The sequence below is a fragment of the Mirounga leonina genome, unplaced genomic scaffold (genome assembly GCF_011800145.1).
Source record: "Mirounga leonina isolate KUSES-001 unplaced genomic scaffold, KU_Mleo_1.0 Mir_115, whole genome shotgun sequence".
NCBI classification, from domain to species: Eukaryota; Metazoa; Chordata; class Mammalia; order Carnivora; family Phocidae; genus Mirounga; species Mirounga leonina.
This window is the reverse complement of record NW_023270268.1, coordinates 6504273-6791289: the sequence shown is the minus strand read 5'-3', so window position 1 is coordinate 6791289 and position 287017 is coordinate 6504273. Positions and strand designations below refer to the sequence as shown.

The 287017-nt window shown below is 45.2% G+C and overlaps 7 protein-coding genes and 2 long non-coding RNA genes across 18 annotated transcripts in view; 3 read left to right on the top strand and 6 right to left on the bottom strand.

Annotated features, from left to right (window-relative positions):
• Nucleotides 1-7796: 7796 nt before the first annotated feature.
• Nucleotides 7797-21667, bottom strand: SLC22A13 (solute carrier family 22 member 13). 2 transcript variants are annotated; one of them, XM_034992185.1, is made up of 10 exons: nucleotides 16880-21667; nucleotides 11740-11843; nucleotides 11386-11540; nucleotides 11001-11169; nucleotides 10697-10817; nucleotides 10511-10605; nucleotides 10036-10250; nucleotides 9731-9839; nucleotides 8991-9206; nucleotides 7797-8803 (listed from the first exon to the last, which is right to left on the bottom strand). In XM_034992185.1, the coding sequence occupies exons 1-10, from the start codon at nucleotides 17255-17257 to the stop codon at nucleotides 8710-8712; spliced, it is 1656 nt and encodes a 551-aa protein (XP_034848076.1). In that variant the 5' UTR covers nucleotides 17258-21667; the 3' UTR covers nucleotides 7797-8709. The 2 variants fall into 2 exon arrangements, with proteins under 2 accessions (XP_034848076.1, XP_034848083.1); XM_034992192.1 differs by lacking the exons at nucleotides 8991-9206; nucleotides 9731-9839; nucleotides 10036-10250 and having other exon boundaries at nucleotides 11001-11540.
• Nucleotides 21668-43812: 22145 nt separating this feature from the next.
• OXSR1 (oxidative stress responsive kinase 1) lies at nucleotides 43813-137555 on the bottom strand. Of its 4 annotated transcripts, XM_034992155.1 has the most exons (18): nucleotides 137176-137552; nucleotides 120619-120731; nucleotides 111621-111729; nucleotides 103689-103830; nucleotides 89405-89460; nucleotides 77727-77836; nucleotides 74275-74376; nucleotides 72591-72724; nucleotides 67967-68015; nucleotides 67254-67319; nucleotides 65078-65200; nucleotides 58581-58616; nucleotides 55448-55594; nucleotides 54030-54094; nucleotides 49344-49396; nucleotides 47805-47873; nucleotides 46896-46960; nucleotides 43813-46479 (listed from the first exon to the last, which is right to left on the bottom strand). In XM_034992155.1, the coding sequence occupies exons 1-18, from the start codon at nucleotides 137243-137245 to the stop codon at nucleotides 46405-46407; spliced, it is 1584 nt and encodes a 527-aa protein (XP_034848046.1). In that variant the 5' UTR covers nucleotides 137246-137552; the 3' UTR covers nucleotides 43813-46404. The 4 variants fall into 4 exon arrangements, with proteins under 4 accessions (XP_034848046.1, XP_034848038.1, XP_034848054.1 ...); XM_034992147.1 differs by lacking the exons at nucleotides 43813-46479; nucleotides 46896-46960 and having other exon boundaries at nucleotides 46967-47873; nucleotides 137176-137555; XM_034992163.1 differs by lacking the exons at nucleotides 43813-46479; nucleotides 46896-46960; nucleotides 137176-137552 and having other exon boundaries at nucleotides 46967-47873; nucleotides 111621-111725; nucleotides 120619-120701.
• A 291-nt stretch (nucleotides 137556-137846) lies between these two features.
• Nucleotides 137847-153292, top strand: LOC118001947. The gene is made up of 3 exons (XR_004676893.1): nucleotides 137847-138808; nucleotides 138967-139121; nucleotides 152634-153292. It is a non-coding gene; the product is annotated as an uncharacterized LOC118001947 (long non-coding RNA).
• Nucleotides 153293-159686: 6394 nt separating this feature from the next.
• Nucleotides 159687-163407, bottom strand: MYD88 (MYD88 innate immune signal transduction adaptor). 4 transcript variants are annotated; one of them, XM_034992122.1, is made up of 5 exons: nucleotides 162936-163407; nucleotides 161942-162076; nucleotides 161374-161535; nucleotides 161079-161170; nucleotides 159687-160812 (listed from the first exon to the last, which is right to left on the bottom strand). In XM_034992122.1, exons 1-5 carry the CDS (start codon nucleotides 163336-163338, stop codon nucleotides 160792-160794), a joined length of 813 nt encoding a protein of 270 aa, XP_034848013.1. In that variant the 5' UTR covers nucleotides 163339-163407; the 3' UTR covers nucleotides 159687-160791. The 4 variants fall into 4 exon arrangements, with proteins under 4 accessions (XP_034848013.1, XP_034848020.1, XP_034848006.1 ...); XM_034992129.1 differs by having other exon boundaries at nucleotides 161079-161121; nucleotides 161346-161535; nucleotides 162936-163394; XM_034992115.1 differs by having other exon boundaries at nucleotides 159687-160841; nucleotides 161355-161535; nucleotides 162936-163376.
• A 722-nt stretch (nucleotides 163408-164129) lies between these two features.
• On the top strand, nucleotides 164130-175739 carry ACAA1 (acetyl-CoA acyltransferase 1). Of its 2 annotated transcripts, none has more exons than XM_034992105.1 (12): nucleotides 164130-164270; nucleotides 165690-165783; nucleotides 166737-166794; nucleotides 169440-169519; nucleotides 169806-169848; nucleotides 171926-172024; nucleotides 172982-173062; nucleotides 174205-174395; nucleotides 174541-174720; nucleotides 174970-175025; nucleotides 175140-175285; nucleotides 175496-175739. In XM_034992105.1, exons 1-12 carry the CDS (start codon nucleotides 164145-164147, stop codon nucleotides 175569-175571), a joined length of 1230 nt encoding a protein of 409 aa, XP_034847996.1. In that variant the 5' UTR covers nucleotides 164130-164144; the 3' UTR covers nucleotides 175572-175739. The 2 variants fall into 2 exon arrangements, with proteins under 2 accessions (XP_034847996.1, XP_034847989.1); XM_034992098.1 differs by lacking the exon at nucleotides 164130-164270 and adding an exon at nucleotides 165224-165494.
• Nucleotides 175740-175962: 223 nt separating this feature from the next.
• Nucleotides 175963-250584, bottom strand: DLEC1 (DLEC1 cilia and flagella associated protein). The gene is given in 38 exon segments (XM_034992090.1): nucleotides 175963-176086; nucleotides 176166-176289; nucleotides 176503-176656; nucleotides 177508-177669; nucleotides 178785-178997; nucleotides 179182-179266; nucleotides 179445-179539; nucleotides 179616-179741; nucleotides 179833-179949; nucleotides 180044-180249; nucleotides 183560-183630; nucleotides 184111-184229; nucleotides 184848-184999; nucleotides 185424-185494; nucleotides 186435-186626; nucleotides 187137-187267; nucleotides 188186-188296; nucleotides 188962-189115; nucleotides 193994-194133; nucleotides 196628-196786; nucleotides 196895-197025; nucleotides 197264-197357; nucleotides 197781-197949; nucleotides 198518-198576; nucleotides 199307-199499; nucleotides 200508-200670; nucleotides 201498-201588; nucleotides 204600-204692; nucleotides 205987-206123; nucleotides 207075-207248; nucleotides 207983-208070; nucleotides 231598-231676; nucleotides 232485-232705; nucleotides 232917-233107; nucleotides 234445-234555; nucleotides 249089-249239; nucleotides 250167-250382; nucleotides 250384-250584. Coding segments are annotated over 38 exon segments (5253 nt in total). The 5' UTR covers nucleotides 250570-250584.
• Nucleotides 250585-259485: 8901 nt separating this feature from the next.
• PLCD1 (phospholipase C delta 1) lies at nucleotides 259486-282246 on the top strand. Of its 2 annotated transcripts, none has more exons than XM_034992058.1 (15): nucleotides 259486-259626; nucleotides 267907-268071; nucleotides 271454-271682; nucleotides 278102-278231; nucleotides 278325-278556; nucleotides 279149-279350; nucleotides 279438-279582; nucleotides 279661-279810; nucleotides 279904-280062; nucleotides 280281-280440; nucleotides 280640-280756; nucleotides 281132-281310; nucleotides 281400-281532; nucleotides 281607-281756; nucleotides 281893-282246. In XM_034992058.1, exons 1-15 carry the CDS (start codon nucleotides 259593-259595, stop codon nucleotides 281976-281978), a joined length of 2271 nt encoding a protein of 756 aa, XP_034847949.1. In that variant the 5' UTR covers nucleotides 259486-259592; the 3' UTR covers nucleotides 281979-282246. The 2 variants fall into 2 exon arrangements, with proteins under 2 accessions (XP_034847949.1, XP_034847944.1); XM_034992053.1 differs by lacking the exon at nucleotides 259486-259626 and adding an exon at nucleotides 264262-264528.
• On the bottom strand, nucleotides 263090-264207 carry LOC118001900. Its single transcript, XR_004676873.1, has 3 exons — nucleotides 264068-264207; nucleotides 263363-263430; nucleotides 263090-263253 (listed from the first exon to the last, which is right to left on the bottom strand). It is a non-coding gene; the product is annotated as an uncharacterized LOC118001900 (long non-coding RNA).
• Nucleotides 282247-282552: 306 nt separating the features above from the next.
• The window catches only part of VILL (villin like), a 14624-nt gene continuing 10159 nt past the window's right edge, over nucleotides 282553-287017 (bottom strand). Inside the window, exons 14-19 of the mRNA XM_034992069.1 lie at nucleotides 286714-286859; nucleotides 285590-285734; nucleotides 283807-283989; nucleotides 283544-283612; nucleotides 283092-283343; nucleotides 282553-282828 (exon numbers count right to left, since the gene is read on the bottom strand). Coding sequence (XP_034847960.1) covers nucleotides 282715-282828; nucleotides 283092-283343; nucleotides 283544-283612; nucleotides 283807-283989; nucleotides 285590-285734; nucleotides 286714-286859 — 909 coding nt within the window. The 3' untranslated portion in view covers nucleotides 282553-282714. The remainder of the gene's footprint in view (nucleotides 282829-283091; nucleotides 283344-283543; nucleotides 283613-283806; nucleotides 283990-285589; nucleotides 285735-286713; nucleotides 286860-287017) is intronic.

Sequence of the window (287017 nt, the reverse complement as noted above, 5' to 3'; positions counted from 1 at the left end):
CCCAGGTGCCCCGACTTCCAATCTTTTAATTAAACCATGTCTCCCGGACTTACCTGGGGTGAACTTCCAGTTATAGTTAAATCAGGTTTTGGGAGCAAGTAACTTATGAATTAAACCAGCCTCAAGTGAATAATTTAATAAAATATTATACTCTTGGGGCGCCTGGGTGGCTCAGTCATTAAGCGTCTGCCTTCGGCTCAGGTCATGGTCCCAGGGTCCTGGGATCGAGCCTCACATCGGGCTCCCTGCTCGGCGGGAAGCCTGCTTCTCCCCTCCCACTCCCCCTGCTTGTGTTTCCTCTCTCGCTGTGCCTCTCTCTGTCAAATAAATAAATAAAATCTTAAAAAAAAAATTATAATCTTCATCTAATAACAGGTCCACCATAAGGAATGATTTCCCATATAATAACTCAAAAAGGCTGAGTCCTAGAGGTTGTTTTGAAGCAGTCCTCATCCTGAGAAGTCTTATTGGTAAGAGTGTAGCCCAATTCTCCTGGGTCTCTAGACTAAGTTTAGAAAGCTGTTGTTTTAAGATTTTATTTATTTATTTATTTGACACAGAGATAGAGAGAGAGAGCACAAGCAGGGGGAGGAACAGAGGGAGAAGCAGACTCCCCGATGAGCAGGGAGCCCGATGCGGGACTCGATCCCGGGACTCCAGGATCACGACCTGAGCCGAAGGCAGTCGCTCAACCGACTGAGCCACCCAGGCGCCCCGAAAGCTGATGTTTTAAAGTATGATTAGCTTTTTCTACCTTTCCAAAGGATTGTGGATGCCAGGCTGAATGTAGAAAATATTTATTTTTTGAAGCTTGTGCTATTTGTTGAGTTATTTGCGCAGTAAAACAAGGACCGTTGTTACTTTAAAGGGATCGTGGAAGGCCAAATCTAGGAATAATTTCTTGCAGCAAAACTTTGGTTACTTCCCATGGTTCTTTCAGTTTTACAAGGAAAGGCCTTGATCCATGCAGTGAAAGTATCAGCAAACGCTAGTAGGAATTTATAGCCTTTGCAAGGAGGCATTTGTGTGAAATCAAGCTGTCAGCCCTCTCCTGGATCCATTCCATGCCTTTGGACTGGTTTCAAAAGGAGAGGAGGGGGCGGCCTGCGCCTTTTGGATTTACTTGTACACAAACAATACAGGATCCGCAGACCTGTTTTATTGTAGTTGTTAAATTTACTCCATCAAATATATTTGTTTGTTTGTTTTGTTTTCCATTTTTATTTTTATTTTATTTTATTTTATTATGTTATGTTAATCACCATACATTACATTCTTAGTTTTTGATGTAGTGTTCCATGATTCATTGTTTGCATATAACACCCCCAGTGCTCCATGCAGTACGTGCCCTCCTTAATACCCATCACGAGGCTAACCCATCCCCCCACCCCCCTCCCCTCTAGAACCCCCAGTTTGTTTCTTAGAGTCCATAGTCTCTCATGGTTCATCTACCCCTCCGATTTCCCCTGCTTCATTCTTCCCCTCCCGCTACCTTCTTCTTCTTCTTTTTTTTTTTTTTTTAACATATAATGTATTATTTGTTTCAGAGGTACAGGTCTGTGATTCAACAGTCTTACACAATTCACATCGCTCACCATAGCACATACCCTCCCCAATGTCTATCACCCAGCCACCCCATCCCTCCCACCCCCCACCACTCCAGCAACCCTCAGTTTGTTTCCTGAGATTAAGAATTCCTCATAGGGGTGCCTGGGTGGCTCAGTCGTTAAGCATCTGCCTTTGGCTTGGGTCATGGTCCCAGGGTCCTGGGATCAAGCCCCGCATCGGGCTCCCTGCTCGGCGGGAAGCCTGCTTCTCCCTCTCCCACTCCCCCTGCTTGTGTTCACTCTCTCTCTGTGTCTCTCTCTGTCAAATAAATAAAATCTTAAAAGAAAAATTCCTCAAATCAGTGAGATCATATGATACATGTCTTATATTTTTAATTAAATGTTCTAAAGCCCTTTTGTCCAAATGAGTAGCCAGGTGTAAACCCTGTACTACCTTCCATTGGTTATTTTTGGGTATAAAGATTTTTTCCCTCATTAAAAAGCCAGTCCTGTGTAGTTTTTGAATATCCTGATTGCTGGGCTATGTGAATTTCTTGGCCTGAATAGGCTGGAGTTATGTACTTTATTGGAGTTAAGACTGTACAAGACTTGGGCGCCTGGGTGGCTCAGTTGGTTGGGCAGCTGCCTTCAGCTCAGGTCATGATCCTGGAGTCCCGGGATCGAGTCCCGCATCGGGCTCCCTGCTCGGCGGGGAGTCTGCTTCTCCCTCTGACCCTCCCCCCCTCATGCTCTCTCTATCTCATTCTCTCTCTCAATAAATAAAAAATCTTAAAAAAAAAAAAAAGACTGTACAAGACTTAACCTTTGTTTATTTTGTGCTGCCTGTCAAATTGTTTCCTTTAGATTCTAAGGTCATATTCTTTTAATGTCCTCTGAGGTGAATCACAGCTACCTCCTTAGGTAAGTGTACAGTCTCAAGAAGAGTAAGAATTTCAGGCCCAGGATGCCTGGGTGGCTCAGTCGGTTGAGAGTGTGCCTTCGGCTCAGGTCATGGTCCTAGGGTCCTGGGATCAAGCCCCACACATCGGGCTCCTTGCTCAGCGGGGAGCCTGCCTCTCCCTATACCGGCCGCTCGCCCTGATTCTGCTCTGTCTCTCCCTCTGTCTGACAAATAAATAAATAAAATCTTAAAAAAAAAAAAAAGAAGAAGAATTTCAGGCCCATATTTGATTAAGGAGTTATGGCTTGATAATAATCCCCTTTCCTTCCAAAATGCCCCATGGGCACGAAACACCAGGAAAGCATATTTGGAGTCAGTATAAATAATTTTGAGGCTTTTTGTCAATTGATGTGCACGGGTAGGTACTATGAATTCAGCCTTTTGAGCAGAAGTATTTATTGGAGGTCAGTGGTCTTAGTTTAACTATAGTATACCTGGCTTTTCTCCCTCCCTTATCCCTGAAGCTACTGCCATCAGTAAACCAATTGTCATCTGTATTCTCAATGGGGGAATCCTTTAAATCTGGTCTGCTAGAATGAACAAAATCGATCATCTCTGAGCAGTCATGTTCTAGCATAGAAGTACTATGGTCAGGTCCAGGCATTAGGGTAGCCGGGTTTAAAGTTTGACTGGTTTTAAGTATTATTTCAGGTCTGCCTCAAAGCATAGCCTGGTATTTAGTAAGTCGGTCTCCTGTCATCCATTGGTGGCCTTTGATCTCTAGGATACTTTGGACCTGATGTGGAGTCATCACTGTGAAGGACTGTCCCAGAGTAAGTCCTGAAGCTGCTTCTACCAGGAGGGCTGAGCAGCTACCGCTCAAAGACAAGCCGGCCAATCCTGTGCTACATTATCAAGTGCCTTTGAAAAATAACCCACTGGTCTTGTTTTATTTCCGAATTCCAGCATAAGAATTCCCAAAGCGTGTCCCTGTTTTTCTCCTACATATAAAGTGAAAGGTTTTTCTAAATTTGGTAACACCAAAGCTGGGGCTGACAAAAGCTTCGCTTTTAATGTTTGAAAGGCTGTCCTCTGGGCTTTAGTCCAGAGTCAAGGCTCTTCATCAGGGCCTCTAATCGAGTCATACAATGGTCTGGCTAAGAGCCCAAATCCAGGAATCCACAGGCGGCAGAAATCTGCCATACCTAGGAAAGGACAGAAGTGTTTTTCTGTACCTGGGGGTCCAAGATCTAATATAGCCTTTTTCCTGTCAGTAGGCAGGGTACAGTGACCTGGTGTTAGCTCATATCCCAAATATCGTACTTTCTGTTTAGATATTTGCACCTTGTTAGGGGTTAATCAAGTTAAGTTATAGAACTGCCACCAGACACTTCTTTTGCGGGGCTAAGATTAGAATATCCACCACATATTAAACTGTAGTCCCTCGAGGCAGGGAAATACCATGGAGGTCTTTTAAGCGCAGCCCCAAACAAGTGAGGCCTGCCTCTAACTCCCTGCAGCAAGACCGTCCAAGTTCATGGCGCAGCCTGTGGGCTTGAAGGTGAGGCCCATTCAAAGGCAAATAGTGGCTGCCTCTCCTCACTTGGAGGGATGCAAAAGAAAGCATCTTTTAAGTCAAGTACTGTAAACCTGTTGGCGTCACCAGGGACCTGGTGAGAATAGTATATGGATTTGGCACTATGGGATGAATAGGTACAACGACTTCATTTATAGCTCTTAAATTTGGCTATATTCCCCATTTGGCTTTTTTTACTGGGAGAATTGGAGCACTGTAAGGAGACTGACAAGGCTTTAAAATGCCACGTTTAAGACACTTATCAATAAGGAGTTGTAACCCAGTCTTTGCCTCAGGGTTTAAAGGGTATAGTTTTTTATGAGGTACAGTGGTTGAGTCCTTTCAAGTCACTTTGACTGGTTGGGCGTTAAGAGCCCATCTTGGGACATCACAATCCCAGACCTGGGGATTTACTTCCTCCCAGATACTAGAAGGGATATCAGGGTAGGGTTTTACTTCTCCAGGTGTTAAAGAGAACAAGCCATCCCCTTCCTTAGTAAGAGCAAACCTGCTTCCTAGTTTATACGTTAAGCCTCATCCGAGTAATGGAGTGGGACAAGACGGAAGGACTAGAAAAACATGAGTGACCAATTGACTTCTCTATCTGCAGGTTAAAGTCATTGTCTGGTGGCACATTTTGGTTTCCTCTTCTCTGCCAACAATTCTGTGATTAGAAAGACAAGTAGGTCCAGAGTGCTGAAGGACAGAGTAAGTGGCTCCTGTATGAATAAGAAAAGTGATAAACTTACCTTCCACATCCAGGGTAACCCGGGGCTCAGTCATCTTGATGTCAAAGGGAGCTGGACCAGCCTCAGGGCCCCGTCATGTCAGATCCTCTGGTGCCTGCTCTTGGGTGGGGAAGCGGGTTCCTGTCTTCCTCCCTCTCTGGAGAAGATCAGTTTTCTCTTTCTTAAATCTTGTAATCCAAATTGATTCCAGTGGATTCAATTCCCTTCTAATGTCCTTTTTTCTTGTGGGCAACACATGGCCCCAGTGGAGAGCCTTTGGACATTCTTTGCTCCAATGTCTGATTTGGCCACACCTGTAGCACGGGGTCTTACCTTGTCCTGTGTCTGATACTGACTTTTTCTTTGGCGGCTGGTGGGTCTGGTGTTGTGGGTAATCCACAATAGTGCCAGCCAATATTTGAGCCTGTATTTTACCCTGCAATTTAGCTCTCCGGTTCTTTTCCTGCTGTATAGCCATATCTCTGTTATTAAAGACTCTAGTAGTTACCTCTAATACTCGCCAGGTGGGGGCTTAAGGACCTAAAGCCATTTTGGTCACTTTTCGGCTGATGTCAGGTGCTGATTGACTTATAAAATGGTTAGGGTTAGGGTAGTTGTTCCCTCGGGTGAGATTGGGTCCAGATTTGTACATTTATGGATGGCTTCCATCAAATGACCCTGAAACAGAGCTGGATTTTCATCGCTCCTTGAGTAACTTCCCAAATTTTATCAAAGTTTACTGGATTAGAGAATCCTTTTTCATTAAACAGGTGATTGTATGGTCTCATCCTTCCCTTCCCTATCTTCTTGGTAATTCCAGTGAGGTTCAGGATTGGGAACAGCAGTGCCTCCTACTGGATAACGATCTCTATCTCTGGCTGCTAGTTCATCTGCAAATTCTTGAGCCCCTGCCCAGATAATGGTTCTTTTCCTCAGGGGTGCAACAGTGAGTTAATATGATGGCTATATCCTGCCAGGTCAAATCAAACATAATAGATAATTGTTAGAAGCCCCCAATACATTGAGAAGGGTTTTCAGAATATCGTCCTAATAGTTGTTTTATCTGAGTCAAGTCTGCCATTGAGAATGGGACATGGACTCTAATTGTGCCTGTTTCTCCATTAGCAACCTCCCTAAAAGGATGCAATCCAGTCCTGGAAGATAGGGAGTTCTGCTCCTGGCAAGTCCAGCTGGGCTGGGAGCAGAGGGGTCTTGAGGTTTATAAGGAGGAAGGATAGTAACAAAGCCGGTATCCTCTTTGTTTGGATTGGTCAGTTGATTCCTCCAGTAGCCCAGGTTTATTAGGAGGAATGGGCCTACTTAGACAATCATCATCCAGTATGTCCCGAGGGGGGTTATGAAAGTGATTGGTGGTTAGACACATTCTGTAAGAGGCCCTTAGGTCCAGATCCTGATGCAGGACCATGAAGGCCTGGGCATAGGGTACCTCAGTCCATTTTTCCTGTTTTCTGCAGAAGAGATCTAACTGAGAGATAGTATTGAAGCTTAATGTCCCATTAAAAGGCCATTTTCCCTCATCTCCTAGAGAGTACTGAAGTCACTTGATGTTATAGAAGATCAGTTTTCTCTTTCTTAAATCTTGTAATCCAAATTGATTCCAGTGGATTAAAAGGCATCCCGGGGCGCCTGGGTGGCTCAGTCGTTAAGCGTCTGCCTTCAGCTCAGGTCATGATCCCAGGGTCCTGGGATCGAGCCCCGCATCAGGCTCCCTGCTCAGCGGGAAGCCTGCTTCTCCCTCTCCCACTCCCCCTGCTTGTGTTCCTGCTCTCACTGTGTCTCCCTCTGTCAAATAAATAAATAAAATCTTTAAAAAAATAAATAAATAAAAGGCATCCCAAAGGAGAATCCTTGGGGACCAAAGAAGAAGATCCCATGTTCCTAGAAAAGTAGAGAAGGTCCACTATCAAAAATCGCTCCCTGTCTCCCAGGTGGCATCCCACACAGGAAATGTCAGAGGTTCCTGATGTCAAAGTGACCAGAGGTGTCCCTCTAAGAAGTCACTACGAACAACACCTTGCCTTGTAGGAGGGATGCCGGCTTCCCCATTGCATCCTACACTACAAATGGGTGCTGGTGAATGGAACTGAAATGCCATGCCATGAAGAACCTACCATTTTTAACCCATGGAAAACACTAAAAAAAGTTTTATAAGGAGGAAATTACCCAATTTTGTAATTTAAGTAGTTAGTAGGGAACACTGGCAGGAAACAATAAAGACAGAAATCCACCATGATCTAAGCACCATTCCAATAGGCGTGGTCCTTACAGCCGGCTTCCCTAGGAAATGGTCCCCAGTTGAGTTTTAATCCAATTGGGTACTGGTTTCAGCTGGCTCTGCGCAAATGTCTCATGACCAAAAGAAGCTAGACCAGAGATATGAAGGGGATCACATTAGACCAATGAGGAGGAAACCTCACACAGGAGTCTTAGGATTGTCAGCCGTCCTAGTGACTGAGGTGGCTGTCCCCTGCCCAAGAAAGACAACTTTGTATAAGGACAGAAACGGAGAGAGGGCATCAAGTTTCTGGGTCTTATTACCATCCCAGCCAGGGTGCAAACTTCTAGCCAAAAGGCAATCTTTCTCCATGCCATTGAGTAGCCACGGACTAGAGGATTGCAGCCTGAGCAATGGACATGAAAGTGTTCCAATAAGACCATACTCCTTGAAAAGTCCCTGAGATGAAAGGGAGTTCCAGAAGAGGAAGTATTCACCAAGTTTGCACCAAGGCTCGAAGTCCAGATGAAAGGCTCAAGCCCCACACTGGGCACCAACATGATATCATTTGGAGTTTGGGTCTGAGACTGAATGGTCAAGAAAGAATTCTTGAGACTTTTTCAGTGCAAAAAAAAAAAAAAAAAGGGATTTTTTTTTTTTTTTTAAAGATTTTATTTATTTATTTGACAGAGAAAGACACAGCGAGAGAGGGAACACAAACGGGGAGTGGGAGAGGGAGAAGCAGACTCCCTGCCGAGCAGGGAGCCCGATGCGGGACTCGATCCAGGGACTCCAGGATCATGACCTGAGCCGAAGGCAGTCGCTTAACCAACTGAGCCACCCAGGCGCCCCAAAAAGGTGATTTTTATTAAAGCACCGTGACAGGACCCCTTGGGCAGAAAAGGATGCATTCTACGTGTGAGGAGTGACTGATTATATAGGGGTTTTTTTATCCTATGGAGGTGGGAGGTGATGTTAGGGCTCCAGGAAATTGAGGCTATAGGTTTCTGGAGGTCTGACTACTCTCAAGATTGTGCTTTTCTTGTAAAAACTGTGATCTTTATCAGGTGACCATTTGCTTTTTCCTTCCTTCGTTCTTGGGCAGTCAGGAGTGCCTGAGAAATGTCACATGTATCCCCCTCACATCTTGGGGGGAGGGGAGATGTAAGAGGGTCAGTTTGGTTTTTGCCCTCCGCTTGCCTTTTATTTTCTCATCAGCCCCACCTGAGCTAGCGGGGCCTGGCTCAGCCACTAGAAGGAAATACAACCTTCTCCTCATCCACAGCCTTTTCTCCCACTGGCCTGGAGAGAGGTCACAGCTTCAAACCTTCTCTCCTCCTACTGCCACATCCTTGGAAAGGCCATAAGCATCTGCTCTGTTCTGAGCTTAACTGTTTCGAGGGCTGGGGGATCCCAGATTGAGGGGACCAGAGGAGCCATACTCCCACAAGACTGACAGAGAACAAGTGAAGCCCAAGATACACCTCAGAACCTACCCCAGCTCGGGGTCTGGGAGGGTGCTGGGGTGAGAAAGCTGATGAGAAGCAATGAGAAGAGGGAGGCCCACCGGGGTGCTTCAGGACGAGGCAGCCAGCGGCCGGCATGGGGGCCAGGCCAGGGTGCGCTGCCCCCATCTGCGAGGCGGGGCTCCTGGGCAGGCCCAGCCTTTTCCAGGGGGTGTTCAGGCAGCTCCTGCTGCCACTCGGGCTCAAGAGACACAATCAGAAGTACGTACTGCTCACAAAAGTCACCCCTGGGCTGGAAGTTCTTCCTGAGGCCTCTGTCTCCTTTCCTGAAGGTGCTGACTCTGGAGGCCTGGAGGGAACAGGAGGCCATCACTGACTGGCCAAGAATTAGTCCCACCGCCAAGTCCCTCACCACCCCTCCCCTGGCCCAAAGTCAGTCAGATGTCTGTGGCTCCTGAGGGCCCCTCTGGGCTCTACGCAACAGTGCACACATGCTGAGGTGGCGGTCTGGGCTTCAGAGAAAGCAAGCAGCTCACCGAGGGTGGGGCCCCTGCTCCAGGTCCTTGATGGTGTCCTTCAGGGGCTGGCCACGCGTCTCCGGCAGCAGGGCACAGAGTAAGCCTGCCCCAACAGGGAGGCTGCCGTAGACGATCATGGGGAGGGCCGCCTGGTACTCGCCCAGCAGGATCACAAGAGGGGTGAGGATACCCCCAGTCCTCGAGAAGATGCCCATCAGCCCCATGCCCGTCTGCCTGGGGGAAGGCCAGTACAAGTTGAGTGGACCCAGCCTCAACTCCAGGCCACAGCTCCACCCCAGCTCTACCTTGGGCAAGCCCAGGCCCTCATTATGGCCCCACCGGCTCCCTCGGCTCGCCCGGCCCTGCCAGCCTTTTGTCTCCGCTTCCCCACACTAACTGCTTGCTGTCCAGCCGGGTGCCATGCTTCTCCCACCTCTAGGCCTGACTATTTGCTGCCCTCCTGCTCACCTGCCAAATCTCAGATCAAAGACTATACCTCCTGCCTAACCCCCCAACCTCCACCTGAGTCCTCCTTCTCAGCCGTTCATTCTTAGACTTCCTCCACCCCGGTCTTGACAAGGCCAGGGCATGGCCTACTTCTGTATCTGCCCTCCACTGCCTAGGATAACATGGGGACTAGACTGTAGCGGCCCCAGCACTGCTGCCCGAGCCAGCCTCATAAGCGGTCTGTGGAACAGTGGTGAGGGCAGAGAGGCACGGCCAAGGTCAGGGTGTCGGGGCAGAGGAGCAGCCCTTACCGGATGACGGTGGGGAAGAGCTCGGCACTGTACACGTACGAGATGGTGAAGCTGGCGGCCGTGGCAAACTTGCCCACCACAGCCAGCACAGTGACCACCACTGGCAGATCTGGTGGAGGATGCTGGTCAGCCACGTGCCGGGAGACAGCCCACACCCTGGGCCCCGCCCCTGCCCTGCCCTCCCAGACGCCCATCTGCTCCCGGACCCCAGGGGAGCCCTCGCTCCTGGAAGGGAGGCGATGGGCTTCTGGTAGCTGGGGCAGGCGGGGGGGGAGACACGGGTGTGGGAGAGCCAGCCCTGGTACCTGCTGGGACAAAGATGATGGCAATACACATGAGGCCACCCAGAACCAGAGTCAACATCTGGCTCCACTTGCGGCCCAACCATTGCATCATGAAGATGCTGGAGTAGCGGGCAGGCACCTCAACTGCTCCGAAGACTAGCTGCGTCAGGTGGATGTCCAGGCCAAAGTCACCGACTTGGAGGCTCAGGCCAAAGTAGCCCAGGCTGTCCACAAACCTACAAAGTGTCCAGGAATCCCTGTGACTGCTGGGTGATGAGAAACCATCACTCTCAGGGGGAGCCTGCCGGAGAGGGAGTCCCGGCAGGAGACAGGAGCACAGCCAAGGAGAAACCAGTCATGCCACACAGTCGTCCCTGACAGACAGTCAGTCACCATCCCCCAGCTGCCTCAGGGCCTTGGGCATGAGCCTGTGGGGGGGTGGGGGGTGGGGGGGGGGGGGGGCGGGGGGGATTGGCCTGGGCCCTGGTGTACTCACCAGACACAGAAGAGGATCAGGGTCATCTTCTGGAGCTGGGGGTGCCTGAACAGATCCAGGGCATTCCCTGAGGGGCCTGTCTTCTCTGGGACGAGCTGGTAGGGAGATGCACAGTGAGGGGCCAGGCAGAAAGGCCTGTGCAGGCCAGGGGCAGGGGCAGGGCTGAGCTCAGCCTGTAAGAAGTACCTGGCTCAGGAGCTCTGCGGAGACTCTCCGCTTGTTGACCGAGGCTGCCTTCTGGATCACTTGTTTAGCCTCCTCTACCCTCCCCCGGGTCAGAAGCCACCGAGCTGACTCTGGCAGAGCCCTGCAAGTCCGGAATGGCTGTGACCGCGGAGCCCCCCGCTCCCCCAAGGGCTCCAGTGCATACGGAACCCCACACCCCTTGCACTTTGGAGTGTCCCGTGAGGTGAATTTGAGTATTACGCTCCAACCACACCTCCGCACAACTAGCCTGGGGGTGGCTTGCTCCTGGGAAGTACCTCCTCACCAGAAGTAGAAGAAGAGCAGCAAGACCGGTGCCGTGCCAGCTATTTGGAAAAGCCTCCAGTTCCGGATGCCATAGGCGAGTCCTGCTAGCGCCATTTGCCCCATGGAGAAGGCGCACTGGGCCAGGACCACGGCCTGAGTCCGCCTCGAGGGCCCCACCCACTCTGTAACTGTGCAGAGAGGTTGAGGGTGGGCCAGCCCCTGCCCTCTCCCTCCCTGGCACTCCCTGGATGCCCCTCTGTCCACGTGGGCCTCAGTCCCCCTTGTGTGTGACCACTTGTGGTATGGGTGCCTGACAAGGCTCCCACAGGCAGTCTGGGCGCGTGGCCCACTCAGACCCCAAGGCCTCACGTCATAGCTCAAGGCTTCAGGACCCAGATACTCACGCAGGGTCACATTACTGAAGGTGTACCCAGCGACAGCAGTAGCCACGGCAAAACGCAGGACCATGTAGAGCGCGAAGCTGGGCACAAAGGCCGTGGTCAGGCCGATGAGGGCGAGGAGGAGTAGCTGCACCAGGATAGTGGCCTTGCGGCCGATCCTGGGGTAACAAAGGGGCAGGGCCGTGAGGGCCCGTCTCTGAGGGGAAGAAAGGCAGGGAGACCCAGGCCTGCCCTGGGTGCTCTAGCTGACAGAGGACGCATTGCCCTATCCTGGGCACCAGTGAAGGGTATGGAGGGAAACCGTGCCAGGAGCACAGGAGCGTGCTAGGGCGGGGGTGAGCTGGTCAAGGTTCTTACCAGTCACAGAGAGGCCCAAAGATGAGAGACCCAGCGAGGAGCCCGGCCATGTACACCGACTGTGAGGTCTCCTTCAGGTGCCTCTGATCACACACTAGGTTGAACTGAGGCAGACACAGGCAGATGTGAACTTGGGGCAGCTGACAGCAAGTCCTTTGTCATCTAGCCCACCCACTTACAAAACTCTTGGGACAGATGCCCATGGTTCCCGAACTGTGCGCAAAGGCACCCTAGGACACCAGTCTGTGTGTGTCAATGAACAATATCTGACATTTTAAAGGGAAATATAGCAATCAATACTTAACATCCATCTGATATTACAAGAACTGCCAAGTAAGGACAGTTCTGTTTCAACATGAGATCATGCCACATTCCTTTCAGTGACATCATATCTATGTGAAGCTGTATTTCTGGCAGTTGTTTTGAAAAAAGCAAGCACCATGTGGAGCGGAAAATGTTCAAGGATGGAGACGTCGTGCGGCTCTCAATAGGTACATACATCCCATTAGTAGTTGATTGTATTTATTTAAAAATGAAAAATATTTTCTCTCAGTTTACATGTGTTATTTTTTTTTTTTAAGATTTTATTTATTTGTGAGAGCAAGAGAGCATGAGCAGGGAGGAGGGGCAGAGGGAGAGGGACAAGCAGACTCCCTGCCTAGCGAGGAGCCTGAGGACACGGGGCTCGATCCCAGGACCCTGAGATCATGACCTGAGCCGAAGTCAGACGCTTAACCAACTGAGCCACCCGGGCGCCCTGCGTGCATATTATTCCTTAAAACAGCTACTAAGTTGTTGGAACATAATTACTTATTAAATTGTTTGGACCTAATTAGTTAATACATAAAACTGTTAGGTTTTTCTTTTGGCCTGGAGACGATATAGAGAACTACTGACACATTAAGAATCCAAAGTTTGGAACCTCTGATACAGGACTTATTGCTGCTTCCTGACAAATGGGGCCTCTTCCCCACAGCCAGAGCACCCCTGTGACCTACTTGGGCCTCTTCAAATTTTCTCATCTGGCTGCAAAATCTCTCTGAAACTCTAATCATTCACAGGCGGTGAGAATCCCAAGGAGCCCTCACACGCCACTTGCAGAAGATTAGGATGGAAGAACATGCACGTGTGTGTAGGCATTCACTCGCATGCACACACGGAGATGGGGCAACCCACCTGGAGACTCACAGAGAGAACCTAACAGATGGACTGAGAAACTGAGTGGAGAAAATATGCATGTCCAGATAACTCCACACACGTCTACTGCAGGTGTGCATACAGGAAGCCTGTGTGACTGACCCCCACCCCCACTGGTCTGTGGGACCATCAGGGACTTCTGTGCCCCCTGCTCACAGCTCAGCTCCATTCATGAATGTTTGCAAGGGGAACAGACTCATGAGCTCTCCTCCACAGGAGATATCATGGAGATAGCTTCACAATGACTAATGCCTTTGGAGGGCTCACTCTGTGTTGGGTAGTCTGCTAAATGCTTCACATGTGTTATCTAATTCTGACAACAATCCTTGATTTGCTAGTACACTCCCCTGGGCGAGGAGGGGTTACACACATTATCCTAGGTCCCACTGCTGGATGGCAATGGAGTTCAGACATCCCCTTTTGCCCCAGACAAGGACTGAAACGGAGTAAAAGTGAAGAGAATTTTTACTGAATGAATCAATAAATGAACTAATACCTACAGCTAGACAACTAGCCAATCATCATCAGTCAAAATAACTTTTAGCAAGAAATTAATCAGGAGATACCATTGTGCTCATACTGCTGTTCTCAACAACTGTTAATTTTCAATATTATGTCAAATGATTAACTGCTTGCCCCTGGGAATGAAGTGAGGCAGGACAGGGGATTTGAACTTATTCCACCTAGTTCTAGTTTGTTTGGTTTTATTTAGCAACCACAGATTGCCTTTGTAGTTAGACACTCTTTAAAATAAATAATAAATAAAGGCCTGCTGCTGTCAGCCTCTGGAGTCTGAACTGAGCAACTTTGTGTGACTTTGAGGCTGCTAGCCCATCTGTTGGTGCCTTGGTTTCCCATGTGCAAAATGGGGATAAAATATACTATGTAGTGTCCCCCAATAGGAATAAAGGCATTGACACGTGTGACATGCTTATCAGCACAGTGGCTGTCACCCAGGAAGCCCTCAGTAAATGTTAGCTCAGCAGAGGGTGCATTGGCCACCGTGCTCATGAAAGTCACAGCTGGTGACAGACATCTCAGACTGAAGGCATGGGTGCCAATCCAAGGCTGGTGCCCCTACGCAGTGGTGACCATGCCCCACCTCCTTATAGTTTATATACCCCTTATTTCATTAAATCCTCATTTTAACCACATAAAGGCTTATCATTCCCACTGTGCAGCCACAGAGACCAAGGCTTGGAGAGGTGCCAAGAAGTGGTGGATCATGTTGCAGAGGGAATGGAGACAAGAGGGCTCCCCCTTGGAACGCCAGCCATGAACCTCCCCAGCCCTAACACCCACAGTGGATGGTTCTGTCTGGGGCCTGCCGCAGAGGCACACAGACACCCTCCCCCATTCTTGGTACACACCTGTCACATCTCCCTCCCCTGTTCCAAAAGCTTTGGTGGTTCCCCTTGGTCTCTGGGAGAAGGCCCAAATTCCTCAGCTCTGTGTCTAAGATGGTTTAAGAGTCGGCTCTTGCCCATTTCCCAACCTCTTTGTATGTCAGCATTCCTCAAACTTGCCAAGCATTTTCATGCCTCCAGTCCTAGAAATGGCTATTCTCTCTGATACCCCTTCCGTCCCATTCCTGCCCCTTCTCTGGTCCCAGGATGGATCACACTGTTGTTACTCACTCCAAGTCTATTTTCCTCCCTATTCAGAAGTTCATGTGGACAAGGCTGGGAGTCATATTTTCTTTTACCATGGATGGACCCCCAGGAAATGTTGGGAGGTAGACTGAGAAGGAGAAACATACTCTCTTCTTTAAGAACACATAGCCTAGGGCGCCTGGGTGGCTCAGTTGGTTGAGTGACTGCCTTCAGCTCAGGTCATGATCCTGGAATCCCAGGATCGAGTCCCACATCGGGCTCCCTGCTCAGCAGGGAGTCTGCTTCTCCCTCTGACCCTCCCCCCTCTCATGTGCTCTCTCTCTCTCTCATTCTCTCTCTCAAATAAATAAATAAAATCTTAAAAAAAAAAAAAACCTTAAAAAAAAAAAAAGAACACATAGCCTATAAGGCAGCATGCTCTTTTCTTCTCAAATTAGGCCTGTTTGAATTTCAATTTGATTGTGAAGCTGCTGGTTATAATAAGGGAAGTTGGGATGTCAGCTCAGAGAGTCCCCTGAGTTGGTGTGGCAGAGCCCCTCCTCGTAGATGGGAAACAGAGGTAGAAGATCTCACATCAATGTAGCTCTCGAAGCGAAGTTGGAGTTATCATTTGGTGCAGGGCACAAAGTACCAAAGACGTACATTCTCTTGAGAATCAAAGTCCTCAGGAGGGTTGGAGCAGGAGAAACATGATAGGGAAGGACAAGAGGTCCAAGGCCCAACCCCAGTGCTAGCTAGGTTGATGATTAAAGACAGAGGGGAATCCCAAACCCTCAGTTAAGAAGAATAAGGTACCTCCCTCCTCGGGCTGTTCCCTGTACAGTAAACACTCAGGGAGCTCTGGCTGAATAAAAGTACACAAAGAGTCCGACACAGGGTATGAACAGGACTAGAGTTGGCTCCGAGCAGTCTGGTTGTTTGCCTGGCTTTAAGGATGGTTTTTGGCCAGGTGGGCAGAGTTTGAGCACGCGTGGAGGTAGGCACCCATAGCATCTGAGGACCAGTGGAGGCTGGCCCTACCATGAGGGTGATGCCGGGGACATGGAGAGGCCAGTGAGGACCGGCCTGGGCTCTGCTGGGAGAGCTCCTAGGCTGTTTACACCCCTGTGGGGCAGAATGAGGTGGAGGGTCAGGAAGAAGACAAGCAGGACATATTCTCAGGCTGCAAGGGTTCTGGGGGCAAGTTTCTGGTCACATTTAAAAAAGTGAATGCCTGGGGCACCTGTCTGGCTCAGTTGGTAGAGCACGCAACTCTTGATCCCAGGGTTGTGAATTTGAGGCCCAAAATGGGTGCAGAGATAACTTATAAATAAATAAAAAAATCTTTAAAAAAAATGTGAATGCCTTTGGTTAAAGCATCATCCTCTGAAAGCTTCTAAAAATAAAATACTTTTTTACTCATGGGGGGAAAAAAATGAATGTTGAACCTCTGGACTCTGATTCCCCTCTCCACAAAGGCTCAGTATTCACCACCATCAAGGTGAGTTGTTCAGAACCCCCCCCCCCCCGCCCCAACGATGCCCATGCCTCAGGATTCTGGACCATCTGTGCTCTTTCCTGCTCCTGCAGGGAGCTGAGTGGGAGCCCCACCTCCATGATAAGCTCATTGGGTTGCCCTGACCAAATCATCTCTCTCCTCTGCGCCTCAGTCCCAGCTTCTGGGAAGCAGCAGAGTGGGCACGGATGCTTCCAGGGAGCCGTTCTTGCTCAGGTGGCTGGAATGGGAATCTGTTTATCTGCCTGGATCCTTCCCAAGAAAACGAGTTTAGCAGAGCAGGTACTGTCATCTGCGCCCTCCGGTGCCGCAGAGGGCGGGTGGGCATAGCTCCAGAGAGAGCAGCTAGAAGGCAGGAGGCCCACGGAAGGCAGGCAAGCAGGAGGGCAGACAAGTGGACAGGGATACCAGAAGCCAGGTAAGCAGGCAGAGCGCAGGGGCCGACTGAATGACAAAGGCCAAGGGACCGATAGATGGGAACACTGCAGGGAGAGAAAGATACAAAGACAGGAAAGCAGGAGGGGACAGACAGAAAGGCAGACAACTGGGCAGACAGGCAGAGGGACAAACAAAATGATAGGGAAAGATGCATGGAAAGATAGGCAGACAAACCAGACAGAGAAAATGGAGAGAGGGAGAGGGGCCAATAGTTGGAGGACAAAGAGAAAAGCAGGATGAGTGGCAAAAAGGAAAAAAAAAAAGTCACTCCAATGGTCCATCATTTGGGCATGGGTGCTTAAGGGCAGAAGTGGCAAGACCAGTCGCTGAGGGCAGAAGACCAGACAGAGTTGCTGACCAACCCCAAAGAGGCAGACAGGCAGAAGGGCAGTCCTACCTCGTTCTTTAGGGACAGGGGCCTGTCCTCAGGATACTCCCAGCCTGCCTCGCAAGGCTGCGTCCCATTGAAGCGGTGGCTGAGGATGTCCTCCAGGCTGGCACCGTCCGGGGGCGGCTGGAACATGAGGCAGGACTCAGGCTTGCCTGCAGCATCCAGAGGCACGCTCATTGTCAGCTGCTCGGCAGCACTCAGGTTCAAAGTGTGGTTCTTGACCCAGGCCACTGAGCAGTGGTGGGCCTCATCCTGGATCATGAAGACCTGGGCAAACATGTAGTAAGCACACAGGAAGTTGGGGATACTCAGCAGTATCAGCAGTTGTACCTGGAAGCGTCCAAAGTCACCTATTTCAGCCAGGACCTGGGCAAACCGAGCCATGTCTACCGGTCAGCCTGGGGCCACCAAACAGCTCTGCAGCTTGGCTTGGGGGCACTGGCCCCTCTGAGCAGCAATGACAGCTGTGTTAATATTTAATCCAGCCTTGCCTGGCCTGACCTGTCACACTTCAACTCCCTGGCTGTAGCCTGGGAAGGACAGAATATGATGAAGAACTAGTCCACTCTGGACTAGACCCCAAATTCTGAGAGTAGTTCCAACACTCAGAGGGATACAGAATTCCCTTCTAGGGACCAGCCCACAACAGACAATGGGGTAAGTCAGGAGAGTAGCAGGGACCCAGCTTGCATACTAACTCAGTCAGCAGCCCAATCTGGCCTCTTGATGATGCTGATCTTATCTTTCTCCTAGGGGTCTCTGGCACGTGGTAGGGTAGCAAGAAGGCCAAGAGACCCACCAAGGGCATAAATGCCTTTCCTCCTCAGTACCGAAGACAATCCAAGAGCACACAGCAATTACAGAAGAGCCAAGAGTGCATTTTGAGCTCTACTCTAATTGAGGAAGAAACCATTAACACATGACCAAGAGAAGGCACAAGCAAGCGGCTGCAGGGAACTTCATTTATAATAGGTAATCTTAGTGATAACAGGGGAACACAGGACAAAGTCTCCCTCGATCATAACCTCAGCTGTGGAAGTCTCTGCTGGAGTCAAGGTTGGGATGGGGCACATGGTGGCTGGTAGGTCAGGATTCTTACAGGACTGGAGAATAACAGGACCTCCGAGAGGAGGAATCTCCCAAAGATTAAAAAGCCCCCATCCTTTTTACCCTGGAAGAGGTCTACTGGAGGTAGACCCAGGGCTTGGAAAGCATCTAGTTCAGTCATGGGAGGTGGGGAATGATAGGACTGAAGATGGCATTAGGGAAAAATACACATGTATGTGCAGCATGCACATGCGCACACACACATTCACATATTTGCCTTTGTATGCATGGGAAAGCCTTCTCATGTTTGAATTCTGAACCATTTTAAGAGAGACTGAAGAGCAGAGGTGAAAGGAATGCAAGGAAGCAAGCCTGTAGGGGCAGTTCTGGACACAGCATGCCTGTATCTGGTCCCCTGGCCAGCCCAGCTGCTGGCTTTTATTAGTCAGCCAGCATGCATAGCAGGTCAAGGCAGGGCAGAGGCAAGGGCCCATGACCCAGCGTAAGGAGAGTACCTCCCTCTCTGCCCCATCCCGAATTCTCCACCAGTCTCACCACTGTCCCCAGCTCTATCTTTTCTTCCTTACCTAGCTTTCTTGCATGTGCTTGTTCTCAGGATCACCTCAACCGAATTACCAAGAAAACAGATGCTGTCAGTTGCCACTGCCCAATACGGTGCTCCCCCGATGGAAGAGAACTGAGATGGAGACAGGAGCCTGTCCTCAGCCTGCATCATCTTCCTACTCCAGTCAGGGAGAGGATTTTTGCTTCTTTGGCTTCAAGTAGCCAAGGGAGCTGGAGCTAGGAGGCAGGAAACTTGGGCACTGCTACTGATTCACTATGATTCTGAGTCTGTCTCTTGTTAAAAAAACAAAATTCATCTGAGTAGATTGAAAGATCTAATTGGCTTTACTCAATGATTCATGAAATGGGCAGCATCCCATCTAGCAAGCAGAAAGGAGCTCCAAGGAGCTGTACAAAACAGAAGACTTTCATAGGCACAAAAGGGCAGAAAAAAAGAAAATTTCCTGCAAAGAGTGAATGTTTCTGGCAAAGCCACCTTCCTTTGGGGGAAGATTGGGGGTCTATCAAGTAGATTTACCTCACTAGTGCTGACCAGGTAATTCCAGATTGACTCGGTTAAAAGTCACATTCCTGGGAGAGACTGAAATTGCAATGAGGTCAGGTGTTAAGTCTTGGTTTGCTGACATGGGGCTTAGCACAAGTGACTCTATTTTGAGTCTATTATGTCTTTTTTCACAATTTCTCCTTTTGATCAGACTCTAAGCTTAACTAACAGATGGGATCAAAATATAAGGCATTGTGCCACTCTCAGCTACCGTGCTGAAGTTCTCACAGCTTTAACTTATCCTCTTTGTGACAGTCACAGTTCATGATGTTTTTTGCTGAGTCTCTCTGGTGTTCACAGATCATGACTTCAGGTTCACAGTTTTTTAGTTGGTCATTCTCTTTGGTCCTTCTTTGACAGTCCAGTCTTAGGGAGATCATTTGCTTGGTGGTCAGTGGCTGCAAACATGCATTTAAAGCTTTGGAGAGAATACAGCATGCCAAGGAGACTACTATGATTCTTGTAAGCAGGGTAATTCCCAATGTCTGGAGTGCACTTCAGAGCCATGGTCCCCAAAACACAAACCAATCAAAATCAAATAAGTCAAAAAAAGATCCCATAGAAGGAGCCACCTTTTTAAGCCAAGTGGTTTGCTCAGTGATCTTACTTAGCTGAGTTTCAACTTCCCCAGAAGCACTAATCCGGGTACAGCCTGTGGTGTTGACCACAGCACAGATACCTCACTCCTCAGCTAAAAGATAATTAAAGCCTATTCTATTAGCAAGAACAACTTTGGCCAGCGAGTCTAAGGATCTTTGTTGGCAGCTATTGCTATGGCACAGATTCTGCCAATACTTTCCAGAGTTAAGGACAGTTTCCTGATCATAGCCTCACTCGTGTTCGCTCCTAACTGGGGGAAACAGGGACCTCCAAAGGAAGCAAATCATGAATGATGAAAGCCTCCAAGTAGGTCCTTTCTAACTTGACAATGTAAATTCAGGGGTGTCAACCAGTGAGGTGTCTGTTCATGAACAGCTAGGGGCACTGCCCAGCTATCTGCCAGCTATCTGGGCATCCACAGGCCCAAGGAGGATGATAACCACCCCAGACAAAGATTAGTCCTGTCGGGGCACAAACCACTCCTGCTAAGGTAGCACTCCTTCTACCATCATGGACAGGTCAGAGCTTTTGATGACAAATCCAGCAGTCTGCAGGGTTACCCCCCTTTGCAATGGCCTAGGAGATACAGATGATGGTGTTATCTTTCCAGGCCAATACAGAGTAAAGGGAAGGAAAGAAGAGAAGAAAATGTTTCACGTTTAATTAAACTAGTTAATAAGTGTTGATCCAGTGTCTTGGGTGGAAGCAGTCTACATTCTCTTCCTCATCAGTTTGATTTTGAGCACTGCAGCTGGACTGACATTCCAGTTCCTGGACTCTGAAGGAGCCCTTTTTAATTGAGAGATGTGGACCCAAGGTCCAAGTTCCTGAAGTTTGGCTGCCATCTGGGTAGTGAGGAGGACTTGTATAGTCCCTTCCAAGGAGGTTCAAGGGCAGACTTTGTTCTAAGTGACTCCAAATCAGAAGGGTGGGAGAAAATTGGAAATGTTAGTTTGGAGAGTTGTAGCCAGATACTTGAGGAAACTAGAATTCAGAATCTAGTCTAGTTCACAGGTGTATAACAATCCCTCAAAGACAATTAACAGGGCTAGAATCTAACATCTATATGGTACATATGTAACTTTTCTATCTACAATTACCTCCATTTTTTTCTATGAAAGATAATCACAGTAAAATTAATATTCATTAAACTCAGCCTGATTCTTCCTATAAGTGCAGTAAGAATAACAATTGAGCATATAAGCTCCTTTTAGAGACTGCTTTGCTTCAACTTTTCATAAGGAATCTCATAGTGAACTCTTCAAAGCTTCTGAGGCCAGAAAGCCAAGCCAAGGGCTCATCATTAGATTTTTACCTGCAATACCTATGGTTTGGGTGAATTCCTCCTTTCTCAAGGTCCCCAAAATATTTTGAGATTCCTGGGGCTGTCAGGAGATAACCTTCCTTACTCACCTGGTAAGACTGCCAGCAACCCTGTAAGCAGAGTATCAGGCTGATTTTTCCAAGGGGCTTCATTGGCCTCATAAAGTCACCTTTACTCCCTTAAAGCTGTCTGCTCCTATCGAGTCTATACATATGACATTCCAGTAATATAGGTAATATAACATTGGTAATATAGCCAATGTTTCAAATTATGTCCTGTTACAAGGAGACCAGATTCTTATTGAACTTATGCAAATAAATAATTATATTGCCATGTAAAGAATACTCAAAAATCTCTGAATTCTGGAGGGATCAGGATCAAGAAGAAAAAGTAAATGTTTCATCTTTGTTTACAAAGCTGTTCTTTACCAAGTAAGTCTTAGATAGCTTAAGAGAAAAGGTTTCCTTAAATCTGGAAAAACAAAATTTAATTAAGGAACCAGCAATGTTTCAAACAAAAGTCATAAAAAATTATAATCATCCTCCTACATTCATTCAGACCCATGTAATTAGTACTGTTTTGCTTGAATCTAGTTTTTCCATTAGTTCTGGAAATCCTTACCCAGTTCTGTTTTATGATCTTAAAGTTATCAGAAACCTGTACTTTTCAAAGTCCTTTCCCTGAATCTCCTTGAAGATAAAGCACTTTTTTTTTTTTTTTTAAGAGAGAGGGAGAGCATGTGCTGCACAGGAGAGGTGCGGGAGGGCGAGAGGCAGAGGGAGAAAGAGAATCTTAAGTAGGCCTCACACTCAGTGACCCTGAGTTCATGACCTGAGCCAAAGTCAAGAGTCAATGCTTGACCAACTGAGCCACCCAGGTGCCCTAAGATGAAGCACTTTTGCAGAAACACTTTGGCAAAAGCATCTGAGTGAAACGACAACTGTCTGTAAATGATGAGGACTTACAATGCCCACAGTTAAAGATCGGTTGAAAGCTCATTATAATGGATCAACAAGGAAATTTGGTTATTTCTTTACACAACATTTTAAGATAGTAACTGAAATTATGACTGATAACATTATACCAGGACATATCAGATTTCCAGGAATTTCACAGTTTCTGGAACACTTATAGGTAACTATACAAATAAAACATTAAAAGGGCTTAGTATATCACTTCTTATTTGACAATGCTTCCCCTGTAATTTAACATCAAATAAGCCTAATTGGTTTAACAATTCCCTTTTTATAAGTAGAGAGAACAGAACTTTTCCTTCCTTCCTCCCTCCCCCGCTTCCTTCCTTCCTTCCTTTTCTTCTCACCAGTGAGGGGCTTGAACTCATGACCCTGAGATCAAGAGCCACACATTCCACTAACTGAGCCAGCCAGGGACCCCAAGAACAAATCTTTTAAGATGTTCCAGGGACCCTCTGAAATACCCCACAGTAAGCTTGAGGTTAAAAAAGACTTCATTTAGCATTTGATTTTTGTGAAGTTTGTCAAAAATATCAAAAGGTTTTACAAACAGTCAAATAGGATCATAGTTCAGGATGAAAGAATATTTGGTTATCTATTTAACCTTAATGATAATTTGAAACTTCACCAGCAAATACAGAAAGTTAAATAATTGTAAAACAAACAAAAACCCTTAGCTCTTTTAATGGAGAAGACTCAATTTTCTTAAGTAATCAAAGATCTGATATGAAATACAAGAAATTATATTGACAAGACAAAAATCTTTGTTTTCTAGGAAGATTACTTAAAAGGTTAAAAAAAACTTTTATAATCTCTTAAAGAGCAGACCAAGAGTATAAGAAAACTTTGTCCTTAAAACAGATGAAACCAATTCTAATTTTATACCAGTATACTTTTGATGTTAAAATTCATTTTAACAATTTAATTAGATCCATTCCAATCTTAGCCAGTTTGACCACACGTGAAATTATTTTCCAAGATTCCTTTTCCACAAGCCTTCTACCACCTTTTTACTCTTTTTTTTTTTTCCTTTTCATATTTTGTCTTGTGTTTTTTCTCTTTCCCATTCTGGAGGAAAAAAAAAAGCTTAAGTATAAAGACAATATTATTTTCTTTTCCCTCGACAAAAATTAATTTCCATTCCTCATAATTTCTCTTAGCAAAAACATACATCCTACTTTCCTTGCATGCAGAGATCGTACAGGCTGCTCCTAGGCAGTGGGCTTGAGCACTGGAAACCTGAATCAGGTAGAAGGGCCCACAGCGACCCCCAACCCCCCAGCTGAATGCAAACAGGCCCATTAGGCGACTCACCTCAAAATATCCACTAGCCCTAGTTTACCAATGGGCTATTTACACTTGGACACAGGTACCAAAAAAGGGGAAAATTCCATATCTTCCCATACCTCCTCACCTTCCTCCTTACCTACAGCCCCCAGCACTGCCCCCAGGCAGTCAGCCTCTTTTTTGCTGTCCTGCCCACTGCTTCCCTGTGGTGTATTCAATAAACTTCTATCTCCTTTGTTCTGCCTTGGGTGAGTTCTCTCACTGCCGGCCTCCCAAGACTCCACACCATCCGGTTGCCCCACAGAGTTGTTTCTATTATTATTATTATTTATTTTAAAGATTTTATTTATTTATTTGACACAGAGAGAGAGAGCACACCTGCGCACACAAGCAGGGGGAGCAGCAGAGGGAGAGGGAGAAGCAGGCTCCCCGCTGAGCAGGGAATGCGCTGAGCCTGATGGGAGACTCATCCTAGAACCCTGGGATCATGACCTGAGGTGAAGGCAGATGGCTTGACCCACTGAGCCACCCAGGCGCCTGAGACATGCCTGTTTTAATTAAACCAACAACCTTAAACTAGCTTTTATTTACTAAAGATTAATCCTAGATCACAGAACTTGAAAAATATTTGGGTTAAGTTTTTATATTTCTAAGAGTTTTAGAAATCCTTATTTCATATTAATGCTTGATTTTCTTCAAGCTGATTAAATAGAGCTTTTTTGCAAATTAATTGTGGCAATGACATCCAGAAGTAGAAAATACCACACATCTACATATACACAGACACAAACAGAGGCCTTAAAATGTTCATTAAAAAAATTTAGTCATGGGCGCCTGGGTGGCTCAGATGGTTAAGCGTCTGCCTTTGGCTCAAGTCATGGTCTCAGGGTCCTGGGATCGAGTCCCGCATCAGGCTCCCTGCGCCTTGGGAGCCTGCTTCTCCCTCTGCCTCTCTCTCTCTGTCTCTCATGAATAAATAAATAAAATCTTTAAAAAATTAAAAAAAATTTAGTCATGACTGTATGTTAACTGGAATTAAAATAAAAACTTAAAAAAATGTTTTTAACCATGAGATGGGTATAATAATGCAAAACTCACTCACTTTTAAAGAAGAGTTGGAATAATTACCTGCTCAGACTGTCAAAGCTCTTTCTGTTGATATTTGTGAAGACACTTAAGATTTGCCTTTGTCCTTGACAAGGGATCTCAAGGAAGCTGTGGACTGTATTGGGCAAGGGAGCTTATGTAGCAGTTTGTATTTTTAAAGCCTCTTCCCTTTTAAAGTTTTTTTCTCCTGTTAAGAATTACCTCCCTATCAATCAGAGAAAGACAATTATCATATGATCTCACTGATATGAGGAATTTGAGAAACAAGACAGGATCATAGGGGAAGGGAGGGAAAAATGAAACAAGACAAAACCAGAGAGGGAGACAAACCTTAAGAGACCCTTAATCTCAGGAAACAAACTGAGGGTTGCTGAATGGATGGAGGGCGGTGGGAGGAATGGGGTGGCTGGGTGATGGACACTGGGGAGGGTATGTGCTATGGTGAGTGCTGTGAATTGTGTAAGACTGATGAATCACAGACCTGTACCCCTGAAACAAATAATACATTATATGTTAATTAAAAAAAAGAATTACCTCCCTGAAATTTGCATTTCAAGAAGATGACCCAGATAACAAGATAAGAGTTCCTGGAGAAGACAGGTAGAAACTTTACATCTCAAAGATGGCTAAAGAATGCAAATTCCTCCAAGGACTTTTGCTCTGGAAGGCCAGAATTTTACAATACCTACAAGCCTTTGGAGATGAATAGGTGAGGTTAATTGTCAAAAAGGACAAGTGGACCTTGAATTGTTTCTAGAGCTACTCTTCTGGTCTTGCAAAGATTTGTAGGTTAAGTATAGTTGCTTCTAATTCCTCAAATAACTGGGTTGTTGTCTGAATTGTATGGAAAGACTGACACACCCATACACCTATGTTGGAATGTTCTGATTTCCCTCTGGGTACATTTAGCTTAGGAGAGAAGGCTTTAAAAAATCCTATCAAGCCCTGAATATTAGCTTCCAATTTGGCCGAATTTCTAATCATAGAATTATTAAATCATTTCAAATATCTTGTTAGGTTTCAACTGAGATAAACAGTAAATATTGCTGGCAGTATTAAACAAGCCCAGGGACCCAAGAGATACACACAAAGAGGGTACACAAGACATTATCTTCACAAGATCTAGAACCACTCTCAAAGATCAAAAACCAAAGGCCTGATCTAGAAAAGGACAATGTGAAATTTTATTTTTGTCTCTCTACCAGAGATAGGAGGGAGCTGACTGCTAAGAATTCTTACTTTTAGGCAGCTTCTGCCAGTTTTTCCCAGGATCCCATCTGTAGGCTCTGAACAGGTTTAGAGTATAGCTTTGATATCCGCCAGATTTGGCAAGTTTGTCTTTTCTTTCTCTTTTTTTTTTCTTTTCCTTTTTTTAGTATCTGGTGGGCACCTGCTGTGTGCCAGCTTTGGGCAAGGTTCTGGAAACTTCAAAAACATATATATGTACTTACTTATATTTATACTTATATAAGTATATAAGTATATATAAGCATGCCTATTGTCACCATTTTTCCCAACAGCATTTGTTCATGTCTCTGTGTCTGTATTTTTAAATTGAGGCTATATATGTACTATTTATTTATTTATTGTACTTTTTAAAAAAGACATAATCCTATTGCACAGTTAATAGACTACAACATAGTATAATCATAACTTTTATATGCACCAGGAAACCAACAAATCCATTTGACTGGCTTTATTGTGATATTCACTTTATTGCAGTGGTCTGGAATCAAACCTGCATATCTGCAAATTACGCCTGTAGAAAGGAGGTCCAAGGACCTCTACAAAATGGTAAGCTTTTATAGGCAGAAGGGGGAAGAAAAAGGAAATTTCCAGCAAAGACTGGATTGTTCCTGGCAAGATCACCTTCCTTTGGGAGAAGGTGGGGGTCTACCAGGCAGATTACCTCACAAGTTAAGGCTCACACTCCTGGGAGAGGCTGAAACTTCAACTATGTATTGCCTTCGTTTGCTGATGTAGGGCTCAGCACATGTGACTCCATTTTGGGCCTGTTGCTTATTTGTTAACACCCTACTAACCCTCTGGGCCTCAATTTCTCCATCTATGTAAAGGGAAAGTTTGAACTAGATGGTCTCTAAGGATTCTTCCATTTCTTGATATATGATACTAAAATAGAGAGTCGATGAGGAGACTCTTGACAGATGAAAGAGACATAACCGAAGACTTTCCACAGTAAGAACTATGATTCCTAAATCTTGGTATTGAGGTGCTGGATGCCCCTGGCTTCACTTTTACATTCCTTGAATCTCAAGTTTCTGGTTAACTTATTTCTCCTTGTAACCCCGCTCCCAATCCTAACCAGTGTGTCAAAGGTCCCCATGAAGCTTCAAGGCCCACAGTCAGCTCTCTTCTTAGAGGAAGCCCTCCCAGGATCAGTCACCCCAGCAACCTTTCTTTACCCCATGGTGTCACTAGCATGGGAATATGAGCCCAATATCCACAGGCACTGCTGGCCTCTGACTTTCCAATGCAGTCTGGTCACCCCCACCACCTTATGGAAGACTACAGGATAGGACTGGGGTGGCCTCTGGCCCTTCGGGGGGAACCTACAGGCTGTCTCCCTCTTCCTTCTCTCCTTATACCTTCAATCATTCAAGTACACAACTAAGACCAAAGAGGGTGTAACAAGAGTTTTTGAGCCACCAGAGCAATTTAACACACTCTCCTTATAGGAAGTGTTCAGGACAATCACTGGCACTCATCTGTCCATGGAGAAGAAGGTGGTGTTTGGGGGTGGGGGTGGGATGGGAATGGGAGGTGGTCCTTGAAAATTCCCTGTAGGAATGCACTAGATGGTATCTCAAATCTCTTCCAAATTGGAGAATTAATGATGCTAGTAAATAAAAACTGGAGGTAGGACTTCCAGTTTCTGGTCTGGTTCTAACAAGTAAAAAACTGAACAAACTGAAAAGTGAACAGCTCTTCTAGGTCCATCAAGGAAGCAAGGTCACAGGGCAAACTGCTGTCTCTAAAACTGGAAAGACAGGTAAACCCAGAGAATTACAACTTACTGGAAAAGAAATGCACAAACAGAAACTTCTACAGTAACTCTACAGTGTCAGAGTAGGAAAACCTGAACTATAATTGACAAATTGCTGGAGGCTCAGAGTGGGTAAGTCTGAGAATTAAAAACCCCAAAGGGGACTGGGCACCTGAGTGGCTCAGTCAGTTAAATGTGTGACTTCAGGTCAGGTCATGATCTCAGGGTCCTGGGATTGAGCCCTGTATGGGACTTCCCACTCAGCAGGGAGTCTGCTCTCTCTCAAATAAATAAGATCTTTAAAAAAACAAAAAACAAGAAACTCCAAAGGGGAGAGTCCCCACACTTTTGTAAGTGTTACCTCCAGGAGCTCTGCCAGGTTCTCACGGTGAATAGCACGGAAAAGTCTCCTGTGCTTTCAGCAGTGGGAGGGAAAGAGTAACCATTTTGAAATATGAGAGCATTCTGTACTTCTTAATAGGGCCTACCCTCAAAAGAAACCTCCAGAGCCTAAACTATTGGGGTTCTTATCAGACTTTAACTAACCTGGGGGTTAACACAACTCTAACACCCACTAGCCTTCCACATGGTGGAAGGAAATACCCAATTCCAGTCCCCTCTAGCCATCCTGTCCCATTTAAGGCAGCAGGGGAGACTGAGAAGCACTTGTGTAGTTCACAGCTGAGACACGGGCTTGTTAAAAACTGAGACCTAATCACAGGACTATAGACTGCTTTTCTTTTCCACACAATTTATCACCATATCACTACAAGTCTATGTACTGGAATCCCTTTTGTCCAGTACATCATGTTTGGCTTTCAAAAAAAGAAAGTTATAAGCCATACTGAGAGACAAAAGCACAGTTTGAGACCAAGCCGGCATCCGAAGCAGACTCAGATATAACAGGGATATTGGAATGATCAGATTGGAAATGTTTAAAAATATATAAACATGCTAAGGACTCTAATAGAAAAAGTAGACAACATGCAATAGCAGACAGGTACTGTAAGGAGAATAATGAAAATTCTAACAAAGAAAAAAATGTGAGCAATCAAATGAAGAATTCCTCTGATGGGCTCATTAGTAGACTGGACAAAGCTATTGAAGGACTCTTTGAGCTTGAGAATATGTCAGTAGGAACTTCCAAAACTCAAAAACAAAAGGGGGAAAAAAGATGGGGAAGGGGGACATACAGAATATACAGGAATTGTGAAACAAGTACAAAGGTTATAACATGGGCATACTGGGAAAAAAGCAGCAAGGAGAAGAAAGAAAAGAAATATTTGAAACAATAATGACAGAATTTCTCCAAATTAGTGCCAGACACCAAACCACAGATCTAGAAAGATCAGAGAACACCAAACAGGATAAATGCCAAAACTACACCTAGGCATATCACATTCAAACTGCAGAAAATCAAAGTTAAAGAAAATATCTTGAAAGAAGACAGAGGGGAGGGAACCCCCCCACCTTACCTATATAGGAGCAAATATAAGAATTACATCCACTTCTCAGAAATCATGCAAGCAAGAAGAGAGAGGGATGAAATATTTAAAGTGTTGAGGAAAGACCACTAACCTAAAATTCTGTCTTGTGAAATTATCCCTCAAAAGTGAAGGATAAAAAAATGGAAGAAATTTGTTACCAATAGACTTGCTTTACAAGAAATGTTAAAAGAAGTTTTTCATAGAGAAGGAAAATGTTAATGAGTCAGAAACATAGAACTACATAAAGAAGAATACCAGAGAAGGAATAAGGGAAGGTTAAACAAAAGCTTTTATTTTTCCTTTTTTCACCTGATCTAACAGATAACCATTTGTTCAATAATAATAGCAAGAATGTATTAGATTATCAATGCAAGTACGTATATATGAGTGTGTATATATAAATACATTCATTGCCCTTGGATCACTCACCTATATATGGTATGAATGACAACAATGTTACAAATGATACAAAGAACAAGACAGAGGAAGTAGGATTATTTTGTTACTATATGGTACTAATACTACCTGGGAAGTGGTATAGTATTCTTTGAAAATGAATATGGATTCATTTTAAATATATATCAAAAACCCTAAGGCACCCACTTAAAAAAAAGTACAACTGATATACTTCCAAGAAGGGAGAGAAAATGAATCATATAAAATTCTCAGTTAAAGGGGTGCCTGGGTGGCTCAGTCAGTTGGGCATCTGACTCTTGGTTTAGGTTCAGGTCAGGATCTCAGGGTCCTGGGACTGGTCTCCCACCCAGGCAGCAGGGAGTCTGCTTGAGGATTATCTCTCTCACACTCCCTCTGCACATGTGCTCTCTCTAAGATAAATAAATAAATCTTAAAAGAATATTAAAAAATAAAATTCTCAGTTAAAACCACAAAAAGCAGAAAAAGGGAAGAAGACAAAACTAGGAATAGAAAACAAATATGGTTATATAGTTAATATAGTTAATCCAACTATATTAATAAACACTTTAAATGTTAATAATGGTCTAATACATCAAGTAAAAGAGAAATTGTCAGAGTGAAACAAAAAACAAGACCCAACAATATGTTGTCTACAAAAAAACCACTTTAAATATAAAGACACATACAGATTAAAAGTAACTGAATGGCAAAAGATATATCATGCTAATACTAATCCCCCAAAAAAGTAAGAATAGCTATATCAATTTCAGAAAGCAGACTTCAGAGCAAGGAAAGTTATTAGGGATAAGGAAAGCATTACATAGTGATAAAGGGGTCAATACTCCAAGGGGACAATTTTTTAAAAATTCAAGTATAATTAACATACAGGGTTATATTAGTTTCAGGTGTACAATATACTGATTCAACAATTCTATACATTGCTCAGCACTCACCAAGGTAAATCTACTCTTAATCTTTTTCACTATTTTACCCCCCTTTCCCCCATCCACCTCCCCTCTGGCAGCCACCAGTTGTTCTCTGTATTTAAGAGTGGTCTTTTTGTTGTTGTTGTTCTTCATTTGTTTTGTGTCTTAAATTCTACATTAGTGAAATCATATTGTATTTGTCTTTCTCTGATTTATTTCACTCAGCATTATATCCTATAGGTCCATCTATGTTGCTGCAAATGGCAAGATCTCATGCTTTTCTATGGCTGAGTAACAGCCCATTGTATATATGTACCACATCTTCTTTATCCTTTCATCTATATGTACACTTGAGTTGCTTCCATATCTTAGTTAGAAAATAATGCTGCAATAAACATAGTGGTGCTTTTCAAATTAGTGTTTCCATTTTCTTTGGGTAAACACCCAGTTAGTAGAGTAAATGTATCATATGGTAATTCTATTTTTAATTTTTTGAGGAACCTCTGTAGTTTTCCAGAGTGGCTGCACCAGTTTGCATTCCCATGAACAGTGCATGAGGGTTCCTTTTTCTCCACATCCTTGCCAACACTTGTTATTTCTTGTCTCTTTGAATTTAGCCATTCTGACAGTTGTAAAGTGATATCTCATTGTGGTTTTGATTTGCATTTCCCTGATGATGAGTGATATAGAGCATCTTTTCTCATGTGTCTGTTGGCTATCTATAGGTCTTCTTTGGAAAAATATCTATTCAGGTCATCTGCCCATTTTAAAATAGGATTGTTTTTTCAATGTTGAGTTGTACACATTATTTTGGATATTAATCCCTCATCAAATATATCATTTGCAAATATCTTTTCCCATTCAGTAGGTTGTCTTTTTGTTTTGTTGATGGTTTCCCCACTGTAGAAAAGCTTTTTATTTTACTATAGTCCCAATAGTCTAATTCTGTTTTTGTTTCCCATGCTTGAGGAGAAAGATCTAGAAAAATGTTTCCATGGCTGATGTTAAGGACATTACTGCCTATATTATCTTTTGGGAGTTTTATGGTTTCAGGTCTCACATTTAGGTCTCTAATCCATTTTGAATTTACTTTTGTGTTTGGTATAAGAGGTGGTCCAGTTTTATTCTTTTGCATGGAGCTGTTCAGTTTTCACAGCACCATTTGTTGAAGAGATTGTCTTTTCCCCATTGTATATTCTTGCCTCTTTTGTCATAGATTAATTGCCCATATAAGTGTGGGTTTATGTCTGGGCTTCTATTCTGTTCCTTTGATCTGTGTGTCTATTTTTGTGCCAGGGCTACACTTTTGATTACTACATCTTTGTAGTATATTTTGAAATCTGGGATTATAACACCTTCAGCTTTGTTCTTCTTTTTCAAGATCTGGCTATTTGCTTTGACTATTTGGGGGCCTTTTGTGGTTCCACACAAATCTTAGGATTATTTATTCTAGTTCTATAAAGAAATATTGGTATTTTGATAGGGATTGCACTAAATCTGTAGATTGCTTTGAGTACTATGGATATTTTAACAATATTGGTTCTTCCAATCCATGAGCATGGATACATTTGCTTGTGCCATCTTCAAATTCTTTCAACAATGTTTTATAGTTTTCAGAGTACAGGTCTTTCACCTCCTTGGTTAAATTTATTCCTAGGCATTTTATTATTTTTGGTGCAATTGTAAATGGGATTGTTTTCATAATTTCTCTTCCTACTACTTCATTATTAGTGTAAAGAAATACAACAGATTTCTGTATATTAATTTTGTATCCTAAGACTTTACTGAATTCATTTGTCAGTTCTAGTAGTTTTCTGGTGGAGTCTTTAGGGTTTTCTGTATATAGTATCATGTCATCTGCAAATAGTGACAGTTTTACTTCCTCTTTACCAGTTTGGATGCCTTTTATTTCTTTTTTTCTGATTGCTGTGGCTAGGACTTCCAGTACCTTGTTGAATAAAAGTGGTGAGAGTGGACACCCTTTTATTGTTCCTGATCATAGAGGAAAAGCTCTCAGTTTTTCACCATTGTGTATGATGTTAGCTGTGGGTTTTTCATATATGGCCTTAAGTATGTTGATGTTTCCTCTAAACCTACTTTGTTGAGAATTTTTTTTATCACGAATGGATAGTTTGTCAAATGCTTTTTCTACATCTACTGAGATGATCGTATGGTTTTTAGCCTTTCTCTTCTTAATCCGATGTATCACACTGATTGACTTGCAAATATTGAACCATCCTTGCATCCCCAGAATAAATCCCACTTGATCCTGGTGATTTTTTTAAATGTATTGTTGGATTTGGTTTGCTAACATTTTGTTAAGGATTTCTGCATCTATGTTCATCAGAGAAAATGGCTGGTAGTTTTCATTATTTGTAGTGTCTTTATCTGGTTTTGATATCAGGATAATGCTGGCCTCATAGAATGAATCTGGAAGGTTTCCTTCCTCTTCTTGTTGGAATAGTTTGAGAAGAACAGGTATTAACTCTTTAAATGTTCGGTAGAATTCACCCATGAAGCCATCTGGTCCTGGACTTTTGTTTGTTGGGATTTTTTTTTGATTACTGAATCAATTTCATTAGAACTAATCATCAGTCTGCACAACTTTTCTATTTCTTTCTGATTCAGTTTTGGAAGGCTATATGTTTCTAGGAATTTATATAATTCCTCTAGTTTGTCCAACTTATTGACATATAATTTTTTATAACATTCTCATAATCTTTTGTATTTTTGTGGTATTGTTGTTTCTTCTCCTTCATTTCTGATTTTATTTATTTGAGTCCAAGAGGACAATTCTTAATGTGTATTCACCAAAAACAAATGATCAAAATACATGAGGCAAAAACTGACAGAACTGCAAGGAGAAATATATTAATCCACTATTACAGCTGGAGATTTCAACAACCCTCTATCAGAAATGGACAGAACCTGGGCGCCTGGGTGGCTCAGTTGGTTAAGCGACTGCCTTCAGCTCAGGTCATGATCCTGGAGTCCCGGGATCGAGTCCCGCATCGGGCTCCCTGCTCGGCGGGGAGTCTGCTTCTCCCTCTGACCCTCCTCCCTCTCATGCTCTCTGTCTCTCATTCTCTCTCTCGCAAATAAATAAAATCTTAAAAAAAAAAAAAAAAAGAAATGGACAGAACCAGCAGGAAGAACATCAGTAAGGACACAGTCGAAAGCACCATGAATCAATTGGGTACAATTGACATTTATGACTAATTTCATCTAACAATAGCAAAATACACATTCCTCTCAAGCTCACATAGAACATTACCAAGACAGACCACATTCTGGGCCATAACACACATCTTAAACTTAAAAAAACCTTAAACTTAAAAAAAAAAATCATACAATATCTTCTCTCAGACCACAGTGGAATTAATCTAGAAATCAACAAAATGAAGATAGATGAAAAATCTCAAAATACTTGGAGATTAAACAACATACTTCTAAACAACACATGGGACCAAAAAGTAATCTCAACAGAAATTTTAAAATATTTTGAATGAAATGAAATTGAAAATACAACATATTAAAAATCAGTGGGAGGGGCGCCTGGGTGGCTCAGTCATTAAGCGTCTGCCTTCACCTGGGGTGGTGATCCCAGGGTCCTGGGATTGAGTCTCACATTGGGCTCCCTGCTCTGCAGGAAGCCTCCTTCTCCCTCTCCTACTCCCCCTGCTTGTGTTCCCTCTTGGTCTGTCAAATAAATAAATTTTTAAAAATCTTTAAAAAAAATAAAATCAATGGGATGCCACAAAAGCAGAGTCTAGAGTGAAATTTATGGCACTGAAAAGAAGAAAGATCCAAAATCAGTCTTTCTAAGCCTTAGGAAAATAGAAAAAGAAGGACAAGTTAAATCCGAAGAAAGCAGAAGGAAAAAAGTAAAAATTAGAGAAATCAGTGAAACAGAAAGCAGGAAAATAATAGAGAAAATTAATAAAACCAAAAGTTGATTCTTTGAAAAGATCAATAAAATTGATAAACCTAATTCAGGCTAACTAAGAAAAAAAGAGAAAAGACAAAAATTATTAACATCAGAAATGAAAGAGGCATCACTACAGATCCAATACACATTAAAAACATGAAGTAATATTAAAAATAACTCTATGCCTACATATTTGATAACCTAGATGAAATGGACCAATTTCTTGAAGGACACAAGCCAAAACTTACACAAGAAGAAATATACAATTGGAACAGGCCTGTATCAACCAAAGAAACTGAATCAATAACTAATAATCTTCTAAAACAGAAATCACCAGGCCCAAATGAGTTCACTGATGAATTCTACCAAACATTTAAGAAATTATACCAATTCTTGGGCGCCTGGGTGGCTCAGTTGTTAAGCAACTGCCTTCGGCTCAGGTCATGGTCCCAGGGTCCTGGGATCGAGTCCCACATCCAGCTCCCTGCTCCGCGGGAAGCCTGCTTCTCCCTCTCCCACCCCCCACCCTTGCTTGTGTTCCCTCTCTCACTGCGTCTCTCTCTGGCAAATAAATAAATAAAATCTCTAAAAAAAAAATTAAAAAAAAAAAAGAAATTATACCAATTCTCTACAATCTCTTCCAGAAGATAGAAGCTAAGGGAATATATCCAAACTCATTCTATGAGGCCAGCCATTACTCTAATAGCAAAACCAAAGACTTGCAAGAAAACTGGAGCGAGATTTCTCATGAACAAAGATGCAAAAATCCTCAACAAAATATTAGTATATCAATTCAAACAATGTAAAAAAAAAAAAAAAAAAAAGAATTATATCCCACGACCAAGTAGAATTTATCTGATATGTGAGCCTGGTTCAAAATGCAAAAATCAATTAATATAATCCATCATATCTATAGGCTAAAAAAGAAAAAAATCACATGAGAAAAAGCACTTCATAAAATCCAGCACCCATTTATAACAAAAACTCTCAATAATCTAGGGACAGAGGGTAACTTTCTCAACTTGGTAAAGAACATCAACAAAGAGGGGGTGGAAAACCATTTATCATGCTAATGGACATCAAAAGAAAGCTGGGGTGGCAATCCTTATATATGACAAATTGGATTTTAAGCCAAAGACTGTAATAAGAGATGAGGAAGGACACTATATCATAATTTAAGGGTCTAGCCAACAAGAAGATCTAACAACTGTAAATATTTATGCCCCTAACATGGGAGCAGCCAATTATATAAGCCAATTAATAACAAAATCAAAGAAACACATCAATAATAATACAATAACAGTAGGGGACTTTAACACCCCCTCACTGAAATGGACAGATCATCTGAGCAGATCAACAAGGAATAAGGGCTTTGAATTACACATTGGAGGTGGTCTTCATAGATATATTCAGAACATTCCATCCCAAATCAACAGAATACACATTCTTCTCTAGTGCCCATGGAACATTCTCCAGAATAGATCACATCCTGGATCACAAATCAGGTCTCAACTGATACCAAAAGATTGGGATCATTCCCTGCATATTTTCAGACCACGATGCTTTGAAACTGGAACTCAATCACAAGAGGAAAGTTGGAAAGAACTCAAATACATGGAGGCTAAAGAGCATCCTACTAAAGAATGTATGAGTCAACCAGGAAATTAAAGAAGAATTTTTAAAAATTCATGAAAACAAATGAAAATGAAAACACAACTGTTCAAAATTTTTGGGATGCAGCAAAGGCAGTCCTAAGAAGGAAGTATATAGCACTACAAGCCTTTCTCAAGAAACAAGAAAGATCTCACACAACCTAACCCTACGCCTTAAGGAGCTGGAGAAAGAAAAGCAAATAAAACCTAAACCCAGCAGGAAATGAGAAATGATAAAGATAAGAGCAGAAATCAATGAAATAGAAATCAAAAGAACAGTAGAACAGATCAATGAAACTAGGAGCTGGTTCTTTGAAAAGATTAATAAAATTGATAAACGCCTGGCCAGACTTATCAAAAAGAAAAGAGAAAGGACCCAAATAAATAAAACCATGAATGAAAGAGGAGAGATCACAAGCAACACCAAAGAAATACGAACAATTATAAGAACATATTATGAGCAACTATAGGTCAACAAATTAGACAATCTGGAAGAAATGGATGCATTCCTAAACTACCAAACTGAACCAGGAAGAAATAGAAAACCTGAACAGACCCATAACCAGCAAGAAAATTGAAGCAGTAATAAAAAATCTCCCAAAAACAAGAGGCCAAGGGCCCGATGGCTTCCCAGAGGAATTCTACCAAACACTTAAAGAATTAATACCTATTCTTCTGAAGCTGTTTCAAAAAATCAAAATGGAAGGAAAACTTCCAAACTTTATGAGGCCAGCATTGTCTTGATCCCCAAACCAGACAAAGACCCCATCAAAAAGGAGAATTACAGACCAATATCCCTGATGAACATGGACGAAAAAGTTCTCAACAAAATACTAGCCAATAGGATCTAACAGTACATTAAAAGGATTATTCACCACGACCAAGTGGGATTTATGCCTGGGCTGCAAGGTTGGTTCAATATCCACAAATCAATGTGATACACTACATAAATAAAAGAAAGGACAAGAACCATATGATCCTCTCAATAGATGCAGAAAAAGCATTTGAAAGTACAGCATCCTTTCTTGGTTAAAACTCTTCAGAGTGTAGGGATAGAGGGTACATACCTCAAAATCATAAAAGCCATCTATTAAAACCCACAGTGAATATAATTCTCAATGGGGAGAAACTGAGAGCTTTTCCCCTAAGATCAGGAACACAGCAGAGATGTCCACTATCACCACTGTTGTTCAACATAGTACTAGGAGTCCTAGCCTCAGCAATAAAACAACAAAAAGAAATAAAAGGCATCCGAATCAGGAAAGAAGTCTAACTCTTACTCTTTGCAGATGACATGATACTCTATGTGGAAAGCCCAAAAGACTCCACCTCAAAATTGCTAGAACTCATACAGGAATTCAGTAAAGTGGCAGGATATAAAATCAATGCACAGAAATCAGTGGCATTCCTATACACCAACAACAAGACAGAAGAAAGAGAAATTACAGAGTTGATCCCATTTATAATTGCACCCAAAACCATAAGATACCTAGGAATAAACCTAACCAAAGAGGCAAAGGATCTGTACTCAGAAAACTATAGAATACTCATGAAAGAAATTGAGGAAGACAGAAAGAAATGGAAAAATGTTCCATACTCATGGATTGGAAGCACAAATATTGTGAAAATGTCTATGCTACCTAGAGCAACCTACACATTCAATGGAATCCCTATCAAAATACCATCAAACTTTTTTCACAGAACTGAACAAATAATCCTTAAATTTATATGGAACCAGAAAAGACCCCTAATAGCCAGAGGAATGTTGAAAAAGAAAACCCAAAACTGGTGGCATCACAATTCCGGACTTCAAGCTCTATTACAAAGCTGTCATCATCAAGATGGTATGGTACTGGCACAAAAACAGACACATAGATCAATGGAACAGAATAGAGAACCCAGAGATGGACCCTCAACTCTATAGTCAACTAATCTTCGACAAAGCAGGAAAGAATATCCAATGGAAAAAAGACAGTCTCTTCAACAAATGGTGTTGGGAAAAGTGGACAGCCATAACAGAAGAATGAAACTGGACCATTTCCTTACACCATACACAAAAATAGACTCGAAATGGATGAAAGACCCCAAAGTGTGACAGGAATCCATCAAAATCTTTAAGAACACAGGCAGCAACCTCTACAACCTCAGCCACAGCAACTTCTTGCTAGACACGTCTCCAAAAGCAAGGGAAACAAAGGCAAGAATAAACTACTGGGACTTCATCAAAATAAAAGGCTTTTGCACAGCAAAGGAAACAGACAAAACCAAAATACAAGCAACAGAATGGGAGGAGATATTTGCAAATGACATACCAAATAAAGGGCTAGTATCCAAAATCTATAAAGACCTTATCAAACTCAACACCCAAAGAACAAATAATCCAATCAAGAAATGGACAGAAGACATGAACAGACATTTCTGCAAAGAAGACATCCAAATAGCCAACAGACACATGAAAAAGTGCTCAACGTCACTCGGCATCAGGGAAATACAAAGCAAAACCTCAATGAGATACCAACTCACACCAGTCAGAATGGCTAAAATTAACAAGTCAGGAAATGACAGATGTTGGTGAGGATTCAGAGAAAGGGGAACCCTCCTATGCTGTTGGTGGGAATGCAAGCTGGTGCAGCCACTCTGGAAAACAGTATGGAGGTTCCTCAAAAAGTTGAAAATAGGGGCGCCTGGGTGGCTCAGATGGTTAAGCGTCTGCCTTCGGCTCAGGTCATGATCCCAGGGTCCTGGGATTGAGTCCCGCATCAGGCTCCCTGCTCCTTGGGAGCCTGCTTCTCTCTCTCTGTCTCTGTCTCTCATGAATAAATAAATAAAAATCTAAAAAAAAAAAAAAAAAAAAAAAGTTGAAAACAGAACTACCCTACAACCCAGCAATTGCCCTACTAGGTATTTACCCCAAAGATACAAATGTAGTGATCCAAAGGGGCACCTGCACCCCAATGTTTATAGCAGCAATGTCCACAATAGCCAAACTATGGAAAGAGCCCAGATGTCCATCAACAGATAAATGCTAAGATGTGGTATATATGTGTGTGTGTACACACACACACACACACACAATGGAATATTACGCAGCCATCAAAAAATGAAATCTTGCCATTTGCAATGACATGGATGAACTAGAGGGTATTATGCTAAGTGAAAAAAGTCAATCAGAGAAAGACAATTATCATATGATCTCACTGATATGTGGAATTTAAGAAACAAGGCAGAGGATCATAGGGGAAGAGGGGGAAAATAAAACAAGATGAAACCAGGGGAGGGAGACAAACCATAAGAGACTCTTAATCATAGGAAACAAACTGAGGGTTGCTGGAGGGGCAGGGATGGTGGGATGGGGTAACTGGGTGATGGACATCAGGGAGGGTATGTGTTGTAATGAGCACTGAGTATTATGTAAGACTGATGAATCACAGACCTGTAACCCTGAAACAAATAATACATTGTTAATTAATTGAATTTAAATTAAAATGTTATATAAAAAAAGAATGAGAAAATAGAAGCTTTTCCACTAAAATCAGGACCAAGACAAGACTATCCTCTCCCTCCACTGCTTTTCAACATTCTATTTAAATATCCCAGCTAACGCAATATGATGAGGGCCACGTGGGTGGCTCAGTCGATTGAGTCCAACTCTTGATTTTGGCTTAGGTCATTATCTCAAGGTCTTGAGATTGAGCCCCGTTTTCGGCTCCATGCTTGGTGCAGAGTCTGCTTGAGATCCTCATCCTCTTCCCCTCCCCCCACTTGCATATGCATGCCAATGAATAAATAAACCTTAAAAAAAAAAAAGGAAATGAAGGTATATATAGATTTGGAAGAAAGAAAATGATATTTGTTTACAGATGACAGGATTATCCACCAGACACTAGTATCTATTAGAAAACCCAAAAGAATTGACAAATATACTCCTGAAACTAAGTTTATAGTAAGTTTGCAGGATATAAGGTTAAGATACAAAAGCTAATCACTTCCTATATACCAACAACAAACAAGTGGAATTTGATAAAAAAATACAATATATCATTTACATTAGCAGCCCCAAAATGAAATAGAATCTAACAAATATGTAAAAGATCTATATGAGGAAAACTAGAGAATTCTGATGAAGAAAATCAATGAACTGAAAATGGAGAGATTTCTATGTTCATGGCTAGTTGTCAGTTCTTCCCAACTTGATCTGTTGACTGAGAACTATTCCAATCAAAATCCCAGTAAGTTTTTGTGAAAATTGAGAAACTGATTCTAGAGTTTATACGGAGAAGCAAAAGACCAAGAATAGCCAACACAGGGCGCCTGGGTGGCTCAGTTGGTTAAGCAACTGCCTTTGGCTCAGGTCATGATCCTGGAGTCCCTGGATCGAGTCCCGCATTGGGCTCCCTGCTCGGCAGGGAGTCTGCTTTGCCCTCTGACCCTATCCCCTCTCATGTGTTCTCTCTCATCCTCTCTCTCTCAAATAAATAAATAAAATCTTTAAAAAAAAAAAACAATAGCCAACACAATACTGACGGAGAAGACCAAAGTAAAAGGACTGACAATATCTGACTTCAGACTTATATAAAGCTACTGTAATCAAGAGAGTACAGTATTGGCAAAAGAATAAACATATCAATGGAACAGAATATAGAGACAAAAAATAGACTCATAGATTCAACTGATCTTTGACCAAAGGGCAAAGGCAATACAATGGAGGAAGAAAAGGCTTTTCAACAAATGGTGCTGGACACCCAAAGGCAACTGAACACCCATGGGCCAAAAAATAACTCTAGATACAGATTTTATTTATTTTTTTAGATACAGATTTTATACTCTTCAAGAAAATTAATTCAAAAGGTATCATAAACCTCAATGTAAAATTCAAAACTATACAACTCTTAGAAGATAACATAAACAAGTATCTAGATGAACCTGGGTATGGTAAGGATTTTTTAAGATACCACACCAAGGTATGATCCATTTAAGAAATAATAGATAAGCGGGACTACATTAGGATCAAAACCTCCTGCTTTGCCAAAAAAAAAAAAAAAAAAGCCACAGACTGGAGAAAATATTTACAAAGACATAAAAAGACAGACCTTGGAGATAATGAGGGTTGGGTTGAAGGTCACTGCAATAAAGCCAACATAGCAATAAAGGCAGTCAAATGACTTTTCTGGTTTCCCACTGCATATAAAAGTTATGTTGACACTATGTGGCAATATAGTAAGTGTGTGATAGCATTGTGTCTAAAATAACAATATACATGCCTTAATTAAAATATACTTTATTGACACAGAGGCACAAAGTGAGCAAATGCTGTTGGAAAAATGGCACTGGGAGACAGGCTCAATGCAGGGTTGCCACACACCTTCAACTTGTAAAAAACGTATTATCTGCAAAGCACAATAAAGCAAAGTGCAGTAAAATGAGGTATGCTTGTATCTGATAGACTTTTATACAAAATATACAATGAACTCTTAAAATAAGAAAACAATCTTATTAAAAATGGGCAAAAGACTTAAACAGACACCTCACTTAAGTATACAGAAGGCAAATAAACATATGAAAAGATGTTCGACATAATCTCATTAAAGAATTGCAAATTAAAACAAGGTATCACTACATACCTATTAGAATTGCCAGTCTTAAACACTGACATCACCAAATGGTGGCAAGGATGTAGAGCAACAGAAGCTCTCTCACTCATTTGTGGGAATGCAAAATAGTATAGTCACTGTGGAAGACAACTGGTAGTTTCTTATGAAACTATTCCTTTACCATACAATCCACAATTGGGCTCCTGGGTAATTAACAAAAGGAGTTAAAAACTCATATCCACACAAAACCTCCATATAGATGTTTACAGCAGCTTTATTCGTAATTGTCAAAACTTGAAAGCAAACCATAGGTAAATGGATTAATGAACTGTGGTACATCTAGACATGGAACATTATTCAGCTTTAAAAAAACTATTAAATCACACACGCGCACGCGCACACACAATGTAGACCTGTAAGTGCATATTACCAAGCAAAAGAGGCCATTCTAAAAAGGCTACATACTGTAGGATTCTAAATACATGACACTTCGGAAAAGGCAAAAAACTATGGAGACGCTAAAAAGATGAGTGGTTGCCAGGGACTAGAGGGGAGAGATGGCCGGCCAGGTGGAATACAGGGGATTTTAGGGTAGTGAAGTTATTTTATATAATGATGGATACATGTCACTATACACTTGTCTAAATATCTAGAATGTACAACAGCCAAGAGTGAACCTGAATGTCAACTATTATCTTTGGGTGATAATGATGTCAATGTGGGTTCATTGATTGTAACAAGTGTACCACTCTGGCGCAGGTTGTTGACAGTGAGGCAAGCTGTGCGTAGATGGGGTCAAAGGGTATGTGGGAACTCTGTATACTTTCTGTTCAATTTCACTGTGAAACTAAAACTACGCTAAAAAATGAAGTCTATTTAAAAAAAAAAAAAGGCAATAAGTGTGGTGTAGATGAGCTGATCTAAAGGAGAAATCCATGAATTGTTGCACTGAGAATTGCTACTATGAGGAGGTAGAGCTAAGGAATCAGGCTCTTGACATCCTATCTTGTTAGAGAATGGGCAACAGAGAGACTCTATTCTTGCCCTGCCACCTCCCCCGACATACACCACAGTCACTTTTGAGTAACTACCACCTCCTCGGTCCCAGCAATAGTCCGAGGCCACTTTTTAAAAAAGAATTTTATTTATTTTAGAGAGAGGGAGAGAGAGTGCATGAGTGGGGGGAGGGGCAGAGGAGAGAATCTCAAGCAAACCCTGCCCTGAGGGTGGAGCCCGATGGGGCCCGCACAAGGGGGCTCCATTCATGACCCTGAGATCATGACCTGAGCCAAAATCAAGAGCAGGATACTTACTTAATCAACTAAGCCATCCAGGTGCCTCAGAGTCTACTTTTACAACCTGTTTTTTTTTTTTTTTGAGATTTTAGTCTTTTAATTAAGGGACAAAAAGCATGCAATCTGTACAATATGGAGCTCAGTAAACTAGGAGTAACCCTTATCATCATGGAAATTATAGAATTTGTTCAAGTTTTAGGTTTCTGGTCATAAGACAGCTTTCTTCTCACATAATCACCTTTCATGTTTAAAGGACATATGAAATTCCTGAGAAATCAAATGAAATGGAATTTTGTATTGAGCATAAAATAGGACACTATCAAGTCAATATTTCTTTCAAGTTCTGTGATGACAATCCTCTCCAGGATTAGATTTTTCTTCCACTTTGAACTGCTATGTATATTTCACACAAAAGGAACATTAGTCAAACTTTTAATTAATCAAACAATTTTATCTACTCCAACTGAAATTCTGTGCTATTATTTACAATCTGCTCTGAGAAGAAAAATGGAATCATAATTTAAATTCACTTAATTAAAGTGAAGGAGATTATTAGCCATCCAGGCACCTCAGAGTCCACTTTTACAACCTGCTTATCTTGAAAGCAAATTCACTCAGATACAATCCTGTCAATGCCTGAGCTCTGAATTACAGGGATCCATAAGCAGTCCTGTCCCAGAAGGACACCTTCTGTGGAGAAGGTATTATGATCAAGATTACTTATCTGGGAGGTGGAGGAATACAGGGGAGCCTAGACTCTCACATGTAACCCCACCATTTCAATATCAAAGTCACATACCGACAAGTTCAGCCCTGCTCTGAATTTTCTGAAAGAGACTCGCAAAGGCTTGAATGTGGCCTCTTTCTCCTATCCAACAGCATAAACAGAATCAAACAGAAAAGATCAGTACAAGGAGTTTCACGCCCTACCCTATGAAATTTCTCTGGCCATATCTTATCTCTCCCTTTTGGGATTTCAGTTTCCCCACTTGTACAATGGTTTTAAGCTGTTCTAGATAATATGTAGATCAATACACATATTTTTTAGTTTATGTGCACTTTGGCTTTTCTCCATTTGTGTGAAAAATTTAGTAGTGACTCCTTGACCCACTCCTTACTGTTCCCCACCACCAAGCACTGAAGTAAAGAATCCTTACACCTCCACAGACAATTTACTCTTTATTGATTAAAAATGAAGGAAACATGCAGCAAAATACAAAGTCAAAAAAAGGGAGGGGGAAGGTCAAATATTTTACATCTTCCATAATCTAGCATACGTCATAAGGAGGAACCTCCATTTATTGATACACGATTATTCTATCCTCAGATTATTAAATAGTATCAGCTGGCTCTAGGATTTGGTTCAAAACTTAAGTGAAAAACCCAAACAAATCCATTAGTCATTTAGAGTAAGACCGTACATTTCACAAATAGCACTGGCACATGTTACCTTGTGCTAAATCAGTCCCTACCCCCAGGGACCAAGGGATCCTGGAGACCTAGAGACAGAGGTGCACCCTGAACCACTGCTCCTGGAAAGGAGCAAGGTTGCTTGCTAGGTCACATGCTGTCCAACCTGGGAAGTTTCTGTTCACGTATTCTCTCAGCATCGCTGCAAAAGTCAGCAAAGGGAGTCCACCATACATCATGCAGAAGAAGTAACAATGTCCTGGGGCTTAGTGTCTGGCTCCTAATACCCAGCAGGGCAAAAAATGAACTGAAAAGAAAGAGAAAGCCCCAACCCACTTCTATTGGCTGCCTGTCCCACTGCAGTTTAAAAGTCATGGCTGGCTGGGGAAACTGAACAGGGGAATAGGCTGCTGCTCACCTCCAGCCTGGGCTCCAGACCACTTCCAAACACAATGCTAGAACAGAGTGAGGTCACCACCCCCTTGGATTTATCAGTAAGTAGATGATGATGGCTTGCTTGAAACCAAAATACAGACTCAAAGGTAAGCCACTAGCCTTGTGCCAAAGAGGACACTATCTCTTTTTCATGTTATTCTCATGCCCCCTAAAAAAAAAAAAAAAAGGCAAAGAAAAGAAAAAGAAAAGCTAAATATTTTTCCAGCAAGCTAATCAATCTTCTTTTCCGTCTCTAGGCTTGGCAGTCTCCCACTTTTTACCAATCCTGCTGGGACCCTGGACTTTGGTATCTGATCCTCTCATCCACTTTCCTCCCAACGGCCACCCCAAAACCATCCCCTCCTTCTCCCCAACATCCACTCCTTTCCCAGTATGCCTTTGCACCCAGGGCAGGGGAAGAAAGCCCATGACTAAAACAACAAGCTCAGAACGAAACAAGGGCTGTAACAACTCAGTTGTGGGGAAAGCTTCCAGAGATACTCCAAGAGAAAACTATGTGAAGCAATCTTGTTATTCACAGACCAACAGTGCTGGAAAGGGCTCGAGTGATTCTGGAAGAGGCAGCTTTCCCCTTTCCGTGGGGCCAAAGCCCATCTTTGTGTGTTATTTTAAGGCCAGATTAAGTGTCCCTTTCTTATACAAAAACTGTTAGGGCTACTTGCAGTTAGACAGAGGCTGACTGTGAAACAGTAGGAAAAAATCAGCCCCACCAATTACTCACATTGCATTGAGTGCTCTTTTTTAAACCTAAAGAATAATTTATATTATTACTATAGAAAAGCAAATGAACACTGTCTACTCATAAATCCTAAAAATCACGGCACATGTGGTTTCACTTTCCATCCTGGGTCAGGTTCAGCGCACAGAAGTGTGGACCCCCTCCAAAGGGTCAGTGCAGGAGAGGGGCAGAAGGCAGGCCTCGCTGGCCTGGTGAGTCTCCTTTATTGCTGTAGAAAGCTCAGCCTTGCATTTCTTCATGACGTGGAGGCCAGGCAAATTTTCATGGGAGGATTGAGGAGCAGTTTTTCTTCAACTGAATTTTTTAAGATTTGAAAATAAATACTTCCACAATGATATGAGTTATGATTTTTCCTGTTCAAAACCACTGCTGGGGAAATTCACTTTTACAAGCCATTACTTGATGTTTTCGCTAAAAACAGTCCAAAGTTCTACGTTGAAGGATCTGATGGCTGAATTTCGACTACAGTCAGATGTTTTGCACCAGCTGAAGTTAAGGCTAGCAACCCTTTCTGGAGGGAGTGATGAAGAGGGGTGCCTGAGAGCAGCTTCAGCAAAACGCTTAGAAATATGAACAAAACAAGAACACAGTTTAGGCTGCCTCTTTCTGAGGCTGTGCTTTTTCCTAACAAAGGTTGCTAGAATTCACATCAGATTAAAAAAAAAAAAAATCACTAAATTAAATTCTCTGGGCTCCAGATAAACAATCAATTTTTAATTGCTACTTCAGTGGTAAAGAGATAACCCAAGATGTCCACATCCCGTCAGGTGTGGGAGAACAGGCAGGATGAGGAAGCCCAATATAGCTGCTACTTTCCACCCAGCGCCATCATTGGAGTAAGGCAAGATGAACTGACAGATCTCCCTCCTGAGCCTTGAGGCACAGTCCCCTTCCCAGATGGAGGAAGATAGGGGACATGTGCAGTAAGTTTACTAACGGAACTCTTTAATGGGATGCTGGCCACTGGTGATCCAACTTTTCTTTCCCTGTGGGAAAAAGGGGGAATGATGGCAGGAAGAACATAAAGAAAGACCTCTAAAGCTCCTAGCCGGGAGGTTTGTTGCTGGGTTCTTTGGCAGTAGTGGGTTTAGGCCAACAGAAGCAACAGAGATACGCATGTGTGGAATCTCCTTAGGCCGCCTCTTCCAGGGCTGTGGTTTAGCTGATGCTGAGCTGGGCAAATCCTATTAGTTTACCATCATCAGGAATATCCGAGCCTTCGACACCAGATGCCTAAGAACCAAACAAAATAAGAAGCTGTGGTTATCTGTAAACAAAATTGCAGGTAGCAATTAAAACTGATATAAGGACTGTGGGAAGGAAGACAGTGGAGTACAGGTCCCTGGAATACATATAGGATGCAGATGAAGGTGTCTCTTCCAGAAAAGGTGGGGTCTGGGGCCAATGGTGGAGTCAGAGTGGCTAACAGTCTCTCTTAAGAAGAGTCAAGGGCCTGGGGTAGGAGGTTTCCTGGGAGGGAGACCAGAGGGAGGCCACTCAAAAGGAGACATTGGCCTAAGGCCTTGGGGAAGCTAAATGAACACAATCCACCACAGTTTAATATCCTCATCACTCAGGGAATATAGAAGCTGGTCTGCAGAGGCTGCTGCTGTGTAAGGACAGTTTAATAAAGAGGAAGAGATGAGTACCAGTTTGAAAGTGACAGATCGATTTGACTGAGGTTCTTCCACAATTTTCTGCAAATTTGCTGCCACTGTAATCATACAAACAGAAAGTAATGAGAAGCTAAGTAAATCCACTTTCTACCATATTTTAAAAACTTAGGTAGCTCAGAATCTTCTATGTTCAACCAAAATGGAAGCAGAGACATAAATCACTCTCCAAACAAAAGTCACCTTTTAAACTCAACTCTAAGTAGCACAAGTAAATCTTGAATCATGGGCAAAATAACTTTCTTTAAGATGCTGTATTAAGTGGGGCAAGACACACAGGTGAAAGAGGAAGGATTTGCTTACTCATGGGCCAGAAAGCCCTAGACTGGGAGTGGCAAACTCTGGCCTGCAGCCTGTTTCTAGTCTGGCTGTGGGCTAAGAATGGTTTAAAGAAGATGGAGACAGTGCATGGCCCATAAAGTCTAAACTATTTACTAACTGGTCCTTTACAGAAACACTTTGCTGACTGGCCCTAGACAATGGTCTTTGCCTTCAATAACATGTACACATGCGCCGACTGTGCCTTTTCTTACTTTCTGCTAATTCTAGACATAAACCTCTAATGAGTTTTGCTTACCTCTTTCTTAGCTCTATAAGGGCAGAGTTTCACCCTCCAAAACGACCTAAGTTTACTTTAACTCGTAACTTACATCATCAATTCTACTACAGTCTCCCAGCTTTCACTTACTATCACTGGAAATCACAAAGTGAACTCAGAAATGAGATTTTCTTTTTTGTGAGGAACTGTCCCCAATACCTGTATCTCAGCAATATCAAGACCATTCCAAGACCCATGAGACCCGCTCAATGGAATCAAAGCCTGTTTTCTAGGTCCTAAATACAGACAGAGATACCAGGTCACAGGGCAGAGCACAAAGTAGTTACCTATTACTAAATCCCTTCCATCGACCAGGCCAGCAGAAATGAGTTCCTGAGAGACACCCTCTGCTGTATCTGCAAGAAAAAAAAAAAGAAGGTGCCCCATTTCTTGTGCATGCATGTCACTGCTAACTCTAAGAGCGGATGTTGGCACTGCCAAGCCCAACCTAGCGGCTAAATTCACAGAACCAAGGAGGCACGTGGGGTCTTCCTCCCACACAAAGGTTTCTCCTACCACTGGGCTGATCTCAAGTGGGCGATTCTCTTGGTTCTAGCTAGAGGGCAGAATCTTTACCACCAGATGGCCAGTATCAACTCATGGTAGAGATAACTCGCAGCCAACAGTGATGCTGCAGAGGGAAGTCCCATTCTGAGGGCAGCCCTGGCCCCAAGCCCCATCAGCTCTGAGATGTGATGATGTGTGTGCAACATCTCCAGGGCTCGTACAATGGAATGATTTCTTTTCAAGTACATCTTGAAAGAACAAATTGTAATCTCTTCTCTTTGGAGATCACACCCCAAGTTTTTTGCTAGTCATTTTTTTTTTTATTCTGGTGGGCTTTTCTTCATATCTAGTGATTTCAGGTCATACAATCTGATCAATGTTTGTAACAGAAACAAAAAGACAAGGACACAGCATCCCTAATTGATCTCATCTCCAACAGACTCAGTGCTGCTGCTTCCTGAGGGCTGAATACTGAGCCCCTGAGAGGAACAGGAGGACCTCTGGGGAGTGGGTGGGCACACATTTGTGCTGATGACCAGTGACTTGAATTAGTTCCTTAAGATGGGACTCTTCCTGGTTTTAAACAGTGAAACGGATACACCTATGCACACCTGCATCTGTTCTCTTTCATACTTAGTTGCTGATGATACCCAGACAGCAGGAAGAATGAGCATGGCACACAGGATAAATGTGCTGGCTGCTGGCCACCTCCCAAATCTGAACCCTTGAGTAACAAAGGCAAGGAAGAAACAAGCGTCATCCCAGGGAGAAGTTCATGGCCAGAAACTATGCCTGACAGGACTCAGCTTCAGCCTGGGGAGAGAGAAGCCTGGAAGCCTTGTTTCTTCTTTACTGTCATGGAGAAGGACAACCGTGTTCAGTAACGAGAACGAGGACTCTGCACCCTTACAAGTGTGGATATGAACTCCAGCTGCACCTCTTCCCAGCTATGTGAACGACAAGTTACCTCCCCTCTCTCTAAGCCTTGATTTCATCATCTATGCAATAGGAACGATAATCTTCCTTAGAAGGCTGTTCTGAGAATTTAATGAGATAGAAAGCTTAGCACAATGCCTGGGCTACTATAGTAGGCAGCCAATTAGAGCTACATTACTGTTTGTATTATACTAGGTTTTATAAATGAGGTTAGTAGTAAATAAACTAAATTTTTATTTTATTCATATGCCACCCAAACTCTTTAAACCAGGAACATTTTCATCATCTTTTAAAAGCAAAATATATCTAAAGGACAAAAACATCACATTTCATTAAATAATAAATTAGAAGTTATTTTGTTTTCAATGTTTTTGATGCCTCACCTCTCCCAGGAGTAAACTCAAATCGAATATCATTTAGCTCTTTTTTTGAATTCCTATAAAAGAAAACAGAATGTGTAAAATAAACTTCTGGATTTATGCATACTGACTCTGCCAACATATAACACGGAAGCTGTGCCTCAAGAAACACCATTTTATTCCCAAAGATCCTATGATCTATCCTAATGAGCTCACACTGCTAGGCTCGGAGCAAACTGCTCAGAGTGACCATCTAACTGTCCTACAACCCTTTTAATTTATGTCCTCCATTAATCAATATTAAAACCTCCTGCTAACAGGTGAAAGAGATTAAGAGTATACTTATTGTGAGGAATACTGAGTAATGCATAGAACTGCTGAATCATTATACTGTACACCTAAAACTAATATAGCACTGTACTTTAATCATACTGTAAATAAATAAATGGGGGAAAAAAACCACCCAAGCACAAAGTACGAAAAAAACAAAACCAAACCAAAAAAACCCTCATGATTTTGAGAGGTTTTTTTTTTTTTTGAAGATTTTATTTATTTATTTGACAGAGAGAGAGACAGCGAGAGAGAGAACACAAGCAGGGGGAGTGGGAGAGGGAGAAGCAGGCTTCCCGCTGAGCAGGGAGCCCGAAGCGGGGACCGATCCCAGGACACGGGCTCAGCCATTAGGCGTCTGCCTTCGGCTCAGGTCATGATCCCAGGGTCCTGGGATCGAGCCCCGCATCGGGCTCCCTGCTCAGCGGGAAGCCTGCTTCTCCCTCTCTCACTCCCCCTGCTTGTGTTCCCTCTCTTGCTGTCTCTCTCTGTCAAATAAATAAATAAAATCTTCAAAAAAAAAAAGACCGAGCCACTCAGGCGCCCTGAGGAGATTCTTATATACCTACTCCCAACCTTAATCCCACTAAGATATCACATAAACTAACAGGAAAATATATGTGCACAGAAAGGTATAATTAAAATGATACGGATGAAAGGGTTAGTATCCAAAATAATACAAAGAACTTACACAACTCAACACCAAAAACCCCCAAATAATCCAATTAAAAAATGGGCAAAAGACATAAACAGACATTTTTCCAAAGAAAACATCCAGATGGCCAATAGACACATGAAAAGATGCTCAACATCACTCATCATCAGGGAAATCCAAATCAAAAGCATAATGAGGTATCACCTCACTATTGTCAAAATGGTTAGAATCAACAACAAAAGAAACAACATGTGTTGGCGAGGATGTGGAGAAATAGAACCCTTGTGTACTAATGGTGGGAATGCAAACTGGTGCAGCCACTGTGGAAAACAGCGTGGAAGTTCCTCAAAAAGTTAAAAATAGAACTACCATATGATCCAGTAATTACACTACTGGGTATTTACCCAAAGAATAGAAACACACACCGGGCGCCTGGGTGGCTCAGTTGGTTAAGCAACTGCCTTCAGCTCAGGTCATGATCCCAGGGCCCTGGGATCGAGTCCCGCATCGGGCTACCTGCTCTGCAGGGAGCCTGCTTCTCCCTCTCCCACTCCCCCTGCTTGTGTTCCCTCTCTCGCTGTGTCTCTCTCTTGTCAAATAAATAAATAAAATCTTAAAAAAAAAAAAAAAAGAATAGAAACACACTGACTGAAAGGAATACATGCACCCCTATGTTTACTGTTGCTTTATTTACAATAGCCAAGGTATGGAAGCAACCCAAGTGTCCATGGATAGATGAATGGATAAAGAAGATGTGGTATATATATATATACAATGGAATACTGCTCAGCCATAAAAAAAGAATGAAATCTTGCCATCTGCAACAACATGAATGGAGCTAGAGAGTATAATGCTAAGGGAAATAAGTCAGTCAGAGAAGGACAAATACCATATGATTTCACTCATATGTGGAATTTAAGAAACAAAACAAATGAACAAAGGGAAAAAAAGAGACAAACCAAAAAACACTCTTAACTATACACACTGATGGTTACCAGAGGGGAGGGTGGGTAGGGGGATAGGTGAAATAGTGGATGGGGATTAAGAGTACACTTATCATGAGCACTGAGTAATATATACAGAATTGTTGAGTCACTATATTATATACCTGAAACTAACACTATATATTAACTGGAATTAAATTAAATTATTTTAATACTGGAATTAAAATGTAAAAAAAAATGTGTGGCAGCATTAAAAAAAAAAAATGATACAGGATGCCCTTTTCCTCCTCACTCCCACCCCTAGGCCCCCTATGCCTAGAAGAGTGCCTTGCCCACCACAGGTGATCAGTCTTAGCAGACTCACAAAATGAAATACATGATGCTTCTCCAAATTCCACAGGAGTTCAGGGGATGAGGGGGAATGAAGAGAAGACGAGAAAAGGAGTTGGACCCATACTGGCAGCAGAGTTAATCCACGGCTCCAGATATTTAAACTTGTGACTGGTAAGGGATAGTTAGAGTGATCACTCAGCAAACCATATACTGAGTTTAACCAGGCTCCCTGGAGGTTCCGGTTAAAGGTGGAACATATAGAATATTATGTGTAAAGGCAGACATGCTTGATCACTAAGGACCCAAATCTCCTTTATCTAAACAATGCAGAGGGCTTAGTTCTACCTGACAGATACTTGAGGATGTTACTTAAGTTGTGTTTAGAATGTAGCTACCCATCTCTAACACAACCTGCCCCCAAATGATTTTCCCCTTTGCACTGCCTTCTCTTTGCACCTGTATACAGATTTATACTTCTGCATGTGTACCACTTGAAATGTCTTTACCTATGCCAAGTACGTAATACAAATCAGCTTCCAAACTAGACTTGATTAACAAGTGAGGCATTTTATTTCCTCTTTACTCGGTATCCTGCCACAATAACCAACAGGGTGATATATAGTCTGCTTGATACATAATTGTTCAATCCATTCTTTCTGAAAGCTGAATAGAATGAAGATCGAATGTTCAGCATCATTTTAATGATTTAACTGGCAAGCTAAGCACAAATGCCTTCAAAGACAACAAGACACTAAGCTGGACTAAATATGTCTACCATTTTTTCAAGTTGTTTCACCTCAAAATCTTCATCAGTGTGAGTGAGAACGTAGCCTCTTCTTCCATAAACAAGTCTGGAACATGGCCCATTAAGAAACCACCCTCTCAAAAAGCTAGCTACATCACTTACTAGTATCTTCTCTACCTTCCTGAAGCACATGTCAAATATAATTTTTATACTATTAGCTGCTATAAGATTTCAAAAAAATGTTTTTAAAAGAGACAAGTGGGGGGCGCCTGGGTGGCTCAGCCGGTTAAGCGGCTGCCTTCGGCTCAGGTCATGATCCCAGAGTCCTGGGATCGAGCCCCGCATCGGGCTCCCTGCTCAGCGGGGAGCCTGCTTCTCCCTCTCCCTCTGCCTGTCTCTCTGCCTACTTGTTTTCTCTCTCTGTCAGATAAATAAATAAAATCTTTAAAAAAAAAAAAAAGACAAGTGGTATTCTTTTTGCACAATCAAAATTGGACAAGATTATCAAGACACTCTAATGAGTTCAAAACTATTTGAGATGAGACTAGGTATACTGAGTAGGCTTTTGTAAAGGAAAGGGAACCAAATCTGCTTTCTTCACATTTATGGCACAGTTTCATTGCTCCCAGTGGTAGAATCAAAACATTCTCCAAACAGGTCTTGCTACTTCTATTTCTAATTATGGTAATACTGAGAAGATGACTAGGAATTCATATGTGGGAAGAGGAATGAGTCCATGGTAATTTAATGAAACTTCAAAAAATGTTAGTAATAGTTAAAGAAGGTCTGAGTTGTCTCAGGTGATATTTTTAGTTTTACAAATAGAACGACACCCAATTAGAACAATACGACGGCCACTGCTCATCTAACAAGAAAGCTCTGCTAATCCAAATACCTGCAAAAGGAGAGGGTTAGAATGAACAGACTGCCACCTATGGCACTTCCTGTGAGCCATCTGTCAGAGCCTGTCTGTAAGACTGCACCAAGAACCACTGACTCAGAACACCTGCTGGCAAACAGAGGAAGAGACCAAATATATCCTTAGAGGGTTTTCCTTTCCTCTTTTAAGAACAGGCCTTAATATGATCTATCACAATCAGAAAGCACTCCACTCTTGGGTCAGTTGATTTCAGAGTCCATGATATATGGTCAAAATTACAAGCCTAATCTTCAGATAAGTCAACCAGTGCTGTTCCCCTAAAAACTGTTCCTCAATTATAGACCATACTCAATTACAGAACCTAAACTAACTGCATTGAAAAAACCATTAATGGAAAAACAGCTAAGAGAATGTGTGTGTTAGTTAACGTCCAGGTCCTTGCAATGTTACTACTACTTCTTTTTTTTTTTTTTTTTTTTTTAAGATTTTATTTATTTATTTTTTGGGGGGGGCGGGGAGGGACAGAGGAGAGAGAATGTTAAGCAGACTCCACACTGACCGTGGAGCCCAACATGGGGCTCGATCCCACAACCCTGAGACGAAACCAAGAGTGGGACGCTCAACCGACTATGCCACCCAGGCACCCTGTTGCTATTACTTCTGAGGGAAACAGTACCTCTGCAACGCCTAGCACTTGATACTGGAGGGCACACAATCTTATCCAGTTACTCTCAGGCACAGACTATTAGAAAAAAGAGTCACTTTCAAAGAGAAAAGAGCATATTTACAGTATTCAGAAAACAAACAGAAGATGTTTAGTTACCTTAATCTGAGTACTAGGCTGATTGGGATCTTGGTTTCTTGTGAGCCTGCTCCTGAAGGCAGAGCCTAAAAAGCATTGAAAGGTATAAAGTCAATGTCTGGACTACTAAGCATAAAGGTGACTAATGGTCATCAGCAGAGGAAATGTCCACGGCAGCAATTTCCTTCAGCTCTCGGTGAGGCCAAACCCAGATCAGTTGCTGGGACATTCCCTGCTGTGGTAGGACATGCACTCTGAGGCAGCAACAAGAGCTGAATGTCAGCCTGAGTCAAGCACAATAAAAGAGAATTCTCAAACCCACATGAAATTCCAAACATAGCCACATGTATATTTTGTATTATTCAGATCCCTCTTTCCCTCTACAAAGTGTGAAAGACACTACACTATTTACACTCTACAAGGATGAAAGACACTAAAGCCAGGTTTTTCCCTTTAAAAAAATCTGCCAGTGTATCATACAGCAATATACAAGGTAGGATCTAAACTGGCTGCCCCTTAGGAATCCACCCAGCCTAAGATTCCAGGTCTTTTAATGGGCAAACTAATCCTCTCTCAGTTGTGAGCTATCCCTTGCTTACTAGAGAATATGTATTCTATTTAAGTTCTTTATAAAGTGAATCCAATCTTTCTATCAGTTTTCATAAGACAACTGGATCTTTTTGGATATAATGGAAAGAAATGGAAAGCTTGGGTTCAATGAAAGGATTACACAAAGGCAGAACTCTAACTGGAAGCTCTCAGAACTTCCATCTTTATCTCTTTCAGTCTAAAATGTTAGATTAAAAAAATGAAGTCTCTAACATTTAATAAATGAACAGACTCTGGAAACCTCACTCCAACCATGGAGCATAAGGTCATGCACGTTTTGCACACAGTATTTGGAGTTTCCTGAGGGAAGACAGGGAGCGATTCACAGTGGGGCCCTCCTTCTCTCCTTCCCTCAACTGCTTTCAATGTATGAGGATTTAATGACCTCTGTGACTGATGATGTGCATTCACAGATTATATCACTTCAATAAAATCAACCCTCACAAAATTGACAAATCTTAAAAAAGAGTAATACAAGAAAATCATGGATTGAGATGTATTAATAATACAAGCATAAGTGAATGAAAAGGAAACAGAACTGCTAACAATCCTAGTGTCAAGATGAACTCTGTCAGCTGCAGACATAATAATGATCTCATAAAAAGCCGATGAGAAATTATCCCCCAAATTTCTGATATTTGGAATGTTTCCATCATTAACTTATTTTGCTGCTTAAAAACCTGTGTGATCCTTGAAAAGTTCTCTTACCTGCACACACTGATAACTGTGAAAACACAATTTCTAACTTGTTTTAAAATCTACCACAACATCAACTTCTGCTTTCTTCATCTACTTAGAAGGCCGGCCATTGAAGTGCACTCCTGTTTTACCTGAGCTGTTTTTGCTGGCTCTGCAGGGGGTGGGGGAGAGATTTGAGTTGGCTGTGCAGGCATGTGCCCAGCTGGCTGAGGTAGATGAGCAGAAATCTGTTCTGGAACTTGGAGTAAAGTACCCACGGGATCAGTTGTTGGAAATAGCTGTAACAAAAACATACACACAGTGCTGCTTTAGTTGAGTGAAAAGGAGGCAGGTCTACTGATGGGCAAGCAGAGCCTCCCAGGGTGACATTTTCAAAGTAGTTTTGGTGTAGTGTACTGCTACACCTCCACCTCTCTTGAATACATCTATTTCAAGTGGAAGTGAAATATTTCTACTAGGCTTTTATTGTTTATAACAACTTTTCTGAGGTGTAATTCATATTCTACTAAATTCACAATTCAATGATTTCTAGAAAATTTATACTTGTGCAAACATCACTACAATCTAGTTTTAGAACATTTTTATCAACTCAGAAAGTTCTCTTGTGCCCATTTACATTTAATTCCTGCTCCCACGCCCAGCCCTAGGCGACCACTGATCTACTTTTGGTCCCCATCAGTTTGCCTTTTCTGAATCTTTCATATAAACAAAATGCATGCACTCTGTTGTTGGCTTGTTTAACTTAGCAGTGTTTTGAGGTTCAGCCATATTATAGCCCATAGTTTGCTTTTTTCCCTTCAGAGTAACATTTCATTGTATCATATTTATTTCTAACTACATCTATTCCCTTTGCCCAATAAACAATAAAACAGCACCTCCAAGACACAGATTTAAGTATTAATACTAAATTACAGAAGCTACATTTTTTTAGGTCTGGGAACCTTCCATTGCTTAAAAAGAAAGACAACTGACCAGGGATTCACTAACATATCTGAAATGCTTTTCAAAACAGATGTGAAGCTTTACAACCAACACAGACATTATATATATTATTTTGCATGTTTGAAATATTTTATAAATTTTAATTATGTAATGCGGGGAGAAAAGACTGATGTTGAGTAGAAAATCAAGTTAAACATATTCAAAATTACAAGTTGGTGAAAAAATCCTAAAATTAGCTACAATTTAGAGTTGAAAGAGAAAAAACTGAAAGGGCAACAAGAGAGGTCTAACAGCTGATATTATAAAAACAAAATCAAGAGACAAAAGTGGTACAATTTTGTGTTCATTTAGCTTCATAAAGAGGAAATTAAAAGTAACTCTGGTTCTGGATTTTGGCAGAAAAAAAGAACAATAAGATTAGTTTTGAAAATGTTAATGTTAAGTATTAGCATTATTTCAAAAGGATAGTTTCCAAATTGCATAGACATGTGTGTTTACCTATAATAAGAACAGAAAGGTTAGACAAAATCAAGCAATGAGCTGATACGGAGAAATTGGAACCCTGTGCACTGCAGGTGGGAGTGGAGAATAGTGCAGCCACTATGGAAAACAGTAAGGTGATTCCTCAAAAAATTAAAAATAGAACGATTCCCATCTGGGTACAGAACCCAAAGAATTCAAAGTGGGAACTAAAGCAAATATTTATTATGTAGCCATGTTCACAGTGGAATTATTCACAACAGCCCAAAGGTGAATGCAACCCAAGTGTCTGTCCAGTCAAATGGAGAAACAAATGTGGTAGATACATATAATGGAATATTATTCGGCCTCAAAAAGGAAGGAAATTCTGACACACATTACATGGATGAACCCAGAGGGCATTATGCTGGGTGAGATGAGCCAGTCACAAAGGACAAATACTGTGGGATTCCACTTACATGAGGTATATAGAGAGTAGTACGATTCAGAGATAGTAGAATGGTGGCTGCCAGGGGCTGGGGGGAGGAAAACATGGGGTGATTGTTCATCTGGAGATGGATGGTGGTGATGGCTGCACAATAGTGTGAATGGTAACTTTTATGTTACCTGTATTTCACCATGGATTTCAAACACAACAACAAAGTAATGAGCACAGGAGTATGAGTATAAGAGCCTGAGAGTCCATGTGGGGATGCTATTGAGGCAAAGGGACAAGGAGAAGAACACAAAAACAATTCTGGATAATCTATAAAATGCCCTCTCCACTCAACTGTGGAGAAACTAAAAGTCAAGATAAAGCTAGAGTAAGAAATAATCTTAAATTCTCAGAAGATTACAAGACAAAAAGTTATTTCTTGCACACCTTCATGTCTATCTCTGGCCAGCAGAGGCTGTTTGGTATCATCCTCATTCAGGGATACAGGCTGTGGTGGCAAGAGCCAGGGGATCCAGGGAACAACAGAAGGGCTCTTCTTTCTGCCCACATTTCATTGCCCCAAGCAACTGCCATGACTATGAGTAACTTCAAGGGGTAGGGAGATGCAATTCTACCATGTAGCAAGAAGAGGAGCCAGAAATCTTAGTGAACCGCAGTTCTAATATAAGTTGTCAGATACTGGCCTGTAAATATGCTGAAGTACAATATTTATTTTCAGTCTTAAATAATACAATGCTATGTACACAAATCCTATACATAATGGTGTGCAAAAATTGTATGCTATCCACACAAATCAAGTAGAAAAACAGGTACTTTTAAGCACAGTGGCAAAAACAAACTGATTTACGGGGGCAAGACGTGTATCATTAAACCAAATACTGAGCTTGGAATGCAAGCTGCCAGAAGGAAGAATGTATGACAGAATGTATCTCCTGAAATAACTGTTATCTTCAAGAAATGAGCATAAGGCAGGCCAGCCTAACAGGACTCTGTTTAGTAGGATTCCCTATCACCATGAGGCAATAACATAAACAAGAGAATCTACATGACAAGAGAAGACAATAGGGGAAAAAAAAACCAAAAAGAAAAAGTAGCATATGACAAATTCCTGGACAGATTAATGCAAAAAGACTACTTTCCACTTCAAGCTACCCAAGCCAGAAAAGTAATTCATAAAGTCAGGCAAGCAAGGAACAAACAACTTGCTAAGCCATTAGGTCAACTTTTAAAATGAGTGCAATGGCACCAATTTACTGCAGAAGTCCATTTAAACTCAGAATCCATACCTTTGATGAAATCTGATTGCTATAAATTCTCATTCCCACTTAGGCCCATATAAAAAAATGTGCTTAACATTAAAACCAAACCAAAACAAAATGATTGCTTTTTAATCCACAACTACTTACCTCAGAATTTGATAATGATTCTTTCACTCGGGGAGACTAAAAGAAATACAAAAAAGGCTTATTAACTCAAAACTTAGGTTACTTGTAGTCAGTTCCAAACTGCACAGAATGTTGAAATGCAAGTAAACTCCATGTCATTCTGATCCATAAGTTAAGTCACTGGTAACTCTAGTGAAAGTTTTCTGGAAAAAGAAAATATCATGATACTATTGTATTCTTTGTCTAGGTAACCTTTAATACATCAATGTCCTATGATAGTATTTTAAGAGTTTACAACTTGAGGTTTATAAGCAGACATAATGGGAATTCTCAGGCAGTAGGAGGTCACATTCTTCAAAGTACAATTCTTTCTACTAATCATGAACATACTTTTTTTATTTAAATTCAATTAGCCAACATAATGATAGCCATCATTAGCTCAGATGTAGAGTTCAATAATTCATCAACTGTGTATAACACCCAGTGTAATCATGAACATATTATATATGTAATATCCCAGACCAAATGTAAGCCTTCAAGCTAATTATCCAACACATCTTCGAAGCAGAGTAATTCAGGTTATGGGCTTTAATGGAGAAAACTCTTGAGCCCAAACTGAAAAACCAGTTGTAATCTGCCATATGAACATCTAAGCTAAATTTATTTAGTAAATCATAACAGCAGTGATTCTGGATACAGGCAATTGGAGAATACAAAAAAACCCCAAAAAAACCCCCCACAAAACCCTTACCCGATCTCTAAATAAATATCAATTTATGGTCAATTCTACCAAGCATAAATTTATACTTAAAAGGTCAGATTATCCAGCTTAGGTTTTCGTGAATTTTCATCATCACTTTATTAAGGAGAATTAGGGTTCAGGTGATAGCTAATATATCACAGCAAGTATATGGCCAAACCAAAAGCTTTTTTAAAAAACCTAATATTTGGAAATAATTTCAAACTTTTATAGAAAAGTTGTTAGAATGAGAATCATTAACCTTCTTTCCTTATCTGCTTTCCTATTTAAGATGTTCACTTTCTCTCTTTTTATTATTTTTTTATTTTTATTTTTTAAAGATTTTATTTATTTATTTGAGAGAGAGAGAATGAGAGAGAGAGAGAGAGAGAGCACATGAGAGGGGGGAGGGTCAGAGGGAGAAGCAGACTCCCTGCCAAGCAGGGAGCCCGATGCGGGACTCGATCCAGGGACTCCAAGATCATGACCTAAGCCGAAGGCAGCTGCCCAACCAACTGAGCCACCCAGGCACCCCACTTTCTCTCCTTTTAAATATATCTATTTAACCAGTCACATTGTTCCTATACCATCTGAGAATAAGTTGCATATATCCTAGCTGTTTACCACTGAACAGTCACTGTGTATTTCTTAAGAACAGGGATATTCTCTTAACATAACCTCACACTCCTAAAGTTATCAACTTCAGTAAATTTCACAATAATGTGAATTTTAATGATCTAGTCAAGGCATTTTCCAAGTTCTCCAGTATGCAGTAATTATTTTTCCCTTTGCAACTAATAGGCAATCTTGAAGAGGCACTTCAAGACTCTGTAAACATCCTGCTCATCAAAAATTTCCCCTATACTTAGCAACTGCTGATGATCCTTGTCTGACCTAATCTTTATTGACTGCTTTATCATGGCTATAAAATGATGATTTTCCCCTCCAATACTCCTCCACATTTACCAGTCAGCACTGGCAATTTCCTGTAATGAAGAACTAGCCACCCCCCACTTATTTATCCACCTATTCATTATTGGCACGGACTCATGGATTTCTATTTTTATTTTTTTATTTTTTAAAGGATTTTATTTATTTATTTGAGAGAGAGAGAATGAGAGAGAGAGCATGAGAGGGAGGAGGGTCAGAGGGAGAAGCAGACTCCCCGCTGAGCAGGGAGCCCAATGCGGGACTCCATCCCGTGACGCCAGGATCATGACTCGAGCTGAAGGCAGTCGCTTTACCGACTGAGCCACCCAGGCGCCCTATGGATTTCTATTTTAAAATGGTTTACAGGGGGGGCGCCTGGGTGGCTCAGTCGGTTAAGCGACTGCCTTCGGCTCAGGTCATGAACCTGGAGTCCCGGGATCGAGTCCCGCATCAGGCTCCCTGCTCAGCGGGGAGTCTGCTTCTCCCTCTGACCCTCTTCCCTCTCGTGCTCTCTGTCCCTCATTCTCTCTCGCAAATAAATAAAATCTTTAAAAAAAAAAAAAAAGTGGTTTACAGGGGCGCCTGGGTGGCTCAGTTGTTACGCGTCTGCCTTCGGCTCAGGTCATGATCCCAGGGTCCTGGGATCAAGCCCCACATCGGGCTCCCTGCTCCGCGGGAAGCCTGCTTCTCCCTCTCCCACTCCCCCTGCTTGTGTTCCCTCTCTCGCTGTGTCTCTGTCAAATAAATAAGTAAAATCTTTAAAATAAATAAATAAATTAAATAAAATAAAATGGTTTACAGTTTATTATTGCACTTAATGACCAAACTCTAATTTGGTCAGTAGGAGCTCATTCAACCTGGCCCTTGTGTTATCAAATTATGACTTTCTTTTTTAATAAAAAACTTTTCGACAAAAGAAGATATTCCAGATTCACCTTGTATTTTCCCTGTGTAAGCCCCAGAATCAGCCATTTCTCCCAGGAGCCCTCATTCTTCTAGTAGAGAATGACATTAAAGACCAAGATCTGGACATTAAGTATGCTCACTGTTACTGTTTTCCTGACTCTCTGCATACCTGGTAATCTTTGATTGGATGCCAAATGCTCGAGCTTTGTTCTGGAATACAGTAAAGTTACTTGGAAATGGCTTAATCCTTTTGGATCTTGCTTTATGAGTTGTTAGTTCGATCTGGAGCAGTGCTCAGTCTAGGGCCATATGCTCCCCACTACTTAGACCTTTCTGAACTCTACCCAATGCCTTGTGAATTACAGGTTTCTCCACTCTGGCTGGTGGAAAGAGGCACTATTCCTGGCTCTCTGTGAATGCTGGGTGCTGTTATCCAGTCTCAGGTGGTTTTCTCACAAGTACTTCTTGAAGAGTATTCTGCTGAACACTCAAAAAGGAAGCTCTGTAGACTTCTAGGTTTCTCTCTCTGTATAGCTCTCTCCTCCCTGGTACTCTACCTTACCGATTTCATCTGCCTTGGTCTCCCTGGACTCTAAGCCCTATTTCCTCAACTCAGGAAAACACTCTTCAAGCTATAATGAAGGGAATAATCAATCAAACAAAACTGCTCCAGAACTGACACAAGTGTTAGAATGAGCAGAGAAGGACATTAAAATAGTTATTATAACTATACTATAGTTATTACATCTCACATTATCTTCAAAAAGTAGAGACATGAAGGTATAAAAATGAACAAACACAGGGGCGCCTGGGTGGCTCAGTCGTTAAGCGTCTGCCTTCGGCTCAGGTCATGATCCCAGGGTCCTGGGATCGAGTCCTGCATCGGGCTCCCTGCTCCGCGGGAGGCCTGCTTCTCCCTCCCCCACTCCCCCTGCTTGTGTTCCCTCTCTAGCTGTGTCTCTCTCTGTCAAATAAATAAAATCTTTAAAAAAAAAAAAAAAATGAACAAACACAAACTCAAACTTCTAAAATATTTAATGTCTGTGATATAAAATAGATTGAATGGGATTAGCAGCAATTAGGCATTGCAGAAGAAAAGATGAATGAACTTGAAAGCCAGTAACAGAAACTGTGCAAAATGAGACTGAGTAAAAAGAGAATTTTTAAAAAATGAAAAGAAAATCAGTGAGCTGGCAATTTTAAGCAGCCTACTATACATGTTACTGGAGTCTCCAAGGTAATGAAGGGCAGAAGAAAGTATTTGAAAATATATTAACTGAAAAATTTCCAAACTTGATAAAAACCTATAAACCCACAGATGCAAGCTCAATAAACCCCAAGCACAAGAAACATGAAAACTAACAAGCAAACAAACAAATCCAGGCATATCATAATCAAATTGCTCAATACCATTCAAAAAGAAAAAAAATCTTAAAAGCAGCCAGACTAAAAAGACATATAACTTATAAAAGAACAAGGCAAGGATACCAGCAGATTTCTCAACAGAAACAATACAAACAAGAATTACAGTGAAACAACATCTTTAAAATACTGAAAGAAAAAGCCTATCAATCTAAAAGTCTATACCTAGCAAACAGACCTTTTCAAAACAAAAGTGAAATAGAGACATTTTCAGACAAAAAAACCTCAAAGAAATCATCACCAGCAGATCTACAGCACAAAAATGTTAAGGGAAGTTCTTCAGGAGAAAGAAAATGATGTAAAGATGGAAATTTGGATCTACATAGAGTCTTTATTATGAACATGTGCTGAATTTTGTCAAAGCTTTTTCAGAACGTATGAAAATAAGAATATGATTTGTCTTCTCATTAGGCCTATTAGATTTTGTCAAAGTTTTTTCATCTATCTTTAGGCCTATTAATATTATACGATTTCCTAATACTGAACCATCCTTGCAGCCCACCCTTGATCACAGCACACTTGCAGCCCACACATGATCATGGTATTTTCAATGTAATTCAATTTAGTTTTAAAAGATTTTCCTTTTACTAAAGAATTCATGTCTTCAAAAATGGTTATAAGAATAACAAGAGAGGGGTGCCTGGGTGGCTCAGTTGTTACGCGTCTGCCTTCAGCTCAGGTCATGATCCCAGGGTCCTGGGATCGAGCCCTGCATCGGGCTCCCTGCTCCGCGGGAAGCCTGCTTCTCCCTCTCCCACTCCCCCTGCTTGTGTTCCCTCTTTCACTGTGTCTCTCTCTGTCAAATGAAGAAAGAAAATCTTGAAAAAAAAAAAAAAAACAATAACAAGAGAAATACAAAAAGTTACTTATTCTGAGAACAAATTCTATAATTTTCTATGCTATTTACCTATCAGTGTCTTAGGTTATAAAAAAGCTATTATAAGTATTTCAGAACTACAAAATTTTTTTTAATTTTTTTAAAGTTTTTTTTTTCCTTAAAGATTTTATTTATTTATTTGACAGAGAGAGACACAGCGAGAGAGGGAACACAAGCAGGGGGAGTGGGAGAGGAAGAAGCACGCTCCCCACCGAGCAGGAAGCCCCATGTAGGGCTTGATCCCAGGACCCTGGGATCATGACCTGAGCCAAAGGCAGACGCTTAACGACTGAGCCACCCAGGTGCCCCTAAAGATTTTTTATTTATTTGAGAGAGAGAGAGGGAGGGATAGCGAGAGAAAGCACAAGTGGGGAGGAGAGGGAGAAGCACGCTCCCTGTGAGCAGGGAGCCCGATGCGGGGCTCGATCCCAGGACCCTGGGATCATGCATGACCTGAGCTGAAGGCAGACGCTTAACGACTGAGCCACCCAGGCACCCCCAGAAGTACAAAATTTTAAATAAATTTCTCTTGCAGATAGCTAGGGGGTAATAATCAGACATTGAAACACTGTAATTTGTTGGTCAGAGGAAAAATTCCTATGAAAATCTCTTTCATAGAAAGCTAGAACTACAAGATTCATGTACCTCTGGCTTCCTCTGATCACTTTAATGTAACATTACAAAACAATACCAATTTAAGGAGGAATCAAATGAAAAAGCAAGGAGAAAAGAAACCCGTCTTACATTTTAATAAAGTCACAATCATATATAAACAAATGTTTATATTTGTTATTTTTTGAATAACTTTCCAAGGTTAGAATGTAATAAGTTTTTGCCAATTTTCACTGGCAAGGTCTTTAAAAAGTAAAGCTTTACTTTTAGCTCTGCAAAAAGACTAGACTCAAAGACTTCATCTGACAAGATCAATAAATACTCAGTGTTGATCAGCAAAGTCATAAGTGCTATGGCAGAGCAGATCTTACAAGCAGGCAGAGACATACCACCTACCCACCACTAATACCACAAAAAGGTTTTAGGCAGTCAAGGCTGTGATGAACTTCAAACATTAATATTTCCCATACACATTTCTATTCCTGGGAATGAGTCCTAACAATCAACTTGAGGCATTAACTTTAGGAAACAGTGAATGGGAAAACAAAACAAGAGCTTTGTCTTCACTGCTTCTAGCAAACACACACAAACACACACACACCCCATCCAGGATATAGCAACTAAAGAAAGGTACACTGTTCCTCTTCAGGTAGAAGGTTAGCAGACTTCAGGGACAAAGTTTTGATAGTTAGGCTTTTGAGTTCAGTGATCTCTTCTTCTGCAATGTCTAATCAGTCATCAATCCTATCCAGTGTATTCTCATCTCAGACACAGTTTATATCTCTAGATTTTGGCTATTTTTATATACCCTAAATATCGTGTTCAAACAGATGTGTCAGTTCACTTTTCCACGTAGGATTAAATGGGCTCCTACTGTTAATAACTTGTTCAAGGAAATTCTGTCACTAACACTTGTATTTTTTATATTTTAGCTGGTTAAGCTGAACAGAACCAGAGAATATAGTATTATCTCAGAGGCTTCAGACAAAAAGATAGCGCTCTATCTTAAGCAAAGAGTTTAGCAAGACTTACCCTGAGTTGTGAAATTGCTGCTTTCCCTTCCTCACTTTCTTCATCAAATTCATCATCACTCCACTCCCAGCCACCATCTTCTGTCTTATGAAGGCGGCCACTGGAACCTGGTACTCTCCGAACCTGCACATTAGAGAGATGTGGATTATGGTAGTGTTTGACATTTACTATATATACTATATATATATACTATATATATCTTGCACCCCTCACTTGCTCTCTGTGCTCCACTACCTGTCTTTACTCCAATCACTGACTTTCCCTATACTTCTATGCTCTTGGGCCCAAACACCATCCAAATCCTTCCTATGTGAAGTCACAGTCCAAATCATATTAATTGTCTCCCAGCTGTGTAAATCTCTTCTCACCACATTCATGTGTATTAGGTACTCCTCAGGATCACCTTCTAGAGGAAGACTCTTCCTGAGCCTTCTGATCTGCTTCATCTCCCTCTATGACCTGCCACATGACTTCTTCTTTCTCAGTTTAAGTACTTCCTCCTTATTAGCATGGCACACTAATTAAAGCCATGCATTTCTCAACTTTCTTGATTCCATCCTCACACTTCACTTACAGTTTGTCTGGCATAAAAAAAAAAAAAAAAAAATCCGGGTTAGTAGAAATCATTTTCTTTCATAAAGCTGTACGCAACGGCTTTGCTGTGACCTGGCTTACAGGGAAGCTACCAATGTCATTACGATTTCCAATCCTGTTCATGATCTTTCCCCCTCCTCTGGAAGCTATAGGACCTTCTTTTTGCCTCTAGTATTCTAGCGATGTGGCTTAGTGCTGATCTATTTCCATTTATTCTGCTACATACCTGGGCTTTTTCAATCTGGAAATTCGTGACTGTTTGGAAATTTTTCTTGAATTATTTCTTCAGTGATTCTCTTTCCTCTATTTTTCTCCATTCTGCTTTTCTGGAACTCTTTACTCAAGGATTGAACCTTCTCAAATGATCCTCTAATGCTGTTGTCTTTTTTCTCCTGTTATCTATCTCTTGGCCTTCTGGGTTCTATTTTCTGGGAAATTTTCTCAGCCTTACCATACAACTTGTATATTAACTATTTTCTTTTCTTCTATAATGTTTTCCATTTCCAAGAGCTTTTTGTTCATGGTGGTGTGTCTAAATGCTCCTTTTTTTAAGTAACAGCTTTATTAATATATAATTCATATACCATATAATTGACCCATTTAAGATATACAATTCAATTATTTTTAGTATATTCCAAGTTGTGAAACCATCTCCATAATTAAATCTAGATCACATTCATCACTCCTCCACATGGCAAAAAAACATCCCAGACCCATTAGTAGTCACTGCCCATTTCTGTATAATCCCAGTCCTGGGCAACCTCGAATCTACTTTCTGTCTCTACACGTTTGCCTATTCTGGACATTTCACATAAACAGGATCATATAATATGTGATCTTTTGTAACCAGCTTCCACAATTAGCATAATGTTTTAAAGGTTCATCCACGTTATGACATGTATCAGTACTTCATTTCTTTTTATTGCTGAATAATATTCTATCTTACGGACACATGACATTTTATACATCCGTTCACCCATAGATGGATAATCAGGCTGTTTCCACTTTTTAGTTATTATGAATAATGCTGCTGGGAACATTCATGTACATAGCTTTGTGTGTACATGTGCTCAATTCTCCCAGTATGCCTACGAGTGGAATTGCTGGGTCATAAGGCAGCTTTGTTTAGTCTTTTCAGAAACTGCCAGACTACTTTCTAAAGTGGCTGCACCATTTCACCTTTTCATCATTAGTGTGTGAAGGTTCCAACTTCCCTAAATCTTTATCACCCTTGCTACTGTCTTTTTTATTACAGTCATCCTAATGGGCCTTCATTGTTTTCTGTGTAAAGAAAGGGCCAAACTTCACAACTCACTCTGGTAGCTACAAACAGTGATTTAACAGAGTCTAGAATTAATCAATTGTGTAATATACCTTTTCATTCTAGTAGATAGCACACCTAGACATACTGTAGACTAACAATATTTACTGAATGAATATATCAAAGAATACTAAAGAAAGGGTTGGAAAAAAATGAGTAATACTTACAACCATTAACAAAGCATTACTTAACCTATACTTTCAAAATGCAGAAGTAAATATAATCAATTTCCTAGGAAACCAGAGTAAAATCTCCATTTACCTTCTTAGCTCTTTCAGAAATAGTTGGTGCTCTCTGCAGTATTTTTTCTTGAAGAAATTCTTTATTCTGGAGAGGAAAAATAAGTTTTCTTCTTACAAGTATTTACTGAACCAAAGAAACTGACAGAAATATTCACTACAATTAAAATGTGATATAGTAACGGTTTTATAAAGAAGTTTGAGGAAAGCTTTTTTTTTTTTTTAATTCTAAAGCTCCTTTAGTACATTACTACCACAGTTTCACAAATTGAGACAAAGCTTTAGTGTACTGTACGAACCATTATCTATGAGAAGTTTGCTTTACCATATGTCCTTTGGGATCATGGTCCCACATTTCCAACTACAGTAACATCCCACTTATCTGTTTTCTTTGGGAAATGAGATGTTTACTAACTCAGTAGTAAACCCTGAAATGAGAGTTGAGTATTTTCACAGATTATATTACTAATGGCAAAATCTAATATTCATTGTTCCTGTTATAAATTTAACCTGATACTTAAATTAATTTATATGAAAAATACATTTACTAATTCTAAAGCATGTGTCTTAATTACCAAAGGTTGTACAGATATTGCCCCCAGCAATTATTTGATCAACCATCACTTTCCCAAACATTATCATCTTAAGATAAAGCAACTTCTGAGCAGTAAATCTAATTTAGGCAACTGAGGAGGATCACATGAACACATAAAATCAAAAGTAAGAATTTCCTACCTTTGCTTTTTGGAAAAATTTGTGCCTTAACAGTTCTGCTGCTGTTGGTCTAAAACCAGAAAAGAACGTTTTAATAGTTAATTCAAGTGTAATTGTGGGTTTCCATCTTCAAAAATGAGAAAAGGATTTCTTGAGCAGCAAGATAAAATCTCAGTGTTCTCCACTTTCCTTAACGGGCTAAAAAGCAAAAAGCAGGATAAACTAACTCGGTACAAGACACTGAGTAGAGAAGTAAACTCAAATAGAAATGTCCTGATAATAATTATTATAGGTCCTTTGCAAAATTCATTAGTGAAATGTTTCTTTTAGAATTAGGACTTCTTAGTGGCTTCCAATATATCTGCTATTATTGTCCTAAGAATATCATTTCCCAAGAAGAGTACACAGTATCTACTTTAACAAGGCATAAAAATACATTTAACCTCACAAACAGGAAATGGGACCAAATCAAGTCCTGTGCCTCTTGACATATGCCTGCCTGTCAGCCTTCAACTTAGAAAGCTACATATTCTTAAAAACAGATCTAACAATTTCCTTTAAAAACCCTAAGATTCTAAAAGTAATGTATACATTCCCCAAATTGAATCTATACTCAGTTTTTAACTCAACTGTACAGTCTTTGAATAAAGGCATCATCATTGTGAATCATACAAACTTTTAAATAGTATGAGAATAAAGAAACCATACTACACTTAAAAGACTGGACCTGATTACACCACACACCTACCATGTAACCCTAAGCAAATCTCTTCTCTAAGGTTCTGTATTACCTGGTCAAGCCCCTAAAGGCAGTGGTTCTTAAACATTACTGTGCATTATAACAGCGGGACTTTCAAAACAAATCCCAACGCCGAGGCTGTACCCCATACCAATTAAAGCAGAATCTGTGGGGGCAAACCCACATCAGTAGTTTTTAAAACTCCCCAGGTGATTCACGCTTGAGAATCAGGGCCTCAGAAGATTACTGTACAGATTAAGAGAAGAGAGGTAAAAGTGCTATGCAAACTGAAAAGTAGACATCCTTCCTATTTTCTCATTCAGTCAAGATTTCACTATGTTCAACAGTTTCACAGCATTGCTTCTTATGATTCATCCTTTTCTTTTGGGTTCATTTCCTTCTTTCTAGAGTACAATTTCTAGGAGTTCTTTAAGTGATAAAAGTGACTGGAAACTCAATTTTTGTCTGAAAAAAATCTTAACTTCATGCTTATTCTTGAATAATAGTTTGACTAGATCAGGAATTCTGCGTTAATAGTTATTTTCTCTCAGCACTGTTCCAGTATATTCTGGCCTCAACTGTTATTATTAGGGAAGTGGCTGTCAGTCTATCTGCTATTCCACAGTAGGTAATCTGCCCCCTTAGTCACATTTCACAGATTCTCTTTGCCTTTGAGTCCAGCAGTTTCGCGATTTGTGTACAAATGGGGAAAGGGAAATACTACTTGGAATTGGGGGGTGGGGGGATGGTTCTTTAATCTGAGGATATAGGTATTTCATCAATTCCAGAAAATTCTCAGCCATTATTTCTTTAAATATTGCTTCTCCCATTCTCTCTAATCTCTCATGGAAAATCTATATATACATACACATGTATATGTGTATGTACATGTGCATGTGCACACACACACACTGAACCTTCCCATTCTAACCCCCAAATATTCATCTTCCTTTTATATTTCCATTTTTAAAAAATCTTTCTGTGCTGCATTCTGAGCAATTTCCTCAGTATAGTGTACTGTGATTAAGTAAGAGCAGAAAGTCCATAGTCAAATTGTATGGGTTGGAATTCTAGATCCAACATTTATTAACTGTGTGACTTTGGGCAATGTTACTTAACCACTCTGTGATTCAGTTTCTTCATTTGTAAAACAGAGAAAATAATAGCACCATCCTCATACAATTACTGTAAAAATTAAATGAGATGATAATATGTTGTGTTTACAAAAGTACCCGGTAACTTGATTAGTAGTCAATAAATTATCATCTCTTTCTTGTTTTACTGGCTGTTCTGTTTAACCAATCCCCTGAAGTTCTGTTTCCTTTTTAACTTAGAAATGTTCTAAACAAAGTATAATTTTGGTTTACAAACTGGAAATAAGATATTCTACAGCTTCTTTTTCTTTTGAAATAATTTTAGGCTTACAGAAGAGATGCAAAGATAATACAGAGTTCCCACATACCTGTCACCGGCTTCCCCCAATGTTAACATTTTATATAACCATGGTATAATTATCAAGAAATTAACTAAAAATATTAACATTGCTACAGACTTTAAAATATTAATATTGGTACATTATAAACTATAGACTTTATTCAGGTTTCCCCAGTTTTTGCATTAACATCCTTTCTCTGCTCCAGGATCTAATCCAGGAAACCATGTTGCTTTTAGTCTTCATGTCTCCTTAATCTCCTCCAATCTGTACCACTTTCTCAGTCATCCCTTTCCTCACTCTTGAAAGAGTGCTGGTCAGGGAGTTTATAGCATATTCCTCAATTTGGCTTTGTCTGATGTTTTCTCATTACAGACTGAAGTTAAAGACTTGGGGGTAGGAATACCTCAGAAGTAATATGCCCTTTACCTTGTATCATATCTAGGAGTATGTAATAAGTATGTCTTATTATTGCTAATGTTAACCTGGATCACTTGTGAAGGAGGTGTCCACCAGGTTTCTCCACTCTAAAGCTGCAAAATAGCAACATCATTTAATTCCTTTTTCATATTCTGTTTATCAGAAGCAAGACACTAAGTCTAGCCTATACTCAAGGGAATCTGTTAAGTTTTAAATTTTAGTTACTGTATTTTTCATTTCTAGTAGTTCCATTTGTTTTGTTTTCTTAGTCATAGTCATATTCTCTTCTTATGGTTTTGATTTCCTCCATTAGGATTTTAATTATTTTAAATATATTTATTTTATAGTCCTTTCAGGAGTCTTTGCATTATCCAAAGTTCTCGGAGCACTAATCCTTCCGCTTGCTGTGTCTGCTGACTCTAGTCTGCTGTGTAGTATTTTGCTATGTGTTTTATATTTTCAGCTTCTGATCTCTTCAGTGGGGCATTATTTGCAGGAATCTCATGGATCCAGAGTTTGGAACAATTCGAACGGTATACAGTTTTCTAATTGCTTCTGCCAGAAATAAAACTGGCTTGGCAATACTGTTTTTATTCTCTAATCCTGTGGGTTCCTGGATAATATGAGTTGTATAAATTCAGACTGTTAACTTACAGAATGTCCAGGTCAGAGAACTGGATTATTCAGGAAGAATTCTGTTGTATCTTTGTGATGATGGACCATATTTTGTTTTCTGGTCTGTCCTTTTACTCAGAAGGCAGACTTGTAAAGGTCCTACCCATAAGCAGAGATCACAGTTCAGAATCCCCGGTGGCTGGGCCCAGTATCTCATTTCCAGTCCCCACATGGAAATTAGAAATCTAACCGAGTATGTTATTAGAATGAACAGTGTCCCACTGAGAGTAGACACAGGATTAGTTCATGATATTTCTTCTCTAATTTAGGTCATCCTCATTATTTCTACCACCTGAGGATCTCCCCTTATTGCAAGCTCATCTCTGGATTTGGTTTTTTAAGTCTGATAAATTTATTCAGCATGTCTGGGTATTTGTAACAAAAAAATTTGTTACTTTAGTCAATTAACTAAGCAGAAGCAAAAGTATTCCCTATCTTTTATACCAATTTATTCAGAAACAGAAAAAAAGTTCTAATAGCACAGATTTGAACTTTGCTACCTGTTTTTCTTATCCTTTCCAGTATTTCCAACAGTAAATTCTGAAGCTCCATGAAATATACTAAAGACATGACTAAGGATACCAATTAAAATCTTTTACTTTTGTTGATCGTTAGAGATATCAAAATTTAAAAACTCAGTGCTAAAACACTGAGTGGAATATATATGTGAAACAGAAAAATGAGATACAGTGGAAACAGAACCCTAGGTAAGGAATCAGAAGTTTTGGATTCAAGTCCCACCTCAATGACTAGGTAGCTGGTTGACCTCAAAGATAAAAGGTTGTACTCAATGACTTCCAACATCACTTAATTCTGTTCAATTCATAAAGATACAGACATTAGACATTAGATGATCATGTTTATTCACTTACTTGCCTTCTAATCTGTCTAGTGTTAATAAGTAAGCGCTTTGCATTTTTGGTCCACTCATTAAAATATCTTTCCAATAAGGAAATACATATGATTATTTGGCATCAGATATAACATTTGCTGTGTGTATTTCTTTTGTTATTGAAATTGTAAACAGCATCAAGATATTTGCTTATGACTTTTAAATACATTTGAAAACAAGCCGTCCCACTAACATGGTATTTTATTAACACAGAATTCACAAAATACAAAATTATAAAAAATTAACCAGGAAATAGCTGAACTATTTAGAATACACTATATACTAAAAAGGGAGAAAGTCATTCATTCATTTCCTACCTAGTGTAATAGTCTCTGTATATTTTTTCTAAAGTTTATATTTAAATAAATATATTTGAGTATGCGCAAATAGTTTCCTGCACATGAATGTATGTATGTGATACTTAGACTTCCCACAATGGTTTACAATATTAGATGAAGAAAAACATAAGCTTTATCTCATATTTTACCTTTTTTCTGGATCCTTTTGAAGGCACAATGAAATCATTTTCCTAAACGATTTTCCATATTTTTTCAGCATTTCTTTATCTTGAACACCAGTTTCCAAAGAAGGAGGATCATTTTGTAGTGTCAACATTAAAACCTGGAAGAATTTTCCATATAATAGAAACTTTTGATGACTCAGTAAAGTTAAGTATTGTAGCCAAAATTCTTCAATACAGACAACCTCCAATACATAAGCAGTTCACTCTAAACCAGTTATTTGGAACACAGAGTTATTTAGGTGTTTTCCACACAAATAATATCCTACAGATAGTTGGCTTCCCAGGTAAAGTGGCTGCAAGGGTTCAACTGTATCAGCACTGAATGTCCTTTAGTTAGAACCCTTTCTTCATGTCCTCTGTCCCCATTCTTATACTGCCAAACTACCTTAAAAAAAAATTAAAATCAGGGGCGCCTGGGTGGCTCAGTCTTAGGCGTCTGCCTTCGGTTCAGGTCATGACCCCAGGGTCCTGGGATCGAGCCCTGCATTGGGCTCCCTGCTCAGCGGGGAGTCTGCTTCTCCTTCTCCCACTCCCTCTGCTTGTGTTCCCTCTCTCGCTGTGTCTCTCTGTCAAATGAATAAAATCTTTGAGAAAAAAAGAAAAAAAATGTTTAAAAAAAAAATTAAAATCAGGGACACCTTGGTGGCTCAGTTAAGGGTCCTAGCATCGAGCCCCACAACGGGCTCCCTGCTCAGCAGGGAGCCTGCTTCTCCCTCTGCCTGTTCTGCCTGCTGCTCCCCCTGCTTGTGCTCTGACAAATAAATAAAATCTTAAAAAAAAAAAAGATACCCCTGAAACAAATAATACATTATATGTTAATAAAAAGAGTCCTTATCTTAAAAAAACTTTATAAAAAAATTAAAATCATAGCAAATTTTAAAATAAAATACAATCAAATAATAAATAAATAAATAAATAAAACCATAGCAAAATTAAAAATGTGATCTTGCTGATTTTACCTATTCATGGCTCTGTTTTAACATGACCCCTTGTAATCTGGCATTCTCTTCCCAGAACTCCTCAGCCACTCCTGAGAAAGCACTGACGATGCCTAGTTAACAGAGCTGCAGCCTTTTTCAGTTCTCACTCTTCCCACCTTCTCTGCAATAACTGACAATTTTGATTATTCTGTCCATCCTAAATCTCTTCCTTCTTTGACTTTCATGGCAACATACTAGTTTGATGCACAGAGGTGTTAATAAGGAAGGTCATAGTTATATAGTGAGATTTGGGGTGATTTTTCTATACTGTGTGACTTTTTTATATAAAAGCACATGCCACTTTATAAAAAAAGTTAACACTAAAGAATATAAAAGGGGGCTATAGTCAGAATTAATACTTGCTTTTCAGATTCAATTTATATTTACTGAAATGGAATTACTAAAGGATGGAGGTATTTCTCATTCTGAGCAAACAGGCTAACGTGTAGTCCTAATTATAGGACTCGTTGCCTGCAGTGGATGAAAAATAAACCTCATCTCCTCCCCCACCTCCTTTTAAAAAATAAACCATTCCTTTGGCCTTAAAATAGCTTCCTAATTCACAGTTCTAAAAACTCATTATTTTCAAATCCATTTACTTCCTAGGAGTAGGCTCTGAAAAGAAACTGGGACATGGGCTGGGGTAGTATTTTGACTGTGAACCTCACCTTCATTGGTGGATACTTATGGTAAGGAGCTGCCCCTGTGGCCAGTTCAATTGCTGTGATCCCGAAACTCCAGATGTCAGCTTTGAAATCATAGCCTCGGACCTGTAAAGAACATAAAGATGTACATGATTACTTTTAACACCCTAAAAGCACTTTATTTTTTTTTTAGTAATCTCTATACCCAGTGAGGGGCTTGAACCCATGACCCTGAAAATCAAGTGTAGCATGCTCTTCTGACTGAGCCAGCCATCACCCCTAAAAGCACTTTTAAAAAGCAGCTTCTAATATGTATCAAGAACCATGAAAGTGTTCATGAGCTTTACACCAATAAAGTAATCTAGAGTAGGCAAAAGCTAAATATACTTGGTAACACAAGAAAAAAGAAAAAGCAATCTGAATGAACATTCCCCAAAATGGGGGAATTATTAAGTACGGAATACTCACTTAAAAGAAATGTTATATAGTCAACTAAAAGCAATGTAAATGAATTCTATATGAAAATATAGAAAACCACTTGTCATAAAGCATATATGAAGAAAAAAGAATATAAAATTCTTCACAAGTTTTTTTTTTTTTTTAAAGATTTTATTTATTTATTCATGAGAGACAGAGAGAGAGAGAGAGAGGCAGAGGGAGAAGCAGGCTCCCAAGGAGCAGGGAGTCCGATGCGGGACTCGATCCCAGGACCCTGGGATCATGACCTGAGCCGAAGGCAGACGCTTAACCATCTGAGCCACCCAGGCGCCTCTCTTCACAAGTTTTGATACTTATTACAAAAGTATGTAATCTTTTTTTTTTTTAGAAAAAGGACAGAACTAGAACAAAATTGTTAGGTAGTAGTGCTAAGCCTTTGGTTTTCCAAATTTTCTATGTTATGGTCTTGTTTTATCACTTTAGATACAAGAGGTCTGAATATTTTCAAAGTTGTTGAACACGTGGCCAAGTTTCTGTCCTTTTATACTGTCATAAGCACATTATAAAATTAAATATTTTCATTTTATATCCTAAGCAACCCAGGAAAAGAGGGGGGGGGTGAAATGTGTGATTTGGGACCTGAAATTAAAGCTCCATATAATGTGCTGCCTTGACATCTGGTAAAAGAAGGTGGGCTTCTAATGAGCTAAGTGTAAGATCCCCTCTCCAGTCTGCTCCAAAGGATAAGGTCCCTTACCCCAACAACCCTGCTTATCAACTGGACCAGGCAAAGTTCCTGCTCAGCCTTGAGCAGCCGGTTTCAGCTCCCCACCAGCCCTCAGAATTATTCAGATGAGTCAATCACCCTCGCAAGGAAACCAAGGGGCACCTCACTCTCTTGATACTACAAAGCCTGTTTCCCACGGCCACTGTTTATTGACTCTCTTCCTGAGTGCAGCCCCATGTGACATGTAGCGTCCTCCTCCCTGCAGCTCTGCGTGTACGTGACTAACAAACTGCTGTCAGTCTCAGCAGTCCAGTGTCAGGTGTTCAGCATCTGCATAACCCTAGAGTGGGAATGCTTCCCTCACCAACAGGGTGAGCACAGGCATTATGACAGAGTTAAAAGTGAATTCAGTTCTACATACTGACTTTGAGATATTTAAAAGAAATTTATGTAAAACATCTATAGGAAGCTTGAAACTATCTAGGGGCTTAAGACTAGCATGGATATACTTTAGAAAATATTATAGGTAGGGGGTGCCTGGCTGGCTCAGTCAGTAGAGCGTATGATTCTTGATCTCAGGGTTGTGGGTTTGAGCCCCACAATGGATGTAGGTATTACTTAAAAATAAAATCTTTAGGGGGTACCTGGGTGGCTCAGTTAAGCATCCCACTCTTGATTTCAGCTCAGATCATGATCTCAGGGTCATGAGAGCGAGTCCTGCGCTGGGCTTCTACACTCAGTGTGGCGTTTGCTTGTCCCTCTCCCTCCCCCTCTGCCCCTCCCCTGCCTCACATGCTCTCTCTCTCTCAAATAAATAAAATCTTAAAAAAAAGTCTTTAGGAGCACCTGGCTGGCTCAGTCAGTAGAGCACGCAACTCTCAATCTCAGGGTTGTTGAATTCAAGCCCCACAATGGGTGTGGAGCCTACATAAAATAAAATACAATAAAATAAAACAAAATAAAATACAATACAATAAAATAAAATACAATAAAATAAAATAAAATAAAATACAATACAATACAATAAAATACAATACAATAAAATACAATACAATAAAATACAATAAAATAAAATAAAATACAATAAAATACAATACAATACAATACAATACAATACAATACAATACAATACAATAAAATAAAATAAAATAAATAAAATATTTAAAAAAAAAAACACAAAAAACTAAAAGGAAAATGTAACAGGTGAGAAGTGGAGATGAGACTAACTAGTAAGAGAACTCAAGAACAAGGTTCTGGGAAGTAGAAGGAAGGCAGAAAAGAAGTCAGAGACACAGCCTGACCTGACAGTTGGGGAAGAATGAGGAAACCACTAGGGAAGCTAAGGATGTAAGTAAAGGTGGAAATGATCAACTGTTTCAAGTGACAAGAAAACAAGTAAGGAAAGAAATAAGAAATGAGCACTGATTTGAGAATTAGCAGAGTTTCCGTAAGATGACTAGATGAGCAATATCTGACTAGAGTAGTTTGAAAGCAAATGGGAAATGGGGTTATGAGCAAAATTAGTCCTTCAAGAACCATAGCAGTGAATCTACATGTACAAAGATTAGGTCATTTAATTTGTAACATGGAAACTATTATTAAACCAATCTTCATTATATTGTTCCTTAGGTTGTATGTGGTATAAATCCTGAGTTTCACATATCATTTGTAAAGATCTAGAGGTCTGTTGTTAAGGGTGGACCTATGTCTTAACCAAAGAACAGAAACATGTATTTCCCAAAGCTAACCTAGCACACAACCCCCTATTTTTTCAAAGTTCCCATTAAGCCATTTGGCTTGTATGAAAGACCTACTGTAGGTTTACACTGTGGAAAGAAATCAGAAGAGGATTTTCGCTTTCACAAAACAAGTGAAAACGACGTAAAGCGTTTGCTCTGCAGCCAGCCATTATGGAAGCAGCGCGCAGCCCAAGCGGCGAGACTGGTGCTGCTCAGCTCCTTCCCAGAGAACCACATTCAGCTCAGGCCACCAGAGCTTTGAACTATGTGAGCATCTACATTTTATCTCAACTTAGTTTGTGTATCCAACAGCAAGATGTGTTCTATGGTATCAGAAAGGCCTAAAAGAGGTTATTTTTTGGGTCTGGAAATGCTAAGAAGTTTTTACAAATAAATTAGTGGTAATTGCTTCTTTGCTTTGTGCCATTTCAGCTTACAAAAGGTTTCACAGAACAAACTACTTTCCATTAGTGGGGGAAACCTGTACACCAAACAAAAGCAAACGCTACTCTGTTTTTGTTCCCTTCTGTACAAAACTGTAAATCATTTAATAAAAACGAAAGACAAAATACCTGTTCCATAACTTCAGGTGCCATCCAGCAAGGAGTTCCAACAAAGGTCTTTCTCACTTTATTTCGGGTAATATCACCACCAGTTGCTAAAAAAGCACTAACCCCAAAGTCTGAAATAGATATAAGAGCAAGGTATTAGAAGTACAGTAACTAACGTAGGTGGATAGGAAAATAATATAGTCCTACATACAAACAACATGACATTTTCTCTTCTTTCCTTTGAAATTCTTGACTAAATTAAGACATACCTTAACAGGTCCTTCATTCCACTCTCCACCCTCACACATCACCATCTTAACAGATTTTTCCTCCTTGCTCCAGTCCATTCTATTAGCATCCTTCCATACTAAAAATCTGTGCCCATTACACAATAACTCGTATTCTCTTTCTCCCCAGTCATTGGCAACCATCATTCTAACTTCCTGCCTCTATGATTTTGAATACTCTAAGGACCTCATATATAAGTAAAATCATACAGTGTTTGTTTTTTGTAGCTGGGTTATTTTACTTAGCATAATGTCCTCGATGTTTATCCATTTTGTAGCATATTACAGAATTTCCTTCCTTTATAGGCTGAATAATATCCCATTTTATGTATATACCACATTTTGTGTATTCTTTCATCTGTTAATGGACACTTGGGTTGCTTTCCCATTTTAGCCATGGAGAATATGCTGCTGTGAAAATGGGTGTCCTAATAATTGTTTATGAGTCCTTCCTCTCAGTTCTTTGGAATTCTATACCCAGGAGTGGAATTGCTGGATTACACAGTAGTTTTGTTTTTCATTCTTTGAGGAACTGTCATACTATTTTCCACAGTAGCTGTACCATTTTATATTGCCACCAACAGTGAACGAAGATTCCAATTTCTTCACATCCTCTGTATTTTCTAGTTTTGCGGCATTTTTTGTTAGCAGCCTGATGGATGCAAGGTGGGATCTCACTGTAGTTCTGATTTGCATTTCCCTAATGATTAGTGATGTTGAACATCTTTTCATGTGCTTATTAGCAATTTGTATGTCCTCTCTGGAGAAATGTCTACTTAAGGCCATATTCTAAAAAATTCAGTTTATTTAAACTAAAAACAAAACCAGTTCACCCATTTTTCCTATCCCCCACCCCTGTCTCTGGCAACCACCAATCTGTTCTCTGTATCTATGAGCTTAGTGTCTAATATATATATTAGATTCCATATATAAGAAAGATTATACAGTATTGTCTTTCTCTGTCTTATTACACATAGCACAAAGCCCTCAAGGTCTATCCATGCTGTCACAAATGGCAAGATTTCATTATTTGTTATGACTGAATGATATTCCACTTTTGCATACACCACAATTTCTCTATCCATTCTGAGACCTGTATCAATGAGCTTACTATCTACGTTTCCTTCTAGGAGCTTTATGGTTTCAGGTCTTATAGTTAAGTCTTTAATCTATTTTGAGTTAATTTTTATCTGTGGTGTAAGACAGTGATCCGATCCTGCTTCTCTTTTGCATGTGGCTGTCCAATTTTCCCAATACCATCCTATGATATTCTTTGCTATTGTAAATAATAATGCAATGAACATGCATATTTCTTCTTGAGTTAGTGTTTTCATTTTCCTCAGATAAATACCCAGAAGTGGAATTACTAGGTCATAGACAGTTTTACTTTTAATTTTCTGAGGAAGCTCCATAATGTTTTCCACTGGCTGAACCAATTTACATTCCCACCACCAGTGTACAAGGGTTCTGGTTTTTCCACATCCTGGCCAATGCTTGTTGTTTCCAGTCTTTTTGATAATAACCATTCTAACAGGTGTGAGACAATATCTTGGTGTGTGAGGCTCTGATTTGCATTTCCCTAGTAATTAAGGACACAGCATCTTCAATTTATCTGTTGGCAATCTGTATGTCTTCTTTGGAAAAATGTCTATTCAGATCTTCTACCCATTTCTTAATCAGATTATTCAGTTTCTGATACTGAGTTGTACAAATTCTTTATGTATTTTGGATATTAGTCCCTTACCAGATATATGATTTGCAAATATCTTCTCCCATTCAGTAGGATGCCTTTTCATTTTGTTGATTTCCTTTGCTGTGCAGATTTTTAGTTTGATATTCCTATTTGTTCATTTTTGCCTTAGTTGCTTTTGGCGTCAGATTCAAAAAATCATCACCAAGACCTATATCAAGGAGGCTGCCATCCATGTTTTCTAGGTGTTTTATGGTTTCATGTCTTTTTTTTTTTTTAAAAAGATTTTATTTGAAAAAAAGAGAGACAGAGAGCATGAGCAGGGGGAGGGGCAGAGGGAGAAGGAGGCTCCTCGCTGAGCAGGGAGACCGATGAGGGACTCGATCCCAGGACCCCGGGATCATGACCTGAGCCAAAGGCAGATGCTTAACTGACTGAGCCACCCAGGCACCCCTATGGTTTCGTGTCTTATGTTCAAGTCCTTAATTCGAGGTAATCAAGTTATTTTTGCATATGAGGTTAAGATGGTACTCTAGCTTCATTCTTGCACATGTGGCTGTTTAATTTTCCCAACACCATTTACTGAAGAGACTATCCTTTCCCCACTGTATACTCTTGACTCCTTTAGGATAAATTAATTGCCCGTGTGTGTGGGTTTATTTCTGGGCTTTCTATTCTGTACCATTGATTTATACGTCCATTTTTATGCCAGTATCACACTGTTTAATTATTACAGCTTTACAATATACTTTGAAATCAGAGAGCATGATGCCTCCAGCTTTGTTCTTTCTCAACACTGCTTTAGCTATATGAGGTTTTCTATGGTTCCACACAAATTTTAGGATTGTTTTATTTCTCTGAAAAATGCCATTATAATTTTGATAGAAATTACACTGAATCTGTATATTGTTGTAGTATAGACATTTTAACAATATAAACTCTTCCAATTCATAAACACTGAATATCTTTCTATTTATGTCTTCAACATCTTTAATGTCTTGTAGTTCTTTTACCTCTTCGGTTAAATTTATTACTAGGTATTTTTACTTTTTTGATGCAAATGTAAATAGGATTATTTTCTTAGTTTTTGTTTTTTTAAAGATTTTATTTATTTATTTGACAGAGGGAGACACAGCGAGAGAGGGAACACAAGCAGGGGGAGTGGGAGAGGGAGAAGCAGGCTTCCCGCAGAGCAGGGAGCCTGATGTGGGGCTCGATCCCAGGACCCTGGGATCATGACCTGAGCCAAAGGCAGACGCTTAACGACTGAGCCACCCAGGCGCCCCTATTTTCTTAATTTCTAATAGTTCATTACTAATGCACAGCAATGCAACAGATTTGCATGTACTGATTTTGTATCCTGCAACTTTACTAAATTTGATCATTCTAACAGTTTTCTGATGGAGGTATAAAGTTGTTTGAGATTTTATTTCTTGGGGTAGGCATTTATCACTATGAACTTCTCTTTTAGAACTGCTTCTGTTGGGGTGCCTGGGTGGCTCAGTTGGTTAAGCATCTGCCTTCAGCTCAGGTCATGATCCTGGAATTGAGCCCCACGTCGGGCTCCCTGTTCAGCAGGGAGCCTGCTTCTGCCTCTCCCCACTAACTTGTACTCTTTCATACTCTCTCTCAAATAAATAAGTAAAATCTTAAAAAAAAAAAAAAAGAACTGCTTTTGTTTTCAGAACCAAGAGACTCGTGATTCAGGTGGGGGAAAGAATTCCTTTTGCTGCATCCAATAAATGTGGTATATTACATTTCCATTTTCATTTGTCACAAGGTATTTTTTAGTTTCTTCACTGACCCATTGGTTGTTCAGTAGCATGATGTTTAATCTCCACGTATTTGTAAATTTTCCCATTTTCTTCACATAAATTTCTAGTTTCCAACCAAGCATGGTTGGAAAAAATGCTTGATCTGATTCCAGGCCTCTTAAATTTATTAAGACTTATTTTGTGGCCTAACATATGATCTGTCCTGAAAAATGTTCCATGTACTCAAGAAGAATGTGTATTCTGTTGCTTTGGGATGGAATGTTTTGTAAATGTACATTAAGTCTATCTCTGGCCTAATGTATCATTTAAGGCTGATATTTCCTTCTTGATTTTGTTTGATCTATCCACTGATTTAAGTGGTGGTATTAAAGCCCCCTACTCCTATTGTTATTACTGTCTATTTCTCCCTTTAGCTCTATTAATATTTACTTTATATAATTAGATGCTTCTAATGTTGGGTGCATAAATATTTACAAATGTTTTATTCTTTTTTCAGATTGACCCCTCTATCATTACGTAATGCCCTTCTTCATCTCTTATTATGATCTTTGTTCTAAAGTCTACTTTGTCTGATATATCTACTTCACTTGCGATTTTTGTCATTTTGAGTCTTCTCTCCTTCTTTCCCAGTCCATCAAGCTAAAGGTTTGTCAATTTTGGTGATCTTTCCAAAGAATCACCTCTCTACTGCTTTTCTATTCTCTATTTCCTTTATCTCTTCTCTAAATTTTATTATTTTCTTCCTTCTGCTAGAGTTGGGTTTAGTTTCTTTTTCTAGTTCCTTAAGTTGTAAAGTAAGATTGTTGGTTTGCTATCTTATTTTTTAAATAAAGTGTCTTTAGCTATAAATTTGCCCCTTAGCAATACTTTTCCTATGTCCCGTAAGTTTTGATATATCGTGATTTTGTTTTCATTCGTCTCTAAGTATTTTTTAATTTCCTTTGTGAAGCTTTCCTTTTTCCATTGGTTGTTTGTGTGTTGTTTAATTTCTGCATATCTGTGAAATTTCTAGTGTTCTGCTATTGATTTCTCACTATCCACAGTGGTCAGAGAAAGTGTTTTATATAGTATCTTTTAAAATCTATTGGGACAGGTGCCTGGGTGGCTCAGTCGTAAGCGTCTGCCTTTGGCTCAGGTCATGATCTCAGGGTCCTGGGATCGAGTCCCACATCGGGCTCCCTGCTCAGCTGGAAGCCTGCTTCTCCCTCTCCCACTCCCCCTGCTTGTGTTCCCTCTCTCGCTGTGTCTCCCTCTGTCAAATAAATTTAAAAATCTTTAAAAAAATAAAATAAAATAAAATCTATTGGGACTTGGGGTACCTGGGTGGCCCAGTTGGTTAAGCAGCCAACTCTAGGTTTCAGCTCAGGGCTCCATGCTCAGGAGAAGTCTGCTTGAGGATTCTCTCTCCCTGTCCCTCTCCCCCTCCCCCCAACCCTGCTAACACGCACTCTCTAAAATAAATAAATAAATCTTAATAAAATAAAATCTCCTGGGACTTAATATGTGGTCTAACATGGTCTACCCCAGAAAATGCCCTGTGTGCACTTAAGAAGAATGTATATCCTGATCCTGTTGAGTTCTGTGTGTCTGTTAGCTCTATGTGGTGTACTGTATAGTATTAAGTCTTTCATCTCCTTATCTCTTGCCTTTTTTATCCATTATTGTGAATGGAGTATTGAAGTCTCCAACTGCTAATGTGGAGCTATCTATTTCTCCTTTCAGTTCTGTCAGTATTTCCTTCATATATTTTGTTGGTGTGTTATTATGTGTGCAAATATTTATCACTGTTATATCTTTTTGCTGTACTGAACCTTTTGTTAATAGGTAAAGTCCTTATTTGTTTTATATCCCTTTTGGCTTAAAGTTTATTTTCTCTGATATAGAATAGCCACCTCTATTCTCTTGGTTACTATTTGCATGGAATATCCTTTTCCTATCCTTTCACTTTCAATGTATTTGTGTCTGGGATCTAAAATGAGTCCCTTATAGACAGCATACAGTTGGATTAAGTATTTTTATCTGTTCTGCCAATCTCTGTCTTTTGATTGGAGAGTTAATCCATTTACATTTGAAGCAATTACCGATAAAGAAGGACTGACTTCTGTCATTGTCCTATTTGTTTTCCATATGTCTTATAGCTTTATTGTCCCTCATTTCCCGCACTGCTTTTCTGTTCAGTTGACATTTTGTTGTGAAATGCTTAATTTTTTTCTCATTTCCTTTTGTTTATATTCTGTAACTATTTTGTTTTTGGTTACCATAGAGATTACATTTAACATTTTAGTTACAGCATTCTAATATGAATTTATACCAGCCTAGGGGCGCCTGGCTGGCTCAGTCAGTAGAGCATGCAACTCTTGATCTTGGGGTTATGAGTTCGAGCCTCATGATGGGGACAGAGATTACTTAATTAAAAAATAAAAAAAATTTAAAAAAAATCTTGAATTTATACCAGCCTAACTTCAATAACACAAAATCTCTTCTTTACAGCACTATTCCCACCCCTGTTGGTTACTGCCACAAAATTATATCTTAACATACTGTGTGCCCCAAAATATGAACTGATAATTCTCTTAAATACACTGGTCTCTTAAGTAAAAACATGTTTTGGATTCACAAACCAGTTAACGGTAATATTAACTTTTAGACCACTGGTTTTAGTAACGTATCATGTAGAAAAAAAAAGTGAAGTCACAAACCACAGTTACAATAATACTAGCTTTTATATTTGCCCATGTATTTACCTTTATGAGATCTTTACTTCATACTGCATCAAGTTACTGTCCAGTGTCCTTTCATTCAAACTTGGTGGGACTCCTGTGAAAATTTCTTGCAGGTAGTTCTATCAGAAACAAATTTCTTCAGCTTTTGTTTATCTGGCAATGTCTTTGATTTATCCCTTACTTTGAAGGATAGTTTTACCAGATACAGGATTCTTGATTGACAAAATTTTTTCTTTTACCATTTTGAATATATTGGCCTCCTGCCTTCTGGCCTCTGAAGCTTCTGATGAGACATCTGCTGACAGCCATACTGAGGATCCCTTGTAGGTGATGAGTCACTTCTATCTTCCTGCTTTCAAGATTTGTTTTCTTTGACTTTCATAAGTTTGACTATTAGGTGTCTCCGTGTAGGTCTCTTAGAGTTCATCTTACTTGGAGATCACTAAGCTTCTTGGATATTTATATTCATGTTTCCCATCAAGTTTGAAAAGTTTACAGCCATTATTTATTCAAATATTCTCTGCCCATTCTCTCTCCTCCTGGAACTTCCCACATGTGTGTTGGACTGCTTCATGATGTTGAACAGGTCCCTTGAGCTCTGTTCACTTATCTTCAATCTTTGTCCCTCTTGTTCCTTAGACACTATAATTTCCATTTTCCTGCCTTCAAATTCATCAATTCTTTTTTCAGCCAGTTCAAATCTGCATTTGCATTTGAATCCTTCTAGTGGGCTTTTCATTTCGTAATATAAGCTACTGTACTTTTCAGCTCCAGAATTTTTTTGTTTTTTTGGTTCTTTCTCCTTATTGGTAGCTCCATTTTATCCACACATTGTTTTCTTGAGTTTATTCACATCTTCCTTTAGTTTTGTCTAGTAGATCTGCCATCAGGGCTTTTTCAGTGACAGTTTCTATCATTTATTTCCTTTGAATGGATTATACTTTACTGTTTCATTGAATGCCTTGTGATTTTATTTGTTGAAAACAGGACATTTGAGTGTAATGACGTAGTTACTCTGGAAATCAGATTATCTCCCTTTCCCAAGGTTTGTTGTTGTTTTATTTTGGTTGTTATAGACTATCTCTGTGTAAAGCAGCAGTCTGAAGTATAAACAAGCTCTTCTCAGGACTTTTCTGCACCTTTTCCTGGCATGTGCATTTTCCAATTTTCCCCACCAATGTAGTTGTTTTTTAATGTCTGGCTCCAAAAATGGGAAGAGAAAAACAAAGGGAAGGAAAAAAAGGTGCTGCTCCTTTAAGTCCTTGAAAGTCATCTGGAGGGGAGGGGGTGGCACAACAATGGTGGTCTGCCTCTTTATCTGCACCAATGTGATCAGAAGCAGCAATCAGTGATCAGAGCACAGATGCACGATATCTGGAAGACGGTCCATTTTGCCCACTGTGGGTCCCACAAGCTGTTGTGCAAGGTGCTCCAAAAACACGTGCACAGCTGCCTGCCAGCAGGCTGATGGCTAGGGGTGAGGCAGCTCTGAAATGGACTGAAATTAACCGCCATTTACCTTCCAAACCTTCCCCTAGAACTTAAAAACCTTCCAAGGAACTGCAGAATTATAAAACCGTTACATCAGACAGATTCTGCTGGTTTAGTTGTCTAGATGTGGAGAGATTCGTGATGTTTCCTACTTCACCATCTTCCCAGAATCCTCTCTTTAGTTTTTTACCACTTGGTTTTACCTTTCTAAACAATACAGAATAATTGTGCTTGGTTTTGAACCTATATAAATGAAATCATATGATATATATTCTATTTCAACTGTTTTCTTTCACCTTATCTTTGTATAACTTACTAATGCTTTTGAATGTAGTTGTAGTTCTATCCATATTCATCACTGTATAGTATTCCAATGCATAAATTAACCACAATTTATTTATATTTATCCAGTCTACTACTGAAGGGTACTGGGACTGTTTCAAACTTTCAATGCTTATGAGCACTGCAGCACACATAAGCATGATCTTCTGTAGGCCATACACCTAGAAGCCAAAGTTTTAGGGTATGCATACTTCGACTTAATACAGTGTTTGTACTAATTTATTCTCCCACCATTGGAATATGAGATTTCTTCCTTGCTTTACAATGACACTAACAACAGTAGTGTCAGATGTTTTTGCCAAGTCAGCCAGTATAACTTGGTATCCTAATGTTATTTTACAGGCATACCTCGTTTTTTAATACTTCGCCTTACTATGCTTCACAAATACTGTCTTTTTTTAAACAAACTAAAGGTCTATGGCAACCCTGCATTGAGCAAGTCTATTGGCACAATTTTTCCAACAATATTTGCTTACTTCTTGTCTCTGTCAATATTTTAATAATCCTTGCAATATTTCGAAGTTTTTCATTATCATTGTATTTGCTATGGTGATCTGTGATTAGTGATTTTTTATGTTACTATTGTAATTGTTTTGAGGGCACCACAAACCAGGTCCTTATAAGATGTAGAAATTATTGGGCGCCTGGGTGGCTCAGTTGGTTAAGCGACTGCCTTTGGCTCAGGTCATGATCCCGGAGTCCTGGGTTCGAGTCCCACATCGGGCTCCCGGCTTGGCGGAGAGCCTGCTTCTCCCTCTGACCCTATCCCCTCTCATGCTGTTTCTCTCTCTCTCTCTAATAAATAAATAAATAAATAAAATCTTTAAAAAAAAAAAAGATGTAGAAATTATTCAATAAATGTTGTGTTTTGAATGCTCCACTGACCAGCCATCTCTCGCCCTCTCCTCAGGCCTCCCTATTCCTTAAGACACAACAATATTTAAATTAGGCCAATTAAAAACCCTACAAGGGCCTCTAAGTGTTCATGTGAAAGGGAGAGTCACACAGTCTCTCTCTTTAAATCAAAAGCTGGAAATGATTAGCTCAGTAAGGAAGGCATGTTGAAAGCCAAAATGGGCAAAAAGCTAGGTCTCTCGTACCAGTTAGGGAAGTTGTGAATGCAAAGGAAAAGTGCTCGAAGGAAATTAAAAGTGCTACTCCAGTGAACACACAATAAGAAAAGCAAAACAGCCTAACTGTTGATATGAAGAAAGTCTTTGTGGTCTGGATAGAAGATCAAAGCAGCCCCACCATTCCTTTATGCCAAAGGCTAATCCAGAGCAAGACCCTAACTCTCTTCAATTATAGGAAGGCTGAGAGAGGTGAGGAAGCTGCAGAAGAAAAGCTCAAAGCTAGTAGAGGTTGGTTCATGAGGTTTAAGGAAAGAAGCCATCTCCATAACATCAGAGTGCACGGTGGAGCAGCAAGTACTGATATGGAAGCTGCAACAAGTTCTCCAGAAGTTCGAGCTCAGTTAATTCCTAAAGGTGGCTACACTGAACAATAGATTTTCAGTGTAGACAAAACAGACTTCTCTAGTGGAAGAAGATGCCATCTTGGACTATTAGCTAGAGAGGTCAATACCTAGCTTCAAAGCATCAAAGGACAAGCTGATTCTCTTGTTGGGAGCTAATGCAGCTGGTGACTTTTTAAGTTGAAACCAATGATCATTTACCAGTCCACAAATGGTAGGGCCCTTAAGAATGATGCTCAATCTACTCTTCTTGTGCTCTGTAAATGGAAGAATAAAGCCTGGATGATGACACATCTGTTTACAACAAGGTTTACTAAATATTTTAAGCCCACTGTTGAGACCTACTGCTGAGAAATAGGCTATAGTACAGTATAAACATAACTTTTATAAACATTGGGAAACCGACAAATTCATTTGATTTGCCTTATTGCAATATTTGCTTTACTGTGGTCATCTGGACCAAAACCCACAGTATCTGCAAGGCATGCCTATAATATAGGCATTTAACTGATTAGTAGTGAGGTTGAACACCTTTTATTACATTTATGTTTTGATGTCTTCATTTCGGAAGTCTTCTGCCTTTTTTTTTTTGAGGATTTTATTTATTTATTTGAGAGAGAGAGTGCACAAGAGGGGGTAGAGTCAGAGGGAGAAGCAGACTCCCTACTGAGCAGGAAGCCCGATGCGGGACTCGATCTGGGAACTCCAGGATCATGACCTGAGCCAAAGGCAGTCGCTTAACCAACTGAGCCACCCAGATGCCCATCTTCTGCCCATTTTTAATCTGATTTTTTTTTTTAAGATTTTATTTATTTATTTGACAGAGAGAGCACAAGCAGGGGGAGTGGCAAGCAGACAGAGAGGGAGAAGCAGGCTCCCCGCAGCGTAGGGGGAGCCTGATGTGGGACTTGATTCCAGGACCTCGGGATCATGACCTGAGCCGAAGGCAGTCACTTACCCAACTGAGCCACCCAGGCACCCTTATCTGATTTTTCTTAATGAGTTCTTTATGTATTCTAAATTTCAGCCTTATATCAGTTATTTCATGCTACAAATATCTTGTCTACTATGCAGTTTGCCTTTTTGCTAATTAATGGTGATAAAACATTTGTTCCTCTTTCAATAGATAGAAGCGATGAATTTTAAAGGGGTTAAATTTATCAATATTTTCTTTTCTGTTGAAGCATTATGTGGCTCCACTAAAATATTTCCTTAGGTTGGGACATGAAGGAAGATGTGCACCTAAATTATCCTCTAAAGCTGAAGAAATAATTTAGGGTCTGGGTGATCATCTTCCTCCTGCCAAACACCTGACTGTCCCAGCAGTGTGGGACCAAGCTGAGGCCTCAGTTGAGTGGCTTGCTCAACAATCCTGCGGTACAACCACTCTGGAGTCTCAACCTGGAGGAGGAGTATTTCACCAGCATGGACAGACACCTCTGGCAGGCGCTGGACTCCAGCTCTTATCTCTTTAGCTCTGAATCTGCCAAAAGTGCACTTCCACCTCTCAGATGCCTCCTGCTCACTGGCAAACACCCCAGTCACCCCAGGACAGAAGCAGCTCTGTATCACCCCTCTACAGCACATTCATTCATAAACAGTGAGGATTCGTGACTACCTCTCCTTCAAAGGAAAGCACAGAATGCTATGATATGAGAACCCATAGAAGATACTCCATGGGGGTCAGAAGTGATAACTGGAAGGTAATGACTAATGGACAGAAAAATGACTGAGATAAAAAATGAAGGATGAATAGTGGAGGATATCTTGAGAGTCAGCAGGGATGTGCCAACATAGGCTGCTTGACTAGAGACAGTCCAGGGACTAGAAGAGAAAACTGGCTCTAAAAACACAGAAGATAAGTAAGGTGGTTCTATTGACCATTAAATCAAAATAAAAAGAAATACTAATCATTACCTGCAATCTGTACTGAGCCATCTTCTCCAAGAAGAATATTTCCAGCTTTCACATCTCTTGAAGAGAAAAAGAGTTACATATTAAAAAACATCTATTCTTTGGAGTCACATAATTTAAACAACTGTTTAGTGTATTCACACAACACTGGCAATATTTAAATACTCTATTTTACATTAAAGAGTATTAAGGTCAATAGTAAAAATTTTTTAAGTTTTAGTCACTTGTACCAGAATCTAAATATTATAATCAGAAAGCTACAATAACAGATAGCTTTTTACTGTAAAATCCAGAAAACCCAAGATGATTAAATACTTGACTGGGATAACAGTGGCCAAAGAATGTGACCCTCACCTACCATCACCTAATTCTACTTTTTGAAATATGTTGATTTTTTTTTCACACCATAATACATGATCAAAATTTTTTAATGGTTTAAAAAAACCAGTATATGGTTAAAAACAGGGACTATTTTATGCCTGAGGCATAAAGATAGATATAAATTATTCAAAGATATTTGTATTTTTACGGGTAACTATCTATTTATAATTCAAACAGGATATGCACACCTTCTTGTTATAAAAACCTAAACATCACTGAAAAGCCCAAAGTCCCTTTGACCACCATTCTCAAGTCTAGTATTTTCTTTCTTTCTTTTTTTTTTTTTAAGATTTTATTTATTTGACAGAGACACAGCGAGAGAGGGAACACAAGCAGGGGGAGTGGGAGAGGGAGAAGCAGGCTTCCCGCCGAGCAGGGAGCCCGATGCGGGGCTCGATCCCAGGACCCTGGGATCATGACCTGAGCCGAAGGCAGATGCTTAGCAACTGAGGCACCCAGGCGCCTCAAGTCTAGTATTTTCTTCAAAGTTTTCAACTATTACCAGTCTAGTCAATAGAATATGTTCCTGTGACATATCTGGGTTTTTCTTCCAACATAAATGATATGACATTATCCATTCAAATCTACAACTTGTTTTTCTCATGTAACAATGCGTTAGAAGTATCTGGCAAAATTTAAAATCCTTAAATCTTATGAGTAGCAAAATCACTTCTTAATAACCCAGAGAAACCCCCACAATGTACAAGGGGGTCCTACAGCATTGTTCGTAATAATAAACCAGAAGTGGTAACAACTCAGGCCAACAATAGCAAAAAGGCTGAACTAATTTTGTTATAGTCATAAAAATGGAATAATGTCAATCAACATGTTATGCCTCGAAATATCGTCTAATACATCCTACTAAGTGAACAAATCAAATAAGAGGCTAGTGCATTTTGTAGGACACCATTAATGCAAAACACACACACACACCTTTTCCATATACACCAAATGAGAGCAATAAATGGTTCCTTCTGTGGAAAGGAATGGAATTGGAGTCAAGGGAAAAAATGTTTGAATATCTTGTGGAAATGCAATCATGTATTTATTTTGTAATTAAAAATAAATATATAATTAAATAAACAAAAGAGAGCCAGTCTTTGAAGCTAGGCTAGTTCATGAAGGAAAGCTTTGTCACAAAAAGGAACCAGTGAAAAGCACAACACTTCATCCTTTTCCCTGTCCCTGCCTTCTCCTCCATCTTTAGATATAACCATTCCTTGGGGAAAAAATCAACAATAGTTTCACAACTGTGTGTAGCAGCTTCACCGAACCACAGTATATAATAATTTTCCTGAATGCATACTTTAGCATAAGGAAATCATGCTACTGAGTACTCTTCACTGCTTATGAATCTAACCAATTTACAGGACATTCTCCCAGAGGCTGACTTAGAGTGGAGGCACGCTAAGTCTGCTCTACCAATATAAAGTCTCTGACTCCAGATACTATGAACAGGAGAAAACTGAGGACCTTCCCTTCCCTTGAAGACAAAAACCATCCAAGTTGAGTCAACCATGAACCTTCAACTGCCTTTTAAGCTCATCTGGAATGACATCTAAAACTCAAAATGTATCGTTTAGTCACTTCCTCATTTGTGTTTCGGCAGCACAGTGTTCGCACAGACTACAAAAATATGATGATATTCTTGGGGCTGTTTCTTTCACCAGGAGCTAAGATCTGGACCTGTACCTTAATAGATTTCTGTATCACCTGCACTCACTTAGCATTATGATTAGTACACAGAAGGCATCTCTCAGATATTCATCAAGTAGATTTAAATAACTAAACAATTTCCCTCAAATCCTCTTCCAGAGATAAGTGGAGTATTAAATTAATAAATGAATGAATGAATAAATGATAAATAAATAAATCCAACTAAATACCAAAATACAACTTGACTATTCCCTTCCCACCATCCCAAACCCCAATTCCCACCTCCTCTGTTCTAAATAATCGGGTCATAAACTAATACACCCCCAGTCAAACAAGACAACCTAACTATTCAACAACAGGAGATCAGTTAAACTGTGGTATATCTATATCAGGAAATACTATGAATAGAATGAATATATGAGATAATATGGAAAAATCACCAAATATATTCTTAAGTGAGATAATACTATGTATGTATGTTGCCGTTGTCTTTTTTTTAAGCAGAAGAAAGAAGAATCTACATATATTATGTTTATATTGGCATAAGTTCTCTCTCAAAGGAGTCACAAGAAAATGGCAAGAAGTGGTTCCCTTTAGACCACTTAGGGTACTAGAGGTTCAGGAAAGGAAGAAGACTTTTTAAAGAATACTTTATTGTTTAGAACAGTTTTAGATTTACACAGAAAATGAAAAGATCGTGCAGAGGAGTTCCCTACACCTTACAGTTTCCGCCATTATTACTATCTTATATTTGTATGGTACTTTTACCACATTTAATGAGACCAGTATTGATGCATTAATGAAGTCTGCACTTTACTCAGATTTTTTAGTTTTTACCTAATGTCTTTTTTCTGTCCCAGAATTCCATTCAGGATTCCACATTAAATTTTTGTCTCCTTAGGTTCCTCTTGTCTGTGACAGTTTCTTTGACTTTCCCTGTTTTTAATGACCTTGACAGTTTTGAGGAGTAATGGTCAAGTATTTTATAGGATGCTCCTCTAATGGAATTTTCCTCATGATTAGACTGGTGTTATGAATTTTTGGAAGGAAAACCACAGAAGTAAAGTGCCATTTTCATCATGTCATATCGAGAGTACATAGTATCAAAATGATTTAGCACAGCTGATACTGACAGGATTTATCATCATATACCATTTTGTGCTTTTTCAGTTTTTAAGCCACATATATGTATTACCTATTCAAATGTTTCATAAGTTTTGTCTTTTGTTTTTTGTTTTTTTTTTTTCCCAAAGATTTTATTTATTTATTTGACAGAGAGAGAGATAGTGAGAGCAGGAACACAAGCAGGGGGAGTGGGAGAGGGAGAAGCAGGCTTCCTGCCGAGCAGGGAGCCCAATGTGGGACTAGATCCCAGGACCCCGGGATCATGACCCGAGCCGAAGGCAGACGCTTAACGACTGAGCCACCCAGGCGCCCTAAGTTTTGTCTTTTGTAAGACAAGAGAGAGTAATCCATTTTCAGTAGAGCTTGCACTTTGGGTGACTACTTTTCCTGATCAAATCCTCAGATAACCAATTCCTGTTTCCCATTTGAAACCAAGGTGCGGGGGCTCCTGGGTGGATCAGTTGGTTAAGCGTCCAACTCTTGATTTTGCCTCAGGTCATGAGATCAAGCCCCACATTGGGCTCCATGCTCAGCAGGGAGTCTGCTTGAGATTCTCTCCCTCTGATCCTCCCCCCACTCACACTTGCATGCTCTTGTTCTCTCTCTCAAATAAATAAATCTTAAAAGAAAAGAAAGAAACCAAAGTGCAATCTGTAGAACAGCTTCCAGGAATAAAAGCAGAGGAGTATCATTAAGCTAAATGGCTCACTGGACAATCAAACACACCAGTCTATCCTCCTACCCAACAGGACAACTGACCTTTCAAGGAAAAGATTTGTAACTAAATATCTGGAAATCAAAAGAGTCCTTAAGAACCCTTTTTTACTCTGCCACAAAGAATATCAAGCAACCCAGCAGTCCCAATAGTTAAATCCAACATCCACTCTTAAATAGGAACAGTGAGTTTTTTCACAGCTTAATGCCATTTCTCACGTGTCCCTATTGCACCAAAGTTACAAATTCCTTGTAAAATTAAAAGGAATATCATAGACATGCTTGACTTTTTCATTAGCACACAGCACAAGTTACTGTCCATGACATTTTTGACTCATCAATAGGCAGAGTTTGTGGAAAACTTGAAAAAGGTCAAGACCAGCAATGAATCAAAATGAAAGTTGGAAAATACACTACACTTAGGCATCTTAAACTAACGAGCCAACGTTTGTTAGAGCTGACCTCTTTAACGGGAAAAATATTGGAGTAGGTAGATACAGAGAGAAAAGGAGAAGTCTAATTCAGAGACCTGTTCGCCCCAGTTAAAACCTCCAAAGCCTAGAGGGTCAGTGGGGAACACAGTGAAGATGGAGGAAAATTATCTGACCCGATCCACCAGGCTAACACACAATTGGGCTGGAAATAAAGATGAGGAGTGGAGAAAGCTACTAAATAGGTCCAGTTGCTTCCCAGTAAGACCACCACCTGCTGAAGTCTCAGCGTAACTCACAGCTAAGAGTTGTTGCTGCTGAAGTGTAAGCAGGGGTTCTCAGTCTTGGCTGCATTAGAATCACTTGGGGAGCTTTTAAAAGCCCCAATGCAAATGCCCCATCTCAGACCAACTAACTGAATTTCTTGCAATGGATCCAGGAATCAGTATTTACTGAAGTTTCCCAGGTGATTCCAATATGCAGCCAAGGATGAGAGTTTGATTTAAAGTGTGAGATAGAGAATCCATTCCAGCAACATGGCAAACAGTCTTTCATCACTACTGCCCAGGACTTTGCTGCAAAACCCATCATTCCCCTGCTACAAAGAAATGCTGGATAAATTAGGAAGGGAAATTGTCACATAGCTGAACATGAAATAAAGACAAGGAAATCCTCAAGTTTCAGAAATGAAAGGGACACTTAAGACCCAGAGCAGTAAGCCTTGGGAGAGAGAAGACAAATGGCTAGGCACTTCAGGTTTTAAAACCCACCCCTAAACAGAAAACATGGCACTGGACTAGTTTAAGGTTGAGAGTAGAATTGAGACCCCTTCATAAAATCAGGACCCTAGAAAAAAATGAGCCACAGTGAAAGATATGCTTAGCAAAAGTAAGCTAGTGTAGCCATATTAAAGTAAGATGTAATTGTCTTTAATATAAAAGCATTTCTAGGAATGAAAAGGACCATTATATAATTTAAAAAATAGGAATAATTCACCAGGAAGATAAGAATCCTAAAGGGGTTGTTGGACTGTAGGGCTCCTTCTCATAACCTCTGGCTTCCACTGTTCTGACAGGAATAATCAATCATATCGCTACTGTCTTACCTTGTTCTGTTCAGGCTGCTCTAACAAAAATACCACAGACTGGGTGGCTTAAACAACCAACATTTATTTGTCACAGTTCTGGGGGCTGGGAAGTCCAAGATCAAGGCAATGGCAGATTTGGGGTCTGGTGGGGATCCACTTCCTGGTTCACAGGTGTAGGGGTGCTGACAACACAGACTCCATCTTTAGCCCCCCATTTTTGTCCATGCCTGCACAATGACCTCCCTCGGAGCCACGTGTTCCAGACCGTGTGGAGGTTAATGCACGCCCTGACCGGATGTGGGAAGGCTCGTTCTGATCTTCCCTAAAGTAACGCACACAGAAGGTGCCCCTTTAGATAGCTACCGTTCGATACCACCCCTATGCCCCTCACACTATAAAAACTGTGGTTTAAGATCTGGACTAGATGGAGAATGGGGCCAGAGAATAGTTGCATAGCTGCCTGGATTGTCAGTCCATACAATCCCCCTATCAGTAAGTTACCCCAAATAAAACCGTGTAAACAGTATGGAGCGGTGTGTGTTGTTTTTCGGTCTCAAGGTGCCTTCTCAGTGTGGAGGATACATTACTGACACTCTTCCACCTTCTGACAAAGGTGACCATCTTTTCCCTATGTCTTCGCATGGCAGAAGAAGCAAGGAAGTTCTCTGGGGTCTCTTTTATAAGGACAGGCCCATTCATAAGGGCGGACCACCCTTATGACTTAATCACATTCCAAAGGCCCCCACCTCTCCAAATACCGGCACAATGCTGATTAGGTTTCAACATATGAATTCTAAGGAGACACAAACAATTAGTCTTTCCCACTCCCCCTACATGATGAGTTGTTTTCCAAATTTTACTGCTTTCAAGATACTCTGTTTAGGTTTCAACAGTGTAACTACAGTGTGTCTACTCACAGATCCCTTTGTATTCGTCCTCATCATGGTTCATGATTTGGAAGTTTTGGGCCCTTATTTCTTCCAGCATTTTTTCTGGCTTTTTTACTCATTTAGCTAAACGAGGGCTGATGTATATTCAAAGTAGATGTTACGGTCATACAAAACTGAGCAGAGACTGAATTTTTGCCTGAACTTGATACGAATCTCTTCATTGCTTTCTAAAAAAGACAGTGACCTTAATGTGTATTCTGGGTTAATTTCCTTTAACTATATACAGTCTGTATAAAGTTTTAGGATAAAGAACATACTTTTATCTGTGTTCTGAAGTGAAGATTTCGACTTTTAAAGTAGGGACTGGATATATTAAATAAAAGACAACACAGAGGATATTTAAAGAAAATGACCCCAGTGACAGATCTAAATTCTACTGAGTTAGTAACTAAAAGATGTAACTGATATTAAACTAATGTGTACCCAGCTTCATGGATTAGCACAATCTTTCTTTCCTAGCAGGTTTTAGAAGCACACTGCCTAAATTTGGGCCCAGCTATGTCACTAGGTGGGTGATTTTTGGCTAATTACTTACCTCTCTTTGCGTTGGTTTCCTCATCTGTAAAATGGGGATGAGAGAGTACTTACCTCATAAAGTAACTGTAAAGATTAAATGAGCTAACATACAGGATGCACTTAGAATACTATATGGCACTCACGTTTCAGTGAATGCTTGTTATTATCTACACCAGAGGTCAACAAACATTTTCTTAAAGGGCCAGAGAGTAAATATTTTAGGCTTTGTGGGCCAGACACTCTCTGTCACCATTACTTTGTTTTCATAGTGCTTTAAAGCAGCCACAGAGAATCTGTAAATGAATGGGCATGACTGTTTCGTTGTTGCTTTTACAAAAAACAGACATCAGGCTGGATTTAACTTGTGGGTTTGTCAATCCCTGATGATCTACATGGCTGCAGAAGATTGTTTTTTTTCTCTCATATAATAGTCTAGGCATAAGTGACATCAGTCCAGCATGGTGACTCCACAGAATCAGGGACTCAGGCTCCTTCTATTTTATTGTTCTAACATCCCTAAGTTCTTGTTACGTAGTCCAAGATGGCTTATCACCACATCCACATTTCAATGGAAGGAAGGAAAGGGGAAATAGAGGTTATGCCACTTTGTATTAGCGGTGGTTCTCGGGACATTTGGCAATGTCTGGAGACATCTTTGGTTGTCACACTGACGGGGGAGGAGCTACTGACATGCAATGGGTAGAAGCCAGGGATGTTGCTAAATATATCCTACAATGCACAGAACAGCCCCTGCAACAAAGCACTGTCCAGCCCAAATGTCAGTAGGGCTGGGGGTTGACAAAACCTGTTAAGGGAACAACTTTGAAGTAGTATATACATTTTGTTCTCATCATAGTGGCTAGAAAAAAATTCACACAGTTGTATCTGATCCTCATGGGAGGCTATGAAATGTCGCCTTTCTTCTGGATGGTCATATGCCCGGTAAAAATGTCATGTTTTTATAATTCAAAAAGAAGAGGAGACACGCTAGGGGCCAATTAGCAGTTTCTGGCACATTTTTTTTCTCGAAGATTGCCTGAACGTGAAATCAGAACTGAGGCAGTAACTGAATTATGTTTATTGCTAGTATCAAGGTATGTATCCATAGGGTTACCACTATCCAGAGGATGGGAATCCTGTTTTTCAGGGCACCTTTTCCTTTTGACAGTGCAGGAAATATATTCCCAAATGTTTACTCTTTGGTCATGCCCTTTTTCAGTCATCTGTTAACACATTATTTTAACTAGGTATGAAACAAATGGATATAATTTGAGATGAAAAATCCTATTGTCTGAAGAATATGCCTTCAATGTTTCCAAGATTTCTAGTTTATATATTATTCCTTAGAGTCAACTGTTCTGCTTCATTACCGTAAGGAGTTCATTTTTCTTTGTTAAGATGTAAGCTGGTTGGAAAATTTAGACAACTAGAAAGCATTATTTATTTTTTCCTAGAGTAAGATACCTTTTATAAATGGGCTGATTTCACTGATATAATTTCTTTAAAATAATGCTATTCTCAGAATAACCTAATTAAAAGTTTGTATGTATGTGTGTGTGATGGGGGTGGGGAGATACCTTGCTTTTTTTCCCCTCCATATTCTGATTATTCCTTAAAACCTCAGTTTTAGCACTTGATAGTTGTCTGATCTTTTTTTTTAAAAGATTTTATTTATTTATCTGAGAGAAAGAGAGACCACAGAGAGCAAGAGCGCAAGAGAGAGAGCACAAGCAGGGGGAGCAGGCAGAGGGAGAAGCAGGGGGAGGGTGGGGGGATGGGTTAGCCTGGTGTTGGGTATTAAAGAGGGCACATATTGAATGGAGCACTGGGAGTTATATGCAAACAATGAATCACGGAACACTGTATCAAAAACTAATGACGTAATGTATGGTGATTAACATAACATAATAAAATTAAATTAAAAAAAAAAAAGCAGGGAGAGCAGGCAGAGGGAAAAGCAGGCTCCTGCTGAGCAAGGAGCCCGATGTGGGTGGGACTCGATCCCAGGACCCTGGGATCACAACCCGAGCCGAAGGCAGACACTTAACCAACTAAGGCACCCAGGCGTCCCAGTTGCCTGATCTTTAATCAGTTACTTTTCTGGGTCTTTGCTTATCTATTTGCTGAAGGATTAGGGTTAAGTAGGTGATTTTTTTTTTTTTTAACTGAGGTATTAACTGACAAAGTTGTAAGATATTTAAAATGTTACAATGTGATGGTCTGATATATGTATACACTGGGAAAGGATTCTCGCCATCGAGTTAATTAACACATCTGTCACCTCACATATTTACTTTTTGGTGAGAACATTTAAGTTCTACTCTCTTAGCAGAACTTATTCATCTTATAACTGAGTTTGTACCCTTTTACCAATGTCTCCCTATTTCCCCGACCCCCCAGTCCCCGGACACCACTTTTCTACTGTTTCTATGAATTCAACTTTTTTTTTAGATTCTACTTATAAGTGATACCATACGGTATTTGTCTTTCTCTGTCTGGCTTAATTCACTTAGCATAATGCCTTACAGGTTCATCCACGTTGTCACAAACTGCAAGATTTCCTTCTTTTTTTTAACAGCTGAATAATAATAATCTACATCTTTATCTATTTACCCATTGATGGATACTTAGGTCGTTTTCATAGCTTGGCTCTGACACAGTGATTTCACACTTCCTTTGGGTATATACCCAGAAGTGGAATTGCTGGATCCTATGGTAATTCTATTTTTAATTTTCTTAGGAACTTCCATAGTTTCCCACAGTGGCTGCACTAGTTTACGTTGCCACCATCAGTGCACTAAAGTTCCCTTTTCTCCACATCCTTATCCAAAATCTGTTACCTCTGTCTTTTTGAAAACAGATATCCTAACAGATGTGAGATGGTATCTTAGTGTGGTTCTGACTACATTTACCCAAGGATTAGTGATGTACTTCTTCTTGTGTATCGTTTTTTTGGGAAAATGTCTATTTGGAGCCTTTGCCCATTTTTAGTTAGGTTATTTATGGTTTTTTGTCTCTAGGTGTAGGAGTTCCTTGTATATTTTTGGATATTAATCCCTTATTGGATAATGTGGTTTGCAAATATTTTCTCCCATTCCATAGGTTGCCTTTTTATTTTGTTGATGGTCTGCTTTGCCATGAAGAAGCTTTTTAGTTTGGTGTAGTCCCAGTTGTTTAATTTTTCTTTTCTTGCCTCTGCTATTAGTGTCACATCCAAAACATCTGTATTTCATGTATTTCTATTCTGATCTTTCTACTTACTTCCTTCTGCTAACTTTGGCCTTAGTTTGTTATTTTTTTTCTAGTTCCTTAAAGGTAGGTGATTTTTAAGATTACAATTTTGTTGTATCTTCCACCTTTTTTCTGCCTTGATTTTAACTGAGCATTTTACATGATTCCGTTTTCCTCTCCTCTCAGCATGTCAATTCTTTTTTCCTTTTTTAGTGGCTGCCCTAGAGTTTGCTATAAACATTTACATTAATCCAAGTCCACTTTCTTTTTTTTCTTTCTTTTCTTTTTTTTTTTTTTTTAAAGATTTTATTTATTTATTTGAGAGAGAGAGAATGAGAGACAGAGAGCACGAGAGGGAAGAGGGCAGAGGGCAGAGGGAGAAGCAGACCCCCCGCTGAGCAGGGAGCCTGATGCGGGACTCGATCCCGGGACTCCAGGATCATGACCCGAGCCGAAGGCAGTCGCTTAACCAACTGAGCCACCCAGGCGCCCCTCCAAGTCCACTTTCAAAGAGCACTATACGACTTCTCTGAGTTTTCTTTTAATCCAACATATCCTGGACTGGGGACTAGCATCAAGAGGCATAGATGACAAACAAACAAAAACAAAAACAAAATGAAAAAAAAACACCCTCCAAGCCTGTTCTCTGTGGCCAAAGGAGCAAGAAAGGGGCAACCTCGCAGCACAGACCTAGCAAAGGACCCCATAGCTGGAGTTACAGGCTGGCCCACTATGCCAGAACCAGAGGTTTAAATGAAGAACCAAATGGGAAACTCCATTCTCCACCCCACATCCACTGCAGCAGGTAGGCCCATACTGCCCACACCAGCAGCACCAACAGCCTGGCCATTAACTCCCAGCCTGCTACCTAGCTGCAGAGAACAACCCAGGCCCAGCACTTCCCGGCCCTCCACACAGTGGCAAAGGACAACCCAGGCCCAGTGTCTCCCAACTCTCTACCCAGCAGCAAAAGGTGGCTCCGACAAACGCCTTCATCCCCACAGGCAATACCATCAGAGAATGAATGGGAGCCCCACTGGCACCAAGAGGCCTGGACCACACAGTAGACCCACAAAAGTGCTCACAGACCCACAGGTACAGCATCTATCTCCCACCTTCCACCTAGCAGCACCAGGTCTGGGGACGTGCACTTTTGCTCTCAATGGCTGTATCAGCAGGGATTGAGTAGAGACCTCCAGCAGTGCCCGGTGAACAAAACAAAACAGAACAGCACTGTAGGGGCCCTAAAACTCAAACTGTCACATGAACTACAGCCCACCAAAGTAGACCAAGACTTGTATACTAAACCCAAACAGTGTAAATACCTGCTAATATATATATTTAAATGGGATCAAGAGTCTCTTAACATATATCCAAAATATCCAGGATACAATTAAAAAATCACTCCTCATACCAAGAACCAGAAAGAACTTTAATAAGAGAAGACAATTAACTGACATCAACACTGAGATGAATCAGATCTTGGAATTATCTGACAAAAATTTTATTTTTTTTTTAAGATTTTATTTATTTATTTGTCAGAGAGAGAGAGAGAGAGAGCACAGGCACAGGAAGCCACAGGCAGAGGGAGAAGCAGGCTTCCCGCTGAGCAAGGAGCCCAGTGCGGGACTCGATCCCAGCACCCAGGGATCATGACCTGAGCCAAAGGCAGCTACTTAACCGACTGAGCCACCCCGGCGTCCCTGAAAAGAATTTTAAAGCAGCCACTATAAAAAGGCTTCAACAGGTCTGTTCTTTCTCTTACCACTCCACACTTTGTTGTAGTTTGAGTTTTTCTCACTCTTTCTGGGCTATAAAGTTCTTTCCAGGCTATCTCGTTACAAGCTGAGTCTTGAGCATCACCTCCCACTGGACCCCGAAGATCTAGGAGGAGCTTCGGTCTGTGACTAGGCCTCCAAAGGATTCGCCAAAGCAGCTTTACCCAACATGGGCCCCGGGATCATCTCAGATGCCCAGTGAAGAGAATTCCCAGGAAGGCTCAGGTGCCTCTCAAACTATCTCCGAAGTATTAACAAAGAACCTTGGTAAATTGACTCTCGACTCTAGTATCAAACTCCCTTCCCCTCTACCAGAATATCCACCCTAACAGCAGAACAGAGAGAAGAAACCACAGGGGCTGAATGAGTGCATCCTTAGTAGTTACGGGAGGAGGACTGGAGTAAGGATTGTGTTAACTGCTCAGAAAGAAAGGATGGCAAGGATGATTCGAATGATTCAATACCAGCGCTACCTCAACCCGGAGTCCCAGCTTCAAAAAGATCTACAGCAGAAGGAAACTGAGGAGGGTGAATCAAGAGTGGAAAGATTTTGATGTCGCTGTCATTATTGCCTGTATCATAAAGATCTTTCTGAGGAAACCAGTATGGAGAATAATTATGACGTGGAGCCAACATAAACATAAACTTTTTCTTGTACTGTTTCTTCTTGCTAGGGTTTTAGGATCATTTTGCAGCAGCTTAGGAAAGCTGCTCTATGTTAGGGCAAACTGTATAATATTTTGGTAATCTATGATATTATAAGGTCTTTCTTTAGATTTGTATCTTTTCTACCTTCACACCAGTAATGTGTGAGGAATCCTGTAGTTTGCATTTGAATGACTTCAGTATACTTCCACCTTTTGATTTGACCTAAGGAAGCACTAACAGGTTTTGAGTGTTGCCTGTGTGTTTGAGAGGCCTGAAGTCATTAAGATAAGACCTAACATCAAAAATTAGAAGCCAAGTAACTTGTGCAGAAGGAATACACAGAAAACTTTGGGTGGTTGGTTAGAGTACGATTAGGGCAGGTGTGTATGCTAGATTTTCTGGTTTTAAAAAATGGTAGTAAAATTTTTTTGTGTTATTTCAGTTTTCAGTAGCAAATGTCTGTGTAGAGGATCTTATTAAAATTGACTTATTTGAAAAAAAAAGGCTTCAACATGCAGTTTGGGATTATCAAAGCAAATTAAAAACAGAAAATCTCAGCAAAGAAAAGCTATAAAAAAGAACCAAATTATCTTAAAAATTACAATAACTGAAATAAAAAACTCAGTGGGTTCTAGAGCAGAATGCAAAGGACAGAATCAGACCTTGAGAACAAATCAAGAGAATTTACTCAATCTGAACAGAGAAAAAAAACAGGATGACAAAAATTGAGCTGAGCTTCAAGGACTTACTGTACAATAACAAAACAGCTAACATTTGTATTATCAGAGGCCCATAAAAAGAGGAGGAAAAAAATGGATTGAAAAACTACCCAAAGATAATAATGGCTGAAAACTCTCCAGACTTGGTAAAAGGCAAAGTCCTATGGACTCGCTAAGTTTGGGAACCCCACACAGAATAAACCTGAAGAAATCCACACCAAGAAATCATAATTAAACTTCAGAAAACCAAAGACAAAAAAAAATCTTGAAAGAAGCCAGGGAAAAATAACATACTAGAACATCAATTCAAATGATAGACCTCTCATCTGAAGCCCTGGAGGCCAGAATTAAGTAATATAGCATCTTTCAATTGCTGAGAGAAAAGCACTGTCAACAGCAAATTCTTATATACAGTGAGACTATCCTTAAGAATGACTGAAAAGATTGCCTGATAGGAAGGAAAACCAAACCCAGGGATTAAACAGATTTGGGTAGCACAAAATCCAACACCATTTGGATTCTTGTTATCTCTACCCAGGGACTGAATAGATAGAGACAGCCATGAGTACTTGGACCATGAATGATACATAGCTTTTTACATTAAAAAAAAAAAAGTCTTAATAAAAAGTTATTTTACAAAGAGCTTTTAATAATTTGAGAAAATACTCAAGGTAAAATATAAAGAAAACAATAAAAGCAACAGACAAAATCATACATAGTTTTAAATATCTTTTAAGCATATACAAGAAACTGGTAAGAAATATTACAAAATGTCATTAGTGATTGCAATGATTGCCTCCTGACAGGAAATGATGAATTTTCCCTGTTTTTTTATTTTCCAATTCGACTAAAATATTTGTTACTTTTTAAATACTTGCTAGCTGGGTAATTAAAGCCCTAACCACAATGTGCTGAAACTAGTGATCCAAAAAGCCATGATAACACTCAGAGATTATGATCAATTCTGCAGAAGAATGGGGAATGGTCTCAACAAAATGACAGCACAACTACCACTGCATTTTCAAAAAAAGCAGTGTTGTCTTTTCCGTACCTGTGAATCTGTCCGTTTTTATGCAGGTATTCCAACCCTTCCAGCACTTCTTTGAGTATTGTAGCAATGGTAGGTTCATCTAGGACTCCACTTTTGTGCTCCCCCTTTGCCACAATGTGCTTAATAATATCTAGAACAGAACCTGAAAACACAAGACAAAATTTGCCATAAATTTTTGACTCATCCAATACAATTCAGAGCCATTTTGAAATCAAACCACATGTAAGCCTTTTCATAAACTTAATGGTGTAGGAAAGGAAAAAACAGCAAACACAAGGAAATACAGAACTTTAAAATTAATAATTTATTCTTCATTGCAATCTAAAACAGAAAGCAGCCTAATATCCAAATAGCAGTGTTACCCCAGCATTTCCTTTAGACTTTTACAGTAAGAATCTGGAAAAGGTAAGATTTTTAACCACATCTGAAGAATACCTAGGTAAATCATACCCATCAATAACACTTTAGTGTAAGATACCACAAACTAATTTAGGTTTCCAACACTGGATCAGATTATGCAACATTATACGAATAAATATATAGAAATACAATTGCAATGCAGGTCAAATTACAGAAGAAACGCTTGACAAGTAAAGATCACATGTATACGCAAATCAACTTAAGGGTTAAAATTATTCTTCAGGTTAATAATAATAAAATAGGTAAGGCAAGAAAAAAATGAAAAGGATAAAAATGGCAGTTCTCTTTCAATAATAGCCCAGATGTATTATCCCTTCTATTCTTCCCCAGATCAGAAATAATGCTCTGACTAAAAACTGGAGGGAGAGAGGGAAAAGACACCTACGCAGTAATTAAAATCATAGAATGCTGACTACCATAACTAATTATTATAATCAAAAAAAGTTTACTAGAGATTCATAAGATTTCTGGCAGCATATGGCCCATAAAGATCACAGAACCAAAACAAAATAATCTCTGATACCAGAAATTGTGCCAAGAAGTAGAATATAACATAAATGGCACAGAAAAGATTGGATTTCCATTTCTTGGCACAAGACCTCGATCAAGAATAAAATTAAAACACACACTTATGCTGAAAACTTGCCCTAGTGGGTGCTTTTATTTCACACACTTACAAGAAAAACAAGAAAAAAATGTACTTCCGAATAGATGGAAAGAAGGATCTAGATGGAATCCTTCAAAACACACACATTTACTTCAGCTCCCATTTGAAATCCACGAATTTGATAAACTTGATTTTAAAAAAGGCATAAATCTAGGACGAAAAAGAAAACGAAGATAAAGAAGAGAGACAACAATCATTTTTTGGAGGAAGGAAAACAGAACAAGTTAACTAACTAAGCAGAGTAGAGCGATCTGAAACTTCGATGCCTGTGGAGGCGTGTGCCAGTGAGGAAACAGCATATCCCTCTAGAGCACATTCAGCAAGGTCTACCTAAGGGGAAGTTAGAGGGGATTGAAGAAAAGGGCTGAAATCAGGAAAACTGGTTGAAAGTTCATTTATCGAGGAAGAAGATGCCCAAATTCCTCCCCCCTCTCTAGAAGCCAGGCCACTGCCACTTCCCATGTCCTGCAGGAAACAAGCAGTGTACTCTCTGGAGACAATGAACCAGGAAGGCTCCAGATTCCAGGTGGCGTTTTCAAATACATTAATACACACTTTCCCCTCTTTATTGCTGGGATTCACAAAACTGTGACTCACATAGGGAGAGGCCTAAAGGAGACATTTTGTTCTGCTTAGTTTAATCAATCACATATTAGTCCCCAAAGCAAAGTACTATACCAACAGGTCGTATGTTTCGTTCTCCTGAGAAATCCAGGCTTCGCAGAACTGCTTAGTAAGAAGACATTTGTATAAATAAATGCCAGCTGAATTACATGTTTGTAGTAAAGAGTACCTAAAATAAGGAATGCAAAGGGAGAAATTCCTACTAGGAATTAAAAATTAACACAATTTATCTATTCAACAATTTGGCCATATATGCAAGACCTAGATCTGGGTACCACAAAATATGTCAAGATACACATGGTATAACTGCTGACTTTCTGGGAACTTCCAGTCTGGGGGATCAAAAAAATGGAGCAATAGAGACTTAGGGCATATAGAAAGCTATTAGATCTGTATTTTTAAAGAGTTTGAGCCACGAACTCCTTTTTAAAATCGTAAAAGATTTTTAATGATTTCACATCATCAATGATCAACAGGGAAATTAGAGCAGGGCACATCTCCAGTCTATGTCCAGGACAGACATTCTGAATAAGCTATAAAAGAAGTCCCTTCTTCTCCTTTTTTTTTTTTTTTTTTAAGATTTTATTTATTTGAGAGAGAGAGACAGGGAGCGCGTGCACATGAGAGAGCACAAGCGGTAGAGAGGGAGAAACAGGCTGCCCATTGAGGAGGGAGCCTGATGTGGGGCTCAATCCCAGGACTCTGGGATCATGACCTGAGCCAAAGGCAGACACTTAACTGACTGAGCCACCCAAGAGCCCCAAGAAGTCCCCTCTTCTTATATACAGTTTCTTTTCCATTTCAGTCTTCCCTTATAGGTGGAGGGATAATTATGTCACTAAGACCTTGATCTTTAACTGACAAATCTTGGTCCTGGAAGGTACCCATTTTTTCCCATTTGATTTCTTCAGCATCTTGTAGCATCTAACATGATGATGGTGCTTACAATCCTCCTTCCTCAAATATCAAAATTACATAGAACTCTTCCTATCAACGAAGAAATGTGAAGGTAAAGTATGTTAAGTAAAAGAAGACTGTAGATTACCGCTGGATGATTCAATTAACACCTAAGGAAAAGTAGGAATAATGAGAGAAGGCTATAATAGCACACACAATCTTATGTCCCTGGGCACAATCTGAAAGAAATATTCTGGGGGGATAATCCGTTCTCGAACTTTAACACATGAAGGGATTAGCTGGCGAACTGGTTAAAAATGCAGATTTCCAGATCTTGCAGACTGTCATTCAAGAGATCTAAGGTGAGCCCAAGAAGATGTATTTTAACAAACTTGGCTACCTGATGAACACTGTCCACTGAAATCTAAGCATTTCTCAGAGTAAAAGCAGGAGAACAGAAAACAAGAAGGAATGGGTACAAATTCAGTAACAAAGCAAAAATTTAAAATATAGACACCTATTTCAAAAAATCCATCTCATGTCTGCTTTCCTAGCCCATGGCACAGAACATTTAAAAAGCAATGCAAAACTTTAACTGCCCAAGAAAATCATTACTAAATATTAAAATAATATTGAAAAAGTGGCAGAACAGCTGCTGGTTTAGACACTTGTTAGTCTCATAATTACAGCTCAAGTTACTCAGTCAACATGTTCATTTCTTCAGTTGACGTTTATGAAAAAACACTCTTTGGAATCCAAAATTAGCTCATTTTGGTTACTAGAATTTCTGCCAAGAAGATTTAATCAGTATTTAGCCACTGGGTTTTATTTGTGTTTTCCTGAGCCATGCTAGGTTTCAAAGGCCACAAAATTTGCTTGGGCTGAGTATTCCATTTCAAACAGACATGCCCCTCCACTGTTGCTTGAACAACCAAAATTGGTCACTATTATTAATACCAGGTATTTTACCTGGGTCCTGCTTAGATTAAAGAAGTTCCCATACTTTTTATGTCTTGGATGATGACAAAGTTGAGAGCATCCCTAAACAACAAATAATTCACTAAGAGAGTGAATTTAAATTAGGTTTCTTTAATGCCACAATTCATGCCTCTAAGTCCTATAGGTAATCCTCTCTCTTCTCCTTTCAGAAACTTTAATTACTTTGATTTCTAAAACTCTTAAACTGCAGGGATGCCTGGGTGGCTCAGTCGGTTAAGCGGCTGCCTTTGGCCCAGGTCATGATGCCAGGGTCCTGGGATTGAGTCCCACATCAGGCTCCTTGCTCAGCAGGGAGCCTGCTTCTCCCTCTCTCTCCCTCTGCTTGTGCTCTGTCAAATAAATAACATCTTTAAAAAAAATAAAATTAAAAAAAAAATAAAACTCTTAAACTGCAGTTTGGTGCTAATAAATTGCAGAAATAACTAATTCGATCAGAATTGCTTCTAATTTCTGAAGATTAACTTCCTATGCTAATAAATTCCAATATTCAATATCACAGTTTAATTCACAGAGGAATATCGCAACAAGGAAGCAGTAAGAAATGACTATGATTGTGACACACTGAATCTAAACTTACTTTAACCACTATGCCCACTGCTTGATAGGTATAAGAGTGAGAGTTGCAATTCAGTTTACGATTTAATTAGTTTATTAAATTCTACATCAGTGCAATGTTGCTAAATGAAAAATATGCTTTTGTTTTAAATATTTTGGCTAAAAAAGTTGATGTGAAAGAAGGTCGCCTAAACATACGTCTGTTAACTCTGGTATAATATTTATATTATTTAATTACTCAAAGGAAGCCCCTCCTTATCAATGGTCTTCTCCTCTTACTCTTTCGGCTCCAAGTGTAGGTCCCAATCAGTTCACACCATATTTCTCCATCCTGCCTCCAGAACCTTCTCTACAGTGTTCCCTCTATCTGGATCACTTCCCCCATCTTTCCCTTGATACCACCCCCACCTCCCACTTCACCTGGCTAATTATGACCTATTCTCCAGGTCTCAGCTGAACATCACCTCCTGAGGGATGTCTTTGTTAACCCCACTGTATCCATTCTCCCTCCGTAAGGTTACATTCTCCTGGTACCTGTTCCCATGGCACTTGGTACTTCTTCCTGGTTCTCTACGTACTTATAATTATTTAACTGTAACTCTTCCTTATTACCTATGAAGCCCATAAGAGCAAGGAACTAACAGTATGATTCACCAAAGTATTGGTGATCAATAAGTATTTGACAAATGGAATTTTAACTGAGCTCTAGATCTTGGCAGTTTCTCCATATTTTAAGAATATTTTACAGTTGTGCTTAGTTCTAACTTTTGTTTTCTAAAAAGTGTTTAATGTATCTCTTCAGTTTAAATGTTTACTCACTTTATAACTAAAAAAGCAAGGCTTCATTTACCTAAAAAAGGATGTCAATTCTTATTATCTTAAAAGGTTTAAATATAAGATTATGTTGACTCATGGAAATATAAGTAATTAAAAATAGAGTTAATGGCTGGAACATGTTTGAAAATTATCCTCCAGGAATGTGCTGAGTGCCAGGGCTGGAAAAATTGGGCACTGTCCCAGGAAACCTAAGACCAGGAGGGACAGAGAGGTACATTTAAAAGATATCCCACCCAGCTACATGTCCTGCCCCTTCTAAGATCAGGATACATACTCCCTGAGAGAGAAAACAGGGATTCTTTAAAAAATACACATTCATTCTGCTTAGGAGTAGCAGAAAGGATGGGGTGGCATACAGGTATGGATGAAGAAATAAAGCAAGACAATGTATTCCTATTCATCAGAGGACTTGTTAGCAAAACATTAAAAACTTTGTATTATACATTTTTGTAAATTACAAATAAAGAAAATTAAGCTATAGGTGATCAATAATGAAAGATACAGTATTACCTAATATTCCCATATCTGTCCATACTGAAAGAACCATGCTTGACCACCATCTTGAAAGGTGGTTGGTGTTAGCAAGGATTCCAACCATCATATGAACAGGGCCTTTAACAAAGCCATCCAGTTTCTCCAGTGTGTCACTAATGGGATTGAAACAAAAAGGTGATTCTGGCTACACTGAAAAGCATCAAATAACAAGGGATTATTATTAATGGCTAAATTTCTTGTGCATCTACATGTCAGCAAAATGACAGATGCCTGACATATGTCACCTCATTTACTACACCCCAATACTGTAAAATATAGAAAGGTATCGCCATTTGATAGAAAGGTAACAGGTTCAGAGAGTTTAAATAGTTTGCCCAATGACATAAACCTGTTAAGTAGGAAAGGTGGAATTAATTCTAGAGCCTATTCTCTTTCCTTTACGGCCTCTCTGGGGAAGTAAGGTGTTCACTGAAGTACAATATTATCAATTCTAAAATCATGCTCCCACACAAAATACGTATGCAAACAAAAACCAAGAAGCACAGTGATGGGAAGGTTGGGTGGTCCTCCCAATCTTGCCACATGATCCAAATCCATGCCTTGGCAAAATGTGTAATTTACTACATGATGGGCTGGGCCTTCAGGTAACCATAACAAAACGTTCAATCTATACATGACAATGGCCCGCTGTTGGCAATCAGCAATACTTAACATTTTATTCTAAGGGCTTGAGCAGAAATAGTTGTATACATACTGCAGGATAAAGCACCATAATTAATTATGTTAATACTGGGGATCAAAATTTTCTGTGTAAGAGAAAAGAGATTCAAATATAATTTTTAAAAAGTTTTAAAAGTCTATAATGTTAAACTTGAACTGGAAATACTAATTCCAAATCACAATTTTTAATACACTATATTTCCAAGTTCTTACAACTTGAAGTCATGACAACGTAGTAGCAATGAAATCCCCAACATCCCAGTTATGCTCTCTAAATACCTTTCTCCTAACAAAGATCAGAACCCCTTAGAGTACTGGCTGATTCTGGGTCTGGGAAAAGCAACATAAATGTGATCCCAGGAAATCTTGAACCAAAAAACTAGGAGGTAACCAAAGACTAAAGGATTCTTGTCAAAAGGACACAAGAGTAAGCTTAAAGGGAGACCCACTGACAAAATTTTGGACAATCTGAGCATCAAAAAAATAGAGTAAAACTGACTGAAAGTCACCAAATATATAAAATTCTTTGTGTCTATGTAATGACATTCAAAAAAATGAAAGCCTTCCCAAAAAGGAAAAAGGAAAAAAGAAAAAAAAAAACCAAACCCCTCATTTGTTACTGTTGGAGGTGAAAATTAAACCAACTTTTTACTCTGAAAACTGGTACTTAAAAAAAAAGAATCAATTATTTATCTTCCATTTTTAGTACAAACTACAATACAGATTAATCAAAGAGCCCTATTTAATGAGGTAAAATTCCTTCACACAGAAGAATGCTAGTTTATAAATGTAAAAGAAAGGATGCCAATAAGTCACCACTCTGCCACCCTTGACAGAATAATTGATTCAAACAAGGATTATGAGTAGATGCTAAAATAATTAAATGAAAGACTTAGGTGGGGGGGTGCCTGGGTGGTTCAGTCGGTTAAGCATCTGCCTTCGGCTCAGGTCACGATCCCACAGTCCCGGGGTCAAGCCCTGCGGCTGACTCACTGCTGAGCAGGGAGCCTGCTTCTCCCTCTGCCTCTGCCCCTCCCCCCTGCTTGTGTTCTCTCTCTCAAATAAATAAAATCTTAAAAAAAAAAAGACTTAGGTGGGGAACTGGATACTCACAGTGCCCAAGTATCACCTCACAGATTACTTGCTAGCTGCAAAGGGAAAAAAAGTTAACCTTTCCATGGTGAGGCCTGGCTGTCAAAACCTTAAGCAATCAAAAGTAACGTCACCATTAAAGATGTAACAAGACAGGAAATACTTCCTGGTGTTTGAACACACAGCATTACCCACAAAATACTGTCCAAAAACTTTTAACTTAAATCTAATCAAGCCTTTAGATCCAATTTTCAATTTGCAAGAAAGAAGGGAATACAAATCAAGTTAAATATCACCAGGAAGAAATAAGCAGATAAATCCAAAATGTGGGTCATTCTACAAGATAGTCATTCTCAGACCCTTCAGACCAGAACCTTCCACAAGTTTCTGTCAGGGAACCGAGGAAGCTGGAGGGAATCATCACAGATTAAGATTTAAGAGACATGGCAACCAAATGCAACATGTGAAACCTGTCTCAGCTTATACACTAGCATCTTCAGCAGATACAATATTTTCAGTATCTCCTCAAATGCAAATGTCCATGAACACCAAACCAGGATAAAAAAAGAATATTTTTAGTCACTTTCCAACCAACACAAGTTAGCATTTCATTGTACTCTACTCACCTCCACTTAGCAACTTCATGACTAGCCACAGCTCATCTTTCACCACAAAAGACGTGTAGTAAGACACAATATTAGGATGATGGCACTGACTCATGGCTTGAATTTCTTTCTACAAAGAAAAAACATGGTAATTTATTAGATGAAAGCCTCAAACACACTACAAGTTAGTGAATTCAGATTTGAAAATCCCAAGACTATATGCAAGATCTCCATGGCTCTGAGCTTTTGGAGAATAGTTAAACCAAAAACCTCCTCAGTTTCCCTCAGTCCATTCTGACTGCTCATTCCACCTGTAATCTTTGAAATTAGAAATATGCACCATTTATCACAGCCTTACATAGCACCAGAGGCCTCCACCAGGACACATGTTTTTCTTCAAGGCACCCTTGAAAAACTCTCTTGGGAAATCTGGTTTTACAGCCACAGAGGATAATTACTCATAAACAGAGGGTGGTGTTTGTTTTTATCTTGCTTATTTTAAAGTGTCTTTATTTTCTTTTTAAATTTTACTTATTTCAGAGAGAGAGTGAGAAAGGGGAGGGGGAGGAGCAGAGTGAGAGGAAGCCGAAATCAAGAGTCAGACACAACCAACAGAGCCACCCAGGAGCCCCACTTTATTTTTTTAATTTACTTTTATTACTGAAGTACAGTTGACATACAATGTTGTATTAGTTTTAGGAATACAACATAGTGATTTGACAATTCTATGTATTACTCACTGCTCACAAGTGTAGTCACCATCTACCACCATGCTGTCCATCTTTGTAACTTACTTATTTTATAACTAAGTTTATATCTTTTAACCCCCTTTATCTGTCCCTCCCATCTCCCCAGCCCATGGCAGTGAGACTGTTCTCTGTATTTAATAGTCTGTTTTTCCTTTGTTCACTTGTTTTGTTTCTTAGATTCCACATGTAAGAGAAACTGTATGGTATTTGTCTTTCTCTTCCTTCACTTAGCATAATACCCTCTAGGCCCATCCATGTTGTCACAAATGGCAAGATTCCATTCTTTTTATGGCTGAGTAGTATTCCACTGTGTATGTGTGTGTGTGTGTTTGTGTAAAATCACATCTTTTTTTAATCTATTCATCTATAGATGGACACTTGGGTTGCCTCCCTATCTTGGCTATGGCAATAAACATATAAACATAGGGGTGCAAATATCTTTTCAAATTAGTGTTTTCATTTTCTTTGGGCATCCAGTAGTGGAATTACTGGATCATATGGTAGTTCTAGTTTTAATTTTTTGAGGTGCCTCCATACTGTTTTCTACAGTGGTTGCCACATTTTCTATAGTGGTTCTACAGTGGTTGCACCAATTTACATTCCCACCAATAGTGCATGAAGGTTCCCTTTTCTCCACGTCCTCGCCAACACTTGTTATTTTTCTTTTTGATTTTAGCCACTCTGACAGGTGTGAGTTGATACCTCATTGTGGTTTTGATTTGCATTTCCCTGATGATGAGTGATGTTGAGCACCTTTTCATGTGTCTGTTGGCCATCTGGATGTCTTCTTTGGAAAAATGTCTATTCAGGTAGAGGGTGCTTTTTGGTTTGTGGGTTTTGTTTTACTTTGAAAATACTGTTTCTTCCCATTTTGGTGAAATAATTAACAATTCTCACTCTAATGAGAAATGTCCTGAAATGGCAAGGTCAGAAACTAAGTCCAAAGAAGAAACCTGAGCTCCATCTAAGCTTATTCTACCTCAGGTTATGAATTTATTAGCTTGGGTGTGATAAAGAAATTTATAGAGCCCTGAGTGATCTGGGCCCTGCTTACCTCTCTAGTCTCAATCCTACTCCCTCACTGCCCTACCCCTATAAACCCCCTACGATCCAGCCACAGTAAACCTCAGGTGAGCATGCTTCTTCTAACCATGGATATTAAAGCTGTGGATTCCCTCTACCTCAAATACACTTCCCTCATTATTTTACCCTGACTAAAAATGCTAATTCTTCCTTCTGATCTAGCCAAAATATCAATTTCACCAACTCCCCAAGTTGAGTTAGGTGTCTCTTGGTTTCCAAACTCCCTGTGTATCTCTTTACATCACAGCACATATGTACTGGACATTTATCTGTCCCTCCCTGGTGGACTGAACTCCATAAAGCAAGTACTTAAAAGTGGATCCCTAAATGCAAGCTGGTGGATAGTGCACACACATACACACACAGAGACTGGACTATTACTCAGTCATAAAAAAGAATGACGTATTGCCATTTGCAACAGCATGGATGGACCTAGAGGGTATAATGTTAAGTGAGATTAAGTCAGAGGAAGACAAATACCATATGATTTCACTCATATGTGGCATTTAAGATACAAAACGAAGAAAATAAAGAGACCAAAAAACCAGACTCTTAAATACAGAGAACAAACTGGTGGTTGCCAGAGGGTAAGTCCGGGGTGGGGGGGTAGATAAAGGGAATTAAGAGAACATTTACTGTGACGAGCACTAATTAATGCACAGAATTGTTGAATCATTATACTGTACACCTGAAACTAATATAACACTGTATGTTAATTGTACTTGAATTTAAAAAAATCCATGAAAAAAAGTGGATTCCCTAAACACTGCAGAACTCATATTATACCATAATTTCTTATTTTTCTGTATCCTTCACAAAACTTTAAGCTCAATGAAAGCTAAGACTCTGTATTCCTGGCACTTATCACTGTGCCTGGCACCCAGTACACCTGCAATAAATATTTACTGAATGAATTAAATCCTATAGTACTTTATACAACTCTTTTCTTATTCAAGTATTTTACCTGCCCTATGACCTTGGTATTTGTACAGTAAAAATCAATTGTGTAAAAGCTGCCCATAATCTGATTCAAAAGCAGTGCTCCATGAACATTAGTTTTTCTTTTCTCATCTTCTCTACTTGAATGTAAATTCCTTTATAGCAAGGATCTTGTCATACACATTTTTGCAACCCCCAAAGTCACCAGCACAGTCTTCGGTACTAAAAACTAAGTAAAACTACACACCTCCCTGTTAACATAGTTATACAAGATTACAAGAGATAAGAGAAATACATATAAGAAGGAATACATGACAACATATATTGCCAATGAGTAGTAAAGACAGTAAATACTACAAGAATTCATTGGAAAGAACAGTGAAGGTAGGCAAGCAGTCCTCTCAGGGGAGGTGGGAATCAAGTTTAGTTCTGCAGGATATGGGGAAATTACAACAGTGTAAGGTGAAAGGCACACATAATTACAAAAAAAAAAAAAAAGATGAAATATGCAAGACATTTTAGGGTGCAATGAGTAGACCTGTCTAGGGTAAGTGGTTCATGGTTTCAAAAGATATCTACCAAGTGCCTACTATGTGCCAGGCACAGTGCTAGGTGCTTGACTACAATGGTGAGCCCTCAAGAAACCTATAGTCTGGTGAAGACATTAGACAAATATTAATTTAACAACACAAAATGATAAACAGTTGGATAGGAGAAGTACCGGATACTACATGAATTTACTGGAGAGGCAAATTATCAGAAATAGGAATGATAATCAGGGAAGGCTTCCTGTAAAAAGTTTTACGACACTGACACAGGAAAGGTAACTAGACTTTATGGGTTTGACTGTTTTAATAACATGGGACCATATCATAAAGGACCGTGTAACTGTGTTCAAGAATTTAGGCTTCATCCTAACAGCAAAGGGAAGGCATCAAAGGTTTAACTATCTATACCGTTTCATAAAAATCATTATGGCTGCAATATAGAAAATAAATGAGAGAAGGCAAGACTAGAAGCAAAGACACTGTTGAATGCTGTTGCTATGACCTGGGTGAGGGATGACGGTGGCCTGAAAACTGATAAATAATCACTCAGTTTGGATAATCACACTGTGGTTATGTTACTGTTAGAAGATGGGTGAACAGCATTTGGGAACTTTCTGTACTTCTTTTGCAACTCTTCTAGAAGTTTAAAACTACCTCAAAATAGGTATATGAAAAATACATGGCGGGGCGCCTGGGTGGCTCAGTCAGTTAAGCGTCTGCCTTCGGCTCAGGTCGTGATCCCAGGGTCCTGGGATGGAGCCCTGCATCGGGCTCCCTGCTCAGCGGGGAGCCTGCTTCTCCCTCTCCCTCTGCCTGCTGCTCCTGCTTGTGCTCTCTGTCAAATAAATAAATAAAAATCTTTAAAAAAAAAATAAAAATAAATTAAAAATACATGGCTATATGAATGGAAAGAAAGGAAGGAGTCAAGAGGTATACTGAAGAGGTATAAATCATAGGACTTAGTGACCAACTGGATAGGGGAGGGGAGATAGAGGGTGACAATTCACACACATAGAACTGGGGTCAAACGGTCCAATGTCTTAAAAGTGAAGCTAAGGGTTTTCAGCTCTACCCTGAGAGGGGGAACCACCAAGGGTCCTCTAACAGGAGGCTATCAGAGAACCATCAAATTCAAACTGAAAGGGCCTTAAAGATTTCTTTCCTTCTCTTCTATTCCTTTAAAGGTGGGGGGGAGTGGAGGGGGGTTCCTTTATCTTAACTCCCATCGGAGTTATCCTTTTCCCTTTCCTTTCAAAAGCAAAAATAAATATGTAAATGCTTTGCAAGAGTGCTATATTCACTCTGACTCAAATTTCCCAGTAGCTCCCTCCCACATCGAAGTGAATTCCATCCGTCCTACTGAAAGTGCTTTCTTGAAAGTCCTGTTACCTGCTGCTGCCAGAGGTTTTGTGTGGACTTCTCTGTTCTCCACCTGAAGCTTTCTCAAGCATTGCTTAACGATGACTTTTTGTTCTTTCCTGGAACTCGTTCATCTTGATTTCTAACATTTACTCCTGGTTTTCTACCTACCCCGACACAAACAGTTTTCCTCCACTTCACACCATTCAATCAGTCCCCAAATAATGTTAATTTACTCATTCATTCATACTAACTGAACACAATAAAGTCCCTGCCCTCATGGAATGTTCATTCTAAAATTAACAATTCGGGCAACCCTCTTGGGTCCCCTCCCTCCTCGGGAGCTTTGTGCTATACTTTGCAATTGCTCAATAAACCTTGCTTTGCTGCCCACCAAAAAAAAAAATAAATAAATAAAACTAACAATTCTTCCATCTATAAAATGTCTAGGGAATGTGTATTCCTTTCCCTTATCACTGTCACTGCCTGAGTTTAAAGTCCTAATACCTCTTTGTGTGGCCCTGTGTACCTCAAACCATGGGTTGCAACCCACATGGGCCATGACACAAACTAAGTAAAGTTAGAAACAAAAAAAATAGAAAATCAGAGTGCATTCCACAGAATATAATTAAGAACTGTTTTATGAAAATGTTGTTTCAGTTATATTAATATTTATGAATATATACATAAAAATGAATTCTTTCCTAATTCTAAACCCCTGCCTGGTAGGGTTTCTATCTCTGTCTGTTCAAAGCATCCCCAGCCCTGGTGGGCCAGAACACAAAAATCTCCACAGAGGCCTCCATCTTTGTAATGAGGAGCATGCCTCCTCCTCTTACTTCACAGTATTTGACACCTCTCCTAGGCATCTGTCATGCTTGGCCTTATACAGCAGACAAGAGCCTTAACTCTTCATTCAACTGGACTGTGAGCCTCCCAGTAGAAGGAAAGACATTTTAAGCATCTTTATGTTCCCCTCAGCTGTCTGGCCAATGAATCTAGTCCTAGCATCTACCAGAGAAGAGAAAAAGCTCAAAACACTGCCTAGTGTGCCTGTGAGTAACATCTCCAGAAAAAATAAATGTAGTAAGATTTGACAGCTGATTTTCCCACCACACGTAGCAAAGGTTGTCAGACAAGAAAACATTTTGACAAGACAAAGGAGCAATACACTGCCTCCTCACTAATAACTGTCACACAGGATACACACCTAGAACCTGGTTCTACAGCACCCTTTCTACATTAGAGACCATTTTGAAAACAAATTTAAAATCATGACACCACAAGTGTGGCATGCTGATCTAACAGATTTTCTAAGATAAACTAAAGGGCTTCTTATCTCTTAGAAATGGAGCCCTTCTCACTCAGATCTCAGGTCCTTGACAATACAAATACCACAAACAAATCCAGCCCTCTTTATATTCCCAATGTTTCTTCAGACTTTAGTAGGATCTCACTTGTTTGCCCTCCAAAAAGGCCAATTATTTTATTTTTTTTATTTTTTATTCATTTTTTATTTTTTTTTTTAAAGATTTTATTTATTTATTTGAGACAGAGAGAATGAGAGAGAGAGAGCACATGAGAGGGGGGAGGGTCAGAGGCAGAGATGCGGGACTCGATCCAGGGACTCCAGGATCATGACCTGAGCCGAAGGCAGTCGCTTAACCACCTGAGCCATCCAGGCGCCCATCCAAAAAGGCCAATTATTTTAAATTTGCTTTACTAAAGGGGCGCCTTGGTGGCTCCGTCAGTTAAGCATCTGCCTTCAGCTCAGGTCATGATCCCAGGGTCCTGGGATCTAGTCCTGCATGGGGCTGTGTGCTTAGCACCGAGTTGGCCTGTCCCTCTACCTCAGCCCCTCCCCACCACTCGTGCTCTCTCTCTTCCTCTCTCAAATAAATAAAAAAATTTTTTTTTAAAATTTGTTTTACTAAAAGTCACTTCCCCCCCCCTTACTTATTTGCCAAATATATAAATACTATATTTTAATGTAAAGTTTACTGGACCATGTGGGCAAAATTATAGAGGTCTAATTTATTTTTTTTCTTTTACTAAGCTATACCAAATTTGCATTCCTCTACAAGTAAGGCCCTAGTGTAATAACACAAATATTATTTTCAAGATGTCAAATATCTGAGAACAGATGCTCTTTCTACTTTTGAACCAAGATTATACTTAGTTACTATTACATGAAATAGAATAGACTTCACTCAGAAAGACCTGATTTTTAATCCAGACTGTCACTTATTGTGATTTACTTCCTTCATCTAAAATGGAGCTACCACCTGTCTCATGGAGGTGTTTATGAGGGTAAAATACACTTAAGTGCCTATCACTAAAAAGATGTTTGCTGTTACCATCATGTGAGCACAGTCAAGTTATTTAAACTTTGAACCTCCATTTCTTTAGTCATGAGGTAATAAATAAGACTTTCATTCACCTTTATGATATCCTTATCAGTTATATAAAGTAACTGGCAAATGATACAAATTCATACTGGGCTTCTCAAATTCCAGTCTTTTTTCTTTTTTTTAAAAGATTTTATTTATTTATTCATGAGAGACAGAGAGAGAGAGAGGCAGAGGGAGAAGCAGGCTCCCAGTGAGCAGAGAGCCCGATGCGGGACTCGATCCCAGGACCCTGGGATCATGACCTGAGCTGAAGGCAGACGCTTAACCATCTGAGCCACCCAGGCGCCCATCAAATTCCAGTCTTAATAGGTAGGTTAAAAATTCTGTTTTTCCTCAAAACAATTAGTTTACAATTTACAACCTTCTTTTATGATCATTGCAGTTCAAATATCCAAATGATACTCTAAGGGGTTGTGGGCATCTATAAATCCAAGATCACTACCTAGGATTTCCATCAGCATCTCCTTTCAAGTGTATATTCTCTCACCAAAGAGGCCCAAGACCACTCTAGCAACTTTCTTCTTTAGCTTTTGCTCACACATTACCAACTCCTGAAGAGATGCATTTGTTTAATCTGCTAAAAGTTCAATGCATAATTCTATTATCTCGTTTCCTTTTATTCCAATATTCCCTAATACTCAGTACAGGCTCAACCAGAAATTAAATCCAACCTGGGAACAGAAAGACTTCTGGAGTGTCAGATCATCCCAGTGCTAACTCCTGCCTATCACTAGCTGTACATGACCTTAGAGAAATACTTAATAAAAGAAATACTTAATAAAGTAACATTAGTTCCTATTTGTATGGCAGTTTATACTTTTCAAGTACTGGATCATTTCATCCTCAAGAAAAACCTCATGAAGGGGGCGCCTGGGTGGCTCACTCAGTTAAGCATCCAACTCTTGATTTTGGCTCAGGTCATGATCTCAGGGTTGTGATATCAAGCCCCGCATCAGGCTCTACACTCAGCATGGAGTCTGCTTGAGATTCTCTCTCTTCCTCTGCCCCTCCTCCCACTCTCTAATAAGTAAAATCTTTTTTAAAAATTTTTAAAAAAAGAAAGATAAACCTCATGAGATATACAAAGCAGATGTTATTATTTCCATTTTAAGCCAAAGAAACTGAGGATTTACAAAGTTAAATGATTTGAGAATCTATCTCATGTCCTTTACTGAGCACTTACTATACACTTAAAAACAACTCTGGGTATCATGGCTCATAAAAGAAGTACAAAACAATCCCTGTGTGTCTAGCTTTTAATTCCACAGATCAGTTCTTGCAGCTATTAATCCCTGAGACTCCCTTTCTTCTTTTTTTCCCTAGCTTTTGGAGAAGGCAATGCCACCTTCTACCTCTCATCTTGTATCAGTGGTCAGAATGCAGATTGGTACCATGTTCCTAGGAGGCCAAAGCCTTTTAAAGCATATTCCATTTGACCAGGTATCACAATTGCATGATACTAGTTTCAGGAAAGAGAGAAGCAGCATTGTTTAAAACAATAAAAAAGAGGAAAAAGGTAATTGTCCAACATGAGAAATAGGTTAAATAAAATGTGGTCTACCTATGCAACAGAATACTACACACATACTGAAAGGCATATTAATTCATATTTATAGACACAAAGAATTTGATAAATTTTCCAATGAAAAGAACAAGTAAATGATTACATTATCATCAAAATACAAAGATATTTAAATGTGCACAGTCTGAAAAACTATATAGCAAGTGTTAATCTCAGAATGGGAGGATTACAACTAATTTTTTTCTATTTACCTGGAGTTTTATAAATTTTACAATAAGCATTACTTGATGAGCAAATTCCAACACCTTTTTTTAAGAAAAGTAATAAAAAATTTCAAGTTATTTCCCACTCTAACATGAATACACATAGGAGTATAATTCCCACATAAAAAATATGAGATGTGCATACCAGGAGTTCATCCATGCTAGTTTGACATTTCTCAAGGTTTATCCGTTTGATTGCCACTTTCTCCTTCTTAGGGGCACAATATGCTGCTTGGACCACAGCCGTTGCTCCACTCCCTAAAGATAAATACATAAATGAGTAAATAGATGAACAGATAAGAACATGACACTTCTAATTCACACACATTTTTTTTTTGAATGCTGAAACTAGCAGGTAAAAAAAAATTTTTTTTTCCTGCTTTGGTCTTTTTTTTTCCTTTTTTATTGTTATGTTAGTCACCATACATTATATCATTAGTTTTTGATGTAGTGTTCCATGATTCATTGTTTGTGTATAACACCCAGTGCTCCATGCAGAACGTGCCGTCTTTAATATCCATCACCAGGCTAACCCATCCTCCCACCCCCCTCCCCTCTAGAACCCTCAGTTTGTTTTTCAGAGTCCATCCTCTCTCATGGTTCGTCTCCCCCTCCGATTTCCCCCCCTTCATTCTTCCCCTCCTGCTTTTTTTTTTTTAACATATACTGATTATTTATTTCAGAGGTACAGATCTGTGATTGAACAGTTTGGCTATTCTGGACATTGCTGCTATAAACACTGGGGTGCACGTACCCCTCCGGATCCCTACATTTGTATCTTTGGGGTAAATACCCAGTAGTGCAATTGCTGGGTCATATGGTAGCTCTATTTTCAACTTTTTGAGGAACCTCCATACAGTTTTCCAGAGTGGCTGTACCAGCTTGCATTCCCACCAACAGTGTAGGAGGGTTCCCCTTTCTCCGCATCCCCGCCAACATCTGTCGTTTCCTGACTTGTTAATTTTAGCCATTCTGACTGGTGTGAGGTGGTATCTCACTGAGGTTTTGATTTGGATTTCCCTGATGCCAAGCGATGTTGAGCACTTTTTCATGTAATTCCCACACAATTTAAACAAGAAAATAATTCGGGGTGCCTGGGTGGCTCAGTCGGTTAAGCATCCGACTCTTGATTTCAGCTCAGGTCCTGATCTCAGGATTGTGAGACTGAGCCCTGCACTGGGCTCCATTTAAGATGTTCTCTCTCCCTCTCCCCCTCCCCCCGCAGCTCGTGCACTTGCTCTCTCTCTAGAAAGAAAAGTAAATAATAAACAAGAGAGTAATTGTTACCTTGTTCCTACACTCAGCAACACATAACACCCCAAAAAGTCGGGTGTCAATAAAAACCAAAGCCTTGGCCATTTCACAGAATTGCTAATAACACCAGAAGGGAGGAAAAATCAAAACGGCCACAGTTCCAATTCTAGAGTATGATGGCACAGGCTCACATTTCCCCGTTCCTCTCCTCTAAACAGAACTGAATACCCTAGAAATAATTTAACAGATAATCATACAATGACCCTGACAGATGGAAAGAAGGTAGATGAGCTAGGGGCCTTGGGATGTGAGGAAAAGCACCACTGTGAGTTCACTGGGTTTTCCTCTTATGTCCCATATATCCATGAACAGCCTACAACCCGGAACCACCAACACAGACAGACAAACAAATGAGAAAATCTTGCTTTCTGGCCAAAGGACTATAAAAGGGGAAGCTTAGCAGAGACCTAGATGGGAGACAGACCCTCCCCAGGACTCCCCAGTCCCTATCCAGGATAGCGGGGGACCCCAATTCACTACAACATCGGCATCAGCAGGGTCTCCACGCCATCCCCAGACGGCAGTAGGCCAGATTTGCCACACTTGGAGTAATATCCAGCCAATCTGCCCTTAGCAGGAGCAGAGATGGGGACCCACACCTCCCAGTCAGCCCAGGCAACACCTGTAGAGATCAAGCAGGAGCTCCTGCGATGCCAGAATAATAAAGAGAATAGCACTGCAAGAGCTCTGAAAACTAAATTATCATAGGAAAGACAGAGCTCCCAAAAGCAGGCCAGAACCTACACACTAAACCTAAATAGAGTTAGTACCTACTAAAATAAAAGATTTAAGCAGGATAAAGACTCTCCTCACATTAATATCTTAGATGTCCAGGATAAAATTTTTTAAAAATCACACATCAAGAATGAGGAAAAACACACATGAATAAGAAAGAGAACCATACTGATGCCAACACCAAAATGAACCACAATCTGGAATTATCTGACAAGAATTTTAAAGCTGTCATCATAAAAATATTTCAATAAACAATTAAGAATTCTCCTAAATAAAAAATAGAAAATTTCAGCAAAGAAATAGTATTAAAAAAAAAAAAAACTACCAAATGGAAATTATGTATACAACTGAAATATGCAATTTCCAAAATAAAAATGTGTTGGATGGGCCCAACAATAGAGACGACGGAGGATAAATTCAGTCCTGAGGACAAGATCAACAGTTTACTTGACCTATGGTTTCACTTACACGTGGAACATAAGGAATAGCATGGAGGACATTAGGAGAAGGAAGGGAAATATGAAGGGGGGGAAATCAGAGGGGGAGACGAACCATGACAAGACTATGGACTCGGGGGAAACAAACTGAGGGTTTCAGAGGGGAGGGGAGTGGGGGGATGGGTTAGCCCGTGATGGGTATTAAGGAGGGCATGTATTGCAATGAGCACTAGGTGTTATATGCAAACAATGAATCATGGAACACTACATCAAAATCTAATGAAGTACTGTACAGTGACCAACATAACATAATATAAATAAATAAAGCTGTCAGTGAATTCCAACTTGCTCCTTTGTTTCTCCAAGCAGCTAGAATTATCTCTTCCTGTACTTAAAAGTGTATATGTATATTGTTAAACACTGTCTTGATATAAAATTTGACAACCCCCCAAAAATATAATAAAATAAAAAATAAACAGAGAGAAAAGGGACTGGAAAAAAAAAAAGAACAGAGTCTCAGGGAGTGGTGGATAATAATAAAAAATCTAAAGTCCATGTGGTAGGTAAAATAATGGCCTCCCACAAAGTATCCATGTCCTAATCCTTGAAACCTGTGAACATTACCTTATATTGCAAAAAAGACTGCATGTGTTATTAAATTAAGGATGAGAAGACTACCCTGGATAATCTGGGTGGGCCCAAGGTAATTATAGGGTCTTTCTTTTATAAGAGAAAGGCAGGAGAGTCAGAGAAGAAGATGAGATAATGGAAGCAGAGGTCAGAGTGATGGGACCATGAACCAAAGAACAAGTACTGATATACGCAACAACATGGATAACCATGAAAATATGATGCTGTGTGAAATAAACCAATTACAAACTGTATGACTCCATTTATATGAAATGTCCCATTTGGGCAAATCCATTCAGAAAATACATTACTAGTTACCAGGGGCTAGGAAAAGAAGACAATGGGAAGTTACTGCTTAATGGGAAAAGGATTTCTTTCTGGGTGATGAAAATGTCTGGAATTAGACAGTGGTTGCAAAATGCCATGAATATACTAAAAACCACTGAAATGTACACTTTTAAAATGGTGGGTTTTATGTTATACAACTTCTACCTCAATTTCTTAAAAAAGATTAGAGAATACTACAGACAACTTTAGCTTGGGGCGCCTGCAGGCGGTACAGCATAAAACTCTTGATATCAGGGTTTTATTTTATTTTTTATTTTTTTTAAAGATTTTATTTATTTATTTGACAGAGAGAGACACAGCGAGAGAGGGAACACAAGCAGGGGGAGTGGGAGAGGGAGAAGCAGGCTCCCTGCAGAGCAGGGAGCCCGATGCGGGACTCGATCCCAGGACCCTGGGATCATGACCTGAGCTGAAGGCAGTCGCTTAACCAACTGAGCCACCCAGGCGCCCGATATCAGGGTTTTAAGTTTGAGCCCCACGTTGGGTGTAGTGATTCCTTTAAAATAAAATCTTTAAAAACAAAAAACAAAAAAACAACAAGTTTAGCTCATAATTCCACAATTTAGAAAAAATGGGCCAATTCTTTGAAAACAACTATCGAAACTCAGTCAAGATGAAACAGATAACCTGAATAATACTAACACTATTAAAGATATCAAATTTGCAATTTAAAAGTTCTTGAAAAATCCCAGGCCCAGATGGTTTCACTGGAGAATTTTACCAAACACTGACAGAAGAATTAACAGCCATTTTACACGTTTTCCAGAAATGGAAGAAGTGGGAACCAACTCATTTTATAAACTAATTATTACCAATACCAAAACCAGACAAAGACATCACAAGAATTAAGAAAACTACAGACCATTCCCTCTCATGAATTTAGCTGCAAAATCCTTAACAAAATATTAGCAAATTGAATCCAAAATAGCTAATACAGCACAACCAAGTAACATGCATTCCAGGTATGCAAGGCTGGTACAATATGAAAAAAATATATCAATGCAATACATATCAATAAGATATAGAGAACAAAGGCAAAAGAAAAAAAATTAAAATTCCTTACAACTTACAGCCCTGCTTGAGACAGGCAGAGTGACCTTCCTCAAGGAGCTTATTAGCTGCCTCAATGTTAATACTTCTAGAGGCAAAAGGCAACCTTAGCTTGACATTAGCCAGACCTCCAGGATCCTGTAAAAATCCTTTGGAAACTACCTTTATCTCTAACCGCCCCCTTCCCCAAGATAGACGTTAGCAATCATCCTCTAAGCATATGGCCCACTGATACACATCTGAAGAGTCTTATGACTAAAGTTTTACTAGACAGTAGTAAATGACCTTGTCCTAACAGCTTAGCCCCTCAAGGTCCTGGAAACCTTGCTTCCAAATTCTTTAGAGACTTCCTTCCAACTTGAAACTATATCATCAGTCATCACTCCTCACAATCCCAGTGCAGCTCTTTCTGCCCAGAGGTCCTGTCCCCGTGCTTTAATAAAACCACACTTTTTTGCACCAAAGATGTCTCAAGAATTTTTTCTTGCTGTTTGTTTCCTGACCCCAACATTTCACATCAGTATGATTCTATTTATGTAGAATGTCCAGAATAGGCAAATCCATATGCAGAAGGAGATTAGAGGTTGCCAGAAACTAGAGGAAGGGGGAAATAGGGAGTGCAGCTAATGGATATGGAGTTTCGAGCCATGACAATGTTTTGGAATTAGACAGTGGTGATGGTTGCACAACTCTGTGAATACACTGAACTGCATATTTTAAAAGGGCAAATTTCAACGTATGTGAACTATATTTCAATAAAGCTGTTACCAAAAAAATCCCTTCAAGTATGACATCAAATTTCTAATAGTATAAATGTGCTACAGATATTAAAATTTGAAAACAATTTGAGGGGCGCCTGGGTGGCTCAGTCGGTTAAGTGTCTGCCTTCGGCTCAGGTCATGATCCCGGGGTCCGGGGATCGATCCCCGCATCGGGCTCCCTGCTTGGCGGGAAGCCTGCTTCTCCCTCTCCCACTCCCCCTGCTTGTGTTCCCTCTCTCACTGTCTCTCTCTCTCTCTCTCTCTGTCAAATAAACAAATAAAATCTTTTAAAAAAATTTACATATACAATTATATAATTCAATAGAATTTGTTTGTTATACTGAAATCCATTTGAAAGTCCCTGACCAAAGCCAAACATACACAACCATAGTCAACAATGACATGGATAAACCCAAATCACAACTCTGACAAACTAAGCAAAAGCTCTGCACAAAGCTCATGATATGCAAAATTCAAAATAAAATCCAACATTCAAGAACACATTTGCCATTCAATGACATTATCCAATAGTGTACTTGAATCATTTTGATAATAGTTTAGGACCACTAACATATTCCTTAATAAGAAGGATCCAATAGGCTACTATTGAAATAGTTTGCAATCTGCTTCTCCACTGAACTCCCTTTGTTTTGCACATGAGTATGGGACAGAATTAGGCAGTACAGTAGTGCCTGGCATTAACTTTTCTCCCTCCCCCAACCTTTCCTTTCCAAGTTGTTTCTGCATGGAATCCCTTTAGAAAATTTAACAACTCTCTTGCCTTCAATGAGAGGCTGCTGCCCCACTCTGGGGAAACCCCAGAGGAAGGAAGCTAATCATGCAGGTCACATATCTGTCAGACTAAGATGAGAGGCGAATTCTTAAGTCACAGAAGACACAATGAGACCTCTACAGGGTACCTTAGGTCCTAGATAACAGATGTCTTCTAATATGTAAATGTATTCCCTGATGCTTTTTCATTTAATTTTTGCAAATGTGCTACCTAGTGGTATTTTTTTAAACCAGTATTAACTCTCAAACCAGTTACTCTACCCCTGGATAACCAAGCATTGATTATTTACTGTATACTTATACAAAATCTGAAATACTAGCTTTAAACATACTAATGTCATATCATACATAAACCAAAACCATGCTGGCATTAAAAATACAGACATAGCAATTTGGAAAGTTTAATTGTTATTAATTCCTAGTCATTATTAAACACAGAATTAATTTCACTAATAATGAAACACTAAACCTAGGTATTATCAATCATAATTGTCTACATACTAAAATACCTTTCTTTTACACAAAGAATCACTCATTTAATAAATCTCCCTAGAAGCAAGATGTGATTTAACAAATGGCCAAAAGACAAAGTCGCCAGCATTTCCCATATTAATGATAAAAAGAGACATGCAGGTTCCAGTTCTTCCATGCTAACAATAAATCACTTTCATTGACCTTCATATTATCTTCCCCAAATACCAAAACATTATTCAGCAATTGAAAAATATTTTGAAGTTCTAACATAAAGGCTTATGGTAATGCAGTAAAAACTCAATACTCAACACCACTAATTCAGAATAGCTAATGATGTTCTATCTTCCATTAGAAAAAATTTATTCACAGAAAATAACAATAATGTAGAGAAGAATACCTTCAAAATGTCTTTATAATCATTTTAGCTATTCTCCAATTTTTTGAAAGACTTTGAAAACACAGGATTAGAGATACAAATTCTGGGGCCCCTGGCTGGCTCAACAGGTAGAGCATGCGACTCTTAATCTGAGGGTGGTGAGTTCAAGCCCCATATTAGGCGTGGAGCCTACTTAAAATAAAAATAAAATAAATTATTTTTTAAAAAGAGAGATACAAATTTTAAAAATACTCATCTCTTTAAAGCATGTTCCTTTATGAGAAAATTTTCACACTACAAGTTAATTTACAGAGTTTCGGCCATCATTTTTCTTAGAGTAAACAGAGTCAAATAGAAAACATCAGCATGCATGGCACATAGTAAAAGTAAATGGTATTTTGTAAAACTTTTACTTCAGTACAAATACACACGCAAATTGTAAAAGAGATCTCTTCCGAACGGTTTAAGGAAAAGTGTAAAAGCTACTGTTCTAATGCTCTCTACAAGCATGGGACTAATATGAAGAATAATATAACAGAAAATGTAAACCAGTTTCCAATAAAACATCCTGACTCAGACTTTCACTACTTTAAACAGTTGTGTATCCTCCATGCACCATTCCCTATATCCCCGTTTCTTCCATTCTTCTGTCCTCTCCTAGTGAGCTCTTATTTTTGAAGATTTTATTTATTTGAGAGAGAGTGAGTGAGAGAGAGGGAGCACAAGCCGGGGAGGGGGAGACAGGCAGAGGGAGAAGCAGGCTCCCCACCGAGCAGGGAGTCTGATGTGGGGCTCGATCCCAGAACCCTGGGATCAGGACCTGAGCCGAAGGCAGACGCTTAACTGACTGAGCCACCCAAGCACCCCTCCTAATGAGCTCTTAAACTGCAGTCTTAACATACAGTACATACATAATGGATTAAGTATACAAAAATATGAATGAGCTTTCTCCTAAAATTCTTCAAATTGGGTAATTTCATCCCTCAAGACAGAAAAGGAGATGCCCAAAGGCATGAGGAGCACTAAAAAAATTTTTAGTCTCTGGCCACTTTACTAGACCCAGAAACGTAAGAAAGGAAGTTAAAAATGGATATTATTCCTAACTGCGAGGAAAAAAATAAACAAATCAAATCAGTGTAAGATAATTTCTTCCAAATTTTGGCCAGCCATCATTATAACAGATACATTTTCTAAAGATTTTAAGTGTTCTTTTGTAAGGTTTTGCATTCAACTAAAGAGCTAGCCCAGACTCTTCATTCTGAAAGATGATTAAGGCACTGTCAACTGAATCAGGGAAAATACAAGGAAATTATAATTTTGAAAACCCTTTTCTCTTGTCAGTGTCATGTTGAAAATTAAAGCTCCTAGAACTGGTAAAACAGCTGTAAGAATAGTCATCATCATAAAAATCATGCTATTCTCTCCATACAAAGATGAAAATAAAGACACACTGCCATATGTTTTGAGTAATTATTCACACAGCCTGATGGTTTTGTAATGAATCATCTCTCTGTCCCCTGTTCACTCTGGTAATCTCTCATCTCAACGGATGGTAACTCCATCCTTCCGGATGCTCCAGCCAAAACTCTTAGAATCTTTTCACATCTAATCCAATGGCAACTCTCTAACTCCAAAATATGTTATATCTAGCATCTGATTACTTCTCACCAACTCCAATACTACTTCTCTCCACTGGATAAACTCTCCTTCTACCCTTGCACCCTTATAAAACTGTTCTCTATATAGCAGCCTGAATTATCCTTTTAAAACAGTTTATATTAATCCTCTGCTCAAAACCCTGCAATGACTTTCATTCTTTCTCAAAGCAAACGCCAGGTACCCACAATGACTTACAAGGCTTCACCCCGTCTTATGGTCAGGACCACAACCCTATCACCTTACTCTTCTGATCTCTTCCCCTGTCTGCCTCCTCACCCCACCTCACTCTGCTCCAGCCACTCTTGCCTCCTATTCCTTAGTCACATGAGCGTGCTACCATTCCACTTCAGGGCGTTCACCCCTGCTGCTCCCTCTGCCTGGAGCAAGCTTCCTGCAGATAACCAGAATACTTCTTCAGGTCTCTTCTCAAATGTCATCTTCTCAGTGAGGTTTTCCCTGATCTATTTAAAACCCACCTCTAGGGGCGCCTGGGTGGCTCAGTGGGTTAGGCTTCAGACTCTTGATCTGGGTTCAGGTCATATCTCAGGGTCCTTGGATTGAGCCCTGCATTGGGCTCTGCACTCAGTGCGGACTCTGCTTGAGACTCTCTCTCCCTCTGCCCCTCCCACCGCTTCCTCTCTCTAAAATAAACAAATCTTTAAAAACAAACAAAACAAAAACTCACCTCTATCCCTAGCAGTCTCCAACCCCTTTCTCTGCTTTATTTTTGTCCTTTATCACCATAGATTATAAACTCCACAAAAGCAGGTATTTCTTCCTGCTTCACTGCTGTATCCCTAGCATCCAGAACAGTACCTGGCACGTAACAGAAATTCAATAAATATTTTCTGAATAGATAAATTGACCAAGCAATGATATGTATTTTCAAGGAAAAAAATTACTCATTTAAGGCAGAGCAAACACAAAAATGGCCCAATCTTCATGGGCATGAGCTCATTATTACCATCATGAGCATTAACATCCATCGAACACTTATTCTGTGTGCCAAGTACTATGCTGAGCACTTTCTTTACTTGCATTTCATTTTTTCATCTAATACAATAATAATAATTACAAAAATAAGACTTATGTCATAAACTAGTAAGAGGCAGAGCAGGGTCCAGAAACCAGAACTACATAATGACTCAATACCATGCTCTTAACTGGTAAGCAACTGCCTCTTTAGATTAAAGCTAACATTTATTAACTGATTACTATGGTTAAATTATTTACTCATAATGTATTATTTAACTAAATTAAAAAATAAAAACACCAAAGCCAACATTTTTAGTTGCTTATCCAACATAAAATTTTCCCTTCTTCTTTAATAACAGAACCTTGACCTATTTTGTTTGAAGTAATAATGTGCCCAGCTAAAAAAAGCTTTATTTCATAGCCTCCCTTGCAAATGGCCAAATTACATGGTTCTGGCCAATAAACTAGAAATGGAAGTCACTGGGTAAGGCTTCCAGGAGAAAGTTCTTTGAAAGGGAGCCAACTCAGTTGTCACGTGCCTCTGTCCTTTTGCCATATTCTTCCAGCCTGGAACACCAGCATGAGGCTAGAGGTAGAACAACTACGCTGCAACTATGAGAATGAGAGTTCCGTTCTAAGTGCGGGGGAGTAAAAACTAGGTGCCTGGGTGCTTAATTAGGGCACAGAGGCTGCCACTCCAGTTACAGAAGGGGAAAAAGGTACTTTATTAAGCCACTATTATTTGTTGTCCATTACATGCAGCCAATGCAATCCCTATCTAATACAGCCCTATGAGGTTGTTGACCCAATGCTGGCCTTTAAGGATAATATCACCATAGCTAAGTCTCCCAACCAGGGGGAGAAAATACACTAACCATTAAGCATCATTCTATTAATAGAGCATGATGTCTTTCACATTTATGGAGGGGCTAGAGGTGGGATCCTGGAATCTGTACTTGACAACAACTACTTTTAGACATCAAAACGTGTGGCTAGTGAACAATTAAAATAAAAAAAGAAAAGGGGAAAGTAGAGAATAAAGCTAATGAGTTACCCTCACCAAAGTATCAAAGCTAGGTAAATCATACCTTATTAAAAACAGATCTTGGGCACCTGGGTGGCTCTGTTGGTTAAGTGACTTGCCTTCGGCTCAGGTCATGATCCTAGAGTCTCAGGATGGAGTCCCACATCAGGCTCCCTGCTCAGTGGGGAGCCTGCTTCTCCCTCTGACCCTCCCCCCTCTGTGCACTCTCATTCTCTCTCTCAAATAAATAAAATCTTAAAAAAAAAAAAAAAAAAACAGATCTTAAGGAACAATTTTCTAAACCTAAATGAAGATAAACAGCGAATATTTATGGAGATTCTTCAAGATATAGGAAAATAAAAGGCACATGGCACAGCTGCTGCCAGACTGTTTTCTCTATCTGCCATCACACCGTATCGTTGACAGTATCACAGGTGGCAGGGTCTCATGTAGCTATACTACCATGTCCACCATAAATCCTGAAATCCATCTAAACTTTAATAAGATCTAGGAAAAAAAAAAAAGATGCAGTGATGTTCCAATAAGCATTACAACAAATCACATAATCACACAGTATTTCATATTGCATGGTAATACCAAAAACTACAAAACGTAAGGAGGAGAAAAAAGAGATAAGAGGAGAAAAAGGAGAGAACAAAAACCATTATGTTAAGGAACATTCAATGCAAACTAAACATTTTTTGTACACAATTACGCTTAATCTACATAACAGCCCCAATGATGTAGGTCCATTATCTCGATTTTATAGACAAAAAGCTGACACTAAAACCAGTTATATAAATTGCCCAAGATCACATAGGTAATAAAAGGTAAAGCCAGGATCTGAATCTAGGTCAGCACAACCCTAAGACCATACTTTTCCAGCTGCTTCAACATATGTCAAATACAGTACAACACCTGGTCAGAAATTCTAATACAGTAATAATGGTTAGGAAGGAGCTCAAAAACACTGAAAAGATGAGTGACAGTGAAAATACTAACATCTTTTACAAGTAATCACACTTAAAGAACTTCCAATCTTGCCAAAGTATGCTTAAGATGATACAATTCTTTAAAAGGAAGTCCTCTGAATTCCCAATCTGTATGTTTTTCATTATGTTCCAGGAAGGGAATTTTTCTTTTTTCTATAGGATTTTGCCAGAAAGAAAAAACAAAACAGAATGTGAGAAACAACTAACCCTACAAATACATATATATATATATATATATATTTTTTTTTTTTTTTTTAAGATTTATTCAGGATGCCTAGGTGACTCAGTTAAGCATCTGCCTTCGGCTCAGGTCATGATCCCAGGGTCCTGGGATGGAGCCCTGCATCAGGCTCCCTGCTCAGCAGGGAGTCTGCTTCTCCCTCTTCCTCCCCCTCCCCCCCCAGCTTGTGTTCTCGCTCAATCTCTCTCTCAAGTAAATAAATTAAATCTTAAAAAAAAAAAAAAAAGATTTTATTTGAGAGAGAGCCGGGGTGGGGGGGGACCTGAAGGAGAGAGAAACCCAAGCAGACTCTGCTCTGAGCATGAAGCCTAAAGAGGCGCTCAATCCCATGACCGTGATATCAGACCTGAGCCAAAATCAAGAGTCTGACACTCAGCCGACTCTGCCACCCAGGAGCCCCAACCCTACAAATATAGGCTAAGTAGAAAGTGTAAAAAAAAATTACATTTCAAATAAATGCATGTGCTTTGATCAGAAAGGAGGCATCATTTAAACACTGCCTTAAAATACAATTCTTTGAAAACAGAAAATTCAAATGATCCCCCAAACGTTTTTTTTTTCTGAACGCCAATCAACTCATTTCCTGAAAAAATTTAGTGTAATCTGAAGAAATCACAAAGATTCATTTTGAAGATTATAGCTTATTACAAAATACCGTATTCCAAACATTTCAGCATGGAAGCAAATTCAGAATAAGAATACACAACTTTGTTGAGGCCAGCTACTTGTAATAAGCTATAGTTCAAGGAAAAACATTTTTTCCCCCTCCCTGCTCAGAGTGGAATGGAAGGATGTTAGGAACTTTTGGGAACTTACAAATGAGGGGGAGACATTTAAAACTTACAAAATAGGATACACAAAAGAAAAATTCTACTACATCCAAAAAGGTCACTTTCAAAATATCTCCTCCTGTTGTATTTTTCATTGTAAGGATATTTCCCTTAATCCTTCATTGTAAGAATATTTCCCATAATTAGTTTCACTTAAACGCTCAAAATTTCCCTTAGTCAGACTATGACTACTATCTTCCATTTTATATACAAAAACCAAATTCCTACATAGAAACAAGAATGTTGACTTAGGCAACAGGAGAGTTGGACACAGGTATTAGCTGTGCCACTAGTTAGTTCTATGACTTTAGATGGTCATTTTACCTTTTTATGCCCCAGTGTCTTCATCTGTGAAACAAGATGGTTCATCTTACCTCACACCATACCTTAAAAAATTAACTCAAAATGTATGTAAAAAGCTACACTTAGAAGAAAACACAGGAAAGAATACCTTTGTGATGTTGGATTAGTAAAAATCTCTTAGATACACCCCACCAAAAGTACAATCAATAGAAGAAAAAGTGATAAATAAAACTATCAAAATTCAAAACTTTTTTGCCTTAAAAGACACCGTTAAGAAAATGAAAAGACGGGCGCCTGGGTGGCTCAGTTGGTTAGGCGACTGCCTTCAGCTCAGGTCATGATCCTGGAGTCCCGGGATCGAGTCCCGCATCGGGCTCCCTGCTCGGCGGGGAGTCTGCTTCTCCCTCTGACCCTCCTCCCTCTCATGCTCTCTGTCTCTCATTCTCTCTGTCTCAAATAAATAAATAAAATTAAAAAAAAAAAAAAGAAAGAAAATGAAAAGACAAGCTACAGACCGGGCAAAAAAATATTTGAAATCATGTATCAGGTGAAGGACTGACAACCAAATGAACACATATACACACACACCCTATAACTCAATAAGAAGATAACCCAGGGGCAACCCAAATGGGCAAAATATTTGAATAGACATTTCACCAAAGGAGATATATGAAAAGCTAGTAAATAAGCACATGAAAAGATGCTCACCATCATTAGTCATTAAAGAAATGCAAAACAGAACCACCAGATACCACTTCATACCCACCAGGATGGCTATAATCAAAGACAACAAATGCTGACAAAGATAAATAGGAACCCTCATACATGGCTGGTAGGAATGAACAACGATACATTTTGAAAAGGTTTATCAGTTTCTTAAAAAGCTAAACATAAATTTACCATATGACCCAGAAATTCCACTCAAGGAAAATGAAACATGTTCACATGAAGATCTGATGAGTGAATGCTCATAACAGCATTATTCCAAATAGCCAGAAAGGAGAAACAACACAATGTTCATCACGTGGTGTCCAACAGAAAGGAATAATGTACTGATATAGGGTACAACATCAATGAATTTCGGAAAACATTATAGCAAGTCAAAGAAACCAACATAGAGGATCACATATTATATGATTATATTTACATGAAATATCCAGAAAAGACAAATCTATAGAGGCAGAAAGTAGATTTGTGGTTGCCTGCGGCAGGGGGTGGGAACAGGGAGTGACTGCAAATGGACATGAGGCATCTTTTTGGAATGATGGAAATGTTCTAAAACTGGATTGTGGGGATGATTGAACAACTCTGTAAATTTACTAAAAAATTATACAATTGTATACTTATACAGGTGGATTTTGTGGTATATAAATTATAACCCAGTAAAATTGTTTTTACAAATGAAAAAATATTATGCTAAGTCAAAGAAGTCAAACACAAAAGACAATATGTTATTATGATCTCATTTACAGAAAATGCCCAGAAAAGGCAAACCTATAGAGACAGAAAGATTTGTGGTTGCCTGGGGTTGGGGGTGGGAACAGGGATTAACTGTAAACAGGCCCAAGGATCTTACTGGGTGATGAAAATACTCTAAAACTGGATTATGCTGGCTGGTGCACAGCACAGTAAATCTACTAAAAACCACAGAATTTTGTACTAAAAAAAAATGGGTGAATTTTATAGCATTAAATTATACCTCAGTAAAGTTATTTTTAAAAATAAGATGGTCAAAAATCACATTGGAGTTCTTAAACCTTTTACCCATGGCCCACTTTAAGAATGAGATGAAGACTAACCCTATCCCAGAGGACTAAGACTCCCTTTTGCCCACTCACAGACACCTTATTGGCTTGAGGATACCAAATTAATAAGTCTCTAAGTCTCTAGAACCTTATGCCACCTTAACAGCTAGGCATAAAAAATGACCACAGAAAGATGTATACCTTCCCAGAAAGGAAAGCAATATTCCTCTTCTAAAACAATGATAGGGATCCACTTTCTTTACTTTTCAGACATCATTTTCAAATTTCTCACTTAATTTCTTTCTTCAATATGAAACTGACTGAGGGACCCAGAAGCAATCAATCAAGATAGAGACCTAGCTAGCTGTCTTTAGAACCAACCAGTGTATATGTCAAATACCCAGCAAGGACACCCATGACATGGCTTAAAGAAAAAGATGTGATTTCTTTCAGATAAAACTTAGCCCAGATTTGTTTTGAAACAAGAGGCAGGGGCGCCTGGGTGGCTCAGTCATTAAGTGTCTGCCTTCGGCTCAGGTCATGGTCCTAGGGTCCTGGGATCGAGCCCCACGTCGGGCTCCCTGCTCAGTGGGAAGCCTGCTTCTCTCTCTCCCACTCCCCCTGCTTGTGTTCCCTCTCTCGCTGTCAAATAAATGAATAAAATCTTAAAAAAAAAAAAAAGAGGCAAAAAAGAAATATGATAAAGTTTCTCTAAAATACAGACACATTGCAATAAACACACCTGGAAGGCAACTAAAGAGTTTTCAGCCAGTCTTTGTTATAAAACTAATTTTAGGACAGGATGCTGATCTAGCTAGGTAGACAATCTCCCTCCTCCAATACAGAGGGGTCTGCTCATGTCAGTGAGATTGAGCTTCTGTGTAGCTAAACCCACCCCCTTTTGATTTCTAAAGTCACTGGATTATTGTTGTCCAACAAATACTCCCCTCATCCCAAGTCCCCACCCTCCCCCAATCACTGTGCCTGAGAATTACAATCCACGTTTGTGCAAGTTTTGGTCTCTGCCCACTGGTATTCCTGGACCTCAAGTCCACTCCACACACGGCAGCCAGATCCCTCAGATCATGTTCCGTCTCTGCCTGAAGCCCTCCAATACACTTAGAATAAAATTCCAAAATCCTTACCAAGCCTGAGAAGATCCCCTTTCTATCCTTGCCACTTTTCCCTCAGGTCCTGAAACACATCAAGCTCTTTCCCTCCTCAGCACCTTTGCACTTCCTCATCCCTCAGTAGGGAAAAATCTTCCCTGAAATCCTAAGACTCCTCATCCTTTAGCGCTCGACTTAAATGTCAACGCCTCAGAAAAAAAATTTTCCTTGAAATCACCCTAACTAGGTCTCCCAGTCACTCTCTATCAGAACATCTTGTTTATTTCCTTCCTGGCACTTGCCAAACCTTGAAATTCTTTTCATTTGTCTAGTTATTCAATGTCTCCCCCCCAGACTAGAAAGTCACTCCCAAACAGTGCCAAGTTGTGTCTACGTTGCCTCGGTGCCCGGTAGCTTCAGTTTCATCTGGAGAGAATCCCCAGCTCCACCCCAGCAATGTTTGGCACTTCGTGGGCACTCAAGTGTTCTCACACCCGCGCGGGAATGAACTAAAACCCCCTATCCCACAATCCCCCAAATAGGTGGCTGTGCCCACAACTCCAATAGCCTATTTCTCATACAGCCTCCTAAAGGCCTGTCCTGTGCCTGCACGTTTCTTCCCCTCCCAGACCCATCTATCGCTCAGGTTCAAATATCTGTCACTGCCCAAATCTCCCACGAGCCCCTCAAACCCCACCCCACCAGCCTCACAGGCTCGCCACAAAATCCCCTCCCCGCCTTGCACAAACCCGGAGCCTCACCCACGCGCCCTACAAACCCCTGTCCCCACGAGCGCCCACGAGTATCTGAGAGTCCTGCGCTCCCCGAGCTCCCGCGGGTCCCCACGTTCCCGCGTGTCACCCGCCGCCCTGAGCGCGCCTCCCCCCTCAGCGGCGCCGGCTCTCACCGATCACCTCCTGCAGCTCGTAATCGTCCCTGTTAATGGACCAGGGCAGGGCGCTCGAGTCCTCGGACATGACGGCGGCAAGGCTCGCGATCCTCCCTCAAACTCGCTGACCTCTCTCGTCTGCTCGCCGCGCCTCTCCCCACCCCCAACCACCGCCGCCGCCGCCGCGCCCCCAGCAACCGCCTCGGGAACAGCCACGGGTCGGACGGCGTCTGGGCGCGGGGTCACCGCGCGGCAGAGCGGCGGGGGCTCGAAGCTCCGGCGGACCTCTCCTCCCGCTCGTCCGCGTCCGGCACTCCCCGCCCGGCCCAGGTCCCGGCCTCGGCCTCCGCTGCAGCAGCGACAGGGTATCCGCTTGGGCCCAACCCCTCCGTCCCGCCCTCCACCCCAGCCCCACGCACGGGCCAAACTTTCCCTTCTCCCTCCACCTGCCGACACGCAGCGCGCTGACGTCACCGCGCCGGGCAGGCCCCGCCTTGGGCCCGCCTCCGGCCGCCATTTCAAATGTGGCTGTATAGGCACCGAGCTAGCCAGAATCCCGAGAAGGAGGAAGTTGACAGTGGAAGGGAACAAATGCTTAGGAAGGAGTTCAGAGAGGGTATCAGAAAGCCAGAGGAGAGCCTAAAGTAGCACGAAGGTGGTAGCCACACTAATCATGGCGACCAAACGACGACCCAGTGGAGGGGGTGGAGCCACTCCTGGCGGCTGGTGTACGCTGCCGTCTCCCCGTCGTCTCATTTATTGGTTTGTTTGAGAAGGAATCAGAAAGGCAATGGGTGGGTGTGGACGTCAGTCAAAGTTAGTCCCGCCTCTGGACTCTCCGCGCGCTTCTCAGCGCCAGGGCCGCGTGAAGATCGCCAGTACGTTGCTCGCTTTGCCCTTTTCCCGGAGTGATGTCACGGCGTATCCGTCACACCCTCGAGACGTGCAAACGGCTCGGTAGGGTGTGGAGAAGCTGGAGGGCGCAGCTGGGTGGGGTAGCCTTGGGGTGTGGACAACTGCCTACCAGGATGAAAGGCCTTGAGCTGTGGGACGAAGTGGAACTGGAAGCTTGCCCCTTGACACTTTTTTCAAGGGGGAAGTGCTCTCTGCAGCGTCTGTCGCCACCCTCTCTGTCACCTGATTGGGCAGGGAGGGGAGTCCTTGTCTATTCTCAGCTTTGGGTCCAGAGCTCAAAGGAGCACCTGTCTTGGGGGACTCGAAAAGTTGGGCTTTTTCTCCTGCCGCGGCTTGGGCCATTAAACAAGTGAGATTCGGTCCATGTGATTTGGCGTCGTTGCAAGGGCCTTGACTTTTGTGTGACCTCCCCGAATTCGAGTTTTCTCAGGTTGATCAGTTGGGTCCATTGGGGAAATTTCTGAGGTGGAAATTAAAATAGAAAAAGAGAGCATCGGCATGAATTGAACATCTTTCAGACCAGGAGTAGTCATTAAGGGAGAGAGACCTTCGCCGAGGCCCTACCAGGCCCTGGAAGCCCTGTGCTGAGCTCTTGCTATAAGGAGGGCCACTGACCACAAAACAAAAGTAGTCAACCAGGAGCTGCGGGAATGGAACTGTTAGGTTTCCACCTGGTTGGTGGGATTGGAGAACATTTCTCGTGGAAGAGGTGGCATTTGTACCAGGCCCTGCAAAGGTAACATGATTTCAACAGGTGGAAACTGCGAAAATAGAATATTCCAGTCACAACCAAAAGGCCATTTCCCATGTTTGAAAGCAGAACACAGGCCTTGCTGTAGGAATTGGTTTCAGCCATTACCACTTTACTGCTATGTGTTGCCTTTCTTTTTGCAGGGAGAAGAGGTATGAGGATCAAATATATAGGAGCTAAATCTGATGGTAAAGATTAGAGATCTCAAGGTTTGTACCGGTAAAAAAAAAAGTCCATAGAGACTGTTAACCTGGGATTGTTGGCCTGCGTGGACCATGGACAGACTTCAGAAGTTTGTGTAAGTTTTTTTGTTTGTTTGTTTTACTCCCTTGAAATTATATGCAGAATAGTATATACTTCAGGGAGAGATTTTGACCAAAACCTTTCTCCTTCCCCCTTCCCCAGTGGAAAGGAGCTACTAACCTAATAGTGAAAATTAGTATGTTAATTGACCCACATTCTTCATCAATGAGTTCTTCTCTCCCTCCTTCACACATAGCTTGATGGTGTAGTTGAGCCAGAATCTGTTCTGCAGATCTGGTTACTTTATTTTCCTGTCTCCAGGTCTTTCTCCATGTGGCCTGATAGAGGTTAAGATTCCATGTTTTTAATGAGCAAGGAATTGGTGGCTATTTGAGCCCAGGAGCCCAAACCTCAACCTCTTTCTCAGCTTATGGAGCATCTTCCATGTGAGAACACTGTCATAAACACCGGGTATACAGTGATAAACAAAGTGACTTAGTTACTGCTTTCATGAGCGTAGCGTCTACTAGAGAAACAGTAAACAACTAAGCAAATACATAAATAGATATGTTATAAAGCATCATGCAGAAAAGGCCAGTACAGATCTTCTTCGACTTATGATGGGGTTATGTCCCAATAAACCCATTGTAAGTTGAAAATATTGTAAGTGAAAATGCACTTAATACACTTAACGTCCCAAACATCATAGCTTAGCCTAGCCTACCTTAAACATGCTCAGAACACTTACATTCACCTACAGTTGAGCAAAATCATCTAACACAAAGCCTGTTTTATAATTAAGTGTTGAATATCTCATGTAATTGAATACTGTATTGAAAGTAAAAAACAGAATGGCTGTATGGGTACAGGATAGTTGTAAGTGTATGGTTGTTTACCCTGGTGATCACGTGGCTGACCGGGAGCTGCGACAGCTGCCACTGGCTAGCCCACCGGGAGAGGATTGTCCCACATAGCACTAGACTGGGAAAAGATCCAGATTCAAAATTGAAGTACAGTTTCTACCAAATGTAGAATGTACCATCATAAGTCTAAAAACTGTAAGTCAAACCATTGTAAATTGGGGACCATCTGTATACCGTGCTAGAAAATACTTAAGGAGTTTGGCAAACATCCTCTATGAGAAAACTGTAGAGGAAGCCACTCATAAAGAGAGTATTTTAAACAGGTAAAAGGAGTTTTAGGCACGTTTGAAGCTATTAAAGTGATACTTTCATTCCTGTTAGGCTGCCAGTCCTTGGATATGGCTCCCTCCATAATGTTTTGGAGGATGGGGAGTGGGAGGAGGGAGAGAGTGAATCTGGAAGCCTGGACCTAATATCAAAATTTCACCAAATCCTACCTAGGTTTCTTGAAAATACGACATATTTTCCTGGGGAGAGAGGCCTTGTTTTTCCTCACATTTTCAAAGAAAGCCTTGTGTTAGTTTGGATCTCTCCCCAAATCAGGCACTAAAACCCAGATTTGGATGCAAATAGTTTATTTAAGAGATGTCTCCAAGAGGCACTCTGACAGAATGGAGAAGTGAGACAGGAAGGAAAGTCATTAAAAGATGAATTAATGAGTGGGCTCAGTGATGCTGTGAACTGTCTGAGAATCAGGAACAAACCCCAGAATTGTCCCACGAAGAGGTAGCTGAGGTACTTACCCACCACCTCCTTTCCCTCTTTAGGGTATTGCTCCTGTACTTCTACCTAGCTCAGTGCTGGGAAAAACATGCTCCCGAAGGCAGAGAATGCACTCAGGCAACAGACACAGGCAATCTTCCTCATGTACTAGAATGCTCTGAAAGCAAACTCCAGAGTAAGCCCAAAGGGTATAGACAGCATCTACTACAGTATATAAACCCAAAAGTTGAGAATCACTGCCTAGACTGAGAAACCCAAAGGGGAAGTATATTCATGCTTCCCCTTCTTTCTTTGTTGCCTTTAAGCAACTTACCTGCATTGTGTTCTGCTTTTAGCACCTGCAGGATAGAGAAAAAAGGACTGATTTCAGGACTAGTGATGCCTTCAAGTGGTAATTACAGCTGTAATAATTCAAGTTTTTTTTTGTTTTTTAAAGATTTTATTTATTTATTTGACAGAGAGAGACACAGCGAGAGAGGGAACACAAGCAGAGGGAGTGGGAGAGGGAGAAGCAGGCTTCCCGCTGAGCAGGAGCCCGATGCGAGGCTCGATCCCAGAACCCTGGGATCATGACCTGAGCTGGAGGCAGACGCTTAACAACTGAGCCACCCAGGCGCCCCTGTAATAATTCAAGTTTTATAGGCTCCTTTAATGAAAGAAAATTTTTAAAGTCCAGAAATTGATGTGTATCCTATATAAGTAACCTGAATAAAGAAAAAGCACAATTTTATGTCTTTGTTATAAACCAATTTTCTCAGCCCTTCCATGTCAATGCCAGGACCAACTGTAGATTGCTAGACTCTGCCCCCCACCTCATCAGTCCCTTATCACATGTCACATGTGCTATAACATCATCTCTTGTTATGAGAGGGGACAATACCCATACCTTACATAGGTGTGCTTCCTCCCTTGTGCCTGGAACGGTACCCCACACAGGCCCATATTCAAGTGTCGTGTTCAGTAAATAGGTGGAGCATGAGAGTACAGGAGACATGCACAAACGAGGAGTGTGGAGCCTGGCAAGAAGCTGATATCTTGGCAAACCCAGGAAATGAATGTCCAAGGGGACAGGCACTGAGAGCATGTAAGAAATAGGTGGGTGCAAAGGTTACTGTAGGAAAAAAATGAGTCTGTGCAGAAAGGAGAATCTCAGCGTCGAGCTGGATTCTGAGCCAGAGAGTAGCTTGAATGGCACCATGCAGCCAACTTGATGAGCTCAAGCCGAATTAAGCAAAAGATGGGAAATACCTCACTGAGGTGGAGCAGGTTCCTATATGCCTGCTCCATTTCAAATACTACTCTTAAGGGTTTAGTATGTCTAAAAACCTACCTCATTAGGATGTTTATTGTAGCATCATTGTAATAGGGAAAAACTGGAAATAATCTGCATGTCCTTTGATAGAGGACTGGCAATTGCTTGTATTTCAGGATACATAAGAAATATGTGTGTTGTTATAATTAATGCTAGCAAAAATTACATCCCCAAAAGTTGACTCGTTTAACCCAGAAGCTTATTTCTCACGTAAAGTCCAATGCTGATGTTCCTAGTTCCTTTCCTCCAAGCAAAGAATCAGAGATTTTGGTGTCTAATGTCTTGTGGCAGCATCTTCTAGGGCCTCCTTGGAGTCCTCCTCTGGACTCTGCATTCAGCCAGCTAGTTAGCTAAGAGAGAGAAGACCACAAAAGGTAGCAAACACTGGAAATTGTGTCTATTACTTCCTCCCTTGTTGTGATGGTCAGACCAGGTTGTCTGACCCCAACCTAAGTCAAGGAAACTGGGACATGGCTTCCTGTGTGCTCAGGAAGAAGAAATAGTGGTGAGCATCTGGCCAATCTCTACTGCAGCTACTAACTTTGGTTGCCTCCAGGCCAGTGCTACTGACTTCTTGAGGAAGAGGAGTAGGAGGAATATGCTCTTGTACACATTGGATTTTATAAATCCAAATATTACCTGTTCAAAAAAATTAATTAAAAAAGAGGAGACTGTAAAATTATGGGTCATCCATACCGTGAAATATTACACAGCAGTTAGAAAGAATGAAGTACATCTATGCATACTGGAATAGGATGATCTACAATTAAGGTAAACAAGCAAGTTTTAAATAAATTAGATTTCAGCATTGCTTAGTTTGGGCTACTATAATAAATTACCATAGACTGCTTGTTTAAACAACAGACATCTTTTTCTCGCAGTTCTGGAGTCTGGGAAGTCTAAGATCAAGGTGCTGGCAGATCTAGTGTCTGCTGAGAGCCTGCTTCCTGGCTTTTAGATAACTGTCTTTTCATTGTTTCCCCATATGGTACAGAACAGAGAGCAGGAGGAAGCCCTAATCCCATTTATGAGGGCTCCACCCTTATGACCTAATTACCTTCCAAAAGTAAGCCTAATAGCATGTTCAGGGTTAGGATTTCAGTATATGAATTTGGGGGAGACACAAACGTTTAGTCTATAACATACATGTATGTGAATGTATAGAATAAGGTCTTGGAAATGCTTGGAGGTGCAATACACATTTGCGTGTATTGCTATAACTGTAAGAACAAAACATTCCAATAATTTATAGCACTAACAGTGTAAATTCTTGAAGTAATTCATTAAGATTGATTCCACAACAGTATTTTGGGGGCCCAGAAATAGAAACCCCAGCTGCGTTAATAATCAAGAAAATGCAGATTAAAACTAAAGTGAGGGGGCGCCTGGGTGGCTCAGTCGTTAAGCATCTGCCTTCGGCTCAGGTCATGATCTCAGGGTCCTGGGATCGAGCCCCACATCGGGCTCCCTGCTTGGCGGGAAGCCCGCTTCTCCCTCTCCCACTCCGCCTGCTTATGTTCCCTCTATCGCTGTGTCTTTTTCTGTCAAATAAATAAATAAAAAACCTTTAAAAAAAAAAAAAAAAAACTAAAGTGAGATACCATTTCACCCTCACCAGCTGGGCAAAATTTAAAAGCCAGGAAATACCAAGTGTTGGCCAAGATGAAGAGCAGCAGAAGCTCTCAGGCTTTGCTGGTTGGAACGTCACTTGATGCAACTTTTTGGAAAGCAGGTTGGTATTACCTAGTAAAGTAGAACCTGTGCTTTCCCTGCAGCCCAGCAGTTCCACTCCTTGGTATATATACCCTAAATAAACTCCTGTGCGTATATTCCGAGCAAGATATATGAAAAGACTTCTATCATATGCTTTATAATAACTAGCTAAACAAAGGAAGTCACCCAAATGGAATGTAAAAACATCTATAGAATGGGTACTATATACAGTGGAAAGGTACTTATTACAGCTATATAAAAAATGCAGAGTAATCTCCAAAACAGTAGAAACAAAGTAACAGAAGAATACCCACGCTATGATTGCACTCACAAAAAGGTCAAAAATAGGCACAATTGAATAAGCTTTTCTGTATTCGATACGAAGAGCAAGGAAACAAAAAAATCCAGTTTGGTGATTGGCTCTAGGGAAAGGAGAGGGATGCTACCAGGGTCAGTCATGCAGAACACTTTCAAGATTTGGGTTACAAGTGCTCAATTACTTGTGTATGTTTGTGTGCTTTTTAAAGTATATTTCATAATTTAAAGTTTGGTTTCTCGTATCTCAGGCAGTACTGAAGTTTATGGTACCCCACAATCTGCTCTTTTCTTTCAAACTGAGGGGACTTCCAGCATGCTCTTCAGCCTGGTTTCACTGTGCCTCCCTGGGCCCCTTTGTTCAGACCAGTCCTCTTTTCAGGGATGCCACTTTTCTTCTCCACCTGTCCAAGTCTTGCTGGCTCTGCCAGCTTCAGCTGATGGTCCACCTCCACTTTGAATGCTTTGAGATTGTTCCAGGCCTGAGCAAAGTCATGTACACTTTCCACCTCACCCAAACCATTTCTGGGCATGGAGCCTGTCCTGCCATGGGCCCACAGTCTTCTCTTTTTGTGATTATTCTGTATTTCAGATTAGGTTGTGGGTCACCCATTAGGAGCGGGCAATACCCTATCACTAGAAAGGAAGTAAAGGATTTTTGTGGAGTTTTGGGTTTGGTATTTTGTTTTGTTTTTTTGCCCACCTTAAGTTCTGCCAGCATGATGACAATTTAGAAATGTATGAAGAACTGCATTTCTCTCCTTTCTGGGGAAGTTGGCAAAAAGGTATATGCCATTTACTTCTCAACGTCAGGCAGGAGTTTCAGAATCTCTGAGGGTGGCTATAGTTTATAAAAAACATTTAAAAATGCAGGTATCTCTCATTAAACTCAGGAACCTAATACTCATTTATCTTCTGATAACTTGGTATCCCTCCCTCTCTGAACTCAGGAAATGAATAGATTCAGACAGCCTGGAACTTAATGCCTAGTTTCCTAATATAAATTCAGATAAAAAGCCCAATAAAATCTTTATAGCAACAATTAAAGTGCTTATAATGTGCCTGACAATGTGCTGAGGGATATAAATACCTCATGTAGTCTGTAAAATAGCCTTGTGAGGTTTTTATGCCAGTTTTACAGATGAGGAAACAAACTCAGAAAGTTTGAGGACTTGCCTCCAGAAATTCCTGGAAATGCCTAGCACAGTACCTGCCTTGTAAGTGCAGAGTAAGTGATAGCTGTCATTTACTAGCTGATGGGAATAGAGCAAGAAAGCATTCTGGGGATGGAGGTTAAGCAGCAGTGCCTGCTATATGTCTGACTCAAGTCTGCTTACTCAGGACAGACAGGTTTCCACCATATGCATGATGTCATTCACACCACACTGCTGCTTGCCCGTGGCACACCACCTCATTTCTGATTGCAAAATCTGATGGAGGAAATAAAGGCTTTCTCTCTGATTCTCAGGGAATTGTGAAGGCTTGTTTGCCTTTAGCATCCAACCTGAAAAAGTGAATTCATGTTTCAGGTCTACCAAAATTAGACTCCCGGCTGCCTGGACAATGAGTTGGAAAATTCAGGACACAAGAAATGGGAACAAAAGTGCCCTATCAAATGCAGTGCCCAGACGTTTATGAACTGTTCTCCATATGCACAGCTGTGAGCAGTCTGCCTCAAGAGGAAATTGCCTTCCATCATCCAAAGGGACCTGGACCCCAGAACTGATGTTATTTCCCTGCTGAATGGCAGCGGACCATGACGGAGGGCTCCCCGTGACCTTAGAGCAGAGTCTGAGCACCCCATCCAGCAGACAGAGAAGGTGTTATCCTACTATGAACAGACTCTTCTGGTTCAGTCTTATGGGGGAAACTTGATATCTTCGGTAAATGCTAACCCAGTGAGCCCTCTCCACGTCCCCATGCCATCCTCCCATGGAGCTTCTAGTTGGACATGAAGATAATAAAGCCCACCCTGACCTCTTACATAGAATTACATAAAAGTGTATGGACATTATAGGTAGGGAGGGGTTTCTACCTGCCCAAGAATTTAATCCACCCAAATCCTACAGAAAAAAAAAATAGTTAAAGATTTGGTAGCATTGTAGTAACTATTGTAGAATAGCTGGTGCTCTCATGGGCCTTCTTATGTGCCTGGGGAACAGCCTGAAAACGGGAACAAAGAGGAACTAACTCCACATATTGCAAGAGCACCCACTGATCTTCGGAAAGTAAAGCTGTAGAGACTGTGTTGCAGCTAGAAAAAACCTTTATCAGTAAGGAGTTGGGTAATTTCACCTGGAAATCTACATATGGTGTGCATGGTATGTTACATTTCACCTGGCAGGGAGACCTTGGAAGGAAGCAAATTTAGAGTGCCGAGAACCCCTTGGAGGGTTCTAGGGAAGCAGGTGCATATGCAAGGGCACATACAAATGTGGCATTCTTCTGGGTTAAGTAAACCAGGCTGTGGGAAATGTACTGCCAGGAGATGAGTGTGCCCACAGACCATCAATATAATTGTCCTTAGAGGGCCATAGTTCACAATTGTCCATACCAAAAGCCATGCCTAATTCACTCAGAGCATGGTACTCCTTCCATACTGTAGGGATGAAACCTCTCCCTACCTATAATGTCCAGACCGTGAGGGTCACTGCCCTGGAAAAAAAAGGAAGAGGGAATAAAAGTAACAGTTGTGTTTTCCAACCTGCAGGCATTTGGACAGGAGAAACAGAAGAGGGAAAGGAAGGAAGGCAGGCAGGCTCCAGGGTTCTCATTTTCCCCTAGCCACCCTCCCCAGTCCATCCAGATCTTGACTGGGGGAAACTATGGAAGACAGATACGGAGACTGTGGAGAAGCCAAGAACATCACAGGCTTGTAGACCACTTCCCCAGGTATGACATGAGGGAGGCTTCAGGCTGCTAGGGGAAGCCTTGCGCCTGGCTTTGCATCATGAACAAAATACTGTAGGAACAATAATGTAGCAATGACGGAGGGCAGAATCTAAGCCAGTGAAAACCAGGATACCCTACCCAGTTCCTATACTTGTTCTACAGGAGATCAAAAGCTTCCCTGTGTCCCACAAAGGCATGAGGAAGTGTTGTAGAGGCTTGCACTGAGAGTTGGAATGAAAAGCCTGCAGGGGTAGGACTTTGTGGCAGAAGGCAAATGTTGGGACCATGGACTTCAGCTCTGGGTGCTGGCATTACACTCCAAAGACCAGATTAGGCCCAGTGCATCTCAGCAGGTAATTATAGGAGCTCAGGAACCAGACCCAGTCTTTCATGGCAGAACCAGAAAGACAGTACAAGGACCTGCTCACAGGGATCCAAGGCAACTCTTCTATCACATAGTCATATTTGTGCCTTGCCTTTCCCATACTCCCAGATAACCATCTTGAAAAGATGAAGGGGAAGAGGAAAGAGAAGCAGCATTTACTTAAGAGAGACCAAGTTACCCCCAAAGACAATGTTTGAACCAAACTCATCCCATCCATTATTTACTGGTAAATCCAAATCTCCCCTTCACACCCAGCAGGACGGGCTTATGCGAAAGATTAGATTATAGAAAACAAAGTAGCTCCATTGTCTTTGCACCTCCAGCTTATAGGGTGAGTAAACATGCATCCCTGCTTTAACTTTTCTTGTGCTTTAGACTACAGGGCAGTCATATTAAGTGTCCAGTTACAATTAGCCCTTCAGTCAAGCCTCACCCTCACTGCTAGCAGTGCAGCAGGAAATGGGGGCCTTTGTAACAAGAGCAGCAGTGATCCAAGGCAGACCATGGGTGCAGTGGTCAACAGCAAAATGGGCAGAGCCCACAGTAGAGCAAGGAGGAGACCAGCAGTGGACATCATAGGACTGTGGTTGGATGAACACTGCAGGGGTTTGCAACAAACCCATTTTCTCAGGACCTCCTGGTTGCTACACACTGCATTAGGCTGCTGGCATTCCTGCTGCAACAATAGGCAAAATAACAATTTGTTTCTTTCTGCCCTAAAAGGCTGAGTGTAAGCAGTCCTGTGCTGATAGTTCGCCATAGTATCAGGTCCCAGGCCCTTCGCATCTTGTATTTACCATCCTGCAGCTTTTAGCTCCCATCACACATTCCTGCAGCATGAAGAAGAGGGAAAGTAGAGGGCACACACCTCTCTGTTAAGGTCATGAACTGAAAGTGGCACATAAAACTTTCTCTTCCATCCTAATGCCCAAAACTTAGTCATATGGCTACACTTAGGGTCTCAGCTGTGGCCACAAAAATGCTGTGTAACAAACAACCACAAAATATCAGTAGCAGCCAACAATAAGCATTAATTTCACATTCACATGTCTACAGATGAACTGGTGTTTGGCTAGTCTATGTTGGATTCAGCTGGACATGGCTCGCTGCGGCTTGGGTTCAGATCTCATCCTCTGGGATGTATCTCTCATCCTCTAGCCACCACCAAGCTCCCCAGGCCATGAGCTCATCACGGTAATGACCTTCATGGTAATAGCAGCATATGTATGCCTTGGTAAGTCATGTACATAGGTTAGAAGCTATGTGGAGAAGGTTGCCTGAGAGCAAGATTGGTGACCTGGCAGAGGTACGAACCCTTTTACTTCTGCACTTACCTGTCCAGAATCAGAATGGCAAGATGAAGGTCTGAGCCCACCAATTTCACAAGCACATTTAAAGCCTTTGCTTGGATCATGTCTGCTACCATCCCATTGGCCCACACAAGTCACATACCCAAGCTCAACATCAGTGGGTCAGGAAGTATACTCTCACGAAGAGAGGAGGGAAGTAATAAATGTCTTATAAATGTCTATGGTCTTTAGCAGGGTGGCCATATTAACTCCAGTTAAAACTCTGGAGTTCTATCCTCAAAGAAAGAAAAGGAAGCTAGATTTTGAGGATACCCTGTGCTACAGCGTGTATCAGTCAGGAGGCAGTTTCTTCTAATAGTTTAATGGAACCATGGATGTGTTCCCTGGTGGAAGTATCCTCTTTGGCACTAGAACTTACAAACCCACCAAGCCCAAGTTTGCAGAGATGAGAAGCACAAAAATTTCTTTGTAATTCATCAGGTGTAACAGTGAGGAGGGTCATCCCCCTCTTTACCCCTGTTTCCCAAAGCCATGCATTCTGGCTATGGCACCATAGACTGGCTGCTGATTTTCAAGGCTTATAAACTGAGACTTAAACAGGCCCACCCACTGTTCTACCAAACTAGCTCTTTCTGGGTGATAGGACATATGGTGAGACCAGGAATTCTAAGAGAGTGAGGCCACTGTCCCACTTGGTTTGCCATAAATGTGTCCCTTTGATGGAAGCAGCATCGTGTGAGATCAGTGTGGCATGAGATAAATGTGGCATTTTGCAAGTCCATAAACTGGTGATGCTGGCAGAGATGCTGCAGGCAGGAGAGGCAAATCCATACCCATGCTATGTGTGTCTATTCCTATAAAGACAAAGAACTTTCCCCAGCATGTTGAAAGGGGTTCAGTAACTGGGTGTCTGGCTGGCCCCTGTGGAAGTGGTACCATTTCTGGGCGCAACACAGCTTCTGAATAAACAAGCTGGGCACTCAGCAGCAGTACTCAGGGAAAGTGTAGCACTAAATGTCTTATGTTACAGAAGAACAGTCAAAAATCAATGACCTCAGCCTCCATCTTAATAAATTGGAAAAAAAAAAAAAGTAATTTGAACTCAAACAGAAGAAAAGAAATAATGACCAGAGTGAAATTCAGTGAAATACTAAACAAAAAATAGAGAAAAATCAATGAAACCAAAAACTGATTCTTTGAGAAAAAAAAAATCTCTTCAGTTGTTAAACCGGTAGTCGGATGATCAAGAAAAAAGTACAGAAAACACAAATTACCAATATCAGGAATGACTGAGTTGACATCATCAGTTTTTACAGATATTGAAAGGATAATTTAGAAATATCATGAACAACTTTTTTAAAAATATTTTTTATTTATTTGAGAGAGAGAGCAAGCACGAGTGGTAGGAAAGGGCAGAGGGAGAGGGAGAAGCAGACCTCCGCCGAGCAGGGAGCCCCATGCGAGGCTTGATCCCAGGACCCTGAGATCATGACCTGAGCTGAAGGCAGACACTTAGCCACCCAGCACCCCTCATGAACAACTTAATGCCAATAAATTTAACAACCTAATGAAATGGATGCATTTTTAATGCTTTTTTTTTTTTTAAGATTTTATTTATTTATTTGAGAGAGAGAGAGAGAATGAGAGACAGAGAGCATGAGAGGGAGGAGGGTCAGAGGGAGAAGCAGAGTCCCTGCCGAGCAGGGAGCCCGATGCGGGACTCGACCCTGTGACTCCAGGATCATGACCTGAGCCAAAGGCAGTCGCTTAACCAACTGAGCCACCCAGGCGCCCCTTTAATGCTTTTTTTTTAAAAAAGATTTTATTTATTTGAGAGTTCATGAGTGGGGGGAGGGAGAGGGAGAAGCAGACTCCCCTGCTGAGCAGGGAGCATGTCCTGGGATCATGACCTGAGCTGAAGGCAGATGCTTAACCAGCTGAGCCACCCAAGTGCCCCGAAATGGATGCATTTCTTGAAAGACACAATACTGGCAGTGGCCAGATCAGCTTGATGAGGGCAAGTCTATGTTGTTGAGCCCATCACTGTCTCCTTTCCTGTCACCATGGCCACTTTGTAAATGGGTCTATTGAGCAAGCACCAGGGTATCTGAGGAAGAGGCCATCCAATGTCCACGGGTTGGGTCATCTTGTCCTCCTGATTACTGAGAGTCTCATCTACAACAGAGGCCCTTGGATGAGCATTTATGTGGAACATGCATATCTATACTGTGTGGATGGCAAGAAGTCCATCTTTCCCTTGACCACCTTGTCCCTGGTCTTCTGATCTTGCTCTCTGTAAATTCCTGACCAGCTGGCCAGCCTGTTAGTTACTCCCCACAAGTCAGGGTCGATCTGTGCCTTAGCTGACCTGTAGCAGAGCACTGCTCACTAGAGAACATCCCTTCACTACAGGCTTTTGGAGCCATTCCAGAGTGGTCTGTGGTGCAACACTCTGGCTGCGTCTGTAAGAGAAGCCCGTGCTTGCTTTTCCTCCACTAACTGACCTTATTTCTTTGGAGGGCATTGGTAGAATGTGGAAGGAGATATAGTCAGGCAGCGGCATTGGATACCAGGGGATTCAGGTAGTTCCCTATGTCTTTGGATCTGCCCGGTGTATGCCCATTTCTGTTTTATAATGGTAGGCTGACATGCCTCTCCCATTTTATGGCTCACTGGACTTGATAATACAGTTTGTGACAGGTACTTCAGGTTGGTGGAATCTCCTCATGTCTTTATCCTCCTCTACCTGTGCTTTATCCCACGCCACTCCCAGGGATGATTTGCTTATATGTGATGACACTGCATGTTATGGATTGCCACGGTCCCATTTCACCACAGCACAGAGGTTATCCATGTCTTCCTCAAAAATGTGAGCAACTCAATTCTGGAACCCTTTTTTTTTTTCAACAATTCTATATATTACGCAGTGCTCACCACAGGAAGTGGAGTTACCATCTGTCACCCTACAGTGTTATTACAGTATTATTGACTACATTCCCTATACTGTACTTTTCATCTCCATGACTTATTTTATAACTGGACATTTATACCTCTTAATCCTCTTCATCTATTTCACCCATCCCCCTACCACCTCCCTTTGGCAACCACCAATTTGTCCTCTGCATTTATGAGTCTGTTTCTGTTTTTTGTTTGTTGTTTGCTTGTTTATATGTTTTGTTTTTTAGATTCCACATATAAGTGAAATTATATGGTATTTGTCTTTATCTGACTTATTTCACTTAGCATAGTACCCTCTAGGTCCATCCATGTTGTCACAAATGGCAAAATCTCATTCTTTTCTATGTCTGAGTAATAGCCCATTGTGTGTGTGTATGGAATCCTATTTTAAGACCACTCCTGATACTAACTAGTGTACCAGTAAGGTCCCAAAAAGAAATAAATGGCACACTCAAAATGGATACCTCTAGGAGAGTTTGATAAAGGAACTTTTTGCAGAGTCATGGTCAGGAAATAGGGAAACCAAAAGGAATGTGCAGTAGTCCAGGACTGACAACCTTGGGGAGCAAACAGCCCTAGGCCATGACGGAGCAGGGAGACAGAGGATTACTGGAACCAGAGAAGGTAAGTGAAGGAAAACGCTGCCTGAAAGTAGCTATAGCCTTTGATAGAAAGGAAGTTGGCCCTCAGCAAACTCACAAGAAAGGAGGCAAGCAAATAAATACCCTGACTTCAGTCTCTTCCTACTCTGATCTCCTGCTGGTACCTCCCATTGGCCAACCCCAGTAGAAAACCAGAGGGCAAAGGGAGCCTATTCGGGTAATCCTTGAAGGTCAATACCCTGAGGCACAGAGCCTGGGAGAGAACCAGGGGAAGAGATATAGAGGAGGAGATGGATCTCTATCTAGCACACAACCCAAACAAGTTTAAACAAACAGGTAATTTACTGGCTCACATGTCTGAAAAGTCAAGCTGTAAGCCTTGAAGCAGGGGCTCAAATGAGGTAATCAGTATCTGGTTTTTCCTCCATTCACAGGCTTCATATACAGGCGGGCTCTCCCATCATGCTCCAAAATGGCTCCAGAGTGCATGGCCTTTTCAAACACAGTGGAATCTATCAAAGGATTCATTGGGTCTCATTGACTCTTGTTGGGTTACATGAAACACCTGAACCAACCATAGTGCTCAGCACCAGGAAGTGGTGGTTGGCTTAGATCTCTGTCTGGACATAGCACTGAGTGGAATCATGACATGGAACTTCAATGACTAGGAGAAACGTTGATGTTGAATAGCCAAAACTCTGTGCACCCTACATCTCTCTTCTCTAATGTATGAGGAAGAACTGTTCAATTTTTTGTACCTATGGATTACCCGGGGATCCTTTTAAAGAATCTGATGAATTAGGTCTGGAGTGGGGCTTAAGATTCCTTATTTCTAACATGTGATGTCGATGCTACTGGTCCAGGGACCAGACTTTGAGTAGCAAGGTTTTATAGCTACATAGTCCAATATGGTAACCAACAGCCACATGTGTGGCTATTGAGCATTTGAAATGTGGCTAGTAACTTGAGATGTGCTGTAAGTGTATATACACACTGGGTTTTGAAGACTTAATATGAAAACTAGTTAAAATCTCATCATGAGGGCGCCTGGGTGGCTCAGTTGGTTAAGCGACTGCCTTCGGCTCGGGTCATGATCCTGGAGTCCCGGGATCGAGTCCCGCATCGGGCTCCCTGCTCAGCGGGGAGTCTGCTTCTCCCTCTGACCCTCCCCCCTCTCATGTGCTCTCTCTCATTCTCTCTCTCAAATAAATAAATAAAATCTTTAAAAAAATAAAAAAATTAAAATAAATAAAATCTCATGAGTTTTTATATAGATTACATGTTAAAATGATATTTAAGATATACTGGGTTAAATAAAATATATTTTAAAGTTAATTTCACTGATTTTAGTTTTTTAACATGGTTACTAGAGAATTTAAAAATACATATGTGGCTTATATGTTTCTGTTGGATAGTGCTACTCTAGAAGGAGGTAATGAAGTGGATGAGGGTGATAGTCTTTAAACACATTCATTTGCACTTATGGATACTCAAAAAAAAACTAATATAGCAGGGACCACGTGAGACTTGCTTCATGGGTCCTTGGACTTGGCCCACTCCTCAGGAGTTGCAGATTGAATTAATGCATCAGTGCCTAGGATAGGGAACACTGGAATGAGCCTGCTGAGGTTTGAGGAGATTCTGGGGATCCCAGAGTTGCTCCTCCCAACTAGCAGTCACTTCATTTCTCATTCTTGTTTATGCAGTTGTCTGAAGCAGAAATTACTGTGCTTACCACTTTTCTGATCTGTCGTGCACACAACCACTAAACTAATCTCTGCACTCTGGTTTAGCCCTTTCCTGCCCAGATACATGCACCCAGTTGCAGCCTGCATTCCAGGGGCTCCCTACTGAACCCGGAGGGTCTTGTCCTTCCAGTCCACCAGCCCCCAATGTGTCTCTCACTTTCCCCATCTGTCCTAAGTTATTTCCTTACTGCTGGAATCTCTGGCTCCACCAACTCCACCTTTCAAAGCCCACTTCAAGGTTATCTGCCTCCGTGGGGGTTTTTCAAGACCTGGCCCACAGAAGCCTGCCTTCAGAACTTGTAAGACATGCTGTCTCTGGCACAAGCCAGCATTTCTGTTATGGAGGGCTATGTTGTCTAACTCTTGAGTTATTAAGGTTTTCCTGCATTTGTGCCTTGATTCCTTGGGCTTTAAGTTCCTTGAGGACAGAGCCCTGTTTGGTTTATGTTTGAATTCTGCTTTTGACCGGGACCCATATAATAAGTAGATCCTCAAAAAGCACAGTTTGGTTCATTTTCCCAACATAAAATGCTAGTTGAAAATACAAAGACTTTTATTTATGCATAATTATATATTGTCAGTGATCATTTGTATAATGAAGGGTATTCTTCTTTTAAAACAAAATAGTAGCTAAATTCTGGCGAGGATGTGAAGAAAAGGAAACCCTCATTCACTGTTGGTGGGAATATAAACTAGCAGAGCCACTATGGAAAGCAGTATGGAAATTCCTAAAAAAATTAAAAATAAAACTACTATATGATGCAGCAATTCCATTTCTGGGTATATATCCAAAGCAAATGAAAACACTGTGTCAAAGAGATATCTGCACTTCCATGTTCATAGCATTATTTATAATAGCTGATACGTGGAGACAACCTAAGTGCCCACTGATGGATGGATAAAGAAGTTGTGGTATATACACACACACACACACATAAATTGTACACACACACACACACACACTGAAATACTCAGCCATTTAAAAAAGAAAGCCTGCCATTTGAGACAACATGGATGGACCTAGAGGGCATTATGCTAAGTGAAATAAGACAGAAAAATACTACATGATCTCACTTATATATGGAATCTAAACAAAGAACTAAACTCTTAGAAATCAGATGTGTGGTAACTAGAGGTGGGAGGTGCGGGGAGGAGGGAATGGATGAAGGTGGTCATAAGGTACAAACTGCCAGTTATAAAATAAGTAAGCACTGGGGATATAATGTACAACATGATGATTATAGTTAATACTGCTGTACAGTATACTGAAACTTGTCAAAGAGAGTAGATCCTAAGAGTTATCAGCACAAGGAAAAAAAGTCTTTTTTAAAATCTGTATGAGATGAGGGATGTTAACTTACTGTGGTAATCACTCACAATGTATGTAGATCAAGTCATTATTCAGTATACCTTAAACTTAACATAGTGCTATATGTCAGTTGCATCTCAGTGAAACGGGGCGGTGGCGGGGGGGAAGGCAGGATGGAAAATTAAGCTTTAATCATTGCATAATTTTTTTACTTCATTTTTACGTTAAATTTAAAAAAACTTATCTTGAGATAATTATAGATTCACAGGAAGTTGCAGTAATAGTACAGAGTAGTTTCTGAACCTCTCCTACAATTTCCCCCAATGGATACATCTTAAGTAACTGTGATACAATATCAAACCAGGAACTTGACACTTGTATGGTCACATTTGCTTCATATATCCTTTATTATTTTTTTCTCAATTTACTTAAGTATTTAAAACAAATCCCTGGGGCACCTGAGTGGCTCAGTTGGTTAAGCGTCTGCCTTTGGCTCAGGTCATGATCTCAGGGTCCTGGAATCAAGTCCCGCATCGGGCTCCCTGCTCAGCGGGGAGTCTGCTTCTCCCTCTGCCTCTGCCCATCCCCCGCTCGTGCTCGCTCACTCTCTCACTCAAATAAATAAAATCTTTAAAAAAATAAAATAAAAACAAATCCCAGATACCTTTTATTTCATACCAATATACTTCAGATTTGGACTCTAACAAATTTGGACATTTTCTTGTGTAACCACAAAGCTATTATCACATCTTAAAAAAATATTGATCATCTTTTTTTTTTTTAAGATTTTATTTATTTATTTGAGAGAGAGAGAATGAGAGACAGAGAGCATGAGAAGGAGGAAGGTCAGAGGGAGAAGCAGACTCCCCGCCAAGCAGGGAGCCCGATGCGGGACTCGATCCCGGGACTCCAGGATCATGACCTGAGCTGAAGGCAGTCGCTTAACCAACTGAGCCACCCAGGCGCCCAAAAAAATATTGATCATTCTTTGGCATCATCTAATACCTGAATTTCCCCCATTGTCCCAAGAATGTCTTTTTTTTTTTTTTTTAAAGATTTATTTATTTATTTGAGAGAGCCAGAATGAGAGAGAGTACATGAGGGGGGGAGGGTCAGAGGGAGAAGCAGGCTCCTCGCTGAGCAGGGAGCCTGATGCGGGACTCGATCCCGGGACTCCAGGACCATGACCTGAGCCGAAGGCAGTCGCCCAACGAACTGAGCCACCCAGGCGCCCCAAGAATGTCTTTTTTTAAGAAGTAAAATACACATGACATAAAGCATACCATCTTAACTATTTTTTAAGTATATAGTTCAATAATGTTAAGTACATTCACATTGTCATACTGCCAATCTCCAGAACATATTTCCTTGTGCAAAACTGAAACCTTGTACCCATTAAACAATGACTCTCCATTCTCTCCTCCCCTCACACTCTGGAAACCACCATTCTATTTTCTCTATATAAATTTGGCTGTTTTATTTATTTATTTTTAAAGATTTTATTTAGTTATTTGACAGAGAGAGAGAGAGAGACAGCGAGAGGGGGAACACAAACGGGGGGGAGAGGGAGAAGCAGGCTTCCCGCCGAGCAGGGAGCCCGACGCGGGGCACGATCCCAGGACCCCAGGACCATGACCTGAGCCGAAGGCAGATGCTCAACGACTGAGCCCCCCAGGTGCCCCAAATTGGGCTATTTTAGATACCTCATATAAATGGAATTATACAGTATGTGTCTTTTTTGCAACTGGCTTATTTCACTTAGTGTAATGTCTTCAAGGTTCATTCATATTACAGCATATGTTAGAATTTCATTCCTTTTTAGGGATGAATAGTATTCCATTGTATGTGTATACTACATTCTGCTTATCCATGCATCTGTCAAGGGGTATTAGGGTTGCTTATAGAATTTGGTTGTTGGGAATAACGTTGCTATGAATATGAATATACAACTTTCTCTTCAAGACCTTGCTTTCAGTTCTTTTGGTTATATATTCAGAAGTGGAATTGCTGGATCATATGGTATTTCTGTGTTTAATTTTTTGAGAAACTGCCATACCATTTTCCACAGCAACCGCACCATGTTACATTCCCACCAGCAGTGCACAGGGCTCCAATTTTTCCATGTCCTTGCCAACACTTGTTATTTTCTGGCATTGTTTTATTGATGGTAGGCATCCTAATGGGTGTGATATGGTATCTTGTGTGTGTGTGTGTGTGTGTGTGTGTGTTTGAGAGAGAGAGAGTGGGGGGGGGGACAGAGGGAGAGGGAGAGAGAGAATCAAGCAGGCTCCATGCCCAGTGCAGAACCCAATGTGGGGCTCAGTCTCACGACCCTGAGATCACAACCCGAGCCGAAATCAAGAGCAGCCGCTTAACCTACTGAGCCACCCAGGTGCCCCTTATTGTGGTTTTAATTTGCATTTTCCTAATGATTAGTGATGTTGAACATCTTTTCCTCTATTTATTAGTCATTTGTATATTTCCTTTGGAAAAATGTTCAAGTCCCTTGCCCGTTTTTAAATTGTGTTATATTTCTTTTTTGTTGAGTTGCAAGAGTTCTCGATATTAACCTCTATCAGTTATATGACCCAAGAATGTCTTTTTACAATCGATCTGTTTGAACAAGGATCCAACATAGTCACCCTATATTATATATGTTTTATTGTCTAATCTGGAGGAAATCCCTCTCCCTGTTGTTTTCCCCCTGTCATTAACTTGTGGCAGAATTCAGGTTCACAGTCATGTAGACTTACGGTTTTGTATTTTAACTTTGCTGTTGCCCTCCAAAATTTTCTGCTTTTGCCTTTGATAATTTCAGCAGTGAATTTCCCCTATTGAAAAATGAGGGTTTTTCAATCAAAGGTTCCTAGAAGACTACGCCCAAAATGAGAAGAGGAAGCTTTCTTGGTGTCTGGGAACCTACCCGTGGGGAAGTGGGCATTGGGGAAGGAATGTGGGAGAGGTGTGAGGATCAGATGGGAGTGAAGTGAGCACATTCAGGTCACCAGCCTGGCCTGAAAGAATGGCAGTGTTTCCCACGACTCTACTGGTGTTACCCTGAGGACCCCTCCCCCCAACCCCATGACCAGAAGCCAACCCAAAGACTGTCCCCCCAGCCATAGATGGCAGGGTGGATCCTGGGGGGCTCTTCCAGGACCACACTGAGGCTCTGCTCCCCAGGGGACACTGGAGAGGGAAGTCTTATCTCAGGGCTGCCCTGAATACACAGGGCCTTTCTAGGAGTCCCTGCGGGCACAGGGGCAAGGCTGGGGAGCCCCCAGTATCCAGGAGGCTCAGGAGCCAGGACATGGTAACAGAAGGACCACTGAGTGAAGACCTATGGTCACTGATAATGTCTGGGCACTCTAAAAGATCACTAGAGTTATCTCTTGGATTAGAATTATCACTGATTTTTTAAAATCATATATTTTCCAAATTTTCTTGAGTGAACAGTAAAAAAAGTGACATTCTATTTAAAAACAGATCAAAACCAGGGTACCCAACTGGCTCAGTCAGTAGAGAATGCAACTCTTGATCTCGGTCAGGGTTGTAAGTTCAAGCCCCACATTGGATGTATAGATTACTTAAAAATAAAATCTTTAGGGGTGGCTGGTGGCTCAGTCAGTTAAGTGTCCAACTCTTGATTTTGGCTCAGGTCATGATCTCAGGGTTGTAAGATTTAGTCCCATGTCAGGCTCCGTGCTGGACATGGAGTCTGCTTGAGATTCTCTCTCACCCTCTCCCTCTGCCCCCCCCACCACACGTGTATGCTCACTCTCTCTCCAAAAAAAAAAAAAAAACACCTTTTTTTTAAAAGATTTTATTTATTCATTTGACAGAGCGAGCACAAGCAGGGGGAGGGGCAGAGGGAGAGGGAGAGGCAGACTCCCCGCTGAGCAGGGAGCCCTATGCAGGGCTCAATCCCAGGACCCCGGGATCATGACCCAAGCTGAAGGCAGATGCTTAACCAACTCAGCCACCCAGGCTCCCCTCTCAAAAAAAAAAGAAAATCTTAAAAATAAATAAATAAAAGTAAAAATAGATCAAAATCTTCAGGATTAACACAGATATGCTTAAGGATGACCATTATTGATAACTGAGTTCTCCAGAGATCTGTGGGCTGGAAGTTCTCCAGACTTTCCTTGGAGCCTAGAAGGGCCAAACGAGGACCCAGAAACGTGACACAATCCAGGGAAGACCAAGCTTGGTGGAGGGGAGCAGTCTCCCCAGAGTCTGGAACTGAGGTCCCTATTCCTGGTTCTGCCTGCAGCCCTGGTGAGGCCTGGGACCTGTGAGGAGGAGGCCCAGCCTTCAGGAAGCCCCTGCCAAACCCACTGGAGCCTACCCAATGGGCCAATTTCTCTTACCGGGAGAGCTTTATCCCAGGTTACTGCCTCTAAACCCCCAGACACAAGTGACACCTGCTATTCCAAAAGTAAAGAACTCTTTATTATAAACCCAGGATACAGAAGAGAAAGGACACACATAGGGCATATCTCAGCTCTCTGAAGTTCTCACAATGCATACAAAACAGGGATGAAAGATACTTTTTTTCAAATTGTTTAAAAATAATCCCCAAGATCAAAGTGAGGATAAGTGCACAGTTAGCTAAGTGCTTCATCAAGATCATGCAGAGAGGGGCCTCCAGTCCCAAGACCCTGAGGAAAGGTACCTTGCCCTAGCCCTGGCTGGGTGTGGAGCAGCAAAGACACATTTTTCGATTAGATTTAGGGTCCTGGGGTCTGGCCTGGGACAGAGCCCTGAGCCCATGCCATTTTCTCCCCCGAGGAGAGCTTGAAGATAACTAGCATACAAATCCCCTGGGAGGGAAGTCTGCAGCTTACTCGCTCTGCGAGTTCAAGCGGCCCTCTTCCTTGCTCTGTGCTTCACTGAAGGCACAAGTGCTGGCACATTGGGCTCTTTCCAGAGTTAGGTTTCAATGAAGAGGGAAAAAAAGGGAAAAGGAATATAAATGTGTCCCACCTTTGTCCAAGGTTAAGCCCCCTCGAGAGTGATTCAAACACAGCTACTGCCAGTTCTCCCCACCCTACTTAGTTCTCAGGTGGAAAAACTGAGGCCTAAGATGTGTTGGACAGGTCAGGGCTGGTTCCGCTGGTCCTCTTAGTGCCAGCTGGCTCTGGATTTCACTGTCTTGGCTGATAACCCAGCCCGCGGACGTGCCAACGTGCCACTTACAGCCACTGGTTCCGTGCAGGACATGAGATGCAACGTCCACAGCTATGTATGGTGGCTACAGATATGTCTGTGGAGTCGGCATCTCCAGGAATGAGAGGCAAGTGGAGCACAGATTACCCCTACAACTGCAGGAGGAAGCAGGGGCAGAAGTACACGTACGGGCAGACAGAGAGATGCACACACACCCAGGGGCCCACGGCAGTCTTCAGGGCAGGGACAGGGCCTTGGCGAGGCGAGTCCAAAACCAGGACTTGGTGCAGGGGTTGGTGTAGTCGCATACGGTGATGAACCGCAAGATGCTGGGGAACTCTTTCTTCATTGCCTTGTACTTGATGGGGATCAATCGCTTCTGATGGGCACCTGCAAGCCAAGGAGTTCCAAGCTGGCACCTGGCCCTCACCCCAGAGTGGGGGGGATCAGTCCTCCGCCCAGGGGTTAACAGACCTCCCCCCAACTAAGCACCCTGGCACACATTCACCCACTCAGAGGGCACTCGTGTGCACGCACACTCAGGTGTGCAGAAACCTACAGGAGTTCCTCAGTGCTGCATCCAGGGCCCTGGGTGAGGGACCAATGGCCTCCTGAGGCCCCACCCACCCACTCCTCTGTGGCAAAGCAGTGCTTACCTGGAGAGAGGCTGAGCGCAAACTTAGTCTGGAAGTCACATTCCTTGCTTTGCAGGTAATCATCAGAGACAACCACCACCATCCGGCGGCACCTAGGGGAGAGTGGGCAGGCTGCAGCCACTGTGGCAACCTAGCTCAGCATACCCCCCAGGGGACAGACTCAGGAGTCCACTGTGCCCAGGCTAGACAGGGCCCGGCTAGGAGAATCCGAGCATCTGGATCTCTTGGGCAGGGCTTTATGTACCCACCCGCTTGCCCCCTGGCCACTTAGCCAACCTCTTCTCAATGAGCTCACTGGCAATGGACCAGACACAGGTGCCAGGCAGGACATCACGATCAGACACACACAACTTCAGCCGATAGTCTGTCTGTTCCAGCTGCCGGATCATCTCCTGAACAAACTGGATATCGCTGGGGCAGTAGCAGATGAAGGCATCAAAACGCTCAGGCATTTGCCCTGGGTGCAGAGCACAAGGGTGATATCAAAGCTCTACAGAGGAGCCCAGGCAGGAACCCCCAGCCTAGGTGACCTTGGTCCTGAACCCTACACCAATCCTGAGATGACACTAAGAGAAAGTGCCCTTCCTAGAAGAGGGAAGATGAGTGTCTCTCCCCCCACCCTCCCTGCTCCGGGGGCCAAGCCCTGGGTTGACCATGAGACAGACACATCATTTCATGAGTCTCATACCAACTCAGACGTAGGATTATTATTATTCCCATTTCTTAGGTGAGAAAATGGGGAGATCAATCAGAGAGATCAAGAGGTTAAGGGGCCACAGCCCACCTGCTTTCAAAATCTATGCTCCTAACACAGTATCTTATGACCCACCTGTCACACCTGGGGAGCAATATTGTATCCTTACCCAAGGGGTCATCAAGCATGGTGATGCCCCCCCGCTCTGGTGTCCGTGGGTCACTGCTGTCTACAGCAGGCACCTGTAAGGGCTTCTCAGACTCCTCCTGCTGCTGTTTCAGAATATACTTTTGGCAATCCTCCTCTGTGGAGAAGAGACAAGGTGTGGCAGGCTCCCCCAGTTTGTCCCATGCCTCTACCTACAGTTAGGATCCAGCCCTTGTCCCACTCCCTTAACTATGTTGTGCTCCAGGCCTTTTCCAGCACTCTGGTGCCATCCACAGTTCAACAGCTCTGAAAAGTTGCGTTCCCATCTGGCTCTTGACCATCCCACAGTGTTGGTCGTCTGGGAAGTCGTCATGGTCAGGCTTGTGTCTTTCTGTCCCTTTGTCCTGGCCCTCCTTCCTAGAACTCCTGAGAACAGAACCCAAAGTGTGCTTCTTCCAGGACCCACGGCTGATGGGAGCAGGGGACTGGGCATGCAAGAACAGCTCAGGAGACCCAGTGGTTATGTGCAGTGAGGGCTGAGGCCCCAACCAAGCAAGATGCATCATCTGTGGGCCACTGTTCTTACACCTATGCATGCATATTATGTGTCAGCGAGGGGCAGGAAGGGGTGCATTTTCCCAGGGACATGAGGTTTCCATGACAGCTTTCAGTCCCTCACCTGCCCTGTTGCTCTACCCGAAGCAGTCCTAACTCCCCCACAAAGGACCCCGATTCTGACTCCTGGCCCTACGTGAAAGCCTTTGCCTAAGATGTTTCCCTGTGTTCTCTGCCTCTCCCCAGCCTTCACCTCCTTTCTCCAGGTCCTATCGCCCCCACTGAAAGAGGGAATTGGTCTCACACAGCGGTACCACCTCTGCAGGCTGCCTCCAGCGCCCCCACCCCGCCCCATTAAGGCATTAAAGGAGGGCCTCTCCAGGGGAGGTTAGATGCTGAGGCTGGTGAAGGTCAGCTCCCTCATCCCCCTCGTTATGAGGCCCGGAAGCGCGTGTCCTCACCGATGCCGGGCCCCAGTTCCACCAACACGTCCTCGCGGCCGAGCTTGGTGAGCAGCTCAAGCAGGCGGCCCACCGAGGCGCCAGGGCGTCCCTGCCAGTCGTCCAGCAGCTTGCCCGTGGGGTCGGCGTGCGTCTCCAGATGCCGGATCTCCAAGTACTCGAAGCCCATCTCCTCGGCCAGCGCGGTCCAATCGGCCGCCACCTGCGTCCGCACGTTCAGGAACAGCGACAGGCGGCGCCGCACTCGCACGTTGAGAGCAGCCAGCGGCAGGGAGGACATGGAGCAGGCGGGGGACGCGGACTCCGCGCGGGAGACTTCTGCAGCCATGGTGGGATACCCCCGGAGCCCCAGCGCTGTGGAGTTGCGTCGCCTGTCCGCGCTTCCTCCTTCCTTTACCGCCATCCCCGCCCCCGGCCCAGCCCCGCCGGTTTCTGTTTCCGAGAAGCTCCGCCCTGCGCTTCAATCTGGAGCCCTAGCAGCTGTGTGAAGGTGGGGATGCCCCATCTCGGCTCTCGGGGTCTGGGGCAACAGGGGATATGGGAACCGGGGACCTGCCGTTTGAGGTCTGTGGAGGCCCACCGACCCGTCCTTCGGGGTCTAGTGCGGGGGCGGGAGGGGCGTCGCACGACCCTCCTTTGGGGGCTGTAGGAAATAGGGGCCTTGCTCTTTGGGATCTATCTGGGAGAATCACATCCTTTCTGTGGGGGAACTGAGGATGGCGGGGAGGGGGCAAAGGAGGAGACCCCCCCCCCCATGCTCGTCCCTGGATCTCTTGGGAAGGCACAATCCAGAGGTGAGATGGGAAAGGGGGTATACTCCCTTCTGAAGTCTGAGGCATGCCATGGCCCTGCCTTTGAAAGGTGGGAACCCCTCTGGGGTTGGGGGTAACAGGGCACCCTGGCCTTTGGTGTCTAGGAGAAACGCAGTACCACTACTCTCTGGGGTCGAGGGAACGCATTACCATTGGGAGTCAAGGGGGCACCTGGCCTTGCTCTTTAGAGTTGTGGGGGGCGGGAGGTTGGGAAGCACAGTCCTGACCTAAGGAGCTCTGGTCTTCCATTGAATCGGTATTGATCACCTACTAAGTGTCAAGCATGTTGCAGGCACCCCGGATACAAGCCCCTCCCTGCCTCGGTGGAGACCCCAGCCTAGTGTGGGAGGTGGGCACTAATTAAATAAACCCAAACCACTGTAAAATTGATAGATGCATGCATAGGGATAGGGAGTTTGTCACACCTCAGCAACGTAACACAATCTGTTCTCCTGCTGCACCAGAGTCCCCAGTTCCCTCTGTGTTCTCGAAAGACTTCCCAAGAGAGCACAAGCACGTCGGGGTAAGAGTCTGGGGCCTCTGGGAATTATTTAAGATCCCCAGCTTGGATGCTGAGATAAAGGAGACAGCAGAGAAAACTAACAAGGGGGGGAAGAGGAATTAAGAGTCCCTGCCTCCTCCCCAAGCAGGAAACCGTGGGCGGGCGGGTTGGGGGGTGGTGCTGGCCTGGTAGCACCTGGGTTTGGTAGCCTGCAGTGGGCAGGGTTATAGGGGAAACAGCCCCGGCAATGGCGGACTTTGTTTCAAGATACTGAAAGGGCTATGCAGCGCCTGGGTGGCTTAGTCGGTTGAGCTGCTGATTCTTGGTTTCAGCTCAGATCAAGATCTCAGGGCCTACAGATCTAAACCCCAAGTGGGGATCGTGCTCATTGTGGAGTCTGCTTAAGATTCTCTCCCTCCCCCTCTGCCTCTCCCCCAGCTCATGCGCTCAGGCTCGCTCTCTCAAATAAGTAAAAATTGTTTAAAGATTATTTATTTGAGAGAGAGAGAGGGAGAGAGCCAGAGAGAGAGCACAAACGGAGAGGAAGGGCAGAGGGAGAAGCAGACTCCCCACTGAGCAGGAAGCCCCATGTGGGGCTCGATCCCAGGACCCCGGGATCATGACCTGAGCCAAAGGCAGATAGTTAACTGACTGAGCCACCGAGGCGCCCCAATAAATAAAATCTTAAAAAAAACACACACACAAGACTCCGAAAGGACTCTTAAGCAAGCAGGACTGCAAGGGGAAGGGTTTCCTGCCGGCATTTCTGGGCGGGGCTTCGGAAGGGGCTACGGCAGGCGGGGCTTCGGGGCTTTGAGGGGAAAGACTCTCCATCAAAACAAGAGCTCTGCTTTAGGTGGTTTGATTAGGAGCAGGGGGCGGGACCTGAGGTAGACCCCTTCTGGTTGGCTGAGGTGGGAGGTGGGCGAGACTTGGGGGCGGGGCTCTGAGCAGGGTTAAAGCGTCAGGGCAGAGTGGGTTCCGCGCCTGCGCGGGCGGAGGTCTGTTGGCGTCTACGCTGTTCCCGGCGGAGTGGTGGGGGGAGGGTCTACTGGGCCGTGTCGCGCGATGCGGAGGCTGCAGGTGGTGCTGGGCCACCTGACGGGCCACCCCCATTCTGGGGGGGTGCCGGAGCCGCAGGCCACGCCGTGCTTGAGCGGCGCCCCGCGGGTGTCGCCCGAGGACGTGGTGGTGGTGCACGGGCGGCGCACGGCCATTGGCCGAGGGGGCCGCGGCGGCTTCAAGGTGAGGCCCCTGGGTCCCGGCGCCGGGTGGGAGACGGCGGGCCTGAGCGGGCTGGGGTCTGGCCCCTCGGCGCCCTAGGTGGCTCCGCGCCCGAGCTGTGACCGCTGTGTCTCTCGGGTGGGGTGGGGGAGCGGGGCCCCGGGAACCCCGTGCACTGCTGGCGGGGGGTCACCGTGGCCGCGCCTCCCGCTGCAGGACACCACCCCTGACGAGCTTCTCTCGGCCGTCATGACCGCGGTTCTCCGGGACGTGAAGCTGAGCCCGGCCCAGCTGGGGGATATCTGCGTGGGTGAGCACACTGCCCAGGCCCTGGGCTTGTTCTTCCGCGCCCTCCATGCGGCCAAAGCCCTCCTCAAACACCTCCTCACCCTCCAGGCACCTTCCGGAATGGCAAGGGACTCCATGCAGTGCATGTAATCGTTTCTTTAGGGCTCGGTCCTACCCTTCCCTCCCGCCTCCAGGCACTTTCTGCCCCCTCCGCAACCACGTTTTGCCTGTGACGTATGATGGCAAGCAGCGGTCCCCATGCCATTCTAACACCCAAGCACGGGAGTTTGCGGACAGCGTAGGAGACAGGAGTCAGGGTTCTCTTAACTCATCCCGTCTGTGCCACCACACAACAGAAGGACCATCAAAAGCCATGTAGTTCAGCCCCTCCCCCTCACAGATGGAGACACTAGGTCCTGGGAAATTTGCTGCAGAGATTGGACCTGAATCCAGGGCCCCTTGACATTCAGTCCAACCCTTTACCTCTAACCCTACTCCTCTAGCCTGGAAACAATAGAACAGGGCCAGACTCCTATCAAGTAGGGGCCATCCTTAGGTGGGGAATCACTGTTCCACGTCTGAAATGCCAGCAGGGCTTGGCTGAGGACACTCAGAGAGGTGTGCGTTTTCAGAAATTCATTTTCCTAACTGACAAGACCAGTTCGTTTGACTGCAAGCTTTGCACTACAGTCTTCTTTCCATCTTTCCTTTAAAGGCAGGCAGTCAGCCTGCCCACTGTGCATTGATTTGGGAAAGGAGGGTGCAGGTCAAGGGAGCTTGCAACGCTTGGGAACTGGGTTTAATTGTATGACCGGGGCGAGCTGCTGTATGACAGGCTCCTTCAAATTCCAGAGCTCCAAGGGAGCCTGCTGGGGGCTTGAAGAAAGATCTGGAATGTCCCCTTTCTACTATTCACAACTGTACCTTAGTGTCTAGAACACTATCTGGCACTGAATAAAGGTTTGTTGTCCACAGGAAATGTGCTTCAGCCGGGGGCCGGAGCAATCATGGCCCGAATCGCTCAGTTTCTGAGGTAAACTTTTCTAGTTCTAGCTGTATGTTGGCCATTTTGACTCGAGCAGGCTCAGGCACCAGGGAACTCGGCTTATGTGTGGAAGAGGATCAGGTTGGACACCAGACCTGGCTGCAGCCAGGGTCCTTGGCACCCTGCTTTTGTGGACGCTACCTTTCCCCTACTTTGGCATTGTCTTTTTTTTTCTTTTCTTTTCTTTTTTTTTTTTTTAAGATTTTATTTATTTATTTGACAGAGAGAGACACAGCGAGAGAGGGAACACAAGCAGGGGGAGTGGGAGAGGGAGAAGCAGGCTTCCCGCCGAGCAGGGAGCCGGATGTGGGGCTCGATCCCAGGACCCTGGGATCATGACCTGAGCCGAAGGCAGATGCCTAACGACTGAGCCACCCAGGCACCCCTCTTTTCTTTTTTCTTTTCTTTTCTTTCACCTCTATGCCCAGTGTGGGGCTTGAACTCAGGCCCCCAAGATCAAGAGTTGCATGCTCTACCATTTGAGCCAGCCAGGTGCCCCTGCCCTACTTTGAAGGAAGGTTGCATTATCGACACTGAACCAGGACAAACAGGGCCTTTGAGACTAGAGCAAAAGCTCTCTGGCCTGATGATTTAGCCAAAGTCAGCTTGTTGTTTTGCCTTTGTAAGTGTGGACTCTGTCCTTTTTTTGCCAGGTAACCAGGAAGGCACAATGAAGAGTGAGCTTTTTAAAGCTAGTTGAACAAGCTGAGACCTTCAAGGCATAGCACATCAGCAGAGACTTGGGGATGTGGCAGAACCCTGGGGTGAGGGGTAGCCCAGGAGGGGCCCTGGGAAACTTGCCCTTCACCACTTGCTGTCCCAAGACAAGGGAGGAGTGCTTAAATTATTGTCATGTGTAGATTTAAGAACCACTTAAATTTGCACTCCCTACTACCTGGAAAAGAAATAATAGGAACATTAGCCAGTGAAGGAACAGGAAAATTGACAAAACCTCTAGGGCCTAGGATAGGTTCAGACTGCTTAGCGTGGAGTTCAAGGATTCCCTCGATCTGGCTCCGGACTTCTTACCATCCAGCCTTATCTCCTGCTGTTCATTTGCCTTGACTTTCCCTCTTTTTTTTTTTTAAGATTTTTATTTATTTGACAGAGAGCGAGAGAGGGAACACAAGCAAGGGGAGTGTGAGAGGGAAAAGCAGGCTTCCTGTGGGGCAGGGAGCCCGAGGCAGGGCTCGATCCAGGGCTCGATCCCAGGACCCCGGGATCATGACCTGAGCCAAAGGCAGACGCTTAACGACTGAGCCACCTAGGCACCCCTTGACTTTTCCTCTTTCAGCCCGCCTGTCTGCCCACTGTCTTCCCTGTTCTGGTCATTCTGTCCCCTTGGAGTGCTGTCCCTACCTCCTCTCTCTGCACTGTTATTTCAGTCTCTGCTAGCTGATTCATTTTCTGTGTGTTGGTCAGCCATCCTCTAGGGCATGTCAGCATCCCTCAGGTGGTGCTTTGTATTGAGCAGGTGTTTAGTGAACAGCTGGTAGATTGGGTGAGGAGGTGGTAACTAGGTAGTAACTAGCTGGTAAGGAATTAGGAGACCTGGGAAGGGTTACACAGGCTGCATGGGCCTAGGAGGCTACCTACCTGAGAGGCTCTCAGCAGAACCTGGCCTGGGCACTAGCTCACGGGTTGCTGACCCTGGCTGCACACCAGAACATCACCAGAGCACGTTCACCCCCTGAAGTTCTGAGTCCATGGGTCTGAGGAGGGCCTGGGGATTTTCCCAGGGTTTTGTACCCTTGGTCAGGGCAGGTTACATCAGGAGGGACGGCCCCATCAGCTTCTAGGACTGGGAGCAGTATGGAAACCTAGGGGAACACACCCGAACAAGGGATGTTAGAATGCTTGGTACCCATCAAGGGTTCTTTGTCCAGCTGGGAACAGACCTTCCAGAGAGACTGGGAACATAAAGGGTTAAGTATATAGTTACTGGTAAGGCTGATGGTTTCTGGCCTCATGCTTGAGACCATTCATTTTTTTATTTTATGTTATTTTTTTTTGCCCTGGTTCTCTGTCCCAGCAACAGATCCCGTTCTCTATTTTTTTGGAGGAAATGGATATACAGTTTTCCTTTTTTTTTTTTTTTTTTTAAATCTTCAAAGGGAGAGAAAGGGGGCGCCTGGGTGGCTCAGTCCTTAAGCGTCTGCCTTCGGCTCGGGTCATGATCCCAAGGTCCTGGGATTGAGCCCCGCATAGGGCTCCCTGCTCAGCGGGAAGCCTGCTTCTCCCTCTCCCACTCCTCCTGCTTGTGTTCCCTCTCTAGCTGTCCCTCTCTCTCTCTCAAATAAAAAAAAAAAAAAAATCTTAAAAAAAAGGGAGAGAAAGAAGGATCCCTGTAGCCCAACCAGTTTTCCTTGCCTTTGGGCTGTTCTTGACCTTGGTTGAGGAGAATCACAGGAGGAAAGAGCATGTGTTTGTGGGGCCCTAGGGAGCGAGTACCTGCAGAGATGGAGTCTGCCCAGTATGGATCTGGCCTGGAGTGGCGACAGGGCTGTTGGTTTGTTCCCCTGGTTTTTGCACCCCTTGATGGGACAGTCCTACTGACCAGGAGCATAGGCCTGCTTTCCGTGAGAGCCTGGCAGAGGAGAGGGGGCTAACTGTGGTCTCACTTTCTGTTCCAGTGACATCCCAGAGACCGTGCCTTTATCCACTGTCAATAGACAGTGTTCGTCGGGGCTCCAGGCAGTGGCCAACATAGCTGGTAAGTTGTGATGGGGTGGGTGCCCACTGCTACAGCCTGACCTTGGTTCTGGCTCCTTGGGTTTGGGTCAGCAAGGTCACTGTCTTTTGGGCAGGCAGTAGGATTTCTGAGAGGACTCTCTGGGAGAGCCCCTTGCCACTGCACCCAGCCATTTCGGACACCTGGGTCTTACCATCTCTGAGGCTGGGGCCGAGTCCCATTTAGAGACCAGGTGGGGAAGAGGCTCCTCTGTTTCCAGAACAGATGGACTCTGATAAAGAATGTTTATGAAATGCTTTTGTTGCAGGTGGCATCAGAAATGGGTCTTATGACATTGGCATGGCTTGTGGGTAAGAATTTCTTTCTGCCAGAGCTTACTAATCAACTCCTAATAATGAAACTAATTTTCATGTCCTGAGTTCTCAGAGGCCCTGATTGCAGGATTCTCCTCTAGCCCTTTTAGGCAGATGGCTGGGAGTAGGTTCCTACAAATTCCAGCTTAGAAATAGCCCCCAGCTCTCGGTGCTCAGGAATTGCTCACACCTCTCAGCACTAGTGGGAAAAGGGAATTGGCTTTTAAAAGCTTGCTTTCTTGGAAATTTGTCAGGCTGGAAGATGCAAGTATTTTGAGAGAGTATAGCCCTTGGGTTTCCTTGTGTGGCCCTTGTTGATTTATGATGCTATTGAGAGAGACGTTGTGGTTTTGGTTCCCTAAAGCCAACGGCAGTTGCCTACTATATAACTAGTCTGTTCATGTTATGAGGCTGTCGGTCCCCTTGACCCCCTCCTTGGTACCAAGGTGGAAACTTGCAGCTGCCTGCTGGGCTCTGAGGAGCGTGGTCAGATCTGCGGTGGTTTGGTCACTGTCAGCTGCGGCTCTGTCTTCGGCTGTAGCACCTGGAGCCACAGAAGGCATACTAGGCAGTGCCTCCAGGGAGGGGAAGGGCCCTGGGGCCCAGTCTGGGGTGGGCATCCGGTATGGGGAGGCAGGCAAAGTCAGGGCTCTGGCAGGCTCTGGGAGGCGAGCAGCCCGGGGATTTTGACACGTTCTCTCTTGCTTTTCCTCTTTGTAGCATTTCTTGATTGGAGTGTTGTTGGGCCGCCTCGGGGCTGTGCTGCCTGGCACTGGTTGTCCGCGCTTGTAAATAAAGCCAGAGACCACACTGCAGAGCCTTTGGCCAGGCAAGGGCCACTGCCAGTCTGCCCTTTGATTTCTCTCATGGTCCTCTATCTTACTGGGGGAGGGACAGGTGTGGGTAACTTGAGAAGGCTGGAGTCTTCATGAGTTCTTTAGAGGGCATCTGGGTCCCCAGGCAGGTTAAAGACTATGTTTCTAGAGTATTGAGGGTCTGGGCCAAGACTGTCCCCCATAGGCTTTGATCATGCTCAGGGCATCCTGGTTGAGAATGGGCTCTGGGGCCAGACACCTAAATCTGGATCCCTGCTGAGTGACTGTGGACAAGTTACTCAGCTCTCTGGGCCTCAGTGTCCTTGTCTATAAAATGGGGATAACTAACTCAGTCCTGTTGAAGTTGATAATATTAAATGCAGTAATAACAGCAGGACCACTCTGGGACATATGTTATGTGACTGATACTGTTGAAAGCTTTCTAATATCTGAAAAGATTATCAAATAGCACAGGGCATGTGAAAAGCATTCGAAGTTACATGTTACCCCTTGAGGCCCTATGTTGCTGCATCTCTGTGAGGGCCTTTTTTTCTAAGCTTTATTTATTTGAGAGAGAGAAAGCACATGCGCCTGAGCCAGGGGCTAGGGGAGCAGAGGGAGAGCGAGAGAGAAACCCAAGCAGACTCCGCACTGAGCATGGTGCTAGACTTGGGGCTCGATCTCACGACCCTGAGATCAGACCTGAGCCAAGACCAAGAGTCGGACGCTTAACCGACTCCCAACACCCAGGTCCCGTCCCCCAGTCCCCCCCACCCCCCCGTCCCTTGAAGGCCTGTTTGACCGCTCTAAACTGAGACCTTGCCTTCCTCTGAGCTCCTAGTACCTCCTGGTCAGTGCAGGTCAGAGGCCCTTTGATCTGTGGCTTTTAGAATACTTGGCTCTTCTGCCCTCTGAACCTGTGGCGCCAGAGGGCGCAGCCCGGCTGCCTGGACGTGGCCTGCACTAGGCGGCTTTCCTTGGGAGCTGCGGACTGGCCGCCTGTGGGAGCATTTGTGTTATAGGGAAGCACAGCCCTGCCTGGGGGTGTGGGCCGTGCAGCGCTCTGACCTGGCGTGGGGGTGGAGGGCGCCAGCAGCCTTGCACCCCAGCTCTGCCTTGCTGGCCAGGGCCCTGCCCAGGGTTCCCAGACAGCCTGCTGGATTTCCCAGGGCCCCCTGGCTATTTCCCAGCACTCGCCAGAGCCATAGCTATCCCTGGCGGAGTCCTGAGAGTGACCACCTCCTCCGCTGCCTCCTCAGGGTGGAGTCCATGTCCCTGGCTGACAGGGGAAACCCGGGAAATATCACTTCGCGCTTGGTGGAGAAGGAGAAGGCCAGAGATTGCCTGATTCCTATGGGGTGAGTGTGCCCCCTCAGCTCCCTTCCTGGCCTGGAGCAGGCGCACAGAGACTTGGATCATCTGGTGGCCTCCTGCCTTCGGGCTTGTTCTGCTTTGCTGGGCCATGGGGATGGGACTTGCTGCCCCTGACTTCCCTTTCCTGAGGCCTCCAGGTACTCTGTGCCTCTGGGTTTCCAGTCATGGCCCAGCCTGTCACTCCCACCCTGAGGGACCAGTCGCACAAGGAACGATGGCAGCTGCATGCCAAAGTCTTGGGAGGCCTAGGACCTTGAAGTGGAAGGGCTTTGAGTTGGAACACACTGGTGAGGCGGCTTGGGTCCTGTCAGATGCAACATCACAGTGCCTTGCATTTGCTCGGCATCTTAGCTCTGCAGCCAACGTTGCTGAGCCTCTGGGCCATCCCCCCCAGGTTCATAAGCAGGGAGTCATGGCTCCCCTGAAAGTGAGATTTGAGGCTCAAGAGAGGGGCAGTGCCCTGGCTGCCTCCACATCCAGTGACCCCACCTCCCAGGGAAGCCTCTAAAGCCAGAAGCCCAGGTGGGAAGGCCCAGCTGCAGCTGTGGGTCCCCAGGGTGAGGGCTGGCTCTGGTCACAGTGAGCAGAAAGCCTGGAGGGGTGGGGCTTCCTCCCCCCACCCGAGAGCAGCTTTCCTCAAGGCATAGGAGAAGCTGGTGAAGAGTAACCCGTTCGCGTCCCCACCCGTTCCCTCATCTGCCCCTCTGCTGGGCTGGCCTTTCTGGTGTACAAGCTTCTCGGGGTCTGGCCAGCCCTGCTGCCTCCCTCCCTGTGCCCCCACACTCCACCCAGAGTCATCTTCTGTCTCCAAGGCGTGGCCTGGCCCTCCTGTCCTCCCCTGCCTACCGCTGCAGGGACCCAGAGTTGCAAGCAGAGCTCTGCGGCCCCGCCCAGGCCCCCAGGCTGCCGGGCACGTCCATGGTGTGCTGGTTTTGTTTTAGGATAACTTCGGAGAACGTAGCTGAGCAGTTCGGCATTTCGCGGGAGAAGCAGGATACCTTTGCCCTGGCTTCCCAGCAGAAGTGAGTGCTGTTTGGGATGGGGAGTGTGTAAGGGGCTAGAGAGTGAGGTTTTGAGGCTAGATTAAGTGGCCTCAGGTAGAGCTGCCCTTTGGCTACAGCTGGGCAATGAGTGGTTTCCAAGCCTAGTGCCTGCCAGGAGGGAGAGGTGGGCAGGGACCAGAACGTGCTGGAAGTGCGTTGGTAGCTCTTCCATGTCCTGTTACTGTCTACTCACCCTGAGTCTCTCCCTAGCTGGGCTTCAGTTTCCCAATCTATTCATCAGGGCCAGGACTCTGCTCTGATTGTCTGTGGTTTGGTGATTCGACATGGCAGCCATAGGCTTCTTTAGATAGCCTGGGTTATAGGGCCTGCACTGCTGGGGACCCTGGCATCCCAGCTTCTGGACCACTCCTGGGTCTGGGGTAGCATCAGAAGACCCCCAGGAGCTCAGGCCTCTGGGCAGGGGCAGGCTGAGGTTGACAAGCCCCAGATGCCCAGAGGTGACAGCAGAAGAAGGGAGTGGGCTTCTCTGAGGCAGTGGTTCATAGGCACTTGGGGTCAAGGAAGCATTTGAAAACTTGGTGAAAACTGTGGAATCTTCCTCAGGGGAAACCCCTAGTCCCTGACATCTTGCATATGATCGCAAGGATCACCCAAAAAACACTTTGTGCTTTTGTACTGTTTAAATACTAAGATTCATTACGTAGTTTAGTGTATGTCATTTTAAATGTGTGGAAACTGGGGAACAGATGAAATTGAGCCATTGGGATAGAAGAGCCAAGTTGGTAGAACCCAGCACAAATATTCCTGGGGCTCCGTCTTCAGTTTGGCCCAGAGAACCAAGCAGGCTCAGTACCTCTTGGGTAAAGGGCTCAAAGGGGCAGGCACCACATCTAAACCTCCCCTTGCCCTTCCAAGGTTGGGATTGGCCAGGATCTGAAGATAGGAGGCTGATGGCGAAGAAGGCCCCGTAAGGCCTCAGGCCTCCCACTCCCAGGCTGGGGAAGAGGGGCCCTCAGCTCCCCTGAGGCGAGCGTGTCCCCATGTGTAGCAGCCTGAGCTTGTCTGCCCCAGTGGGCAGGGGTGGTAGAGGCAGTGGGAGGGACCCCTGGGAGGAAGGGACCCCAAGGGAGCCTGAGCCTGGCTGTCCATGGTGCTGGCAGGGCAGCCAGAGCCCAGAGCAAGGGCTGTTTCCAAGCTGAGATTGTGCCTGTGACCACCACGGTCCATGATGACAAGGGCACCGAGAGGAGCATCACCGTGGCCCAGGATGAGGGTATCCGTCCCAACACCACCATGGAGGGCCTGGCCAAACTGAAGCCTGCCTTCAAGAAGGGCGGCTCTACCACGGCTGGTGAGACTGGACTGGGGGAGGGCCAGGAGGGGCAGTGTCCATGTGGGCTGTTCTCTGGGAGCCTGGAGCCCCCAGGCAAGGTGTGCAGGTGGTGCTCCTCTGCCCTGCCCTCTGATGCATCCTAACCCGCATGATTTGCCTGTAGGAAACTCTAGTCAGGTGAGTGATGGGGCAGCTGCCCTCCTGCTGGCCCGGAGGTCCAAGGCAGAAGAGTTGGGCCTTCCCATCCTTGGGGTCCTGAGGTCCTATGCGGTGGTTGGGGTCCCACCTGACATCATGGGCATTGGACCTGCCTATGCCATCCCTGTAGCTTTGCAAAAAGCAGGTAAGGTGGTTCCTTCGCAATCTCCATCTGTATCCCACCCCTGCCTCTCGTGCTGGTGCTGGTGTGGGGGGAGGTCACGTGAGTGCTGCAGAGTGAAGGTGGGCCAGGCCAGCCCCTGTCCCCCAAGCCCTTCCTGACCTCACAGCTGGGACCCACCTGCCCATGTGGATTAGACACACCAAGCAGCCTTTAGGCCATGGCTGGGATGGGGACGCTGGGTCAGCTCAGGTCTTTTCCCCTGACCCACAGGGCTGACGGTGAATGACGTGGACATCTTTGAGATCAATGAGGCCTTTGCAAGCCAGGTGAGCTTTCCTTTCTCAGTGTTGCCTGGGCCTTGGATAGCCGAGGTGGAGCCAGTGGGCATTGGGCACAGGGGTTGGGAAGAGAACCGTAGCTGATGCTCTGCCTCCTTCCAGGCCGTCTACTGTGTGGAGAAGCTAGGACTCCCCCCCGAGAAGGTGAACCCTCTGGGGGGTGCAGTGGCCCTGGGCCACCCACTGGGCTGCACCGGAGCTCGACAGGTCATCACGCTCCTCCATGAACTGAAGCGCCGTGGGAAGAGGTAAGCTGGGGTGCTAGGGGCAGGCATACATGCACTGAACGGAGGACACAGGGCCGTGACCCCCGTTTTCCCTGGGGGCCAGCGGGAAGGGCACCCTGGCCTGCCACCGCGTGTGTGGGCTCAAGTGGGCAGTCTGGGATCCGCATGCCCAGAGGTCTGGGGAGAGGCCCTTGGTGCCTTCGCCCAGCCAACATAATCTTGCTTCCCCAGGGCCTACGGGGTGGTGTCCATGTGCATCGGGACCGGGATGGGAGCCGCTGCTGTCTTTGAATACCCCGGAAACTGAGGAAGGCCCACCTAGTTCTGCCCTGGGGCGGGGGGGGGGGGGGGGCGGCGGGATGAACATGAGCACTGGTGCCACACTACGGGCCTGCCTTCTGCCAGGTCACCCAGGCCACCATGTGGGTCCTGGAGGTGAGAAGGGTAGCAGACAATAAATACGTACTCTCATCGTGCTGGCTGTGGTGTTTCCCAAGGGCCAGTTCTGGCTGTCAGGGGTCTTGCCTCTAGCCCAGCTGTGTGCTGAGGGCCTGGGCTAAGAGCACTGCCCTCCAGGGAGTCCCTTCCCTCCCCAGAGCCCCTTGGGGGTCCTCCGGCGTGCACCCCTGTCCAGCAAACCTGGTCCTTAGCTCTAGGTCATGGTTTATTTGCAAAGCTGGGGGGCTGCGAGTAGAGCCTCAGAGCTGGTGGGGTGACACATATTTCTCATCATAAGAGCCTCGGCCCCGGAGCCGTAGGGTGCAGGCCTTCTCACCAAGCACGCCTTCCACCACCAGCGTGGACTCATACAGCTCACTGCTCCTGTGGGATTGGGGGGGGTCACTTACTGGGGTTAGGAAGGGGGCCCTGGCCTGTGGGCAAGGCTGGGAGAGGCTGGTACCTGGCAGTGAAGAAAACCTGGAGGGTGATGGAATTTGGGGGGGCATTGACCAGTCGTGCCTCCAGCAGGCCACTGTTTGGAGATACCCTGAAGGCCGCAGGGTCCTTGTCTGGCTCCTGCTGGCCTGCACCGAGGGAAGGGAGCACGCGAGCGTAGGCAGCTCCGTGCGCCGCCCCAGCGAGCCCCCCGCCCCGCAGCTCAGGTGTGCACCTCTGGTCCGGCCCGGTGCCACGGGGCGAGGCACCCTGGGATCACTTGGGATCTGGGAACCGGCCATCTGCGGGAACCCCCAGGTGGTGCCAGCCTGCGGGGGAAGTGGTGGGCAGGTACAACCTACCCGTCAGCACAGCCCAGTAGCTCCGACAGCCGCTCAGGTTCATGAGGTCGACCTCCCGGACCTGCCCCTGGTTCACAAAGCAGGTCCCGAAGTCCACCCAGCTGGTGGAGAGCTGCAGCTCGGGCACGGCCACTGTGGCCCTCAGGGGCACCACCTAGGGGGACAGAGCCTGCAACGTGGGGCCCTCGTGCCCTCCTGCTGACCCCAAGCCCCGAAGCTTCGGAGGAACACATGGGCAGCACCGCAGCGAGTGGAAGGGGGCTGGCGCCGGCATCTAAAACCACAGCTGGTGGGGGTCTGCGCCGGTAAAGGGTCCCGAAGACGCCATCTGCCCTCCCTCCGCCGCCCCTCCCCCTGCCCTGATCAAGCTCGGTGGTTTCTGCTCCCTGGTCAGGCTGCCCTCCCCCTCCTCCCCCAGCCCCCGGGGTCCCAAGGCCCAGCCCTCTGCCCCTCCTGGGCTCTGGGCCATCTCACCTCTTCCCTTGGCCTCAGGCCCCACCTGTGTGCTGACCCGTCCTCGCTCCTGGCGGTCCCCCCACATCATCCTCACGCACCACCATACACACCTCATCACCTCAGCCTTCCCGCCCCTGGGCCCCAGCAGCCACCCAAGGACCAAGCTGGGGGGCCTGCCTGGTCACAAACGGATTCTTCTTCTGGCCTCCCTAGAATCCACCCCTTAGGCTATTCCTTTCTGTTCCTCACTGTACCTTCCAGCTGGGAGGCTTCACGTGCCGCATACCTCCTCCAGGAAGCCTTCCCTATTTCCCACCCTACAGCACCTCACCTGGTTCTGAGCTGAGCTAGGTAAGGAAGGATGACGCTCGTTTCTCCACGTGTGTCCTCAGGGAAAGGCCTCTTCCAGGGCAGACGGGGCCCTCAGGGCGAGGCCTGGGGCTCCTCTTATTTCGGAAGGCCGGGTCGGGGTCTGCCCTCCTCTGACCCACGAGAACAGAGTCTGGCCCGTTTCCGCCCTCTCCGACATGGGGCAGGCCTGGGACTCACCTGAGCGGTCTGGTTGGCGTACTCCAGGAGCAGGTTCTGAGTAAACACCATCTCTTTCTCCCCACTGGCGCGCTGCCGGATGTCCACCCCGGGCAGCATCTGGTCAGCCGGGAGCTTCTGGTAGGAGAGCAGCTCCAGGGACAGCGAGAAGGACACGTTCACCTGAGCAGATGTGAACAAGCCTGTCACCTGAGGCTGCCGAAGGCAGGCGGCGGCTTCTCCACCTGGAGCTCCGTCCTCCTTCCCTCCGTGGCCCCCACTGCCCGGCAAGGCCCCAGCTCGGCCCCTGCCCACACGCAGCCTGCAGGGCCGGCCCAGACTGAGCCAGCCCGGCCCGGCACGCAGCGTGTCTGGTGCATTCGGTCCACAGACACGGCGCCGCGCTCTGTGCCCAGCACCCGTTAGTACTGGGGACAGGGCCCTGCCTGCCCTCAAGAGCTGAGGACCTCGAGGGGAGACTACAAGCAAACCGCCCTTTACCCTTGGCATGCCCAGGGCTGCGGGTGTGGGATGAAGAGTGGGGAGACATGGAGACTGAGGATGGGCAACAACAGGATGTGGGGGCTGGCTGGTCAGAGGGGGCGGGGAGGAGGATGCCAGGGCTCTGCTTGGGCACAGGGTCGGGGGCAGTGGTATTTGCTGAGATCAGATGCTCCCAGCAAGAGTGGAGGCACAGGTGTGGGCAGGACTGGGTGAGGAGGACAATGGAGAACTGAGTTTGGGCTAGAATTCTGGTCAGGGCCAGATAGATGCCTGGGTTCCGTTGGCACGTGGAGGGTGAGAGGTAGTACTGTTATGAAATGTCCTCTCTCCAAGAGCCCTGGGGCTCCCTGAGGCATTTTAAAGGGACCTTTACTTGGCGACAGCCTGTGGTTTCACTGGCGCCTTGGTGGAACAGGCCCTCTGGCTGTGCTTCGGGGCTGCCCCTCAGTTTACCTCTGCAGAAGGGAGCAAAGGCTAAGTGAGCCCAGGGTGGCCGCCCTTCTTTCTTCTGTAGCTGTTTCGCCCCCCACGGTGAGGTCCCTGGGGGAGGGTGGCACCCAGCGTGGCACCCAGCACCCGGCAGGCGCTCGGTAGGCCCACACCAAAGCGCAGCTTGGAAGAGCGGATGGGCCCGCCCGCTGAGGCTGTGGAAGCGGACGCCACGACGGTGTGCGGTGTCTGGACACCAGCGTGTACAAGTGCGTGATGCTGGCGTGCACACGTCTGTCCACACGTGTGCGTGTGACGGGAAGGTGACCCCTGGCCCGGTGACCGCCTGCAGAGCCCCCACTGACCAGCATGTTCTCCTGAGGGTGGAGCACCAGCCGCTTGCCGCCAGTGGCCTGCTCTTCCTCACACCCCGGTTCCGGGCCAGGAGCACTGCGGCTGCGGCTGGCCCCTCCTTGAGCAACAGAGAAGGGCCTGGAGACCAGGAGCCGGAAGTACTGCGGGATTTCAGTGGTGTTGCTCAGCTTCAGGTGGTGGGTGCTCAGCAGCTCACTCAGCACCTGGGTGGCCACAGGGGAGGCGGAGGCCGGGGATGCATCTCTCCCCTCCCGGATCCCACGGCTCTGGGGTGGAGGCACTTCGGGGGGAGGAGGACCCGGAATGTAGGAGGGCTCACGGCCATATCTGAGGTCCGGGGAGACTGGCAGGGCCCGGGGGGGAGGGCAGGGGGGACAGCACACTCACCCCAGTACAGGGCTGCTCTGGGATGAGGTCGCTGGCCTGGTGCCGGAACTCTACGCCACCACCGTAGTCCAACTCCACGCTGAGCCTGCCGGCAAAGGAGCATGGCTGGGCCCCGGGGGCCTCCTGGCTGTCCCCCTCTGCTCATCTGGCTCTAGCCAGCCTTTGCCTGGGCTCACCTGCTGGCTTCTCCCTCCCGTTGCCATCTTGCTCCCAGGGTGCAGGTGCTCCCCACAGGGGGCTAACAGGAGGCCCTGCCAACTCACTGTGCGGGCCGTACGTAGCTGCACAGGTCCAGCCGCAGGGGTCCCACGGCGAAGTCCTGCAGGCGACGTCTCCTCCCCGGAAGCTCTCTTTCCACCTGCGGAGCCCAAGCCTCATTGCTGGCGGCCCCGGAGGTGAGGAGGCAGCATGCCCCCCGGGCCAGGCAGGCTCACCTCCTCGTCCAAGCTCATGAAGCCCAGGGCGTAGCCAAGGCACGCCATCTTGTGCGGGATGCCGGCGCCAAGGCCCGTAGGTGAGAAGGAGATGGAGATGGTGCTGCTGCCCCCTGCAGGGACCACCTGGCACAGACGGCAGCCTCAGTGCTGCCCCCGGGCCACCGGCCCGCCGGTGCGGCGCTCTGCTAGCCGCTCCCAGCCCCGCCGGACTCACCACCTGCTTGGGGCTGATGCTGTACAGGTGGTCGGCGGGCACCCCGTCATGCTCCCGCAGAAGGACGGAGATGAGCTTCTGCCGGGCCCTGTTGCTGACACCGCAGCGGTCCTCGGCCTGTCATCAGGGAGTCGCTGGGGCTCACACAGGCTCAAGGCTCACTGGCCCCAACTCAGCAGCCAACCCGCCCTGCCCCTCCACCCCTATTCACAGCCTGGGCAGCTTCGTGGCTGGAGTCCGATGCGCCAGAGGGGCTTGGGGACCAGAAGGAGCTGCTTCTCTCAGGGGTCTCCGGGCACGAGAAGTCATTCCCAGCTTGGTCCCGCAGCGGGAAAGGTGGCCCATAATACACCAGCAGCTCCACCAGTCGGTCCTCCCTGTCTTCCGGAGTGTAGGTCTCCCAGTCCAGGCGGATGTCTGGGCGAGGGGGGTGAGGGCTGAGGAAGGGGCAGGCCAATCGTCCCTGGACCCCCGCCCCACAACCACTGCTGCTGCCTATTCTCCCATTCTCAGGGTGAAGGGGGCCTCGCCTTCTCCCTAATGCCACTTCCAGGCAGTTCTCATTTTGAGAAGTCTACAGGCTCTGTCAGCTGGCTCTATGAGCCCTACCCTATGGACCCCAGGAGCAGGCCTTCATCCAGATGCACCAGTCCGGGTACTTGGGGCTCTCTCTCCCTGCCTTCTCCACCCCCATCAGCTCCCACTGCACTCCCTTCCTTCTCTGGCTGGGCTAGTCTGGATGCCACCATGTCAACCTCCGTCTTGCCAGGATTCTCATCTCCCTTTACCCCCAACCTTCTACCCACCTGGCAAAGCCTAGCCCTGGAGAACTGAACCAACCCTCAGCCCACTGTCACGCCTTCCCTGCTCTCAGACACCTGTGCCACCCCTGGGCACTGGGCTGCTGGCCCCAGCTCACCTCCCCGAAGCCCCCACATCAAGATGGCCCCAAAGGCCCATCGCAACGCCCCCATCTGTCAGCAGGCATCTAAGCCATCCCCCCACTTCCCTCCCGCCTCAGTCTGCCTCCACCCCCTCTCAGGGGCCAGCCATGCCCAGTCTCCCCACCTTGAACAGTTTCCCTCCGCCAGACGATCTTTCCAAACCCCCTTCCCTCCCTCCCCAGCATGCTTGTAGGACCCTGTGCACCCATGCCTCCCCCACTCTGCCCTCAGCCCCTCCCCAGCTAACATCTGACTCATGGCTAGCCCTGCGGGAGACCTGGTGAACAGGCCCACACTCCTGAGCTCGTATTTCTTCAATTTACTGCCTTGCCACCTGCCCCTTACAGCCACCAAATCCCCCTCACCAAGGCCACCAGTGACCTCCCCCCCCCCACCGAAGTTTAGTAAAGACAGAAATATGCATGTGATGATGAGCCCTGAGGATAAGAAGGGGAACCACCAAAACACAAGAAGGTAGAAGAGAAATTCCAAATTAAAAGGAAAATGGCACAAAGTCACAAAAAGCAAAAGAAAGTAGAAAAATAAAGTCATTAAGTAAGGAAGAAGTACATAGACTGAATTTCCTATTAAAAGATAATGTCAGGTTTGAGATGCCTGGGCGGCTCAGTCGGTTAAGCGTCTGCCTTCTGCTCAGGTCATGGTCCCAGGTCCTGGGATCGAGCCTCACGTCGGGCTCCCTGCTCAGGGGGAAGCCTGCTTCTCCCTCTCCCACTCCCCCTGCTTGTGTTCCCTCTCTCGCTGTCAAAAAATAAATTAAAATATTAAAAAAAAAAAAAAAGATAATGTGAGGTTGGGCTTTTAAAAAGCTCAGCTCTCGCAAGCTGGTGCAGCCACTCTGGAAAACTGTATGGAGGTTCCTCAAAAAGTTTAAAATAGAGCTACCATATGATCCAGCAATTGCACTACTGGGTATTTACCCCAAAGATACAAAAGTAGGGATCCGAAGGGGTACGTGCACCCCGATGTTTATAGCAGCAATGTCCACAATAGCCAAACTGTGGAAAGAGCCAAGATGCCCATCCACAGATGAATGGATAAAGAAGAGGTGGTATATATATACAATGGAATATTATGCAGCCATCAAAAGTAATGAGATCTTGCCATTTGCAACGACGTGGATGGAACTGGAGGGTATTATGTTGAGTGAAATAAGTCAAACAGAAAGACATGTATCATATGATCTCACTGATATGAGGAATTCTTAATCGCAGGAAACAAACTGTTGTTGGAGTGGGGGGTGGGGTGGGAGGGATGGGGTGACTGGGTGATAGACACTGGGGAGGGTATGTGCTCTGGTAAGCGCTGTGAATTGTGCAAGACTGTTGAATCTCAGATCTGTACCTCTGAAACAAATAATGCAATATATGTTAAGAAAAAAAAAAAGAAGAAGAAGGTAGCGGGAGGGGAAGAATGAAGCGGGGGAAATCGGAGGGGTAGACGAACCATGAGAGACGATGGACTCTGAAAAACAAACAGGGTTCCAGAGGGGAGGGGGGTGGGAGGATGGGTTAGCCTGGTGGTGGGTATTGAGGAGGGCACATTCTGCATGGAGCACTGGGTGTTATGCACAAACAATGAATCATGGAACACTTCATCTAAAACTAATGATGTAATGTATGGGGATTAACATAAGAATAAAAAAATAAAAAAAATAAAAAATAAAAAAAAATAAAAAGCTCAGCTCTCTGTTGTTTACCAAGAAACATATCAAAGTGATAAAGGGTAAAAACGGGGAAGGGCAAACATGAGACAGTTCTCAAATGCATCTAACAACACAGCAGCTAAGAAGTGAAACTGCTGGAAACACCAGATTTGCTTTTTAAGCTTTTATTTTTAAGTAATCTCTACACCCAATATGGGCCTCGAACTTAGAACCCCAAGATCAAGAGGCGCATGCTCTACCGACTGAGCCAGCCGGGTGCCCCTGGAAATGCCAGGAGATCTTGAAAAAGCCGATTAGAGCAGCGAATTCAGTGCCCCTTTCCTAACGGGCCAGACCCCGCGGACAGACGGAGCAGGGACCTGGAGCACTGGCACTCCCTCGCTGCACATTCCTCACAGGCACCAAGGAGCTTCAAGTCGGAGCTGCCTGGGCCCTGCCCCTAAAGACTGGCTCAGCCCCTCGTGGCCCAGCCTGGAGATGCCTGAAACCCTGGTCCACCTCCAGCCCACCAAAGCTCCTCCTGTGGCCCGGACACTCTCCATTTCCAGGCGCTTTGCCAGGCCCTGCTGGTTCATCCTCCCTCCTGGATGCAGCCTGGACGCCCCACCCATGCGATCCTCCAGCAGCCCCCCTCAATGCACCCAACCTGATGGCTGCACCCCCATCAGCACAGGAGCCTCTCAGTAGAGACCCCGCTGTCCTGTTCCCTCTGGATCCCCAGCAGCTTGTACCAGCACCTGGCTATCGCTCAGGTAGAGCTGGCTGAAGGGATGAGAAAAAGTGTCCCCCTCCAGTGTCTGCTCTTATGCAGAGTGAACCTGATAAGAGCAGGGCACCTGTGGCACTGGGGGGCCCCAGCGGCGGGCAAGGGCATGTCCTGTCCTCACGCATGGAAGCAGCTATCTCTGACAACCCCCAACCAGCGGGTCGCTCCCCACCTTGGCCCTCAGGGGCCTCCCTCGGCAACCACGGGCCACCTGGACTCCTGGGTCCCAGTCACAGGCCGTCAGCTTCCCCCACCCCAGCGTCCCTCCCAGCCTGGCCCGCCACGTGGCACAGTGTGTCGGGAAAGCCCCAGCTTCTCTCGTGAGCCTCTCACCACAGGGGCTGGAGTTATTCAAGCGAAGGACCCGGGTGACCGTGTCTCCTCCAGAGACCTGGGTGCCGAACCTGGAGGCAGGAGACCGGGCTCACACGGTGCAGGCAGGGCTGCTCACAGAGGGGGCTGGAACTGGGGCTCGGGCGGGGAGGAGGCCTGCAGTGGTCTATCCCGAAGTCACGAGGGCCTCGGGCTGGAGGCCTTCCCCGTGCAGTGGCCGGCGAGCGGTGACCCGGGTGCTCGGTGCCCCAGTAGCCCCCGCCCCCGCCCTACACCAGCACCTACCGACAGATCCCAACTGGTGGTGTGTGGGGCCCCAGGTCTGGCACGGACCTCAGGCCACCCTGACTACTTGCTCCTTCTCTCCCTACCCCAAGCCCTCGGAGATGTGCAGACAGCAGCCACGGCCTTGGAGGCCGCTGTCTTCCAGGGCGGCCCTGTTCTATACCCCAAGTAGCCTTGGGCCCGCTGGAGAGCAACAGGTCAGCACGGGCAGCCAGGCTGGAGGCCAGAGGGTTTCAAGGGCTAGGGGATGAGGCCGGTGGCGTCACCTGACGACAGGTTCCTTCTGCAACGGGTCAGTGGTATAATAGGTGGTCCTCCGGGAGCTGATGGGGCAGCCCACCACTGCCATATGCACCGGGATGACTGTTGGTGGCAGGTCTCCCACCTGCAAACGCACACCAATCCTGTGTCCCTCTCGTCCCCTGCTGCCATGGCATTCCCTGGCTCCCCATTCCCTCTGTTCAAGGCCTTCCCTCCAACAGAACAATGGACATAGTTCACCCCTCCATACTGAACTAGGAACTCCTTGTTGGATCATCTGGTCTTATCTGTCCCTGTATCCTCCACAGTCCAGAGAACCCCACAGGAACCCCATGCACAGCAGGTGCCCCCTTCGGGCCGAACGAGTGAGTGAAGGCCCAATGGGAGAGTGAGTGAATGCACCAAGGGCTAGGTGACAGTATGGCTCTGGAAGGCTGTTACTGCTTCTCCATACTCACTGCCCCTCCAGGTCTCGAGTCCTGGCCCAAGTAGGCAGCCTGTCAGATTCCTCTGCCCTCCTCTGTGTGCCCAGCCTCATGGGACCCCATGGGAAAAGGCATGAAAGATTCTGCTCCCAAGAACCCCTCCTGCGTGAATCACTGTGGTTGCTGTGGGTGTGAATGCCTATCCCAAGCTCAGTGGGCACGGTCTTCCAGCTTGGAGAGACTTGAGAGGCTGAGGGCCAGGAGTTGGAGGAGGGAGAGCCCGAAGGTGAGGCCGGGCTCAGGCCATCTATCCTTACCGTGCAGATGAGGTTGTCCCAGTACTCGCCCCACATGTTCGCGTAGCCTGAGATGTCGATGCTTAGCTGCTGGTGGGCCCCCAGCATGCCCTGGGAAATGTGGGGAAAGAAGGCAGCTCCTTTGCCATGAGACAACATGCTTTCCATAAAATCTGGGCGATAACCAGGAATGGGGATTCAGGACTCCAGGGCAGGAAGGAGGTCCAAACCCTCAGGAGTTAGCAAAGCACTATACCACAGCCTTGCCTTGGTCTGGTTAAACAGACCCTCCTCCTGGGAGTCCAGAATCCAGCAGGCAGCCTCGCTCACCTCTCAGGGACCAGGCCCTGGTGGGAGCCCTCCCTTCTGAGCCGTCACCCATCCCAAATCAAAACAAGGCCCATGTCCACGGGCTGTATGCCAGGAGACAGCCTCATTCAAAAAGGGAGTCAGGAGGAGGGCCATGGCCATCTCAGAGGTTTTGCTAGAAAAGATCCTGAAATGGGGCTGTGGCCAGGGCCCCCTCCCTGCAGCAGGTGGCCCACCCCCTGAGAAGGCCCCAGGAACCCCTGCTCTGGCCCACACTGGGGCTCTTACTCAGCTGCTCTCGCCTGGCCAAGTGTTCTCGAATCCGCGATGTCTTCAGCAGGGCAGGGGGCATGTCGGGGCTTTACCAGACAGGATACAGAAACAGCATCAAGCCATCAGGGCTGTTCCCCAGAGCTGAGCCATGTCTCCCCGCAACTAGCATCCTACCAGATGCCCAGTGGAGGAAGGCCGCTCCGACTGCTCCTCCCAGGGGAGAGGTCAGGTCTGTTCACCTCCCTCTCTGGTCTTGGCACCTGCTACACCCCCATCACCCAAAACCCCCTGGCTACAGGCCACCCACCAGCCGAGGGACTGCCTTCCCAGAAACACAGAAGGGCGCTGGGATAGGGACCCCTTGTCCCCAGGCTCTGCCCCGCTGACCCCGGATACCAACCCAGCCCAGACTCCTCATCTCTTGCCCAGCCTTCTGCAAAAGGCCCTGTTTCCAGTCTTTTCTGCTGACATGCGTCCAGCATCGAGTGCCCACTAACTTTCCTGGAGTGGGAAAGGTAATGGCTTACAAACCGTGAGTGGCTCCCCACCAGCCATGGCAGTGGTTTTCAAGTTGGGCTTCCTCGCCTTAGGAGACGAGGTGGTGAGGTGTTTGCTCTGGTGTGCTGGTAGACCACCAGCTTCTGTGGCGTAAATCCTTTCCCCGTGGCTGATGTCCAGTTACAGCTTTGCAGAAAGCCTCCCTGCGACCTCTCTGCCTACACGGCTCCCGCCGCTGCCACGAACTTCTCCCTCACCCGCTGGCCTCATCTCTACCGCCTCATCCGCCAGGATTGCCCCCCCGCCCCCGCTCGCCACAACCCCAGCCTCTCCCGAAGGCCCCCTCAGAGTCTGGGAGATGGGGGGTAGGAGCCGTTTCTCTACATTTCTCCAGGTATCCTTGTGAAAACACACCTTCTCACTCCTCACACCAGCCTCTGGCCGCCTAAGCCACATAGATGCTTAATAGGGCAACCCCGCCTGGCCCTGTCCTCCCTGGGAACTGCCCCTGAAAGAAACTGGACTTACACACTGGGTTTCTGGTTCAGGCTGTCCTGGGGACTCCCGAAGTATTCAAACTTGAGGGTGAAAGGTGTCTGTATTGGGGAGCGGTTGGTCAGGATGAGCGGGCAGCTCACGTGGGTCCTCAGAGGCACCTTGGAGCCGAAGTCAAGGCGGAGTTCCTCCAGGCGGCCCGGCCACAGCTCCGTGCTGGGAACACTGCCCCGGCCGGGCCCAGGGCACGAAGTTACAGGCCACCCTTGGCCCCGCCCAGAGAGCCCCCTGGGGGGGAGTGTGAGAGCTGCCTACACACTGGGCTTCATCCTCGGACTGCCTCCCGTGAAGCTGCCACCCCACAAACACATCCTTCCTGTCAGCTCAGGACGTCAAGAGGGGCCTCAACCACAAACCTTCCCTGACCAGGGGTGACTGGCCTATCTCCCGCTTGCTGGGCCTTGTGTGGGAAAGCCCAAGCTGCCTACGGCCCTGCCCCCTGCGTCTCCTACCTGCCCAGATGCCATGCCTCCAAGTAGGTGGGGGAAAGACCACAGAGAGCGCAGGGTTTGGGTAGAGAGACCTGCTCCCAGAGAGGTTGGCAGGGGCACAATAATACTGTGGCCCTTTCCTGGCCGCAGGAATCAGCTGGGAGTAGGCTGGTATCACATTGCAGTGCTAGTCCTCTGTATGGTCGCCTCAACCCTCAGGCCCTAGCCCCAGCCCTGGGCTCACCTGCTGTCAGAGCCCTCCATAGAGATGGCAATAGCCACCTGCAGTCCCTGGGGTTTCCCAGAAATGCCCAGAACCAGTGGCTCCTTCATGCCTGACACGGTACAAGGGAGGGCCAGATCGCTCAGCTCGTCCTATAAGAAAGCCCACCAAGGGCATATCAGTACACGTAAGTCCCAGGCCTGGGCCTCACATGGTCTTCCCTAGCAGCGGTGGTTGCTGTGGGACACTCAGCACAGAGGCCTTGACCTCTGTCTAGTCTCATCTCTGTGGAAGGGCTCCTCAGTCCCTCCAGTGAGCCACCATCCACAGGCCCAGCCTGACGTCCCACATCCTGGCCCCTTCCTCAGGGCTCCTGGTTGAGTCTGCTCTGAATTTCTGTGCATACCCACACGAAGGGAGACCCTCAAAGTGGGCCTCTGGAGAAGCTACACACTTATCCTGATGAAGCTGTTACCACAGAAATCAAGCCCTTCCTGACTGAGGCCTGCTCTGTGCCTGTGTCCATCTGCTTATCCCCGTAGAGCTCAGACTCAGCAGAGAAAGAAAGTCTACTGTCTCCAGGTTTGCCAGGGAGAAATGGGACTGGGTCTCCACGTCTCCACAAGGAAGAAGTCTCTTTTCCCACAAGAACCACAAACAGATAGCCAGCAACCCCCAACCAAGTACTGAGCAAGTTCCTCCCCGATGGCCTTCCTGTGGGCTGCGTCAGGGAGCAGCTGTGCCCTTCTTCCGGGAAGGCGGCCACCAGCTAGCCTCTCCTAGTAGCACCCAGCACAGGGCCTGTTCCACATCCTTGGGCAAATTGGAAAGCCGGGCCCACCTATGGCTGCAGACGAGGGGAGGGTAAAGCTGGTGCCAAAGGCTACACATGGCCAGAGGTTCTGAGGGCCACTCAGGCCTGCTCTGGGCTTCCTGACCTTGTATCCCTAGAGAGCAGGCCTAACAGGAATGGGGACCCCAGACCCAAATGCAAGGAATCTCTTGCCCTCTTACAGGAGTGGGGTAGGGTGCCTTCCTAGCCCCTCAGGCCCCCTCACCACCTAACTCACCTGGGTGTGAGTAGCCAGCTCCAGGCTGATGTGGCGCTCCTCACTGGGGCCCAGCGTGCCGCGTCTGGGGGAAGCCCTTGCCGTGCAGACGCTTGCTTGGCGCCCCAGCAGCTGGCAGACATGTGGGTATGGAGGCCCTCTTGTCACACGCTGGATTCCCGGCGTGGACCCGGGGTCTGCACAGGGCTTAACACTGGGGTGCGCTCTGCTGGAGGCTGGCGGTCTGGAGGCCCGCAGCAGGACCAGAAGGGGCTGGCTGCTCTCTGGCGGGGCTAATCCACCGGTCCCTTCTCCTGCCCTCTCCAACCCTGGGCAGACCTCACGCCTGTCAGGCATTGCCTGAACTAAACAAGCTGCCCTGGGAGGCCCAGGGTGAGGGTGAGGAGAGGGCAACCGCCTCTGAGGCACGGGACATGGCCCCATCTCCCACCTCCCACGGCACACAAAGCAAGCTCCATGGTCAGCCCCTCAGGCAGTGCCTAACGGGGCTCGCAACAGCTACGTGGGCCAGCCATGGGCTACGCCGGCTGGGAGCCCAGGCTGTGTGTTCCAGTGACTCCTTCTCAGCTAGGGAACTAGAATTCCCTGGAGGCAGGACAAGGAAAAACCAGACCAGATGTGCTGCTCCTTCAAGGAGCCCAGCAGTTCTGAGCACTGTGGGGCAAGGGGCAGGCTGCGGGAGAGAGGTGAGCACCTGGGGGGCAGCCTCCCTCTCCACATGGGCCTCTGGTGCTGAGGACTGCAGACCCGGTGGCTGACGGTGCAGGCTCACTCACCGTGCCCCAGTGGAATCGGGTAGGCAGGAGTGTGCCGTTGATGAGTGTAACAGTTGCCTTGGTGGGCACGCCCACGTAGAGGTTCGTGACTTCCACGTGGCTGCTTTGCAGGTACACATGGGGCTCCTGTACCTCAGCATACACAGGAAGGTAGCTGGAACACAAGGAAATAACGGGTATACTGATTAGAGAAGAAACGAAACTCCCTATTTGCAGATGACATGAGGGTCTATGTGGAAAACCCCAAGGAGTCTATATTTTAAGAACTTCTTAAAAAACAATAACAACAACAAATGCAACAACCTCCCACAACTAATGAGTCAGCAAAGTTACGGGGTACAAAATCACATCTGTGGACCACGAACATGTGGGCATAGAAATTAAAAATACAATACTATTTATGATTGTTCAGAAAAACTGCAATACTTAGATATAAATCTAATAAAATCTGTACAGGATTTATATGCTGACAACTACACAACACAGATGAGAGAAATCAAAGATTTTTTTTTTTTAAGATTTTATTTGTTTATTTGACAGAGAGAGAGAGACAGCGAGAGAGGGAACACAAGCAGAGGGAGTGGGAGAGGGAGAAGCAGGCTTCCCGCCGAGCAGGGAGCCCAACGAGGGGCTCCATCTCAGGACCCTGTGATCATGACCTGAGCCGAAGGCAGACGCTTAACGACTGAGCCACCCAGGCACCCCAGAAATCAAAGATTTAATAAAAGGAGAGACATACTATATTCATGGATTAGAAGACTCAACACAGTAAAGATGTCAATTCTCCACAAATTGATCTATAGGTTTAACATAATTCTTAGGAAACTCCCAAAAAGGATTTTTGTAAATATAGACAAGCTCATTATAAAATTTATATGGAAACATAGAGGACATAGAAAAACTAAAACAATTTTTAAAAAGAAGAATACGATAAGAAATCACTGTACTGAATGTTAAGACTTACTCTATGGCTACAGTAATCAAGATAGTGAACCATTGGTGGAGAGATATACACACAGACCAATGGAACAATATAGAAAATCTAGACATACACTCGCACCAATCTTTCACAAACTCTTAAATGACAGAGAAGGGGAATGAACACTTCCAAACTCATTCTAAGATGTATTACTCTAGTAACAAAACCAGACAAAGACATCACACACAAAAACACAGACCAATATCTCTTATGACTACAGATACAAAAATCCTCAACAAAATACCAGCAACCCAAATCCAGCAACATATAAAAAGGACCATACACTGACCAAATGGGATTTTTATAAGAATACAAGGTTGGTTTTAACATCCAAAAGTCAATGTAAAACACCATGTTGACACACACAAAGGATAAAAAGGACATGATCATTTCAATAGATGCAGAAAAAAACATTCAAGGAAATCTAACATTCTTTCAATAGAAAAACAATCAGCAAACTAGGAATAGGAGGGAACTTCCTCAACCTGATAAAGGACATCAACAAAAAGCCAAAAGCTAACATCTTACATAACAGGGAAAGACTGCTTTCTTTTAAAGATGGGGAACAGGACAAGGATGTCTACTTTTGCCACTTTTATTCAACTTTATACTGGAGTATTAGGTCCATTAAGCAGGAAAAAGAAATAAAAAGCATACCAATTGGACAAGAAGAAGTAAAATTATCTCTATATACTGATGACACAATCTTCTACTTAGAGAACTATTAGAAATAATAATGAATTCAGCAAGGTTGTGCGATACAAGATCAATGAACAAAAATATTTGTATTTCTATAAACTAGCAATGAATATTCATAAAATGAAATTAAGAAAACCAGTCCATTTCCAAAAGCATCAAAAAAGAGGGCGCCTGGGTGGCTCAGTTGGTTAAGCGACTGCCTTCGGCTCAGGTCATGATCCTGGAGTCCCTGGATCGGGTCCCGCATCGGGCTCCCTGCTCGGCAGGGAGTCTGCTTCGTCCTCTGACCCTATCCCCTCTCATGTGTTCTCTCTCTCTCAAATAAATAAATAAAATCTTTAAAAAAAAAAAAAAAGAGAAAAATAAAGTGGACCTCACGGAAATTAAGAATTTTTAGGCTTTGCAGTATACCATCAAGAAAGTGAAAGGATAATCTTCAGAATGGGAGAAAATATTTGAAAATCATATTCCTAATAAGAGATTTATATCTAGAATATATAAAGAACACTTACAACTCCATAATAAAAAAAGACAACCCTATTTTTAAAAAGTAGGCAAAGATCTCAATACGGTTCTCCAAAGAAGACAATGGCCAATAAGCACATGAAAGATGCAAAACATCATTTGCCATTAGGAAAAAATAAACCAAATCCTCAATGAAATATCACTTCACACACACTGGGATGACTACCATTAACAGATCATGAGGATGTGGATAAATAGGCCAGCAGAGTGGAGAAGGCTGGAGACTGGGTCAGGATTGGCCACTTACACCTGCACCATTATATCACATACCATTTGTGGAAAACTGTAAATAAAGAAGTAAATATAATGCTGTTCTAATGAGAAAAAAAAAAGAAGAAGAAAGGACGTGATCAGATTAGCTAATCACACAGAGAACAATTTAAAATCCCTGGAGAAGAAGGCCCTGCAGAGCTGCCCTAACAACAGAACGAAGCACCTCATGGGCAGGAGTGGGCCGTGGGGAAAGGGCCAAGGACTTAACTCAAGACTGCCTGCAGGTTAGCGTGGCCAGTTCAGGGCCCCAACGCCTGAGCTCACGCACACACGCACGCACACACACCGCACGGCCACACAGCAACACACTGGAAGGTGGGTGTGGGGCTGACAGAGGTCAGGGCTGATTCGGCAGGAACACGGGGCCTCTCAACTAGCACCGAGGGAAAACAACCATAGAAATCCACTTCATTCCTATTTACAGATGAAGGAATGCAAAGATTTGAGTAGCTGGCCAGGGTGGGCTGCCTCTACTGTTTGTCTTGGCTGCCTTCCCCAAAGGTGCCTTCTTCCTCCTGGATTCAGGTCCCTGGGTACTGAGGGTGCTCACGTCCACTTCGCTCCCTGGAAGAGGAGTGCTCTCCACACCTACACCCCCTTCCTCAGAAACCTAGACCACCAGCTCCTCGTGTAAATCTCCTTCCTCTCCCGCTCCAAATCCGGAGTGGGCAGCCAAGGATTACTTATTGCAGAAGAAAACCCCAAAAGTAAAGGAGAAGGATCCCAACCAAAAGGTGAGAAAACAAAGGTGAGTTTCCTTGGGGGAATCTGAGACACTGCTGCGTCCATAAGACAATAACAGACTACTATAAAAAAGGATGAATCCGAGAGCAAAAAAGCTTCACATTTAAAAATATGACTGCCAAAAGAAGGGCATCCGCCAAAGACCGAATTAGCACCCTGCAAGGCCAAGGACATCTCCCTGAACAAGGAGCACAAACGCTGAGATGGACGATATGAGGAAAATGGTTAAATTCCTGCAGTCCAGATGCAGCAGACCTGTGGTGGGCTGTGGGGGCTACGGTCTTCTCTTGTCTGGCCACTTTCCCACCAGCTTCTTCTGGAGGCCGCCCCTCCCCCTCTGGCACAGGCATGTGGGGGGGGGCACGTGACCCAAAGAGGCCCAATCAGAGTCCACCTCCGGAGAAAGCCGGTTTCCTTATTCTCCAAGGTTGTTAAGCTGGGAGTGTGGGAACCTGGAGCCTTAAGTGCCCCCCCCCCCCCAGGGCAGAGTGGCCAAGGGCCCTTGCCACCAGGGGAGAGAAAGGCGAGCAGAGAAGCAGAGTTGGGGGGTGGGGCGGTGAGGGTGAGGGAAGGAGGTAAAGAATGAGAGAGAAGCAGAAGAGCAGACCCAAAAAGGCTGGAGCCCATGGATTCAGCAGGGCAGGAATGCCCCCTTCCAGGAGCCAGCAGCTTCCCTGTTATGCTTAAGTTGGTTCCATCTGTGTTTCCATCACCTACACTGGAAACATTCTGATTCACGCTGGGTTCTTGAAGAACAGAGATAGGAAAGGAAGATGGCAGACTTAATAAAAGGCATTCTCCCAGGGGAGAATGACTTGACCTTGGTATTTAAGGGCTGCAAGATGCCACGTGGGACCAGTGAGGAAGAGTCCCACTGAAATATGTGCTGGTGATTGGGTGGAAGTACATTCAAACCAAACGGACACAGGTGGTCCCACCCCCGCAGCCATCAGGTGGTCACATTTAAAAGTCAGATGTCACTGTGAGCGCGTAGGGTAATGCGCAGCTTCATGCGCTAGAGGTGGAAGTATAAAATGGCAGTCTTTTTGGAGGATAATTCAAGAGTATCCATGAAGATTTAAAACAAGCACTTAAGTGTTTTTATAATGAAATACCAAATATATGCAGAAATGACTATTAAACACAGCTACAGCATAAATTACATACAAAGTTTAAAGAATAGTAAGAACACCTCTGTACCACCCTTACTCAGCTTAAGAAAATGAGTATGAGGGGCGCCTGGGGGGCTCAGTGGTTAAGCGTCTGCCTTCGGCTCAGGTCATGATCCCAGGGTCCTGGGATCGAGTCCCACATCGGGCTCCCGGCTCAGCGGGGAGCCTGCTTCTCCCTCTCCCTCTGCCTCTCCCCCTGCTCATGCTCTCTCTCTCTCTGTATCTCTATGTCTCAAGTGAATAAATAAAATCTTAAAAAAAAAATGAATATGGGAGCGCCTGGGTGGCTCCCAGCGCACACGTGTGTGTTTCTCTGGGGGCGCCTCTCTGAGGGCTGATGCTGGGTCACCGGGAATGCACACACTTGACTTTACCAGGTGACACAGAGTGCTGTTGAAAGTGATTGTACTCATTTCCAATCCTTTGGCACACAGACTAGAAGGATATTCCCTATAACATGACCAGTGAATTTTCTCTGGGCCATGGATTTTCTTTTCTGTAATTTCCAAATTTTATAGAATAAACATGTTTCAATACCCTTAAATTCCTTAATGACTATAAATCCTTCATGGCATACAACATCCACATACTGTGAGGAGGCATGGAGTGGGCTGTCATGGCTGCCCGGCTGCCCCCTTACCTCCAGGCCCCGTTTACCACCTCCAGCTCCAGGACGGTCTGCAGTCGCTGACACTGCTTGGCCTCCAAGGTGATGTTCACTCTGCACTCCCCCAGAGGGTGAATCTGCCCGCTTGAGGGCTCAATGTCGAAGGGAGATACCTGGTGTGGAGGTCAATCCAGAAGAATGAGGAGAGGACACTTGGAATTGCAGAACTGGCAGTTGGGTAGCCCCCAAGCTGCCCCACCTCCTCAAAGAGCTGCTAGGATGCAGGACAAAGCAAGCAGGGAGAGCAGGGCTCTCGGGATTAAGAGAACAAAAACCAAGTCTCTAAGTAAAGGAGAAGGTCCCCATGCACTGGCCCAGATCTGAGAGGTAGAGGGCAGCCCCAGTGTACAGGCATGGGTCAGGACCCTGAGGGCTCTAAGGACGGAAAACCATTGGGAGAAGTGTGATGCTTCCACGACCAACCGCCCTCCCCACCATTGCCCGCTGCAGGCTTGAGCCCCTTAGCCTCCATACCAGGCACAGAAAGGGAGAAAAGAAGGACAAAAGCTTAGGAAGAAGAATGCACCTGCAAGGGGGGCTCTCTACCCCCATCTTCCTGTTCCCAACTGAGACAAGGAGCACTGGTCTGACTGAAGGGCCCCATGGTCACACTGCCTAGTGAGGGTGTCACTGAACATGGAAAGGTCACACCCTGGAGGGACGCTATCCCCTCTTTGGTCTCTTCATTCCAGGAGACTGAGACAGTGAGTGTCAGGCCCCTGCCTGGAGGGCAGCCTGCCCATCCCGTGGAGGCCTGCGGTCTTCTACCCCCTTCCTCCCACCCAGACTGCCATGCTGGCCAGGTCAGGTCCAGAGTGCTTGTCTTGGGCTCTGTGCTCTCTTGCTTCTGACGGCTCACCTCCCCAGCACTGGTGGGAGGGAGCGGCTGGACTAACTCTCAGCAAAAGCGGCTCATGTGCTCAAGTCTGGGCCCCAAGCTCTGGTAGTAAAGAAGAGCCCCTTTGCTTTCCTTGGTCGTTGTTCCTCACATGTGTCTCCCTGGAAGTCCTGGGGGGATGCTGTAGGCCAGGACTGCGTCTCTGCGCCCCTGACCTGAGCACATCTAACAGACCCCAAATCCCAACATTATTTTTGAGAGCTCAAAAGAACAGAGTACAGAGAACTGTAGAGACAGGATTCGAACCAGGCTCAATTAAGACATAAATCTTAATATACTATGAAATTGACAGTTACTTCAATTATAAAAAATTATCATTCTTCACAGTGGGAGAAAAACCCAGATTGGGAATTAGAGAACCAGGATCTGTTGATTCCACCACTCACTAGCTGTGTGACCCTGGGGAAACCACTATCCTTCTCTGTGTCTATCCAATAAGGAGGCTGGCTGTGGTCTGTGGTCTGGGTAGCCCCAGAGTACGGTGGCCAGAGCAGTCACACTTTATTTTCCATCTTGGGCTTCTGCCTAAGGTTTCATTTGAAGAAAAGCTTCCTGCCTAAAGATATTGATACCACCCTGTCCCTGTCCCCATTTTCCACGGTTCCCAAATCCAAGTGGGGAGACCGATGAGCCTGGACAGAAAGTGCCAAACTCCAAGCCTGTGTAACAGGACATTTGGCAATGGTTCTTGGCAATGGTGTTGGTAATTTGATGCAAATTGTCCCAACTGCTAAGTTTCAGAGTGCCCAGCTGCAGAAATGAGGCCGTTGCCTAAAGGACAAGGCCAGTCAAGTGTAAAGGAAAGGTCCAGGAAAAAGGGATCGCCCACTGGCAGATATGATGGATCTGCGGCTGCACCTTTCCTGGGCTTCTGCATGTGGAAGGAGGGAAGGGCAATGTTCTGCCTCTGGATGGTAAGTGGGCAAGCAAGAGGGGACTTGGCAGGAAGCAGTCAGAAGGAGGGTGCTTTCACCACACAGACCTGGTCAGAGCGTCACATGGGCAATCAGGACCTAAGGCAGCTCCCAAGAAGTCACAGCTGCCCCGTGTATGAAGAGTGGGGGTGACCAGCGGTGACTCACAGCTACCCGCCGGCAGGTAGGAGTAACTGACGTTTCGTGCCACTCGCTCTGGTTTTGCTCTGGATTGCACATCATATTTAAATGTGATGATGATGATGATAATACTTAATCACTTTCAGTGTTTTCTGTGTTTGTAGTTAAAAGGAAAGAGCTACTTGAGTGGAAATGTATGCTGGATTCTCCTGTTTGGGGCCGCAAGCCCGGCGCAAGTGCCCCCTGGTGGCAGGTACTCAAACTGCGAGCACAGTCCCTGGGAGGTTGGGAGCCTTGGGGGTGAGCCCTGCGGGTCGGACCCCCAGCTTCCGGCCCAGCTCAGCTGCCTATTTTCCTCCCAACTCAGCCTGCTTTGACAGAGGGAGAAACCCATGTCTTATTTCCACATCAGATGGTGGAGAAAGGAACAGTAAAATCCAGTTTGGGGTTAAGTTCTGCTGTCCGGGGGAGCCCAACTGCCTCAGAGATGGGGAGAACCGGGGACACTGCCAGGCAGGAGTGACGAGGCAGGCCCTTCCTGTCCAGCCTCAATGCTCTGAATGCGTCAGGACAGGTCTCCCTTCCTACACCACAGGTGGATCGGCTCCCACGGGGGAGGGGCAGCAGTGCTGGGGCCAGCGATGCCGGACTTACGCCCTCACGCCTCTCTTGGAGGCAGACCAGGCTCTCCTTCATGCACCACGTGGCCGGGAGCTGGCTGACGTTCTGGATCTGGATGGAGTCGGTGGCTTTCTGCCCCAGGCGCAGCAAACCAAACTGAAGGGCTGAGACGTTGATGACAAGGGCGGGCCCCTGAGACACCCAGAGGGGCCTGTCACTGGACCGCCTTGGGAGTGGACTCTGCGCCCTACCCCTGCCACCCTGCTGGCCCACCGAGCCGCGCAGCATCCCCAGCAGCACCTTAAAGGCCGCCTCAATGTGTAATACCACTGGCGAGGGTGAGTTTTGGATTTCACACAGCAGGTCCTGGCTTGTTGGGCCAGGGACACCCCCGGTAAAGCTCAACTCAAAATCCTCCACCTCGCTGGGCTCTGGAAGAGAGGGGGAAGTGAGCTGGAGAAAGGGAGGGGGGCAGTTCCCTGCTGTGGCTGGGCCCAGATGTCTGGCCTCCGCCGACTTCTCATCCATCACACAAGCCAGGTTGCAGCTGGAGCTGATCCCAGAACCCCCTGAACCCCTGCACAGGTCCCCTGTCCTCTCAGGTCGCCCCCCCCCCCCCCCCCACCCCCAGGAGGTCACGCCCCCCCCTCCCCACCATCCCTGCAGTACCTATGGTCCCCATGCAGGGTTCCACTTCAATGATGTGGCAGTCACTGATCTTCCCCCACAGGTATCTGATGGGGGACTTGCTGTTGTTCCACATCTGTAAGACACGCCCCAATCCAGGCTCCCCAGGCACCACCCCTGCACAAATCTGTACCCACCAAGGGACTGCGGGGCTATGGGCCCACAACGGGACCTCCCGACACCCTCCCAGCTACTTCTTGGCCATCCAACAGCACCGACACCACACGGCAGGGTTTGTGGGCACATATCCCACCGAAGACCCACAACCACAGGAATGGTCCCACAGCCCTATCGTTCGGAGGATGCTGGGGAGCTGGTGAAATGACAAATGTGCCCGGCCCATCATTGGTGCACATCAAGTCAGGTTCAAGAGCCCTGGGGACAGTCTCATCCTCTATGCAGTGGCTATCGTCCACCCCTCCAGCCACATCCTCCCTATGCTCATGCCAAGTTCCGCACACTCCTGGCCAGCCTAGGCTGGGGGGAGACCATAGCCTACCTTAAAATTTTTCTTCACATTTATGCCAATGTAGTTCTCCCCGGGGATGATGAGGGCATACGGTTCTAAGAGAACCTGGAAAGGTTCCACTGAGCCTTTCACCTCGATGTCCAGGACAATCACGTCATCCACAGAGTAAGAAAAATCCTTCAGGTTTTCCTGTTCCAAGCTGAACACAAACCCACCGTGAGCTAAGAGCCAACGCAGCCTGGGAAGAGGGCTGGGAGCATGGCCCTACATGGCCCTCACCTCTGTCCCTTCTCTGTGGTCTTGTGAAAAGAAAGCACTCCCCTACCCACAGCTCCCAAGCACCTCAAATCAGAGGCACGAGCCAGCCAAACAGTGATAGTACTGGGACGGGGTGCCTGGCCTGCTGCCTCCCGGGACTATGCCGTAGTGGTACCCAGCCTGGGTCTCCACATGAGGCTGACCGGAGACCCACCCTGACTGTCTGCCCAGGGGAGAGCTGATGGAGATGCCCCCTTCCTTAGTCGCCACCACCCAGGGCCCAGCGGCCTGGCAGCCCGGCGCTGAGGCTAAGTGGAGCCCAGCGAGCCGTTCCCCGCAGCTGAGCCCCTCTGGGCCTAGGTGCCAGGGCAAGGCAGAAGCGCTCCCCTGTCAAGGCCTGCTGGGGGTCAGGGGGCTGCTTCCCTCCTTGCCGTCACCTTCCCCAGTACCCCCAAGGGGAGGGCAGGCCCCGCTGCCCACCCCTCATATAGGGCCCAGTCCCCACTCACTTCATGGGCTCTGGGACGTCCTCTAGCACCATCTGGAGCACACTGTGAAAATCCCTGGGCTGCAAGACAAGCACAGCACCCTGAAAACAACCCGCACTCCAATCCGCTGTCCTGGAGAAGCCGGGAGCCATGGCAGAGAGGCCTTCCGAAAACCACGGCGCTGCTTCCCTACTACCGCCCCTACCCCAGGGAGGGAGGCAGCACTCGGGATGTGGGGCCGCCGCAGTCTCAAGGCTGGCGTTCCGACCTCAGCGGGGCCTCAGCGGACAGGAGGGACAGGCTCTCCAGGCCCTGACACTGCCTCTCTCGGCAGCGCCCTCAACTGTGGGAGGCACCACAGCTTCCCAGAACAGTAGGGCCGGATGTCGGCTGGACAGGCAGGGGAGTTCTGCCTTCACTCCCAGCTCTCATTTCCCCTCTCCTCACACAGGAGCCCCCTGTGGGAACCCGGCCCTCGGCACCTGCACCTCACTCTCTGGGGGAGGCCGGGGGCTGGGCAGAGATGCGACTGTCACCGACGCAGTGGAAACACGGAAGATGCCAGAGCTGAGGAAATGAGCCCAGGGTCCTGCTACAGGCAAGGTGTGTACGCCGTCGGGACCAGGCAGAATAGGCTGCTTTGTCCTCCAGCCCCACTCTCAGCTAAGTGCCGGCCTCGGAGGATGCCGGGATCTCATCAGGCTCAGCTGCGGCTTCAGTGTCACTAAAGGACAAGGATGGGGGCTGGGGGGGGGGGTGAAAGTGCCACGACCCCATCATGTGTGACTACCAGGATGGCATCGTTTTTACCTCATGAGGAGAAAAGCTCAGGATGAATTCATGGTCCGTGTGGGGGCTGAGAACCCCTCTTTCAGGCAGGATGGAGAAGGCCGTCTCCCTGTCAGGGTGGTACTTGAGGCTGTCCAGGCTGTAGGTTTCTCCAGGCATCAGGGGCTGCAGGTTAGGCTTCATGATCTGCCAGTGGAAGGCCAGCTCCACGTGCCTGTGGGGGCAGCGGATCTATGGCCCAATTTTGCCAGGCCCAGTCTTCTGACCCCCTGCCTGGCCGGGCCCCACTCTAGGAGTGAGCAGAAAGGACCCAGGAACAGGAAGTGGGGGAGCACATGGGTCAGGGGTCCACGCTGGAGACCTCCTAAGACAGCTTCCCTCTCTCCACTACAGCAGTTGGGGGTTAGAGCCACGGGAACTCAGGGAAAATGGTAAACACAGGGAATCAGGCTCTAACTCTTAAGCTGTAGATATCCGGAACATTTTCTGCAGTGTCCGCTACCACGTGAGAGTTCCAGAGGTTTGCCCCCTGGACTCCCCACTCTACCACCCTCCACCCCTTCAGCTGTGGCCTCCCAGGACAGCTCTGTCCGGAAGGGGATGTGCCCACCGGCTCCCAACAGAGAAGTGACAACTGCACGGTGGTGGGGAGGCAGGACTCCAGCATGCTGCTGATGGGGAGGGATGGCAGATGGGTACTGCTCGTCACCTCAGGAGACAGACTCTTGTAAGGCCTGGGGCCACCACGGAAGGTCTGTCCTAGTTTAATGGCGGTGCTCACAGGATGGTCAGGAACCGAACCCACCGGTCACAATCTGCCTGATCTTGGAACTTGGCTGGCTTCCCCTCATGGGCAGGGCAAGACCTCTCTGCAAAACTGCTCTGGGCTAAGGATACTCCAGGATGATCTAGAACAACACTGTCCAATCTAACAGACAGCAGCAATGGTAATCTTACTTATCTGCTCTGTCCAATACGAGAGTCACGAGCTACACATGTGCTGGTACTTAAAATGTGACTGGTGCCACCGAAAAAGTGAGTTTTATTTTAGTTTTAATTGATTTCAATTTCGATAGCCACATGTGGCTACCGTGATGGGCAGTGAAAATCTGGGTTCTTCCATCTGGCCCTTGGAAGGACCCTCCAGCCTCCCTGGGAACTCCGGGCCAGGTGCGGAAGGAGAAAGGGTGCACGTTGGAGGGGGTGGCACAGTGTCACTCACGTAGCATTTCTAATAATCAGCTGCTTTCTAGCTGTGGACTGAAGGTTCTCGGGCTCAAAGCGTATGAAGTGTTGGGCTGTTAAGTCTGTGAGCTCTCCAGGCTCCGGCTGACTTTCTTCGCCAGAAATATAGATCAGATCCAAAGCAACCAGCTGCCCGATTCCTGACACAGTAAGATGGTAAAGTTTCACTGGGGCTGACATTAGGACTCTGTGGCCAAAGGCTGTCACAAGATCCATGCCACTGTCCACATGCAGCTGGCCTTGACCATGACCCCAGGAAGTATACAAAGAGGGGAACAGGGGGCCATCAGCACACAGATCCTGTACCCGTATCTTCCCAGACTACAAGGAGGTGATTTTGATAACCTGGCCCATAGCAGGCACTCAGTTAATGCTTGCCAGGTGAAACTGGTTGGAAGGATGGATGGACAGACAGATGGATGGATGGAAGGATGAACAGAAGGAAGGGAGGGAGGGAGGGAGGGAGGGAGGGAAGGAAGGAAGGAAAGAGGGAAGGAAGGAAGGAAAGAGGGAAGGAAGGAAGGAAGGAAGGAAAGAAAGAAGGAAGGAAAGAAGGAAGGAAGGCAGGCAGGCATCTTGGGGAAATCCAGCAGGATGCCCCTTCTAGCTCCACAGAAACTGGGGTGCTTCTGGTCATTTATGTGTAAGTTTCTGGCAATTCCCCAAAGGAGATCGAGGTGAGTTTAAAAATGAAGAAATCAAAGACTTCACCCCAGGCTCCCCTCTGTCTCTCACGAGAAGGTTCCTTGGGATTGTCCCAAAGGCCACACTGACTTGGGTCTCCAATGTCTGACCAGAGCAACAGGCCCCAAACCAGGCCCCAGAGCCTGGAGGCTGCAGCAGGCCCTCTTACCCCCTGAGACAGGGCGGCTCAAAGCCGTACCACGGCCAAGCCTAGTGCAGCAGCTTCTGGAGTCAGGGTACCCGCCCACCCCGGCCCCAGGCCTGGGAGTACACACAAGCCCACCTACGGTCACCAGCTCCTTTATCTGGCAGTTGTCACATACAATGATGAAGGTCTGCTCTGCCTTTTCTAGGCTCGTTGGGAGGAACAAGACCTGGCGGAGAGAAGGGCTGCCCTGTTACCTCCCTCCTCCTCTCAGACACATACCCCCCCTCCCCTTGTTCTCCACTTCTCACTTCCCTCCCTGCTGCCCGCCCCTCACCCCCCGCCTTCTCCCTAAGGCCAGGGGGTTCTGCCAAGACCCCACTCCAGACTAATGCAAGAAGCATGTTGAAAGGCATGAAGAAAAAGTTCACAGAGACTGAGATGCAAACAGCTCTTCAACACATGAACACATGTTTAACCTCATTAATGATAAAAGAAATGTAAATGAAAACCACCCAGAAAAAGTTTTCACCCTTCATACTGGCAAAGAGCAGAAAGCCGGCAATCAGAAATGCAATGAAAAGAGAGCTGAATTTTCTTCAAAATCATCTGGAGGGGAAGGGCGCGGTTTGGCTGGAAGGGACGGAGGGGCGTAGATGCGATGAGGTTGGCAAAGAGTTGATCGATGTTGACTGGGTGCTAAGGACCGGAATGAGTTGTTAAACTAGCCTCTCCATTTTTGTATATGCTTTAAAATACGCATGACAACAGGTTTTCTCTTTTTTTTTTTTAAGTTTTTCTTTTACGTTTGATAACACACTGTAATTGGCAAGGGTGAGGGAACAGACACCCTGACATACCCATGTGGTGGGGATTTGGGCAACGTGAATCACAGTTCTGACCAGCAGAGACCCCTGAGTCGGCAAACCCACTTCAAGGCCTGGAACCTGCCGGGAGACTCATAGTTGGACAGAGTGATGTATGGAGTTGCCGAAATGGCCAGAGATCAGAAAGAATCGTCGTGGCCCTCAGTAGGGGACAGCTGACCTGAGCTATGGATCACTGGAGCAGTGGGATACTATGCAGCTGTGACAAATAGGAGAATGCTGTTCAAGATAGAGCAGAACAGTGAGCGGGTGGAACAGAGTATAGTGTGGGCAGCAATCTGTGGGAAGCACTTCACTCTATATAGTTGCAGCTTTTGATTTTTCATCATGTGAATTTGTTTCTTATTTGGAAATATGAATACATTTTTTTTTTAAGATTTTATTTATTTATTTGAGAGAGAGAGAATGAGAGACAGAGAGCATGAGAGGGAGGAGGGTCAGAGGGAGAAGCAGACTCCCTGCCGAGCAGGGAGCCCGATGCGGGACTCGATCCCGGGACTCCAGGATCATGACCTGAGCCGAAGGCAGTCGCTTAACCAACTGAGCCACCCAGGCGCCCCTGAATACATTTTTTAAAAGATTTTATTTGACACAGAGAGAAAGAGACAGTGCACAAAGGGGGAGTGGCAGGCAGAGGGAGAAGCAGGTTCCCTGCTGAGCAAAGAGCCCGATGTGGGACTCGTTCCCAGGACCCTGAGATCATGACCTGAGCCGAAGGCAGACGCGTAACTGACTGAGCCACCCAGGCGCCCTGGAAATATGAATACATTTTAAAACAAACCCCAGGGCGCCTGGGTGGCTCAGTTGGTTACGCGTCTGCCTTCGGCTCAGGTCATGATCCTGGAGTCCCTGGATCGAGTCCCGCATCGGGCTCCCTGCTCGGCGGGGAGACTGCTTCTCCCTCTGACCCTCCCCCCTCTCGTGTGCTCTCTCTCTCTCTCATTCTCTCTGTCTCAAATAAATAAATAAAAAAAAATCTTTAAAAAAAATAAAAATAAAAAATAAAACAAACCCCAAATAATCAATAAATAAAATACACAAGGGATACCAAGGGGAAAAACCTCCCCTTGACTCCTCACTGCTCTCCAAAGAGTCCTGCTGCTCCCCTCTTCCTTTCCCTGGGGATCACAGGAAGATAGGATGAGGGGATGTCCTGGCCTGGTCAGGGGTGACCAGCCCCAATTCCTTAAAGCCAGACCATAAGGTACTGACAAGGCCTGGACCAGGCAAGAGGACTCAAGCCATCAGCAGGTGAGGTCTGACAAAGCCCTACAATGCCCTGAATTGGCTTCATCCCAACCCCAAAAGCCAGGTTCTTATCGGGGATCAGATTAGTACAGACATGAACAAGAAGGCATCACTCCAGGACTCCCAAACGAGATCCCATCAGGCACTTGACACTGGAAAGCAGCTAATAAAGGAAGCCTGCCCTTTCCCTATGGCAAAGCAGCTTACAGCAGTGGTCCTCAAACTCTGCTGCACACCTGCAAGGCTTTAAAAATCCTATGCCTCAGGCAAACCCCACACCCATTAACTCAAAACCTCAGGACTGGGGCCAAGACACCGGTGCGTTCGCAAGATTCTCAGGAGATTGCAGTAGGTAGTTTGAAAATCCTATGGCTCTGGGCTTAAACCCCCTTCCCTAGAAACCAGACAGCGTTCACTCTTGAATGTCATGCCTCCTCCAACAGGCTAGTGAGGAAGGCTCAGAGTCTGATCCCTGGACCGGGGAGTCAGGGAGGGCGAAGGTGTGGAGCAAAAGGGGCAGGGAAACATCATCATTCCTCACAGACTGTGCCGGGGATCAGTGAGCAGGTGTGAGGAGCCAAAGGGACCACTGAAAGAAGCTGGTTAGGAAAGGACAAGCCCCACAGCCAGCAGATCCAAGTCCAGGAGCTTTGGCAGAGGTCCAGAATAAGGCCGAAGGAAGGAAGGCAGGCCTGGCCAAGCCTATAACTGAGGACAAAAGAGGAAAAAGAGGACAAAGCCAGGCACTAGATCTGGTGGGGGTGGAGGGAGGTGTCCAAGAGAGACCAAAGAACCAAAGGAAGATTCTGGAGGCAGCTAAGATGGGAGGGACTCCCAGGCTAATGGTGTGGACAAGCAGCATTGGGGGATCATGATGCAATGCTAGGGCTATCTGCACTTGCTTTGTAAGAGGGGTCATGAGAGAGTCAAATGACATCACCCCACAGAATATAAGAACGTTCTCCTACACAGAAACCATCCTGGAATGGGAGTGGGTATTCAAGTCCCGAAAACACAGAGGTGAATGAAATCACGTAAGTAGTTGAGGAAACAGCCATGGCCAATCGAAAAGAGGAGAAACTATACGTGATGTCTAATTACCTACCTCCACACATATGGCCTGCCCCGGAGCCAGCTCAAACACCGAAGGCAGGATTCCAAAGGGATGTTGCTCAATGAAGCCAATGGTTGCAACAGCCTTAAAGAAAAGCGGAAGATCACACAAGAGCATGGAAGAGACTGTAAAATCCAGCACTCCGATTACACACTTCTCTCCTCCAAACATCTCTTTTGCAATCTGAAGGATCTTAAGGATCATCCAGTACACAGCCAATGAAGAAACTGAGGCTCGCCCATTCCCCAAGCACTCCCTCCACCTTCCCTGGGCCGAAGGTGCACAGAACACCCATGAGGAGCTGAGCCCTGGTAGGAGGCAGAAGGAACACCACTGACATGAAGCAGAAGCATGAGAGGAGGCCTCGCCCGGGAGGAGGGCTCCCAAAGCATAGTCCTTTCCCCACCCCAGCGCCCTGTGTGGCTGCCTCAATCCCCGATGGGTGGTTCTATCCCCTCCATCCCCGATGGGTGGTTCTATCCCCTCCATCCCCGATGGGTGGTTCTGTCCCCTCCATCCCCGATGGGTGGCCCGGGGTCGAGGGGAGCTGCCACCTCAGCACATTAGGGACATAAACCCACACCTAGAGGACCCTGGCAGGCAACAGAAGTGAGTGAAATGGTCTTGGAACACGCAGTCCTCTGGATCTATCACCTGCTTCCCAGAGACACGGTTACAGAGAAACAGAGCTGAAAAATAACTGTGAGCACACGGTCCATGGTGCCGGCGCTCGGCTCCAGCCAAGGGGCCACGGGGAATCCTGGCCCAGCGCTGCACATCTTCCAATTTTTCTTTTCTCCTTTTCCTTTTTTAAAGATTTTATTTTTTAAAGTAATTTCTACACCCTACGTGGGGCTCAAACTCATAACCCTGAGATCAAGAGTCACATGCTCTACCAACTGAGCCAGCCAGGCACCCCTCCAATTTTTCAGAGACTGGAAATGCAGATTTTTAGGTGAAATCCCCCTAGTTTTAAATGTCCCCAAAAATGTTTTTGAGCACTGTGCCAAATAAATACACACACAGAATTCAGCCAAAGAGCTGCCAACGTAGGACCTCAGAAGTATGAAAACATTTGCCACAGTAATGACTGACTGAAGGAGTAAATGCAGTGACACTTGAGCCAGGCTTGGAAGGATAAGGGAGGAGATACAAGGTGCCCAGGTGACACAGGTTTCGGTGGCGTGACAAGAACTACAGCACTCGTCTCCATATATGTTGATTATGGCAGCTGGGCGAGACAGACGTTACACAATTCTTTTGTCTCTGCGTCTCCAGTCACAGGTGCACTCCAGCACATTCCTCATGGGATGGGGGTGGGCGGGACTTCTTTGGATGGGTTTGTTCCTGCTTCAGGTAGCAGTCTGTGATCACTCACCCTGAAACTTGGTGGCGGCCAGCTCTTCTTAGGCATGATGCAGAACTTGCCGACGCTGAAGCCCACGTTTTTGCAGATGAATCTGGTTACCTTCATTCCCCCAATGAGGCAGTAACCGCAGTCCAACACTGGTGATACTAGAGCCATAGGAAAAGATGCACAACAGAAATAACACGTTGCTCTGAATAGGCCCTGTTGCCCTTGTTCAGCTGAGGTCCAGCCAGAGCTCAGAGCAGCCGTGGAAGGATGCAGGGGCTCTGGCCCAGCACCCAGAGCAGAGAGGATGAATGCGGACACGCCCTGAGCCCTGCACCCACATGGCAGCCACCGGTCTCCATGCACTGCTGGCTAGATCAACAGGAGTCTATGCTCACTGGTTTTTTTTTTTTTTGTTTTTTTTTTAAGATTTTATTTACTTGACAGAGAGAGAGAGCACAAGCAGGGGGAGCAGCAGAGGGAGAGGGAGGAGCAGATTCCCTGCTGAGCAGGGAGCCCGATGCGGGGCTCGATCCCAGGACCCCGGGATCATGACCTGAGCGGAAGGCAGATGCTTAACTGTCTGAGCCACCCAGGTGCCCCGTCTGTGCTCACTGTTGACTCAGGCCTCAGCCAGGGCCACGCAGCGTGGCCCTGGGGATTGTGGGCCAGAGTCCTGTGCCCAGCTGAAGAGGCTTGCTGCTAATGAGGGAGCCCAGCCAAAGCCAGCTTTCCCAAAGAAGCCACCCACACAGCCACAGAGGTGACATCCGCTGGGGGCCCCAGGTACCCCTTCCTTGGCTCAGTGTGGCGCAGGCCCACACGGGGATCCAGGAGCCAGCAAAGCCTGAGCTGAGGCTAGCTAGGCTGCTGGCCTCCTCTCCTGCTGTGTGTAATTCTGAGTCAGCCTCTACTGGGCAGTAGGACAATTGGGGCCTGACACAAAGGAAGGCTGTGTGGAAGCTGCTAGCAGGTATCCCCTGAGGACCCAGAAGCCCCTGCCCAGGAGGACCAAGTCATGTGCTGCCACAAAGGGGCCCTGAGAGCAAGCAGTCTTTACAGGGACTTGTCAACCCTAACTGAATCCCAAGGAAGGCAGAGTACACACTCACACGTCAGCACTGGGGGTGGCCTCCGGGCCTGCAAGGGGATTAGGAGTGGGTGGGCTGACTGGGTCTCGACTAAGATAAAATCATCAAAATCCCCAAGACAGTCGGGAAAAAACTGGACGATGTACTGGCAGGTCATTCCAGGAGCCACCATTCCACCTTTTCCTGGGAACATCCCTGTGCATGACAAAAGCAACAGATGAGGACCTGGGGACCAGCCAGCCACCGGGGCTTGAGTTCAAGTGCTACAGGCAGCAACCAGGGGACACAGGTAGACCCCATCACAGCTGGGCTGCTCCATAAGTAGATGCCTTCTGGGTCAAGGCCATGCTGATGGCAGAACCACCAGGGCACGCAAGGGGGACAGGCTGCTAGGGCAGGGAGTCCAGGTGAAAACACCAGGGCCCGGGCAAGTGGGTGGGGGAGTGATATGGTCCATCTGGAATAGTTAGGGGAGGCCATGTCTGGCCTGATGGCTTAGAATTTATTTTGTGGCCAGCAGAGAGCCATTTGAGCTTCCGAGCATGGTTGGGGAGGGGAATGACATGACCAGAGCTATTCTTGGAAAAAGCACTGTGTCGTGGAAGCTGGAGGGCCGGCTGGGAAGCCCCCACAATGGTTTAAGTGAGGAATGAGGATGGCTTGACTGGGGGCACTGGCAGCATGGAGGGTGAGCAGAGGGCAGGCCCAGGGCCTGGAGGGGGCGCCTGAAGAAAGGGGCCAGCAGGACTCAGAGACATCACCAGGAGCATGGGTGGGAGCAGGGCAGGCTATCGGCAGAGCAGGAGGGACCCAGGGACTGCTAAGGGAAAGGTGGGCCCAGGCTCCTCTGACAGTCAGGTGGGCCTGTGCCAGGAGCAAGCCCCAGATACAATTTTGAGGGGGTCCAGACCACTGCTAGAATGACTCACCCAATCCCAGAGCGAAGTACGGTGTAGAAGGCGGGAGGACTCGCAGGTAGCGGCTGGTTGCCGTGGTGTTCTGCAGGGAGATCACCATCTGCCCAAAGGTCAAGGGGAGCTCTTTTAGATAGCAATGCACATGGCCAAGTGACATGAGGCCCAGACTGACTACATAATAGGGAAAGGGGATAGAGGTGTAGATGGAATGAGTCTGGGCTGGGGATGGGCACATGGGGATTCATCATGCCCCTCTATTTACCTTAGATTGTATTTGGAAAAAATAAAATACAAAGTGAACATGAAGACGGCAGTAGATCTGACCTATGCTTTGCCCTCTTTAAAACAAGACCTACTGTTTGTCGAGCATCTGCCATGTGCCCCCCAACCTCACAATAACCAGGAAAAGGTGGGAGCTATCTCTATTTTATCTCGAAGAAGCTAAAGTTCAAAGAGGCACCCTAAGCAGTAAGTAAAAATCTTGAGATTTGAGCCCAGGACATCCAGCTCCAAAGTGCTGCCCACCTGGCCTCTTACTTTGCTGACTTCTTCCCCACATATCCCTTTGGGCCACTTCTTCCCATGGGCCCAGTCAAGAGATGTTTGCGGGCACCTGTATGACAGGGTTGTAATTGGGCCTCCCTCCACCACTCAACCCATGCAACCCCTATTAAGTCCTGCCTTCTCTTCTCCCTCTCTAAGACTGGGAGATCCCAAGGGGGCAAGGCCTGGAACTCACACACTGCTAACCCCCACCAGCACTCCGCACAGGGTCTAGCACAAAAGAGGAGCTCAGTACATGAACACATCTTTTGCTTCTCTTTTGTGAAATATTATACTGGAAAAAAATGTATAAATTATAACATGATGAAAGCCATGTTTCCATCACCCAGCTTAAGAAAAAAAAAAACATTAAAAATACAGAAGCCCTACCCCTGCCCCCTTGCCCTCCACCAGATAACAGCTACATAAATGTGAAGTGTGTGTCTTCATACTTTTATTCATAGGCATGTATTCCTAAGTCAACACTTGTCCAGTTTTGGCCAATACAACACTTGCAGCAGTCCATCTGCGAATCACACCCAAGTGTGGAGAGACCCATATTATGGTTTTAATCTTCATTACTCTGTTATTAATGATAATGAGCATTGTTTCATATGTTTATTTGCTATTTGGGGTTCCTCTTGTGTGAGTTGTCTGTCCATATTCTTTTACCATTTTGCCATTGTATACTTTGTCTTTCTCTTATTGATTTATAACAGTTCTTGATATATTCTGGGTGCTAATTCTTTATAAGGTATATGTTGTAAACATCTCCAAGTTTATAACTCATATTATCTTTTGATGTACAGTTTCTAAAATTTCAATATAAAATATATCAACTTTTTGTGGTTTGTGCTTCTGTTTCAAGAACTCTTTTGATATCTCCTATATTTTCTTCTTTAAATTTTGTTTGAGGGGCACCTGGGTGGCTCAGTCAGTTAAGCGTCCCACTCTTGGTTTTGGCTCAGATCATGATCTCAGGATTGTGAGATGGAGCCGGTGTCGGGCTCTGTGTTGGGTGTGGAGCCTCCTTAAGATTCTCTCTCTCCCTCTGCTCCTCCTCTCTCTCTCCCCCCGCCAAAACAAAAACAAAAACAAAAACAAAACAAAAAACCAAATAATGATAATAAAATTAAATTCCATTTGAAAATAAATAAATAAATTTTTTTGAGATCTTTGCTGAAAAGTATTTTGCTTAGGGTATGGAGTGAGGTAGGGATTAGATTATTTTCCATATGGCAAGGATGCCATCTCAGTTTTGTCTCCTCAGGGGTGCACATGTGCACGGAACAGCCTGAGCAATGGCACGTGCGGTTCCCTCCATCAGGCTGCGGTTCCCTCAGACGAGGAGCCAGGGGCACCCACTGCTGAGATTCATGGTTAAGGTGTTACTGTGGAGGCAGCCGCTCTCACGTCCACTGAGGTATCAAGAGAGCCTTGCTCCAGCCACACAAGGCAGACCTCTGACCAGCAAAAGGCAGGAGCCAGCAGTTTATGTGGTTTCTGAGGGGATGTGCCATGAGACAAAACAGTCAACTGCACTCAATGGCAGACAGCTCAGTAACACACTCTCGGATTGGCTCTCCCTCCTTCCACCCCCTTTCCTCAGTCCTCTCCGGAGATGCGAATGACAGCACAGACTCTCACGGCCTCAGACTCCGCTTTATGAGGCACCCAGGCTATGACAGTTGGCATCAGAAGGGTCCTAAGGCAGCAGAGCCTCAGGGTGCGAGTCTGGAGTTGGCCTTCCCGCCAGTCTGGTGGTAATCAGAACTCCAGCTGGTGGGAAGTCGGGTGTGAGGACCCCTGGTATGCAGTGGCATCACAATCACCACGGCTTTCACCCACAGTCAGCTGAAATGAGGTGCAGGTGCAGGGGCAGGTCTGGCACTGGAACAGGGGGTGGCTTTGGTGCTTGTAAGTTCCGGGGCAGTGATAATAATGAGGACTGAAGAGTGTGCTGGCTTTCCTTAACAGCACTGGAAGCCCCAGAGGGAAAAATGACAGGCTCAGGGCAGCCAACTGCCAACTCAAGGCCCACTGTGAAGCCCTTCCTTGCATTCCTGGGTTACACAAAATGTCCTGCTGGTGCGTGTGTGGGGGTGCGTGCACGCTCATGCACAGGCCCACATGCACTTCTTGCTTGATTTGGCTTGCCATTTTTCACCTAGGATTTCTGTACCTATTTTTTTTTTCTTTCAAATGTCTTTTTTAAGTTACCAAAATACTGAAAGGGAATAAAAGAGCAACTATATGAAACCTATAGCCCCCTGGCTTATAAGGTACAGGTCTCTATTCCCACCACAACCCTTCAGCCTTCACACTCACAGCCTGGGTTCCGTCTGCCTCCATCTCAGGACAGAGAAGCTCTCTCGCAGCTCCCAGAGCCTGGGGACTGGGAGTGTACCTATGTTCTTAAGCAAGTCTGGTGCATGTTTTTTATTGTTATAGCTCCTTATCTGGCTTTGGGGTCAAGGTAATATTAGGCTCTGTCTTAGTCCGTTCGGGCTCCTCTACAACATACTATAAACTGGTTGGCTTATAAACAACAGAAATTTATTTCTCACACCTCTGGAGGCTGACAAGTCCAAGATCAAGGCGCCAGCATGGTCACATTTTGGTGAGGGCCTTCTTCCTGATTCACAGCCGGGACTTTCTCACTGTGTTCTCAAAGTGGTGGAAGAGGCAAGGGATCTCTGTAGAACCTTTTTTACAAAAGCACTAATACCATTCATGAAGCCCCACCTTCATGACCTAAGCACCTCCCAAAGGCTCTACCTTCTAATACCATAGGATTTCAACATATAACTTTGGGGGGACATGAACAATCAGACCATAGCAGGCTCATCACCTAATAATGAGGGTATGTTCCTTCTTTTTCTAGTCTCTGAAACAGTTTATATATAATAGGGATTAGCTTAAATGATTGGTAGTGTACACCTGTAAAATGATCCAGACCTAGCGTTTCTTTTGCTAGAAAGTTTGTTTTTTAGTTATTTTCATCAAAGTTGGACCGCCACATAGGTTAACAAGTAAAAGGTTTTGAAAACAGAAATCCTGCTTTCTTCCCCTGAACCCGTCTCCTGCCATTTCCTGTAATACTTTTTCCTGCCTTTGGCTGAGTATTTCAGAGTATGTCTCCAAATGGCATGCTACTTTTTCTTAATTTGTATGCATTAATTATGGATGGATGATAGGGACATTCGCTCTTCCTCTCCCATATCCAACTCACCATATGATATGCCCTTCCTATCCCTCACCTTCCCAATATAAGTTATATCATGCTACTTGGTTAGTACAGTAATTGGTGTTTGCATTATTGTCACTGTGTAAATGATATCCACATGACTTCATGTGAAATTTTCCCTTATATAATTATTGTCCACCCAGAGTTAATAATCAATTATTTTGTTTAATATGTACTTACTAATAATTCAATCTCCCTGCACTACTCTAAAAATCTCTTCCCAAGATGTCTAGATGTATCAGGGACTCTTAATGATGTCACCCCCATAAATCACCCTCTGCTAGGACCTTCTGGCCTCTTCCAATCTGAGCTGCTTCCCTGCTATACCTACTGCTAACTCTCACCCAGGACAACCCCCGTAGCAGTTTTAAGACAGGTCTACAAGTTCTTTGAGGTGAGGTGTATGTGGCTTCCTCTCGACTCTGGGCCAACAGCCAGTCACTTGTAACCTGTAGCATGCAGAGGAAATAGTGACTTTCTCTACTTGTCCAAGGTAACTTCCAAGGTTAGATCATACAAAGTGATACAACCTCCATCTCGCTTGCTAGGATATTCACTTAGAAGCTCTGATGCTGGGGCGCCTGGGTGGCTCAGTTGGTTAAGCGACTGCCTTCGGCTCAGGTCATGATCCCGGAGTCCCGGGATCGAGTCCCGCATCCGGCTCCCTGCTCGGCAGGGAGCCTGCTTCTGCCTCTGACCCTCCCCCCTCTCATGTGCTCTCTCTCTGTCTCAAATAAATTAAAAAAAAAAAAATCTTAAAAAAAAAAAAAAAAAAGAAGCTCTGATGCTCACTTTGAGTTGCCACGTACCATCTGATTACCCTGAGGTGGCCATTCTGTGAGGAAGCCCAGGCCACAGGGAGAATCCATGTGTAGGTGCTCTGGTAGGTGGAGTGGTCTACTGACAACCAACCACTCACTGTGCAAGTAAATATGCCTCAGATAACTCCAGCTCCCAGCTTTCAGGTCACCTCTAGGCATAGACTCTTTATAGCTAAGGACTCCAACAACATGGAATAAGCCATTCCCATTGTGCCCTGTCTGAATTTCTGATCCAAAGAATCTGGAGCATGATAAAATGGCTGTTTGAAGTTGCTAAGCTTTGGGGAAATCTGCTTTGCAGCACAGCAACCGGAAACCCACTTAACCATTAGGGATCTGGGGATTTCCTTCACCTCTCTCCTGTGTTGGATCCTTTGTTTCCCACATACCAGGCCTTCCTCTTCCTTGGCTTACTGGCTTGTAGGAGAGCATGTTCCCTAGGAGTTTCCTGAGGAAAGTGCATGGGACATACATTTGTAAAAACTTTACAAACTTGAAAATGTTTCTCTCCTTAAACTTTGTAGTTTAGTTGGGTAAATAACATACGTACAAGTCATATGCCCAACAAATGCCAGGTGCATTTCTAACAGATATCACTATATATAACACAATTTATAGGGGCGCCTGGCTGGCTCAGTCGGTTGAGCGTTTGCCTTCGGCTCAGGTCATGATCCCAGGGTCCTGGGATGGAGCCCCACATTGGGCTCCCTGCTCAGCGGGAAGCCTGCTTCTCCCTCTCCCACTCCCCCTGCTTGTGTTCCCTCTCTTGCTGTGTCTCTCTCTGTCAAATAAATAAAATCTTTAAAAAAATACAATTTATATAATAGACTGTGGCAGACTATATCTCTCTTTCTGGGAGGCTTGCTCTGGGAAAACCAGCCACTGGGCTGGGAGGGGTGGGGAGGGAGGAGAGGAGAGGAAAGGAAGTAACTGATGTGGAGAAGCCTCCGTGGGAGGCCAGGGGGAGAGGAACTGAGATCTAAGCTGAAAGCCAGCATCAACCACCAGACACGTGAGTGATGGGCACTTCAGAAACTCCTAGCCTCCAGTCTTCTGGTTAAGACTCCAAACATAACAGTGGAAATAAACCATTCTCACTGTGTCCTATCTGATCAGCAAGCAAATAGCTATTTTACTAAGTCTTGAGACAATTTGTTACATGGCTATAGTAACTGGAATACTGAATATGAAATTTGCCCTTGAAACCATGCCAGAAAGAAGCATTTCAAGTACTTTTTTTTTCTATCAAGTACTTTTAACCACAAATGTTCTTAAGCTTCAGAACACAAGACATCTGGGATATACCCCTTCTACTGTATAAATACTTGGAATCCTGCAACTGGACATCCACTTATCATGGAGATCTGACCCTGAGCCTCACTTTACAGCTACTAGAGGCAGAGACTTCAAAAGTAGAATTTGATTCCAAGATTCTTCAGATGATTGTGGGAGAAGGGAGCCACAAGCATGGAAGGGGGGGAGGCAGTGTGGGATTACACTAGAGCTGGAGGCACCAGTACAATCATGATTTTAAATACTATGCAACTGGGGCGCCTGGGTGGCTCAGTTGTTAGGCGTCTGCCTGCGGCTCAGGTCATGATCCCGGGGTCCTGGGATCGAGCCCCGCATCGGGCTCCCTGCTCTGCGGGAAGCCTGCTTCTCCCTCTCCCAGTTCCCCTGCTTGTGTTCCCTCTCTCGCTGTGTCTCTCTCTGTCAAATAAATAAAATCTTTAAAAAAATAAAAATAAAAACTATGCAACTGTGTGTGGACATATGCATGTGCACGTGTGTACATACATATGCATACAGCTGGTTGGATCTATGCAACTGCTCTTTTTCTCCAGCTCTGTCCACTGAAAGGACCCACAAGCACCGCCACCCCAGAAGTAACAGCAGATCTAGTGCTTAGACCCTGGTTTCTTTCTTTCTTTTTTTTTTTAAAGATTTATTTATTTATTTGAGAGAGCGAGAATGAGAGAGTGTACATGAGAGTGGGGAGGGTCAGAGGGAGAAGCAGACTCCCCGCCGAGCAGGGAGCCCGATGTGGGACTCGATCCAGGGACTCCAGGATCATGACCTGAGCCGAAGGCAGTCGCTTAACCAACTGAGCCACCCAGGCGCCCGACCCTGGGTTTCTAAATACCAAGTTTCGGGGCGCCTGGGTGGCTCAGTTGGTTGAGCGACTGCCTTCGGCTCAGGTCATGATCCTGGAGTCCTGGGATCGAGTCCCGCATCGGGCTCCCTGCTCGGCGGGGAGTCTGCTTCTCCCTCTGACCCTCCCCACTCTCATGTGCTCTCTCTCATTCTCTCTCTCTCAGATGAATAAATAAAATCTTTAAAAATAAATAAATAAATAAATAAATAAATAAATAAATAAATACCAAGTTTCTGTGTTCTCCACAAAAAGGAACCAGGGCTTCTTAGAAACTGATTCCAGAACTGGGACCAAGTAAGGACAAGATGAACCTGGAACATTTTGTAATGACAGAATGCAAGGAAGTGCTCAAAAAACAAAAACAAAAAAACAACCAAACCCACAAAAGAACACAGGAGACTCCCACTGGAGAATACTTGTAAGATTCCCATGGACAAATCTAGGATAATTACAGAAGCAAAATGAATACTGACTTTAAAGGAACTCATTTTTGGCTAGACTAACGTAACTTCATTATTTAGAATGATTCTAAGTAGATGTGCCCTTGAATATTGGCCAAGAAAATGAACTCTATGCAAATAGCTAGTAGATTTTACAGTACTGTTGGGATACAGGTCTTGAAAAAAATGAAACAACAATTAATCAAAGGGGAAAAACCCAATTACTTCACTAAAATTGACCAAACTGATCTTTAAGATGTATGCTCTTGATTAGACCCATGCTGACCAAAAAACTGGGTACAAAATAGGTTCTAAATGTTTCTTATAATATTTATAATTGCTCTGGTATATTTTGCTCTCCTCCACTGTTGGATGTTCAGGTATATAAATGTTGCTATTCTGCCAGTATCAAACTGACATCCCCAAATGATTCTGCATCAGAGAATAAAGCCCTTCTGGTTAAATTCTCTCCTTTAGGAACTTTTGACCACAATGGGAAGAGTTGAGAAGTTTTCATGAGGGCCATGGTTCACACCTGGCCAAGACAGAGTTACTAACAGCAAACACTGGGTGATTCACTGTTCCCAGACTTCAGGTTTTTTTCTCTCTCCTCTCAGCTATAAATTTGCTTTTGCCTTTGTTCACTGACAACAGTATAATGACTACTATTCCTCAGAGGAGCATGCAGATAACAAATTCCTCTGAATTATTCTTTGACAACATCCCTCTACTAATGAGTCTTCCAATCCATGAATATAGTATATTCAGTAGTGTGCTGGTAAATGTTTAATGACAGGCTCTTGAGGGTGGGAGAGAGCCCTGATTTTATAGTATTTGTTTATTTCCATGGTGTAAATACTCCCACTGTGGACGATTTCAACATATCATCACTGAACATGGAGTTGGGGAGAGATGTGCATGGTCAGCTCTCATGAGCTACTATGACCTGGCTCCAACATACTAGTGGGTATGTACCTATTCACGTATCTGGGTCTCTTTTAATTTCTTTTAATTATATTTTTAGTTTTCTGTCAAAGTCTTGCACATATTTATTTAAATTTATTCCTAAATTTGATTTTTTAATGCATTATAAACAATCATATTTTAAATTCATTTTATAATAGTTTGTTCTGGTACAGAGGAATAAAATCAGTTTTTGTGCATTGACTTTGTATCTAAAGACTTTCAATAAATTCACTTAATTTTATTTAATTCCAATAGGTTATCTATAGACTTATTTGGATTTTCTAGGTACACAATCATGTCATCTGTGAATAACAGCAGTTTTATTTTTGTAAATACCTTTTGTCAAAGTATGCAACTTTTGTCCTAATCCTAGTTTGCAAAAAGTTTTTAAAATTATGACTAGATATTAAATTTAGTCTGCATCTAGTGAAAGATAACTTTATGAGTTCTCGCCCTTATTGTGTTAGAGTGGGGAATTCTACTCGTTGCTTTTCAAATGTTAAACGAACTTGGCACTGCTGGATCAAACCAACTTGATTGTAATATTGATCATTTTTATATAAAGCTGAATTCAGTTTGCTAATGTTTTGCTAGAAAACTCTGCAGTTCTGTTCATGACAAAGTTTAGTGTTCTCATAATAATCCTTTTCAGGTTTTGGTATCAAGATTATGCTTGTCTCATAACACAAGTTGTGTTTCCTTTTTTTCTATTCTCTGTAAGGCTTTATAAAAGATCCTTGCATTTCTTCCTCACAGGTTAGAAAGAATTCATTGGTGAAGCCATCAGGGCCTGAAATTTTATTGGTAGGAAGGGTTGTTGTTTTTAAGTAAGGCTCTATACCTAGCGTGGAGCCCAAAGCAGGGCTTGAACTCATGACCCTGAGATCAAGACCTGAGTTCATAACCCTGAGATCAAGACCTGAGCTGAAATCAAGAGTCAGATGCTTAACCAACTGAGCCACCCAGGCTCCCCTGTTGTTTTAAACAGCTCTACTGAGATATAATTCACATGCCACAACTCACCAACTTAAAGTGTATAATATAATGGTGTTTAGTATATTCATAGAGTTGTGCGGTCATCACAATTTTAGAACACTGTGAGGTATTAAACTACAGATTCAGTGTTTTAACATTTTTCAGATGTTTTATTTCTTCTTGTATCTGTTTTGTAAATTGTATTTTCCTGAAAATTTCTCTATTTCATCTACATTTTCAAATTTCTAGATATAACATTGTTCATAAACCTCTTATTTTTCTAATGTCTATAGGATCTATAATGATGTCCTCTTTATCCTTGATCTTAGTGAATTCGTACTTTCTTTTCTTTTTGTTCGGTTTTGCTAGGGATTAATTAATTTTATTAATCTCTCCAAAGAACTAATTTTAGCTTTGCTGATCCTACTGCATATTGGTTTTCTATTTCATTTAAATTTCCTGTTTTTGTGATTTCCTTACCATTTCTTTGGGTTTAACTTGCTATTCTTTTCTGATTTTTCAGATATACCTAGATAACGGATTTTCAGACTATTTCTCTTCTAACATGTAAATATAAGTCTACACATATTCTTTTAAGCTTGGCTTTAGCTGCATCCTACAAGCTTTGATGTACCATTTAAAAATGATCATTCATATAAGTAAGTCACAGAGATGAAAAGTACAGCATAGGGAATATAGTCAATAATATTGTGATAACATTGTATGGTGACAGATGGTGGTGACTTATCATGGTGAGCACTGAGTAATGTATAAAATTGCTGAGTCACTAGGTTGTACACCTGAAACAAATATAACCCTTTATGTCAATTATACCTCAATAACTCTTAAAAATGATCATTATTTTCTATTTTCTGATTTCCATTATGACTTCTCTGATTCATGAATTTAGTAATGAATTGCTTAATTTCCAAATATTTGGGTAGTTGCTGGTTATATTTTTGTTATTCATTTCTATATTAACTCTACATATGTTTTTAGTCCTTTGAAATTTTTTCATAATTGCTTTATGATCCAGCACATAGACAATTCTGGTGTTTCATACACACTTTTAAAAGAAAATGCATATTGCAATCACTGGGTGTAGTGTTATATGTAAGTCAATTAGATATAGTTTGTTAATTGCCCAATTCTTCTATATTGTTACTGATTTTTTTGTCTACCTAGTTTTTAAGTTTATGAGAGAAAAAAATGTTAAAATCTCCTACACGTTTGTTATTGTATCTGTTTTTCTTCCAGTCTTGTAAAATTGTACTTGCATATTTTGAAGCTAAATCATTAGTGTGCATAGATTTTAAAGATTTTGTTTATTTATTTGTCAGAGAGAGAGAGCGCACAAGCAAGGGGAGTGGGAGAGGGAGAAGCAGGCTTCCTGCTGAGCAAGGAGCCCGATATGGGACTCAATCCCAGGACCCCGGGATCATGACCTGAGCCGAAGGCAGACATTTAACCGACTGAGCCACCCAGGTGTCCCATGTGTATAGATTTTAAACAGTATCTCTTGGATGGACTTTTTCAACCTTTGATCACTATGAAATGTCCTTTTTCTTTCTTTCTATTAATGCTTCTTGACTTAAAGTGTACTTTCCCTGATACTAGTACAGCTGCACCTGCTTTCTTGTGCTTAAGGTTTAATGTATCTTTTTCCATCCTTTATCCTTACTTTTAAGGTTATGTCGTACAAGCAGTGTTTAGTTGGTTTCTGTTTTTCTACCCAGTCTGATGATCCTTCTCTCTCTCTTTTTTTAAGATTTTATTTATTTGACAGAGAGAGAGCAGAGGGAGAGGGGAGAAGCAGACCCCCTGCTGAGCAGGGAGCCCGATGCAGGGCTCGATCCCAGGACCCTGGGATCATGACCTGAGCTGAAGGCAGCCACTTAACTGACTGAGCCACCCAGGCACCCGATCCTTCTCTTTTAATCGCAGTACCTGGTCCATTTACATGTCATGTAATTGTTGTTGCTTTTCATTCTTTCTTGCATTTCTCTGCTTCCATATGGGTATCATTTTCTTCTGACTGAAAATTCCTTTGGTGCAAATCTCCTGGTGACAAATTATTATTATCTGGTTGTGAATTATTAGTTTTTGTCTGAGAATGTCTTCCTTTTATCTTCATTTTTGAAGAATATTTTCACTAGGTTTAGAATTCTAGATTGAAAGTTACTTTCTATCATCACTTTGAAGCTTCCATTCCAAGTATTTTCTAGCTTCAATCATTTCCATTAGAAGGTAGTGGGTCTTTTTTCTCTAGATGGTTTAAGTTAGGGGCCCCCCACCCTTTTCTTTGGCTTAGAACAGAATTTTACTAAATACGCCTGGGTATGATTTTTTTTTTTATTCTGCTTAGGGTTGTTAGTGCTTTATTCTAAGGCTTGATGTCTTTGTTACTTTTAGATCACTGTCATCCACTACATCTTCCAACCCTGCTGCTACCCCATTCTCTCTCTACTCTCTTTTCTGGAACTTCAGTTATACAACAGACCTGTTTACTAGGTCCCATATTTTAAAATGCTACTTTCTATATTTTTCCTTCTATTTTCTCTTTGTGCTTTAGTCTGGATCATTTCTACTGACCTCTCTGCAAGTCTTCTCTTCATCTGTGTCTAATTTGCTGGTAACCCCTATTACTATTGAGTAATGTCAGTTCTAGAATTTTCATTTTTTGTAGATTCTTATTCTTTAGGTTATCTAGTTATAATATTGCCATAATTGGAGATCTCCCTAATATATGTATATTTTTAATGCTCGATTTTGATATTAGATTTACAAGAGTTACAAAAATAATCCAGAGATTTCTCATATGCTCTTCACTGAGCTTCCCCTTAAGTTAACATCTTCATAACAAGAGAACTATGATCAAACCTAAGAAATTAAGCTTGCTACAATAGAATCTATGTAAACTTTTCCTATTGGTCACCAACTTCCTTTTTCCATTGCTGGATCCAACCCAAAATTTGAAATTGCATTAGGTTCCCATGTCTTTCTAGTCTCCTCTGATCTGTGACAGTTCCTTAGTATTTCTTTGTTGCGCATGACCTTAAGGCTTTCACTTTTTTAAAAAGATTTTATTTCTTTATTTGCGGGGACGGGGGGGCAGCAGGAGAGGGAGAGAGATTCTGAAGCAGACTCTGTGCTGTGCATGGAGGCCCACATGGGGCTTGATCCCACAACATGAGATCAAGACCTGAGCCAAAACCAAGAGTCGGATGCTTAACTGACTGAGCCACCCAGGCACCCTGACCTTGAGCCTTTTAAAGAGCACTGGTCAGTTATTTTGTGCAATGTCTTTGTAGAATGGCCTTCAGTTGGATTTGTCTAATGTTTATTCATGATTAGATTGAGGTTATGCATTATTTGCAAGAACACCATATAAGTGATGTGCCCTTCTCAGTACATCATATTGGGGGCATATGATATCAAAGTGTCTTATTAGTGGTGATGTTAAAATTAATCACTTGGGGATGCCTGGGTGGCTCAGTCAGTTAAGCATCTGCCTTCGGCTCAGGTCATGGTCCCAGGGTCCTGGGATCGAGTCCCGCATCGGGCTCCTTGCTCAGCAGCGAGCCTGCTTCTTCCTCTGTCTGCCTCTCTCTCTCTCTGACAAATAAATAAATAAAATCTTTTAAAAAACTTAATCACTTGGTCAAAGTGGTGTCTGCCAGGATTCTCTATTGTAGGGAGTCTGCTTGAGGATCTCTCTCCTTCTCCCTCTGCCCCTCCCCTCATTTGCACGTGCTCTCTCTCCCTAAAATAAATGAATAAATCTTTAAAAAAAAAAAGAATGATGGATTTGCAAGTGCTCTTTAAACTGTAAGATACAGGGGCACCTGGGTGGCTCAGTTGGTTAAGCGACTGCCTTCGGCTCAGGTCATGATCCCGGGGTCCCGTGATCAAGTCCTGTATCGGGCTCCCTGCTCAGCAGGGAGTCTGCTTCTCCCTCTGACCCTCCCCCCTCATGTGCTCTCTCTCTCTCCCAAATAAATAAATAAAATCTTTTTAAAAATTTAAAAAAATAAACTGTAAGGTACAATTTACGTATATATAAAGGATCTGTCATGAGATCTGTCATGATTAGACCTGGTGAGCAGAGGTGGCAACTACTAAGCTTGGTCTTGGTCTTATTCCCTAGGATGCTGGAGGCTGGCATGAAAATGAAGGAGACTGGGAAAAAGGAATCAGGACAGTCTCTATAACTACTCCCAGAGGAATCACTGGATATGCTGTTAAGTGAAACAAGCAAGATGCCGAGGACAGTAAGAAGAAGTGGGAGCTCAAATATACCCATGTATTTACTTATGATTCCAAAAAGAACTAATAAAAATAGTTACCAGGAGGGGTAAGGAGAGCATAAGGAAGAGGGGAAAGGGATATGAAGTGAAGCTTCTTTTTAAATAGAAAATCACAGCTAATAAATGCAGAAGGAATAACAGAATTAGAAATCACAAATTTGTAACCCTTAATTTTATTTAAAAAAAAATGGATCTAGGTAACAATCATGTAAGGCTTTGAAAGCCAATATAAGAAAGGTTGATAAAAACTTTATAAATGATGGATCAGGCTCACAACATCTGAAGCCATTCTTCACTGGTAATAGGAAAAGCAGATACACTCCTTCTGATGGGATGCAATAAGGAATACACAGCACCACCAAGGAATTATTCTCACCGAAAAAGAAAAAAAAAAAAAAAAACTGAACATGAATCTAATCAAACATCTACATCTAAACTGTAAGTTTATAGAAAATAGGAAAAAAGGAACATGTTTAATGTCACCACAATAATGCAACCAGCCAAATCCGGGATGTCAGAAACTGCAGTTTCAATAAATAAATGGCATTTTTAAAAAGCAGGTACAGGGATTTCTGGTCCAAGATGGCAATGTAGGAAGACCAAGAACTCACTTCCTCCACAGATGCTCTAAATCTACACCTGAGGGCCAAATGAACAGCTTCTATACAACAAAAGATAGAGACCACATAGAGAAAAGCAAGAGAGTTGGGAAAGAGTCACAATGGGAACCGCTACCCCTGATGCTGCAAGCTGCAGCAGGGAGGGACAGTACTGAAGACACAGGAAAAAAAAGATGGAGCTCAAAAGGGCAACTAGAATATTAAGGATCCAGTCCTAGAACTCTGCTGAACAGTGGGAGCTGCTGAAACCCCTCAGCTGGCAAGCCCTACAGTTTATACTCCCTTTCCATCTTAATAGCACAGACAAGAGCAGGGTCTGGGCACTGTAGCTGGCCTGCAGCCTCAGTGAGCCCTGGGCCCCTAGCACATACCAGCCAAGCTATCCCACCAAGGTGACCCCAACACATTGCACATCGGGACACCCCCAGTCAGTGCTCACTATAACTCCAGCCATCTTGTCAAGGTGATACAAGTGCAAAGCAACCTGGAACACTCTAGGCTGGCACCAACCTCTGCTCCAGACTTGCCAAGGCACCCTTGGCACAGTGCCCCGGGAACCCCTGGCCCTTCCCACCTCAGTGCTAGCTGTCTCACCAGGGTACCCCTGTGCAAAGTATACCAGGACACTCCAGCCCATGCCATGCCTTGGCTCCAGCCACCCCACAAGGGTGCCCCTGCATGGACCACCCAGGAAGTCCTGATCCATGCCCACTTCAGCTCCAGTTGCATCCCCTCCCAGGGCACCCCTGTGCAGAGCATCCTGGGACACCCCAGCTTGCACCCACTTCAACTTCAGCTGTCCTCCCAGGGTACTCTCTGTACAGTGAGCCCCAGGACCCCCTGGCTTATATCCATTTCACCTTCAGCTATCCTGCCAAGGTGCCCTCTGCACAGAGTGTTCCAGGACCACCCCAGCCTGTACCCACTTCAAGTCTTGCCATCCCTCCAGGAGAGTTCCAGAGGTCCTGGAGTGCACCAGGACCCCAGCCCATGACAGCCACAGGTCCAGCCAGCCAGTCTATTAGAAAGTGGGGGAGGGATAGTAAAGTATCTTCCAAACTGAGAAGGCACTTTGAGGCTAGAAAACGAAGCAGGTGACTCCATGCAGTTTACAGAGTTTTATTCAGGGTAACTTACTGACGGGGGGAACAGGGAGGCAACAATTCAGGCAGTTGCATGGCTATCTTCCACAAAGTCTGGATCTTAGTCCACAGATTTTATAAAGTGAAGGGACATGCAGAAGGGTTCTGTAGTGAGATCAAAGGGTTTGCATGCACCTAATTGACAACTAACCTTAAATTAGATCTTGTGGTGCCACCTATGTATGCATCAGGAAGGGGAAAGACTATGTTATCTCTATCAGATTCATGGGAGGCCAAAGCAAGCCTCCCCCCATCCCAGCCTTGGTAGCATTTCTAAGGTGTGTATATTAATCTCCAAGGGGCTCAGAACACATAACCCCAAGAGAGGTCATCTGGTGAACATGAACAAGATGGAGGGCCAAAGATGAAGACAGTCTTGTCAGCATTCCTACACTCTACAGTCACTAGGCACACACAGTCTACACGGGGATGACCATACATCAAATCATCCCTTCAACTTTAGAAGTAACTTCCACCTAATTTGTAGAAACAAACATAGAAAGTCAAGCAAAATAAGGAGACAGGAATATGTTCCAATGAAAGAACAAGACAAAACCTCAGAAAAAGAACTAAATGAGATGAAGATAAACAGTGTATCTGATAAAGAGTTCAAAAGTTCATAAAGATGCTCACCAGACTCGAGAGAAGGGTGGAGAAGCTCAGTGAGAACGTCAACAAAGAGAAAGAAAATATGAAAAAGAATCAATCAGAATTGAAGAATATAGTAACTGAAGTGAAAAATACACTAGAGGGGATCAACCACAGATTAGTGGATACAGAATGATCAGCAATCTGGAAAACAGGGTAGTGGAGAACAATCAAGCTAAACAACAAAAAGAAAAAAAAGAAGGCAGGTTAAGGGATCTCTCAGATAATTTCTAGTGAGCAAATACTAGCATTATAAGGGTATGAGAAAGAGAAGAGAAAAAGGGGCAGAAAACTTATTTGAAGATATAGTAGCTGAAAACATCCCTGAACTGAGGAAATAGACATCCAGGTTCAGGACACACAGAGAGCTCCAAATAAGATGAACCCAAAGAGGTCTACACCATGACATGTAATGATTAAAATGTCAAAGATTAATAGAATTTTAAAAGCAGCAATAGAGAAGCAACTAGTTACTACAAGGGAAACCCCCATAAACTTATCAGCTGATTTTCAGCAGAAACTTTGCAGGCCAGAAGAGAGTGGCATGATATATTCAAAGTGTTGAAAGTTAAAAACCTACAACCAAGAATACCCTATCCAGCAAGGTTATCATTCAGAATTGAAGGAAAGATAGGTTTCCCAGAAAAATAAAAGTTAAAGGAGTTCATCACCACAAACAGGCCTTAGAAGAAATATTAAAGGGATCTTTTTAAGTGGAAAAGAAAAAGTCATAATTAGAAATGAAATTATGAAAGGAAAAAATTTTATGAGTAAAAGGCAACACACAGTAAAGGTAGTGTAGTCATCACTTACAAAGCTAGGATGAAGTTGAAAAGACAAAAGAAGTCAAATCAATTATATTTTAAAAATTAGCTAAGGGGACTCACAAAATAAAAAGACATAAAATAGGGATGCCTGGGTGGCTCAGTCAGTTAAGCGGCTGCCTTCAGCTCAGATCATGATCCCAGAGTCCTGGGATCGAGTCCCGCATCAGGCTCAGTGGGAAGCCTGCTTCTTCCTCTGCCTGCCGCTCCCTCTGCTTGTGCTCTATCTATCTCTATCTCTGTGATAAATAAATAAATAAATAAATAAATAAATAAATAAATAAATAAAAGATAAATAAATAAATAAAATCTTTTAAAAAACGCTTTAAAAAATAAAAAGATGTAAAATATAATAACATATACATAAAGTGTGGAGGGAAGAATAAAAATGAAGTTCTTTTACAATGTGTTCAAATTTAAGTGACCATCAACTTATACTTAGAATGTTATATATGAACCTCATGGTAACCACAAACCAAAAACCTATGATACACAAAAAAATGAAGAGAAAGAAAATCCAGCTTAACACTAAAGAAAGTGATCAACCACAAGGAAAGATAGCAAGAGAAGAAAGGAACAGAGAAGAACTACAAGAACTAACCAGAAAACAACAAAATGGCAATAAGTTCATACTTACTTACATATTTACATCAATAATTACTTTAAATGTAAATGGTCCAAATGCTCCAATCAAAAGACACAGGGTGACACATGGATAAAAAACAAGACCCCTCTATATGCTGCCAATAAGAGACCCACTTCAGAACTGAAGACACACTGAAAGCTAAGGGATGGAAAAATATATTCCATGCAAATGGAAGTAGGGGAGGGGGAAGCCAGGATAGCAATACTTATATCACAAAAGAGAAAAAGAAGTGCATTACATAATGATAAAGGGATCAATATAATACGAGGATATAACAATTGTAAATATCTATATGCCCAAGACTGAAGCACCTAAATACATAAAGCAAATATTAACAGATATAAAGGGAGAAATTGACAGTAGTATGATAATAGTAGGGGGCTTTAACACCCCACTTACATCAAGGAACATTTTCCAGGACAGATCCCATGTTGAGCCACAAAACAAGTCTAAATAAATTTGACAAGATTAAAATCATATTAAGCATCTTTTCCAACCACAACAGTATGAAACTAGAAATCAATTACAAGAAAAAAGCTGGAAAAAAACCACAAACACATGGAGGCTAAACAACATGCTACTAAACAACCAATGGGCCAATGAAGAAATCAAAGAGGAAATTAAAAAATACACTGAGACAAATGAAAATGAAAACACAATGGTCCAAAATCTCTGGGATGCAGTGAAAGCAGTTCTAAGAAGGAAATATAGAGCAATACAGGCCTACCTCAAGAAACACAAAAGCTCAAATAAACAAGCTATCCTTAGATCTAAATGAACTAGAAAAAGAACAAGCAAAGCCCCAAGTTACTAGAAGGAAGGAAATAATAAAGATCACAGTGGAAATAAATGAAATACACTAAAAAACAATAGACAAGATCAATGAAACCAAGAGCTGGTTCTTTGAAAGTTTTTTTTTTTTTTTTTTTAAGATTTTATTTATTTGCGAGAGAGACAATGAGAGACAGAGAGCCTGAGAGGGAGGAGGGTCAGAGGGAGAAGCAGACTCCCCGCTGAGCAGGGAGCCCGATGTGGGACTCGATCCTGGGATTCCAGGATCATGACCTGAGCCGAAGGCAGTCGCTTAACCAACTGAGCCACCCAGGCGCCCCGTGAGAGCTGGTTCTTTGAAAAAACAAAAGTGATAAACCTTTGGCCAGAGTCATCAGGAAAAAAAATGAGAGGACTGAAATAAATAAAATCAGAAATTAAAAAGGGGAAGTAACAACTGACATCCATAGAATGAAAAGGATTATAAGAGAATATGAAAAAGTATATGCCAACACACTGGACAACCTAGAAGAAATGGATAAATTCCTAGAAACATACAATCTTCCAAAACTAAATCAGGAAGAAATAAAAAACTTGAACACACCCAATACTAGTAATGAAACTGAATTGGTAATCAAAAAACTCCAAGGAAACAAAAGTCCAGGACCCAGTGGATTCACAGGTAAATTCTACTAAACATTAAAAAAGAGTTAATACCTATTCTCTTCAAACTATTCCAAAAATAGAAGAGGAAGGAAAGCTTCCAAATACATCCTATGAGGCCAGCATTACTCTGAACCAAAACCAGACCAAGATGCTATAAAAAAAGAAAACCACAGGTCAATATCCCTGATGAACTCAGATGCAAAAATCCTCAACAAAATATCAGCAAACCAAATCCAAAAATATATTAAAAGTATCATTCACACAATCAAGTAGGACTTATTCAGGGAATACAAGGATGGTTCAACATCGGAAAATCCATCAATGGGATACACCACATTAACAAAATGAAGGATAAAAACCACAGAAGCATTTCAATAAATGCAGAAAAAGTATTTGACAAAATTCAACACCTATTCATGATAAAAAAAGAAAACCTCTAAAAAAATTGAGTTTAAAGGGAACATACCTCAACATAATAAAGGTCACATATGACAAACCCACAACTAAAATCATACATAATGGTGAAAAACAGAGCTTTCCCTCTAAGATCAGGGACAAGAGAAGGATGTCCACTCTCACTACTTTTATTCAACATAGTACTGGAAGTCCTAGACACAGCAATGGATGAAAAATAAAAGGCATCCAAACTGATAAGAAAGAAGTAGTAAAACTGTCGCTAGTTGCAGATGACATGATACTATATATAGAAAACCCTAAAGACTCCACCAAAAAACTATTAGAATAAATGAATTCTGTAAAGTTGCAGGATAAAAAAGTAATACACAAAAATACGTTGAATTTCTGTAATTAATAACGAAGTTGCAGAAAGAGAAATTACAATTTCATTTACAATTGCACCAAAAAGAATAAAATAACTAGGAATAAACTTAACCCAAGAGATGAAAGACCTCTAAAACTATAACACACTGATGAAAGAAACTGAAGATGACACAAACAAATGGAAAGATAATCCATGCTCATGGATTAGAAGAATTAATATTATTAAAACATCCATACTGCCCAAAGCCATCTACAGATTGAATGCAATCCCTATCAAAACACCAACAGCGGGCGCCTGGGTGGCTCAGATGGTTAAGCATCTGCCTTCGGCTCAGGTCATGATCTCAGGGTCCTGGGATCGAGTCCCGCATCGGGCTCCCTGCTCCTAGGGAGACTGCTTCTCCCTCTGCCCCCCCCCGCTCTTGTCTGTCATGAATAAATAAATAAAATCTTTAAAAAAAACAAAAACAAAACACCAACAGCATTGTTCACATAACTAGAACAAATAATCCTAAAATTTGTATGGAGCCACAAAAGACCCTGAATAGCCAAAGCAATCTTGTGAAAGAAGAACAAAGCTGGAGGTATTACAATCCCAGATTTCAAGATACACTAGAGAGCTATAATAATGAAAACAGTATGGTGCTGGCACAAATACAGACACACAGATCAACAGAACAGAATAGAGAGCCCAGAAATACCCCAACACTTATATGGTCAATGAACCTGTGACAAAGGAGGCAAGAATATACAATGGGGGAAAAGACAGTCTCTTCAATAAATGGTGCTGGGAAAACTGGACAGGTACATGCAAAAGATTAAACTGGACCACTTTCTAACACCATACACAAAACTAAACTCAAAATGGATTAAATGTGAGACCTGAAATCATAAAATTCCTAAAGAAAAATAGGCAGCAATTTCTTTGCCATTAGCCTTAGCAACTTTTTTCTAGATAGTCTCCTCAGAAAAGGGATACAAAAGCAAAAATAAATGATTGGGACTGCATCCAAATAAAAAGCTTTTGCACAGTGAAGGAAACCATCAACAAAATGAAAAGGCAACCTACTGAATAAGAGAAGATATTTGCCAATGATGTATCTGATAAGGGGTTAGTATCCAAAATATATAAAGAACTTATACAAGTCAACAGCAAAAACAAACAAAAAACTCAAACAAATAATCCAATTAAAAAATGGGCAGAGGACCTGAACAGACATTTTTCCAAAGAAGACATCCAAATGGCCAACAGACACATGAAAAGATACTCAGCATCATTTGTCATCAAGGAAATGCAAATCGAAACCACAATGAGATATCACCTCATACCTATCAGAATGGCTAAAATTAACAACACAAGAAACAACAAGTGTTGGGGAGGATATGGAAAAAAAGGAACCCTCATGCACTTTTGGTTGGTGGGAATGTAAATTGGTGCAGCCACTGTGAAAGCCAGAATGGAAGTTCCTCAAAAAATTAAAAATAGAACTACCCTATGATCCAGTAATTCCACTACTGGATATTTACCCAGAGAAAATGAAAACACTAATTTGAAAAGATGTATACACCCCTAGTTTTATTACATCATTATTTACAATAGCCAAGACATGGAAGTAACTTAAATGTCCACTAATAGATGAATAAAGAAAATATGGTACATACATACAATGGAATATTACTGAGCCATAAAAAAGAATGAAATCTACACTGTTGGTGGGAATGCAAGCTGGTACAGCCACTCTGGAAAACAGTATGGAGGTTCCTCAAAAAGTTGAAAATGGAGCTACCCTACAACCCAGCAATTGCACTACTGGGTATTTACCCCAAAGATAAATATGTAGTGATCCAAAGGGGTACCTGTACCCCAATGTTTATAGCAGCAATGTCCACAATAGCCAAACTATGAAAAGAGCCTAGATGTCCATCAACAGATGAATGAATAAAGAAGATATGGTATATGTATACAATGGAATATTATGCAGCCATCAAAAAATGAAATTTTGCCATTTGCAGTGATGGATGGAACTAGAGGGTATTATGCTAAGTGAAATAACTCAATCAGAGAAAGACAATTATCATATGATCTCACTGATATGTGGAATTTGAGAAACAAGACAGAGGGTCACGGGAATGGAGGGAAAAATGAAACAAGACAAAAGCAGAGAGGGAGACAAACCATAAGAGACTTTTTTTTTTAAAGATTTTATTTATTTATTTGACAGAGAAAGACACAGCGAGAGAGGGAACACAAACGGGGAGTGGGAGAGGGAGAAGCAGACTCCCCGCCGAGCAGGGAGCCCGATGCGGGGCTCGATCCTGGGACTCCAGGATCATGACCTGAGCCGAAGGCAGTCGCTCAACCAACTGAGCCACCCAGGCGCCCCATAAGAGACTCTTAATCTCAGGAAACAAACTGAGGGTTGCTGGAGTGGAGGGGAATGGGAGGAATGGGGTGGCTGGGTGATGGACATTGAGGAGGGTATGTGCTATGGTGAGCGCTATGAATTATGTAAGACTGATGAATCACAGACCTGTACCCCTGAAATAAATAATACATTATATGTTAATAAAAAAAAAAGAATGAAATCTTGCCATTTGTGACAACACAGATAGACCCAGAGGGTATTACACTAAGTGAAATAAGTCAGACAAAGACAAATATTGTATGATTTCACTTAAATGTGGAATCTTAAAAACAAACAAACAAATGAACAAACAAACAAAAAAAACAGAATCAGACCTATAAATACCAAGAATGAACTGATGGTTCATTCATAGCAGGGAGAGGAAACGGGGAGGGGCAAGATGGGTGAAGGGGAAGGGGTGGAATGGGCTTCCACTTACGGAATGTATAAGTTAGGGGGACGAAAGGCACAGCACAGGGCCCACAATCAATGGCACTATAATATATGTGCTGTATGGTGACCGATGGCAGCTACACTTGTGGTGAGCACAGCGTAAGGCACAGAATTGTTGAATCACTATGTCATACACCTGAAACTAACATAACAGTGTGTGTCAGCTCTACCTCCATAAAAGAAAAAAATGAAAAGGCAAACTCTGGGAGTAGATATTTATAATACAAATAACAAGAAAAAGAACTCCAATCCATTATATGAGTAAAAATTCTATCAATCAGTAAAGAAAAGACAGAGATAACCCAATAGAAAAAATGGGTATTAACCAACAGTTCACAAAAGATGATATTCAAATGGCCAACAGACCCATGAAAATGTGCTCAATGAGTGATCTCTGATACCTTTCAGAATGGTCAAAATGAAAAAGACTGAGTCTTGGTGAAGATGTGGAACAACCAGAAATCTCTCTCACTGCATACGGCAGCATAAACAGTCACTTTGGGGGAAAAACTAGCAGGGGGTAGAGGAGTTATTACCCACTAAAGGAGAAAAAAAGAGATATTTTAACCAAATGCAGTGTTTGAATTCTGATTCAGATAAACCAAATGTAAACTGACTTTTTTTTAACAAATGGAGGAAAATCAGACGTGGATCAATATTAGTTAATATTAATTAATATTAATTAATGTTAATATTCCTGGGTGTGATCATGGTTAGTTTTTTTTTAAGATTTTTATTTATTTATTTGCCAGAGAGAGAGAGTGGCAGGCAGAGGGAGAGGGAGAAGCAGGCACCCCGCGGAGCAGGGAGCCCATGCGGGACTGGATCCCAGGACCCTGGAATCACAATCTGATCTGAAGGCAGATGCTTAACTGACTGAGCCACCCAGGCATCCCGATAATGGTTATTTTGTAAAAGTGCTTACCTGTTAGAGATACATACTGAAGTATTAACTAAAGAATGACCCAATGTCTAGGCTTTTCCTTAAAACACTTGCAGTGTATGCATGTGTACATAGACCCACACACAAAGAAGTTGTGGGAGTGATATATGAAACCAGATTTGCAGAAAGCAGATAATTACTGAAGGTGGGTGATGGGCACACAAGGGTTTATTACAGTCTTTTCTCTAATTTTGTATATGGCTTTAATTCCATGAATGACTTCAAAACATAAGGAAGCTGATGAAGGGGGAGCTGGAAAGAAATAAGATTTTTACCTCATAAACTGGCCCAATTTCATAATCTGTGAAAAATCCGATTGATGGTTTAGCTAGAAACACTGGAGTATCAGCACAACTGTGAGAGGGCAAATGAGGGGAGAAAGGCTGTTAGTTTCACCCATGTGATTTGTGCAAAATAAATACACCCAAACTGCCAAAGATAATCACAATATGTCATTTATTGGGTTTTGTTCCTATTGTTAAAGCAGGCAACAAAATAATTTTACCGTATGATAGAATCTTCGTGAAGATATGTGCAGCTGTGTGGTTCATTTTCAATATGCATACAGGAAGCTTCCACTCTGGAAGCTTCTACACCAGTATCCTGACTGGGTTTTTTATATAGGTGCTGTGTTTCTTTGCATATATTAGTCCAATTTTTCTTAATAAGAAAGATATCTTTTGACTAATAAGTGTTAATTGTTTTAAGTCCCCTATGAACTATGAACCCATGAAACCATTCATTCCCTTCATAAGGACAATTAATAAAATAAGCCAAAGGCACTCTGAAAAAAATCACAATTTATATGTATTATTTGCAATTAATCAAATTTTAAATATTTTTATTTTTAGGGTCATATTCCAAGACATATGAGTGCAAGGGAAGAGAACATGGCTACAGACCAAGACTGTTCAGATGAAAGCAGGGGACCAGCACTAACCCCCAATCCCTCAAAACTCCGGCAGGTCAGAAAAGCACAAACCCAGGCTTCTGGGGGATGTCCAAAGGCCAGGTCTGTGGGGAGCCCTGAAGACCTGCTCTGTTCTGATACTGACATCCCATTCTCCCACCTCCCCAGAAAGTCCAGACCAGACCCAGGACCTTCTGGGTTTACTCCCACACGTCCAACTTTCTGATAAGTCCAAGACAAGGAAAGACCCACCTCTGCTTCAAATCTCCACCCTGGAAATCTCCTGTCAGTACTGGCTTCTTCGGAGGAAAGAGAAGAGACTTGCCTCCATAGGGAGTGTTAGGAGGGAAAAACCGAGGGTTTTTTAGGAAGTGGTTCCGACTCTCCATTCTGGCAAGCAGAAGTCGCTCCAGTTCTCTCTGAGGCACGTGTAAGTGGCTCATCCACTTTTTATTCTTGGTTGGACCTGCCTTCTTTGAAACACAAATAAATAGAGTCCATGACAGGCCGGGGGACTGTGTGTGCTGACATCGGGCCAACTGCATGACCCCCCGGTAAGCAACGCAATCTCTCCTATTTCGCTGCAGACCCGCAACTTCCTGTGTCACCGGGAACTCCCTCCCCTCGACGGCTCCCTGTGCCCACTGTCCCCACACACCACCGAGCACGGGCTTCCACACCAACCTTGACGGCCTTGCGCTTGGCCTTTGAACACAAGTCCCCCGTCAGGCTGTCCACAGTGTAGTCTAACTCGTCTTGAGACTTAATGAGCGTCTTCTGGCAGGAAGCCTCAAGCTTCTTGGTCAGGTGCTTCTTGGGGACGGACCGCTTCTCACAACCGAATGTGAGTTTTGAACATCCGGGGACGGAGACACCTACGGCACCAAGGAATCAAACTGAGCTGCCACAGACTGAAGTGGCTGTTTCTAAGATGACTATAAAACCACCAAGACCACAGTTAGCTTGATACCTTCCCTTCAACTGTCACATTCACTACACTAGACATAATTGCTCTTTAACGTATAAAGTACTCCTGGAACTTATTCTGTGTACTTGAGACTTAGGACTAGAGTGTTACATATTTGTTTGATTGTCGAACATGGTCAAAGAACATGAGTAGACTACTGTCTGTCTGTCTCACGCATTCCCCATATGTAAACTTACTTTTCAAAAAGCTCACATGAGGAATCAAAGTTTGTATTAGCTTTTTACGCCTCTAAGATCATCCCCAGAAGGTTAAAGGAGAACACCCATTGCTAGCAAGAACTGGTACCAGTACAATACCTGGTAAATCCCCAATGCATGTTAACTCTACCCTCACCTATCTGCAGAAGATGGTGAATTCCCAACTAACTTCGCACTATTAAGTGGCTTAGTATCACGCGACGCTTACTTCTGCTCCCTCTCTCTGGCCTGCCCTCTCTACACAGCTCAGGGTGTCAATGGAACTCTGTTCTCCTGAGCACCCTCAATTCTCTGGATCCCAGTCTTCCCATCCCAAATGCCTTCTTAGCTCCAAAGCCTCAGAGGTCATCAAAGTCCCACTGACTGGGGTGCCTGGAGAGCTCATCTTCCAAACCTGGCACCACTGGGCCATCCGGATATGTGCCCAATGGATCCACAGAGCAACTTCTCCCTATCTATACAGACTCTGCCAAAAGTCTACCTCCCTGCTTAAACCCACAATCCAGCTCCCACCCCACTCACTCTCAGAAGATCCTGCCTCCTGCATCACAGGAAACTGGCCCGACATCACACATACAAATACACATCCTTCTCTGCCTCCCTATCCAGTCTGCCCACCAAACTCAAAGAAGGTACAGTTGCTCTTTTCCTACGTGGGGTATGGAAGAACCCCACGGTCCATGTTCTGGCTGCAGCAGGAAATTGCTCCTTTATCTATCTTCAGTCCCTCCCTCTCTTGGGTCATTCAACTACTTTTCTAAGCATTTTCATCTCTCTTGGTGTTGAACAGCTGACAAGGGCGCAAATTCCACGTGGAGGAGTTGAGACTTTTGTCTTGCAGGTGTTAGGGAGTCAGAGAGGAAGTGGCATGCTTAGAGCTGACCCTCCTAAGAGTCACTATCAAAATTAAACAAAAGGGGGAAAAAAATCAATGAGGAAATGGCAGCAAAGGTGGCCAGAGTGGTCGCGTTCCTAAAGAACTTCCCGAGAATGAGAGCAGAGGCCCCAGCAGAGACAGAAGCCTTACCTTTAGGTGCAGAGCAAAATGGCACTCTGTCACTGTAGTAATCATCCGGGCAGATCAAATGGTGTTTCTGTAGCAACTCACTGTCTACACACCATCTGAACATAGTCTTTGCTACGTAGAAGGGAAGAAGGACAAAGGTGTTTGAAGCCAAACTGACGTTAAAGAACCTGCACCCCAACCTTTTTCATCCTCCAAATCTAAACCATCTTACAAAATTCTTTCCAAGGACCAAGAACAAATTTATAATGACATGCATGTGGTCATTTCGAGATTTCAGAAATTAATCAGCAAATGTTGACCAGCCACTTCACAGAGGCCAACCATTAGTCAGGGCTGTGCTGTGGTCTTATTTGAGCTAAAATACTGTGTGACTCAAGGAAAGGTCTATTAATAAAATATAATTAAGGACAGTATGGTAGATTAAAGAAATGGCCCCAATCCTTCACCCTTCTCTGTATCCACACCCTTTGCCAAAGGACTTTGCAGTTCCTTCTACTAGAGACAGAGTGCACGCCTTTGCCCTTGACTTCGGCCATGTGATGTGCTTTGGCCAATGAGATGTTGGCAGGGGTTTGCACAGCTGAGCCTTCTCTCTTGTGCCTTTGCCATCCTCATGAGAGAACTTCCCTGCCCCTGAGAAGAGTTCCTGCCTCTTTATCTTGGACTCCAGCATGAATCCATGTGGAGCAGACTTGAGCCTAATTTGTAACAAGGAGGCAAGTTCAGCTGGGCCCACAGCTTAAAGCTGGTCTAGCCAGCCAAGCCCAGGTAGATCAGCCAACCCCCAACAGATCCACTGACACATGAGAGAGAAAATCTCCTTTAATAGAGTGAGAAGTTAGTCATTAACATCCATGGCTTATGAGCCAAGGCAAAATAGGAGAGACATATTATTTAGAGGTATCCAGAAGAAGTAAAGCTAAAAATGGCTACCTTTGGCAGGTGGGCTGAGATTGGGAGAGGTGACATGGAGGATTTTTTTCAATAGACTTTATTTTTTATTTTATTTTATTTTATTTTTTAAAGATTTTACTTATTTCTTTGTCAGAGAGAGAGAATGAGCACAAGCAGGGGGAGGCAGGCAGACGGAGAAGCAGGCTCCCTGCTGAGCAAGGAGCCCGATGCAGGACTCGATCCCAGGACTCTGGGATCACGACCTGAGCCAAAGGCAGACGTTTAACTGACTGAGCCACTCAGGCGTCCCTAGACTTTATTTCTTAGAGCACTTTTTGGTTCATAGAAAAATTGGGTGGAATGGAGATGTCCCATGGAGCCCCTGGCCCCACACATGCACAGCCACCCCCACCATCAACACACCCCACCAGAGTGGTACATCTGTTCCAACTGATGATCCCACACTGACACACTGTTGTCATACAGAGTCCATACTTTACATTACAGTTCACTCTTGGTGTTGGAGATCTATGGGTTTGGACAACTTTATAATGACATGCATGGGTAGAGGCTTTTTATATTTCATTAGAAGCTTTTCTAAACTATTTGATTTTTTTAAAACCATGAATATTAACACTTTGATAAAAACTCAGGAATAAATAAGATGAATGGAAGACTCAGGAAGTTTTCAAACTTCGTTGCTTGCTCCATTAACCAACATGGCCTTGCCTTTCAGAGGTTTCCTATAACCAAGGGTGAGACAAGCGAAGAATAAATGTTTCTCCCATAATAGTTATTAATTTAGGAATTTCAAGGTTTGGCTTAGTTCCTTTTATAGTCAGGGTTCAGTGAGGAAAACAGAAATCACTCTCTGTATGTCATATATAAAGGGGCTGAATGCAGGGGACTATGGAATGGGAGATCGAAGGTCAGGGAGACTATCACTACCAACTTAAGACAGCAGCACTGAGGGAGGGGCTTCTCAAGAAGTTATCTGGAAGCTGCTGTGAAACTCAGAGCTGCTCAGTCATCTGCCTGCTACTGCTTCTGGAGAATAGTGACCTCCTCCTCCTCCAAAACTCAACAAGAGCCTTTCATGAGTGACCTAACATGGAACCATGGGGAAAAGTTGCATTCTGGGAAATGCCTCGCCTCTCCTTTGCAATACAGAGACCTCAGCAGGGGGTGGCAGGAATGCCAAGTTCTGTTCCAGCCCAGTTCCCAAGGACTTTGGTGACGGCCTATTTGAAATATTACAAGATAAAACTTCCACACAAAGGGCAGGGCCATGTGAGAAGATGTAGCCTCTCTCTTCTTTTTTTTTTTTTTAAGATTTTATTTATTTATTTGAGAGAGAGAGAATGAGAGACAGAGAGCACGAGAGGGAAGAGGGTCAGAGGGAGAAGCAGACCCCCTGCTGAGCAGGGAGCCCGACGCGGGACTCGATCCCGGGACTCCAGGATCATGACCTGAGCCGAAGGCAGTCGCCCAACCAACTGAGCCACCCAGGCGCCCAGCCTCTCTCTTCTGATACCCTTGTCTCCGCAGTCCTCCCCCAGGCTGTGGACAGTTAGGTGTTACGTCTGCAGAAGCAGGGGGCAGGTTGTGTGTCAGCTCTTTGGAAAGTCTCTCTCCATGTCCGGCCTGGAACACCCCTCACTGGCCTTGTGAGCATCCTCCTCCACCCGGGAAGAGTGGGCTTCCTGCACCGACCCTATGCTCCTGCACCTGGCTCTGTTCCACTCCCCAAGAGATAATGTGGACAATTTATCAGCAAAAGAAGGGAATGAAAGCACAAAATGTTTGATCTTCCCCCTCTGTCTGGAGAATTTACATATGTTTTCCACTTTGTGACATTTGCTTTTTGGGTTTTTTTTTAAAGATTTTATTTATTTATTTGACAGAGAGAGACAGTGAGAGAGGGAACACAAGCAGGCAGAGTGGGAGAGGGAGAAGCAGGCTCCCCGCTGAACAGAGAGCCCGATGCGGGGCTCGATCCCAGGACCCTGGGATCATGACCTGAGCCGAAGGCAGACGCTTAACACTGAGCCACCCAGGCTCCCCCACTTTGTGACATTTGTATTAGCAAACAGAGAAAGGCTGCCTCTATGCCTCAAATAAGAAAAGTTTCAGAGGCATGTCCTCCCCACCAGTCATCTAAGGTATAAAGAAGTTTCTTGGGTCACCTCGCCCTTTTCTCCCAACCAGAAGCAGGAACCAGAGGGATGTCCGTGGAACTGCATCAAGATCTCTACTTCTGCTACTTTTGAAATAAAAGAGAAACGTTACCAGAAGGCTGAGAAACCAGGGCAGATAATGTCTGATTATAACAACATTATCTTGGGTAAAAAGACAAAATGAAGGTCATTGAAAAACTCCCCTGACTCGGGTTTGTTTCTCAGTTCACAGTGTTTTATTTCACTTTCATTTAAAAACAACCAAACAATTATTTCATCCCCCTTGATCTCTAGCCAATAGAATCCTAGGAACAGTGTTGGACTCCCAGGATTCGGGGGACAACAGGCAACCAATAATAGCTCCCAAGAATCTGCTACCAACAATCTCTGCCGAATCCACAATGGAGCGAGGGTCCTGGCAGCTACATGACTCTGCTCTGGAGGCGGAGGAACAGGAGATACGGAATACAACTGAATGTTCACTGTCTGCTGTGCTGAGCCTCTGAGGTGGCAGGCCTGACCAAGTCCAGGGCCTCGCGCCCAGAGCCACGCCCTGTGGGACGTCACCGACACCTGTGTGACGCCCTACCTGGTCTGGTCAACAATCCTTCCTCCCGCTCCTGGTAGAAGAGAGGCGGGCTCTGACAGCAGACTCACTCAAGTCCAAACCTGGCTCCCAGCCCTTCTGTGTTGTGGGAATTTAGGGAAGTCATTTGATCCTTTCTCTCAGTTTCCTGCAGCTATAAAATGGAGAGAAAACCTACCTCACAGGTTGTTGGAAGGGTTCAGTGGGATAACCCATACAAAGCATCTTGCATAGCATCTGGTCCCTAGTAGGACCCCATAAGTCTAATGCCTTTCCAAGCCAATACACCTTCCGCTTTTCCTTCCCTCGGGGCCACAGATACGCTGGGTCTCCTGACCCTAAAAGCACAGTCCCCACTGCCTATTGCACTGGAAAATGATGACTTTCAGAGATGCAGGAGGATAGATCAAAGTCTTTGGGGACAATAAAAGGAACCAGGCCTTCTTGGAGAAATGGCTGATTCCAGGTCTGGGGCAATAAGATAAGCCTGGAACATTTGACCATTCCAGAAAATAAGGAAGTTATCAAAGACAACTGCTATTGTATCAAAAGAGTTAGGAGAGAACTTGAAAAGGCTCTAACTGGCCAAAGACGGGACAACTTGAGCATTAATAAAGATAATAAATAGAACTGTAGTTATGAAATCCATGAGTTCATAATGATACTGAAAATCAACCAACAAACCTCTTTGGTCACCTTTGGAAGAGCTAGGGGAACGAACTCATTATTATTATTTTTTTTTTTTAAAGATTGTATTTGACAGAGAGAGAGAGACAGCGAGAGAGGGAACACAAGCAGGGGGAGTGGGAGAGAGAGAAGCAGGCTTCCCGCAGAGCAGGGAGCCCGATGTGGGGCTCGATCCCAGGACCCTGGGATCATGACCTGAGCTGAAGGCAGACGCTTAACGACTGAGCCACCCAGGTGCCCCCGAACTCATTATTTTAAAAACTGGCAAATAGGGGTACCTGGGTGGCTCAGTCGGGTAAACGTCTGCCTTCGGCTCAGGTCATGATCCCAGAGTCCTGGGATCGAGCCCCGCATCGGGCTTCTGCTCAGTGGGGAGTCTGCTTCTCCCTCCCCCTCTGCCTGCCATGCCCCCTGTTTGTGCTCTCTCTCTCTGTCAAATAAATAAATAAAATATTTAAAAAATAATAAAAATAATAAAAATAAATACTGGCAAATAAGGGGAAAGAATTAATCCTGCCCATTCATACCTTGGGGTAATCATAGTAGTAGCTGAAAAGTTTCTCTTTATGGAAGTACCAGTACCATTAGCATTTTGTCCTAATTTACAACCCCTAATGAAATAATAGATCCAGGCAAAGGCCACCAGCATCACGGAGGGAGAGACATCAGACATCACAGACCTCCTGAAGACAGCACACAGCACAACCTATGAAGTGGTCTTGCCCCTTCCTCCACAAAAAAACTGAGCCTAAACCTTACGAAGTCTCTAGAACTAATTACTGAATTGCAGGAAACACAGGAACCAGGAAGACAGGTTAAACGACACCACAATGTTGAAATCAGCAAAATCTAGACTACAGACAAGTCTATAGGAAAAACAATCCAATTCCTTTAGCAAATAAACTGATAATGGAGGTGACTGACTGAAATAAAGGCTTTTCCGTGAATGCTGGCGGTGATGGAGCTTTGAGAAGGAGAATCGGCGAAATCTGAGGCTACCTCTCCACGAACACTCATCCTTTATAATTTAATTCGGAGAATTTAATGTAGACAAACCCCAGCAGATGCCAACTTGACCAGGTGATCCAGGTTAATAACACCTGTGCCTTCTGACCGCTGCGGCGAGGAGAGGGCCCCACCACTTCTGTGGTATTGCTGCCCAGAACGAGTCTGAGTCTGGTCACAAGGGAAGAGGAGAGCCATCTATGGAACGAAAGGCCATCCAGGAACCATCAAGAGGGGACTCTGTGACGACTGGAGCAGGAAGCACCAGAAATCCTCTCCGCACTTAGGCAACAACTGCACTGGCAGAAGCACTCTAATGTAACGAGTTTGGAACCCTGGAGTCTAGGGAAGACTTGGAGGTCAATCCAAGTCTTAGCAGAGTAGCAGCTACCCAGCCCCCATCCAACTCCTATGGCGAGCATCTGTGCACACGTTCCTGGCGCAGCCTGCGTAGTTTGTGGGAGCCTGGGTGAGCAAAAAGGACTCCGTCTTCCAAATACCAGGGACCTGTGCTCTGATTTCCTATTACCGCTTCTGATCACAGAGGTGTAGACAAAGAGGCCAGCAGCCTCCACTGATGCAAGCCCCTCCCCCTGCAGCAGAAGACATTTCTAGGCTTCTTTTTTTTTTTTTTTAACTTGTAGGCAATTTAAAGGGCCCCGTCCCTTTTTCCTCTCCTTGACCTTCCTTTTTCAAACCCTTTTGGGAACCAGATATTAAAGACTAGGACATTCAAAAACAACTGCAGATGTTGGGAAAATTAGAACATGACTGCACATGCCCAGGGAAAAGCTCAGAAAATGAGAAGACCTTAAGTGTACACCTCAGGCTGACTCTTGGCACAGACAGCCTACAATTAAAAACAAAACCAATAAACAAAAATGGCAAGAAGGGGGAGAATCTGATTTCTTGAGTTCACACATTATTAGATTCAAATATCCAGTTTTTAATTTAAAAAAATCACAAAATTTTTTAGATCATTATCTCAGCGCTCCATTTTACAATGAGAGATAACCATGTCTGGGACAACAATAACCGTATTTATTTGAACTTTGTATTCATACACAGTGCTTCACTATTTTTTAACATTATATAATCTTTACTATAACCACAAAAGCGAGTTTTAACATTCTTCCCTTTTAGAGATGAGAGGGCTGAGCCACATAAAAAGCTGTTTCCTAGCTTATCAAATTTAAGTCTTTACCAGAATATCCCACCATGTTCTACATCCTAAGAAATGAACTTGAAAATGCTCATGCTATCTTAGGTTTCCTTAGATATGTCACCTCTGCCTATACTCTTGTGCAACTGAAACAATATCAAAATAAGAGGAATCCAAGAATGTTTAATTTCATGATCTCAGGGTCCTGGGATCAGGCCCCGCATCGGGCTCCCTGCTCAGCGGATCCCTCTGCTCCTCCCCTCTCCCACTCATGCTCTCTCTCTCTCTCTCAAATAAATGAAATCTTAAAAAAAAGAATTGTTAGTTTATGCTTCTGGGCACACAATGCATAAAGATATAATCTGTGACATGTAATTTTGTGACATCAACAACCTAACAGGGTGGGGATGGAGCTGTAAAGAAGCAGAGTTTTTGTATGTTACTGAAGTTAAACTGGTATAAATTCAAATTAGAGTGTTATAACTTTAGGTTGTTAAATGTAATCCCTATGGTAATCACAAAGAAACCAGTTTATATACACAAAAGAAATTAAAAAGGAATTTAAACATTTCACAGACACACACACAAAAACTGACCCAACACAAAAGAAGACAGTAATGCAGGAAATAAGAGATAAAAGATCTATAAGGCATATAGAAAAAAAATAACAAAATGACAGAAGTCCCTCCTTATCAGTAGTTACTGTAAATGTAAATAGATTAAACTCCCCAATCAAAGGACAGGTTGGTAGAATGGCTAAAAAGACATGATCCAACTATATGCTGTCTATAATGCACTCACTTTAGATCCAAGACACAAACAGAATGTAAGTGAAAGGATGAAAAAAGATTCCATGCAAATAGTAACCAAAAAGTAACTGATAGTATTCCATGCAAAAACACCCAAAAGGGTGGCTACTCTAATATCAGACAAAATAGGCTTTAAAACCAAAAGTTTCCAAGACACAAAGAAGGACATTATATACTAATAAAAGTTTCAATATAACAATAAGATAGAACAATTATAAATATTTAGGCACTTAAGGACAGGTCATCAAAATAATGAAGCAAAAATTGACAGAATTGAGGAGAGAAATAGACAGTTCTACAATACTAGTTGGAGCCTTCCGTACCCCTTTTACAATAACAGATAGAAAAACAGACAGAAAATAGGTAAGGAAACAGAGGACTTGAAGAACACAATAGACCAAGTAGATCTAACAGACAGAACGCTGCCTAACAAGAGCAGCTTAATGTTCTTCTCCAGTGCACATGGGACATTTCCCAGATCATATGTAAGGCCACAAATTGAACCCCAGTAGATTTTAAAGGGCAGATATCATACAAGTATCTTCTCTGACAACAATGGGATGAAGTTAGAAATCAGTAATGGTAGGAAACTGGAAAATTCACCAAATTGTGGAAATTAAACAACACACTTTTATTTATTTATTTATTTATTTTTCAAGATTTTATTTACTTATTTGACACAGAGAGAGATAGCGAGAGCAGAAACACAAGCAGGGGGAGTGGGAGAGGGAGAAGCAGGCTTCCCGCCGAGCAGGGAGCCCGACGCAGGGCTCGATCCCAGGACCCCAGGATCATGACCTGAGCCGAAGGCAGACGCTTAACGACTGAGCCACCCAGGCGCCCCTAAACAACACACTTTTAAACAACCAACGGATCAAAGAAGAAATCACAATTACAAGTAGAGGAATTAGAATTAGAAACTACTTAGAGACAAATAATGAAAGCGAGAACATAACATACCAGAACTTACAGTACCCGGTGAAAGTGGTGCCAAGGAGGAAAGTTACAGTTACAAACACATTTAAAAACAAGAAAGATCTCAAATCAGCAATCTAACTTTAGAACTTAAGAAACTAGAAAAACTAAACCCAAAGCTAGATGAAGGAAATAACAAAGACTAGAGCACAGATAAATACAGAACAGATAAACAACAGAGAAAACCAATGAACCTAAAAGTTGGTTCTTCAGAAAAATCAACAAAATTGACAAAACTTTAGCTAGATCAACTAAGAGAAAGAGAAGACCCAAATGACTAAAATCAGACATGAAAGTGGGGATGTTACCACCGATTCCACAGAAATAAAAAGGATTATAAAAGAGTACTAGAAACAATTCTACACCAACAAATTGGATAACACAGATAAAATGGACAAATTCCTAGAAATATGAAACCTACAAAGACAAAATCCCAAAAAATAGAAAATCTGAATTGATAGTAAGGAGATTCAATCAGTAATCAAAAGTCTCCCCCTCCCAAAAAATGTTTTGGACCTGGTGGTTTCACTGGTGAATTCTACCAAACATTTAAAGAAATAATACCAACTCTTCTTAAGTTAAAAAAAAAAAGAGTTACACATTCTATAAGGTCAGGATTACCCTGATACCAAAGCCAGACAAAGACACTACAAAACAACAACAACAACAACAACAACAAAACTACAGACCAATATCTCTTACAAACCTCAATGCAAAAGTCCTCAGCAAAATACTAGCAAATCGAATCCTGCAGCTTATTGAATGGATTATATACCATGACCAAGTGAGATCTGCTCCCGGAAAGCAAGGGTAGTTCAACATATGAAAACTGATCAGTGTAATACGCCACATTAGTGGAGTGAAGGGAAAAAAATCATATGATCATCTCAACTGATGCAGAAATAACAGTAAACAAAATTCAATGCCCTTTCATGATAAAAACACTAAAAAAATTAGGACTTGGAGGAAACTACCCTAACATAATAAAATCCACAGATAGAAAACCAGTAGCAAACATCATACTCGACGGTAAAAGACTGAAAGCTTTTCCTCTAAGATTAGGAACAAGGCAAGGATGCCTGCTTTCATTACTTCTAGTCAGCTCAGTGCTGGAAGTTCTAACTGGAGCAATTAGGCAAAAAGAAAAAGGAATCCAAATTGGAAAGGAAGAAGTAAATTCATGTATTTGCAGATGATATGATCTTATATGTAGAAAACCCTAAAAGTCCCACACAAAAAAAAAACAACAAAACCTGTTAGAATAAATGAATTTCAGCAAAATAACAGGACACAAAGTCAACATGCAAAATCAGTTGCATTTCTATCAGTAATGAATGATCTGGAAAGGATATTATGGAAACAATTCCATTTAAAATAGCATCAAAAAGAATACAATACTTAAAAGTTAGCTAAAAAGGTGAAAGACTTTTACAATGAAAAGTACAAAACATTGCTGAAGAAATTAAAGATGACATAAATAAATGGAAACATATTCCATGCTCGTGGATTAGAAGATTTAATACTAAGATGTCAATACTACCCAAAGTGATCTACAGATTCAATACAATCCCTATCAAAATCCCAATGATGTTCTTTGCAGAAATAGAAAAACCCATTCTAAAATTCATATGGAATCTCAAGGAATCCCCAATAGCCAAAACAATCTTGAAAAAGAACAAACAAAACCAGAGGATTCACACTTCCTAATTTAAAAACTTACTGCAGGGGCGCCTGAGTGGCTCAGTCAGTTATGCATGTCTGCCTTCGGCTCAGGTCATGATCCCAGGGTCCTGGGATCAAGCCCCACATTGGGCTCCCGGCTCAGCGGGGAGCCTGCTTCTCCCTCTCCTCCCTGCTCGTGCTCTCTCTCACTATCTCTGTCTCTCTCTCTCTAATAAATAAACTCTTAAAAAAATTCTTAACCCACTCCCCCCAAAAAAACTTACTGCAAAGCTATGGTTATCAAAATAATATGGTACTGGCATAACGATAGACACATAAAGAAATGGAATAGAATAAAAAGCCCAGAAATAAACCCTCACATATATGGTCAAATGATTTTCGACAAGGATAACAAGACCATTCAATGAGGAAAGAACAGTCTTTTCAACAAAAGATGCTGGGGAAAGTAGATATCCTCATGCAAAAGAATGAAGTTGGACCCTTATCTAACACCATATAAAACATCATACCAAAGTTAGTCAAAGATCTTTGTCTTTCTCTTTCTGACTTATTGTACTTAGCATTAACCCCCTAGGTCTATCCACGTTGTTGCAAATGGCAAGATCCATGCTTTTTTATGGCTGAGTAATATTCCGTTGCATATATGTACCACATCTTCTTTATCCATTCATCTATTGATGGACACTTGGGCACTTCCATATCTTGGCTCTTGTAAATAATGCTACAATAAGCATTTGATTTCACTCATATGTGGAATTTCAGAAACAAAACAAATGAGCAAAGAAAAAAAGACAAATAAAAAACCAGACTCTTAAATACAGAGAAAAAACTGATGGTTGCCAAAGGGAAGGTGGGTGGGGTGGTGAGTGAAATGAAAGGGATTAAGAGTACACTTATTGTGAGTCACTGCATCTCTCAGTCTGACTTCATGCCAAGGAGTTAAAGTAATTTCATCACTTCTAACTCATGAACTTAATGAGGCACCTATGGTGTTACTCAACAGGAAACCATTTGTATCTTGGGATAGATAATTTGTTATGTGGAACCATCTTAAGCACTGCAGTGTGTCTTAGCATCCCTGACCCATGGAGTACTAAAAGCCAGGAACACAACCCACCCCCTTTACTGGCACACCAAAGATGCTTCCAAACATTTCTTCATGCCCCCTAGGAGGACAGCACTGCCCCAAGGTGAGAACTACTGAAGACGCTCTAATGTTAAGTATATCCTTCCCTACCCAAAAAACTCAAACCTATATCTTTCTTTATTTGGATGGTGTATCAGCCACTCCAAGTTATAAATCCCACTTTGACTAAAAGACCTCCCACCACTTACTAGCTGGGTGACCTTGAACAAGGTAGCGAAACTTGTGGAGTCTCAGTTTCATCTGTAAGATAAGGATGAAGCTTACTTAACTCAGAGCAGTAAGCTTTAGTGCAGAGGCGAATCTTCCTTCCTGAGCTTCCCCCCCAGCTCCTCTCCCTTTCCTTGTGGCTCAGAGAACATGGTGAGATCACTGCCTAATTCACCTGCCACAAAGTTAAGGAGCAAGGATGTGTAAAGAATTGTGGGGAGGGGCGCCTGGGTGGCTCAGCTGGTTAAGCGACTGCCTTCAGCTCAGGTCATGATCCCAGGGTCCTGGGATCAAGTCCCGCATCGGGCTCCCTGCTCTGCGGGGAGCCTGTTTCTCCCTCTCCCACTCCCCCTGCTTGTGTTCCCTCTCTCGCTGTGTCTCTCTCTGTCAAATAAATAAATAAAATCTTTAAAAAAAAAAAAAAGAATTGTGCGGAGAGGCTGAGTCCAGCTTTAGTGTAATTATCTTTGATGATACAAACAGCAAGGTAAGTGCTAGTCCTCTGGCGGAATACATAGCTGGCTTTCCAATTTTGTAATGGAGAATTTTCTTCACACTGGTGCTTAATGCCATTTGCTTTTACTAAGCACAAAATATGCGTCTTGGCTATTTTGGAACATCTTGTACATTAAGATTCCTTAAGAATTTGTAGAAGCTAGTTCCATTAAGCACAAAATTTTATTTAGAGCCAATAAAACAGACTCAATTTCAAAAGAAAAGGGGAGGGGTACACTTATCATGATGAGCACTAAGTAATGTATAGAATTGTTGAATCATTACATTGTACACATGAAGCTAATATAACCCTGTACATTAATTATACTCCAATTAAAAAATTTAAGCAAAGACCTAAATGTATGACCTAAAATAATAAACCCTTAGAAGAAAATGTAGGGCAAAAGTTTCACAGCACTGGACTTGACAATGATTTCTTATAGGCCTTGATATGACACCAAGGCACAGGCAACAATTTAAAAATGATTAAAAAATGGGTTTGAAAGGACATTTTTCCAAAGAAGATACATAAATGGCCATAAGTCCATAAAAAGAGACTCAATATCACTAATGAGGAAGGAAATGCAAATCAAAACTACAATAAGATACCACCTCACACTCATTAGAAGAGCTACTATCAAAAAAAAACAAAACAGAAAATAACAAGTGTTGGCAAGGATGTGGAGAAATGGAAATCCTGGTGCACTCTTGGTGGGAATGTGAAAATGATACAGCTGTTGTGGGAAACAGTATGGTGGTTCCTCAAAAAATTAAAAATAGAACTACCATATGACCCAGCAATTCCCCTTTTGGGTATACACCCAAAAGAATTGAAAGCAGGGTCTCAAAGAGACATCTGTACATCCTGTTCAGAGCATTACTCATGATAGCCAAAATGTGGAAGCAACCCAACTGACCATCAATGCATGAATGGATAAGCAAAATGTGGTACATACATATGACAATACTATTCGGTCTTAAAAAGAAAGGAAATTCTGACACAGGCTACAACACAGGTGAACCTTACGGACATTAAGCTAAGTGAAATAAGCCAGTCAAAGAGACAAATACTGTATGATTCTACTTGTATGAGGTACTTTGAGTAGTCTAAATTGTAAAGACAGGGGCGCCTGGGTGGCTTAGTCAGTTAAGTGTCTGCCTTCATCTAAGGTCATGATCTCAGGGTCCTGGGATCGAGCCCCATGTCAGGCTCCCTGCTCAGCAGGGAGTCTGCTTCTACCTCTGCCTCTCCCTGTGCTCTTGCTTGCTCTCTCTCTCTGTCAAATGAATAAATAAAATCTTAAAAAAAAAAAAATAAGTTGTAGGGCGCCTGGGTGGCTCAGTTGGTTAAGCGACTGCCTTCGGCTCAGGTCATGATCCTGGAGTCCCGGGATCGAGTCCCGCATCGGGCTCCCTGCTCAGCAGGGAGTCTGCTTCTCCCTCTGACCCTCCTCCCTCTCATGCTCTCTGTCTCTCATTCTCTCTGTCTCAAATAAATAAATAAAATCTTTAAAAAAAAAAAAAAAGTTGTAAAGACAGAAAGTAGAATGGTGGTTGCCAGGGGCTGGGGTAAGGGTATGGGAAGTTATTGCTTAATGGGTACAGAGTTTTAGTTTTGCAAAATGAAAAGAATTCTGGGGATGGAGGGTGGTGATGTTCATACAACATTATGCATGTACTTAATACCACTGAACTGTCCACTTAAAAATAGGTAAGATGGTAAATTTTATGCATCCTTAGGCACAATAAAAAAATTGGGGGAGAGAAACACAACTGTCAAGAACATGAAAGACAATTATGGAATGAAAAGTCACCGAAATAAAAGGCACAGCATAGGAAATGCAGTCAATGACATTGTGATTGTGAGGTATGGGCAGATGGTACCTACACGTGTGGTGAGCATGGCATAATGCATAAACTTGTCAAATCACTAAGTTGTACACATGAAACTAATGTAACACTGTGTGTCAATTGTACTCAAATAAAAAAGAATTTTTTTGAGAGGTTGAAAGAGAGAGGCGGGGCAGAGGGGGAGAAAGAGAGAGAGGGACATGAAGAGAGAAAGAATTTCAAGTAGGCTCCTCGCCCAGCATCGAGCCCGTGGCTCAATCCCACAACACTGAGATCATGACCTGATGATCAAATCAAGAGTCAGACACTTAACTGACTGAGCCACGCTGGTGCCCCAGAAAAGAAATTTTCTTAAAGAACATGAAAGACAAGAAAAGATCAAGACATTCTTTCAAACTGAAGACTCTAAAAATGGGTCTTTTTTAAAAGATTTTATTTATTTGATAGAGATCGAGAGCACACAACCAGGGGGAGCGGCTGGCAGAGGGAGAGGGAGAAGCAGACTCCCCACTGAGCAGGGAGCCCGATGTGGGACTTGATCCCAGGATCCTGGGATCATGACCTGAGTCGAAGGCAGATGCGTAACTGACTGAGCCACCCAGGCACCCCTAAAAATGGGTCTTGACAATCACATGCAACATGACTTCCTAGACAGAGTCTTGGACCAGAGAAGAGAAAGAGCCACTGTGGGACAGCTGGTGAAATCTGAATGGGATCTGTGAATTGGAGGTTAGTGTTGCACAAATGCTGATTTCTAGGCTTGTATGGTTGTATGCTGGTTACATAGGAGAGTCCCTGTTTTGGAGACATGCATGTTAGAGTGTTTCGTGGTAATGAAACATCACATCTGCAGTTTGATCTCCAAACATTCTTACTAGAGAGAGAGTGGTCCGCGGAGCCAACACTGTAATATATTAACGGCTGGGGAATCAGGTGAAGGGCATGTTGGGAGTTCATTATACACACCTGGAGGCATCTTGAGGAAGGTATCAAGGTCATGCACTTCAGCCAGTTGCATGATCCGTTCTTCCTCTGCAAGGGCTCGTGCTCGGGCCTGAATGATATGTCTCTCCAACATTTCAACTTCATCCAGTCGCTGCTTATAGACCTTCCGAATCTGGCAGGTAGACCATCAAATGCACAGAAATAGGCTGAGATCGCAGAGCTTACTCACCCCCACCCCCAGCATCGGGCTTCCTGTGAAGCACAAAACAATCACAGAACTATGGAGACCAACTGGTCCAACCTAATAGATGTGAAAACTGAGACCCACAGAGGGAAACGTCTTAAAGGTTTCATAGTAAATTCGGGAAGAGAGCCGAGCCTGAAACTCTGCCTCCTGCCTTCACAGCTGTCACCCAAACTCTGAAAGAGCAAACACAAGTTAGCACACCACCTGTGGTAGACAGAGGCGTGCCACCCAGATGCCCACCTCACCTGAGACTCCCTTTAAGGGATTCCTCAGCAGTGTGGGCAGCCGTCAGACTCAGCAGAGAGGATCCAAGTCAGCTGCCTTCCTCCTTGTACAGACGAGGAAGCAGTTGTCTCCCAGAGACGAGGCATGCTTCCTCAAATCTGGCAATGAATGCCTAGGTTGCGATTGTGGTTTGTGATACAAAGACAGGCACCCCAAAAGGGGTGACTTTTAGCCTTACCATCTCCAGGGAACAACAACTATTCGGCTATCTGCCCCAGTCCTTTTATTTACATATGCAATTATTTCGTGTGTGTATGTACATAGAGAAATGAAGATGGATAGGCGCTACAGACATATGCCTTACGTGCCTATTTCTGTAAACGTGCGGAGAGAGTGCCCTTCCACTAGATGTCGAACACACTGGGGCAGGGACTTTGCGTTTTCCTAGCTGCATCCTCAGTGCCTGGCACCCGGCAGGTGCTGGCACTTGTCGAGCGGCTGAGTCCTGCGGGGGCCTGCCTTTCTAGGGGCGCGCCCTGGGACGCCCCGCACTGTCCGCGGACGTGACGCCACCGCGTCCCCGGAGAGCAAGGGCAGGGAGCGCGCGGGGCTCCGGGGCCGCCTTACCCGCTGCAGCTCGTCCACGAACTCCTCGTGGCGCGCATCCTCGCTGCCGCGGGCCTTGATCAAGTTCGCGCTCAGGTCCTCGCCGATCACCTCGTTAGTGTACAAGTTGCGGAAGAGGCCGGTGAGCAAGTGCGAGATGTCTTGGCTGCGCAGCGAGGTGGGGCGCAGACTCAGCAGCTGCGGCTCGGGGAGCGGCTGGAGCGCGAGGGGCCCCCCCCACGCGGCGGGCCCGGCCCCCGAAGCCGTAGTGAAAGGCCTCGGAGTAGGTCAAAGAGGACAGCCAGGCGGACTCGCTGGGGCTGCGGATCCCGGCCAGATGCGAGGTTGGCGTCCACGTCGCGCCCCGGAACGCGTAGGACCCGGACTCTGCAGACAGCCCTTCTCTGCCTCTTCCCGTCTCCATGGCAACTGAGACGCCGCTAACCCTTGCCGCCCTTCCGCTTCCGGCCGCGTCCTTTCCGCTTTGCCTCCCTCTGCGGGGGCCGCTTATGCATCGACCTTCTTTTTTTTTTTTTTTAAAGATTTTATTTATTTATTCATGAGAGACAGAGAGAGAGAGAGAGAAGCAGAGGGAGAAGCATGCGCCCAAGGAGCAGGGAGCCCGATGCGGGACTCGACCGAGGATCCTGGGATCATGACCTGAGCCGAAGGCAGACGCTTAACCGTCTGAGCCACCCAGGCGCCCGGCATCGACCTTCTTAAAGTGAACTTAGTGTGAATGGCTATTCCTCCCCTCCCCCAGCCAGTCCACACTCAACCTCCAGCAATTCTTTAAAACTACCATTTAAGTGTTCCTACCAGTTTAAATTTTCAGGAGTTTCTGCTCCAGAGAGAAAGGGAGCGGGAGCAGGAACACAAGCGGGGGGAGTGGAAGAGGGAGAAGCGGGCTTCCCGCGAAGCAGGGACCTGGGATCGTGACCTGAGCCGAAGGCAGATGCTTGGCGACTGAGCCACCCAGGAGCCCCTGGAATTTATTTCTGGCTTTAGATGTTTGTTGAATTATTAGTTTGAGATTGGAATTTGCCATTCTTAACACAATATTCTAAGAATATCATGAGATATTAAAAAAAAAAAAAGTGAACTTAGTGTGAGGCACCAATGGAGAATGGTTCATTGGCACAGCCAGGCCAGTCGGGTTGCAAAACCTGGCTCCTAACTACCTCTCTTCATCTGTCTGTTCTCTAATTTGTTAAGCAATTATTCACTCATTTAATATTTATTGTATAAAGATTCTATTGCAGGTTTGTGCTGGGAGCTGAAGATAGCAAAGGAAGTAAGATGCCGCTTCTTCCCTCAGTCGTGTGTGTGTGTGTGTGTGTGTGTGTGTGTGTGTGTGTGTGTGTGTGTGAGAGAGAGAGAGAGAGAGAGCTAGACCAGGAAACCAGGGTGGTGAGCAGGGCGGGAACTGGAAAACAATGGTAGTTTGGTAGTTTAGTGGGTTAAGCCCAAGGTGGCAATAAATGTTGGTTGTCAGGGAACCACAAAGGACAGGAACTTAATCATTTTACAGAAAGAGCGTGAAAAGTGGCTTTTTGGACAAAGTGAAGACCAGGCAGAGATTTTTTTTTTAAATCTCTATCATTAGTTATCAGGGAAGTGGAAATTAAAACCACAGGGCGATACCACTACACACTTAGTAGAATGTCAAAAAGTTAACTAAATGTATAAATGTACCAAATGAGTGCTGGTGATGATATGCAGAAACTCCAATTGTCATGTTGCCATGGGAATACAAAGTGGTACCGCAGCTCTAGAAAACGGTGTGGCAGTTTCTTAGAATGTTACACCATACAGCAGACCTGCTTCTAGGTATTTTCCCAAGGGAAATGAAAAGTTAGGTGCACACAAAACCCTGTACCCAAATGTTTATGATGGCTTTATTCATCATCACCAAAACCTGGAAAAAACCCAAATGTCCTATCCACTGGCTAAAGGTTAAATTGTGGTACATCTATACCACAAATGCTCTCAGCGATAAAGAAGAAACAGGAATGTTGATACATACAATAGCAGAGATGAATATCAAATGCATTATGCTGGTAGAAGAAACCATTCTCAAAAGGCTATATACATAATGATTCCATTTTGGAGACATTCTGGAAAATGCAAGACAGTAAACAGATTGGGGGGCCTGGGCAGCTCAGTCCATTAAGCATCGGACTCTCGGTCTCAGCTCAGGTCTTGATCTCAGGGTCATGAGTTCAAGCCCCATGTTGGGCTCCATGCTGGGCGTGGAGCCAACTTAAACAAAAACAAAACAGAAAACAGATCAGTGGTTGCCAGGAGCTGGTCATGGAAGCTAGTGTTGGCTCCAAAGGAGCCTGAGGAGATTTCTGGGGGTGAGGGAACTGTTCTTTATTGTAGTGTTGATTACACAACTGTATGAATTTGTCAAACCTCGCAGTACCATAAAGGATGAATTTTGCTGCATACAAATTACACTCCAGTTTTTTAAACAGTGAAGGAAAAAAAAAAAAAGAATGAGTAGGAATAAGGCAGGAGAGGAGGAAAAAGGGCATTCTGGGCAGAGGCAACCCATTGTATAAAAGCGGGATGAAGAGAGTGCATATGGGAAGAAATGAAGGAAGTTCAGGAGTGGAACTTAAGAGTCTGAGCAGGAGGAATGAAGCTGGGAGGTGAGGGCCAGATCATAAGCAGGTTTGTAAGGCAACATTAGGGAATTTAAACTCTTCTGAGTGCAGTTAGAAGGGCCATCAAAGGTCTTCAGCTGGGCATGTCATGGTCAGCTCTGTGTTTTACTAAGATCACTTTGGTTGCAATGAAAGAACAGACTGGAGGGAGGCAAGAGGTATCAGGGTGACAGATGAGAAAACTATGGATGGATTAGGAAACTGCATCCATGCAGAGGCTAGGAAAGAGATGGATTAGGAGCTTGGGTTGGGGAGGAATTGATTGGAGACCTGTAAAAGGGAGAAGTCACAAGACCTACTGATGGATAATGGAAGGGAGAAAGGAGCTCAGAATGACTCTCAGATATTCTGTGTAGGTAACCAGGGCAGGGATTATCTCCACTGAAATGGGAGAAAGGACCGGGCTTGTCCAGGCCAGCCACTTGACATCACGTGGACTGGCATCATCGGCATACTCTGGCTTCTGCTCACCGCTGATGCAACTAGCTGCTTTTTCCTCCTGCGGTGCGTCTGCTTGCCTTACAGCTGAAACCCACTTCCTGAGAGGGGCACCAGGAGGTTTGCCCACTGACCTGGGCCACTTGCGCCTCTCTTGGGTAGGCCTGGCTCCCTCTTCTGTCCTTTCCAGTACCTTTCCAGTCCTCAGAGTGGACCCTGCTCTGGCTCTCCCCCAGCTGCACCCTCTCCACAAAGTGAGAAGACCAAAGCGACCTGCCCCGTGCCCACCCTTCAGGTACCTGGGACCCCAGAACTATTTGCCCAAACATCCTGAGCCCATTAATAGGTCCTGTGCAGTCTTCTGTTTTAAAGCCTTCCCCCCGTCGCTGACTGGTGTGTGCACTAGGGGACAGCTGTGGTGGGAGGTGGAGGTGGGCAGAACTCGGGCAAGTGGGCTGGTCTGTCCTGTTATCCGCACACATGCAAGACCCCCGGTGGCGCAAGAAGGAGCTGTGGGTGGAAAGAGAAGCGGAACAGTCTGGGGTCCTCCACTGCTCTAGTATTAGCGGTGGGCCAGCCCAAACTGGGTGGTCTTGTTGGTTAGGAGCAGCTCTTGTGGAGGCTTCCCTGTCTCGGGGAAAGACAGGACAGTGGATTCTTGCTGTCACTTTTGGCCTCTCCGAGCTGCCTCCAGACAGCCTCGAGGAGGTCACAGGGAGTCTGTGCAGCCCCGGAGACGGTTCCCCTTTTTCTGTGACCCCTCCCACCCTCTGGCTTCAGCTCCTCTGCTCTGTCCAGGCTGAGGTCTCCAGCAGTGGTCCAGTGCTTCCAGTGGTAGTGGCCACTTCTCTGTCCTGGTCATCCTGGGCTTTTCAGTAGTACCTGCTGCTGCCTCTTCCTCTCTTGCCTTGCTTCTCCCTCTCCTCTGTGCTCCCCCCATCTCCCTCTGCCACCGGTCCCTCTCTGCCTGATCAGCTGGATCCATCCCTGGTTCTGCCTCCAGCAATCGATTTCTATTTGCCTGCTGACTAACTGACCAAAGGAATGGTTCAAACCCCGCACCAGAAACAAAGGGCTCGAGCCACCTTTGGAACCGCTCTCCAGCTTCCTCCTCCAGGCAGACCTCTTAGCACAAAAGGAATCCCTTGAGCTGCCTTCCTCATTTTATGACCTATTCTGCTGACCAGAACTTTTGTTTGTTTGTGTGTTTGTTTTTAAAACAGATGCAAGGCAACCCACTGTATGGAAATGAAGTTATTTAACTGGGTGCCCACTAATGAACTTCACCTTGTACAATGTTTTTGTATGTAACATACAGATAAGATCACAGAATTAGATAAGAAAATATCGTGGAATTAGAATTGCTTAGCCAAAGGGTATGTACTTAGTAATATTGAGATATTGCCAAGTTGCCCTCCAGAAAGATTATCCCAGAGTAGACTCCCACCTGCATTCTGTGAGCATGATGGACATATTTTGTTTTGTTTTGTTTTTAAGATTTTTATTTGAGAGAGAGAGTGAATGAGAGAGAGAGAGAGAGCACAAGCAAGAGCCGGGGCAGGGGGGAGCAGAGGGAGAGGGAGAAGCAGACTCCCCGCTGAGCAGGGAGCCTGATGTGGGACTTGATCCCAGGGCTCCAGGATCATGAACTAAGCCAAAGGCAGCCGCTTAACTGACTGAGCCACCCAGGCACCCCATGATGGATGTTTTTAACGTATTTTCAACTGTATCCCAAATTTTATTCCCAGCTCTCATCTCCTTCCAAAACTCCAGATTTGTACATCCGTCATATACTTGACATCTCGCCTCAGCTATCTGACGGCACCTCAAACTTCTATGTCCAGAATAGAGAAGCTTCTCCTCCTCGGCCTTCCCCTATTTCAGTTACTGGTAATTCGTTAGCCCAGCCAAAAACTTGGAGCCTCAACTCCTCTGTTTCTCTCATGGCCCCCACCAGTAACTCCTGCTGGCTCTCCCATCAGAATATATCCAGAATCCTACCACTTCTCATGACCTCCACTCCTACCCCCAAGGTCTGAGCCACCATCTGCCTCACCTGAATTACTACTGCAAGAACCTTAGCAAGCTCCCTGCTTTGGCCCTTGCCCCTCCATGATACTCCTTCTTCCTGCAGCCAGAGTGATTCTTTTGGGGGGGGGGGGAGAGGGAGAGAGAGAATCTTAAGCAGACCCCACGTCCAGTGCAGAACCTGAAACAGGGCTCGATCTCACGACCCTGAGATCATGACCTGAGCTAAAATCGAAAGAGTCAGACACTTAACTGACTGTGCCCCCCAGGCACCCCGAGTGATTCTTTTAAAATATGAGTTAGATCATGTCCCTCTTTGGCTTGAAACCTTCCAAGGGCTCCCCATTTCTCCCAGTGTGTAAGCGGAGGCCCTTAGAAGGCCCAGCAGAATGTGGTCCCCATTACCATTGTCGCCTCTCATTATCCCTCTCCCTCTGCTCCAGCCACAATGGATTCCTTGTCAGTCCTCCAACACACCAGCCAGATTCCTGCCACAGGGCCTTGGCACTGCCTGTCCCCTCTGCCTGGAATCTTCTTCACCGGATATCTCCGAATGGCCCACTCTCTTACCTCCTACAAGTCTTTGCTCAAATGTCACTTTCCCTGTAAGATCCAAGCTATTTAAAATTTAACCCTCTCCCTTTCCTGAATTCCCTTACCCTACATACCTTCTAATATACTACACAATTCACTTCTTATGTTTATTATGGTGTCTCTTTTCTTTCCATTAGAAGTTAAGCTCCACAAGGGCGGGGGTTGGGGGTATATTTTGTTCACTGGTGATTCTCAAGCCTCTAGAACAGTGCCTAGCACATAGTAGGTGCCCAATAAATATTTGTTGAACAAATGAAATAGCAAAGCAGTGTCTTCTTCGCTTCACAGACTTAAGTGTGCCTCCTCCCTCAGAGGAGGGTCTGAGGACCAGTCTCCTGACTCTTCCCCCACACCAAGCACTAGACTCTGCCTGTGGGGGGGATAGGGTGGAGGTGAGCACTGGGACTTAGTCCACGTTCAAATAAACATCACAGTTATGTACACAAACAAATACACAATAAAATCCCACAAATGTAATTATGGAAAAGTAATCCCAAATCGTCCCATATCATCCTGGGATAACCCGTGGGCCCAGACACCCTGTGGTCCATCACAGCATCCTGGATCCCTGCAGGGTTAGTAGTCGTCCTGGCATGATCTGAGCATGCGCACTTGCCACAGCTGCTTCCTTGGGAGAGGCTGCCTTCACTTTTCCTCCTCATGAGTCTGGATTTGGGTCCAGGACCCTCTGGAGGGGATTCAGATGGGGTTTTCCAGCCCTGGCAAGCATCAGGGGCATGCCCTTAGACCAAGAACCTGAGGTTGGGCTCTGTGAACACCAGGCTTAGTGAAGGAGGCCAGGGAGGGGACAGCTGTGGGGACATGGGATGTCAGCGTATGTCCATCCAGCAGGTGCTGATTTGTACCAGGTAGCCAACATCTGGTATTTCAGCGGATTCTGAAGGGCACCACAGCTCCTAACTGTGGAGATCACAGAAATGAAGGTATTTGCTCAAAGTCTCACAGCAGGAAAGGGCACAGCGGATTTAAACAGCCCCTCGCCCCCGTGCCCTGGGACAGAGACTCCAAAGACCAGGGGGGACAGAATAAACCTGCTCCACCTCACCTACTCAAGTTTGCCTGGGTTTGCATTTCTGGGGGAAGGGTTGGGCGGGGCCGGCCGAAGCATGCCACCGGGAGCCCGACCGTCCTGAAAGTTGACATTCATGGCTTTGATCCTCCCCCTCCCCTGGCCTCTAGAGGGGGTGGTGCTGGAGGGGCCAAGGTAAGTGCCTGGAGGTAGGCACGACCCTAACACTAGGTCTCACTAGGTCTTACCTGTCCCCAGTCATCCCAGAAGTCCCCTTCCCCTGCACCCTGCCTCACACACACATTGAAGACGATGGTCAGCTGCGGGGGCAAGATGCCTGAGACTCCACCATAGGACAACACGGCTCTGGGCACACATGGCCCCCTCTGCGCACTAACTGAGCCTGCCAAAAATCCTGTGAGTCACCAGGATCTCAGGGCATCTTGCAGAGGTAACTGAGAGCTGGGTTTTAGGAAGGGTAATTAAGGCGCCCGGCCAGGGCTGGGCCCACAAAAGGCCCTGCTTATTTAGGGAGGAGGGAGCAGAAGCCAGCAACTCTGTGGTTGGGTAGAAAGCATCTTGCTAGGCCCTCCAGCCCCTCCACCCAAAGACGCATAGTCACTCACTCCCCACAGAGGTTGGCACCCAGCAGACCTCGCAGGCAGCCTGTGAGAGAGGGCGGGGCAGACAGAGGTGGTGAGGACGGTATGGAGTGCAGGAGTACAGACTGAGCCTCAGGGCAGGGCAGCAACCTGGCTTCTCTGAGCAGGGCGCTGCCCAGTCCTCTTTTCCGGCAGAACCTGGTTGTATGTGCCAACTCTGAGTCAGCCACACCTAACCATCTCAGGCCAGGGAGGAGGCTTCAGCTTGGGCCCCATGCCAGAAGAGGACCTGTGAGGGGAGGGATGGGGTTATGTAAAGGAAGGGCCCGGCTGCAGGCCCCAACCCAGAGGCATCTGGGGCAGAGGGAGAGGCCATGGTCCCAAATAATGCCCTAGTTTGGAGCATGGGGCTCGGAGCTGGGAGGTGACGTGGATCAACAGGAATGACGCTTGAGATGAAGCCAAGGCAACTGCTGATGTCAGAATTTCATCGCGTCTCTGCCTCGGAAGAGGAACAGGGCTTGAGGACTGACATGCTGAGTAGAGGGGCTTGGAGGCCCCCAGGAAGGTCAGAGGCCCTCAGAGAGCAGGCCTTTTGGCATATGTCCTAGCCTAGGATGGAGGGGGGGATACAGTCCCCCTCATCCCTCCCCCCCCACCGGACTCCAAAGTCAGGCCTGCCAGTGTGGACATGCTCATCCCTGACTGGAAGAGTAACCAAGGAGGGCTCTGACAGGCCTGTCAGGACCAGGGGGCACTCTTACTGAAGGACAGGCCCACCAGAATGAGTGCCAGATAAAGGGCTAGACCCTCTATGTGGAGGGAAGGCATAATGGAGGGGGGGGCCTCTCCGAAGTCCCTTAGTCCTGACCCAGGCTCGACCCTCAGTACAGGAAGACCTGCCCTGTGGCTTATATCTCTACCTGAGGTATTCAAGGCCACCTAGGCCTGGTTGTACTGGAAAGAGAGTTAAGGTGAGCCAGGCCTTCTCCTCCAAGAGGGGTCCAACTGACTTCTGCCAGACTCTCACGATGGCTTTATCAGTGCTCAGGAAGCCTGGGTGATTCACTGGTGGGCCCAGCACCCTTCAATCTGGGAGGCCTTCTGGGGGCTCTCCCAAGGGACTCTCCCAAAGGGTGGTGGGCAGCAGGATTCCTGGACTTTCCCTGGGGGTATATGGGTACCCTATAAAGAGGGTATCTGGGTGGCAAGAGTTGAGGGGAGCAAGGGGGGGGTTCCCTGTAGGGGCCTAAGGGCCCCTTGTTCAGACAGCCCCTTGGGAGGCTACCCAAAGAAGGGATCCTGGAGATGTAACCCACCCCTCTGTCCTGTCCCACCACTCTGCCATACAGATCACCAGGGGTTTGGTGTGCGAGAGGCTCAAAGGTGAGTTCCCCGCACCCAACTGCTGTAAGCTTTCCCTGCTTGCGCCCCAGCCCTCACCAAAGGCGCTCCTGGGGTTAGAAACTTCCCATCGAGAGAGGAGAGGACCCTCCTCCGGACAAGATTTAGGCATACCTCTCCGAGGACCTCCTAACCCATGCCCGCGCACCCATTTTGCAGAAGGGAAAGCAGAGATCCGGGGAGCCGCGGCTGGACGCCCGGACGCCCAGGCTCCCTTCCGCAGCAGCCCAGTTGGGCTCGAAGTTACGCGGTCCTTTTCCCAGAATGACGCCAGATTTTTTCGAGCGGCACCCCAAACCCGGAGAAGCGTCCACAGGTAGGGCGTGGGGCCGGGCCGCCCGCTGTAATGACAGGGCCCACGCCTGTGGGTGGCGGCGGCGGAGGAAGCGGGAGGAATCCGACTATTTCTGGCCTGGGTGCGCCTACTAGCCCCGGCCAGGGTTGGCCCAGCTGCGGGCCCCCCCCCCCCCCCCCCCCCGCTCCCCCCAAGGGGGGGGGGGTAGGCGCGGGTTGGCGGGGCCGGGGGGGCGGGGCGGTGTCCCGGGCCCACCTCCGGTCTCCGCCCACCGGAGTCCTTTCGGGTCCCTTCACCGCACTCGGCTCGGACCCGAGGCCGCCGGCGCAGTCGCCGCGCGCGTGTGTCCCGCGGCGCCCCCTCCCGCTGCGCCGCCCGTCGGGCATGGACTCGGGCCGGGACTTCCTGACCCTGCATGGTGAGTTCCTGGCTGGCGTGCGGGCAGACCCTGCACCGGCCGACCCCGCGCGAAGCCGTTCCCGGGCCCTGGGCCGGGGACCCCCAGGTTCCTTCGGCCGCCCTCCGCCCCGCCCCGGGCCCGCCTCTCGACTCTTTTGTTGCATTGGGGAAATCTCGGCGCGGGGGACTCTCGGGGTGGGACTGCCAGGCAAGACCTTGGGCTTGTCCCCCAGATCTGGCCGGAGGTGGGGGGAGGGTGCGGGTCTGAAGACTTCCCTGAAGGCGAACCCCGACCCCCAGACCCCGCCTCAAGGATTCTGCCTTTTTCTGGTCTCAGAAGGCTGGGCTCCGTGGTCCAGCGCGCACGGAATGGCCGAGGAGGGACGGAACCAGCATCCACGAATAACCAGGTTCTCCCCACACCGTCCGGGCCCCGCTGGAGAGGCTCCCCAAAGCCCAGGCTGCCTGGACCGCGTCAGGCCGCGTGGCTGTGGCGGGGGGGTGCGGGGGGGGGGAGGAGACGAGGAGGTGTGCAAGGTTGGCCGAGGTCGGGCTGGGCGGCGGTAACTGCCCAGCGCAGAAATCCCTGTCAGCGATGCCCACGCTGGTAGGAGCGGCCGGATCCTCCCATCCGCGCACCCTCCTGGCGGGACCAGGCCGAGTCTCAGCTGAACTGCCTGCAGCTCCACCCTTTGTCCAGCTAGTTCTGTCCCTCTGACCCACCGGGGAACAGTCCTTGCCGTATTGCTGTCCCTCCAGGACAAAGAGCAGCAGTGGCTTCTGGCAGGTCGGGCCCCCCAGCCTGGTCTAGCATCTCTCCGCTCCAGCCTGGGGACTCACTCACTCTTAAGGGTGTCTTGCCCTCCTGGTTTCTGAGATCATCTGCCAGTTCAGCAAAACCTGCCCCTTACGCCAATCACTGCTTAACCGTATCTCCCTGTTTTCTAGTATCCCTGGGGTGGGAGACTTCAGTGCCCACCCCCTGTCCATCTAAACCATACATGAAGATGATAGATGGGAAAGAGAAAGGCAGAGCCCTCCAGCTGCCCACTAGAGACCCCCTGGAATTCAGGGGCATAGGAGATGTTCCTTTCAGCCAGCCGCTAGTCTGTCTTGTGTTTCCTGGTTGGCCTAGACCTGGTCTCCATGGCCCAAAGAGACCTTGCTCAGGGCCCAGAGCTGTGACCCTCCCACCACTGGCCTGGGCTCCTCAAGGCAACCTCATCCAGCTGGATCATGGGACCCCTGCCCCTTCCAGTGCTTCATCTTCTCAGACCAAAGGTGTCCTTAGTGCTCCTGCAAGACTGGCAGGAAGGGAGTCTGGATGGCTTAGAGGACCACAGTGGAGACCTCTGCTTTCTCTCTCATCATCCCTTAGTTAGTGCTGTCTACCCTGCAGAGTGATACCTCTTCTGGGCCTGTCTCACACTCAGATCTCCTAAAAGCCCTCCGGTCGTCTCTGGCACAGCTCATGTTGGAATGGGCTCCATCCTCAGGCATCTGTGCCTTCAGCCAGTCTTTCTCCCCCGGTGTCTTCCCTGGAAAGGAAGCTACGGGGAGGCACTGTGGCATGGGTTTGGCCCATTCTGTTTGAGACCTGCCTTCCAAATGCCTCACTCTGTCCAGCCCTTCCTGCGGGACTGGCGGGAACACTGCAACCCCAAGCTCTTTCCCAGAAGGCCCTGCCACTTCAAGCTCATCACCCAGAATTACCCTCCCTTAATTGCCTTGGTCCCTCCTGCAAACCAGATCAGAAAGCAAGAACCTGGCAAGGGCAGTTGATGGCAGGAAGGGGTGGTCACTGTGCCCTGTGCTTCCATTGGAGAGTCCGTACCCCTTTCAGATTTGGGGCCCCACAGCACCGAACATGTGGCTTGGGCAGTTGGCAGTCAGCTGCAGAAAGTCCCCCCCTCCCCACGGCCTGGGGGGCCACGGAGCCTCCCTAGATATGAGATGTCCCCTACGTCCTCACCCCAGATGTGTGCAGATGCAGTGTAGGCTACAGGCATGGGTTCTGGAGGCAGACTGAGTTCAGGCCTTGACTTTTTCATCCCAGACAAATTCCTTGATTTCTTGGTGCCTCAGTTTCCTCAGTGAAATAGGGGACAAGAACACTACCGACTTCATAGGCTTGCTGTGAGGACTGAATGAGGTCATACATAGAAGGCAATGGGAACAGTGCCTGGCACTCGGTAGGGGCTGTTCCTGCAGGAGGCCCACACCCAAGTGACCATGCCCTGTGCATTCTTGGGAGATGAGGGGGGCACCATAAGGGAGTCTGTTGCTAGGAAAAATGTGCCCAGAACAGGGCTCAAGAACCAAGGGCCTCCTTCTGGTGTCTCTGGAGCCCTCAGACTGATGTTCCATTCCCCTGGCCTCCTCCCCCTCCTCCACTGCCTCTGCTGTCTCCATTCTAGCCAGGACTGCACTGGCCTCGCCAGCAGGTCTCCAGATGTACCCAGAAGGACACTACTTCGCAGGCCCTTCCCTCGCTGAACACATCCACCTTCACTAACTTTACCTACCTCAAATCCACCCTGCCCCACTGTCAAAACTGGCATTTGTAAAAGTGGAAGGCAGGCCATAGGAGGGGCCTCATCTTGGCCCCAGGAGACCTGGACTGCAGTCCTCATTTTGCCTGTATTTATCAATGTTGTGACCCTGAGCACGTCCCTTTGCCTCTTTGGGCCCTTTTTTCCCCCCACCCATGGCATAGTAACACCCTATTTACAGGGGACATCGTGAAGACAAAGCATGGATAGGCATAGGAGCTCAAGGTTGGCAAGAGAGCCAGTACCCCCAAAAGATAATGGTTCCAGAGCCATCATAGCAAGTTGGGGTGGCCAGCCTCCTACTCACCTCAGTTATGTTTCAAAACTGTCCCCGGGGTTCCAGACCCATAACCCACAGACACACACTGATCCACACTGATCTTAACATTTCGCGCCATAGGCCACTTTGGCAGTCAGATGAAGCCTGTGGACCCCTCCTCAGGGTCATGTTTTTATTTTTATTTTTATTATTTTTAGATTTTATTTATTTTTATTTTGAGAGAGAGAGAGAGCGCACGCCCACACACAAGCAGGGGGAGGGGCAGAGGGAGAGGCAGAGGGAGCGGGAGAAACAGGCTTCCTGCTGAGCAGGGAACCAGATGATGTAGGGCTCGATCCCAGGACCCTGAGATCAAGACCTGAGCCGCAGGCAGACACTTAACTGACTGAGCCACCCAGGCGTCCCAGGGTCATGTTTTTAAATGCATAAAATAAAATACATGAGAATTCAAAGGAAGCAAATTATATTGAGATGTGATTCTATCCGTAGGTCCTTGGCGTGGGGTGGGGCGGGGCGGGGCGGGGCTCTTGGTCCTCTGGATGAGAACCTTTGTGTGGTTTCTCTAAAACAGGTCACCTTACCCTCTGCCTCCTCCCTCTCCAAATGAAGAACAACTTGTTTGGGCCCGTATTTCAGCTCATCTACACCAACACACGTTCTTTTGATGTATTCTCTGTGGCGCGACCGTAGGCAAGTCACTCTGCGCTTCAGTTTATTGTTAGTGTTGCTTTGCTTGGCCGTGCTAATGGTTGGCTTTGACGGTGACTCACTGCCAGTGCTGGGGACTGGAGCGGCAGTGAAGCGAATGGAGGAACTAGTCAGAGGCAGAGAGTAAAAGAGAGGGGTGAGTCAGGCCTCTGGGTGGTGTCCTGACCTTGGCACACAGTAGGGGCTGGGGGCATGAAAGAGAAGTTGTAACTTACATGAAAGGTCCCACTGTTCCCGAGCACACTGGCAGCACAGTTTTGTATAAAGTTGCAGTAGTTCTCATCTATTCATCAAAGCAAGCCTGCGTTAATGGATTCATTTTTAAGATCAGCCTTTTTTTTTTTTTTTTTTTTTTTTTCAAGAATTCCATTCGCATTTGGAACCTTAGCGATTACCCTACTCGGGTGGAGAAACTGTGAGAAGGAAACAGGTCTGCCTGTGAGGCAACAGCCAGCTGAATTACAGTAACTTCGTTGAGTAATTGAAGTAAAATATTTGGCGGGCTTGGTGGTCTGCCCCAGGCTCCATTCCCGGCTCCGTCTGACCCCGCCCCATCCCGTCCTCTCAGACTTGGCCACCCAGGCCGCGGCTACCCGATCTCCCCTGTTCTCCTCAATCTCGCTCAAACTTCGTCCTCCGCCCGGCCCCCAGTAGGTGTTTCGAATTCGCGACTCGGGCTCCGCCCCCGGTGGACACCAACCCCTGGTGGGACACCGCCTCCAAAGCCGAGGTTCCGCCCCTCCCTGCCCGAACCCCGCGTTTTCAGTGCGGGGCCCTCCCTCGGGTCGCTCTCTGGGCCCTAGCTCCGCCCCCGGCCGGCCTCCTAAGTGACGCTCTGCCTCCCCGTCACCTCCCAGACCCTGCTCCTTTCCCCCGCCTCCCACCCCAACCTCTGGGGCTGTGCCTCCGCCCCCTACCACCTTTCTGGGCTCTGGCTTTCGCCACTGATTTGCTTCCTGGGTTATAGATTTGTCCCACTCCGCCTCTTGGGTTCTGGCTCCTCCTCTCCCCGCCTGGAGTCCGCCCTTGCCGCAGCCCCCAAGGGCAAAGGTCCTGCCCCTCCGGGACTGGCCGCGTCTCCTAGGGTCTGTCTCCGCCCCTTTCAGCCCTGATTTCTCTCACGCCCCGCCTCTAGGGCCGAGGCTCCGCCCCTCCAGGCTGGCCCCTCCTTCTGGGTTCTGACCCCGCCCCTCCACGCCCGGACTCCGCCCCCATTGCCAGGGCCTTCTAGAGGCTGCGCTGTCCCGGGCCAGGCTCGGTGGCGCGGAGGCACTGAGGAGCGTCATGCAGTGCCTGGGAATCCCGAGCCGGAGCCGCTCCAGGGAGCTCTACCTGCAGGAGCAGAGCCTCAGGGTGGCGGCGCTCAATGGGCAGAGGCTGGGTAAGGAACGCAGGGGGCACCGAGCTCCGCTGGGAAGGCAGCTGGGGCAGGATGTAGACTGTGTGCCTTCCATCCTTTGAGTGGACCTGTTTAGTACTCCTGTGAGTGCGAGACCCACTGTGGGGCTGTGTTTGCAGGGGTGGCATGTGGAGTGTTTTCGGGGCCAGGGGTGGGTGGGTGGGTGGGATAGGTCACTTCTCCTGATCTACCTGAGTCCCTCCAAAGCACCCCACCCCTTAGCACCCCTAACCACCCCAACCCCTCCTGTTTACAAATTTCTGAGGCACTACTAGTTATGTGGCTCAGTGTGTAACTGGTACGACTGTGTAACGAGATGGTTTTCCGAGCCTTTGTGATCCAGTGTGATGGTGTGCAAGTGTGCATGACAAGTGTGACAGTGGGGGACCCAGTGTGTAATCTGGTGGTGGCTCTGTCCCTCACGTGGCACGTGGGGCCACTGCGCGGCAATGAGGATGTGTAATGCGGTATAACCAAGTGTGTGACATTGTGGCACCAGTGTGGCCGCGTGTGGTCCAGGGTGATGCTGTGTCCTGGTGACTGTGGGAGGCAGACCGACAGTGGGCGAGCCGGGGGACCGAGTCTGTCATTCCGTGTTGCAGTATGTGTTCTGTGGATTTTCTGACATTGCTCAGTGCGCCTGAGCGGTGACTTGCATAAGGTAATGTTTCCTAGCACTCACCCTTGGGCAGGCTTCGGAGTCCTGACTCTGCCATGTAACTTCCTTGAACCTCAATTTCCTCATCTGTAAAATGGGAATAATGATAGTGCCTTCCTCATAGGGTTGTTGGGGGGGGTTAAGTACATGTGCTAAGAGCAGTATCTTATTCAAATATTGGCCATGAATGTTATGGTAGCTGCTCTGATCACCATTGTGAGGGTGATGTTCTGGCACGGTGCGTTGAGTGCGGCCGTGTGTAACTGTGTAGCTTTGTATGGCTGTGGGGCCCCCCCTCAGCCTCCTGTTAGCACCTGCACACCCTGTGCCCTCCTCCACATGGCCACCTCACTGTGTGCGGCCAGCCTGAGCGGGTTGGTGAGGCTGCCAGGTCAGCCCAGGGGCCCCTGAGGTAGAGGCCCCTTAGCACCCCCCTCCCACAGGAGGAGAAGGTACTGAAGCTGAGTGAGTGGGGCTGAGCGAGGAGTGCCCATCAACATTCTGGGTGCTGAGGGAGCACGGGTGGCAGGGCGGGCAGCCCAGGGGCCTCAGAAATAAAAGGGCCGGCTGCAGATGAGACTCAGAGGTGGGGGTGCCTGCCCAGGTTCCCTAATGGCCCAGAAGGTGGTGGCTATTATCAAGGCCCACCTCGGGGCTGAGGTCCGTGTTCCGGAAGCCATGTCAGCAGCCAGGGGTCTTATCTCTGCCTGACCGCAGACAAGGCCACAGCCTGGCTCCAGGACAGGATGAACATGTCATCTCCCCATGGTGTTTTCCAGAACCGGAGGGTGGGGCTCACCTTCTACTTTCCAACCCCTCCCCCATTACCATCTCTGTTGTTGGCAATGGCTTGTCCTAATGAGTGCCCAGCTTGGGGGGCAGGGGGCAGGCATAGGGTAAGGAGATGCCCCTGCCGATTACACCTCAGCTCAGAAAGGACAATGGAATACCCCAGCAGAGGCTGAGGACCTCTCTTCTGGCATCTGGGAACTCCCGTCCTCTGGTTCCAAGCGCCACACACACAGCCAACAGTTTAGGACATCTTGCAGGAGCCCCCTTCTCCACTGAACCTCCCCTGGGGCTGAAGGGATGCTGCTCATACTAAGACAGAGGGGTCTCCCAGAAGTGCGGGGAGACTTGGGACAAAGGAAGAAGAAGGCACATCAGACTATCAGAGGCTCACAGACACCTCTTCTGACGCTGTTCTCACCCAGTGCTGATGGGGGAACGGAGCCACGGGGGAGGGGAGCTGCCTAAAGTCATGGGTGGTTGTTAGCACTGGGCTCTGTCCCTAGTGAAGGCAGGAGATTGGGGAGGGATAGAGAGCGTATGGGTGGCTGAGGCCTGGGGAAGCGGTTCAGAAGTTTCCCTAGGTCTTATGGGTGTGTGGGGCAGGCTGGTGGGGCGGGGGGGCATGGATAAAGCTGGAGAGCCTATCAGGGGCTGTGGATCTGGGCTTGGAAAAGAAAAGCTTATAGGCCTGGTCACAGGCCGTTCAGACTGGACCGACACGGTCCCTGATGCCACCGCTCTGCTGGAGCAAGAGGATAAAGATTGCTGAAGGGCCACATAGTTTTAGTTTTGGGGACAGAGTGAGGTGAGATGGTCACCTGGCTCTGAGCAGAGCTGGCTGCTGGACTGCATCTGGCTCAGCCGATAGATCTGGATCTAGATGCATCTATCTCTATATTATATTGATGAATCATTAAGGTGGGACATGGTCTCTCCTTGATCACAGTTGATATAGGCTCTGCTCGGGGATGAGGGCTCCTGGGGGGCCAGGCCTAGTGCCCCTTTGGTATCTCTTGCTTGGGCCTGTTAGGACAAAGGGCATTGTATCTTTGGGAGCCCATGCTGAGGAGGCCAGCCTGGGTCCCTGAAGACAGCTGGGTAGGAGGGGCCATGCAGCTAGGGTCTGGTCCTCACTTAGGGCCCCGGGCCGGGTCCTGCCTCAGCTGCTGAGAAGGCTGCACTGGGCCTTAGGACTATTATAGCCCAAGGATCCCAGACCCAGGACACTCAGAGACGGGGTGGACAGGGAGAGCCAGGGGCATCCCAGGGGCCAAACCCAGGCCACATTTGGCTCATCTCTCCCTTCTGGCGGCAAGGATCAGAGACCTACTCAAGCAGGTGGAAGTCAGGGTGGGGGCAGCAGGGTGAGCGTGGCAGGGATGGGCACGAGGGTCCTACTGCAACCATAGTGTTGACACCAAGAACTACAACTTCTGTTACCTCCGGACCTTTTCTTTCCTGCCCGGCCTGATATTTTGGTCCCAGCTTCCTTCAGATCACTCTGACCCCTAGGTATGACCAGGAGGGGCACACTTTGTTTTACAGAGCCAGGCCATTTCCCAGGCATCTGGTTCCCCAGAACCAGATGTTCTGGAATTAGCTGCTTCCCCTTGTCCATTCAGCTGTGGATGGCAGGTCACAGTATATAAAGTGTAGCCTTGAGTGGGTGGGTGTCCTAAGGTTTGCATGGCCTTGGTTGGCAATCAGAGATGGCTTCCTGGAGGAGGCAGGGCTCCAGGATCAGGTTGGAGCATGGGTGAAGGTGGGAGAAGGGAAGGGAGAGCGGAGGGTGAGGCTGGTGAGAAGTGGGACCCTTCTCGGAGAGGGTCCAGAGGTGGGAGTAGCTAGCATGGGACCTGGGGCAGCAGGGACACCGGAGGAAGTGGCATCTCACCAGCTCTGCCCCCTAGGCCTACAGGATGACGAGGACCTACAGGCACTGCTAAAGGGCAGCCAGCTCCTGAAGGTGAAGTCCAACTCATGGCGGAGAGAGCGTTTCTACAAGTTGCAGGAAGACTGCAAGACCATCTGGCAGGAGTCCCGCAAGGTCATGCGGACCCCGGAGTCCCAGCTGTGTGAGTGTCCCAGGGCTGCAGGGTGGGAGCAGAGTGTGGATCCTATGCTTGCACGGGGAATCGGATGCTGGTTGGGGCGGGGAAGTGGATGCTGGTTGGGGCAGGGAATGGTGGGGTGGGGAGGTCAATCCTGGACCACAAATAGGGAAACCCAGGCCTGGCCTAGTGGGGCCCAGGTCGGTCACACAATCAGGACCAGATACAGGGAAACTGAAGCTGGCAAGGGTGGGGGAGAAGAGTTAGTTAAATCACCGATAGGGCAATTGAGGCCTAGTCTGGGCCAGACAGGGCAGTCATGGAGGACCAGAGATGGACAGGCTAAAGCCTTTTGAGGGTAAGGATACATAACTGTGACCACAGGTGGGAAAGCCAGGCTCAGAAATAGGGAGGTTTCTGGGCAGTGTTGTCTGAACGCACAGGGTGTCCACCTAGACAGATGTGGGAAGGAGGGAAGTTGGGCGGATTAGGACTACAGGTGTAGTGAGGCCCAAAGCCAAGCCCAAAGTCCAGGGGCAGATAAGGCCCTTCCTGGTATCAGCGGCCAGGATATGAGGTGGGGCCGCAGCAGGCAGTTCCTTCCCGGGACTGGGGCCACAGCAGAGAGGTAGGGTGGAGTGGAGCGAGGCCTTATTAGCTGGGCAGCTCCCTTGAGGGTATTGGGTCTGAGGATTTTCTGGAAGCTTTGGAAAAGGCCCTGGAACCCCAGGCTCAGGCCTGCAAATGGAGAGTGCCTGCAGCAAGGCCCCACAGAGAAAGCTGTGCAGGTTAGCTGCTTTGTAACACAGAATGGCCTAAAGATTCTGTAAAATGAGAGGTCCCCGCTGCATCTTTACTTGGTGGGAAACTTTTAGACCAATGCTGCCCAAAAGAACTTTCTTTGATAACGGAAATGTTCTGTATCTGTGCTGTCCAGTATGGGTGCCTCTAGCTACCTGTGGCCTTTGAGCACTTGAAATGTGGCTAGGTGTGACTGAGGAACTGAATTCTTAATTTTACTGAATTTTAGCTACTTTATATTTAAATAGCCACACAGGCTGGCTGGCGCTGGCTGGCGGCTGCTGGATTTCACCCAACCCAGACCCCTGCCCTGGCCGAGGTGGGGAAGGGGGAAGGAGCAGGGGCAACCCACTGGGGAGTGCAGTCAGACACAGGTGACAGGCTCCAGATGGGAGAGGGGACAGGAGGAAGGGGAGGTGCCCAGGCAGGGTTTACCGGGCCTCACGACACTGGGTAGAAACCTGAGAAAGTATCTCCTGATGGCCGTATGGCCTGGAGCAGGGTCAGAGGTGAGTCAGGACACGAGCAGGGTCAGAGCAGGGTCAGACGGGAAGAGCCAGGCAGGGGGCCTTGGGGCTGTGGGCCACGGAAGGTTTCTGAGCAAGGCAGGGTAGGGTTAAAGCCGACAGAACCTGAAGTACTCTCCGAAAACCACCCGAGTGCATGTCAGTCACACAGCATGGGAGTGACCCAGACCTCGTCTCTGTCTGGCCTCTGTCGGTGGCACCAGCCAGGCTCCTTCATGGGCCTCAGCCCTGATATGGGGCTTCCTGTTCGACGCTGGTGGGGGGCGGCACAGTGGGAACTGGCGTCTTGCTCTCTGAGCTCTGGGGATTCCTGAGAGCCCGTACATATGCCTGGTTTCCCGTGTGTGCCTGGCACTTACTGGGCGGCAGCGGGCATGGGGGCAGAGACAAGAGTAGGGGACCTGGGCTGGTGAGATGAGCCCCTCATACTGGGAGAGCTGTGAGCACAAGGGCAGGAGGAGCCTTCCAGGCAGGAGACTAGTGTGAGCAAAGGTGCAGGGCCGAGACTGAGGAAGGGGCGTGAGTGAGGGGCTGCAGGGGTGACAGGTGCGGGGTCAGGCACCAGCTGTGCTCAGGTGAGGAATGTGGCCAGAAGAGGCTCTCTTCCAGGTCAGAGACACTGAGACGGCTCTCCGGCTGAGCATGCCTGTTGGCTGCTTCCCTTCTCCGGGGGAGCAGTGAGACTGTTGTCCCCAAATGCACTCTACCCTCGGGGAAACTGAGGCCAGGTGAGGGAGGAGGGGAGCAGCACCCCCAGTTCTCTCTGCTCCCTCAGTTTGCCCTGATCCTGCCACCGCTACGCTCCCTCCACTCTGACCCCCAGAGGCAGACGAAGTATTATCAGCAGTGCAGGCATCTGGACTTTCTCTCTGGTGCGGGTGGGGGTGCTGGCCCAGGAGCTGCCCGGCTCAGGTTTCCTGTTTTCACTCCCAGCCCGGGGCAGCGGCAGCTGGCCTGAGCCTAGCGGGCGCAGGAGGCTATGGACAGAGGAATTAAGCGGGGCTATCCCCTGCACCCCAGATGGCCCGGGGCTCACAAGTCCCACTCTCGGAGCCTGCTGCCCAGGCTGGGTACATGTCCTTCACATGGGGCTTGCAGGTGGCTCGGAGGCCTCTGGGCACTCAGGGTGCAGGCAGGCATGGGGAGGACAGGTGAGCTTGCAGCTGGGGCTGCTCTAGAACCCAGGACAGAGGGATGTGGAGGGCTCAGGACACAGGTGGGGCAGGGGTGGAGCCTGGACCTTGATGCTGGGCAACTTAGCATGAGCCCAGCTGGTGGGACTGGCTCCCAGCCAGGCCAGGAAGGGCACCCTAGGGTCTTGCTGCTCCCTGAAGCTTGGAAGGTGTGGGTGTGACAGGAGGGCTCTCTGCCCAGTTCCTGAGGGCAGAATGATGGACTCTCTCAGACCCCTAAGGGGCACCACTTGGGGTCCTAGAGGGCAAGAGCCTTCCCGCACTCTTCTTGCCAAGCGGATCCCTGAGGTCAGGACACACGTGGACACACATGGACACACGCAGGGCAAGGTTGTGTCCATGCCGCAGCACAAGCACTTCTCCCTGTGCCCCCGCACCCCGGGGCCAGGGCTGCCAGAGGGTGGCTCCGGGCTCCTGCATGGTCGGGAGAGGGGCCTGCAGGCTCTCAGAGCTATCTGAGGGGAGGGTGGTCCAAACTCAAGTGCGATTAGGAGGGTATATATCCTGTCTGTCACAGGCTCCAAGCTCCAGAATGGTCTCTCCCCATCTCTAAAAGCCCTGCCCTGCCCTAGTCCCTCCCAGCCTGGAAACAGCAGGGCCTGGGGTCCCAGGTGCCCTTCTCTAGGGTCAGTCTCTCCCTCTGTCCACCCCCCCACCCCCCGGTGTTTCCCCTGCCCACCACAGCTGTGTGTCACATTCCTTCTCCATCTCGGTCTCTGTTTTCCTTCCTCCCTTGTGTTCCCCTTGTCCATCCTGCTGCCCCGCTCCTTGTCTCTGGATCCAGGCCTGAGCTCCAGCCCTGGCTCTGTGTCCCCACGCTGTGCCTTGGCCACACCGGGGGCAGGGACTGGCCTCGAAGCTCTGCCACCTATCCCCTTTTTGCAGTCTCCATTGAGGACATTCAGGAGGTGCGGAAGGGGCACCGCACGGAGGGCATGGAGAAGTTTGCCCGGGATGTGCCCGAGGACCGCTGCTTCTCCATTGTCTTCAAGGACCAGCGCAACACACTAGACCTCATAGCGCCGTCGCCGGCCGAGGCCCAGCACTGGGTGCAGGGTCTGCGCAAGATCATCCACCACTCGGGCTCCATGGACCAGAGGCAGAAGCTGCAGCAGTATCCTTCTGGTGGCAGTGGGTTCTGGCCCAGCCTGTGGATCCTGGCTGTGGTCATCACCAGGGCAGCCTGCGTGTGGAAGATACCCAGCTTGGGCCGTCATATGGACATAGCAGAGGCTGGGCAGCTCACACAATGGAAATGAATCTCACGGTTCTGGAGGCTGGAGACCCGAGGTCTGGGGGCCAGCGTGGTCGGGTTCTGGTGAGAGCTTTCTTCCTCGCTTGTGAGGGGCTGCCTGCTCACTGTGTCCTCACATGGCAGAGAGAGAGAGAGAGGAGGGAGACAAGCTCTCTGGTGTCTCCTCTTATAAGGGCACTAATTCTATCATGAAGGCTCCATCTCATGACCTCATGTAAGCCCCCCACGACTCATCCCCAGATGCCATCATATTGGGGGTTAGGGCTTCCACATATTGATTTGGGGGGAACACAGTTTAGTCCTGAGCCCTGAGAAGGTACCTGGAGCCCTGTTTGGTCTACTCAGTGCAGCCCCCGCTGTCTCCTCTTCTCCTCCCCAGAACCAGCACAGAGTTCTGCTAATGGCAGCAGCTTCCATGCGAGACCGAGTCTTGAGTGTTTGAACCATGTTTCTTGGAGTTACTACATTTTTTTCTCTCTGGGAATTTGGAAGGCTATGGTACCCCCTGTGCCATTCTTTGGGGAGTGATCAAGTTTCCCTGGGCCTCATGTGCAGGCCAGCCTGTAAGCTTAAAACAAATTCACTTCCAAATCTGGATGCACAATAGCACACTAGCCTATGGTTCAAAGTGGTCAGCCTTCTGGTACAGAGGACTAGGGTGGAACCAGCTCCAGTTCCTTTATTTTAATGACAGTTTTATTGACATATAATTCACATACCATGTGATTCACCTGCTTAAAGTTACACGTCAGTGCTGTTCAGTATATTCACAGGGTTATAAGTAATTTTACAACACTTTCATCACCTTAAAAAGAACCCCATACCCTTGAGCAGCCAGGCCCCATTTCCCCATAACCCTCCAGGCTCTAGACAACCACTGATCTACTTTTTTTGGCTCTTTACGTTTGCCTTTTTCTGGACATCTCATATAAATGGAATCATACTGTCTTTTGTGACTGGCTTCTTTCACAGAGCATGTTTTTCAGGTGTCTCCATGTTGTAGTGTGAATTAGTACCTCATCCCTTCTTATGGCTGAGTAATATTCCATGGTCTCCTTATTCCACATTTTATTTATCCAGCTAGCAGTTGATGGACAGTGGGGTTTTTACTCTGGAGCTTTTATGAATTAATGCTGTTATGAACATTGGTGTGGTATATAGCTAGGATTTATAAGTCTTATGGTAACTGTATGTTTAACCTTTTGAAGGACTTCCAGTTTTCCAAGGAGGAAATTGACATTCCCACCAGAAGTGTATGAGGGTTCCAATGTGTCACATCTTCACTAAGGCTTGTTAATACGGTTACTACTTTTTTATCCTAGCCATCCTTGTGGGTGTGAAGTGGTATCTCATTGTGGTCTCGATTTGCATTTCCTTGATAGCTAATGATGTCAACTATCTTTATATGTGTTTATCGGTTATTTCTAGAAATATCTATCAGATCCTTTGAGGAAATATCTGTCAGATCCTTTGCCCATTTTTTGTTGTTGTTAAGTTCTTTTTTTTTTTTTTTTAAGATTTTATTTTTAAGTAATCTCTACAGCCAACATGGGGCTTGAACTTACAACCCTGTGATCAAGAGTTGCATGTTCGGGGGCACCTGGATGCTCATTCAGTTAAGTGTCCGACTCTTGGTTTCAGGTCAGGTCATGATCTCGGGGTCGTGAGATCAAGCCCCGAGTCAGGCTCCGTGCTCAGCTGGGAATCTGCTGGAGATTTCCTCCCTCTTCCTCTCTCTCTGCCCCTCCCCCTGCTCATGCAAGCTCTTTCTCTCTCTCTAAAATAAATAAATTAAAAATCTTAAAAAAAAAAAAGAGTTGCACACTGTACCCACTGAGCCAGCCAGGCGCCCGTTAAGCTCTTTTTAAAATGGATTTATTTTTTAAAAATTTTTACTTGTGGTAAAATCTACATAACATAAAATTTACCATTTTTCAACCATTTTAGTCATGTGGAGTACCTTCACATTGTTGTGCAACCCATCTCCAGAACTCTTTTCATCTTGTAAAACTGAAATTCTTTCCCCATTAAACAACAACTTCTCATTCTCCCACCTCCAATCCCCACTCCCCAGCCCCGGCCCCCCGGCAGTCACCATTCTACTCTCTGTCTCTCTGAATTTGAACACCCTAGCTACCTCAGACAAGTAGAATCATAGAGTATTTGTCTTTTTGCAGCTGGCTTATTTCACTTAGCATAATGTCCTCAAGATTCATCTGTGTGGTAGCCGGTGTCCGAATTTCCATTCTTTTTAAGACCGAATAATAATATTCCACTGTCTGCATATACTATATATTGTTTCTTCATTCATCCATTGATGGGCACCTGGGTTGCTTCCATCTTTTTCCTGTTGTGAATCATGCTGCTGTGAACATGGCTGTGCAAATATCTGAGACTCTGCTTTCAGTTCTTTTGGGGTATATACCCAGAAGCAGAGTCACCGGATCACAGGATAATTCTACTTTCAATTTTTTGAGGCACCACCATATTGTTTTCCACAGCATCTGACCTACTTTATACACCCATCGACAGTGCACCAGGGTTCCGATTTCTGCAAGTCCTCAACACACTTGTTATTTTCTGGGTTTTTTGTTTTGGTTTGGTTTAGGTTTTGATAGGTGTCTTATCGTGGTCTTGATTTGCATTTCCCTAATGATTAATGCAGTTGAGCATTAGTTTTTTTATTTGCTTTCCTGTATCTTCTCTGGAGAAATGTCTATTCACATCCCTGGCGGTTTGTAATTGGGCTATTTGTCTTTTTATTATTGAGTTGTAAGGGTTGCATAATATACTAGATATAAGTCCCATCATAATTATGCTTTGTAAATAATTTCTCCTCTTCTGTAGGTTCTCTTCTTTTTCTTGATGGTATTTGAAACGTGAGTTTTTAGTTTTGGTAAAGTCTAATTCAACTACTTTTTGCTTTTGTGGCTTGTGATTTTTGATGTTATATCTAAGAAGGCTTTGCTTAATCCAAAGTCACTAATGTTTACTCTTATTGTTTTCTTCTAAAGGTTTTGTAGTTTTAGTTATTAAATTTAGGTCTTTGCTTCATTTTGAATCCGTTTTTGTGTGTGGTGTGATGTGGGGGATCCAACCTCATTTTTTTAGCATGTAGGTAGTTGTCCCAGCACCATTTGTTGAAAAGACTGTTCTTTCCTCATTGAATTGTCTTTACACCCTCATCAAAAATCAGTTGACCATAAATAGGAGGGTTTCTTTTCTTAAAGATTTTATTTATTTATTTGAGAGAGAGCGAAGTGAGATAGAGAGAGGACTGAAGGAGAGGGAGAAGCAGACTCCCTGCTGAGCAGAGAGCCCGACGAGGGGCTCGATCCCAGGACCCTGGGATCATGACCTGAGCTGAAGGCAGACACTTAACCGATTGAGCCACCCAGGTGCTCCAAGAGGGTTTATTTTCATGGCTGTCAGTTTTATTCCATTTATCTATGTCTATCCTTGCACCAGTACACAATGGTTTGGTTACTGTAACTTTGTAAGTTTAGAAATTAGGAAGTGTGAGTTCTCCAAATTTGTTCTATTTTTTTTAAGATTTATTTCTTCGAGAAAGAGAGAGAGAGAGAGAGCAAGAGCAGGAGGGGCAGAGGGAGAGTGAGAGAGAATCTCAAGCAGACTCCAAGGGCTCGATCCCATGACCCTGAGATCATGACCTGAGCTGAAACCAAGAGTTGGACACTTAACTGCTCCACCCAGGTGCCTGTTCTTTTTTTTTGCAAGATTGTGTTGACTATTCTGGGTCCCTTGACGTTCCATGTGAATTTTAGGATCAGTTTCTGCAGAGAAGCCAGCATGATTATGATAGGGGTTGTGTAGTTGTGTTGAATCTGTAGATCAATCTGGAGAGTATTCCCTATTTAATGATGTCAAATCTTGTGATCCGTAAATATGGGTATCTTTCCATTTATTTAGATCTTCCTTAACTTCTTTCAACATTGTTTTGTGGTTTTCAGAGTATAAGCTATACATTAAAAAAATGTATTCCTAAGTATTTTAATTCATTTTGAGGCTACTTGATGGAATTACTTTCTTAATTTCATTTTCTGATTATTCATTGCTAGTGTATATCCAACTGCTTTGAGGGATATACTTGAGCTCTGTTCGTTTCCTTACTCTGTGCTTTTCAGCATTTCATAGATTTTTAAGTATTTTTTCTCAGTGCTATCTCTGCCTGATTTTGAGCTTTCTTAAAAGTCCAATTCTGTAGCGTAGGCTTATCCTTGGGCAGTCTTGTGCCCTCTGGAGGGTTCTGTTGCCCAGCCCCTGAGATCATAAAGCCATCCATCCCAGCCTGCTGAATAACAATCAGCATGGGGACCTCATGTTTGGCTGGACTGCTCTGAACTTGATTTTTTTTAACCTGGAATTCTGCCATAATTATTTTTTCATGTAAACATATACATAAAATATGGCTGTGTTAGAATGAAGTTTTCTTTTAATTTTTAAAAAAGATTTATTGATTTATTTTAGAGAGATAGTGCATGTGTGCAGGGAGGGGCAGAGGGGAGGGCATCTCCAGGCAGACTCCCCACTGAGTGCAGAGCCCAAGGTAGGGCTCAATCTCCTGACCCCTGAGATCATGACCTGAGCCAAAACCAAGAGTAGGACGCCTAACCGGCTGAGCCACCCAGGTGCCCCAGAATGAAGTTTTAAAGGCCCACAAAATGAAACTGCCAATTTTTGGGTTCTGCATCCAGTCTTCTTTTCTGCATTTCAATTTGCCTAATGATGCATTTGCCAAAAATAGTGGAGAGCTTACATTTGTATCCATTTTCTGTGTACTGTTATGTCATGATTATTTCCCTGTGTTAGTATAGTCTCCATAAAAAGCTGTAGTGACTATGTAATATTCCACTGAGTAGGTGCCCTATAAATTAGTGATCCATTCTTTTATTTTTATTATTATTATTTATTTATTTATTTATTCATAAGAGACAGAGAGAGAGAGAGAGAGGCAGAGGGAGAAGCAAGCTCCCAAGGAGCAGGGAGCCCGGTGAGGGACTCGATCCCAGGACCCTGAGATCATGACCTGAGCCGAAGGCAGACGCTCAACCATCTGAGCCACCCAGGTGCCCAGTGATCCATTCTTTTAATGTTGAACATTTATTTTCAGTCTTTCACTACTATAAGTAACATTGCAAAGAACTATGTTCCTAAGAGCTTTCGGTATTTAGGAGTATTTCCTTACCAATAGAATCCTAGAAGTGGAATTAGTGAGTCCAATGATGTAGTGGTTTCGAACTTTAGCTATATCTCTGCATCACATTACCAAGGGTTGAACACTTTCCTTTATCCAAGTGGTGGATGGGATGTCCATGTCACCTCACCCCTACCTGCACTGGGTAATAGACTTTTAAAGTGCTGATCTTAGAGTTTAAGAAACTGCATCTCATTTGCAAATTGTTAATATCTTGATTACCAAGAATGTTTGCAAAAGGTCAGTTTATGGCCTTTTCTCATTTAGTTATTAGGGTCATCATCGTGTTTTCTGGACAGTTTTATTTTCTTCTTTATTTGACCCTCAGAATTATTTAAAGTTTACATGGCATCAATTATGTTGTTTCCTTTGTGACTTCTTCTAAAAACCTGCTGTCGTTTTTTAAAAAATTGTTTTCATGGTCTTTGTTCTTTAATGGATGTACTGTGGAGGTCCTCTTTCTTGACTTCTCCAGGTCAAGTCTGAGGGGAGAGGGCCAGAGGTAATGGAGAAGTGGGGGCTAAGTGCCCCCATTGGGACAGCATGACGCAGGCTTCATTTTTGCTTGTGGTATCCTCTCTGATCTGTGCCTTCAAGTTTGCTGTTTCTTGTAGAATAAGCCTCAAGTGCTTTAGTCCAGTTGGCTCACAATTACGTATTGAAAACCAGAAGGACATACCTTGAAACGTTAACGGGCATTATCCCTGGGTGACAGGACTATGGGGGATTTATTTATTTACTTTTCTGCATTTTGTAAGTTGTCTATAGCGAACTCTTTCACAGTGAGAAAATAAATGTTTTTTGTTTTTTTTAAATGTGAAAGGGTTCAAAGCCAGTAAATAGAAAAAAGCCCCCTTAATCGGATGTATCATTTCCTCTGAAGAGGCCATCCGGTCTTGTCCCTGGAATGCTGGTGTGCAGTATGTCAGGCCTGCAGGGGACTTTGTCTGTAGGTGATCTCCGTCCATCTGGGCCCAGGAGTTGACCCTGGGCTTGAAACCTGGCTGTAGCTGGGACCTGGGGGTATCCGGGCTCCTGGGTACTTTCCTTACTTCTTGCCCAGCTGGATTCACTCCTGCTTGCGAAAAGCTGACAAAAACAAGGACAACAAGATGAGCTTCAAGGAGCTGCAGAACTTCCTGAAGGAGCTCAACATCCAAGTGGATGACAGCTATGCCCGGAAGATCTTCAGGGTGAGGCAGGGAGTGAGGGTTGGGTCTGTGTGGCCGTGGGCCCGGGACCCTAGTGGGGAGCATGCTCTGAGCCCTGCCCCCCCGGCCTGGCAGGAATGTGACCACTCCCAGACGGACTCCCTGGAGGATGATGAAATTGAGGCCTTCTACAAGATGCTGACCCAGCGGGAGGAGATTGATCGCACCTTTGCCGAGGCGGCCGGTTCCAGGGAAACGCTGTCGGTGGATCAGTTAGTGACGTTCCTGCAGCACCAGCAGCGGGAGGAGGCGGCAGGGCCTACACTGGCCCTCTCCCTCATTGAGCGCTATGAGCCCAGTGAGACTGGTGAGAGTCTGGCTGGGGCCTTTGGCCTGCAGTCCCTGGGGCCACACCGTGCTGGGAGACCCCTGGGGAGACTACAGACCGAGTGTAGGGAGCTGGAGGGAAGGGGGGCACCCTGGTCAGTATTTGCTTGCCCCCTGAAAGCAAGCAGATGGGAGACAGGGCTCCAGCATCACCACCCCTCTCTTGGTTCCTTCTCCAGGGGGTTTTGTGGACTCCTCCTCCAGGAAATAGAGAGGAGGCTGGAAAAGCAAACCCTTTTCCTGCTTCCATCCTGGGCCGGGCTTTGAGATGGACAGACGGGGCCCTTCCCTGGAGGGGCTTCAGTCTGGAGGCCCAGAGGAGGAGGAGATGAGGCTTCAGGCGGTCTCACAGTGTGGGGGACCGAGGAGAAGACAGGGCCCCACCCTGGGGTAGTCACAGTCTGACGGTTGACTCAAACTCACCCCCTCCGAGAGCTATCAAGGTCCAGCTCTGGACAGGGAGGCAGGGACAGCTGGGGGCTCCCCTCCCCGAGCGGTGGCGCCCGGAAGGTCTCCTGGAGGTGGCTGGCCTGGCGGGAAGGGCTCTGACGCGCAGGCCTCGTCCTTCGCAGCCAAGGCGCAGCGGCAGATGACCAAGGACGGCTTCCTCATGTACCTGCTGTCCGCCGACGGCAGCGCGTTCAGCCTGGCGCACCGGCGGGTCTACCAGGACATGGGCCAGCCACTCAGCCACTACCTGATGTCCTCCTCGCACAACACGTACCTGCTGGAAGACCAGCTCACGGGACCCAGCAGCACCGAAGCCTACATCCGGTGGGGCCCGGGGCGGGGGCGGGGCGGGACGGCCTGGGGGCGGGGCCGGGCGGGCACTGAGGGTCTAGCCGCCACGCTTCCCCGCAGGGCGCTGTGCAAAGGCTGCCGCTGCCTGGAGCTCGACTGCTGGGACGGCCCCAACCAGGAGCCGGTCATCTACCACGGCTACACTTTCACCTCCAAGATCCTCCTCTGCGACGTGCTCAGGGCCATCCGGGACTACGCCTTCAAGGTTGCGCGCGCCCCTGGCGGGTGAGGAGGGCCGCGGTACGGGCGGCCCGCCCCTCCTAACCTGCCCTGGGGCCTCCAGGCGTCCCCCTACCCCGTCATCCTGTCCCTGGAGAACCACTGCAGCCTGGAGCAGCAGCGTGTGATGGCGCGACACCTGCGCACCATCCTGGGCCCCATGCTGTTGGACCGGCCGCTGGACGGGGTCACCACCAGTCTGCCTTCCCCTGAGGTTCGCGGTGGGCATGGGGGTACCCAGAGGAGAGGGCAGGTGGACTGGCTGGGAGGCCAGCTGGGTCTTGACGAGCTGCTCCTTCCTTCTTAGCAACTGAAGGGGAAGATCTTGCTGAAGGGGAAGAAGCTGGGGGGGCTCCTGCCCCCTGGCGGGGAGGGTGGCCCTGAAGCCATTGTCGTGTCTGATGAGGATGAGGCTGCTGAGATGGAGGACGAGGCCGTGAGGAGCCGCGTGCAGCGCAAGTCCAGGGTTCGAGGGGGAGCTGTGGGGGAGGGGGCAGCCCTGGGGCCCTCTCCCATCATGGGATGTTTGCCTTGTCTCAGTTCTCTGTGGCTGCCACTCAGACCCTCTGCCCCCCTCTCTCTGTCTGTCTCCCTCTCTGTCTCTCCGTGTCTGGGTTTCTGGCTCTCTCAGTGCCCACCTGCCCCAACCTCTGAATCTAACCTGGGCCTCCCCATGGCCCCCAGGAGGACAAGCTCAGGCTAGTGAAGGAGCTCTCCGATATGGTCATTTACTGCAAGAGTGTCCACTTTGTGGGCTTCCCCAGCCCTGGCACCCCAGGGCAGGCTTTCTATGAGATGGTGTCCTTCTCTGAGAACCGCGCCCTCCGACTGCTCCAAGAGTCAGGTGAGCCCCGGCCCTGCATTCTCAGGGGGCTGGCAATCCGTCTGACCATTTGGACTGGCCTGGGCCAGGCCTGGCTCCACTACTCGGGAAGTGCACAGCACTCCCTGCTGTTACCAGAGGGGGGCGGGGGGCAGGGGTGGGGTGGGGTTGGGGCTCACCGGGAGGCCTGTGCTTCTGACCACCCGCACACCCTTTTCAGGAAACAGCTTTGTTCGCCACAATGTCAGTCGCCTGAGCAGGATCTATCCTGCTGGGTGGAGAACAGACTCCTCCAACTACAGCCCCGTGGAGATGTGGAACGGGGGCTGCCAGATCGGTATGGGCTGGCAGGGGCTGAGGAGGCTGGGCTGAGGGTTTCAGTCCAGAGGGCCAGGGGTCAGGAGCCTCTGGGGAGGGACTTGCGGGCTCAGGCACTAGTAGTCTCGGTTTGGACATATGCCCCTGCCAGCAAGTCAGGGTCTGAAATTGCCTCATTAGCACAGTCGTCCTTTGAATTCTGGCACCAGAAATGGAATGTGGGCTGGCGTGGTGGGTCGGTGACGGTGGCAGGGCGGCAGTAGGCATTGGAGTGATGCCGGACCCTGCTTCTGCCACGCCATGTTACCCTAAGGCCTCAGTGTACCCTGGGTAGGCTGGGCTCTAGGGCCCCCGGGTCAGCCCACAGCCTATGACTGCTCTGTCCTGCCTCCAGTGGCCCTGAATTTCCAGACCCCTGGCCCAGAGATGGATGTGTACCAGGGCCGCTTCCAGGACAACGGGGCCTGTGGCTACGTGCTGAAGCCTGCTTTCCTGCGAGACCCGAATTCTACCTTTAACTCACGTGCCCTGGCTCAGGGGCCCTGGTGGACCCGGAAGCGGCTCAGTGTCAGGGTATGGCCAGCCGCCGCAGGGACAGGAGCCCGTGGGCCTCCCTCCCCGCCACCCTTCCTGAACCCTCTCTGTCCCTTGCCCGTGCTCAGGTCATCTCTGGGCAGCAGCTGCCGAAAGTCAACAAGAATAAGAATTCAATTGTGGACCCCAAGGTGACGGTGGAGATCCACGGTGTGGGCCGGGACGTGGCCAGCCGCCAGACTGCCGTAGTCACCAATAACGGTACTTGCTGGGCGTGGGTGGGGCCCGGCCCCTGGAGCTGGTCCGCACTGTTGACGTGGGGCTTGTACTGCCAGGTTTCAACCCATGGTGGGACACAGAGTTCGTGTTTGAGGTGGTCGTGCCTGAGCTTGCCCTCGTGCGCTTCGTGGTGGAGGATTATGACGCGTCCTCTAAGAATGACTTCATTGGCCAGAGCACCATCCCCTTGGGCAGCCTCAAGCAAGGTTTGTTGAGGGGAGGGACGACAAGGTGGAGGAGGCGGGGCCTGTTATCTCTTGGGCCGGGCCGTTGTCCCTTGGAGCATCCTCACCGAGTGACCGGAACTCTCCGTGTGCTCTTTCCTGCCCATCCCCCTGCCAGGATACCGCCATGTCCACCTCTTGTCAAAGAACGGAGACCAGCACCCATCTGCCACCCTCTTTGTGAAGGTGTCTCTCCAGGACTAGGTTTGGGGGTTCTGATGGGGCTGCTCCAGGCAGACCAGGCCCTCTGTCCCCATGTAGGGAGAGGGCTGGTGTGGCTGCTCCGCACCTCTCGCTTGGAGCTAGAGGCCCTGCACTGCCTTCAGCTCTAACAGACGTCTGCTGCTGCCTCCCTGGGGTCTCAGGAGCTGGCCCAGTCCCCGGAGCTCTCGATTCCATTAGGAAAAGTACTGCAGCCCGCTGCCGTCGGGCCTGGCCCTGGGTCGAGGGTTTTTATAAAAGTTATGACTAAGTCCTGTGGTCTCTTTACCTGAATGCCAGAAAGTTCCTATAAAGGGCACGTGTGTGTGTGTGTGGGGGAAACACTGGAGCCCCATCACCTCTCTCTCCACGTCCCCCACACGGACACTGTATGAGGATTGTCTGTCCCCTTGGGCAGGAAGGACCAAGGAGAAACAAACACCTCCATGGAAGACAGTGGAGAGAGCTCAGTCCTCTGGAATGTCACAGACCACCCCCTCCAGTCCCAGAGGCCCCTTCCCCCCAGAGCTGGACCAACTGAGTGACCCAGACTTGAAAGCCCACACACCACACCTCGTGAGGGCCACCAGCTTTTATTGACCGGGGTGGAGGGGTTGACCCGGGAGTCTCCAGCTAGGCTTTGCCAGCGGGGTCTCCCGGGGGGCTCAGGTATGTGTTGGGAAGGTACGCGTGGGGGTCCTGGCTATGTGGGTGGCACTGGCAGGGGCAGGGCCTGGGGTCAGAACAAGCCAAACTGCTTTTTCTCCTGCTGCTGCCTCCACTTGGCCATGCTATAGAATTCTTCCTTGGATTTCCCAAAGATATCTTGGAAGTCAGAGTCGGAGAGATAGAACTGCGGGGCGGGGGGAGGAGAGAGTACAGGGGCAGGGTGTCAACTGATCCCAGAATCCTGTCCCATTGGCCCGGTGGTGCCATCCCAGGGCTCAGGGCTCTCCTCCCCCACATCTCTCTGCCCATTATCCCATCCGGAAGACATCTCCCCGGGCCCGTCCCCGGGCAGCGGGCCCATCGCGCACCATCAGTGGGTCATGCCCCGGGCACCTCCAGCTCAGTTTGAAATGCATCAGTGAGTGGCAGGGGGCCTCGGGCACCCACCTCCTTGTGGGCTGGGTCAACGCCCTCTGGCAGGTCCTCGGCAGCCTGGTGCATTAGCTGTTCGCGGGGCAGGCTCCCACTGGTGGGGGGTCTGGGGCTGCTGTGGAAGCTGCCGGTGCTGGTGCCCCCGGCCTTGGGCCCTAGCTGCAGCTCGTTCCCTGAGCCCTCCTGGGAGCCCTTGAGGGCCCGCGGGGTCAAGGGGCCTGCGCTGCCATTGCTTGGCCCTCTAGAGAGCTGCAAGTTGTCCAGTTCCTGCCAGGAGAGGGCACTCACGCTGGGGATATGGGGGCGAGGCTCCCACGGGGAGGCCACACTGAGCCCACAGCCCTCTTGCCCCCATTGCAAACCCTGCCACCCACCAGGGCCTGGCTCCTTCCTTGCCCATCCTGCCCACCCGGGCCATGTCGAGCAAGCCCAGTCCCCAGCGGGAGCTTGGCAGGCCCGATACTCACTGCTGTTATAACTATGGCAGGTTTTGCTCCCAGGGTGCCATCCACCACCTCCTCATAGGACTGGTTGTTCTGGGGGCAAGAATCAGGACAGAGCAGGATGGAGGGCACCACTGGAACCCAGGGGGCGGCGGGCTGCGAACAAGACCCGGGCTCCTCTTCCCACACTGGAAATCCCCAGACAAGGCAATGCCTCCTCCCAGTGTGCCCAGGGCAGGCCCCTCTCCCTGGGGTAGGGTGGGGCTGGAAGTGCAGGCCTCACTCACAGTCCACTTGTAAGGGTCCCAGGTGAGGAACCATCCAGTGAAGGTGGGAGGCTCGTGGCCCTGCTTGATCACCACGATGGGCGTGGCAGGGCTCCTCGTTGCGGGGTGCGTCTTCAGGTACTCACGGCCCCAGGCCACCGCCTCCTTCCACTCACTGGCAGCTTCCCCGAGCCACAGGAAGATCTGGGCCACAGAGGGGGCCTGGCCTTGGGCAAGTGGAGGGGCTGCCCAGAGCTGACCACTTCCTTCCCAGCCCCATCTATTAAATGGTCTCACGATCCCGCACACATCCCAGCCAGCCAGGCACACCAGGCAGGCTGGCCGCCACACCACCCACACACCCATAAATGTGGTGGACGGTCACAGGCACACATGTATACATTCAATCCACAAATACTTATTGAGTTCCTATTGTGTGCCAGGCATTTGGGAATTCAACAGTGAGAAAACAAAACAGGCAAAAATCCCTGCCCTTGTAGAGCTTTCATTTTATTGGGGGGAGACAGAAAAATAAGTACATAAATTAAGTAAAATATGTACTGTATCAGAGAAAAGTAAGGCAGGGAAAGAAGACAAAATGTGGTGGGTGTGTGTCGGGGGGGTGGTGAGGATGACTAATTTTATTTTATTTTATTTTTATTTTTTTTAAGATTTTATTTATTTATTTGAGAGAAAATGAGACAGAGAGAGCATGAGAGGGGGGAGGGTCAGAGGGAGAAGCAGGCTCCCTGCTGAGCAGGGAGCCCGATGCGGGACTCGATCCTGGGACTCCAGGATCATGACCTGAGCCGAAGGCAGTCGCTTAACCAACTGAGCCACCCAGGCGCCCCAGGATGACTGTAATTTTAAATTAGAATCAGAGAGAGTCTTACTGAGAAGGCGACATTTGAGTAGAGATCTGGGGGAGGTGGGGGGAGCAAGTCGAGTGTTCTAGCCAGAAGAAACAACCAGTGCAGGGGCCCTGGCACGCCTGGGCAATTTCAGGGAGCAGCAAGGGGGCCACTGTGGCTAGAGCAGAGCAAGTGGAGGTGTGGGAGCAAATCCGCTCAGAGAGTCGGGGCCGCCAGGTCATGTGGGCTGTAGTAAGGGCTTTGCTTTTGCTCTGAGATGGGAACACACGAGCCTTACGGCCACATTCAATGTCACAGACACACACGATCACAGCTGTACACTTGTAGTCCTCCACTGCCGCAGAGCCACTCACTGTCACCCACAGTCACACAGAGCTGCATGTAAACAAGATCGCACTCCATCACACAGCTGTGCTCACTCCTCCTGAAAAACACAGGCAGCCCCCAGACCTGCCTCATAAAGCCTCTCAGACATAGTGACCCTGCCCGACAGTCACTCAGGCTACGGCCAGTCTCCTAGTCTCCCGGTTCCCCCAGTTACAGCCAGTGCGGGACCACACGGCCGCTCCATGGAGGCAAGCACCGTCCCACAAAGGAACCACACACGCTCGTGTCTGCAACCACTCGCATGGACACATTAGCCACGGGCACCCAGTCACCTGGAGTCACACCGCTGTAAGGCACCCAGACGCAACTACAAAACTGCTCACAATCTCACAGCCAGTCTCCTACAGCTTCGCGGTGACACACGGTTGTCCCTGGTCGCGCAGTGCAGTCACTCACAGCGTTACCGTGCCACCCCCAATCACACAGACTCATCCGCAGGCTGACATGGCTGGAGACACACAGTTACACACACTCGACCCCAGCTGCGCAGACACGGACGCCCCCCCTTCACACCCCAGCCAGCCGGGGGTCGGGGGGCGCCTCACCTCCTGCCAGGTGTCCAGTAACATGATGTCATACTTGTCCAGGTCCTCTTGGCTAAAGAACACCACTTCTGTGAGGACCAGGTGGCCCATCTGGCTGGAGCACTCAAACAGCCGTGGCTGGAAGCTGGAGACGTCCTCGGGAAGCCTGGCCAGGGCGGGCAGCCAGGCAGTGAGGGGCGCAGAGACAGCTGGGCCTCTCAGCAGCCTGGGCCAAGCTAGCCCTCAGCACAGGGCCTCTACCTGCCCCCACCCCCGGATGGGCAACAGCTTCTCCTGGAGCGGGAGGCCTGCGCCCTCCTCTGGGCTCCCCCCAGCCCATAATTCCCTCCGGGGATGCCCAGCTGCTCTCTGGGCCCCAGCGTCCCCGTCTGTCAGTGGGAAAGCCCACTAAGTGACCTGTCTAGCCACAGCCAGCTGTGACACACGCTGCCCCAGGAACTTCCCCAGGAGTGGGCCCTGGGAAGGGGATGGCCGGCTCAGTGGGGCTGGGTTGGGGGGAGGGGTGTTAAGCTGGGGCCCTGCCCTCCCCAGGAAGGAGGGGGTCCTGGTCCTGGCTGGCTGCTCAGGGGACTTGCGGGGAGTCCAGTGCATCAACCGGGCCCCACAGACACTCATAGCAGCCCGACTCAGCAACCTCCTCCCTTGAAGGTCTCACCCTGCCTTACCTTCTGATACACACCCTTGTCCTTTTACACAGTCCACACATACGTTTATTGACACGTCACATTACCCCACCCCCCACCCCCCCATACAAAGACACACACACACACACACACACTTGGCACCATGACCCCTGGGGACTGTGGGCTGGGAATGGGGCTTTGCCCTCTTGCCCTCTACCATTGGGAAGGTCCAGGGAACTGGGCAATGCAGGGAGCATGTTTGGCCAGAAGAGGGCGAGACTATCCTGCTCTCCATGGCATCTTCCTGATCCCTGTTAACCCAGGGCTGGGGAGGGAAGGGTGGGCTGTGCTCCTGGGAACCCTGGAATGGGGAACCAAGAGACCTCAGTTCTAGTGTGGCCTCTCCAGCTCTCTGTGTGACCCTTAAGTCGTCACCCACCCTCTCTGGGTCTCAGTTTCCTCCTCTGTATAAGGAGAACACCCTCCTCCCAGCCCTGTCACCTCTTGTTGCTGGGGTAGGGAGCTCGGCCTCCCAGGGCCTCCCAGAAGTGGGGAGGCTCCTGACCCTCCAGCACCGTTTCCTTGTTCTCCCCAGAAATGGCAGTGACCACCGTCCGCGCCATCTCACGCTGGTCACCGCTGCAGCCCTGGCAGACAAAGAGGTGGGTCAGGCCCTGAAGGGGGAGGGGTCTTGGCCTCCAGCCCCACCTCCCCCACTCACAGGGGACTCTGGGAGACTGGGCTTAAGTCAGTGGAGGCCTAGGCTGATGGCAGGGTGCACATGAGCCAGGGATCTCTCCTTCCC

What these genes read in the sequence shown, in the direction of transcription:
- SLC22A13 (XM_034992185.1), bottom strand. Translation starts at nt 17,257, where the DNA reads ATGGCTCGGTTTGCCCAGGTCCTGGCTGAAATAGGTGACTTTGGACGC. An exon ending in CTTCAGTAATGTGACCCTGC is followed by an intron (nt 11,170 to 11,385) that starts GTGAGTATCTGG and finishes CTCTCTGCACAG; the next exon opens with TTACAGAGTGGGTGGGGCCC. An exon ending in CATCATCTTTGTCCCAGCAG is followed by an intron (nt 9,840 to 10,035) that starts GTACCAGGGCTG and finishes ATCCTCCACCAG; the next exon opens with ATCTGCCAGTGGTGGTCACT.
- OXSR1 (XM_034992147.1), bottom strand. Translation starts at nt 137,245, where the DNA reads ATGTCCGAGGACTCGAGCGCCCTGCCCTGGTCCATTAACAGGGACGAT. An exon ending in CTAGCATGGATGAACTCCTG is followed by an intron (nt 111,730 to 120,618) that starts GTATGCACATCT and finishes TTTTCTTTGTAG; the next exon opens with AAAGAAATTCAAGCCATGAG. An exon ending in CAGCAATTTCACAACTCAGG is followed by an intron (nt 58,617 to 65,077) that starts GTAAGTCTTGCT and finishes TATTTCTTTTAG; the next exon opens with TCTCCCCGAGTGAAAGAATC.
- MYD88 (XM_034992111.1), bottom strand. Translation starts at nt 163,338, where the DNA reads ATGGCGGTAAAGGAAGGAGGAAGCGCGGACAGGCGACGCAACTCCACA. An exon ending in CATGCTTGATGACCCCTTGG is followed by an intron (nt 161,536 to 161,941) that starts GTAAGGATACAA and finishes CTCTGCACCCAG; the next exon opens with GGCAAATGCCTGAGCGTTTT. An exon ending in AGTGAGCTCATTGAGAAGAG is followed by an intron (nt 161,171 to 161,354) that starts GTTGGCTAAGTG and finishes ACTCTCCCCTAG; the next exon opens with GTGCCGCCGGATGGTGGTGG.
- ACAA1 (XM_034992098.1), top strand. Translation starts at nt 165,318, where the DNA reads ATGCGGAGGCTGCAGGTGGTGCTGGGCCACCTGACGGGCCACCCCCAT. An exon ending in GCTGGGGGATATCTGCGTGG is followed by an intron (nt 165,784 to 166,736) that starts GTGAGCACACTG and finishes TGTTGTCCACAG; the next exon opens with GAAATGTGCTTCAGCCGGGG. An exon ending in CGAATCGCTCAGTTTCTGAG is followed by an intron (nt 166,795 to 169,439) that starts GTAAACTTTTCT and finishes TTTCTGTTCCAG; the next exon opens with TGACATCCCAGAGACCGTGC.
- PLCD1 (XM_034992053.1), top strand. Translation starts at nt 264,432, where the DNA reads ATGCAGTGCCTGGGAATCCCGAGCCGGAGCCGCTCCAGGGAGCTCTAC. An exon ending in CAGAGGCAGAAGCTGCAGCA is followed by an intron (nt 271,683 to 278,101) that starts GTATCCTTCTGG and finishes CTTCTTGCCCAG; the next exon opens with CTGGATTCACTCCTGCTTGC. An exon ending in TGCCGTAGTCACCAATAACG is followed by an intron (nt 281,533 to 281,606) that starts GTACTTGCTGGG and finishes TTGTACTGCCAG; the next exon opens with GTTTCAACCCATGGTGGGAC.